At 35.9% G+C, this 288,358-nt stretch overlaps 2 protein-coding genes across 4 annotated transcripts; both read left to right on the top strand.

The window, feature by feature from the left end:
- Nucleotides 1-98,164: 98,164 nt before the first annotated feature.
- Nucleotides 98,165-98,467, top strand: LOC145683191 (protein GVQW3-like). Its single transcript, XM_081754554.1, has one exon. It carries the CDS (start codon nucleotides 98,165-98,167, stop codon nucleotides 98,465-98,467), a length of 303 nt encoding a protein of 100 aa, XP_081610680.1.
- A 39,810-nt stretch (nucleotides 98,468-138,277) lies between these two features.
- Nucleotides 138,278-282,981, top strand: Scp1 (Sarcoplasmic calcium-binding protein 1). 3 transcript variants are annotated; one of them, XM_081756410.1, is made up of 6 exons: nucleotides 138,278-138,392; nucleotides 229,061-229,114; nucleotides 261,491-261,657; nucleotides 270,790-270,919; nucleotides 273,620-273,723; nucleotides 279,267-282,981. In XM_081756410.1, the coding sequence occupies exons 2-6, from the start codon at nucleotides 229,063-229,065 to the stop codon at nucleotides 279,393-279,395; spliced, it is 582 nt and encodes a 193-aa protein (XP_081612536.1). In that variant the 5' UTR covers nucleotides 138,278-138,392; nucleotides 229,061-229,062; the 3' UTR covers nucleotides 279,396-282,981. The 3 variants fall into 3 exon arrangements, with proteins under 3 accessions (XP_081612536.1, XP_081612534.1, XP_081612535.1); XM_081756408.1 differs by lacking the exon at nucleotides 270,790-270,919 and adding an exon at nucleotides 263,203-263,332 and having other exon boundaries at nucleotides 138,289-138,392; XM_081756409.1 differs by lacking the exons at nucleotides 138,278-138,392; nucleotides 270,790-270,919 and adding exons at nucleotides 187,675-187,733; nucleotides 263,203-263,332.
- The last annotated feature ends 5,377 nt before the right edge of the window (nucleotides 282,982-288,358 follow it).

The raw sequence follows: 288,358 nt of genomic DNA, 5'->3' as shown, positions 1-288,358 counted from the left end.
CAAACGCAAAAATATAGAAATGTATTTTGAACGGAACAAAAAAAAAAAAAAAAAAAACGTAACAGCCAAGATTTGAACCCGAATTTCTGCACTCAGCAAGCAGACGTCTTACCGACTTACCCACGGCATATCTTCCGACTTCTGGTTTTGAAACTTTATTTACACTGCGTGTGTTACCTAACAACGTTACGAGATGTCCTTACTGTCGTGTTAACACGCGTTCCGTAAATTTACGAAGTCGCTCTTTTAATCCAAAATCAATTCGACACACACACACACACACACACACACACACACACACACACACACACACACACACACACACACACACACACACACACACACACACACACACACATACATATATATATATATATATATATATATATATATATATATATATATATATAGATAGATAGATAGATAGATAGATAGATAGATAGACATATAGATATAGATAGATAGATAGATAGATATGTTGGTGCACCAGTAAGCTCCCAAGAGTACAGATTAATTCATTCTTGATTTTAATCTACAGAACAAATGTTTTTTATGAAAGCAAGGGGACTGCTACCCATAGATGGCTAAGTGAGGTAAATAAAATTTAAACTTCAAATGGAACTGGGGTGATTCACCGACAATGGCTGATTTAACACGTTTGATAACAGCGCGGGTAAGAGCTGGTTTATAGATAGAGCCTGTGTAGGTAAGTGGATACCGCGTGAGACTGTCATTCTAAGGGTGTGGGGTTCGAGTCTCGGCCTAGACTGAGTTGATTTTTTTTCAATGCTATAAATGATGTTCGCGTTTGATACTGAAAGAGATTTATCCTATGAAGGGAGAAAACCCACGATGGGGTCAGGGGGAAAGACGGACACTGTTTATCCTTAAGTGTTAAAATTTAATTTATTCCCATGTCTTTTGCTCTTTCCTTTCCTTCTTTTCTCATTTTGTTTAGCTTTCCATACTTTTTCGTTCTCTGCATGATGCGTATTATTCTTTTCGTTTCCTTTGCATTAATTCCTATCTCTTTGATCTTAAAGTGAATGGATTTTCTGCAGATTTATCTCGTGGTTGTTTCTCTAAGTGATGCTCTCAGATAGTAATACTTTTTCCTCCAAATGGAGGAATATCCTGGCATGTTATGTTTTCGGGCACGTATTTGCTGTCATGTTGGTTGTCCAACTATCAGACATCGAGTGAAACTATTCTCCTACTGGAAAAAGCTATCATTTCTTATGTATCCAACCTCCAGTTTCTACTGTCGCTGACTGTACCTATACGAGCAAAATCGTGTGATTATTTCATTCGGTCCCAGATCATTTTTGGCGTTTTCCTACTTTGTCAATTAGTGACTTATTGCTCAAAAACCACTTACCCTATTGATATGGTTAAGACCTTGTTTTTTAGAAAAGGAATGTGGCTATTTTTTGGTGTACATTACATTGCAGTGTTGCGAGCGGATGGGAAATTACTGAGGGAAATGTAGGGGTGAAAATTTACAAAAAATCCCTAACCGAATTTCAAGATTTTTGTATCTAGCACCACTGATGCCATATGGGTCTAAGTCACCTAAAAAAAAATCTTTGGTGCGTTGACAAGGTACAGTGAAAATCTAAAGTCGCTGGCTTCCATTCAAAGAGAGAAAGAAAAAATTCTCTGTTTCCATACACATGAAATGTTGACACTTTTTACGCCTCAGAAGCAAAAACCAACATATATGCCGGGGCTACAGCTTCTCTAATTATCCTATTGAAACTTTTTATGGTGCGTTCTGTAGGCTAAAGAGAAGGCTTTCAGGTAGTGGTACATTTGTTGCAACGTAGCGAGCAAGAGGGAAATAATAGAGGGGAAACGGAAATTTGCCAATTTTTTTTTACTTAAAATCAGGAATTAATTGTTTTGGCTGGAAATACTGTCATAAAACAGACGTAAAGTATCTGAAAGTAAACCTTCGTACCCCAAGAATACTTCCTACAAGTATCATGGCGATATCTAACAAAGTAAGCATGATTTTTTTAAAAAAAAAATCTCATTCTACCTCAGAAATTCACAATTTTCTTAACATTTACAGAACATAGTTTATTATAAGCCTTAACTGTACTTCCCCTAATTATTCTACCGAAACTTTTTATGGTGTGCTGTGTAGGCCAAGGACGAGGCTTTCAGACAGTGGTACGTTTGTTCGAATGTAGCCAACAAGAGGGAAATAATAGAGACAAAAAGGGATTTTTTCACAAGATTTCTCCCTAAAATCGGAAATTAAAATTTTCTGTAGCTGGCAACAGTGCTAGCAGACACACACAAACTATCTTAAAAGAAGCTTTGGTATCCCTATAATATACCCTCAAGTATTGTGATAATATCTAATAAAGTAAGCAGGTCATTAAAAAATATTTCAGTCTACCTAAAAAAAATCACAGTTATCTTTCCACTTAGAGAACAAGATCTACTGTAAACCTTAACTGTACTTCCCCTAACTATCCTATTGAAACTTTCTATAGTGCGTTGTGAAGGGTAAAGACAAGACTTTCAGATACTGGCACTTTTGTTCCTATGTAGCCAACAAGAGGGATATAATAGACAAAACACGTAACTTTCCCCTAACATATTGAATTAAAATTTTCCGTAGGTGGCAACACTGCTACCAGACAGACGAAAACTATCTTAAAATAAATACTGGTACATTACTAATATATCCTACAAGTATCATGGCGATATTTAAGAAACAATGCTTTTAATTACCAAAAATATATTTCGATGAAGAGAAAAGTAGGGGAAAATCAAGAGTTAGAACCTTAATCCGAATTTTTCGTGCTTCCCCTAATTACCCCACTGTAACGATATGTACCCGAGTTTGTTCAGTAAGAACAAATGTTCGACTGACGTAAGTTGACTTGCATTCCGACGTATAGGTACGGTTTATAACAAAAATTTCGAATTTTTTGCCCAAATTTAAGGAGATTTTAATTTCCGTAGTTGGCAACACTGCGCGCAAGCCCGTCCAATTGATGTCAACAATTAGGTATCCATCCGACGTATCTACCTGACAAGTCTTAAGGAGGTCTCTCTACAACGAATGAAGCTACAGGGGAAAAGTAATAAAGAAAATTCGAAAATTCTCGAATTGTTGACTGGGGTGAAATTTGAGAGGGAAATTCGACACACAGAAGAAAAAGAAACTAAAATGATAAACTATGGACCAACCATATTTGGCAAGAAATATATATATACCGATATCTTAATTAGTGACCATACAGGAGCGGATTAAAAAATTGACATATCCGTATGTGCCACTTTGGCCACCTGGCTCCGAAAGGGTTACGAGTGTACATTTAATTACATTTTTTGACTACTAACTTGTGTTGTTGTATTAATTATAGTCTTGACTAATAATAATATCGTTGTTGTAAACAATCACAATCTCTCCTTTTTACATCTTAGTTCCAATACTGATGCTGAGAAATGCAGGGTGTTTCAAAATGAATATCGGGGAATTAAGTCTTCGCAGTACTTATTACATTTTACGCACAATTATAAACAATACATCAAATAAAAGAACACCTCAAACAGTTTTTGCTTCAAGTGTTCGATGTGAGCTTCATTCGTCACATGGCACACATTGAGTCAATAGGTGAGAAAGGCCCATAAACTTTCCGCCATATGGCACAAAACATTCAATTCACACAGACGGTTGCACTGTAACTACAGATTCAGTCTTTGCAAAGTTAAAACACACAAAGCTTTCTGATCTCTAGTCTCCATCTTTGCTACTTGCTCTTTCTAACGGCAGACAGAGGAAACAATGCATGGCATGCGTGTGTACAAAACTGTTTGAGTTGCTCTTTTATTTGATAATACTTATAATTGTAAGTTAATTGTAATAGATACTACAAAGTTTCAAAACCCTAATATTCATTTTGAAACACCCTGCATTACTTCAAATTATGTCATCCTATATTCATGTCTTGTATGTACACTCATGTCCAAGATTACTGTTGTATGTCTATAAATATGTTGTTGTAGGAATATAATTTGATAACGAATCCGCCTGGTATTTCTTATAATATTAGTATGTGTATAATCGGCAAAGACATGTATGTGGCAAATTTCATGTCAAAACAGCAGTAAATAAGAACAATAAAACAAAAATAAAACTTTCTTTCCATTTAGCAACAGTTTCTTTTACTCTTTCTCATTTTCGTATTTATAATTCTTTTCCTTTGAAATTTACAACAAATATACATTTTCCGATTATACACGTAATATTAAAAGTACCCTGCAAAATCATTATCAAATTATATTCTTACAAGAAGACAGTTATAGATACGCGACAATCATTGTGGACATACATATCATCGGGCCGACCCCAGGCAATTTGTCGCCCGCGCAATGACGTAATTTGCCGCCTAAATCTTTCTCCAGAAAGAACAAATCTTAAAAGTCACGATTTTAAGTATGCTACTCCAGCATGAACAACGAAAGGGAGGGAAACTACGCTCGCACTCAGAAAGGCTTAAATACTTACTACAAATACAATATTGTTGTGTCTGTTTTTTTCTTTAGTGAAAGATAAAGCAAATACATCTGAAAGATGGTAATCCTTTTTATAGAATTCAATATCGAGTTTCAATCTCAACATATCAGTTTGCAATTATAGTGCAACTAGCTCTTTTACCTTTATTTCTTGATTTTCCTTCTACATCTGTTATTTTTTTAAAATTGTTTCCACCTTCCATGATAACAATCTTATTTGCGACAAAGACAAGAGAAGCTTTCATATCAGAACTTTGATAACTAACCAAAGGGGACAGGCATTCGAGAATTGAGTTCCTGCATTTGACAACAATCAAGCAATTTATTCTGGGATTTATTTTACCATTTGCTTTAGCACTGATCATGTTACTTAAACTAATGCGACCTAAACATAATTTATGAATGTAGTATTCAAATAGAAGGTCAGCTTAGTCAGTGGTGCCCACCCCCTCATGTCCATGACGCACCCCCCCCTCAATTGTCTATCCGTAGGTGTTCTTCCATGAAAAAAAATCTTTTCGATTAATTTTTACACACCCTCAAGCATATTTATATAGATTTTTAATCCCCCCAAATATTTCAATGACGCAATTTGCGTCATAGCCCCCCTGGCTTAGTAAATTTAGCTATCATGATCATGAAGTCTATCTCCAACAAGAAATATTTATTTTAAATAAAACACTTATGACAGATATTGCCCCCCAGTGCAAATGCACGTGTTGCACATATGGTAGAGCCAGCAATGCATATTATATATCTAGTCGACAAATTATTTATATGATATTCAGAAAATATTAGTAGGCAAATTAGTATTAGTTTTTACCTTTAGACAAGTTATTTGCATTTTATACTGTTCGTGATATTACTTTCGTACTTATTACAGGCCTACTTTCACGAAAAAAAAAAAAATGTTCATTTATACTTTTATTTCTTCGTTGATATTGGTGAAACAGTACAGAAACACGGTAGTAGATACGCTACTCATATAAATTGTAAAATATGTGTACCGTAGTGTTTAATTTATGTTACATTTTATGGTAATTACACCTACATAAAAATACTTCAGACTTAAATGACGTAAGATACATTACAAATGACTATTTGAAAAAAAACGAAATTTAGAAAAAAAACGAGAGGCAATGTTTTTTTTCTAAAAAAACGTACATTTCTGAAAAAAAACGAACGGTTTTTTTTCTATTTACAACACTAGGTAGAACAGTAATGCTAAAGCACTAAAAGCAGCGTAAATTCTTAGATTATTTGTACCAGATGACACACATATATAGGGTGTTTAAAAGGGAGCTACCAAACTTCATGACATGATGCTTCACAAGAAGTATACTTGTCACCTCTAGAAGACGAAACAACAATAGATATAACATACTACATAAAAGTGTATTTTTTACTATATAATACATAGTACTACACAATAAAATTTTCTCGTCTCGTCTCGTCTCGTAGATTTTTCCATATCTCATCTCGTCTCGTATTTTTTAGATCTCTCGTTTCGTCTCGTAAATTTTTAGATCTCTCGTCTCATATTTTTGTAGCTCTCTCGTCTCGTCTCATATTTTTTAGATCTCTCGTCTCTTCTCGTTTCGTAAAACTTTTAGGTCTCTCGTCTCGTCTCACAAATTTTTGTACATCTCTCATCTCGTCTCGTTTCGTAATTTTTTAGATGTCTCGTCTCTTCTCGTCACGTAAATTTTTGTAGATCTCTCATCTGGTCTCGTCTCGTATTTTTTAAATATCTCGTCTCGTCTCGTCTCGTAAATTTTTAAGATCTCTTTTCTTATAATTTTTATACATATACTATCTAATATCGTCTCGTCTCGTATTTTTTAGATCTCTGGTCTCTTCTTGTCTCGTAATTAGGGATGCGCGCGAGACAAGATTTGTGGCTATCTAGTCTCGAAAATGTGCTGTTAAAGTTATGTCTCGACTCGAAAAATGTATATTTCTCTATTGGAAGAGTTGTGTCTCGACTCGAATTTTGTTAGGAAAATCCTGTCTCGATTCGTCTCGTGCGCATCCCTACTCGTATTTTTTAAGATCTCTCATCTCGTCTCGTCTCGTAAATTTTTAGATCTCTCGTCTCATAAAATTTTGTAGATCTCTCGTCTCGTCTCATTAATTTTTGTGGATCTCTCATCTGGTCTCGTCTCGTAATATTTTGATCTGTAGTCTCTTTTCGTCTCGTAATTTTTTTTAGATCTCTCGCCTCTTCTCGTCACGTAATTTTTTGTAGATCTACCGTATCGTTCTCGTAAATTTTTGTATATCTCTCGTTTCATCTCGATTTTCGGAAAGCTTTGTAAAAATATGTACAAAATTTGTGCACTTATTTAGTTCTTAATTTTCATTTAAAAGTTATCAAAAATTTTCCGTATCCGGAGAGGTTCACCAAGATTAGATATGATTTCAATTTAGCGTTCCTTTCAGCAGCGAGGGTATATGAGACGAAAACCTACAACTTAATATGGGATCTGAATCACATGACCTTCCGCTGGGAATCAAACCCAGCTCTCCCACGCCAAAAGAACGTACGCTAACCGCTTAGCCACAAAGAAGCTCGAGAGGTCTACGAAAGGGTGGTATTGGGGGGACAGCGGGTCAGTGGTAGTGATGGATAAATTCCCAGGAAGATATTTTTCGGGAATATTCCCTGGGAAAATTCCCAAAAGTGGGAATATTCCGGGAATTTATATACAAACCAAAGAAAATTGAATTCTACTACTATATTATCATTTCAAAGGTAAGTTCGTTTCTTTTCACCGTATATTATTACTGTTATGTCCAGAGGATTCTTTAAAATGTATATTCTGAACGGTGTTATATTATTTTATTAATATTTTATTATATTCAGAGAGTATGCATAAACGAATATTTACTTACAATATGGTCTATGTGTAATGAAACTATGAACTAAGAATTAAAAAATCATAAAAATGGCAATTTGGTAGGTGAAAATGGAACGAAGTTTTTTTGTAATATCTTAACTGTTGGATACGTGCATAACATTATTTCGGGTTACAAAAATCTCGTGGACCAAAACCTTGCCTGGCCAAAACTTCGCCATCCAAAGCCTCGCAGCTCAATATGGCCAGAACTTCGCCTCCCAAAACCTCGCGTTCCAAAATTTTCTTTTACCCAAAATCTCGCCTGGCCAAAACCTCGCGGTCATACCTTGAATTAGCCCTATCTCCGTAATTTAGCGTTTCTGGCACAAAGTCAAAGATAAACTTGCATCTGGTATTGAGGTCCTGAACACGTATGTGAAATTTGTAGGATGCTTTATTCAGTGTAGTCATCCAAGACTTCAAATCCAAGGATTGGAGTTGTGCTTTTTTTTTTAAACCCTTCAATATTTTTATGCTTCTAATCTCTAAAGTGGACATGTACTTAAGTCTATTCTTATTCTTATGTTTGTTCTTATTCTTAAGTGTAATATGGAATTGTATATTAAAAAGTTCATTGGGTAAATTTTATTGAGTGGTTTCATCCTGCAAGGTTTTGACCAGGCGAGATTTTGGCGCACGAAGTTTTGGACGGGCGAGGTTTTGGCCACACGAGATTCTGACTAGGCGGGATTTTGACCCACGGGGTTTTGGGCACGCGAGGTTTTGGCCAAGCGACGTTTTAATCAGGCGAGATATTGGCCCGGCGAGATTTTGGTCCACGCGGTTTTGGCCAAACGAGATTTTGTCTTCCGAGATTTCGGGGCGGTGATGTTTCGGCCGCAAGATTTTGTCCCTATCCCGTCAAATTCATGACAAAATAAATTTAACTTCCACTTCTGGTTTTGGAGAGTCACTTCAATAATTGCATTGTTTGGATTCGGTAAATACTATTTAAATATATGCAAATTGACTTTGCAGATTTGCTCGCCGCTTTGGCAAGTTAGATTCTTTATCATCCGTCTCCCTTAGCCTCACAGGCATAAACGAGGGACGTTAAACTGAAAGATTTCATTTATTTCAAGAATTGCAATATATTTATTTTTTTACTTTAACGTTTTTTTTTAACACGTTAGCCGCCAAGCCATTTTTCGGAGTATTTTGTACCCCACTATTTGTGCATTAGAAGTATGCACATGGCGGCCAACGTATTTAAAGTTTATGCTTCGAGGTTAATGAAAATGATGGTGATGACAATGAACCAAATTGTGAAAAGGTGAAAGTGGGAGGAAATAGAAGATTCATGAGGAAACATATGCACACGGTGTTTGTCCAACAAGAAACACACTTGACGAAATATGGAATCGAACCAGGGACCCCATATACAAAAGATAAGCGCTTTACCGTTGACCCATGCACTCGCTTAAAACGTTAGTAAGTAAGTGATAGCGCATGTCAGTGGCGGATCTTGAAGGTAAAAACTGGTAGGGGGGGGGGAGGCAGCAAGAAATTTAGACTATGATAGATATATCACGAATTTACTATAAACATTCAAAAATATGTAAATAATACCTTCAATTGAAGGCTCCCTGTAGAAAACAATGTAAGTGCCAAACACAATAAATAGTCACTGTAACAGTAGAGACAAAAGATAGTAAATTGTGCCCAAGCGTAAAAAAAGAAAAAATAGCAAATACTATTGCTTACAAATAGTATTTTAACCTAGCATATAACCAAGTATGAAAATCTAACTAAGGCATAAACGTATTTTAAAAATAACATAAGTGAAACAATTTCAAGGCGCCACTTACATTGTTTTGTACAGCGAGTCTTCTATTATTTTTGTCACTCACAAAACTGTGGGAAAGCTGGGCCTCCCGGCCATGAGCTAAATCCGCCACTGGGCGCATTTATTAGTGTTAATTATGAATTAGCGTGTTATACACATTGAGACGCTTGCTATTATTATTATTATTATTATTATTATTATTATTATTATTATTATTATTATTATTATTATTATTATTAATAGTAATAATAATCCAAAAACATGACATTTCTCTTAACCTAGAAGAAGCCTCCTTTCAAAGTGAGTTCGTGAAGGCAGCCTCTCAATTTGTAGTTGTCTAGAAATATAAACCGTGTTGAATCTTTTCTCTCCGCTTGGACGTTTTATGAAGTAACAGGAGCTGCTCTGTTAGTAAACGCCAGCGTCTGTCGATAATAGATTCAGTTAACGAAGAAAATCTTCAGGTCTTTCGCGAAACGCCTGTTATTTGACTTCTCTTCTCTCTCTCTCTCTTTCTCTTCTCTTCTAGAGAGCGACCTCTTCAGGCAAAGAGCGTTCGTTCGTTCTCCCGACAAAAGATTTTCTCTTACAGTGTTACTAGCTAGTAACATTTGTTACTAGCATATACAAGCAATAGTATCACGTGTACACTACGTGAAGGAGATTAGTAACCTTGGCGTAATAGTTGCTGAACTAGTATTAAAACCGGAACTGCTATAGGTTTCTGCCGCTTCCGGTTTTAGTAGAAAGATATGAGTGGGATGTTCTTGGGAGTAGCCTTTGGTGTGAGCGGTCCCAGGTTCGTTTCCCGGTGGCGACACTCGGTCGAAAATATGTCAAAGCTATTTCAGGCCAGCTATCCTTAGGTATGGTATCGAGACGAGACGAGACGAGACTTTGTACAGTCTCGGTCTCGTCTCGGTTGATAAATAGCTGTCTCGGTCTCGGTCTCGTCTCGAGTCAAAAATCGCCGTCTCGGTCTCGGTCTCGTCTCGGTCAATAGATGCTTGTCTCGATCTCGGTCTCGGTCTCGAGGACCAAATCTCGGTCTCGTCTCGAAAGTCTCGAAAGTCTCGAAATAAATAGTGTGAAATTAAAATTGTGAAAGTATTATTATCGTACAGTCTGTCGTTTCCGCTTCTTATTTTTTGCCTTCATTCTTGACTATTATGGTACGCTGTACCTCTTCATAGCTAATTTGCTAGCGCTAATGCTTTCCATGCGTGTGTTCCAGGTTCAATCATCTGTGGGCAGTGGCGGCGGTTGGATGTTAAAAGTGGGGGGGGGGCAAGACATGATCTGAATATTTGATATCAATGTTAGTTTTCCTGGTTGCTTGTAACACTTTGTTTGGCGAAAGGTTGTATAACTAATAGGATACTATCTTTTTCAGTTAAAATACCGTATATCGTATTTCATATTTTATTAAGTAAATTGACAAGAGAAACGCAAGTAGGTACTAGTCCTTTGTATTCTTAAGGAACGAAGGTGTAAGAAGGGATTTGATTCCTTGCTCATGAATATCTGTGTAAAAAATTGTGTGATCAGATTAGAGGCGTATTTAATAAATTTGCAAAACAAATAAACAGAAAGGATAATATTAATCAAATAATCATAGTAATGAATAATGGGGCTTGTTTTGCAAAAGTTATATTGAAACTGGAAATTAATGAACAACTTATTTTTAATTCCACGCATGCTATTATATAGTTATTACTCTTAGAATGACAGTGAATACTACAAGCATATGCTACGACATTTAAAGAAATACTTTTGCAGCTTCCCGAAACATGTTCGCTGCCATTAAGTACAGTTTTCACTTTATTGGAATATATCAAAACTCAGCAATACTTAGTGACTCCACATTTCAGTTATACAAAATAATTCTAAAATCTAGAATTATGCTAAATTTAATAAATTGAATTGTATATACAAAACTGTATATGTACACCCCTAAACTCCTATATTATACTGCAAAATTAATATTCCTTACTGAGCTCCTTCGTGGCTAAGCGGTTAACGTACACGCCTTTGACGTGGGAGACCCGGGCTCGATTCCCCGGGGGGAGCTCACGTGGTTCGAACTCCACGTTGATAATTAAGTCCACGTCTCACATAACTTCGCTGCTGAACAGAATGTTAAACTGAAAAAAATCAAATCAAAATATTCCTTATTATTAGAAAGAACAAAATACATTTTAGGAACTGTCGATTTTTGTGCAATTAAAGAATAACTTGTGAAGGACTTCTTTTCTTGCGAAATGTTATCTCAATTAGTTCCAGAGCAGCTGACTAACATATCGAGCCCTTGCAAGAAGAAATTAAAGTACGCTCTAATTGTGGCGCTCCAATAGGTTAATTTTTGGTCCATTTTTAGTAGCAGTTCAAACGCAATTCCTGTAGCTTTCTTAATTCCACGGAAAGACAACCAATAAGAACTCATGGAACGACAAATATTTTATGGCACCATTTTTATTCTATGAACCAATAATACATACAAAACTTTATATTTCCAAATGAAACTATATACATTAATGGGTAATTTCGAAAAGGTGGGGGGCAACTGCCCCCCTTTGCCCCCCTAATCGCCGCCCATGTCTGTGGGTATATCATATCTGGGATAAAACCCTAATAGTAACCCATATTTCACTTTCTAGCAATAGACTTTGTCTCAAATAGCCTCAGCACTGCCTATACAATTAAACTCTATTAAATTAACTCCAGTACTATACAGTAGTTTATTTCCTTCCTTTAAATCAGAATTGATCAATACCTCCTAACGGATAACACAACACATAGCAGCACGAAAGTATTAAATCGGACCGAAATTGAAATTTTACAATACCTCATTTATTGTCCAATACATTCTACTTTGACTGTCATTTTAAAAACAGAATATAACATTCATGATCTTAACAAATAGGGTAAATTATTACTACAATATATTTTGTTTCTAATTGATCAAATGCCTTATTAGCGTTTCATATATACGTATTTAATTTACACTTTATAACACGGACTTACTGAACCTTGTGATGGGAGCTAAGACACTCAACTTTGTTATGTGTGGTCTTGGGTTGAATCACCAAACAAGTTAGATTCAAAGTCCGATAGTTCGCGTCTCAATTTAAGTACATTCTGTTTCTTATACGAGATCGTAAGGTCGTAATGCATTACTATGCATATATCCAGAGCCGTAACTAGGCAGGAGCAACTGGGACAGTGTCCCGGGGTCCTCACCCATAAGGGCGTCGAAAAATCCAGTCAGGCTTACAAAATTTCTACTCTGAGAAATAAGGAAAGGATAATACGTAAGAAATTGAAGAATTTAGTGCTATAATTTAAATAAATTGTCATGAATACTGCAGATCTATCTCTTTATACGCTAGGGAAAATGTCGCCTCTCGGTGGCGACGAAATCAGCTTTGGGGGCCCACAGAGTTATTGTTACTCATCTAAGTAGGACAAAACAATAATTTGTTTCCTTTTGGAAATATCTAGTTTTACTCTTCGTACTACTCTTCCCAGTAGCTTATGTGAAGTATAAAAAAGTTTTAAAAATTATTTATTTATTTTTATTTTATTTTATTTATTTTTGCTCTGATTAACCATAGAATTTCAATGATGTCACACAGAGACGTAAGCAGACTACAGCACGCTTGACTACAGCAGAGCCGTAAGCAGCACGCTTAACTACAATTCGCGTGGTCCCAAGTTCGATTCCCGGTGTGGGTACAGTTGAACGACCAAAGTGGTTCCACTATAATCAGTAGCTCCACGTCTCCTTTAGCCGCCCTAGCATAACTGTGGGACGTTAAACTAAAACAAGTTAACCCAAAAATTAACACAATGCGTATTACTAACTGTAAGTCTTTGAATAATTGCATATACACTGAAGAAAAACCCAAGTCCAGATTTTAGGAGAAAACGAGGATAATATGCTTTTTGTTGGGAACACTATGACAAGACAGTGGTGTCAATCTTAATACTGGGTGAAACACCCTCATTTCTATGGCGACATAGTCAGTAAGTGAGAGCGATGCTTACTGTTCTCACAGGAGTAATTGGTGCTCTCACTTACTGACGTACGTAGCCACATGAAATAAGGGTGTTGCACCCAGTATTACAATTGACGCCTGTATATATATAAAACAACATCGACGATTGGGAGGTGATTCCTAACACCAAGATAAGACAAAATGCTTCCTTTCGGAGTTACACGCTGCCAAAAACATGAAAAAAAAAATGAATTTTAATGTTCGATAGCTCCAATGGCTTAGCCAAGGGAGGGCCAGGGGGGCCAGGCCCCCTTGCTCAAAATCTTGGCCCCCTAGTGCCCAAACACAGTGATATAGCTATAGGTTTACAAACGCTAAGTGAGTCGTGGCCACAAGTGAAACTACTACCAAAACATCTCTCCACAGCAGAGTTACCAACTGCAGAATACCGTATGTTGCAAATGTCTGCGTTCCGAAATGAAATGAAATCAAGATTTACGTCCCACGGATATGCCAACTAGGCTAATGGTGACGGTGACGACGAGAGATAAATGAAATGGTGGAATGAAGAAACTGAGAGGAAACGGGAGAGCCCCAAGAAAACCCACGCACGTGGTGTTTGTCCACCACAAAGTTCACTTGACGCGAGCTGTGATCGGACCAAAGGTGGACGCTCTACCACTGAACCACTGCTCTGCGTTTCGAGTAAAATAGCTCTACTAGTTTATGTTCGTAGTAAGCAAGATCTAATTCACCGAAATCTGTAGGATGCATGCATTGATCTCACCACCTGAACTACCTTTTAACCCTTGTATCTTATTGACGTAGTTATCTCCTTTGTTTTCGACAAAGAGCCAGAAAGAAAAGCAAAATCAGTCAGCATTCTCATTCGCTTTAATGCTGAAATTTATACTAAAATATGAGACACTTACTTACAAATAGCATACACTTTAGTAAAACATTACACTTGCGTTGGACGAAAGAAGTGTTCGTACATTACCTATTACAATTCGTACAGTAAGTGGTTATGGCGACATAGAACAAATGCATAGTAATCATTAAATAATTTGGTACTACTACTACTACTACTACTACTACTACTACTACTACTACTACTGCTACTACTACTACTACTAATATTATTATTATTATTATTATTATTATTATTATTATTATTATTATTATTATTATTATTATTATTACAGTTTATCTACATAATAATATAAATAACTACTTATATTATTATGCGGTATTAAAACAAATCTGGAACTTGTGATATTTATTCACTTCCATCATTCCATCAGGCAAACTGGTCTGATGTGTGCAAGAAGGAATGTTTTCGAGCTGGTAAAATTTGAGATGACTACTGCCTATAACCTTGAGCTTCGCCTTATATCGAATTCTATTATAGCAGTCAACCTCCGCCGTCACGTCTAAGTGGAGTAGTCACCTAACCCTTGCTCATGTTCGGCAGCACAAGCAATCACGAGCACTAGGTTTACTCACAAAGGATGTCTGTCGCGGCATGTTCTGCGAACAGCTTGTTGTTTACAGTTTCCATTCAACTTCCAGAAGTAATGTTCCACTGTATAAATATGATAAGCAGACTTGTTTCCTAGTTCGCTTTGATTTTCTTAACGACTACTAAAAAAGAAGTAGTTATCATATTTATGTTTTTAAAAAATAGTGCTTTTGGATAGGATAGGCCTAATGGATAGAATAAGATATGCATATTCAATGATTTTTAAATTATACAGTACATTTTAGCTTGTGATTGAACCTTACAAGTTTTGTGAGTATATGAATCAAGTTTTTCCATTCATTGAAGATGCCCTCCTCAAAATTTTCGTGGTCCCTTCATTGGCCCCCTTGAAAAACATTCTAGCTATGCTACTGCATAGCTCCAATACTATGGGATCTACCGTAGTCGGGTCAAGACTTCAACTAAGAACTAGTATATGCCCTACCCAAATATCCATGTATCAGTATCTTGCGGTACTTCTGCAACAGCTTTTACAGAGGTATTTGGTGAGTACTTAAAATTATATGCCCTTAGCCAAACTCCTTCTATGAAAATTGTTGTGTGAGTACCGCAGGATTCTGAAACATGTATTTTTGGATAGGTCACATAATAGTTCCTAAGTAAAGTCTTGACCCGACTACCGTAGATCCTATAGTATTGGAGCTATGGACCATTAAAGTTCATTTTTTCATGTTTCCGGCAGCCTATAATTCCAAAAGTAAGCATTTGAGCATCCAGGTTGGTCTATACTTTTTGTCTTATCTTGGTGTCAGGAATCACCTCCCACCCGTTGTTGATATATATATATATATATATATATATATATATATATATATATATAGATAGATAGATAGATAGATAGATAGATAGATAGATAGATAGATAGATAGAAAGAGAGAGAGAGAGAGAGAGAGACGGACAGAGAAGGCTACATCAGCAGTGGATTTTGTTTCGGGAGAGGTTTGAGAAACGGGTAAGAAACATTTGTGCTGTACGTGCAGTGCAAAAAAATGGTCACAAATTTATTTCGGGAGAGGCTTGAGCCTGATAGGCACCCCCTAAATATAGGACTGTACATCAGTCAACCGTTCACATATTATCTAACACTGCGACGAAAGAAATTTTGAGTGAAGACAATTTTGATTTTTATCAATATTCGAGACGAGACCGAGACTTTCGAGACTGACCTAAGTCTCGTCTCGGTCTCGTCTCGATTTATAGAGGCATGTCTCGGTCTCGGTCTCGTCTCGGTTATATAAAATCCGTCTCGGTCTCGGTCTCGTCTCGGTATATAAAAGCCCGTCTCGGTCTCGGTACCATCCCTAGCTATCCTGAATGAGGATTTCCTGTGTTTTCTCATTCACACCAGGCAAATACCGAGATGGTACCTAACACACAGTAGCCGCGGTGGCTCAGCAGTAGAGCGTTCACTTCTGGTGCGTTGGATTCTTTGGTTCGATCCCAGCTCACGTCAAGTGAACTTCGTGGTGGACAAACACTGTGTCTGTGGGTTTTCTCAGGGCTTTTCCGTTTCCTCCCAGTTTCTTCATTCAACCAGTTTCTTCATTTCTCATCTTCTACTTTATTCTAACCGGAACAACCCGGTAGCACGAAAAACTTAAAAGATTTCATTTCATTTCATGTCATATCTAACATACAGGTCTCAGACCGCTTCCCTCCTTTCCTTTCCTCGGATAGTGTGATGGCCAAAGAATGTCATCCCTCATACGTGGTTGGCTAACATGGTCATAGATACCGAAAGCTCAGAAATTTAAATCCTAATCCTAATTCTTGGGAAAGGTACCTTAATTTATTGCAGAATATAGCTTCTCGCTATCTACTGTACAGTTTGGCCCAAAAGTAGATATACACTACCGTCCTGACAAGGTAATTGTATTTTATATAATTTCTAATTTTTATCCATCAGGTAGACTTAGCTTTTTTTATTATATGTTCTTAATGTGTTTTTACTTACATATTAAGCTCGGAAGAGCCGAAGCAAATAAACCCCTAAACTAAAATGTCATACTTGATCAATACAGGGGTGTATACCTACTTTTGGGGCACCATGTATTTTTCCTTTTTTTACTTTATAGGATAACGTTAAAACCGGAAATTGTTGATTTCTGCCACTTCCGCACTTCCTGTTTGAATAGAAAGTTAGGACAGAAAATAATACCTATATTTAGAACACTAAATTAATTTTTAGAAAACACTTCTCGGTTTCCCTTATCGATTTGCTTTATGAATATCAATATTGAAACCGGAAGTTGTAGTACATTTCTATCACTTCCGGTTTTAGTAGAGAGTTAATGGATGGAGATGAAATGTGTTATTGGAAAGCTTAACCGATATACCGTGTCTCGCTATCTATCACCGTTTCAGCTCTATAAAGCAGAAACGGTGATAGATAGCGAGACACGGTAAATAGCGAGACACGGTAAATAGCGAGACACGGTATATATAGTGATCAACGTTAAAACCAGTAATAGTTGATTTTTATCTCTTACGGCAGATGTATTACCTCCATCAACAAACTCAAATTCCTAACTTTTAACCTTGTACACCCTGGTCAAAACTAATGGTGATCCATTTACAAGCAGCATATCGAGATGTGCATCATGACGAGACGTTATCGATGGCTCCAAAGTTACGAAGTGAGAGATTATAAAATAATGTTGTTGTTTTTTTTTCTCGTCCTCGTTTGCAAGGAGTATGGTTTACCAAATGTCTTTATCTGTTCACCCTGTCTGCCCTTATATCCGAACGTCCGCAGAAAAACTCAAGAACTACTTAAATAAAAGGAACCAGTAACCAAGCACGTCTTCAATAAGTCTAAGTTCGCCCTTAATTTTCCTGGTTAGACTTAGCTTTAGAAATGCTCTCTATGCATGGCGTTCCCAAGGACGCCGATCCTGGGGGGACAGGGAGGCCCGGGCATCCCCAAAGCTCATCTGGACCCCCTCATTGTATTTAAGAATATGCAATATTTGGCATAATTTGAATGCAATTTGTCTTAAAATCCTCATATATATGCCGTCTGCATCTGAATGCCCCCAAATTTACAGAAAAATCGGCGTCCTTGGGCGTTCCCAAGTGTAGATTTCAAGTCATGCTTGGAGTCCAGATTGTTTTGATATATAAACCTGTGTATGCTTAGATCACATGTAAAATTGAAGGCTGTACAAGTACGCTTGCTTGTTAGATTTAACTTTAGAGGCTCTCTCTGTGTATGGCTTTGCCAAGTGTAAATTTTAAGTCATGCTTGACAGATGTGCCAATTTAAAGGAGTGTTGAAGCTGGCCTTGTATTGTGTATTATTATCAAGTTTGAAACAAGCTTGCAATCGAGGAATTTGCAAGTTTTGCTATACTCTTGGCTAGGTCTGCAGTCATGTAAATGCAAACTTGTGCAAGCCTACAGACTTGGTCTTGAAGGTTTGAATCAGACTATTAAAAGTCCAGAATGCCATTAGGATACGGGTCTCAGCACTAAATTTTCTCGCTCCGTATCTTCAGTTGAATTATGTCATGCCCCAGTTATTACGGAAACATTTGCAAGTAGTATGTACGTTACTGTTACAAGTGTGTCACTACCAAGGGTATGTGTCATAGCGTTTGTTTTTTCACACGCTGCAAATAAATAAATAATTCCAGCAGAATAAGTAACATAGACCTGCATTTATTATTGAAACGAACGACATAGTTTTTTGACACCATAAAAATATTTTTGAAGATCTTGTCGTAAACTACGCATCAGAAAAAATATATAACTGTTTCATCTTAATAAGTAATGTAATTATTTGTACACCAGGATTGCTCAACCTGCGGGTTGTGACCCCTAAGGAGGTCACGAAGAGAGATGAGAAAGGAAAATATAATTAGAGGATCTAGTAACGGGAGAAAATACAGTAAAAAACTTAAGTCCAGGTTTAAGGAAAAAACGAGGATAATATACTTTCAGTTAGGAACACCATGACAAGACGGTGGTGTCAATTGTAATACTGAGTGAAGTACCCTCATTTCCTCTGGCGTCGTACGTCAGTAAGTGAGAGCACCAATTATTCCTGTGAAAACAGTAAGCAGCGTTCTTACTTACTGACGTACGTCGCCACAGGAAATAAAGGTGTTTCACCCAGTATTACAATTGACACCACCATCTTGTCATGGTGTTCCTAACAGAAAGCATATTATCCTCGTTTTCTCCTTAAATCTGGACTTCGTTTTTTTCAGTGTATTTTACATATTATTTTCAATTTCTTATATATTTTAATTTTCATAGATATTCTTTGTTGTATTGTCAAATACAACAAATGATTTTAAAAGGAATTGGTTTTGATCCTGTGGTGTTACTTGCAGAGTTGTATATGTGTGTTGCAACAGACTTACACACATGTACACAATTGTAGTGATAAATAACAATAATCAAAAAGCTTATTACTTATGCGGTCACTTGCAATAAAATGTCATAAAAGTGGGGAGAGGGAGGCGGTCATGATATAAAGTAGATTGAGAAAGCCTGTTGTAAACCATTAACTTATAGGTTTACAAAAAAAAAAAAAAAAAAAAAAGTCGAGTTCCTTAAAATTTACGCATAAGAATGTAACTTTCCTCGGATAGTAACAGACGGTGGAAGGATATTAAACTTTGCATACAGAAGGCTGAAGAAGAAGTGGTACGTTACCACGAACACAAAAGCAAGTAAGGAATCCATGGGTTACAGAACAGATCTTTGCAGAAAATAAGGGAAAGGGTTGAGTTGATTCTAGTTTAGCGTCCCTTTCAGCAGCGAGGCTATATGAGACGTGGACCTACTGATTAACGTGAAATCCGAACCACATGAGCTCCCACCGGGAATCGAACCCAGGTCTCCCTCGCCAAAGAATAAGGGAAAGGAAAACGTGGAAATAGGTTGATACAGAAGAGAGTAGAAAGTTGTACAGGAAGTTAAACAACGAGTTACGAAGGGAAACAGGCAGAGCAAGGGAAGAATTTCACAAAAAAGAAAAGAAAAAGAAAAATGCAAGGACAGACGAATTAGAACGAGTTGAAAAGTATGAGAAAATGTACATGGAAGTGAAATCTATGAAACTTTGGAGAAAACAAGAGGTTATTACGATGACAGTAGAAATTAAGAATGGGAAGGTAGTCAGCAAGAAAGGTGAAGTTAATATGAGGGTAGGGATAGACCGTATGGACTAGATATTGAAGTAGAAAATGAAGTAGGCGAGGATGATAAAGGATTTAGTATTCTTTGGGCCTGAGTTTGAGAAAGCTATATCAGAGATTAGAAATGGAAAGGCAACTGAGATAGATAATATACCGATTGAATTAATCAAGAATATCAGAGAGAAAGGCAAGAAATAATTGTACGGACTGCAGTGAAATATATGAAACATCGTATCATGATACCAGTGACTAAGAAACCGTACCTAGACAAATGTGAGGATTATAGCACTGTTAGTCTAACATCACATGCAACAAAAAATGCTTCGAAGTTTAAACAGAAGGTTGTATGGAAGAACAAATGAAAATGTTGAAGGAACAGTTCGGGTTCAGGAGAGGTAAGGGCTCAAAAGATGCAATTGGATTATTTAGGAGGATCGATGAAAGGTCAATAGAAAAAAAGGGAAAGATGTATATATTGTATTCATTGATCTAGAAAAGGCTTTTGACTGTGTGAATTAGGAATTGTTGCTGGAAGTTCTGGTTGGGTTGGAATGGGACGATCGAAGACTCAAAACTTATATATCAAGCAACAAGGAAGTGTTAGAATACGGAGGAAATCACAGACGAGAGTGCAAATGCAAGGGAAGATCGAGAGGGATGTTGTCTCTTGCCAACAATTTCATCTAGAAGAGATAGTGAAAAAGAACGGGTCTAATGAAGACGGCATTGCAGTAGGAGGTAGAATTGTTAGGTGTATACAGTTTGCAGATGATATAGTACATGTGTGGTGGAATTTGGAAAGAAAATCAAACAGATGTTAGAAAACTTGAAGAAGGGCTGTGAAGAATATGGAATGAAAATAAACGAGAAGGGGCAAAAGCATGGTGATTAAAACGAAGCAGTCGGTGGCAAATATAAAAGCACAAGGGGAGAAAATAGAACATACGACTAGTTTTCGATACCTGGGCAGTATAATAAATGATGATATGAAGTGTGAACGTGAAGTAAAAGCAAGGATAGGAATGGCAAAAGAAGCCTTTAGGGGAAAAAAATATTATTTTGTGGGACCTTGAACAAAGAGTTGAGAAAAAGACTCATAAAATGCTTTGTGTGGAGTATTATAACTGTATGGGTCAGAAACATGAACATTACGCAAAAATGATGAAAAACGACTGGTACCTTTCGAAATGAGGTGTGAAGAAGAACGGAGAGAGTTAGTTGGGTCGAAGAGAAAATGAATGAGAGAGTGTTAGAAATGGTGGAGGAGAAATGGACAATTTTAGATATTATTAAGAAGAGGAAGAGAAATTGGTTGGGACTTTGGCTAAGAAGGAACTGTATCATGAAGAACGTACTAGAGGTTATAGTGACAGGAAAGATAGAGAGGGGACGAAGGATACTACAATTAATGGACGATATTAAAGCAGAAAAATAGTACGTAACGACAAAGAGGTTAACGGAAGATCGTGGAACATAGAAGCTGCTCAGTTGCAGAAAGTGGCGTGCCAATAATGACAGAATACCTATGATGATTACGATATAATTTTAATTAGCTTACTCAGATTTATTGATTTGTATAGGTCTTATCTTTGGAGACTGTTTTTTTTTTTCTTTTCTGAACGCTGCTAAAATATTGTACGTAGAAATTATGTAACTACTCGTAAAATGTCAGGTCTTGTAATCAGCTTTATTCCTTTATCGTAACTTTTTGCAGGAGGTAATAACAGCAGTAGCAGATTGATTGGTTAATCTCCCGTCCACCCCACCCCGCTCCTCGACTCATTTCGCCAATAAAACAGAGAGACAAAGAAACCCAGAACAAGTGGATCTCTCTTAACAGCCGAATTGCCGGGAATCGCTTTGCAAGTTGAGGCCACACGCTGGATATAAATCCGTCAACAGCGTACGCGGGGGTATTATTTTGGTTTCGTTTTATTTTTGCTTTTATTTTAATTTTTTTTTCGCCCAACAAAACAGTTGCTTTCGTAAAGGAATTTTTGGCACTGAAGACAGTTTTCTGTCGTTTCCGAGTGGTACAGCTTGTAAATTTAGACGTATCTGTTGGCTTTTTAAATCCATTCAGTTCGTAATCGTTTTTTAAATAAAAAGAGTAAAAAAAGTAGTTTTTATTTTTTGATTTTTCCCCTTCATATATATAAATATACATATTACGTATTATTTTTTTTTTATTTTATGCTATCAGCACAGACTACTTTCTGTTTTAGAAGAAGATGAAAGCAATAAAAAATCTTTTCATTGTGTGTAGATCCAACCTATTAAACTGTCCACCGGTTCTCCTGCTTGGCGTCTGTCTGAGCTCGTTTTAAAGTGTCTCGAGTTCAACTAGACCCCGTACAAAGCCTTGACATGTTTTCGTATTGCCAACTGGCAGATGTCGTTGTGGTTTCTTTGCTCTATCTGAGTAATTGAAATTTGTAACGGTATTTACTTCTCTAACTCTCCTCTTTTCCCCCCACCCATCTTCTTTTAACGGAATATACAATCTTGATTGAAAACCATGGCCGTCCACGTTTTACAAGAATAATGATAGGTTACTAAGAGATGGTTTTTGAAGCTTATCTTCAATCCACAAACGCAATATAATCAACTTTTAAACTTTCTTTACGATTCTGATCTTATTATGTTTCATCCTTGATTTTAATCTCAACATGTTTCAATCTATTCTGATTTAATTATCTTTCATCCTTGATTCTGATCTCATCACGTTTCAGCATATATTCTGATCTCATCATGTTTCATCCTTGATTCTGTTTTTTTTTTTTTTTTCATCATGTTGCGATCAAAATCATCATTCTGCTCTTTTCATCTCTTTTGTGCTCTTTTAATCTCTTTTGTACTCTTTTCATCTCTTTTCTGCTGAGATCAAAATAATCATTCTGCTCTTTTCATCGTGTTTTATCAAATCTTCTGATCTCTTCGTAAAATCTAACCTTGATTCTGATCTTTTCATCATGTTTCATTCTTGATTATGTTATTCTCATTATGTTTCATCGTAGGTATTTTGATATCTTTATTGTGTTTCATAGTTGATTCTGATCTCACCATATTTCATCCTTGATTCTGATTTTCTCATCATGTTCCACTCTTGGTTTTGAGTCCTTATAATGTTTCATCCTTGATTCTGATATCCACATCATGTTTCTTCCTTGATTTTAATCTCATCATGTTTCAATTTTTATTCTGATTCCATTATGTTTTATCCTTGATTCTGCTCTTCTCATCATGTTTCATAATATATTCTGATCATGTTTCATCCTTGATTTTGCTCTTTTCATCATGTTTCATAGTATATTGATTTATCGATTGATTTATTTATTCAACACAACAGGCTCTAGGCCCAATTACAGTGTTGTTCCTTAAAAATACATTTACCCATAGTTACACACACACATTATATATATATACGTATTTTAACAAGGTTATACATTTATATATTTTCATTATCTCATATATTTTTTAAGGCTATTCCTTTACACTGTCTCCGACATTCCAATAACATCTATAACATATATTATTTCAATTGCATTGTAAAAAGCACCCATCCTCCATATAGGAGACTTAGCGAGAATATTTGTTCTTGCCTTTTTGCAGTAAAATGTAGTGCTATTTCCTACGCGGGTTTTACCTGATGGGACATGCAATTGAACCTTCGAAGTAAGATTGAGACAGTCAATTTTACCATGTAGTAATTTGCGTAAAAATAAGAGATCCGTATATTTTCTCCATTGTTACAAAGTGTGCATATTGAAGTTTTGTACTATTTCTGAATACGACTCGTATTTTGGATACATGTCAGTTTCTTTATAAGCAAGTAAGCTCAAGAATTTTGATTGTATTCTTTCAATCATGTCTACGTGTTTTAGTGTTTTTTTGTGACCAAGACAGAGTCGCATATTCTAATTGCGATCTTACAAAACAGAAGTAGAGTTTCATTAACGTATCATCATTTTGAAACTCTTTACCTAGTCTCATAACAAAGCCAAGATTTCTGTACGAATTATTAACAATCGTGTCAATATGATAAGTAAAACTTAATTTAGGATCAAATAGCACTCCTAGATCTTTAATTAAAGTAGGTTTCTCTAAAATACTTCCTTCAATAGAATAGTCATATTTAATGGTTTTCTTTGCGGGTAAAGGAAAGAGTTTTGCATTTATTTACGTTCAACTTAAACTTGTTATAATCACACTAGTTCCTAATATTACATAAGTCTATTTGCAGTTTTGCACAGTCTTCAAGCGAATTAATTTTGGAGAATATTTTAAGATCGTCAGCGAATAGAAGAGTGTTAGAATAATGAATGTAAGACAGTAGGTAATTTATCACTAATAGACATAAGAGTGGACCAAAATTTGAACCTTGAGGGTCTCAAGATAATGCTGTGAATTTTCTAGATACATATCCTTTGTGCATGACGGCCGTGTGACGGTTTTCCAATAGGATGCGAAAAAACTGTTTGCTTCCATAGAGAAATTAAAAGTCGTTAGTTTTTGTAATAGTATACCATGGTCTATCAAATCAAAAGCTTTTGAAAAGTCAGTATAGATTGTCAAATCCAATCTTCATTCTGATCTATTCATCATGTTTCATCCTTGATTATGTTATTCTCGTCATGTTTCATCGTAGATATTTTGATATCTTTAGTGTGTTTCCTCCTTGATTCTGATTTTCTCATCATGTTCCACCCTTGGTTTTGATCCCCTTATAATGTTTCATCCTTGATTCTCATATCCGCATCATGTTTCTTCCTTGATTTTGATCTCATCATGTTTCAACTTTTATTCTGATTCCATTATGTCTTATCGTTGATTCTGTTCTCATCATGTTTCATAATATATTCTGATCTCATCATGTTTCATCCATGATTCTGCTCTTTTCATCATGTTCCATCGCATATTCTATGTCTACCCTTCATTCTGATCTTTTCATCGTGTTTTGCATCCTTGATTACGTTCTCATTATGTTTAATAGTATATTCTGATATGTTCATCGTATTACATAATTCATTCTGGTCTCATCATGTTTCATCCTTGATTCTAATTTTCTCATTAGGTTTCATTCTTGGATTTGATCCATGCATATTGTTTCATCTTTGATTCTGATATCCTCATCATGTTTTTTCCTTGATTTTGATCTCATCATGTTTTTTCCTTGATTTTGATCTCATCATGTTTTATCCTTAGTTCTGATCCTCTCATCATATTTTATATTTGAGTCTGATCTCTTTATCACATTTCATCGTTGCTTGCAATCTTTTTATCATATTTCGTCGAAGATTCTGATACCCTAATCATATTTTATTCTTGGTTCAGATCTTGTTATCATGTTTCATTCTTGATTCTGATCTTCTAATCATGTTTCATCCTTGATTCTGATGTCGTCATCATGTTTCATCTTAGGTTCTGATCATCTTATTATGTTTCATTCCTAATTGTAATTTCATCATGTTTGTTTCTTGATTCTTGTATTAGCTTTTTGCACAAACTTATAATGGATAACTAACTTAAATGCCTCATTTTTTCGCTAATATTAATTTCAATTGCGCCATGGCCTCAAAGAGGGCACGGTGGCTTCGTGGTAGAACGCTCATGATGTGAAGGGTTCTTAGTTCGGTCTCAGGTCAGGTGAGTTTTTTTTTTTTGTGTGTGTGTGTGGTAACATTTAGGGCAACAGCTAATATCAAGCAGGTTACATAAACACAAACCACTTTCTGTCCAGCAGTAATGTTCTTTGCTTATTGTTTGAAATATCTTTCAGTTTTAACGTCCCACGTTATGCCCATTAGGCTAAGGGAGACGGATGATTCCATTAGGCTAAGGGAGACGGATGATGCCCATTAGGCTAAGGAAGTGAATAATGATGAAAGAATTGGTGGAATGAGAAAATGGGAGGAAACGAGAGTACCCCGAGAGAAAATCTACGAACAAGATGTTGTCCACCACATATTGACCGGGAACTCGAACCAGGGACCCCATGCTATTTTTGTTTTTGGTCCCTAAGTTGGAACTGAAATTTCAATATAAAAATATGTATATCTACATTGTTATAAGCTAGACTTTTTATTCTGCTAAAAATACATCATCATTTATAATATATAATACATGGGCTTATTGGCATGCATAAATCTATTTCTTTGTGTGTTTGAAGCACGACACGTTTCGAAAGCATACCCCAAAAGCGATATACCTTAGACATCTACTGAATATTGACAAAAAAAATAAATAAAAAAAATACAGCACTGAAAATAGTTCCATTGAAACATTTTATTATATATCCTATGATCTTATCTTAAGTAATAAGCAATATTAATCCAAGTAAGCAATTTGAAAGGCAAGTAGTCAAAAGTTAGTCACAGAATGTAGAAAGAATTGAAATAACCTTAATAAATTGTGCTACTTGATTACATTGGTCTACCGTTTACTGGTAAATAATCGCAGACATACAGATCTTTCTTTGCATCGGCACAGTCGGTGTGTGCCCATGCTTCACAAGGTGTACATTAAACCCATTAAGTTTCTCCTCCTCCGTCTTGTGAATAGAATCTTCCTCAAAAAATGCATGCTGCATTATCACTCCATGGTGCAGTGAACTAGACACTGAATCCTCATTGGATTTCCTGCTATTCTAAGCTGTAGTTTCATTGTGTGTCTGGAGACAGCATTATATGATAGTCCATTTGTACCAAAACGTTGACTTCTATCTCCAGAAAGCATCTTCTGACATTTCACTTGCAGCCTACGGTTACATATATCACAGCGAAGTTTAGGTAAGTCGCTTTACAGACAATTGAACACAGGTGTAACGGCTTAATGACACCTCAACCTATATTCCGTACATGCTTTCACCACTAAAGAACCACAATTAGGAAGAACACAAAACTAATCTAGATCTTCGAACTTTAAACTATAATTTGAATAACGAACGTGTCTTTGAATATTCGCTAGAATAAATGAAAAATTATTTGAATAATGAACGTTTCTTTGAATTTTAGCTAGAATAAAAGAATAATTATTTGAATAACGAACGTTTCTTTGAATTTTAGCTAGAATAAATGAATAATTATTTGAATAACGAACGTTTCTTTGAATTTTAGCTAGAATAAATGAATAATTATTTGAATAACGAACGTTTCTTTGAATTTTAGCTAGAATAAATGAATAATTATTTGAATAACGAACGTTTCTTTGAATTTTAGCTAGAATAAATGAATAGTTCACCGTGTCGTGAAATCAATAGCTTACCTCTCATTTGTCACACTGATGCTCTAACGAAGAAAGGTCAACAAAAGCTTTCGCACAAAGCAATCCTCACAAAATTATAACCAATATTACGAGCTTTCAACCACTTCAATATCACCACAGTAAAAGACGTTCATATTGCATAATGTCTCACACATGGTTCAGCACCTAAATCTAGAAAGTAGAGTATATCGGTTTACTCTGCCTAGTCAGTTTTGGTGCTTTCCCCCTACTATTAAGATTACCCCTTAGAATGAAAAAATGCGCTTTATTATTATCAGACTTCCAAATTATGCTATACTTAAGTATCAGAAGTCTTATGGAAAGCTTATGCCTATCTTTCTGTCTATCCGTGTGTCAACAGGTATCAGAGTATACACGATAATAGATAATGAGATGCGATTTATTGGAATCGATTCAACATTCCAAGAATAGATTCTTACTCCACTCTATCACTCTACTGAAACCAGAAGTGACACATACCACTTCTGGTTTCAATATTGATCTCCACAGAGCGAAAACGATAAGAAAGAGCGAGAAATTGTTACCTGATATGGCTTCATTGTCCCCAGAATAAGTGTAATTTTGGCCTTTATCCCTCTGTTCTAAGCAGAACTCATTGGAAGTTTACGATTTCCAGTTTCAATCCTGACCAACATAGTTAAAAAAAAAATTAGCAATAGATAGCGAGAAGCACTTTTTTTAAAAAAAAAATATTGATTCAGTACCTAAAGAATAAGTTAACACTTTATTTCTGTAACGAAAACTTCTTTAAATATTTGCTAGAATAAACAAATAATAATTTTAAAAGTTTATTTCTTCGAATAATTGCTAGTATAAACTAACAATTATTCAAATAAGAGACAATTCTTTGAATAATTGCTAGAATGATTGTAGTAGCTGACAATTATTTCAGTAATTGTTAAAATTACCGAACGATTATTCAAATAATGGGCAATTATTTGAATAAATGCTAGAGTTACTTGAATAATGAACACTTTTTGAATATTTGCAAGAATATATCGAATAATTATTCGAATACCGAACATGTCATTGGATATTTGCTAGAATAAACGTACAATTAGTCGAATAAGCGGACATTTTTTTGAATATTTGCTAGAATATATGAATAATTATTCGAGTGAACAGACACTTCTTTGAATATTGCTAGAATAAATAAACAATTCTTTCAATATTTGCTAGAATAAATGAACATTTCGTTGAATATTTGCTAGAATAAATGAATATTTATTCCAAAAAAATGGATATATATTTGATTATTTGCTAAGTTAAATGAGTAATTAATCAAATAAATGGGTAGATCTTTGATTACTTGCTAGAATAAATGAGTAACTACTGAATTAAACGGACATTTCTTTGGTCATTTGTCAAAATAAACGAATAATTATTTGAATAAATAAATAATTCTTTGAATGTTTTCTATTATAAACGAATGTTTCAATAACAAACATTTCTGTGAATTGCTAGACTAAACGAATAATTATTTGAATAACAAACGTTTCTTTGAATATTTGCTAGATTAAACAAATAGTTCTTTGAATAACGAACGTTTCTCCGAATATTTGCTAGAATAAGCGAATAGTTATTTGAATAACGAACGTTTCTTTGAATATTTGTTGAATAAACGAATAATTGTTTAAATAACGAACATTTCTTTGAATATTTGCTAGAATAAACGAATAATTATTTGAATAACGAACGTTTCTGTGAATATTTGCTAGAATAAATGAATAAGCGATCGCAAAATGATTAGCTGCATGAATAATAATTTGAATATACAATCACTTGAATGATTATTGAAATAATGAAAGAAAAAGTATTAAATCAACGTTTCGAGAATGAATATCCGAAAGTTTTTAACTGAATATCAGTTGAGTAATATTGCTATCTACACGGCGATCAATTAAACACCTGGCTTGAGTACTAAACTGATTTTTTAAAAAGAAAGCTATTATCTTGATAACAATTATAACGTCATGGTTCATTTACCGAAATTAATTCTGACGGTAATTGGTTCAAGTTGGCTATATACCAGTGGCACGTCCACACAAATCCAACTGGTATTATTAAAGCGTAACATGAAGTGACTTAAGGATTTAAGTCCCAGCACCTGCTGTCTTTCGTCATTGCTTAGTTGAATCTTAATTTCAGTTGACACTTTACATCAGGAGCGACGCTAGAGAATGTAGGGGTGGACGAAGGTATTATTCGGTACTTTTCTGTGCTTAATGACTTTAGAGAGAACTTAATGGGAAGCAAAATTAGCGAAACTTTGCACCAAAATCGAATTATTTTTCAAAACTTATCTTCGAGAATTGTTCTTTAATTGTATTTTACATATATGCTGATTCTCCGCCAAGTAAGTTTGTGGTGAATAACATTATGTCCATGAGTTTCCTTCTACTTTCTCATTCCACTGACTTTTTCATCATCATTCACTTGCTTTAATCATAGTCTCTCTTAGCCTAAAGGGCATAAACGTGGGACGTTAAACTAAAAGACTTTACATATATGCTGAGACTTCCAACTTAAGATATTATTTTTACCTGTTACTCCTTTGTTCCTTATTTTATTTTTTACTAGCTGAAAATAGTCATTCTTCGCATAGGGGCTGTATTTGGAAGTCAACACCTACGGGAGTATCACCATTCATCTCAGCAACGGCCAAAACTATGGATTTGACACTAATATCGGTAATTTTGGAAGATTTTTACATCCCCTCCACCCGCAGGTGACCCCCGGTCCGCATATAATGATAGCTGAATTTACAAGTCATCGCTAATGGAATTGTCACCATTGATTTCATCGACCGCGAAAACTATGGATTTAACACTATCAGCCATTTTGGATTATTTTTACATATCTCGGTATTCCTCCCGCGGTAACCCCCGGCCCGCAGCCGAATGGGGTGAATGCGATCGGAGTTTCACCATTGATCTCAGCGACCGCGAAAACTATGAATTCGACACTAATATCGGTCATTTTGGATTATTTTTATATGTCTCGGTATCTTCCGCCCCCGGTGGCACCAGGCTCGTAGCCGAATGGAGTGAATTTGGAAGTTAATGAGATTAGTTTCACCATTGATCTCAGCGACCGCGAAAACTATGAATTTGCCACTAATATTGGATTATTTTTACATGCCTCGGTATTCCTCCCCCCTCCCCCGGTGACCCCAATCCCGCAGCCGAATGGAGTGAATTTGGAAGTTAATGCTATCGGAGTTTTACCATTAATCTCAGCGACCGCGAAAACTATGAATTTGACACTAATATCGGTCATTTTCTACTAAACAATCCCCCTGGTTCGAAATTTGAATAAAAGGCTTCGTCTTGATCTGCGGCCTGGACCAAGATACCCGTGACCAAAATTTGGTAACTCTCGGTCCACTCGTCTGGTCTCCAGGCTGCACACAGACAGACAGACAAACACACAAACAAACTCTTTATTATATTTATATTAGAAGATTGTACATTGAACATAACAGTTATACACCTATTGTAGTGTTGAGCAGTATACATATAAATTATAATTCATATTCTTTATTTTATATGATAAATCAGGCACGTAGACAGGGGGATACGGGGGGTCCGGACCCCCCTTCAAAGACCAGAAATGAAAAAAATTAAGGAAGTATGAAACAAAATGAAATGAGAAAAAGGAAGATCAGCGTTAAAAATAAAAAAAATAAAAATTACAGGAAGCTTTTGGTTACTCTTTCTTATGAGGAGATTTGTATTATTTGAAATACATGGTGGCGAGGTGAGCGAGATATCCTGGAAGAGTCAGGGAATTTGAAATTTCTTGAAAAGTTCTCAGAATTTCTGCTACTGGTCAGGCAGATTTTAAGCGTCCGAAAGCATAGTACCGTTGTATAACAGCGTGGACACTTTTTATCATAATTTTTCGTCATTGCATCCTTGCAGTATTAAATATGTTATTTTAAAAAATATTTTTGTACTGCTCCTTTATTAACCTGTCATTTGGAACAGACAGTTGTTGACGGAATAATAAAAACAAAAAATTATGTGGAAATAAAGTCCTCTTAACATTTGATTCAACACAGAGAGGAACGCAGATATTGTAAAATATTTCACAAAACATTATTGACTATGTGCTTTTCATAATAGTTGAGGTCATAATGAAAGGAAAATTGTTATATTTGAGTAAACAGAGGAACAACTTAAATATTGTAAAATCTTTTTCAATACTTTTTTTATTGTTTTACTCGAGATTTCTTCATAGTTTGTTATTAAAACTTACCAACATATCCTCATTTTATTGTCCTATTTTAATAAACCAATATATGTTGATAGTAAAGTAGTTTAGATTGATCGAGCTCCTGGGCCTGCCCCCCTGTTACGAAATCCTGGCTAAAAGAACCAATATATGTTCCAGTAAAATAGTTTAGAATGGTCAAGCCCCTCGTGTGGTGACCACAGTATTTCATGTCACGAACTCTCCCCCCTTTACGAAATCCTGACTACGTGCCTGTGATAAATTCTATGATCAACATATTATTTTGCATGTGCATCAAATACGCGTGTATGTTCAAGGACGTCACTTCTCTGGAAGTCACTTCTCATCTCATTGTGTATAAGTTAAAAACGAGACGGGAATGAAAACAAGACCAGAAAAATCTCGACTCATATGCAAAACTAACTACGTCACAAAAGAGAGAGAGAGAAAAATGAAGGTTGGTAATAATAGAATTGTTGAAATTTCTTGTTTTTGTGTGCTTTTTTAAAAATTAATATCAATATTATTCAGTACCATTAAAGAGTATGGGGGGGGGGAACTTTATATTTATAAATTAACAAATAGCGAAGACCATTAGTATTTCTACATACAAAATATAAACTTTCTACTGCCTGCAATTAGATAATTTCAGACCAGGGGCGGATCCAGAACGGACTTCTGGGGGGGCGGTTGGTTGTAATACTGCTACTTAGAGCTATTCTTAAGAGTTCCAAACTCTGGGATGGGTTTTATTTATATAAAAAATGAGAAAGTTTTCTTTTCTGGGAAAGGGGGGGGGGGCGATCGGGGTGACCACCCTGGATCCGCCCCTGTCTCAGACTATTACGATCTGAAGATTTTGCCATTACCTACTCTCATTTCACGATGTACTGCATAGTCTCTGCATAAAAGCTAACCTACACTGACAAAAGCATTGTGAGTATTCTCTTTGATGCAGTGAATCACATACACCACATAAAAATAACATACTATGGATATGGAAAGTTCAGCTCCCTTATGTCGTTATACAACACATATACAAACGTTGTTATCTTCACCAGTGGATATGGTTAATGCCCACTGAAAAGGTTGATTAGCATAGTGCAGATATGTATATAGGAAAATATTGTGCTACAAATATAATATATATGTAATATAAGTAGATTCGATGAATGTACTATATAGCTGTATCTAAAGGAAAGTGAATTTTCCACATACTAAAAATTCAACAATTCAACTTCTTTTAAGTGACTTTAAAGGACCGACTATCAGCAATATATGTCAGTGTGTATCTTCCTATCTTTTGAGTGTATTTTGTAGGGAGCGACAACATTTCACAATAATTAAACTACGTACTTTAAGTATGGCGTTGCCATTTGGGCTATAAGTAGTGGATTGGATCATTTTTTCTTTTAAAGTGTCCTCGCTACCAAAATTTTCAATAGTTTCAATTTGGGTGACACGCTACTTTTTGGGCTACTTTTAATAAACTATTTGTAGGCTGTAACTCTTTAAAATACGCTGCTTTCTAATTTTTATATATGAAATCACAAACTATTAGTTTTGCACAATACAATAGAAGTTTTGATTGTTGAGTATTTTATTCGTAACGGTCAATGACCAATAATTTTACTAAAACTAACATGTTTAATATTAATTTTTGTTTTAGCACTTTTTGATCTCCACATCAGTAGACTTATTGAGTTTGTGCTGTTGCAGTATGACTGACAGTCTTCGCTGTCTCACGGCCTAATAGCTAGTTGAACGGAACTGTATAAACGTGAACACTGCAAATCTAGACTAATAATTGTGTTACTGTATTATTCATATTAACACAATGAGTAAGTGGAATTAGTACAATAAAAACTTCCAAAATCTATAGCTCTAATTAATTTCGATTAAGATGAATCACCACCCGGAAGTCAGCACATATTTTAGCTAATTCCCTTAACTATTGCGCAATGAAACGTTACATATTATAAATATTGTACTATAAGATAGAATTATGTTTCAGCTACAACACAAGACACTGATTCATTGGATTATGTCTTCTGATATCGAGAAAGATAACAAATAAAAGAAAATATTTGATTCGTTTTACAATGAGTACACAAGATGGCACTTAATATTGGATCTTACTAGAAGTTTTATGAAATGCTTATTTGTATGTGTAAAGTAACGGTCTTATTACAAAATAGATATATTGTTTCATTGTTTTTCGTCTTACGTTCTACTTATATTTAAATATGAATTTACATTTAAGGAAATAGATTTTGAGAAGAAACTTACGTAGAACGCCATAATGCGTTGTTGCCAAATTTGTACGTTTACTGCAAAATTCCTGGATTCTAGCGTTGCAGTTCGAGAAGCGGAACTTAGCTGTGAATTGCGATAAGGTTGAGAACTAATTTCTTCAGTAAGTGTCTAAGCAGAATTCCATGATTACTTCCTTTATTATCTGGCATCAGTAAACACTCGACACTATCTGGCAACGCCGCACTATTCAAGCAGCGTTTAGCATAGCACCGAGAACACCTAGTGATCCACCTAAAAATAATTTACTACAAATGATTTTTCAATTGCAAGAAATGATAAGACACTTTACACATCTTGACGCATGTGCGTGCGGCGAAAAGTAGAATATTCATTTTTATTATTAATATAAATTGCAATTTTAATTTTGTTTGAAATATTGTCATTTACGTTAATTTACGTTCATAATTAATATTGACTTGTTTGTAAAAAAATATATTCAACTTTTATATATTCTGTGCACCCGAACAAGAAATCAAATTAACATAACTGTTGTATTCTTTCTTCGGGCATAATAACTTTGTTTGGCTTACCCTTAAAATCATTGTAATACTTTCAATAACTGAGGATAGTGTAATGGACCAACTACTAACTGTAATTTATAAACTATGTTTATTGATGTGCCCATACTTGAATCAAGTAATGAAGCATATGAACATAAAATAAGCCATAATTGTATTATATTGAAAAAATGAAATGTGAATATATAAGGGTCATTCAATAAGTAAGCGAACTTTGTGTAACAATAATCATCAGGTTATGGTCCAAAGTTTTTTACTCATTTGTACAACCAAATTAATTATTCCCATCAGTTCGGGAGCCATTCATGCAACAATAACATTTATGTATATTTAGTTATAGGGCAACAAGAACAATAGTCCGATACATTATGATAACAAATTTTGTGGCCAAACTTGTTTAAACTTGTTTTATTTATGCTGTTAAAAATATAATAAGCCAGGAAGCCATAAGTGATTGAAGTGTATATTTAATTTCTGTGAAATGAATAATAAGTATTAAGGAAATACAAAGTTTAGAAACAACAAAAATAATTTAATCTTTTGAAATAACTATCGTGATAATTTTGGTGATTATTAAAGTAATGTTAATAGAACTGAGACCGCAATATTTAGCCTAATTATATATAAATTTTGTTCTATTCTTCGTATTCTGTTTATTGTTTCATGTGTCTAGAAAGGGTTTCTCAAACTGGGGGTCGAGAGAAGAAATACAAATAGGAATCGCAAAATGAGGTGAAAAAAGACAAATGGAATTAGGATCTAGTACCTGAAAAGTATTTTGTAAAGGATACTTTGAATTTCGTATTTTGATCGACATATTTCTATTTACATACTTATTGTCAAAATGTTATTCCTGTACATATATAAGAGTTACAGTTGTAAGCGATAAGCAGAAATAATCGAGCTTCTTGCAAACCGGAAATTATTTAAGGGGTTTACTCGCAAGAGGGTGTAAGAAAAGGGTGGTGGTGGTATGAAATAGGTTGAGAAAGCCTTCTCTGAGGATCTGAGAAAAGCGGGTCATGATATGAAATAGGTTGAGAAACCTTGCTTGGGGGATGTGAGAAAAAGGAGTCGTGATATGGTATAGGTTGAAAAACCCTGCTCTGAGGATGTGAGAAAAGGGAATCATGATATGAAATAGGTTGAAAAACCCTGCTCTGAGGATGAGAAAAGGAAGTCGTGATATAATATATTTTGAGAAAGCTGGGTCTGAGAATGTGAGAAAAGGGAGTCGTGATATAAAATAGGTTGAGAAAGCCTACTCTGAGAATGTGAGAAATGGGAGTCGTGATGTGAAATAGGTCGGGAAACCCTGTTCTGAGGATCTGAGAAAAGAGGGTCATATGCAATAGGTTAAGAAACCTTGCTCTGAGAATGTGAGAAAAGGGAGTCGTGATATGATATAGGTTAAAAAACCCTGCTTTAAGGATATGAGATAGTGCTCTCAAACGGGTCGGGTCAGGTCAACTCGGGTCGGGTTGTCGGATCGGGTCAGTCGGGTCAGCTCGGGTCAGGCTACTCGGTCGGGTTGTCGGGTCGGATCAATCGGGTCATCTCGGGTCGGGTTGTAAGGTCGGGTCAATCGGGTCAGCTCGGGTCGGGTTAAAGGGTCGGGTCAGTTCACTTTGGTCAACTGAGTTTAGGTTAAGCTTAAACTCGGCTGGAGTCGAAAGCTGCTGTTTTTCACTAGCTGCCTAATTAAAAATAGCAATTTTCAATTGATTTTATAGAAGCCATAAATCTATTTTGAACACTTGCAGCTAGTGTTTTTATGGTAAATGCTTATTTTTGTATTTGTGTGTACTTTAATTTGTAAATGTGGAAGATTGATTTTACCAATCGACTGTAATATTAATATCTACGCCAATATGGAGTCTGGATTTAGAACAAAACTAGAAGTTGTTTAAGCAAGGCCAAAGAAAGATTGGATATGGACGACCAAGCCCAAGCAGGGATGCGGTGGCTCAGTGGTAGAGAATTCATCTCTGGTGCATGGTGTCCATGGTTCGATCCCAGCTTGTGCTAAGTAGGCTTTGTGGTGGAGAAACGCCGTGTAGTGGGTTTTCTCGGGGTTCTCCTGTTTCCTCCCACTTTCTTCATTCCACCATTTCATTCATTTCTCATGGTCACCGTATCCCTTAGCCTCGGTGCAGAATCGAGGAACCTTAAACTGAATATTTCATTTTATTTCACCAAGCCCAAGGACATCGATACAAGAACAAGATAAAGATTGGATATGCAAGACGAATTGCATAGTAATCTTGCTCTTGGCCTTGTTTTGGTGATCACCAAGTAGCGATGAGCATATTTTCTTGCTTTCCGTATAGTATGAAAGACCATAATCAAAATCACACTTGGTCTTCATTTGTACCGATGAGGCGAGCATTCTTGGCTCTTGTATAGCATGAAAGACCACCTAGAATACGAAATGCAGGACCAAGACTTGACTGCAAGACAAAGAATAAGACGCAGTACTGATGACCAAGACCCAGGGAGCGAATTGTTTGAATTTCATTTGTTAGGCTGAAAGTGATGAAATAAAATTAGTACTTTATAATTAAATATCATACTGTATTTTTAAATTTTAAATTACAAAATTCATATTATGTATCTTCTTACGTGCAATTATATATACTGTAAAATACGTTTTAATTTTACAGTATATATAGTATATATTTAGACCCGAGAAAGAAAAATCTCGGGTCTATATAGTAAAATATATATATACTATATATATAGTATACATATATTTTACAGTATATATATAGACCCGACCCGACCCGACCCGAGAAAGAAAAATCAAAGTGGCACGGGTCCCGGAATCATAAGAACCTATTTTGGAATGAAAGTTGAAGGGTTGGAAAAAATCACAGGTGTTCTGTTTCCTCAACCCTTATCATTGTAGTTAAACGATTTCCTTTTGTCTCCTCCAAGAGACTTTTGCTACTGCCTTCCGAGAAGACCCCCTGCCGTCCAAGCAGGTGAGAACACTGACCTTGAATAAAAATTTCGTCACATTGAACTAAAGCAAGAAAAAAAATTCTCCCACGTCGGACATTGGTATCAGTTATAAAAAGAAATAACCAAACCTCAAAAGTGCCAAATATTCATTAAGATGCATATACAAATCCCCCACTTGATCTAGCTAGTGGTTAACGTGTAAGACTTCGGTACACGTGGTCCGAGTTTAATTCCCAATAGGAGTGCATTTTGGCTTTCACCCAGTGTCGTGACCATAGTGCTCTCAAACGGATCGGGTCGGGTAGGGTTGTCGGGTCAGGCTACTCGGGTCGGGTTGTCGGGTCAGCTGGGGTCGTGTTATTCGGGTCGGGTTGTCGGGTCAGCTCGGGTCAGTCAATTCGGGTCAATTGAAGACCGACCCGTTGTGAGCACTAGTATGAGAAAGGGAATCGTGATATGAAATAGGTTGAGAAACTATGCTCTGAGGATATCAGAAAAGGGAGTTGTGATATGAAATAGGTTGAGAAACCATGCCCTGAGGATGTAAGAAAAGGGAGTCGTGATATGAAATAGGTTGTGAAAACATGCTCTGAGAATGTAAGAAAAGGGAGTCGTGATATGAAATAGGTTGAGAAACTATGCTCTGATGATGTAAGAAAAGGGAGTTGTGATATGAAATAGGTTGAGAAAGCCTGCTCTGAGGATGTGAGAAAAAAGAGTCGTGATATGAAATAGGTAGAAAAACCTTGCTCAGAGGATGTGTGAAAAGGGAGTCGTGACATGATGTAGGTTGAAAAATCCCTGCTCTGAGGATATGAGAAAAGGGAATCGTGATATGACGTAGGTTGAAAGACCCTGCTCTGAGGATATGAGAAAAGGGAGTCGTGATATGATATAGGTTGAAAACCCCTGCTCTGAGGATGAGAAAAGGGAGTCGTGATATAATATATTTTGAGAAAGCTGGCTCTGAGAATGTGAGAAAAGGGAGTCGTGCTATGATATAGTTTGAAAAACCCTGCTCTGAAAATGTGAGAAAAGGGAGTCGTGATATGATGTAGGTTGAAAAACCCTGCTCTGAAGATGTGAGAAAAGGGAGTCGTGATATGATATAGGTTGAAAAAACCCTGCTCTAAGGATGTGAGAAAAGGGAGTCGTGATATCATATAGGTTGAAAAACCCTGCTCTGAGGGTGTGAGAAAAGGGAGTCGTAATATGATATAGGTTGAAAAAATCCTGCTCTAAGGATGTGAGAAAAGGGAATCGTGATATGAAATAGATTGATAAAGCCTGAGCTGATTAGAATCTTGAGCTTTGATCATTTGAAAGTATATGTATGAAATTGGATTAAAACGCAAAATTGGATTGCAGAATATGCTTGGTAACCAGAAAGAAAGATTTTTTTCACAGTTAAATGTCAAATCTTAATTCACTATATTATGATAGTCAGCTACAATCTTCCTGTTGTGCATGGAGTTGTAAAAAAAAAAAAATCATATATTTTTCCAATTTTATTTGCGGTACGGGGATATGGCCATTACTATTTTACAGTATCGAATACTAATATCGGAAATGATACTATTTCCGATTTCAATAGAAGAAGAAACATGGAGCTCGCTGAAGTACGTGTGTTTCGTTGTTTGATACCCAAGCAATGATCCACATGAAGTAATAAAGATCGTGGAGGCTCAAGCAAACTTTGAATGGCCCAGCCCCCTCTCGGCTCTCCAGGACCGGCTTCCGTATTGGTTACCCTTATTTACTCTATAAAATATTTTTGGTAACCTTCAACTATTAAAAGGATGCTAATTTGCATCTTCTTTAATTAGGCAATTTTTGAATTAACACTACTTTAAAAATAAGTATACCAATATTCACACATCTTCAAAAGATATTTTAAAAATGGTACATAAATTTGCTTTCGAAGGATACAAGAGTATTGTGGTCATTAGAATATTCTGACTGTTAAAATTACTTCAAGAACTATTTTTAAAAATTCAAGAACGCTAATTTAGCATATAGAACAGATTTAGGAGTTGAGGAAAGTTTGAGAAACGCTCCGTTTAGCATGGAGAAAATTTATGAATTATGAAAAGTTTGAGAAATACGACTTAGCATGTAGGACAAAGATTTTATAAACCAAGAAAAGTTCGTTCGAAAAACGCTGATTTATCATCTAGAACAAACAAAAAAATCATAAATCGAGAACAGTTTGAGAAACAATGATTTAGCGTATAGAACAAAGATTCATGAACCGAGAAAAGTTTGAGAAACGCTGATTTATCATCTAGAACAAACAAAAAAAATCATGAATCGAGAACAGTTCGAGAAACAATGATTTAGCATATAGAACAAAGATTCATGCATGAAAAAAGTTTGAGAAATGTTGCTTTAGCTTATAGGACAAAGACTGATGAAACGTAGATTTAGCATAGAGAAAAAGTTCATGAATTCAAAAAAAGTTTAAGGAACGCTGATTTAGCATAGGACAAAGATTCATGAACTGAGAAAAGCTTGAGAAATGTATATTTAGTATGGAGAACAAAAATTCATGAATTATGAAAAGTTTGGGAAACACTGACTTAGCATATAGGACAAAGACTCATGAACCGAGAAAAGTCTCAGAAACGCTAATTTAGCGTATAGGCCTACAATAAAAAAAATTATGAATTCTACCAATGCATGCATACTGCTCGTGTTCAATATACAATTTTCACACTAAATTGAGCTGTACTAATGAACATACCAAGAACGTTCAATAATTGATGCTATGCAAAAGTTTTGGATGCTATGTTATGCAAAATACTTGTAGTACATTTATATATATGTAGTACATTTTTGATAAGATGTCACAAGGGGGAAAATGTTTTTATTTCGCATATGAGATTAAGTTCTCTAATAACGAATGTATTGACAGTCTGTCCTTAAAAGGTACGGAGAAACTTCTCAAATTTACAACCTACGAATAAGAAAAAATCTAAAACAAGTGTGGTATGAACTAAGAACAAGAAGCACCCTGAGAGAGTTTATTTCGTGTAAAAGAATTGGGTGTTTTGTTATTTTGTTCCTTTATTGTAAGAAGCCAGGAGAAGAGAACAGGTGAGGGGGTCAGGGATTCGGAAAGCCATGCAATTGTTTTGGTCGCGAGAGCTTTTCCACCAAAATAAACGCAAACGATTTGGCGGGGGACACACACACACACACACAGACGGTACAAAAGCCGGGGATTCCACCCAGCCCCTTGTGCGTGCTAAATCTATTCAATTCGCCTTGTCTTTCCTTCCTTCACGTGTGACCCAGTTGCAGATTTATAACCTTTCTTGTCGCTTCGTGACCTCTTCGCTGGCAATCCCCATTTTTAGACTACTTCCAATCTAACATTGCTTCTCCGTTACAACCATCAAGAGTATTTACTCTAATTAATTATGAATAGGTAAATTGTTTCTTACAACCTCCTAAACGTAAGAGGTAACAAAAGTTAATACACTTTGTATAGATCAAGAGCTTCGTTTTGACATGAGTCATATACACCTTTCATTATCTCATAGATGTTGGGTTTATGAAGTTCGTTTTAAAAAAAAATATATATATATATATATATATATATATATATATATATATATATATATATATATATATATATATATATATATATATATATATATATATATCACAATTGTTCAATGTAAATGCAGCTGTACCAATGGTAGCTTCACGGGCATAGCAATATTGTGTTATTTTAAAATTAATAATTAGTTTCCTTTTGAAACTTTCGATGCAACTGTAGCGAGGAACGTTTCGTGGGTATATTAAATTTGTAATTTCTTATATTAATAATCAATTTCCTTGTGAAGCTTTCGATGCAGCTGTAGCAAGGAACGCTTCGTGGGCATATTTAACTCGTAACTTCTGATATTTATAATCAATTTCCTTTCGGAGCTTTCGATGCAGCTGTAGCAAAGAACGTTTCGTGGGTATATTAAATTTGTAATTTCTTATATTAATAATCAATTTCCTTGTGAAGCTTTCGATGCAGCTGTAGCAAGGAACGCTTCGTGGGCATATTTAACTCGTAACTTCTGATATTTATAATCAATTTCCTTTCGGAGCTTCGATGCAGCTGTAGCAAAGAACGTTTCGTGGGCGTATTAAGCTTGTAATTTCTTATATTAAAAATCAATTTCCTTGTGAAGCTTTAGATGCTGCTATACCAAAGGAAGCTTCATGATCAAATTAAAGTTGAAATTTATTAATTTATTTCATCGATTTCGTCGTGGAATTCTCGATGTAGTTGTTTCGATGGAAGCTTCATGGATATATTGAAGTTATTCGATTTCCTTATGAAGTATTCGATGCCCCTGTGCTGATGAAAGCTTCATGGGCATATTAAATATGTAATTTATTATTCATATTAATAATCGACTTCCTTGTGATGCTTTTCATGTAGCTGTATCAGTGAAAGCTTCGTGAGTGTACTAAAGCTGTAATTTATCATATTAATAACAGATTTCCTTTTTTGATACAATTGCACCGATGGAAGCTTCATTTGCATATTAAAGATTTAATTTATTATATCATATTAATAATCGATTTCCTTGTGATGCTTTTCATGCAGCTGTACCAATGAAAGCTTTGTGAGTATACTGAAGCTATAATTATCATATTAATAATAGATTTTCATATGGCGTTTTTGATGCAACTGTAAAAATAGAAGCTTCATGAACGTATTAACGTTGTAATTTATTGTACTAATAATCGATTTCCTAATGGCTTTTGATGTAACCATGCTGATGGAAGCTTCATGGATACATATTTAATATGTAAGTTCTTATATTAATAATAGATTTTCTTATGAAGTTTTTAATGCAGCTCTATCAATGGAAGCTTTATGGACATATTTAAGTTATTCAATTCCTTATAGAGTTTTTGATGCAGCTGTACCGATGGAAGTTTCATGGGTATATAGAAGTTGTAATTTATTATATTAATAATTGATTTCCTTGTAGATTTTTTTTTACATTAATAATATAATAAGTTACAACTTTAATATGGACATGAAGCTTCCATCGGTGCAGCTACAGTAACATTGAACCTCTTGTGTATTTTTTTTTTTAAAGAAAGACTTCATAGAACCGATATATATGGAAAAGTATTTATGGTCCATGTTAAATCAATACTTTTAATGCACATGGTCCATGTTAAATCAATACTCTTTATCACTTCTCTCTTTCTTAACTAATGATATGGCTTATTTCGTCATTATCCTATATTTGAATGGTGAAAATCGACACTATTCAATCTTTCATTTTCTGCTTGCATATCTCAACTGAAACTTCTCTTTGAGCTTCAGCTGACTGTACCCTTAGCGTAGAATACACAAACTCGATTCCCATGGTTCGAATTCCACTTTATAACCTATAAGTCCACGTATCATATAGCCTCGATGCTGAAAGGAACGTTAAAATACAAACCAATTAATCAATCAAGTTGCACAATATGATTAGCATTCAAAGGCGGATAAGCCCACCGGGATACCGGAAGAATCCCGGTAGGCAACCCCGCCAATAATAAATTAATGAGGTCCAGTGGTGGAATCATACTATACTTAATTTCCATGCCCCATTTGGTATGACAATTTCCGAGGGAATTAATAATTGACCATTACATTTCTTTCTGAATGCCAATGGCCCTTGAAATGTATTCTAGTACTCAGCAATCTTGAAGTGTTTCATGAATGTTGTAATTTCAAGATATACGAAAAGAAAAAGTAATTGAGGGAAATATACCTCAGCAGGTAACGTTTATGTGCTACACGAAAATATTTCAAACCTAAATAGTTTAGTCACATCTAAAACTGATCGATACATTTTTTTATGCGTAAGTCTTAAAATTGCACTTTGTATTGCGTGAGATCAGGGGTGTAGCGGGATATGTATTAAAGCGGGGCTATGTTAGATGTAAATATTCTTCGATACTTTAGATTCCCGTCATTGGACTCATCCGATAGAAGACAATAGCAAACAACTGTCGGTGTTCATCTTGCCTAGGGACCGCAAGGTCAAAAGCCAGTCCTCTAACTGAACACTCATCATCAATATCGTTTTAAAACCAACCGAATAAATAAAACATTTATGGGACAATAAATAATCATTTTTGCAGTAGTTCAGGAGCGGCTGAAACTAAAATTCTTACCGGGTAGGACATTTTGGCATCCACCAGGAAAAAAAAAAATGATAGGGAATGGACATTTTAGTAAACCTTGAAAATTATAACATTATAGATCATTTTGCAACAAAAAGCAAAATTTCCCTAAAGATGTTATTTTTGTAGGAAAATCTGTTGTACTGTTATGTTTCTATTTTACATCGTTCATAGTCATTTACATTTTCTTCAAAGTAGTTGTGTTGCTTTCAAATTAAAAAAAAAAAATGTATTAAGAAACGTTGGAAACTGAAATTTGTGTTTATGAACACAAGTTGGATCTTGAAAGCCGTTCATAAATAATAAAGCAGCGTTTCCCAACCAGTGTGCCGCGAGGAAATGAAAACAAAATTATTAATTACATAGCAATCAAATTACAAGACAGGAAAATTGTGTATTTGTATTTTACATTACTATGAACCTCTACAATGGAAAAAATACTGTAATTGTAATATATTATTGTATATACATACATACATTACTACTACACAGACTGTATTTCGAAAACAGAATTTTATTAATATTTAAAAATTGTGACGTATATTAACCATGTTAATAAATTATAAGTTTCAACACTGTGTTACTTGTCTGTACATTTTCAATGTTCAAAAAAAGTATTTATTATCATTGTTATGACCATTATTGCTTCTTTATTGTTACAGGTTATTTCGTAACTTGAAATTTTAAAATCTCATTCTACCCTTTCGACAAAGCAAACACTCATACAAATTATCTACGTCTGTTTTAAAAGTACAAGAGATTTGTTTGTTCGTTTGTTATTTAGTGATCTTCCTTAGTGAAAGGTTGGATACAGTCTTCAAAAAGAAAGTGTGTTTTTAAAAGCCTGAGTCCTATATTTCATTGGAATTGTTTTCTAGTTTTGAATTACAATGAAAAATAAGTATAATGATTTACGACGGGGAAAAACTAGTGATCGAGCTTTTTTCTCTGGGAGAAGGAGGTCAGAAATCACAGAAAAAAAATTACCATGGTATTTTCTATTTACTACTACTACTACTAATAATAATAATATCTATGAGTGTACCGCGAGAATTTAAGTTACACCCGTAGTGTGCCGCAAGTTGGAAAAGGTTGGGAAACGCTGTAATAAAGTATTAACATTCGTATGAATGAGCTGTGTGGAATCAGAGGCCCCTGTACTACAGTGCTCTCAGGCCCCGATTGTAGTACCTATCCGCCCCTGTTAGCGTATAATGAAAAAAAGTCCAATGATGGAAAATATAGAACAAAATAGTACACAGTATAGAACAAAATGATTTATGTGAGTGTAAATTGTCGTGCGTAGTATTTGGAAAGTACTATTTTCCGTGTGTAGTATTTATTTGTAAACCTAAAAACTGATGCTGTAAATTAATCACGGGACTGATATTGAAATATACCCTGATAAAGATTTTCCGTATGATACTATAGCAAGACGACAGTATACTGTATGATTAATGAGATATAGCCCAGTATATGGTATGAGTAATGAGATACTGTGCAGTATATGGTATGGTTAATGATATATATCCCAATACACGGTACGGTTAATGAGATATAGCCCAGTATACGGTATGGTTAATGAGATATAGTCCAGTATACAGTATGGTTGAGATATAGTCCAATATACGGTATGGTTAATGAGATTTAGCCCAGTATGCATTCAGTATGGCTGATGAGATATGGCCCATTATACGGTATGGTTAATGAGATATAGCCCAGTATAAGGTATGGTTAATGAGATATAGTCCACTATACGGTATGGTTAATGAGATATAGCCCAGTATATGGTATGGTTAATGAAATATAGCCCAGTATTCGGTATGGTTAATGAGATATAGCCCAGTATACGGTATCCCAATATACAGTGGTTAATGAGATATAATCCAAAATTATAATAAACTCTTGAACTTTAATTTTGTTTTAACAATAACATTGTCAAGAGGACACCGTAATATAGTGATTAGAGCGTTCGGTTCACGTCCGCGTGCTCTCGCGTTCGATTCCTGGCCAGTGCTTCCCATTTTTTTCGACGTCCACCTAGCGTCGTGAGGCAAGGGAATAAAATACGTGACGGCAACTATATCTAAAAAGATCTTGGTACGCCTATTAGAAACACAGAGCGCTTACTATGTGTTAATTGCAAGGCTGGACCTACTTTAGCCAGTCGTTAACAGATGGCGTTAGAGCGGCTCAGGCCAACAAGAAGATTGCTTTTTATAATATTACCCAAAGATAAGATACTTTTTATTAATCAATACATCACATCGAACTGGAAAAGTGACATATGATTGAGGGTAAATTCTCATGCGTAGTTTTTGAGAAAATTACGAAAAAGCGAATTTTTATGGGGCTAAAAGTATGCTGTTCGCTGCCAGTCTGATGCAGTTTGATAGCTTTTATTTTGCTGAAATAGATTATTTATTTATTTATGTACTTTATATAAAAGATACCTGTCGACCAGGGCCGGATAAAGAGGGGGGGCTTAAAGGGGCTATAGCCTCCAGGTGTACAGGGGCCTGTACTCTGATCAAAATCTCAATTGTCTACCTATATAAAAAGAGTAACAAAGATACAATCATCATCATAAATTAAAACATGACCAAAAATATGAAACATATTCCCTTAACTTTTCTACTGTACTTTCGCAGATATGTTAGGCGAAGTCAGCAGGGGTCACATATTCTTTCTAGCCCCATGCCTTCAGATGGGTTAATCCAGTCCTGCTGTCGACAGAGAAACATCGTTCTGTAAGATTTTCCATTCTTATGTAAAGCATAGATTGAACCTCTAATAAAAATTCCTTATGAAGCAAATTTGACTGATTAGTTGAATATTGTATGCTTGTGAACACAATACTATGTTCCACATGTGTACATTACTTTTAACATTAACCTTAAAATTGTGTTTGAAGATTTTTATAGTGTTGAGTGTTATTTAATTGGGAAGCTAGTGCGAACAACGACTACCAATCGAACCTTGGCACTTTAATCTAAAGCATAGCAACACTAAATCGACAGAATAGCTGATGATTTTCTAGCGGAATTGGTACTCAGCCAGACGCCGGAGGTCACACAACCAAATATTTCTCGCTCTTTCGCGACACAGAGTAGTTTCTTTACAAAAAAAAAAAAAAAAAAAAGTCTTACCTAGGGATGCAACATCTTTGGATCCTTTATTTCCTCGTTACTAAGCTCAAAAAACTATAATTTTCAGTAATTGTCTATTTCTAAAGATTTTTAGCCTATAGGAATTTCATCCAAATATTGTAATCCAAAATATTGTAAAATTTCATCCAAACAGTTTTACCCTTATTAACGGACACGTCTTAACAAGAAACATCTCCATAATCTTCCCTTTATTTCTAACGTTTTAGTAATCTCTTCATAAAGAACAGAAATAGATTTTTCCGCCATTTGAAAATAAATCTGCGATATACGAGGGTGAATCAATACTTATCGGTAATCAGTTTTTTATTATTTATTACCACAAGAGTACAGTGTTTTTATTCATGTTATTGTTCAACGTTGTCACCTTGACCTTTCAATGCACTTGGTCCACCAATGCATAAGATTTTCGATACCCTCTACACAAAAGGTTTTTGGTTGCGCAGCAAGCCGCGAATGCACCTGTTGATCGGAGCTGAATCGACGACCTCTGATGAGCATAAGTGAACCAAACAGGTCGTAGTCCGAAGGAGTGAGTTCGGAACTGTATACAGGATGCTTTCAGTGTATACAGTTAATAATGAAACATCGTAGAATCCTAAGACTCTTTCGAGAAACTTCACCCAAAAGAAAAATCATCCCCAAAAGTAAACTACGTCTTTTAGATTTTCCAGAAGAAATAACTTACGCCATATGTTAGAGCTATTAATGAAATATTTGTTTATAAAATACCCGGTAACAACAAAATAGCATGAGTGGTATTTTACAAAATTTTATATACCTATATTATATGTAACAGCCCAAGAGTAAACTACCTCTTGTGGATGGATGTTGAGCATAGAAGTGATTTATTTTTCAAAAATAAAAATTTTTATTCACATAAAAACAGCTATACAAACAATTCTTTAAATATAATTCCAGAAAGAAAAATAATTTCAGTTGCAATTAAGTCGTCATAATGATTCTCAAAGAATTTCCACCTGTGTACATCTTATTTCCTTAGAAGTTATCTAGGAAATCGTGGGCTTCCCTCAGTTTCTGAATGTTCGCGTCCAGATTTTTCTCTTTTCCAAAAAAGTTAAGATTGTTGATGTTCATAAAACTTTGGTAAAGCTTTCCAGTTTTAAAGAACATCCATTGGGGCACCTTTCCTTTGTTCTTTGGTTTCTTTTGGTAGAAAAAATCATCAGTCTTTCCCTACTAATTCACGAGGTATTGATATATTGCGTGGTATGCCCTTCGTCGACTATAGAAGGGATCAGTGTTTTGTGGGTTTATTTTTAGGGATTCAGGCTTGACGCGTGTTCTCCTTATGCCAGGTTGAAGTGTTCTATCTGATATAAAAGATTTCTTCAAGCTTATGAGAAGAAGGGAAGGAACTCAAAATACTGACAGCATTGCCTTTTTGTATGGCTATGCTTATACGTTGCAGTATAAATTGATAGCTTCTCGGGTCTCCTGTTTTTGCTGTCAGACTTGCTCCTAGTTCCTTCAAAAAATCAATTGCTTCTTTGCTGAAGACACCTGTTGTTTCAGTAGCAAAGGCTATAAAATGATGGTCTTCTTTAAGTTTAGAGTATAAAGTGATTTATGCAACATTAGGTATATAAGAATAATGATGGAATATTTATTTATGAAGTATGAGCAAAATCTCCTGAGTCATTTGAGAGAAATCATTGAAGAAAATTCACCCCAAGAAGAAACTACCCCCGTACATTTTTGAAGACAAATAAGTTATGCCATATTGTCGTGCTATTTATAATCTATGTGAAAAAAATCAGTAAATTGTTTGAGAAGATCGTAAAAAAAATCCCCAAGGATAAATTATCACTCTTAAAGTTTTTCAGGATAAATGAGTTATGCCATGTGGTCAGATTATTGATGAAATATTTATTTATGAAGTATGAACAAAATCTCCTGAGTCATTTGTGAGAAATCATTGAAGAAAATTCACCCCAAGAAGAAACTACCCCCGTACATTTTTGAAGACAAATAAGTTATGCCATATTGTCGTGCTATTTATAATCTATGTGAAAAAAAATCAGTAAATTGTTTGAGAAGATCGTAAAAAAAATCCCCAAGGATAAATTATCACTCTTAAAGTTTTTCAGGATAAATGAGTTATGCCATATGTTCAGATTAATTCTTCTTCTATTCAGAAGCAAATCTCCTCTTTAAAAGAAAAATCATCCGAAAGAATAAACTACCACTTGTTGATTTTTCACAGAGAAGTGACTTATACGGCAAGATGAGTTTGTTTTCAGAAAATTGATTTATGAAATTTAAACATCATTAGAGCAATTTTTAAAGAAAATAGCATGTTTTGATTTTTACCCTTAAGTAAGCTACCCTTATTCTTAGGGATAGAAAGAAAATTTAAAAGAGAAAACTTCTTAAGTTTAAAATTTGATTGAGATAAGTTGAACGGTGTGACTTCTAGATAAGTGTACCTACATCAGACGAACGGATGAACAGACAGACATAAGTCAAAATATAACTTTCTCGGTGTCTATGGGCCATGAAACATGTGTAACTCCGTTAAAATCGAATTCGATTCGATTCTCGAATTCGATTTTTTCAGGATCACCAAACTTTCTTCTCGTCTTTCGTCGCTCGAAAATAAAAAAGAATCGGACATTTCCCGACATCATGGCGGGACAGGAAGACCATTATGTCGAACGAGATCCGACATTAGAAAGAAATAGAGAGAGTACAACAACCGATATTATGTGTTGCCTAGAGTCTGCACTATGTAAGGAAATGCGTCAAACAGGCTCTGACAATAGAAGAAACAATTGAAGATAACCAAAAGTATTGGCTACCAACATCAGGGCGGTGGCCCCGCGTAGTGTAGTCACTAACGCTCTCATCCTCGGTGCGAGCGGCCCCGAGTTCGATTCCCTGGGGCACTCGGTCGAAAAACTGTAAAAAGCTTTTTCAGGCTAGTTATCCTGAATGAGGTTTCCCTGGGTTTTCCTCATATACACCAGGCAAATGCTGGGGTGGTACCTAACTTATAGGCCCCAGCCTGCTTCCTTCCTTCCCCAATCCTTTCTTCATTCCCTTTTCCCGGATAGTGTCCTCGCCGAGGGACGTCATCCCCTATACGTGATATGCTAAATGACCATAGATGCCGAAAGCCCAGAAATTTAAATCGTAAACCCTAAATCCTAACATCAGAGCCGAAAAGGAAAATCACTATGCTTGAAGTCCGACAAAGCATCGTAAAGCGTTAAAGTGGGATCCGAACTACTACATGGGTTCGTATCCGATGCAAGAAGCGTTACTAGGAATCGAACACAGTACCGCACATAGAATGACTTTTTTCTTTGATAACTAGACTTTATGACACTCAGCAACGAATACACACTCAAGGAAAGGGGGGGAGGTTGGAATTTAGTGTCATTGATTAATTTTAAATTTTTGCTTTTTTTAATCTCTCTTTTGAAGTTTAGCATCTTTTCAAGCATCAGTGTTATATAAGACGTGGACTTACAAGTGGAATCTAAGCTACCGTTATGCATTCAAAGCTCTCCCACAGGGAATCGAACCCAGAAACACTTGCACCAAAGGCGCGTGTGGTAGTCATGAGACAAGCGGGAAAACTTAAGTTTAAAGATGTCACTGATTTGGACAGGTGGCATGTTAGTAGAAAAATATAGGGTGAATCCTTAACCACGGGGGATGGAGGGGGGAGGATGAGGAAGGATACTTGAATTCTTGATACATAACACATTAACCAATTTATTATTTCATCTTCCGCTAGCCGAAGTTTGTGATCAGTTACGTCCGTATGAAAATTCAGAGTCATTATGTGACTAGTGACAAAGCTATTGAACGAATTTTAATTGCTCGTAAGAGAACAATGGATGTTACCGGCTGCATCATAATTGAAATGTCTTTCTAGTCTGTAGTGTTCGGGAAGTCGTTGTTTCACAAATAATAGGTTTGATATTGGCCTACACATCCATATACAATGCTCTAATAGCTTTGTTTCTAGTAATCTACTACGAGTCAAAACAGGAAAACGTCGAAATTGTGAATTTGAAACTCATCATACAGTATTGTTTCGCATGTATAGCCACAACTCTTCCCATAGGGTGCGGCATAAGTAATGCCCATTTTAGCTTTCATTGCTTTTTATTACTTCTATGTTTGTTTAGTTTTACGATGTTTTACAATATTTTACAATAAATCTTGTTTTCTTTTTATTGTAGAAATTTGAGATAAGTATGGCGTTGCGATTAACAAAGGAGGAAAGAGTGATAGCGGTTCAACGTTACTACGAAAACAAGAAAAATGTGTTGAAACCACTGTTTTGTTAATGCAGATGTCAACTTTCGACAGGTGCAGAGTCGAAACATCCCGAGTTTAATAAGAAAATTTGAAAGAACAGGCAGTGCAAGTGAAACTTCAAGATTCGGTAGACCAGTTTCAGCAAAAAGTGTGGAAAAGTGTCCAGAAGTAAGAGAACCATAGTTGAGCACTCCTCAAAATTTCAGTAGATGTCTTTATCAAGAGTTAGGTATTAGTGATAAAAGTGTTCGTAGAGTCTTAAAGAAACTTAAGATCTTAGATCCTTCGTGTTAACAATATTTGAATGATGGAGGTAAAGATAGGCAGTTAAAGTTTTGTACAATTTTCATGGACAAAGCTAATGAAGATGATACTTTTCTTGAAAAATATGGTGGTCAAATGAAGCAACCTTCAAGTTGAACGGACAAATCAATCGCCATAATTATGTATACTGGAGCGATGCTAACTCACATGTCATTTTGGAAAAATGAAGTTAACTTACCATGAGTTACAGTTTGTGCTGCCATTTTTTCAATGAGAATAATAAGGTGGATATTCTTTGATCGCATTGTTAGTCAAGATAATTATTTATATACGCTACAAACTGAATTGTGTCTCTAAGTTCAAAATCGGAATGACATTTACTTTAAATAGGGTGGTGCACCGCCCCATTGTGCGTTAAACATTCGGGAATGGTTAAACATTCATTTTAAGGGCAGGTGGATAGGACAACGTGGAGCAATCGGTAGTCATCAAGCTCGCCAGACCTAACACCACCTGTCTTTTTTTTTGTGGGGTATATTGAAAATTTTTGTTTACAGTCTGAAACTAAAAACAATTCCTGAGTTAAAACAAGCAATTTCTGACAAATTTTGTGAAATTAACGTAGAAATATGTCAAAAGATTTGTAGAAAACTGTTGCTGGTAGGGTTGGACATTGCATTGAGCAAGAAGGTGGGCATTTTGAAAAATGTTATCAATGAGTGGCGTTGTTTTGTTGTTTTCAATACTTACAATAACAATACTTAATTTCTCAGAAACTACTGTACTTTATTTTATACATTTAACTAGTGTAATAAATTTGGGTAATTAAAATAAGGGCGTTACTTATGCTGCACCCTGTACTATATCCTATCCACTCAGTACTTTTTTCTGTCAGAAATAGTAACTGAAGACATCATGCACTCAATGTTGTTCTATAAGTAAACGAACATTAACACACATACAATATTAACATATTAATTTAATAATTTATCTTACAGGTGACTGTTCTGAGTCTGTATTTCATTTTACTTGTATTTATTCAAGGTGTGGTATTTTTCTATGCATTCCTTTGAATGCAATCCTGGAACATGTCTTGCAATAAAATACATTTTCCCTGTTCCTTTTTCACCTTCCTATTACTGCAGACAGCATAGCCTTTGCTATTACTCTTTTCATTGCCATATTCTTCTCGTAGATGAGGTGTATCATGTGGATTGTGTCCATCGTTCTTGTTGTCATATGACTTAGGAAACTCCGGTATAGGCAAAAAAAGACGAGAAAATCCCTGAACGAAAACCATTTAGTAATTCCTTCCTCGAGTTTTCAATGCACTACAAAAGCTTACAATATGAGAAATATCACGAAAACTAACAGTAGTTAGTTCCTTGAATGCCCGATGGATTATAGAAGCGTGTAATATAAGAAATATCTCCGTCATAGCTCCGACACACAAGCTACATGAATGAAAACGTTTATGCGGATCCCACCCGACATACGAACTCAACGGAATATTTAGGCTGTTTGAGCTGCCCCGACTGTTTGGGCTTATATGTGCACTTGAAACGTAAATCTTCATTGTTATTGGTGTAATGTTACTTGTTATTCAATTTAGTGGGAAGATTTCAGAAGAAATTACTTAGCAAATCTTCACTCGAAGCATGAGTCATCATAGTTGTTGAGTTAACGTTGTGTGCCATTCAATTAAGAGGAAAGAACGCAGCAGCACTTACTTGGTAAATCTGTACTTGAAGCATGAGTCATCATTGTTGTTGAGTTAACGTTGTATGCCATTCAATTAATAGGAAATAACACAGCAGCACTTATTTGGTAAAAATATCCTTGAAGTATGAGTCATCATTGTTGTTGAGATAACGTCGTGTGCCATTCAATTAATAGGAAAGAACACAGCAGCACTTATTTGGTAAATCTGTACTTGAAGTATGAATCATCATAGTTGTTGAGTTAACGTGTGCCATTCAATTAAGATGAAAGAACACAGCAGGACTTACTTGGTAAATCTGTACTTGAAGTATGAATCATCATAGTTGTTGAGTTAACGTTGTGTATTATTCAATTAAGATGAAAGAACACAGCAGGACTTACTTGGTAAATCTGTACTTGAAGCATGAGTCATCATTGTTGTTGAGTTAACGTGTGCCATTCAATTAATAGGAAAGAACACAGCAGCACTTACTTGCTAAATCTGCACTTGAAGTATGAATCATCATAGTTGTTGAGTTAACGTTGTGTATCATTCAATTAAGTGGGAGTAAGTACAGTCGTTTGTTCCTTCAAGGAGACCTTATTTGTGTTAAATAAATTTCTTAAAATCATTTTCTATGTTAGTTGTAGCTTATGATTAACTCATTTCTATTGTTGACAGAGACAGATTTACCCTACAAGAGATGATCAGATGTGGAGAAGAGATCATTAGAAAAACAACAGCTCCTGTCATTGATAAGACAAGGTCGTTCAGTGTAAGGATATATCTACATAGAAAACTAGTTGAGAATGCTCCAAGAGCATTGTCAGAACGAACTTAAAAAGAATTAATTTTTCTTGTTAACTTCTACAGGCTTTATACCAATTGTTCTATGTGCTTTATTATTATATTCATTAAACGATTCTTGTAATATAACCTGTCTATCCATTTATAATTTCCTTATGTACCGGTACTAAATTTGTTCCACATGTCTTGTTTAAATTTGTGTTAAAACGTTCTACAATATGTTTTTACGAAAATACCTGCTCAAAATGGAGGACTCAAAATTAAAAAAAAACGCAAATAACACAAACACACACACACACACACACACCCACACACACACCCACACACACACACACACAAACAAACAAACAAACACAACCACAAACATTGAGAATTCAGTAATGAACTTTTTAAGTTCGTTGAAAATGAAGTTCCGTTCGCATTGTAAAACTATTGTAGACCTCCAAACTTCTGACATTCAATATTGAAGCCAAAAATGGTAGATCTGTCAGTTCTGGTTTCTATATTTGAATAAGACAGGATTTGAAACATGTTCTAGGGACACTGAATTCATATTAAAAATAGTTTCTTTGCTACATCTTATTGTACTCTACTAGAATCAATATTAACTGAAATTGCCAATAGAGCTCTACCACTTTCGGTTTCAACAGAATAATACGAGCTGAGAAATGGACTTTTCCGATTCTGTACCTATATCGATACAAACGTTTCTCGCTACTTATTCCCTATGGTGATCAATTTTTGAAGCCGGAAGTGGTAGCGTTTTCTACTATTTCCGGTTTAAATAAAGGCTTATCGAATTGAATGAAATTTATCCTTTGGGTGCTGAATTCATATCAAGAAAATATTTCTCGGGCTCTCTCTCTCTCTCTTTTTTTTTTTTTTTTTTTGTTCCATATCTATGGACAGATGGACGGAAGAAGTAGTGACGACACCATCTTTAATTTCTTAGAGACAAGCGGGGAAGGGCAGAGATGCTTTGGAGGGCTGTCTATATGTATTCCGAAAATAATAGTTTCATGTTACAGTATCTACACTACAATACTGTATAACATGTGAAAGGGACAGCCTGGAGGGACGGAAGATGTCACCAGGGGGGACTTTCACTCCCATGCACCCTTCTAACATCGTCACTGGCACGGACATAGTTATTCAATAAGACTTCCAATATTTACGTAATTCGCAAGGCTAAAAAAGTGCTCTGCTAATAAACCAGCGCACTTTTTAGACAAGACTTTTGATTATTGTTTAACTTGTCCAAGAATAACATGAAATTCTCTATTAGCAGGCCCGTATCCAGGGGTCTAGGCCCCCTTAAATTTTGGCTGCCCCCTAAAATTTTCACGGTAGACTGTCAAATGAATTATAATATGGTTGCATCGGGCCCCCCCTACATTTTTAGGCTGGCTACAGGCCTGTCTATTACTGAATGAAAATATGGCTAGAATGCCTCTTAACAGCGGTTAATAGGAACTGCCCTAAGATAGTTCATAAACTAAAAATGTACCAGAACTTTTCACGTGTCCAATAACAATATAGGTAGAAACGATTTATAAATATGCAAATGATGGTGTGTAAAGTGTCCTAATACTGTTTAAAAGTCCTTTCTGTGCCGGTACACCCACTGTATACATCTGAAGTCTGGTACATTTGGAACACTCTACGGGCAGTTTCTAGGAGGCATTCTATATACTAGGTAATGTATAAAATGTCCTAACACTGTTTAATAGTCGGGACACAGAGAAGTTTAGGTGCATTTTGAACACTCCTAGGACAGTTACTATTAACCAGTGTTAGTAGGCATTCTGGTCAGTAGGTAATATGCAAACTGCCCTAAGACTCTTTAAAAGTAGGTTTTTGTCTTATACTCATTGGATACATCAGAAATTCAGGTACATTTTGAACGCTCTGAGGGCAGTTCCTATTAAACACTGTTAAGATGCATTCTAGACAGTAGAGAAAATGTAAAATGTCCTAACACTGTTTAATAGTCGTTTCTGTAACTGTATACTCATTGGACAAATTACAAGTTCAGGTACATCTTGAGGACAATTCGTATTAACAAATGTTAGGATGATTCTAGACACTAGAGAATGCGCAAAATGTCCTAACACTGTTTAATAGTCGTTTCGGTAAGTTTGAGTTTTACGTCCCACGGTTATGCCGGTTAGGCTAAAGAAGACGGTGATAATGAGTAATGAATGAAATGGTGGAATGAAGAAAGTGGGAGGAAAAGGTAGAACCCCGAGAAAACCCACGCACACGGTGTTTGTCCACCACAAAGTTCACTTGGCGGGAGCAGGGTTTGAACCCGAGACCCCTAGCACCAGAGGTGAACGCTCTACCACTGAGCCACCGCGGCCCCTCGTTTCTTTAAGTGTATACTCAGTGGACAAATTAGAAGTTCAGGTACATTCTGAGGACAATTCGTATTAACAAATGTTAGGATTATTCTAGACACTAGAGAATGCGTAAAATGTCCTAACACTGTTTAATAATCGTTTCTGTAACTGTATACTCATTGGACAAATTAGAAGTTCAGGTACATTCTAAGGGCAATTCCTATTAACAAATGTTAGGATGATTGTAGACACTAGAGAATGCGTAAAATGTCCTAACACTGTTTAATAATCGTTTCTGTAACTGTATACTCATTGGACAAATTAGAAGTTCAGGTACATTCTAAGGGCAATTCGTATTAACAAATGTTAGGATGATTCTAGACACTAGAGAATGCGTAAAATGTTCTAACACTGTTTAATAGTCGTTTCTGTAACTGTATACTCATTGGACAAATTAGAAGTTCAGGTACATTCTGAGGACAATTCGTATTAACAAATGTTAGGATGATTCTAGACACTAGAGAATGCGTAAAATGTCCTAACACTGTTTAATAATCGTTTCTGTAACTGTATACTCATTGGATAAATTAGAAGTTCAGGTACATTCTGAGGGCAATTCGTATTAACAAATGCTAGGGTGATTCTAGACACTAGAGAATGCGTAAAATGTCCTAACACTGTTTAATAATCGTTTCTGTAACTGTATACTCATTGGACAAATTAGAAGTTCAGATACATTCTAAGGGCAATTCGTATTAACAAATGTTAGGATGATTCTAGACACTAGAGAATGCGTAAAATGTCCTAACACTGTTTAAAAGTTGTTACTTTGTCCATATACTCGTTGTACACATCTGAAGTCTGGTACATTGTGAACATTTCGAAGGTAATTCCTATTAACTACTGTTAGGAACCATCTATATACTAGGCAATGTACAAAATGTCCTAAAACTCTTTAAAAGTAGTTTCTTTGCCTTATACTCATTGAACGTATCAGAAGTTTAGTTACATTTTGAACATTCTGAAGGTACTTCCTATTAACCACTCCTGAGGCATTTAGACATTTTTTATTCACTGATAAAAAAAAATCAGGACATTTTTAAGCGTGTTTAACAATGACCAAGGGTAGTTTCTAAAAAAAAGTGCAAATAATCAGAGGCGTATCTAGAAGGTAAAATCTCAGGGGGGGGGGGCAACCAGAACCCATACTAGTATAGGTATATCATGAGTTTCTTTAAACTTCCAAAAATATATAAATTATAACTTCAATTATTTTTGTCACTCAAAAACAAGTGGGGCTAGCCCCCCCAAGCCCGGGCTAGATCCGCCACTGAAAACAATGTTCTAACACTGATTTAGTTCTTTTGAGTTTAGAGAGAGAAAAAATACTTTGAAAGGAAATCAAACAATGAAAAGAAAACATTTACCTATTATTTTATACATTTTCAAAGTAGAAGCGAAACATTACTCAAGAAGCAAATAATAATAATAAAAGAATGTATGTATTATACAAATAATAATGTGGACAAAAATCGAAATGAAATAACAAATCCTACTTGCTAGAAGCGATGCTATTATCATTTAAAAGAAAGAAAAAAACAAAAAGTTCTGTCAAAATTGATTTTGTATTCAGAAGCTTGTCTGCCGTATATCGAGGAAGAATGATTTTTTTTCTGTCAATATTTACGTTTAACAGAAGAGATAGAAAAAGGAACTCATATTCTCCTACAAAAGATACAAAACGATAGACGTCATGTAACGTTTACTCATATGAATGCAAACAAAACACAAACGGTTAAAGAATTTTATACATATGCATATTTTTCTAAAAAAGAATCCTGTATGCGCATACAATATTTGTGATATAGATCAAAGTAGAACATTTAAATAATTCATACAGAGAACTAACTGCTAGGCAATCTTGTACTTTCCTCATTATAAGATTTTTTTTTTTTTAAGGAAAGGAAATATTTAATATTATCATAGACTTAATTTAGGTACAATCTGAACTTTTCTTTAGGACAACGTACATGTTAAATAATGGAATTGCTTGCGCCTTTGGTATCCACAGTTCCGAAATAAAATGAAATCTTTGAGTTTTACGTCCCACGGTTATGCCGGTTAGGCTAAAGGAGACGGTGATGATGAGAAATGAATGAAATGGTGGAATGGAGAAAGTGGAAGGAAACAGGAGAACCCCGCGGAAACCCACGAGCACGGTGTTTTCTCACCACAAAGTCCACACGGCGCGAGCTGGGATCGAATCAGGGACCCCAAGCACCGGAGGTGAACGCTCTACCACTGAGCCACCGCGACCCCTCCACAGTTCCGAGTTCGATTCTCGGTCAGAGAACTGACTCGATGATGCTGACCCAATACACCGCCGTGAGGCAGAAATGAAGTTTGTTCTATAAAGCAAAAGCAATAATGGAGAAATGATGAAGAAAGAAGGTGTAATATATAAGATCCAGTGCAGTAAATGTGATATGTGCTATATTGTTGAAACAATAAAGAGATTTAAAGAGCAAATAAATCAATATAAGGACGACGTTACGTTGAAGAAGATAGAAATGTAGTTTACAAGCATATAAGAGACACGAGACATTCAATTAATAAGACTGAAGTGAAAATGTAGGGTCAAGAAGAGTCAAGGTTGGTCACAAAATGGAAGGAAGCAAGATTTATTGAAATAGAAAGCGATAGAGCTATGAACTGCAATTTAGGATTTAAAATTGATAAGCATTGGGATAAATTGTGGGGAGAGGAGGAGGCGGACAAAATCCAAGCGGATAAAATCCAAGGAACAGTACCATGAGTATCATGTGCATAGCTGTGGTATGCGCCTGTGAGCACCCTAATTAAATGGTATGTTTGTTTCTTAAATTGTCATGCATTCTAAAGTTTTATCTGTAATTCTTCATTTTATTGAAATAACATTTCATTTACTTTTAAAGAACTGAAAATACAATAAAACATGTAAGATTGTTACAGTAAGAGTGCAGATGAGCTTTAATTACTTATCACACCTATATGAAAATATGTAAAAGTATGAATTTTCATCTCAATTTTATTATATATAATATTAAGACACTCAGCATATTGTTGGAAGACATCGGAGTATTTTATTCGGAGTTCATCGGAGTATTTTAATTTCATCCTTATGAGGTGGCATACAGAAATCTTGATTTGTTTATTGGTAGTGTTTTATGAATATTTTTTTTAAAAAATATTATGATATATTGATGAAATTTTCGTCAGAAATGATCAAAATGTGAAATATCTACGATAGTTGTAGAATGCTGAGTTTTTTGTAGTTCTCGTGTAAGTAAAATATAGATGTACCTATCAAGATCAAAATGTGAATATGGTAATGGTAGAATGCTGAGTTCTTTTTTACCCGTTGCCATCCACCATTTATTATGTTTAAATGCCATTGAAGTGTGTTTTTAATAATGTAATAATCTGTATGAATTAAATAATGTAAAAGTGTTAAAGTGTTATCTACAAAATCGAAATGTGAAAATGTGTCTAACTAACTAACTAACTAACTCTATGGCCTATAGAACCCGGAGGTTCAATGCCGCGTTCACATAAGCTCTCCACTGACTTCTATCCTTAGCTAACTGCATCCAGTTTCTACTTTGTATTCCTATATCTGCGAGATCTATCTTAATATTGTCCTTCCTTCTGCGCCTAGGTCTTCCTAATGGTCGTTTTCCGATTGGTCTTCCAGTCAACACTTTGAAAGCGTTTCTACTTTCTTCCATTCTAGCTACATGACCCGCCCACCTAAGTCCCCTAGACTTGACGACCCTAACAATGTTGGGTAAACCGTATAAATTATGTAGTTCCTCGTTATGAAGTTTCCGCCATTCCCCATTCCCGTTCCTCTTTGGTCCGAATATTTGTCTCAGGATCTTGTTCTCAAATACTTTCAGTCTATGTTCTTCCCTCAGAGTAAGTGACCATGTTTCTCAACCATACAGAACAACAGGCATGATTATCGTTTTGTATATTTTAAGCTTCAAATTCCTCGACAGAATTCGCGATGACAAGAGATTTTGAACCGAATAGTAACATGAATTCCCTGCTTTTAATCGACATTTAATTTCTCCGTGAATATGATTTTCCTCTGTTAATATTGATCCTAGATATTTGAAACTACCCACTTTATCAAAAGTATTATTTAATATTTTAACGCATCTATAATTTGCTGCATTACGGTCCCGACGCACTTCCATGTATTTAGTTTTCTCTGCATTTACTTCTAAACCCATGTCCCTGCAAGCGTTTAATAAGATCTCTGCATTTCTTTCTATTGTTCTCCTATCACCACTTATTAAATTTACATCATCAGCATATGCCATAACCTGGTAAATAGCGTTCAACTGTAGGTCCTGGTTGCTATCTTTGATTTTCCTTATAGCGTATTCCAGAACAAAGTTAAATAATAATGGCGACAACGCATCTCCTTGTTTCAGGCCATTTTCGACGTGAAAGCTCGTAGACAAAAATTTTCCTACCCGGACTTTACTTTGGGATTCATTTAAACATATCTTAATTAATCTAATTAGCTTTCTCGGTATTCCAAGTTCTGTAAGAACGTTGTATAATGTTTCTCTCCTGACCGGGTTGTACGCCTTTCTAAAATCAATAAATAGTTGATGTACCGGGGTATTGTATTCCCACTTTTTTCGAGTATTTGGCGAATGGTAAATATTTGGTCGATAGTTGATCGATTTCGTTTAAATCCGCACTGATAATCTCCAATAATTTCATCTGCGTATGGGGTCATTCTTGCTAATAGAATATTTGAAAGGATTTTATAGGATGTTGACAGAAGGGAAATGCCTTGATAATTATTACAGTCAGTTTTGTCGCCTTTCTTGTGAATTGAAACAATGATTGATTCTTTCCACTCTTGTGGCAATTCTTCCTTGTTCCAGATAAGGAGAATGAGTTTGTGTATCTTGTTCCACAAATTTTCGCTTCCAGCTAAAATTAACTCAGCCGGAATTTCGTCTACACCCGGAGATTTGTGTTTCTTTAATTTCTTTATAGCGGTTTCTACTTCTATTCGGTTGGGTTCTGGAACATACGGTTCTGCGGTGTGTATCTCCTTTTCTCCACGCACACTAGTTTTTGGTTGCGTGTTAAGGAAATCGTCAAAGAAATCTTTCCATCTATTTAAGATGCTATCCGTGTGAATGAGGACTGAACCGTCAGATTTCTTTAATATATAAACACAAGGTTGATAGCCTTTCTTAAATTCGTTGATCCCCTTATACATGTCCCGGATGTTTTTATTTTTACTATTACCTTCAAGTTCCTTAATTTTAGCTTTCACAAAATCGCGTTTCTTTGTTCTAAAATTTTGGAAGTTTTCCGCCTGATATCTGCAAAATTTTGTGTAGTTATTTCATTCGGATTTTGTAGCCAGCGTAATTTTGCCTGTTTTCTCTTCTCTGACGGCTGTGCCTGTGAAAATGTGTCTAGAGAAACTAAATGAAAATTTATGTGTTATTGGTTATTTTGACAAGTGTAACTGACGTAAATACTTTTAGGGTAGAAAAGTAAATTTGTTTTCATGTAAATTATATCTTTTAAATTTTATTTCTATTTTAATCTATATATATAAAAGAGAACGCACAAATCCTTTGTTACCTCATCACGCTAATACGGCTGAACCAATTTCTTTTATTTTTGGGGGGTTATTAGGATTTGGACCCTAGATGGTTTTTATCATATCACTTTAATTTTTAATTACCAGTGTCTTGAGATAATTGACCATTCAAGTGTCCATAACGTACAAATCCTTTGTTAGTTCATCATAGGTAAAAATAAACGTATTTATATGCAACCCGCATGACCGAAAACTTCCGGGGTGACCGCAGCGAAGCGGGGCGGGTTAACATAAATGACAGGCGATATAATGTTAACATTTACTGCAATCTTCTATGGTTTTTATCATATCACTTGAAAGCGAAAAAGTAAAAATTATCTAAGTAACAAAGTTTATTGCGTTCCGGGGTGACCGCAGCGAAGCGGGGTGAACGCTGCTAGTTCTCTATGAATAAATAGAAAATGAAATTTTTGAGTTTTAAGTCCCACGGTTATGCCGGCTAGGCTAAAGGGTACGGTGATGAAGAATGAATGAAATGGTGGAATGAAGAAAGTGGGAGGAAACGGTAGAACCCCGATGAAACCCACGCACACGGTGTTTGTCCACAACAAAATTCACTTGGCGGGAGTAGGGTTTGAACCCGGGACCCCACGCTCCAATAGACTTAAGTGTACTCTATTTAAGACTGGGCTACTTTGCTGTTATTTGTTACCTCTGATTTAGCAAGTCAGTGCTTTCATTTTCTGGTTGGTTTATGTAAGTATACTCTTTTTAATCAAAATATTTCTGATCACCCTAAATTGGATTTACCTGGGCATGTCCTAGCAGTAGCAAGAATATTTTATGACTAATTAAAGCTCATCTGCACTCTTACAGTGACAATCTTACATGTTTTATTGTATTTTCAGTTCTTTAAAAGTAAATGAAATGTTATTTCAATAAATTGAAGAATTACAAATAAAACCTTAGAATGCATGACACGTGAAGAAAGAAACAAACATACAACTTAATTAGGGTGTTTACAGGCCCATACCACAACTACGCACATGATACTGTTCCCTCGATTTTCTCCGCCTTGCCAGAATTTAGTTTGGATTTTGTCCTCTTCGATTTTGTTTGCTTGGATTTTGTTCTCTTAGATTTTGTCCGCTTGGATTTTGTTTTCTTAGATTTTGCCCTCTTGGATTTTGTCCTACACTCTAAATTGGGAGCCTTAAAGATTAAATAAGTTAATTGTACAGGTTTATTTGTATAAATTTAGTATTTATTTATTTAGCATTATTGTATAGTATTTATGTAATATTATTTATTTATTTAGTATTCATATTTAAGAGTTATTTGTAAGATTATTTTGTAAATTAGATTAGCCCTAGTTATAAGATGTGAATATATATATATATATATATATATATATATATATATATATATATATATATATATATATATATATATATATATATATATATATATATATATATATATATATAGTATACACAGGGGGAAGGGTTAACGATTTTTCTTTCTATTTTATATTTTTGTTTTTGGTGAAAGGGGATTGGCTGTAGCAGCCTATGGTAACCAATCAGGAATCAGGAATAGTTTTAAGTGTCTCTTATATTAAATGTGTCACTACCTGTATATTCATAGTATCTGATGAAGCCAAAGTGGTGAAAGTGTTTCACGTTAATATATTTTTGCAAGAAATGTATTATTTTGCTCATAGTTTAAATAGTTTAAATCATCGAATAGTTTAAATCAAATTTAAGTCTGTTAAAAAAAAGCTTGTACAATGGAAAATATTACAAAAAATAATATCAATGGAATCCAATGCACGCATCACCGAATTTAACATGAGGTTTGGTCGGCCATTTTCCTTTGTGTGACAAATCGCCAAGAATTTCAGCTAATATGTTTTTATAGACAGATTTAAGCTGTGCCATGAAGTTTATAAAAGTTAACCACAAGGGCAAAATCATACTGTATAGCTGGGTAATGTGTTTGACTTTTTACAATAATGTGAAGGATATCTCTAATGGTATCAGGATCGGTTTAAGTTGTTCATGATGCCAGAACAATAATAAATTAAACGGTAAAGGTTGTTCAGCAGGACAAAAATAAATAAATCATTACTACCGAACATGGCATTATTAGATAATAATAATAATAATAATAATAATAATAATAATAATAATAATAATAATAATAATAATAATAATAATAATAATAATAATAATAATAATCTCTTTTCTGAAGCAGTAGGATTTATGATGCTCATTACATAACCGGATGATACCAATTCGAAACTACTGTAAATTCATATTGAAGCAAGAAATACCGGACGAAAAATACAGAAAATGCAGAGGAGACACATTAGAAACAATTGAACACATCACAGGCTCAGGCCGTATAATGTCTTTCCACAGATTATCTAAAGAGACACAACAATGTTACAAAAGGCAATCACCAATTGTTGGTACATAATCACCGGTACCAAGCCATACTACAAAATACCAGCCAAGTCCAGTACTTGAAAATTATAAATATAAACTCTACTGGGATCAAGAAATAAGAACGGATGTCACGGTACCTGCAAACAGATTTGACATCAATATTATCAATAAAATTGACCAATAAGTAACCCTCATAGATGTAGCAGTACCATTGACTCATAACATAGTACAACATTCAGTTAAGAAAATAAGCAAATATAAAGACCTGACTGACGAAATTAAAAAAAAAGTTATGGAAATGTCAGAAAGTTACAGTAAGACCAATCATTATCTCAACGAGATTTGTCTCTAAAAGTACACAACTTGAACAGATAAATGCAAAACATCTCCTAACAAATCTACAAAAATCAGTGATACTAGACACCTGTCATATGGTCAGGAAATTCAAAAAAAAAAAAAAAAAAAAAAAAAAAAGAACTCTTCCAATAATCTGCACTTGCCAGAGATAGCCGTCAGATTATTATGCTGAAACCGGTTTAAATCAAGATACAGTAATAATCATAATAATAATAATAATAATAAAGTAAATGGTATTCTGTAGTATCACGTCAAAAACAAACTGATCACAATTATGGTCGTCTATGGCAGGGGACCACATGAGAAAATTTGGTTTATATGACAATGATATTTTATCACTTTATATTGAAACCGGAAGTGGTAGTAGATTCCTATCACTTCCGGTTTTAGTGGAGAGATTAGACTAGAGATTAAATAATATGCTCTTGGTACACATAATTGATTGCAGAGAACAATGGCGGATCTAAAAGGTAAAAACTGGGAAGGAGGCAGCCAGAATCCTGATTATGAAAGATGTATATCATGAGTTAACTGTAAATTTTCAAAAATATATAAATAACTCATAATAAATATATAAATAACTTTTAAAAATTTAAATCACTCAAAAAACTTGGAGAGCCTAGGCTCGGGCTAGATCCACCACTGGCAGAGAACCTCTTCTTACTATCTAATTCAGTTTGTACTCTATATTGATCTACGCTAAAACCGGAAGTGTTTCATTTATACCACTTCCGGTTTGAATAGAGAGTTAAGACAGAATGTGGTACATATATTCTTACAATAAATCCATTCCAAAAAAGTTCACCTCTCTTATTTGTTATTGCTTTAGTTTCAAGTAGATCAATATTGAAACTGGAAGCTGTGCCAATTTTTTATTATTTATTGTTTCAGTACAGAGTTAAGGATGGAGATGAAGGCTTAACCAATGGTTACAAAGCCTGCTTGGGAGGCTTCTTGGGAGGCTTAACCAATCTGAGGGAAATCAATTCTCGCTATTTGTTATCGTTTATACTCTATAATGATCAACATTACAACAAAAAATGGTTGATTTCTTCCACTCTCTGTGAACAAATCACCTCTATCAACGACTCCTAACTCTCAATCATGTACACTCATGTCCAAAATTGTTGTCGCATGTCTATAAATATGTTGTTGTAGGAATATATTTTGATAACGAATTCGCCCGGTATTTCTTATAACGTTAGTATGTGTATAATCGGCAAAGACATGTATGTTGCAAATTTCGTGTCAAAAGAGCAGTAAATAAGAGCAATAAAACGAAAATAAAACCTTCTTATCCTTTTAACAACATTTTGTTTTACTCATTCTAATTTTTGTATTTATAATTCTTTTCCTATGAAATTTACCACAAATACACATTTCCCAATTATACACGTAGTATCAGTATTAAAAGTACCCTGCAAAATCATTATCAAATTATATTCTTAGAAGAAGACAGTTATAGATATGCGACAATCATTTTGGACATGAGTGTACATCCTGCCCAAAATTCAAGGAGATCCATCAAGTAGTTATTTAGATCCTTTTTGTCTGCCGAACGAACATACAAACAAACAGAGTAAATATGAGGGAGGATCAAAAACTAAGGTTACAACGCCGATATTTCTGGAGTTTCGTCTGATATAGAGGAATGAGGAGTATGCGGTAATTTTAATATATGGAGTTGGACATATGCAGAATTTCAGCCAACAGCCACCTACGGCGCTAGTTGTATGTAAACAAAAATGGCGACTTGTTTGGAAAACTGATCTCGCGAAGAAGTCTGCTCAGTTATTCGATTTTTGTGGGCGAAACATGTAACCGCGGCTGAAATTCACCCGCAGCTGGTAGAGGTTTACGGAGAGGCTGTAATATCTCGTCAGTATGTCGCAGAATGGTGTCGAAAGTTTGCGGCTGGTAGAGGAAACGTCACCGACGAGGAGCGCAGTGACCGACCCAACACGGTATGAATAGATTTGAAAATCCTCCCTACAGCTCGGACCTCGCTCCAAGCGACTTTCACCTGTTCCCACACTTGAAGGCACCTTGGACGAAGTCACTTTGCTTCAGACGAGGAGGTAAAACACTTCGTGACATCGTAACTTAACATGCAAGGAGGATTTTTATCATGAGGAAATCTTGAACCTCATCCCACGATGCGATAAATGCCTCAACCGATATGATGACCACATCGAAAAATAACCTAGTGTATGTACTATCTGTTGGCTATATTGGTTGTATGAAATTATATTATATATATATATATTATACGTTTCACTGCAGGATTTGTAACCTTACATTCTGTTCACCCCTCGTATATAAAAACAAACTGCTTAAAATTAAACGACTTAAGCTATTTTACGGTCACATAGCGTGTTAATAAAACTTCTTTGAACACATTCTTGGCTTAGCGATTAGTGTACATCCCTTGGTCGTGTGAGAGCCCGAGTTCGATTTCCGGCGAGAGCTCATGTGGTTCGAATCCCACATTAAGCTATAGATTCACGTCTCATTTAGCCCCACTGCTGAAAGGGACGCTTAAAATTAAATCAATTCGAATAAAATTTTCTTCACTGCCATTCTTTTTAAAACGAAATAACTGAATTCAATCCCGGTAGGAAGTCGTAATTCAGATTCAACCTTAAAGTGAAAATGAAATTTCTCATTTCCTTGATAGTTAAAACAATCCTTTCCTTTGTTTTCTTTTTGCTTTAAATAGAAAATCAAATTCAAAGTGCATCGATTAGCACAATATAGCGAAACCCAATATAGCAATTAATATATTTAGCTTCTTTTGTGGCAGCCTATGTTACAATTGTATTTACATAGTAGCATTACCCGTTTTTGACTGAAATATATACATATATATATTATGAAGTATCTAAATATAGAAGGAGACCGCTATGAAGAGCAGGCAATTACTTAATGAGCGTAGATATTAATAAAAAGAAGCAAGACAGAAACCCAATATAGCGATTAATAAAGTTGGCTTCTTTTGTGGTAACCAAGCTAGAACAACGACGACATCCATATCAAGCACCGTTATTGACTTTCGGATTCATTAACTTCAATAAGCCTACAGCATCGTCTCTGTTGTTTCTTTCTCCATGAACACAAAATTATGTGAACACAATTTCAAATAATCTGGCTTTCCCGAAACAATGAAATCACTCTGAGTAAACCTTGTTTTCATTAAGTTGAAAATTTATTTTTCAGAAAATTGTTCGCGTTATATAATCAATACGAAACTTCCTTCTAACACGTGTAAAGAAAGAGAAACAGTAAATGAAAGAATTTATATGAATACATTTTTAAAATGCTTTCAAACATTTTTTTCCCTTTCTTAAGGATCTTGGAATTGTATTTGATTAAAAGTAGTATGTGTTATTGTTTGTTGCTGTGTGTGTATCACTGTTCGGAGTGTGTGTGTCATTGTTAGGACTGTGTATGTGTCACTGTCAAGAGTATGTGTGTTGTTGTTGAGACCGTATGTGTGTCAGTGTTAGGAGTGTGTGTGCTATTGCTAAGGCTATGTGTATGTCTGTATCAGTGTTAGGAGTATAGGAGTATGTGTGTTATTGTTAGGACTGTTGAGTTGAATTTCAGTTTAGCGTCCCTTTCAGCAGCGAGGCTATTTGAGATGTGGACCTACTGATTAACGTGGAATCCGAACCACATGAGCTCCCGCCGGGAATCGAACCCGGCTCTCCCACGCCAAAGGCGCGTACGCTAACCGCTTAGCCACGGAGGAGCTCTTGTTAGGACTGTGTGTGTGTCAATGTTAGGAATATGTGTTTTTTATTAAGACTGTCTGTGTGTGTCACTGTTAGAAATGTGTGTGTTATTCTTAGACCTGTGCATGTTACTGTTAGGAGTATGTATGTTATTGTTAGGGCTGTGTGTGCATCACTTTAGGAGTATGTGTGTTATTGTTAGGGTTAGTGTGCATCACTTTAGGAGTGTGTGTGTTATTGTTAGAGCTGTGTGTCACTGTTAGGAGTATGTGTGTTATTGTTAGGGTTGGTGTGAATCAATTTAGGAGTATGTGTGTTATTGTTAGAGCTGTGTGTGTCACTGTTAGGAGTATGTGTGCCATTGTTAGGGCTGTGTATGTGTCACTGTCAAGAGTATGTGTGTTATTGTTAAGACTGTGTGTGTGTGTCAATGTTAGTAGTATATATGCTATTGTTAGGGCTGTGTGTATGTGTGTACCACTGTTAGGAGTATATGATATATTGTAAGGGCTCTGTGTGTACATCACTGTTAGGCGTATGTATGTTATTGTTAGGACTGTGTGTGTGTCAATGTTAGGAGAATTTGTGCTATTGATAAGACTGTTTGTGTATGTCATTATTAGGCATATGTGTGTTATTGTTAGAGCTGTGTGTATTACTGTTAGGAGTATGTATGCTATTGTTAGGGCTGGTGTGCATCACTGTTAGGAGTATGTGTGTTTTTGTTAGAGCTGTACGTGCCACTGTAGGATACGTGTGTTATGAGAAGAAATAACATGCAATTTCTACTTAATAATATCATTTATTTATTTATTACAAATACAGTATACAAATAAAAAACAATATTTTCCAGCAGAATCAAAACTATCTATGGACATATCCATTGTGATTAAAAGTTTTAATTTAACGACCAGCTGAGCCTGTGTTGTCTACACAGCGTATCATTCTAATAAGACCGTGAACCTGCTTTCCACTTCCTCACTATATCTGTAAATGTTTCTTTACAGACGCAAGTGAAGGACTAGAAGATTCACAAAGGGCGTGAATTGCTATAATTGCAAGAATTCTTAGTTAAGACCTTTCTTTCATCAAACAAGACCACGACAAACGAATGAAATGTGGTGTTTTACAAAACTGAATGTTTGATTTTTGGATCAAAAAATCCAATATATTTTAGACAAAAAATTTCTTGTAGGTCTTATATCTGGAGAATTACAGTATGATGTGCTTATCCCGCAAAAATACGAAAACTCGATTTAGAGGAGGCCATTCAAAATTTTTGTGGCCCCTGATCCAAAAAATCCAATATATTTTATTCAATCGCAAATTTTGTTGCACGCCTTATATCTCGAGAATTTCATATAGAATAGCCAAACTCAAACTATTACTTAACTCAGTATGATGTGCTTATTCCGTAAAAAATACGAAAACTCGATTTAGGGGCCGTTCAAAAATTTTGTGGCCCCTGACCCAAAAACTAATTATTGGCCGCCAAGATCGCAATCTTTTGATCTATTTTTTTGATCATTCATAAAATTCTTGTTTTTCTTTTACTAATAAATCCATATCCGAATATACATTATTGGTTCAACAGGCCTTTTTGAAGTTGCTATCATGCAATAGTTAAGTTTACTTTGAGCTTAGCGTCTCTTTCAGTAGTGAGACTAGATAAGACGTGGATCTACAACTTAGCGTGGGATTTGAACCACAGGATATCCTGCCAGGAATCGAATCCGGGTCTCCGACTAAACTACAAATGAACTTAATGGAATAGTAAAAGGAAAGTAAGAAATAAAAAATGTTATAAGACCTATTCTTCTAGTTAAAAATACGTCTGCATTTTGCATTGCTACGTCACGTCGGTCCAGTACCAGTGTTACGGAGAAAGGTGCCATTGGTTTTGTGCCCGTTCGTATCTCATATGCATTGACGGACATTTGACCTTCCAATGATGCATTGATGAGCTGTTGCAGCCAATTGTAGCCTCTTTAGTGCAGCCCCTGCCGGAGACTACATTCCAGCAGGATCATGCCCGCCCTCATGTTGCACGTACAGTCTTACACTTCCTGGGTTGACACAATGTTACTCTGCTACCTTGGACTTCGCGTTCCCCCGATCTCTAGCCGGCTGAATGCGTCCGGTTGATAGTTGCACATCACCTCTCACACCTGCGACTCCGTTAGCTTAAGAGTTGGAGAAAAACACCCTTTTGATGCCTTGCTGTCTTACAACCCTTCTGATCACCTATGTTGACCCCAAAGGCTGCTGACCATCGCTGGTTATGCTCTGCTGTTACCACGTTACCAAGCGTCATACAGAGTGGTAAGTTTATTCATTTGCTATTTGAACCACCAGATCTCTACCTGACTAACTTGGCACTGCTTTATCTTGTCTTCTTCATTGTGTTTCATTTTAATGGCGAGCAGTATATAAGCATTGTACCTAAAATTGAATATTGTATAAAATAGGAATGTGTTATCTAAAACGGGACTGTGTATTACTTAAAATAGGACAATGTTTTATCTAAAATAGGACTGTGTTTTATCTCAAGTACGACTGTTATCTAATATAGGACTGTTTTATCTAAAATGTATAAATGTTTTCTAAAATAGGACTGTATTCATTTAGCTGACGAACTGATTACACATCGTTGTGTCTTACGTAGAAAAGTATTACACATAAACGTAGTGTCTTGCATTATTGGACCCCCCCCCAACAAAAATGTCTGGATGCGCGTCTGTTGTATTCATACAACCACTTTTCTCAACCAAGATTTTTATTCTATTTAAAACTAGCAGCGTTCACCCCGCTTCGCTGCGGTCACCCCGGAACGCAATAAACTTTGTTACTTAGATAATTTTTACTTTTTCGCTTTCAAGTGATATGATAAAAACCATAGAAGATTGCAGTAAATCTTAACATTATATCGCCTGTCATTTATGTTAACCCGCCCCGCTTCGCTGCGGTCATCCCGGTGCTGGCATATTGTAAAAGTGTCTGTAAAAATAAGCAAATCAATTAAAAAATTTTAAACAGAAGATTCAAGCTATTTTCCGCTGTATATCGCCTGTCATTTATGTTAACCCGCCGAGTGACACGGTCATGCGGGTTGCATATAAATACGTTTATTTTTACCTATGATGAACTAATAACAAAGGATTTGTACGTTATGGACACTTGAATGGTCAATTATCTCAAGACACTGGTAATTAAAAATTAAAGTGATATGATAAAAACCATCTAGGGTCCAAATCCTAATAACCCCCCAAAAATGAAAGAAATTGGTTCAGCCGTATTAGCGTGATGAGCGGACAAAATTTTGTACGTTCTCTTTTATATATATAGATGTTTTTTTCTGATTTTTTAAAAAAATGTACCAGTGTTTCTCACAACATAAGACGAGAGGAGAAAGAAGGTTTTCTCGTCTCATGTCGTAATTTTTTAAATAAAACTAATCTCGATTTCATTCTCGTCTCATCTCGATTCTTGGAAATATTTTCTCGTATCCTCTCGATTTGTAAATTTTGAAGAGGTCTCGTCTTGATTTTCGAATAATTCGTTCTCGTCTCAACTGGATTCTCGGAAATCTCATTTCATCTCGTCTCGATTAGTAAGTTTTGTAGAGGTCTCGTCTCGATTCTCGAATAATTCGTTCTCGTCTCATCTCGATTTGTAAGTTTTGTAGGGGTCTCGTCTCGATTCTCGAATAATTCGTTCTCGTCTCATCTCGATTAGTAAGTTTTGTAGAGGTCTCGTCTCGATTCTCGAATAATTCGCTCTCGTCTCATCTCGATTAGTAAGTTTTGTAGAGGTCTCGTCTCGATTCTCGAATAATTCGTTCTCGTCTCATCTCGATTTGTAAGTTTTGTAGAGGTCTCGTCTCGATTCTCGAATAATTCGTTCTCGTCTCATCTCGATTTGTAAGTTTTGTAGAGGTCTCGTCTCGATTCTCGAATAATTCGCTCTCGTCTCATCTCGATTAGTAAGTTTTGTAGAGGTCTCGTCTCGATTCTCGAATAATTCGTTCTCGTCTCATCTCGATTTGTAAGTTTTGTAGAGGTCTCGTCTCGATTCTCGAATAATTCGTTCTCGTCTCATCTCGATTTGTAAGTTTTGTAGAGGTCTCGTCTCGATTCTCAAATAATTCTTTCTCGTCTCATCTTGATTAGTAAGTTTTGTAGAGGTCTCGTCTCGATTCTCGAATAATTCGTTCTCGTCTCATCTCGATTCTTGGACATCTTTTCTCGTCTCGTCTCGAAATGTCATGTCATCTCATTTTGTAAAGAGTGCGGGCAACAAAGCATTAGTATTTAGCCCCAATTTCATCTCCCAGTAAATTTGCTCGAACTTGCGTGCAAGCAATAACGTCGATGCATAAAACACGAGTCTGAAGGAACCAGAGTGGTCAGATGCACCGTTCCTGCGTTATCACGTTCAAAAGTGTGGAATGCCACGAGATGGCGCCAGTATCGAGGCTCAACTGCGAGATCGCCTGTTAATGTCTCGAGGGTATTTGTATAAAGTGTGAAACTATCGCGTTATAGTGATCAATCACAGATATAACTCCGTATCGTATTAAGTTCGTTGATCTAGCTCGTTGTTGCAAGTCTGGAGCTCGTACAGTAGGATGTTGTTCACACATGGCCACCATTATTTGGTACTTCTCTTACGGCCACAACTATGAGTGTGTTGTGCCCGGTCATCGATAGTCCAACGTTTCTTTTCGCATTGAAAATGCTTCCAATGATGAAGATGTTTCTGATTGAGTTTCATAAACTAAAGTACCTCGTAGATCTCAACCTCGATGCTGGCGCCATCTGGTGACATCCCACACTTTTGGAACGCGATATCTCAGGAACGGTGCATCTGACCATTTTGATTCCTTCACAGTCGTGTTCTACTCATCGGAAGCTATCGTTTGCAATCACGTTCGGGCAAATTCATGGGGAGATGAAATTGGGGCTAATACTGGACGCACTCTTTATGTACAAAATATATTCTCTACTTTATTGTTAAGTTCGTCTAGAAGTCACCGGGAACCTTCCGCGTCATGAGAAGTTCACAAAGAGTGTGCAATAGCAACATTTAAACCAAATTTACAAGGTTGAAAAAATGTATTTATAATGACTTTTCCGTCTTGAAACGTTAGTAAATTTTCTTCATTGTGTTCGTAGAATCACTTCATCAATTTATACTTTTTATACAATGAATCATGTAACGCTAAAGCAGTGTTTGAGATCTAAAGTGGACTAGAGTTTATCCACAAGATTCGAGAAATTCCTCGTTTCAACTCGAAAATGACTCGAAAATTTTGATATTTCTCGATTCGTCTCGAATTTAGATTGATTGATTGATTTTGGGTTTTACATCCCGTTCAGCAGCGAGGCTATATGAGACGTGGACCTACTGATTAACGTGGAATCCGAACCACATGAGCTCCCGCCGGGAATCGAACCCGGGGCTCCAACGCCAAAGGCGCGTACGCTAACCGCTTAGCCACGGAGGAGCTCGTCTCGAATTTAGAAATGTACTTACGTATCATGTCGAATCTCTTTTTGTGGGCACCACTAAAATTCATTTTCCTATTTTGCTTTCTCCTTACTTTCCTAAAGTTGTAACTATTTAGATTTATATAGATTTTTCATAGCCTAACCAGATTACGCTTACTGTAGAGCAGTTTCTCCTTGACCAGAGTTAAGGAGCTGTATCTCATTACATGCTGTAAGCACCTTAATTGACTTAAGCTTCTTGGTTAAACTAACGAGTCGCGTTCAGAAAGTAAAATTTATTTCGGGCGGTAAACACGAAGAATACACAGTGACCTTGATATATTTATTACCAAAGATACAGCACTGGTGACAGTATCTTTCAACATATGCACCACTGGAGTTCTGATATTTTCATACCGTGAGGCTATCATTTGTATTCTTATATTTTAAAAATCAGCCACCTGGGAGTGAAACAATCCTGCATTTACCTATCACACAATTTCTTGAAGCCCAGGTGTGTCGTGAAAAATTTTATGTAACAGGGATCGGGAAATCTTTGAGAACTAGCTGCTGAGTTCAGTTATCGTGAAGCGACAGTTCTCCAGAATGCGCTGCCGAACCATGTTTACATGTAGTAACTTGCTGCTAAATTCCCCGTTTCCAAAATTTTGAAAATATTTAACAGTAAAGAAAGATGGAATTATGCAAATAATGATGTTAAACCAACATCATACCCGTTTATGGCTTTAATTTTGTAAACTGAACTCTCTTAAGTTTAGAATAAAATGTTTCCCGAACAGAGAACGAGATATAAGCAAGATTATACATATACGTTTTGTATCCGTTTCTTGGTTTATGGTTATCCTTTCTTGCCTGCGAGATTACATTTAGGCAACCAGTAAAACCTCGTATATCGAGCTGTATAATTTCTAGGAAGTTGAAAAGATGGTTAGGCAACCAAAACGACATTTACAATATGGTGGTTGCATAACATACACTTATTGAAAAAATGTCCATGCCAGTTTGCAAACAATCAACACATCCAACCCCGAATTGAACATAGCACTCACAAGTACTGGATGTGTAAATACAATTTCTTAATTGTAGAACCTACTACAGGAAAACGAAAGTGTACTTGAACGAGAAAGTCATAGAAAGTCAAAAAAGCGAAAATTTCCACCACCCCCCAAAATGTTTTTTTATAGGAAGAATCTCCGCCTCAAAAAATTCGGCTTTTTTTGCATCTCTTCTTACGAGAGACGGCCGACCGTTTCTCTCTTCATCATGCACACTCTGCCGACCTTCAGAGGATTGGACACACATCAGTTTCAATGTCGCAGAAGACTTTGATTCAATTCCCGGCGAGAACTCATTTCGTTCAGTTTAATCCACGTCTAATATAATCTCGCTGCTGAAAAGGACACTAAACTTCAACCTAATAATAGTAATAATATTAATATTCTGTGTTTGAAGACTTTGTGTGCCAGGTGAATACATCGAGGTTTATAATCTATTAATACGACATCGGAACACAAAAGTTTGACCCCACTGTATTAAAGTAGCAGAATTCCGGTGGTGAATATGTTGAAAAGTAGTGTTGCCAGTGCATTATCTGTGGCAGTAAATGTTTCAAGGTCATTGTGTCTTCTTTTGTGCTTGCCGCCCGAGAGAAACTTACTTTTTGGGCGCTCTTCATTTATAAGGTGTCACGTTACGCTATTTCCGGTAGGACTTCTAAATGCTCACTCTAGAATCTATAAACACTTCATTAACAATCTTTCAAGTCAGAAACACAAAGAAAAAGTGCTTAAAGTGCACGTAATTTGATGCGATCATTGGTTTATAAACCATTAATACTATAACACATCATATAGTACTAAGTAATCCGTTATTTTGAAATCATAGATTCTCTTTTTCAATCTACAGATTTATCTGAGAGATAAATCCCTTCCGTATATTATGAATAAATTTGTTGCAAACGATCACTAGAGGGCAATGTATTTTAAATGCGTATTTAATGAGGCCATTTTTAACTTTATGTTTTGGATGCTGGAAATGGGGGTTGATGAACATATGGAGATTTTTTTTTTTTTTACTACAGCTACGTATTGCTGTTTGTATCACTTGCGCTATCTTTATTGGATCACATAAACAAAGTTAGCGTATTTTAATTGAGTGAGAGTATGAGCCACGTGCAGAGGAGGTTGTTGTAACGAACTTAAAAGTTCGTCATTGAATTCTCTATGTCTGTGTATCTGTCTGTCTGTTATTTGCGATTTTTTTTTTAATTTTGAGCCCTCCGTTCGATAGAGCTTCAAAAACTATCTGTAAGAAGTGATTGAATTTTTCGCGTCACTCTTATCGTTACCAAGATATTGGCCAAAAAAATGACCGATTTCCGGAGATTTACGGAGCCATATCTCGGGAACCATCGTATAGAGAGATGATATTAGTGTTGATCAATATCTAAGAGGATGGTGAATATTTTGGTACCAAATAGTGACCGGTGGTTTGGCCAGTGGGCAGTTGATCAATGGCCATCAGTTAATATCGGTACCAAAATGCTTACCATCTTCTTAGGTATAGATTAACATCAATATCGCTTCTTTATGACTAACCGTTCGCGAAATATTGGCCAAAAAATAGTTTCGATTTCAGGAGATTTAAGGAGCCATATCTTGGGAACCGTAAGTCATAGAGTGATCATATTGATGTTCGACAATACCTAAGAGGATGGTGAACATTTTGGTACCAAATAGTAACTGGTGGCCACTGGCCAACTGGCAAGCTTTCCATCCTTTCCTAGATATTAGCCAAAAATGTTCGAATTTCAGAAGATTTAAGGAGCCATATCTCGGGAACCGTAAGCCATAGAGACATTATCTTTTGCGAGAAACAGAAGGTGAGGATAATAAAATTTAGTTTTACATGTAGAAACAATCACAGTTATCCTTCCCGCTCCATCTCTTCATTTTTTTTTAAAGTTCGTTCTGGCAATGCTCTTGGAGAATTCTCAACTGTTCTTTTTCTGTACCAGTGTTTCAGTATATAATGAAGTCTGTTTATGTTGCCCATCATCGGTTTCAATAAAAAATGACCAACTTCAAAATCATTTTGAAGCAGTAACCAGTATAGATCAAATATAAGCACTGAAGCCCTATAAATTGCTCGGAAGGGTGCGTTGAGCTCGGCGTTCTGACGTTTAATCACATCCCAAAAGTGTTTAATTAGGATAAAATTGGGTAAGTTTGAGGGTTATTGCAGTAGTTAAAATTCACCTCTCTGCTCCTCGAAGCACTGCAGCACAACATTGGCTTTGTAACAAGGGGCGTTTGTCCTTATAAAAAAAAAAAAACATTCCCAGCTGGAATTATGGAAGACATGAATGACTGTACGTGATCAGCAACAGGGATGCACCTACGGGAAATCCACTGGGTCTGGACCCCTCCCCCCCCAAAATTCCTAATTCAGCATACATTTGTACCCTTTCTCAATAAAACTATACTTCTTTAACATTGAAATAATTGACGTAGGGTGAAAATTTGATCATACACTTCATCTGTACTGTTTCTTTTATAAAAACAATCTACTTTTATCTTTTTTCTTAAAATACAGTATAAGTAAAAGTATTTTACAATTACTTAACATCTTTTCGTGTACAAGATAGTCCCGGGTTCGATTTCCGGTGGGGGCACTCGGTCGAAAAAGTGTAAAAAGCTTTTCAGGCCGGTCATCCTGAATGAGGTTTTCCTGGGTTTTCCTCAATCACACCAGGCAAATACCGGGGTGGTACCTAACTTATAGGTCCCAGGCCGCTTCCTTCCTTCCCTTTCCCCGGATAGTGTGCTCGCCGAGGGACGTCATCCCTCAAAACGTGAAGAGCTAAATGGCCTTAGATGCCGAAAGCCCATAAATCTAAAATCCTAATCCTAATTGTGTACAAGATAATACTCGTTAAATATTACATAGATGTAGTGGCTTGTAGTTTTGGAGCCTCCAAAGGTTGGACCTCTCCCAACAAAAATTTTTTTGGTGCGCACCTGTTCAGCAATGACTTCCCAATACCATAGCTAGAAGCCATCATGGTGCCCTTCACACGCACTACCGGTCCTATGGATTACGATGTGAGAAGTCCCCCAAAGTATGATGCAGGCACCATCAGCCTGTCGCCATCCTACAGTGCACGTCTCGAGCAGGTGTTCTCCTGCATTCTGACCCTACTATCAATGTAACAATGGATTCTTGGAATATTCGGAGATAGAATAAGTTTCAAACAATTATTCGGATAATGCATAATTATTGGAACATTGAAAACGAATAATCGGATATTCGAGAAACCAACAGAAATTTTTTGAATAATTACTCGAATAATTGTAACAGCATTATTAGACAGCAGCAGCGGTAAAAGTGAGGGGGAAACGCGGAAGAACGTGGTTCCTCCACTTTTAAAAAAATATACACTGGTGTCCAAAAAGATAGCATAATTACGAAAAATGGGAAAACCTGGGAACATACAATGGGAACAGCAGCATACAGCCGTCATAGAACAGTGGTATCAGAACTGACCTTGCCACACAAAAGAAAGCGTACTGAAGGTCATACAAGGGCTGCTGGAGGGACGGAAGAGAAATGCCCAAAGAAGAGCTGATAACATCAGACCACACCACAGTCGATTGCTGAGTCGTGTGCAAAGCAGATATGTTGACAATAGTGTTAGTGCGTCGCGAAGGCTTCTACTTGCCACGAGGATCCACATTAGACCCTGTCTTGCGGGACAGGATAATCGGAGGGCTGGAAGCTGGGCAAACACAAACGGAGGTGTCCAGAACATTGAATGTACCACAAAGTGTGATCTCACGGCTGTGGCACAGGTTTCAAACCACCGGCAACATCGCACGTGCACCAATTCCGGATCGCCCAAGAGTCATAACCGCTCGACAGGACCGGTGTCGGTCGGTAAGGGCACGTTGGAATCGGTCGATGTCAGCACAGCAACTGTCATCAGAGCTTACAGCTGCTACAGGAGCACGTGTTTCAAGACAAACGGTATATGGGCGATTGCATGAGGTTGGTCTTTACGCAAGACACCCCATCGTGTGTGTCCCTCTCTCTCGTGTGCAGCGCAGAGCCCGCTTGAGGTGGAGCCAAGAACACAGGCACTGGACCATGGATCAATGGGGTCACGTTCTGTTCTCGGATGAGTCGCGATTCAGCTTGCAGTCAGATTCTCGACGGACACTGATAAGGAGAGAACAGGGGACGCGCGACAACCTGCAAAACATCATTGAAAGATTCCAAGTTGGTGGTGAGGATATGATGGTTTGGGCGGGCATCATGCTGAATGGCCGTACTGACCTACACGTCTTTCAGGACGGGACTTTGACTGGCCAGAGGTACCGTGATGAGATGCTGGAACCGTATGTGAGACTGTTTCGGTGTGCAGTTGAACCATCATTCATATTCATGGATGACAACGCACGTTGTGACCGGGCATGTGCGGTGGATGATTTTTTGGAGGAGGAAGATATTCGACGCATGCTGTGGCCTGCACGGTCACCAAACATGAATCCGATAGAACATGTAAGGGGTGCATTGGGAAGGCGGATTGTAGTCCGACAGCCCCACCACAAACAATTCCGGACCTGTGTACTGTCCTTCGGGCGGAGTGGCCAAGGACACCGATGGACCTCATCAACGAAGTGATCGGAAGCATGGAACGACGTTGTGCAGCCTGTGTGGCCGCGCAGGGTGACCACACGCCTTACTGATGCTCTTGATCCACTACAAACTCATTTGTCTTCTCGCCACACACATTGGGTCATTTTCAACTATGGTGAGTTTTGTCAAATAAAGGTGTTGGGACTGTGTGTTGTGTGTTTTCTTCTTCCCTTGCACACTTTCTTCAGGCAGGTGTCCACGTTTTGGATGCCTAGGATCAGCCAGGTATGTTTGGTCCATGTGGACTAGGATTATTCTATCTTTCTAGCAGTGGACTAGAATTATGCTATCTTTTTGGACAGCAGTGTATATGGCGTCCGTCCACTTTCTAAAAAATACAACGGGCAAATGTAGGCATGGGAGACAGCGTGACGTCATCCGTCCCCATAATTTTCAGGTCCACTTTTACCCCTGGACAGCAGTACAATATATACTTTAAACCCCTCACAGTTAGCCCCTGAGTAAGTCAATTACAGTACCATCCTTATTTATCACACTCATTAGTTCTTAACATATTTATCCATCAATCTTATCTGCATAAGTGACCCTTTCCCTTTAACATATCCAATTCGTAAGTCAATATTAGCATTTTCTTTGAAAATCAGATCTTTTATGTTTGGAGAAAGAAAGATAAAAATAATATGTTGTAAGGAAAGAAATAAAAAAAAATCGTATGCTTATTTTTCTCCCTCCCACCCAGACCATTGCTTTTTATTGATCGAGCATCAAAGTTTCCGGTCCCTAATTGGCTCAATCTTTTGAGCAGACGCGTAACTACAGAAGGAATACTCAGGAATCAAAAGAAAGAGAAAAATATATTAAAAAGACTCGTTTTTCCAATAACTTCCTGTCCTGTACTGCCTGCTTATTGTTTGTCTCTGTGGTCCCGCACCGTACAAAAAAAAACTGATTCTGCTGACTCGCTAAATGAGTGAGTCCAGTAGATCAAAGGCTATCGAGAACACAAGGACTAAAAAGCTGTGGGGTGTCCAAAAGATTGAAATATCAAACGAACAAAGGGACTGTCATGCGAAACTCTAGAAATAGGTTTATATTGGCATAATAATATTTGTAACTGAAATACTATAGTGAGAAGTAGTACTTTTCAAATTATGTATTTTTCATTTATAATTACATTAGGTGCTGAGTAACTATTAAAAAATTCAAAATAAATAAATAAATAAATAAAAATAATAGTAAAAGTAAACACTAGTGATACTGTGTGTTGTAGAAGCAAGGTAATTTCCTTTCTTAAGAGCCTGACCAGGACCGTGCCGTGGGGTGTCGAGCCTGACTTACTAAAAATAATACAAAATTTACCATTTTTCTTTTGCTTATTTTTCATAAGTGAAAGGAGATAATGAAATGCAATTCACAGCAATTATAGATAATGTTATTCTACAACAGAAAATATGAACCTCAAGAATTCAGTGTTGTCATCCACAGAAATTACAGTGTTACCAGAGTAACATTTCCTGCAAAATCCAAGTTAAGCGCAGTGACTAGGGGATCGAACTCAACTGCATACTGCATCAATTACGTATCATGTTGTTTTGGTATCTTGTGAACTACTTTTTTTAAATAACATGATTATTTAATTTTGATAACTATGTTAAAACTATTTCGTTTATTACAAACTAAATACAACTATTATTTAAAAAGTAGTTCACTGGATACCAAGACAACATGATACGTAATCAAATTCAGTAGAGTTTATTCCTCTAGTCACTTAGATTTTGGGGAAATGTTATTCTGGCAACACTGTAATTTCTATGGATGGAAAAATTCTTGAGGTTTATATTTTCTGTTGTAGAATAACATTATCTACGATTGAGGTAAATTGCATTTCATTATCTCCTTTCACTTATGAATAAACAAGCAAAAGAAAAATGATAAATTTTGTATTATTTTTTTAGTATGTCAGGCACTAAATTAAAAAGTTTCATTGTCATATTTGTCACCAATTTCAATCCCAAATAACACGAATAATTCTTACACTTCAAAATAAAGATCTTTATATGAAAATTTCCCCAGAACATATTCTCACATATTCAGTCAAACGAGATATTCGATTCACTTCCATACATTTGACTGATTTGAACCTCAAACGTGAACATTATGGGTAAGCTTCAAGGAGTACATGCACCATATATCAAATATTGACATTTTCTTATGAGTTATCATGGAATGTTTTCTTTAAAGTGGAAAGAAGCAGGGGTGCATCCACGCTATGGGGGTTCCACTACGTTCAGACCCCTCTAAAACTTCCTAACTCAACATACATTATATAATTTCTTTAATAAAAATCTGGCGGTTTTCGGCTATGAACGAATTAGATTCTAGAAGATCCGGTTCCGGAACTGGTTTTTCGAATCCAGTCTGGAACCGGTTCTTCGGATCCAGGTCTGGAACCGATTCCTAAGATCCGGTTTTGGAACAGTTTTTCGGATCCAGGTCTGAAACCAGTTCCGGTAGTCATTCCTACCCTAAACCCGAGCTGCTGGCAGGCTGTGAACAGTGTGCTAGATGAAATGTGGAAGCGACAGACAGGCGCCCAGGCGGCGGCCGCTTGTCTCATTTGCCTAAACAAACTGTGTAACTGGCAAACTCATTGGCTAAACAGGCAAACTGGCAAACTCATTTGGTTCAACACCCACTGGTGGACCAAATTGTTTTTCTGGGGGGGGGGCACAAACGGGTCTGGGCGGGGAGGGCACAAGCGCGCGGTCCCCTTTGCAGTGTTTTGAAGGTGAACTTTGTGTCTCCTTTGCGGTTCTTTGGGGGCTTTCGGATTCAGGTCTGGTATCGTTTCCTAAGATCCGGTTCTGGAACCGGGTTTTCGGATCCTGGTCTAAAACCGGGTTTCCGGATCCAGGTTTGGAACCGGTTCTGAAAATCGGATCTCCAAGAACCGGTTCCGCCGGAACCGAAACTTTGTGGCCAACCCTATAAAAATATACTTATTTAGCAGAAAAGTGATTGAGTATCCCTGATCTTACACTTAATCTGTATTCTGTCTTAACTTCCAAAAACAGTCTACAAAGTGTCTCAGCAGTCACGACTGAACTGAAAAAATACAGCAGGTAGCCTTAGGCTGAGAATGTAGGCTTATATAAACAATGGGGGTGAGGGGACACTTGTCGCGGCAATTATCAACCACGGGCGCCATCCCAGTGTAAGCCATATTGAATTTAGCTTTAAATTTCTTAAATGGAAAATAAATGTGCAATACATGAAAGAAGGTTAGAATTTCCTCAGAAACACAAAGGCGAAGCCGGTTTTATTGCTACTTACATTGTGGAAAATCAACAAACAAAGAATTTTGTTCAACATGCTTCTTAATAATCATGGAAGGTTGTATATTTTAATTCAGAATCATGTTTCCCATGCTTTCTGATCTTAAAATGACCAACCTATTGTCGTCACACAAGCATGCTGTACCAAATATCTTTTTGGTTAATTTTCCACAACGTAAGTAGCAACAAAAGTTTTTAATTCTTGAATTTCAATAAACCGACTTCACACTTAAGTTTCAGAGGAAATTCTATTCTTCTTTCATACAACGCACATGTACGTACAACTTTGCTTTTTAAGAAATCTTGGCCATACCTTGATTTCGAAGACGATGTTCTGCCAACCGTGCGTAAGAAATTCAATACTTTGGGTCTAAATTAAGACCTCAATCGGACACAACAAAAATCCCTATTGGTTTGATGCAGGGGTAAACGTGAGGGAAAACGTGGGAGGACGTCGTTCCCCTACTTCCAAAAATATCTATGGCGTCCCTCCACTTCCTAAAAAATCACAATGAGTCAAGATAGGCACGGGGGATGGCGTGTGGTTCATCCATCCCCCTACATTTTCAGATCTACTTTTACTCCTGGTTTGATGTAATTTCAACTGTAGGTAAGGATATATGACTTTTCAAAGAGAGATGAGAGATTAAAAAAAAAAAAAAAAAACTTGCAAGCGCTTAAAAAAAAATGATGTTCGTCGTAAGGGCAAGATCTTTCAATCCGTCACCAAATGCTATACAAGATTTGCTGCTCTTTGCGTCTTGCTCCCGGTGGGGTCACTGGGTCGAAAAAGTTTAAAACGCTTTTTCAGGCCAGCCACCCTGAATGAAGTTTTCCTCATTCACACCAGGTAAATGCCGGGGTGGTACCTAACTTATAGGTCCTAGGTCGTTTCCTTCTTTCCCTTTTCCCGGATTGTGTGCTCGCCGAGGGACGTCATTCCTCAAAACGTGAAGGGCTAAATGGCCTTAGATGCCGAGAGTCCAGAAATCTGAATCCTAAATCCTCTTTGCGTCTTGCTTTCGAATTACTACTGCGTGATTTCAATAATGGTGAAATATATTTTTAGAAACAACGAGAGCGGCAGTGTGCAAATCAGTCGTGCAATCAAGCATTTTTATTTGAATGTTCGATAAACTTGCCAATAGGGACCCCATCCTGTAAGCGTCGGTGGACCACCTATGGGCAACTGGCGACGTCTTGTCAAAAATTGGCAGCCCCGCAGCAACGATTCGTGGTGGCTCTATTTCCGTTTTGAAAATTATACCACCAGCAGCTGAGACGCGAAGAAACGCCAATGAACCACAAAATTACTCCTCCAAAATATGCTAAATCGCCTATATGCGTGATTTGTTTACATTAAGATGAGTCTAGAAAACATTTTGAAAAAGTACTCCGGGGTGGGCGTGAACTACCAACCTTATGATTACTAAGCGTGTATTCTTAAGAATTTGCCACGGAGGCGATGCAGAAAACCTTGCTTGTAGAGCGATAAATCGTTCATGGCTTTTTAATTTGGCCAATCAGAGTGCTCCTATAACCGTGAATATTTGACGATAACCGTTTGGGATCAGATAAAATGCGTTCACCATGTAATTTTATAACAAAATGACACGCGTCTATTTACTGTATTTCATAGTTCTCCCATATTCACTTTATAATGATCGGCGACAGTTGCCATCTAGACTCATACAATTATACGCACTCATCTAAAGATTTTTCACTCCATGGTGTCTAGGCAGGGGTTACTCTTGACCCTTGGAGCTCACTTTAGGAATAATTCGTCAGGAAAAAATAAATATAATAATAAATGCATACACATGACTGGCGATAGTTCGTGTTGTTCCATTTGCGATTCTCCACGATGAATCGAAGGAGCGCGGACCAAAATGAAGTCCTCGCTGCTACGCGGTGGGAACTTCAACAGCCCGACTCTAGATATATTTTCCGGATCGACGAAGCCCTGTCGCCAGTGGCACACTAGGGGCAATCCTTCGATACGTCGCTATATCAACGATTGACATTTACCGGCAAGTGGCCTACTATTTGTTGCCGACGTTTAACCCTTTGGGGATCCCATGGTACAATCTGTACCATACGGGGTGTTTCATGGTACATTGCGTTATAACTCTCCTATTTGAGCTTTTTCGTCCGTTTTTCTTTTTCTTTCTTTCTTTCTTTTTTTTTTTTGTTTTTGTTTTTGTTTTTCAAGTCCAGAGGCATTGTAGAAGACATTACGCATGGTTTCACACTTTCCTGCGTCGAGACATAGGAGGTGATGACGTCATAATTCTAAAATATATATTTTCGTGTAATATTTTTTGGGGAGTTTATGTAAAGTATTTTTGGCGGGCTTAAACATTCAGTCCACCGAGTAGTATTTACCAGATTTTTTTTTCAGATTTCTGCGTTAAAAAAGGGGGGAACCAGAGGGGCTAAAAGTTGAAAAAAGGGATATTTTTACCCAAAAAATCCCGTTTTTCCTCATTTTCCCGCCTTAGATACATGATGGAGACACGTGTATACCGTCTGAAAGGCAGTTCTATTCTGAAGAGAATGATGTGCGACAAATGGCCTTAGGGTAATTAGGGAAGTGTCAGGGAATTTTTTTACCTGAGATCATGGTGTTTTACGGTAATTTGGGGCATGGTGGGAATTCCTGATAAAATTTCTCCCGCCCTTGGTATTCAGGATAGAAACTTGAAATTTGGCACACACATTCAGTATACCAAGTACTATTTATCAGATTTTTTTAGATGGCTACGTTCACACCGGGCCGCTCCACAGGGGCCCAAAGTGCGAGGGAAAAAATTCCTCCGAAATTTTCCCTTTGACATCATTTTTCCCGCTCCTGGTATATGGTATGAGCATGCAAATGGTACCATTTGATAGCCAGCTCTATTCTGAAGAGAATGAAATATGAACCATGATCCTAGGATAAATAGTGACGATGCAGTAGCTGTTTGACTGAAAGTCTAAAAAATAGCCCAAAAACCCCGGATCCGGAAAGTGTTAAGTCATGGGGGAAGCATCTTTATCCCTCTCACTGGTTACTGTTCATTTGCCTTAACAGCGTAAACCCAAGGAAATCTTTACCTTTAAGGTTTACTACATATTGTACAGAGGACCAGCCAAGCAGAGACAGAAGGAGGCAGGAGAGGATGCGGAGAGAGGAAGGATGAGTGTATTAGCAATGTCTCTCATTTATAACGTTTGCAAAAGCCTTTATCACATAATTGGGTGAGTATGCTATACGAGGTTTTCTTTGATTGTTAACAGTTTCCTGCATGTACTGTGCCTCAACTTGGCTACCCTATCCCCAGGTCAATGTGCGGCTTCCCTAAGAATTGATGCTGCTCCATTTACATGTACAGACCACACAATTTAGGTATTTGTAAGAGAAGTTTTAATGACTTGGCCCCCAGATCTCAGTGGCTGGTTTCGGGCCTTCTGCTTATTGGAGTGGAAGGCAGAGTTTTGTAGTAAGAAAGTAATCTTAAAATGCGTATGAGACAGTGATGCTACAATGAATTAGAAGTAAAGCACAGGCAGATGAACTCTATTATTCAACCATACTAGGAAAGATTGGTACTTTCTTCCCTTTTATCTTTCGTTGTTTGCCATTTCCAAAAAAAAAAAAAAAAAAAAAAAAAAAAAAAAAAAAAGTACGTAACAGAGAACATTCTTGAAATTGCTTTAAAGTCCAGAGGCATAATGCTCAACTTATGATGTTAGCAAATATAGTAAGTGATAATCTTAATAATCTTATATTTCGTGTTATTGCTGTTTCCAATATAAATGGCTTTAATTTTTTTTTGAAAACTATTTGAATAAATAAATTATTCTACGCTCTGACTGGCTTCTTCCCAAAATTACTTTCCCCATATTTTATTATTAATTGTTTCAAGCTTAAAATGGCTTTACTGATGTATCTGAAACTATATATATATATATATATATATATATATATATATATATATATATATATACAGGGTGTTAATGAACTATACAGACAACCTGCAAGAGGTGATTCCTCACATCAAAATAAGAGAAAAAGTTTATATGGACCTATGGCGAAAAGTCAGAGCTAGGGCTGCTCAAAATCGCGAAAAGCAAAATTTCAATAGGTCCTATTTCGAATTCCAGGAACCATGGATGGTGATTTTTATCAGCGTAAAGGAAGCCACGCATACAATCCAAAATTGCATATTTCATCAATTTTCAATAGGTGTAGAAGGTATTCCCTACAGGGTGTAATTCTCAGATATGGTTTCAGTAGAGTTTTCAGATATACACTGATTTCAAGAAGTGTCCAAAGTAGTCTGGAGGTAAACCTTGACAACAATGGACATCCAATGCTTCGGAGGGAAAGTGGAAGTGGTAGAAACCGGCAGCTCCATGAATAACGTGTGATGATATGTATTTCGTCACGGCATATTTCATGTTTTCTTCATTTATAAGCGTGAAAGAAAACATCGTACCATGCGAGTTCCCGAATACGAGAGACCATGCTGCTGACAATCCTTAACACTTCCGACATCGCGCCAAAGGATTCCGTGTTCATTGCTATTAAGGCTTATCGTTTGCCTACTTTGGACCAATCATAAAGTCAGAGCATATCTCAAAATTCGGTTGATGGCATGTCTGGAAATTTCACCCTGCAGGGAATACTCTGTACACCCATTGAACATTAATGAAATATGCATTTTTGGATTGCGTATGCATGACTTCCTTTACGCTGATAAGGACCACCATCTACAGTCTCTCGAATTCGAAATAGGGTCTCTTGAAATTTGTCATTTTTGCAATTTTTGGACAGTCCTAGCTCTGAAACTATGCACTTTTCGCCATAGGTCTATATAAACTTTTTCTCTTATTTTGATGTGAGGAATCACCTCTTGAAGTTTGTCGGTATAGTTCATTAACACCCTGTATATATTTGGGTGACAATTTTGGTGCCCTTTATTCCAAAATGAAAAGTATTCTCCCTGTGCGAAGAACGGACATTCTACTAGTAAATAAATAAATAAATGCTTTGACAGACCTCTTTCCAAAATCTATTTGTACAAGATCATAGACTAATTAACCTGACACTTCCTTTTGCTAAAAATATTCTAAGCAATCATTTAAAAATATCTATTTAGTCATGTTTCTACATATTTATCGAACTGTCAATACGGCCTCAGACACAATAAATCAACTATTTCAAACTTGTTAATTATAAATCAAGTATGAAACACACGGATATGGATTTATAATGAGTGTAAGCATTGTAATGTAACTGGAAAAACTATTACAACTGAAGCAATATCCGTGACTACTGCAGCTTTAATGGGAGTTAAATATTCTACCAGTACGAAGTCGATTGGTACTTCTATTAAATATTAGATATATACGAACGAAGTTTTAAGAGTTGTATGTTCAGATTGCTCAGCTGACATCTAGTGTCCATTTCATGTCCTCAATATGATGAATTAGTTAAGGTGGATCACTAGGTGTTCTTGATGCTATGCTAAACGTTGCTTGAATAGTGCAGCGTTGCCAGATAGTGTCGAGTGTTATCTGATGGCAGATAATAAAGGAAGCAATCATGGAATTTTGCTTGGATAAATTACTGAGGAAATTAGTTTTCGACCTTTGCCGCAATTCACAGCTAAGTTCCGCTTCTCAAACTGCAATGCTATAATCCTGGAATTTTCTTATTGTGACTACCACAGTAAACGTTCGAATGTGGCAACAACGCATTATGGCGCTCTGCGCAATTTTCTTCTCAATATCTATTTCCTTACATGTAAATTAATATTTCAATAAAATGTGAAATATAACACGAAAAATGGTCGAACAATATATCTATTTCGTAATAAGATCGTTACTTTAGAATACTTTTCACATGCAAATAAACATTTCATAAAACTGATCACTTCTAGTAAGATCTAGCAGCAAGTGCCATCTTGTGTGCTCACTGTAAAACTAATCAAATATTTTCTTTTATTTGTTACCTTTTTCGATATCAGAAGGCACAAGCAAATGAATCAGTGTCTTGTGTTATAGCTGAAACATAACTCTATCTTATAGTACAATATTTATAATATGTAACGTTTCATTGCGCAGTAGTTAAGGGAATGAGCTAAAATATGTAGTGACTTCCGGGTGGTGATCCACCTTAAACAAAAAAGTTTGAATTAGAGATCAGGAAGAATGTCAAACGGGATAAACAAATCACGAAATTAAATGAGGAAACTGTACAATTAAAGAAAAAATCAAAGCTACAGGCTATATTGAATTGAATCTTAAACAATATGGGCGCAACTTTGATAATCATAATAGACATTCATGGAATTCAAGAGCGCGTTTGTGAGAGTTTGAATGAAATTGTGATTAATATGGCACAGAAATTGCGATTGAATTGAAGGAACAAGATGTAGATGTCGTGTCGTGCACCGAACACCAAACAATAGTGGTAAAACAGAAGAAAAACAATATCTTACTGTTGAAGAGGCGATCAGTAACGGTGTTTGTAATTTGAGGGAAATTTCCCTAGTCTAGGGAAATTTCATAGGTAAATTTTGCAAAAAGGAAATTTTTCGATTAAATGTGAAAATCTAGGGAAATTCTCGCGCTGGCTGATTGACCAATATAAATTCTAAAAGTTTTCTTTGTTCTTCAGAAATAAAACAATAGCAAATTTTCTGTGTGTGTTCAAAATAGCATAATTTGCACCCATTGTTACCTGGCTGTATTTTTTTTCGTAAAAAAGCAAAAAGAAAAAAAAGAATAAAACAAACGTGGTTGGTACTTTCTTTAATATAGCTAAATTAATGTTATCATATAACTTCTGTCATAGGAATTCGACACTCAACAAACTAGGAATAATTTGATTAGGAGAAATTTTGTCAACTGAGGGACTTTTTTTTAAAACGGAAATCCACGAACAATGATTGGTGAAAGATAGATGGCTAAGTAAAAGGAATACATGATTGATATTTAATAATTTAGTTTCTAGAAATACGATAAAAGGAATTGAAAATTATTTATTTTATTGCTATGTTAGTTTGATCCTAATTCACCATTTGTGTTTCTTTTGTTGCAGATATATCATAGCCGCTCCATTAGAAGTTTACACCAAAGAGGAACAACTAGCAGTGATTCGGTTTTTGAGTTTACGTCCCACGATTATGCCGGCTAGACTAAAGGAGACGGTGATGATGAAAAATTAATGAAATGGGAATGAAGAAAGAAGGAGGAAACGGGAGAACCCCGAAGAAACCTACGCACACGGTGTTTGTTCACCACAAAGTTCACTTGGCACGAGCTGAGATCGAACCAGGGACCCCAACCACCAGAGGTGAACACTCTACCACTGAGGCACCGCGGCTCCTGATCCGGTTTTTGTGGTTGGAAGGTGTATCAGGGCTGCAATCCATCAGACTTTCAGCACAATACGGGAACAATGTCTTTCCCCAACGTAGTGTCTACGAATGGACTAAAAAATTTGTGGTCTTAGATGGTCGTCCGGTTTCTTCCTTGTGCGACCATTTTTGAATTTTTCAGTCCATTCGTAGGCACTCCGTTGCGGAAAGACACTGTTCCTGTTTTGTGCCGAAAGTCCTTGATAGATTGGGTCCCCTGACATACCTTCGAACCACAAAAACTGGATCACTGCTCGCTGTTCCTCTTTAACGCAAACTTTTAATGGAGCGGCCATAGGCGCCGACTTTGGGGGGTGGGCAAGACACTTTTGGCCCCCCAATATTTAAAGGTACTGTCCTCGCCTCCCCCCCCCCGTAATATAACATAGTTGAGGAAAAATTTAACAAAGAGGAGTAAGAATTTCTGTCATAAACTTGGTCGTACCTTTAATTCAATATTAGGAACAGCCTTCTTATTCGAGAGAAAACGCCACTTTCAAAGCTGTTTAATAGAGCACTGAAGCTTCAACCACCACTATGGCAGCACTTGCAGTGAAGTTCCCAAATTCTGAACTTGAATTTGTTTTAATGCCTTTAGGCAAATTTGATTTAGGTCGTGAATTTCACAGCGGAGCGGATGCAGCGAACCGAGATCTGCGGGGAGGGGAAAGCTGAATATGATATATTTATTCATTGTTTGGGCCCTCCAATATTTTCTTCAAGTCGGCGCCTATGGGAGCGGCCATGATCTATCTGCAGCAAAATGAAGACAAATGGAGGAATTTGGATCAAACTTTCATTACATGACCACAACAGCATAATAATAAAATAACCGAGGACAGAAATCAGTATGAACAATGTAAGAAAAAAAATATAGCTACATTGCGGATAATTTTTTTATTTATCCTCGTATAAAACAATTTTTGGTTTAAACGTCCCATGATTATGTACCGAGGATACAGGAGGTTGTAATAATGAGACGAATGAAGAAAGTAGAAGTAAACTGAAGAAACACAACAAAACTACCACATAACACTTGGCGAGCTCTTCTTCACCGCAACTATAAAACTTTCCATACTTATCTATAACATAGTGTGGAAATCTAAAATTAGCGCATGAGTTCAGTTGTAGTATTATCATCATGTTTTTTAATGCAAAAATAAAATAATATCCACAATCTTTATATCCGTCTGGAAATATTCTCATCATACGCATTTGTGCATATTCAGAAACCTATACATATATAACATAATTCCTCACATACTTTCATAGAGACACACACACACACACAAGATGCATGCATTGCAATCATTGAGGTAATTCTGACATATGAACAAATGTAAAATATATGCGCGTTAAGAGGAAAAGCAACCGGTTTAAAGCAAATAGATGAAAGGTCAAAGGTTGTATAAAATGTGAAAGGCCAGCCGGGAGGTAAGGTACGTTGGTTTTGAAATACAGATCGGAGAGATACTAGGTCGAGAGAGAGAGAGAGAGAGAAAGAGAGAGAGAGAGAGAGAAACACAGAACAAACTGCAAAAGATACAAGATTGAAGACTTGCATGAGAGAAAATGTAGAAATTATACAGAGTGACCATGAAGAATAGCCAAGACTGAAACAATTATATTATTAGAGTTCCAAACTATGCTATGCATATGTCAGAAGTCCTATAGAACGAGTATGTCCGTACATCGGTCCATCTGTCCGTCTGTTGACAGGTATCACAGCAGAAACGACATATCAAGAAGCAGATTTTTAAAATCCATTGAGCGTTCTAAGAATAGGGTTCCATCTCCTTTGTTCTTGTTTTTTTTTTTTCAAACAGGAAGAGGTCGAAATTATCCATTTCCGGTTTCGACGATTTTCGTCGTAGAACAAAAATGGTAATATATATAGCGACAAGCTGTTTTCTGTAATCGGTTCAGCTTCTCAAGGAAGCAACAATATGTCAAAACCGGAAGTGGTTGAAATTGACTATTACTTCCGGCTTCAATACTAATTTCCATGGTGCCAAAACAGTAAATAATATCGAGAAGCGGTTTTACGTAATCGATTCAGCGTACCAACAATAGATTTTGTATCCTAGTCTAATTCTCTATTCCAGTGCTTTTTAACCTTTTTTTCTCGCGTACCCCTGGACATAGTTCGCCATCCAATTGTGTACCTCTGAAGCTGTTTAAAAGAAATTAAATCCAAATGAACTTATTACACTTAATATACATATTCTGTTGATTTAAAAGGGGGGATAAATAGAAACCAATAAAAGAACAATCAGTGTGCCAATCAGAAGACTATTTACAGGAGGATAAACTGCATATCCGAAAAAATTAACATGGGAAATTTCAAAATTTTCTTCAGCTATGATCATTCAGTAAATATTGAAAATATGCTTATTTTTAGGATTACGTGTTCCTAGAAACATCTTCGCGTACCTCCAGGGGTACACGTACCCCCGATTGAATAGCACTGCTTTATTCAAACCGGAAGTGGTAAAAACCAACTATTTTCGGTTTTTAACGTTAATCGTCATAGAACAAAAACGATAGTAGATAGCCACAAGCGTTTCTTTTCTTCTTTTTTGCAAACGATTCAGCGTCTGAAGAGAACAAACATACCTTCAACATAATACTATCGAAACCAGGTGGTTGGAATTTACTACTTCCGGTTTCAATACCTCTTTCCATAGAATGTAAATGGTAATGGAATATTTTTTAAAAAAAAACGGCATTTGACAGATTCAGCGCCCCAAGTTTGAGTTTTGACTTGACTTTTACGTACCTGTTGAAACCGGAAGTGGTAAAAAAAAAAACTGCGTTTTATCGATTACAATACTGATCGCATAATGGATAAAATGAAAATAGCTAGCGACAAGCAGATTTTTTATATATATTCGGTACCAAAAATATATTTTATCTCTGATTGTATTCTTCCTATTACAAGCAGAAGTAATAGATATCAATAACCAAATTCGGTTTTAATGTTAATCCTCATAGAGCAAAAACAGTAAAAGATTTGGAATAATAGTTTTTTTTTTTATATATAGATTCAGCGACTGAGGAATAGATTCTACCTTTAATCTTACGTCTCTATTGCAATCAGTAGTTATCCAGAGTGTTTCAAAACAACACCGACAACGTTTTGGAGGTGATTCCTGACACCAAGATAAGACAAAAAGTATAGACCAACGTGGGTGCACAAATGCTTCCTTTCGGAGTTATAGGCTGCCGAAAACGTGAAAAAAAAAAATGAACTTTAAAGGTCCATAGCTCCAATACAATGGGACCTAAAGTAGTCGGGTCAACACTTCACATAGGAACTAGTATGTGCCCTATCGAAATATGCATACTTCAGAATCCTGCGGTACTTCCGCAACAACTTTTATGGAGGTAGTTGGTAAGTACTTCAAATTATATGTACGGACACAAACCCCTCTATAAAAATTGTTGCGTGAGTACCTTAGGATTCTGAAACATTAATTTTTGGATAGATCACATATTAGTTCCTACGTGAAGTCTTGACTCCACTTCGGTAGGTCCCATAATTTTGGAACTATGGAGCTTTAAAGTTCATTTTTTTTCATGTTTTAGGCAGCCTCCGAAAGAAAGCATTTGTACACTCAGGTTGGTCTATACTTTTAGTCTTATCTTGGTCTCAAGAATCACCTACCAAACGTTGTTGTTGTTGTTTTGAAACACCCTGTATATGTACTCAGTGTTCGAAGTGGAGAAAAAGCAGAGGCGATATGTTTTATTACGATTTTGACTTGACATACCGGCTATCTAAATGTTGCAATACAGTGAGAGTATGTTGCCTGAAAGATTGCATTTCTATTTACATAATGACTGAAAACCATTGGGAGCTTCTCTGTAGTTACAAGGGGAGACATGTAGAGGCTGATCCACAGCCAACTTTCTTTCTTTTTTTTTTTTTTTTTTTCAAATAATAAATATTCCTTTTATGTTGTATTATAGAGAATTATACATTAAAATGCTCAAAATCCGAGTTTTTATATTAACAGTTTCCTGTGGGAAAACTCCCCGACCCCCACTCCACTTAGAGGTATTCCAAACCTCAGAAGATCCGCTCCCCCCATAGCAGACAACCCCTGAATCCACCCATGCTCAAAACACCGACATTTATATGCATTAAGGCAACAAGACAAATATAAGAAAGAAAGCAACAATGCAATATAGTACATCAAAATATAAACTAGATTAACTTCTTTGAAGGCACCTCATTTTAAACACAAAAGGTAGAAAAAAGGTAACAAACATGTCGGTGTTCTCAACTTAGAAATAACTTCTACATAAGAAATAAAATATTTTTACGTGCAAAGCCCATCAATCACCACCGTGTACAAAAATGGATTTATTAAAGGTATTTTAGCATATACTCTCCAGTGATGGTATGTCTTGATCACTGAAAAACCAGAAGCGGTATGGCATACCAACGCATACCGTCTTACTCTGACCACTGTATGTACTACTTCAATTTTGAGTATTGAATTAACATAGTTTGATAATGTACCGTACTGTCACACTGTGAAACGAAATTTATTCTTATTAGGCATTCAAACAACGTTAGGCACAAATGTGGTAAATCTTATTGAACGGCTGTTCGTCCGTCCCTCGAGAGCAATGGCGTAGGGAAGGGGGACCCAGAGGGGCCGCCCCCCCAAAGAGGTCCGACAATGTACTTTGGTACTTTGATGTTTGTATTTTTTAATATATATTTTTATGTTTATATATTTTTTGTTTGTAATTTTTCTATATGTATCTATAACAGCACTTGCCCCCTCCCCCAAACACACATCCTGGCTACGCTACTGCTCGAGAGCTATCAGAATAAAAACGGTAAGATATAGTGAGATGCCATTTTTGGATTCTGTCTAAGAGGAAGTAATATCTCCAAGCCCACTACTTAGCTAATAGTACTGCAAAAATTCTGAACTGTTTAGAATGTATCTTGTTTCACCTCCCTATCTCTTCTCGTTCCAGAGTAATGCAGCAATGCATGGCATCCAGTGATGACGTTTGGTTCAAACAGCGGGCTGTCATTGAATGTCTGACTGCGGAAGGTTGTGCACTCAGGAACGTTCATCACCGCATGACTGCAGCTTACAAGGATGCCTGTGTTGACGTTAGCACTGAGTGGAGGTAGGCAAAAACTGTACGTCCGGACACAAGCCACAAAACTCAGAAAGCACTGCAGCGCCTGAAGTTAATGGACATTCTGCCTCATCCCGCATATAATCCGGATCTTGCCCCAGCGGCTTTTGGCTCTTCCGCAAATTAAGGATCACCTTAAGGACCAACTCTGCAGTTGTGACGCGGAGCTGGAAGCAGCAGTTTGGCGACGGCAATGGTGTCGCCAGCAGCTACCACAATTCTTCGCCGACGACATAAAAACCTTGTTTGGCAAGTGTGTTGCCTGTAATGGGGACTATGTTGAAAAATGATTCCACCATTTGTAGTTGACATTACAAGCTTTCCACTGATACCTATATCGGTGCCAACTGTCAAACACAAATAAATGTACCATCTTGGAGGCTTGACTTTCAGAATCACCCTCGTATCATCTCAAGAATAGACTCTATCTCCTGCATTAACCCAGTATTCAAAACCGGAAGTGATGGAAATCAACCATTTCCGATTTACAGGATGACCGTCATAGAGTAAAAAAGACAATAGATATAGTGAGAATTGGTTTTGCAGGATAGGAAGAGTAGATTCATGTCAAACATTATCCCTGTACTAAACCAGGAAGTGGTAGAATTTATAACAACTTTCGGTTCCAATATTGAACTAAATGGACCAAAAACGATAGGAGATAGCGAATTATGGCGTTCTGATGTGGGTTCAGCGTCAGAAGAATAAGTTTCATCTACACATTTATCATTCTATTCAAACTGGAACTGAAAAATCCTGGATTTTTTGTTTCGACTTTGATTAACATACCAAACTTACGGTAATATATAGCGATAGGTAGTACCATTTCTGGCTTTAATATTATTTTCCATAGATCAAAAACGCTAACTGATAGCGAGTTATGGCTTTTTAATATGGAGTCAGTGTCTGAGGAACAAGTTCTACATTTGATCTTAGTTTGAGTATTGAATTCGCATCATTTGGAAGTCTACCGTGGTTGCACACTATGAAAAGAAACGCACTTGTCACAGTAAAGCTTTGGTAACACACTAGAGGTCTGCACGGACCGGACTCGGGCCTACAACGCATATCAGTTCGGGCCCGGACCAGGCACGGGCCGTAAATTTTTAAATATACAACCATATTTCTCGGGCCTTTCCGGGCCTAACTTTGTAACTATACTTACTATACAACGATATTTAGTGGGCCATTTTTTCTGAAGAACTTTTAAAGCACAACTACAAAATTAAACCTCTTATTGCTGTAAATAGAAATACAATTTTGCGTTAATGATTAAGTTTCAGTAATTCGGTAGTTAGTAATCTTTGTAGTTAGACTATGAAACGCTTCAACGGATGGTGGGTTAATTACTGCAGTCACATGCTTATAGGCAACCATACTTTCTGTAGCGTGATTATGGTTGCATAACACCACAGGAGTTGTACTACAAAGTTGCGGAACACTTTCATAGTACATTATACTGTTACTGTTTGTTGCATTTTAAATAAGTAGGTTACGTGTATGAAGTCGGTTATTAGATTTTTTAAAGAAGTTTAAATTATTATTGGATTTATTCATATACAAAATCGTTTCTTTCTACCGTTTATTGTTTTTATTTTATTTTATTGGAATAAATAATGTAGCCTGAAGTGGTAGATTTCTACTACTTCCGGTTGGAGTAGAAAGAGATAAGAACGAAGATGGGACATGTTGAAACAATACTCACATTCAAATATTGTTTTTTTCTCATTATGTATTACCACTTTTGCTCTGTGAGGGTCAATAGTAAACCGCAAGTTGCACAGTGATCCGATCTCATCCGATCATAATATACGAACAGAAAAGTTATCGGTTCTTCAGCTGCTGAATTCATTTCAAAAAACTGGTTGCCAGTATCTATTATAAGTGGATAAATGAGATAAGGATGGAAATCAAGGTTGAACAGAGAGTTACAATAAATTTTCACACTTCTGGCTTTATTATGGATATAAGGGCAGAAAAGCGGTCTGTTCTTTAAATGCTTAACTTATATGAAACAAAATATTTGCCGCTATCCTTTACTGGCCTCTTCTGCGAATAACATTGAAACCGGAAATCGTTGATATATATCACTTCCGGTTAGGAAAGAGGGATAAGGATGAAACCAATCCTTGGGATGCCGGATCCATATCAGAAAACCATTTCTCGTTATTTATAACCCCTCTTGCTCTGAGGATCAATATTGTTTCGGAAGTTGAAGGATTTCAACCAATACCAGTATTATCATAATGCTAAGGGTAAAGAATGATCTACTCTTGATATTTTGAACGCATATATATATATATATATATATATATATATATATATATATATATATATATATATATAAAGTTTGCCGCAATCTTTTAACCATTTTTGTTCTAAATATATTAACATTGAAATCGCAAGTGGTTCATTTCTACAACTTCCAGTAGGAATAAAGATATCACGATGGTGATGGAACCTATTCGTGGGGTCTTGAATCCCAATTTTAAAACCGCTTTTCGTTATCATTTGCCGTTTCTCACAGACAAACGGACGGATACAGCCATTCTATAGGACTTTCCATTTTTATGCATAACACAGTTTGAAAGTATAAAAATAACAGAAAAAATGTTGATATAAGTACTCGAACAAATTTTAATAGCAATAATTTGAAGTCTTCGTTTTCTTAATTCGCTGTGTTGAGCAATTAGATGGTAAAATTTAGTAATGTTATATATATATACGAGGGTTGGGGCAAAAGTCATGGCAACTATTTTTTTCTTTGCAGATATGTGAACGGATCACATACCTCTATGTGTCATGTGGAAGTCCTGCAGGCATAGTGTGTATGCTGCACGACATATGGCTCTGTGATAGCTGGTAGTAGCACAGCGAGTGCTGTGAAATCAGTCTGTTGGTCAGTGTCGTGCGAGATGGAAGTAACCCGTGTTGAGCAGCGCGCTTACATCAAAATATCCGTTCTCCGAGGGAGAAATGAGATGGAATGTCACTGTGAATTAGTGGAAGCCGTTGGGAATAATGCTCTACCATTCCGAACAGTGTCAATCAGTGATGAGGAACGTTCGGCACGACCTGTCAGTGTGCGGACCAACGTGGCACGTGCCGTCATCGAGCGGCTCCTGGATGAAGACAGGCGATGGACGCTACTGGAGTTGGCGGAGGCAAGTGGCCTCGAGAAACGCACCGTCCACAGGATATTGCGTAATGAGCTGTAACTTCGCAAAACCGCATCGCGGTGGGTAAAGCATGCACTGACGGAAGTTCAAAGGTGGATGTGCTGTGTAACATGCTCCGACCACCTTGCACGCTGGCAACAGGACGGCGCCAGTCCTCGGAGTTTCGACATGCTGGATCACCATGCAGGCAGAAGTTCCGTCAGAATCCTTCCCCACTCAAATTGATGATGATCGTCGCGTATGACGTCAGGGGTGTCATTGTTTGCCACTTTGTTCCACATGGCAGAACAGTGACCGAACAGTACCACAGGGACTTCCTGGTGCGACAGGTACGTCGTTGCGTTCGGGAGAAACGTCCGGATCTTGTGGGCAGTGCAATAATCCTGCACGACAATGCAAAACCACATAAAGCAGAGTGTATAGGGTAGCTTCTGCGACTTTGGGGATGAGAAGAATTGGAGTACCCATCGCACTCTCCTGGCATTTCGCTCTGTGGCTTTGATCTCATTCGTGGTAGGCGATTTTCAACACGCAACGACATTGCTAATGCCGTGCGCGAACAGGCCACCCGATTCACTCATGGTGCGGCAAATGCGGAGGTGGATGATATTCAGCGCCTCCCACATCGTTGACAGCGCGTGGTGCAAGTAGCAGGGAACTAATTTGAAAGTCCTTAGGCCCAGGTTTGTCATGTCAACTGTATGCGTACTGTGTTGTAATTCTTTTGCACCGTGAAGACCATATTGCCCTGTATACTACCGTAATAAATTAGTGTGTTACGATATTTAAGTGGTTTTCATTGTCCACACATGTAGTTAACACCTTGTCCTTTCGTCTGTATATGTCACATTTTCCAACCGGACTGGTATCTTCAAGAAAAAAATAGTTGCCATGACTTTTGCCCCAACCCTCGTATATATATATATATATATATATATATATATATATATATATATATATATATATATATATATATATATATATATATATATATATATATATATATTCTGTGTATATCCTTATTCTTCTAATTCACCTCTATCTTTTTCTTTTAAATTAGTCTCTCCTTTTCTTCCTTCTGAAGAAATATACGAAAGACATCAGATTGAGAGAAGCAAGAAAAGGAGATAAAAAGAGAGGAAAGAAAATGCGTTAAATTACATACCTGAAAAAAAAATCAATCTGAGCCAAGCATCTCGGTTAAGCGACGCGAAATCGCTCGTAGTTTTCTCATAATGTTGTGCTTCTGCGAGTGGGTGATAGATGAGGTTTTTCATGTGCGTAAGAACAAGAAATCCTATTAAGCAAGGTAAAGCTCACAACGCTCGTTTGGATTCCTATTTCTTATTACTATTTTAAAAATAATATATATATATAAAAAAGTAAAAACTTACATGAGTGGTCGTGCAGGATGATGCAAAATGAAAAAGTTCAAAAGGCATTTAGGAAGGAGAATGGTGTATTTTTATGAATCTAATATATACAGGGTGTTACAAAAATGTGCCACAATATTTTTGGAACAGATTGCTCTCATCAAAATAAAGAAAAAAGTTCATATGAACTTGTGCTCAAAAGTGGATAGTTTCGGAGTTATAGGGCGCCGAAAATGTAAAACAAGTGAACTTTAAAAGTTCATAGCTCCACTACTATGGGACCTATCATAGTCGGGTCAAGACATCACTGAGGAACTGGTATATGAATTATTCAAATATCCATGTTAAAGAATGCTTCAGTACTTGCACACCAATTTTAAAGAGATAGATGGAGAGTGATCAAGTGCTCCCAAATACCCCCTCTAAAAATGTTTGTGCAAGTACCGGAGGTTCTGAAAGACGAATATTTGGATAGTTCACATACTAGATCCTCAGTGATGTCTTGACCCGACTACGATCGGTTTTTTAGTGGTGGAACTATGGACCTTTAAAGTTCACTTGTTTCACATTTTCGCCACGCTATAACTACGAAACTATGCACTTCCGAACACAGATCCATATGAACGTTTTTTCTTGTTTTGATGTAAGGAATCTATTTCCAAATCATTGTGACAAATTTTTGTAGCACCCTGTATAAAATTAAACTGGTCTTGTGCATGATTGAATCACAGGAAAACGACTGAACAGCTTGAAATGAATTTTTAATATTTAATTGCATAAACAACTACACGTTTTTATTATAATTACGTGTTTTAATCACGAGCACGTGTTATTGTATACAAACGTAATCACCAACAGTCGATGGAAGGATGGTACCAGGAAGACACGAAGATGGTTCGGAAGAAAAACCGAAGATGGCCGACCTCCCCTCATGAACCTCTCCTTCAAAGGACATCCATAAAAGAGGACCTCAAGAGGACAGCAGCATCAGTCCCAGTGCTGATAGCTAACCTTCCTAAACTCTCTCTCGAGACCGCCATGGGTTACGCAGATATCCTTTAATCTTAACTTCTGAAGCCGCCATGAGCAAAGTAGTAATTCTTTAATTACCTACTCCGAAGGCTGCAATGAGCAAAGTAGTAATCCTTTAATTACTTACTCCGAAGGCTGCAATGAGCAAAGTAGTAATCCTTTAATTACCTACTCCGAAGGCTGCAATGAGCAAAGTAGTATTCCTTTAATTACCTACTCCGAAGGCTGCAATGAGCAAAGTAGTATTCCTTTAATTACCTACTCCGAAGGCTGCAATGAGCAAAGTAGTAATCCTTTAATTACCTACTCCGAAGGCTGCAATGAGCAAAGTAGTAATCCTTTAATTACCTACTCCGAAGGCTGCAATGAGCAAAGTAGTATTCCTTTAATTACCTACTCTGAAGGCTGCAATGAGCAAAGTAGTAATCCTTTAATTACCTACTCCGAAGGCTGCAATGAGCAAAGTAGTAATCCTTTAATTACCTACTCCAAAGGCTGCAATGAGCAAAGTAGTAATCCTTTAATTACCTACTCCGAAGGCTGCAATGAGCAAAGTAGTAATTCTTTAATTACCTACTCCGAAGGCTGCAATGAGCAAAGTAGTACTCCTTTAATTATCTACTCCGAAGGCTGCAATGAACGAAGTAGTAATCCTTAACTACACTATCTCCTGAGGCTATAATTGCTAGGGCATTTCACCTCTGATTCTGAAGCCACTTTGTGTATGCTGAAGTTCTTCTCCACACTGGGAATCATCTTATGAACTTTGTATTTTACTTACAGAAACTGTAAATTTTATGACATTTTATTTTTATAAATAAACGGTGAAGGATTTTATATTCTGGACTTTTATTACACTCTACGAAGCAAAATATTGCAATATATTTATCACCTATCTTGAACTAGGTTTTTATCATATTCTGATTAAAATGCATATCATAAGGGGGTAACGGAGATCAAAATTTATACGAAAAATTGAGTATCTCACGAACTTACCAAGCACCGACGTAAATACGCTAGTTGTTGCCCGGGGCAACTCGATTTAACGCTCCCTCTGACCAACCAAACCAAAACGCTCCCCCAAAATATTTGCCCAATTTTGCGCCCTTCCAATCCAGCGGCCGGGGCACAAGCCCCGTTCGCCCCCCTAGTTACGTCACTGCTACCGAGTTAGGAAGATGAAACTTGGGTACATAAACTCCTCATTAGAAATAAACGGACACGCATCTCAGCTTTCCTGAAAATTCCCGTTCTAAGTGGGAAAGACAGTTTTTTTTCGCTAAATTCAAAGACACGTTGCCTGGTGTTCCCAATTGCATCACGGGAATTCAGCTGAACAGTTTGAAATGAACTTTTGAGCATAGTTAGTACTTACTTCCAGAGAAGATTTTACAAGGATTGTTCAATAAGTTCTTCGAAAACCCGAAAGATGACACTCGTAGTATCGAAAAAGGTATACTTTTAGTAAGCGTGATTCGACACTAGACTGTTGTTAAAATTTCAGCTACATCCGTCACGTGGTTTCATTGTCATAATCGATTGTAAAAACAAACGTGTGTTCATTTAGAAAAAACGAAAAGAAATGAGTTTCGTGCGGTTATTAAACACTTTTCACTAAAAGGTTTAATATAGAAAGAGATCAAAGCCGAGTAGAATGAAGTTCATAGCACACCGTTTCCTGTGTTTGCGACGTTTTGAAACGTGGCCATACATTCAGATATCATGAGCATGGTTTCGGACGTCCAGTGAAAGTGCCTTCCCACGAAATAATTGACAAAATCCACGCTATGGTTTTGAGTGATGGATGAATTAAAGTTAGTGAAGTAGTTAAGGCATATCACACGGTACTGTGTTTTCAAGTTTGCACGAAAAATTGTATTTGAAAAAAAAAAAATCGGCAACATGGGTGCCAAGTTTGTTCTCACTGGATAATAAATGTAACCATGTGATCAATTTGGAGGTTGGTTTGTCACTTTCTCGTCACAATTCCTATGAGTTTCTGCGTCGATACACAACACTGAACGAGACAAGGATATACTACTACACTTCAGAAACAAAGTAATACTCGAAAGAGAGTGTGTTTTTTTAAAGGCAATCGAGCTCCGAAGGCGAAGACGGTGAAATCGGCGGACAAGGTGATAGCCACAGTTTTTTCTTTTTTTGTGTGTGTGTGTGTGTGTGAGATCCACGCAAAATCATCTACATCGATTACTTGGAAAAAGGACAGACGATAAATGTAGAGTACATATTATGCGTCGTTACTGCACCGATTGAGAGAAGAAATCTAGAAAAAACGCCCTCATTTGGCAAAGAAAAAAATTCTCTTACATCAAGACAAGTTTCGATGGCGAAAGTTATAGAATTAAAATTTTGATTATTACATCCACCGTATTCACCAGATTTGGTCCCTAGTAATTTTTTTTTAAATTTCCGAACTTAAAAAAAATGGCTCTCTGAAAGATGAATCACGTCAAACGAGGAGATCATCGCCAAAGCAGATGCTTATTTCAGGGACTGATTCCGAAATCTTAAATTTTGGGGATCCGAAATCCTAGATTTTGGACGTCTTAAAAGCTGGAGAAACGTTGCAAAAAAGTGTCTCGAGCTAAAAGGAAATTATACTGGAAAATAAAAAAAATCTATCTAAAATAATTTGCCTTTTTTATATTTTCTAATTAGGTCTACTTATTGAACGACCCTTATGTGATGACACTGATTCAAGGGCGTATCCTAAGAGGAAATGCAGGGGTTAACATTTATGCAGACGGACAATAGAGTATCTCACGGGCTCCTCAAGCTAGGAACATTAAATTCGGTAAATAAACTTGTCATAAAGAAATATAAGGGGATCAAATGTCTCAAAATTTTTGAAATTTCCTGTTTTAAGGGGACTGAGAATAGGAGCATTTTTTATCATTCTTCACACATTCAAATCGATGTTATCTTTCATTTATTAATGGCATTAGTAGAAGTCTGCACAGGCTTGGGCCTTCAAAGAATATACCCCTTCGGGCCCGGGCCGGGCTCAGGCCGTAAATATTTAAATATACAACCATATTTCTCGGGCCTAACTTTGTAAATATACTGTACGTACAACGATATTTACTGGACTGTTTTTTCTCTTAAAATTTTAAAGCACAGCTGTAAAATTATAGCTCTAATTACTGTAAACAAAAATACAATTTTGCGTTAATTATTAACTTTCTGTAATTTGGGTTTATTTTGGGCTCATTTGATTATTCCTCGAGCTCGGGCCGGGGTCGGTCCTAAATGCTAAAACATATTTCGGACTCGGGTCGGACTTCACATTATGAATTCACGGGCCGGGCCGGGCTCAGACTAAATATTCCGGCCCGTGCAGACTTCTACATTATGGTAAATGACTTAACTCACTGGAAATGAATTTTGGAACACAGAGGGCACCTACCTCAGGTTTGATTTTTATCGTGTCACTTTGATTAAAGGGATAGGGTAGGGCTAGGCTAGGATTCTATCCCTAAATGGGTAGGGGGATTCAAAAATTTATCCCAAAATAGATGATCATACAGGTTTTTATTATTACACTTTCATTAAAATATGCATCTTAAGGCAGGGGCGGATCCAGGGGATTGCCCCCCCAGGGGCGGATCCAGGGCGATTGCCCCCCCCCCCCAGAAGAGGAAACTTTCTTATTTTATATATATAAATAAAAGCCATCCCAAAGTTTGGAGCCCTTAAAAGTAGCAGTATAACAACCCACCGCCCCCCCCCAGAAGTCGGTCCTGGATCCGCCCCTGTCTTAAGGGAGATTAAAGTACTATTCAAGTATTATTCGTAACTCTAATCTCCTAGTGGAAAGAACAGGTATTTCAGCTAGTCTTTGGACAAACAGTTAAGAAAAGAAACTGTTTCGTCGGAATATTGTGTTTCGCGAGACGAAAATATGAACGTTAAGTCATAATAGCGAAGGTAAACGAGTAAAAGCTTTCTCGAAATATAGATATGGAGAAAGCATGAACAAAATTAGATGAGTCTAACAGAAAAATAATGAGGAATTGTTAGAAATATTGAAGAGGAGAGGACAGTATAAGAGGTAATTAAACAATAGGAAAAGGTTGTTTAAACAATGATTGAGAAGAAGAACTTGTGTTATGAACTACGTAATAGAAGTGAAAGTGGAAATATGCTATAATTAATGGATGGTAAGTAGTAAATTGAGAACCATGTTCCATGAAAATTTTCTATATATTAAGACAAGTGACCTGCCAACCATCGAAAATTAATGTAATGTGTGGTGGAGAAGTTACACAGGTTCTCTTTCCCTCATATTTTTACTATCAAAAAAGTTATATACAAGTTATTTGTACACTGTGCTATAAATAAGTAGGTATCTCTAAATAACAGTTATTTCTCTATAAGTTTGGACCTCCTACCCACAGATGCACGGATGTGTTTGAGGTTGACGATTAGGAACTTTCTACCCGTAGCAGCGCGAAGGTGGATTGATGTTTCCTGCCCAGAGCAGCGCGAAGAGAAAGGTCGGAATGATCAGCTGGAGCTGATGCCTTTTGGCTCTTCACGTGCTCTTTTATAGCTGAATTTAGATGTGGAGCTTGTGGAGGGGTTGTAGGGATCTCTTCGTGACTCTCCGTGTCTTCTTCGTACTACTTCGTAGACGGCGTCTGTCGGCTGCTTGGTGACCCTTATGCAGACGCACGTGTTGTTGCTTACAAATATGAGAGGATGTTGCAATAATTATGCCGATGATGATGATGCTTGAAGTTTAATCTATCTATGGAATGGAAAGATGATCACTACGCAAAAGCGGTTCAAAATATTGCTTTAAGTACAACTCGAATAGTCGTTAGTTAATTATTGTTTGCATATATTTTCCTCAATTGTTCGAATAATCATTGTAACTTACTCAAATAATTTATTCGTTTGTTAGGAAAGAAGACTAATAAGAAACATACCAACAAGTATTAAATTAGGGGAGGAAATGACAAAGTAGAATGTAATTGGAAGGGAAGTTCGACAGGAATGATGTCTCTCGCCTATTATTTAATATCTATTGAGAAGAGACAGTGAAAATGAGCCTACATAATGAAGACAATATTTCAGTAGAAGATAGAATTAGTTATATACGGTTGATACTTGTTGCAGAATCTGAAGAGAAAATCAGTGAGATGTTAGAAAACATGAGAAAGGGCTGCAAAGAATATGGGATGAAAATAAATGTAAGAAAGACGAAACCCATGGTGATTAGAACGAAGGGGTCGGTGTCAAATATAGAAGTAGGGGGAAGAAAATAGAACAGGTGACTAGTTTTCAACACCTGGGTAGTATTATTTGTAATGACAGGAAGTGTGAACATGAAATAAAAGCAAGGATAGGAATGGCAGAAGAAGCTTTTAGGAGGAAGAAAATATTATTTTGTGGGACCTTAAATAAAGAGTTGAGGAAAAGACTCATAAAGTGCTTCGTGTGTGGTTTGTGCTTATGGGTCAGAAATATAGCCATTAACCTAAAATGATGAAAAAGACTGGAAGCTTTCGAAATATGGGTGCGGAGAAGAATAGAGCGAATCAGCTGGGTCAAGCGGAAAACGATTCAAAGGGTCTTAAAATGGTAAGAGAGAAAAGAATAATTTTAGATATTATTACGAAAAGGAAGAGAAACTGTTGCGACATTGGCTAAGAAGAAACTGTATTATGATGAACGTGCTAGAGGGTATGGTGGCAGGAAAAAAGAGAGAGAACAAAGGAAACTACAATTAATGGACGATATAAAAACAGAAAAATTGTACGTGGAGACGAAGGGGTTACCGGAAGATCGGAAGCATGGAAACCTCTGTTGCAGCAAGGAAGGAGAATCGAACCTGGGACAGTTTGCACAAAATACGAGAGGATTAGCGACTATACTACGCAGCACCACAACTTTTAGACAAAGTTAAGAAAAAATTAGTACATAAAGTTTGTACATAAATTTACAAAACGAGTGAGAAAATCTTGTAGAAAATTGGGACAAGACAAGAAAGAATTCTTCGAGAATCCAGGTGAGATGAGACTTCAAACAAATTGTACGAGACGAGACGAGACGAGATTACAAGACGAGACGACAAAACCTTATTTCTCGTCTCGTGGTCTAAAATAATTGCTAAACACGGACTGTGTGTACTAGTGTACCATGCTTAGATATATAAATATACTGCGGATTGGGAGAACAGACAATCGATAAATTTATCCTTCGAAGGCGGTCTGATGGGACAAATGCTGGAAGATTATGTCAATTGCAACGCTTATTATGAAATCTCATAAGAGTTATAGCAAAGCACACGCTCACTCTGTGCCCTTTTCTCTTTCGAGAAACAGGAGTGCATTGATTTTCATCCAACGCACGGGAAGTCCATTGTGAGCTCACGGGGTGACATACGCACATGAGGTGCTACACACATAAACTACGCAGATGGGTAGGTCACCGCAAGACGAACGGGTAACCCTTCTGCTCAGAGTTCCCCTTGTTTTTAATGTTTATTGTTTTAGAGAAGAAAGAAACTGAAAAAAGTATGAGATTTGGGCTACCATTGTGCATTTATATTACTGCTTGGAAATGTAACAGGCAATAATAATTCTTAAGTTCGCATCCCGCAGAAAAAGAGTATAAAATCAATATATACTAAATTCTCTAGCTCGGAGGGCACAGTGCTTCAGTGCTGCAAAGTTCTCCTCTTGAGCGAGAGGGGAACACAGTTGGCTCAGAGGTAGAGCCCTTACCTCTGGTACGTGGGATCCTTAATTCGATCCCCGGCCAAATAAGTTTGTGGTGAACAACACCTTCCCCTCCCACTTTCTAATTCCACCAATTCTTCCATTATCATTTACCTGCCTAACAGGCATAATCGTGAGGCCTTAAATTTAAGATTTCATTTCATTTCATTTTCTAGTGCGAGAGGTGAATTTGTGGTCGAAATTCTTGGGATTCTCCGGTTTCCTTTGACATTCTTATGCCACCAGTTACTTCGTAATCATTCGTGTACATTAATAGATAGCCGCGGTGGCTCAGTAGTAGAATGCTTAGCTCTGGTATGTGGAGTCGCTGGTTTCGATATCATCTCGTGCCACGTATTCTTTGTAGAGGACAAACACCTTACGCTTCGGTATTCTCGTGGTTCTCCCGTCTCATCCCACTTTCTTCATTTCATCAGTTTGTAGTTTCGGAACATAATCGTGGAACGTTAAACTGAATTTAAAGAAAATTTAACACCCGTCTTCTTTACCCTTCATGGTATAAAATTGAGCAGTAAGAATGGAAATTTTATTACGTTTTAATTCTTTTCTTAATTGTTTGATTCGTTAGTTTTGTTTGGAGTTTCTTTCAGCACTAAGGCTATATGAGATGTAGCCCTACAGCTTAATGTGGCATGCGAACCACAATACATAAGCTTCAGACAGAAATGGAGTCTTCCTTGCCTAAATTCACTAGTGTTATAACCACAACGTTCTACGGTCAGCGAAATGTCTTTTACTTGGTGCTGAGTTTTAAATACATAGAATCCACATGTCATATCTCTGGCTTAGATAATACTAAATAGTGATTCCAATCGCATAATGCATATTAGTTTTTTTTTTCTTAAGTCTAGGCAGCTGAAAATAGTGCCCTCTAGGAAGAAAGGATAAAACAACACAAAGATGATGTAAGATTGAAGAGCGACAACAACGTAATATATAAGCATCAGAAAGAGAAACCACACGATAGGATGCGAAGGAGCAGAAATCATAGAAGCAGAGAACAGGACATTGGTGAGAAAATGGAAAGAAGCCAGGAAAATTATAAAAGCAGGAGAGAAAAGTGAGAGTGAAAACACTTGTCAGTGATGGATGTAGCCCAGGGTCGAGGGGCCTAGACTCATCCCATTTTCTGAGTGACAAAAATACTTTAAGCTATATACTTCAAAATATATACTTCTGAGTAACAAAAATGCATCAAAATATGCAAAAGTTCATAGTAAACTGATGGTATACTTATCGTAGTCTGAGACCTGGTTGTCTCCCTCTTCCCCCGTTTTTACCTTCTAGATCCGCCACTGACAAGTGTTACATTTTAATGAAGAAGCAGAATCTAATTGAAAGTTGATCTCCAGAGAGTGTATAAGAGGTGACCAACTCCTAAGTAGCCAGAAGGAGTGGAAGTCTGATAAAGATACCGTTATTGTGTGGAAACTGTAACGTGATTGTGTCTATATTGCTCTCTCTCTCTCTTCTCTTTTTCCCCTTACCATTATATATGAAGGATAAGGGGGGAAAAGAAGGAATGTCACAAAACTACATTTTCGAGAAAACGCTTTTTAGTATTGAAAACCGCGTACAAAATGAACAGAGTTGAATTACACAAACGACTATACCCTACTTAATAAAATTAGAAGGCTATTTATTGTCCATTTGTTATTGTATGCAACGAAATAGTACCAAGAGTCACCAACAGATAGGTTAAACGCTCGTTAAAGTACGCACATGAACATTCCTGGTTTTTTCCCCTTACCCTTCATGACTGGCTGACTGAGTGATCAATGCTAATGCCAAACTTGAAATTTGGACTAGGACTTGTGACGTAGTTGTAAGACACTACTAAGCGCCTAAAGTCTAAAGGTCCAAGAAGTAATGTTTGGAAATTGGACATAAATATGGGTTGCAATTATTGGAATTTGTATTATCAGCGTTCAACGAATTTTTTCCTAAAGATGCCACCAAGCTGAACAAAATCACATTGGGGAATATAAACCTCATACGTGATATTCGAGAAAATTGAGAAAAGCAAATTATTTTTAACTGAAAAATTTATGGAAACCACACCATCTATTAAAGTGTGAGTGGCTCTCATGAAGGTAGCAACAAAGTTTTTATTATTATTATTATTATTATTATTATTATTATTATTATTATTATTATTATTATTATTATTTTATTATTATTATTATTGTTGTGTTAAAAAGAATGTTCTTTACTAATCTGAAGCAGTTGGTAGCTTAGAAGCGGCAGGAGCATTTTGTGATCGTAGAGACCTGCATTATTATACGAAGCGGTATGTTGGACGAGGAAGAAGAAAAGAGAGGAACAGAAGATGCATGTTGCGGAGATGAAGATGCTGCGGTGAATGTGTGGAGTGACATGGAAGGACAGAACTAAGAACGAAGTGATCTGGAGAACTGTAAAAGGTGAGGCCAGTAGTAGATAAAACTTCAGGAAAGCAGACATCGATGGTTGGGACATGTAAGAAGAAAATGTTTCGAATATGTAGCTCACCGAGTGGATGCTATAAACGTGAGTGAGAAACGAAACCCGAGGCCGTCCAAAGAAGAAGTGGGGAGAACGATACGGTGCAGTGAGGTTCACAGCGCGTATGACACAAGATAGAAAGAAGTGGAGGACACCTATCCGAAAACCGCACCCTAGCTAACTGGCTTAGAAGGGAAAAGGCTTAGAGGAAGAAGAAGAAGAAGTAAAGTTGAGTTGAGTTGTTGATTTTAGTTTAGCGTCCCTTTCAGCAGCGAGGCTATATGAGACGTGGACCTACTGATTAACGTGGAATCCGAACCACATGAGCTCCCGCCGGGAATCGAACCCGGGTCTCCCACGCCAAAGGCGCGTACGCTAACCGCTTAGCCACGGAGGAGCTCAAGAAGTAAAGTTGAGTAGCAGAGTGTGCATCTACTGTTTGATTACTTCTTGTGGTGAATAAACACCGCATGCGTAGGTTTTCTCAGAGTTCTCCCGTTTCCTCCCACTTTCTTCATTCCACCATTTCACTCAATTCTCATAATCACCGTGTCCTTTAGCTTAGTCGGCATAAACGTGGGACGTAAAACTTAAGATTTCATTTCATTTCATTTCGATTCCTTCCAATAGTCTAGCACATACTGCGTATATATAATATATCCATATCTTGGACTCCCTTACGGTTAGAGACACAAAACTTGGCATTTGTAGTTTTTTTTTTATTTTAAATAATTACACTGTGTTTCAGTGGGTTTTTTTTTTTTTTTTTTTTTTGGGTACTTCACCTAGAAAGAAGAGAAAAGGGGATAGGAGCAGTTCACTAAGATGACCATATCTCAAGAATTCTTGGATTCAGAGCAGTGATCCCCAATCACTTCAGAGTTACGGATGCCATTTTTATTTTTAAGGCAAAGTACGAATACCATCTTAGTTGATCCTAGGGAGTGTTGCCCCACGAAACGAAAAGTATCTCCATTTTCAAAGTCAACACGAGATGAGAAATTTCTCGAATCTCATGGTCAGCACCTAGTTCACTTAAGTCTTTGATTTCGGAAACTTTCAATGTTACATGATTTATAGTGTAGAAACTATGTATTGATAAATTGATTGTAAGAAACATAACGAAGGGTATACATCAACGTTTAAAGATACGCGAGTCAATACACAATACACTTCAATAACAAATGTGGACTAAATATTGTTACAGCACACCTTTAGTGGACCTCTCGGGACGCGGAAGGATTCTAATAACTCTTCTATGAAATTAATAAATAAATCAGGACATAAATGTTGTACATGAATTTATAAAACGAGACGAGAAAATTTTCCAGACGAAACTATAAACGTTTTCAGAGAAATGAGACGTGACGAGGAAAACGTTCGAGAAAAGAGACGAGACGAGAGATCAATAAAAATTTACGAGACAAAAGCCTAATTTGTTTTTTTTGCCTCGTCTCGCCTCGACAGCAAGGTTTGTTTTGAGCTTACCGTCCTCTTTAGCACCGAGACCATATGAGGTATGGACCTACAACCAGGACCGGCCCTAGATAATTTGCTGCCCCATGTAATGGCATTTGCCGCCCACTCTTTCTCCAGAAGAAAGAAATCTTAAAAGCTACGATTTTAAGTACGCTACCACATCGTGAATAACGAAGGGGAGGGAAAGGGCATTCGCACTCAGAAAGGCCTAAGCACTACAAATATAGTATCGATGTATCTTTTTTTTTTCTTTAAATAATAATCTATTAAGCTACTGAAAGGTAAAGCAAGCATACCTGCAGAGGAAAGCTGGTAATCCTTTTTATAGAGTTCAATACCGAGACTCAATCTTACTATATCAGTTTGCAATTCCAGTGCAACTAGCTCTTTATTTCTTGATTTTCCTTCTACATCTGTTAATTTTTTTAAAAAAATGTTTCCACCTTCAATGATAAGAGACTTGTTTGTGACAAAGACAAGACTAGTTTCCATAAGAAATCTATGATAACTAACTAAAAGGAACAGGTGTTTATACTGTTCGAGAATTGAGTTCTTGTATTTGAAAACAACCAAAGAATTTGTGCTGGAATTTATTTGACCATTTGCTTTAGCACTGTCCAAGTGACCTTAAACTAATACGACCTAAACATGATTTATGAATGTAGTATTCAAATAGAAGTTCAGCTTAGTAAATTTAATTACTATAATCATGAAGTCTGTTTCCAACAAGAAATATTTATTTCGACTAATATAGTTATGACAGACTTTTCCACTCCTCGAAACTTAGCTGCCCCGTGCAAAGGCACGTGTTGTACTATATATGGTAGAGTCGGCCCTGCCTACAACTTAATATAAGATCCGAGAGCCCACCACTGGGAATCGAAACTGCGCCGAAGTCGTGGCGTACACTAACCATATAACCAGAGAGAGCTTTGGGTAGAAAGATGTTAGCGGCAACCTCGGTAATGCATTTCGATTGCGTAGACAGTAGTCCTGCAGATAATAAAATTATTTCAACAATCTAACACAAGGAAATAATAAATTTTCTACAAAATATTTCGCCCACAAAAACATGACACCCTAGGCCATTCATAAATGGTATCCAGCATAAACAGATAACATTCATGCACATTTCAGAAAGTAACAATAAAAAGGTTGGAAAGGAAGTAGAAAATATCCATTTTATTTTACAATGAAACGAATGAAGCTTTTTTTAAAAAGAAACACAACAGCTGGTGTCTTTAGAAAAGAATGTCAAATGTCTTGTCAAAGTCGAATAAAATAAGTTCTGTTATGACACTACAAGAGTTATAGGAATTCTACACGAAAAGTCTACAATATTTTGAAAAATACATATACAACATTCTTCTAAGGATCTGTTTTCAGGAGGGTAGGAAGGAGTGGACGTTTATAAGTGTGGATATGTATGTATGATATGTATGTATGTAAATATACGTTTGTGTATGTGTGCTGGTAAATCCAGGGACGCCTAGCGGGATGTAATTTGCTCTCTCTCTATCTGGCGACCACTACAAGCAATTGAATCGAAATCATGGGGGTGAGGTGCGTAAGAATAGCCTGTTTACTTTTGCAGTCTTTGCGATAAGCATCGCGTATCCGTACACACACACGCTCGCACACACACACACACATATATATATATATACATACGCACGCATACAAGAAGCGCGACGTGAGGCAGCGCGCCAAGGAATTTTTTTCCACATTGCCAAAGCGACAAGAGACACCATGTTAAACAAAAGTTCCTCTCTTATGCTAGAAAACGAGCTTATTCACTCACTGGCGATCACCTAGAGAAAGAATTTTTTCGAACTCGAAAAATAAGAAATAAAAAAAATAAGTTTCTTTTATACTTGATATGTCGCGCCTGACGAAATACGTTCCTGGATTGTATTTTTATTTGTTTCCAGAGGGAAAAAAATTCTTCTAGTCGCAGAAGATTTGCAAGGATTCTTTAGGTAAAGCTCGAATGAGCAATTTGGGGAGGAATTCTAGCTTCTTCTGGCGAGATTCGCTTTCTTCGAAAACCACCAATTAACTGCTTGACTCGAAATTCAAATTAACGAACTCTCATAGCAACATTATATATATATATATATATATATATATATATATATATATATATATATATATATATATATATATATATATATATATATAAAGCAAAAATAAAATTTAAGTTTGATTTTGTGCTCTAGTTGATTAGACAACGCATCGTTACATAAAATTGCACGAAATCAGATCCGAACCCAAGATTCAGCAGAGGATAACATAATTGTGACTAATTTGAAAAGATCTCATTGGAATAGGCTTATTTGAATGCTTTAATAATATTTATTTATTTATTCACCAAGTTTCATATAGTACAAGACCAATTGGCTGAAACTGAACACTAAACATAAAAAGGTAAAATCAAAGAAAGGAAAAATTAAAAAAATAAAATAACAAAACTAATATAAAAAAGAAGTTTCACATCTCAATATGCAATATTCTCTTCAGTTGAGTTCTAAAGTTACTTTCAGAAGTAAAAATATTAAAAAAAAAAAAAAACTGTTGAAACAGTATTGTAATCGTGCGCTAATCTTGTAAAACAAGGAACGCTTAACAATTCATAACCTAGGTGTCTCGTAAGCTAGCAAATTAAGCGAGAGACATCGCCGAGGAGTAGGCCCATATCTAGGAGGGGTCTAGGGGGGCACCCCTAAATTTTTGCTGGCCCCTTAAAATTTTCACGGTAGGCTTGCAAATGAACTATAATATGGTGATGAACTATCATAAGGTTGGATCGAGCCCCCCTAACTTCAACTGCCCCCCATACATTTTTGGGCTGTCTGCGAGCCTGCCGCGGAGAAACCCGTAAGCTAATTTGCATCAGTAAGAATTCAAAACCAATTTTACTGTTGATAATCTTTATATATAAAGTAAATCAGCAGCGCGGTGTTGTTTGTCAAGGGTACACAATTGCATTAAAGATAATAGGTCTTACGCAGAGACGTTCTTAGGCGTGATTAGTGTCATACTAAAGAGTTCGACTAACATATATTTCCTGGAGTAGTCAGGCCTTTAGTATGACGCTAATCATACGTCAAAATAACTCTGCATAAGTCCCAATATTTCTTGTGTCGAGTGATTACGTAACTCGAGAATTCTAAATCTAACTATGGGAAGAAAGAAGTTTAGGATGGAGTCAATTCGAGATAGATTACTAGGTACTGCCATATTCCATACAGGTGAAAAATATTCAATGATCGGGCAGATGAAAGCCTTATAAAACATCATAAGGACAAGGGGACCTTGTATTTCAGTAAGCCTAAAAAGTAGAGCAAGTAGTTTCATGGCTCTGGATGAGGTCGATATGATGCGATTCATAAAGGAAAGTTTTTCGTCAAAGATAACGCTTCGTTACGTCATTGAACGTTCATATCGATATATTGGAACATTGCAAAACTATCTTAACCCTTTCGTGTACGAATAATTTTTTTTTAAAATTGGTTCACAAAAATATATGTCTCTTTCGATGAGAAGGATGAACGAGTCATGTGTTAGTGTTCCCAGAACCAAGAGTAGACCTTCAATTAAATCACTGTACATGAACGGTTACGCGGAAGATTTCATTGAGATTTTTACAATTAATTTTAGTTATCTATAACTATCACCTCATATGTGATTGCAGTACACGAAAGGGTTAAGATTTTGAATTATTAAGTTCAAACTTCAGTAGCTTGTCTGAATCTGATCAAAATGAATTTAAATAAACTCTGATAAAGACAGTAAAGAGGACCAAGCGAAATTTGCATTTTTGAATGAATCTGAACGAAATGAATTGCACTAAACTCTGCTAAAGACTGTAAAGAGGATCAGGCGAAATTTGCATTTTTGGATGAAGCCATGCTGATAGTTGAAGGGGTCATATTATTTATCTTTCCACATCTTGAGTATGTGAAGTTTTAACATAAGCAATTGAGGTTTAACCAAAAAATTTAGTCTGTATTTGATATTACGCTGATGCCAAACAACGTTAGTCTAAGCTTATATATATCCTCTCATACCTCGAAGTATGTGAGGCTTTAGCCTCACCAATATCTTTTTAGGTTCAACCAAAACAATCTATTAACCACTGGGAAGCACAAGTGTTGGACAGCAGTTTAAATAACAACAATATCCTAGGTTTAGATGCTCTCTCATACCTGAAGTATTTGAGGTTTTAACCCCAGATTTTATTTTTCGAGGTTTAACCACGAAAGCTGTTAACATTAGAAACATTTTTAACCTGAAAAATTCTAAGCTCAACACATATTTCTATGAATGGGATTTGTGATATGAATAGTCACCGTTAAAATCACCTTTGCCACTAAAAATATTAACAGTTTGACTCCATTAAATAACTTGGCCGTGACAATCATTCAAGCTATCAATTATATAAAAAAACAGAATTCAAAAATTCTCTTTCGTTCAAGAGTTGTCGTGAGGAGTAACGGATGTACGGGTACTAAGAACACAATCTTATAACGGATATACTAATAACACAACCTTATAACGGACGTACTAACAACACAATCTTATAACGGATGTACTAACATTCCGATCTTTTAACAGATGTACTAGCAATACAAGCGTGATTCTATCAAAACAAACCAGCATTCACATAGTTTCGCCAACTATAAACATGACTATTCATCCGATCATCCCAGTATCTTAATAGTCTGCTAGTCTGTAACAAATGAAGTCTTCGAAGGAAATCTGAGCACTATCTTCGTTGTTGAAGATGTGTTCTTGCAAAACCTTGTCCATATATCGCAAAAAAATGGAAGCCAGTAGAAGAGAAGTCCGGCAAGTATGTTGATAAGGCAGAGCTTCGTGTACCAGTCCATGCAACTTGTATATTGTTGACGTGTAACACTATTAGATCTTTTCTGTTGATCAGTGTGGGACATAGAGATGATTATCACCTTACCTAAGGAAAAAAAAAACACTTGATGAAAATGCAATTGGTCTTATTAGTACGGCGTGTGACCATCCTTAGCACACAAAAAGCTCTGATTTGTCATGTAATTAAGACATATACCTGATGAATTGTTTCCAGAACATACTGCACATTTCCTCATGCGGTGTAGTACTGTGTTCCGTCAGCGACGGTGAAGAAATGTACCTTCTCCAGAGTCTCAGTTACACAGATTTTCAATAATATTGAGGTCTGGAAACAGGATGAGGTAGGAGAGATGTCGTAATTCACCCCGATGTTTATGAAACCCTGTTTCAACAACCAAACAAGGTGAATTGGCACCGCAAGATGATAATGTGTCATTCACACAGAGAATTTACGGGGTGGTTTCAGGAACATTGAAATGAAGTTAAACACCTCTTCTGGCCTGTCCAATCATCGAACCTCGATATAATTGAATAACTGTGATCCGTTTCGAAGACACGAATCCGACACAGACATTCGCTTCCACTATTTCTCACGGAATTCCACTGTACACAAAATGTCATATTTCATTTCCTACCATTCAGGACTTCTATGACTCCACTCTGCAGAGCTGTTCTAAGGGCAAAAGATAGTCCAACGCTATTTTAATCTCGTAAATTGCACCTTTTTCAGGTTTCTTCACTAATATGATACGACTGTTTTATATGGGACACTTTCTTATGTGCAAAGAGGACCAAAATAATAATAGTTTTAAATACCATCGCACAACGCCGTTATAATGCTAAATATTAACGTATGCAAAGGAATTCTTAGAATGTTAAACTGAAAATTGCAAATTTAGCTTTCATTACCTTGACATTAAGAAGGCATTCGATAATTTTAGTAGACCATACAAATAATGTCAAAACCCAAGAGGTTAACAAAATTTTATTTAAAAAGTTTTGTTTTTTTAAAAAAAGATACATATCTGTATATTGTCAACTTGATTGTACGTTTAGTATGTCTTTCGTGCCTTATAGGTCTATACAAACAAAGTGTTTTCAGAAAGCTTTGAAGCGAATCAAGATCAAACGTGACCACGAAAAGCACAAAGGTTAACTTTAAACAGGGGAAGATCAAGCCAAAACTGCCTTAAATTGATCACTTTGAGCTGCAGCAACGGACTGTAAAATTTGTTCAGCCGCAAAACAAATCCTAAAGGTGAAATCTCACCATAATGAGTATACGACATACATGAAAGAAAATTGTAATCTAATCCTAAGATAAACGCCTTTAACTTTTTTTTTTTTTTTTTAGATTTATTCAAATCGTTACTTATTTATTGCACCAATCCTATTTATAATACATATTTTAATGTTGTACAAGGTATTACACAACGTAAAATCATTAAGCTCAACAACCAAAGCTTTATTTGCAAATACAAGCAGTGTTGCCAACACAGAAAATAGCTAAATGACGCAGCACAAAATTTAACCAAACTGGCTAAACCTTCTAAAATCATAGTTACATTTATAGTTAACAGAAATTTATAATAAAACAAGCCAAATGTGCCATAGTTTTATACCACAGCTATTGCAATGCCAAATCAAAGTTTCTGGTATTTTGAAACCATGTACTGCACTGCCATCCGTAACCCGTACTTAATATATTTACAATTTCGCTGCATTGTTAACTAGCTGCCACACATCCCTTGAACTCTTTTCTTCGTCCCCAGTCTCAGAGGTAATGTTGGCAGCACTGTTGTACTAGCGCAAAACTAATATATATATATATATATATATATATATATATATATATATATATATATATATATATATATCGCCCACGACTAATACACTAAAAACTCTCATTGAAATTAAAATTGAAATTAAAACTTTCTTGTGCTTTTGTACTACAGTTTCTTTATACAATGTTCAACAATAGTCATCCATCATACAGTCACTTCAATGTGATTTTAAATGCACTCCAAAAAAGTGCAACCTTAGATTCATATTACAACCTAATTCTTGAAGTTTTGGTAAATATTCTGAACAATGTCTCTGTAATCAGAACTTTTATAGATCTTTAAGAAGTTAAATCTCACTTTCAAAAGCTATCCAAGTACCAGTAGCGGCGCTAGGCTCATAATAGTAAGGGCAAGAAGGGAGGCAAGAAAAATTTTGGGGAGGCGAGGCAACAACACTTGTATTGCTTTGAATATTATTATTATCGCTTGTACATATTATTATTATTATTATTATTATTATTATTATTATTATTATTATTATTATTATTATTATTATTATTATTCACTGGTTGTACATAGAAACAATGGGGGCGAGATGGGGCGATAAAAATATTAGGGTGGCGGTTGCCCCTCCTTGTCCCTCTGTAGAGCCGTCACTGTCAAGTACCTCCTTCAGTTCTAGTCATATTGCTCCGAAGTCAGTCTCACTAATTTCCTAATGTGCACATAGTGAAATAAATCGCAGTGATTTAGCACATAATTTTAAAGCATTTATGTTGTGTATATATAAGTTATTTCTCTAATAACAGGTAGGTCACACAATCAGTGTTTGAATGGGTCAAACAAAATACAGGCAAAGGAAAGGAAAATGTGGTGAATTAACGACAGTAGGCACCTGTGAAAAAGTGCCGGTTTTACATCCTATTATATCATCATTAGGGAACAGTGATAATTTTAGAAAGATCCCCTAAGGGGAGGACTTTGAGCAAATACTGGATAAAAAGAAGTACTGCAAAAAAAAAAAAAATCTTTCAAAAAATCTAATCCGTGTTCAGTCCCATCGGAAAAATACCCTAGGGGGCTTTCGTAGCTTCGGGTCGTTTCCACCGGGCCACCCTCTGAAATCATCTCTGCTGTTAGGGTAGGTTGTATTTTAGCGATAGAAATACATTACAGGACTTTCAATTTAATCTTAGATATGCGAATGTTAACTAGTATTTCTATTTTGTTCCTATCAAATTATATTTGTGATGTAGGAGAAATCACAGTCGTGTGGAAAATTCTATGCCTCCTTCAGGGAAAAAAAATTTTGGTTCATTTGAGTTTAATGTCCCTTTTCAGCAGCGAGGCTGTATGAGACGTGGGCCTACTGATTAACGTGGAATCCGAACCACATGAGCTCCCGCCGGGAATCGAACCTGGGTCTCCCACGCCAAAGACGTGTACGCTAACCGCTTAGCCACGGCCATGTACCTGGCATCACTAGTATTCTTAATCTACACACTGAGGGGAAAAAACGTAGTATGTAGCGTACGTAAAAACGTAGGTTACATGTGTAAATACTGTAGGTTTTGGACAACGTTCAGCAGGCGTATAACTGAAAAAGTATGTTTTATACGTTCTGTCGGTATAAGTGCTAAGAATAAACGTACATTCCGTACGAACGAAAGAACTGTATATAGGCGGTCAGGATCTCATATACAGATGGACGTATGTAACATATAGCTGACGTGTGTAACATACGTATATGTATGTAATATACGGAAGATTGTTAGATGCCAGACATCCTGCAACGGCATGTTACATCTAAGCGGGAGAAGTATGTAGCATATGGATAACATATGTTCCGTACTGATTTCCATAGTAAACATAAGGATTCCGTATATTTGTACAATATACCGCTGTCCGGATAACGGATTTTTCTGTGTAAATTACAGGGCTTTCAATATAGTCTTAGATATACAAATATCAAATATTATTTCTGTTTTGTTGGTATCAAATCAGGTCCGTATCCAGGGGGGTCTAGGAGGGCCGGGCTCCCCTAAATTTTTGCTGGCCCACCTAAAATTTCACGGTAGGCTTGCAAATGAACTATAATATGGTTGGATCAGACCCCCCTAACTTCAGCCGCCCCCCCCCCCCTACATTTTTGGGCTGACTACAGGACTGTATCAAATTAGTTGGGATGTGAGAGAAATCACAGTCGTGTGGGAAATTCTATGCCTTCTTGAAAGAAAAAGTTTGACCATGTACCTGGCTTCACTAGTACTTCTTAAGCTACAGACAAGTATGGTGTAATAATATCTTGAAACAGTAACCATGTTATGAGAACGAGTAAGAATTCATGCAAAAAAAAAAAGTGCTCATTGTTTCTTTAGTGAATCATGCATGAGAAAACGCTAATCAAAAGGGTTAATTTTGTTAATAGAACTGAACAGGAAAAATAAACACGTTAATATTTACAAACAGCTCTGATTGATTGTCATCTGCATGTTAATTATTGCAGCAATTCAATAATTAAATGAATTTTAAATATCTACATTTCGGAATTGTAATCAATACGTAATGGTTATCTGTGTGTGTGTGCCGCAGTAATTTGAATACCGTAGAATAACATGGTAGAACTCGATCCATACTTTTATACAAGTAGAGTTGAGTTTTCTACAAGAAAGTCATTAAAAAGTTACGGGCTGTCTTGGGAATTCTTTTTTTTAACGACTTTTACTTCTATCACTGAAAATAGAAACGAGTGCCAGACAAGTGATTTTTATTTTTTTAAAAAATTAGAAGTTTCATGCAGATTAAGAACTTGAACTTTTTAATTGATATTTTTTACGGGAAAAATCTGTTAGTTCAGAAACTAAGAGTAATATTTAAAGGTCGTATTGATGTACGCGAAGAACTTCATATATAACTATGTTGTTGTTGTTTTTTTTGTTTTTTGTTTTTTTGTTTTTGTTTTTTTTTCTTTTGTTAGCATGTCCCTGTGTAAAATGGCAAAGTTATGCTGTATCTGGGAATTTGTTCAATAAATAAATAAATAAAAAATAAACATAGAAATAACGTTAAAACGTGTAGCTTATTACAGGTCCGTTACCCCACATTCAAATAGTAGAATGTTTTGTAGTGAGCTCTGATGTACGCTTATGTGCGCACATATTTACACACGAAGATGATGATAGAAAAGTGCACTCCAGCGTAACGCCTGAGTGCGACATTCGAATCTAGACTTCATATTTCTGTGCCAAGTAGTGTTCCATATGTGCGCTTATGTGCACATAAAATTTCCATTTGTGCGCGCACAGGAACGAAGAAAATCCGTAGATAAAAATGTACAGAAATTTCATGACTTGCTCTAAATCAAAGAATAACAACTTGAGATTTCTGCAGCAAGTAATACTCCATATGTGCGCCTAAGTGCACATAATATTTTTAGTGTGCACATAAACAAACGCAAGATGTATTGAAAAATCTAAATCAGTGAAGTTCAAAGGGTGCACTTAAAGCAATGAAATAAGATAGAAACTTAGAACAACATTTGTTTTTATGTGCGTCATATTTGCCCTAATATGCGCTCAATATCATTTACTGTGCGCACATACTCGCACATAAGCGTACATATGGAACACTACTTGGCACAGAAATATGAAGTCTGGATTCGAATATCGCACTCAGGCGTTACCCTGGAGTGCACTTTTCTATCATCCTTTTCGTGTGCAAATATGTGCGCACATAAGACGCACATAACAGCTGACTACAAAATATTCTACTATTTGAATGTGGGGGATGGGGTAATGGACCTGCTTATTACTGAGGGAAAGAGTAGGGGCAATTGCCCCCTGAGGTAGAAAAACATGTTCTTTTAATAAATCGCATACTAATACTAATAAGAAAACGTGAAATCCTTATGTAGTTGAACAATCTTCCACCTTAGCAAAATCTGAAATGACGCTACGGATTCATTACCTGCAGCTGTAACGGAAAACTACACTGTAAAAAATTTCATACGTAAATTTACAAAAAAACGGTGGCAATTTGTTTGCCAAACCTTTATGTAAATCAATTTACAAATATATAGTAAAATTACTAATATGAAATGGTGTAAAATTACATTTTTATCAATATAAACATCATACTTTCTTATAAATTTACTGTATATTTGTAAAAAAGAAAGAAAAAGAAAAGAAAAACAAAAAGAAAAAAGCACATTTTGTAATTTAATCTAGTGAAATGTATATCAACTTACAAACTGAAGGTTAAATGATTTTACATTGATGTTTGTTTGGCAATTTAATTTCATTTTTTTTTCAGTGTAGTGTTTCGCTCTTGTCTTTTATACGCATAGGCCTACTCACCTTCACCAACGCGTCTAAGGGCATAATTGTGGGACGGACGGGAAGATTTGATTTCATTTTTTCATTAAAAGTGTTTTTTTTTTTTAATTTAACAAATAGTTATTATTACTTACTCGCTTCCAAACCTGGAAAAAGAAATTTTTAATATATTAAACAATCCCTCCCGAATGATATTTATTTATTATCTAAGATTCTGTTTAATAGTATCTAACATGGGTAAATACTATATATTTTCTGACTAAAAACACGGAACAGTTGTTACTTCATGAAAAGTTAGTTCTGTTAAATTAAAGAAAATCTTTTTTTTTTTAGTAAAAATCCGTTATCAATCTCACCTGAGTCAAACGGGAGCCACGGTCGCACAGTGCTAGAGCATTCGCCTCTGGTGCATGGGTTCCTTGGTTCGATCTCAGCTCGTGCCAAATGAACTTTGTGGTGGACCATTACCGAGTGTGTGGATTTTCTCGGCATTCTCCCGTTTCCCCCACTTCTTTCATTCCACCATTTCATTCATATCTCATCATCACCGTCTCCTTTAGCCTAGCCGGCATAACCGTGGGACGTAAAACTGAAAGACTTCATTTCGAATATCTATAACAAATCAATCTTTATCTTATTATGTATGGAAATTGTCAGATCCGGCAACATTGATTTCCTTCCTTCTTTGCACGTACTTATCCGCTCGTCAACGTAACATTTCTTTCTACACAATGGTAAACGTGACTATTGGTTACTTTTGGCCGATAAAATTGAAGGCGGCTATATGTGTGCATGTTCCTATTCAAAATACATTGAAGTGAATTTTACTGGTGTTAAAATGTCAGTGGATGACGGTTTATGTGAATAGCCCCTTAATTGGAAAACTCTTTTCTTGGCCAATTAGGGAATGAAATGCAAATATATGAAAATAACTTTATGAAATCTGAATTTTTAACGAACTTAAAAAGTTCGTTACTGAATTTTCTATGCCACTGTGTGTGTGTCTGTTATTTGCGAATTTTTCAATTTTCAGCCCTCTATTTGATACAGTATCAAAAACTATCTGAGAAAGTTGTGGCATTTTTCGCGTCACTCTCACTGTTCCCGTCATATTGTCCAAAAAAGTTCGGATTTCGGGAGATTTAAGGAGCGTATCTTGGAAACCCTAAGTCATAGAGAGATGATATTTTGCGAATTTTTCGATTTTAAGCTCTCTATTTTGAGCATGTCTTAGTAAAACAACATATCACAGAACGTTTTAACTGAACCTTTAAACAAAACATGTGGAGAAAAATTTAGAACTCAAGTACATTATAAATGGATAGATATATTACAAGAGTTGTTTAATGAGTATAATAATAAAGTACCTGGAACAATATGGTATAAAGCCTGTAGGAGTTAGTAAGAAAAATTAAAAGAAAAATTCGTTATTTTTAAAGTTCGTTCTGGCAATGTTCTTGGAGCACTCTCAACTGGTTTTAATTCTAAAAATCGTCTCGGAACCAAATGCTTAACCTAGGGAAATGGGTTTATTTCACAAAAAGTTAAAGATGCATCTTCTTAAAAGGTAATAGCAAAATCGCTCAGCAACTAGGTAAGCAAATAAATATTATGTTATATAATACGCGACTGTTTGCATAATCTACAAACACATACGTAGTAAGAAGGATAATACAAAACTGAGGAAATAATATTGTGTAGCCGTAAGGAATAAAGACTCACGTGCATTGAACAATGGATACTGGGAGAGAAGAAAAAGAGATTACCTCATAATTTTTTAAAAATAGTGCACTGTATACTGTCTTTGTAACTAGGTCCCAGCGGAAATTTAAACTGGTAATATGTCTTCCGTATTCGTACATATACATATATACCTTCCTCTCTGCATGCGACTTGTTGACATTTTGAAATGTTAACTAGCACAGAAGCAGTGTTGCCAATTTTTGTTATTCTCTTCAGTTCTACGTAATAGATTACGAACTACAAGAGAACAATAGATAATTTTGATATATATATATATATATATATATATATATATATACTAGCAGCGTTCACCCCGCTTCGCTGCGGTCACCCCGGAACGCAATAAACTTTGTTACTTAGATAATTTTTACTTTTTCGCTTTCAAGTGATATGATAAAAACCATAGAAGATTGCAGTAAATCTTAACATTATATCGCCTGTCATTTATCTTAACCCGCCCCGCTTCGCTGCGGTCATCCCGGTGCTGGCATATTGTAAAAGTGTCTGTAAAAATAAGCAAATCAATTAAAAAATTTTAAACAGAAGATTCAAGCTATTTTCCGCTGTATATCGCCTGTCATTTATGTTAACCCGCCGAGTGACACGGTCATGCGGGTTGCATATAAATACGTTTATTTTTACCTATGATGAACTAATAACAAAGGATTTGTACGTTATGGACACTTGAATGGTCAATTATCTCAAGACACTGGTAATTAAAAATTAAAGTGATATGATAAAAACCATCTAGGGTCCAAATCCTAATAACCCCCCAAAAATGAAAGAAATTGGTTCAGCCGTATTAGCGTGATGAGCGGACAAAATTTTGTACGTTCTCTTTATATATATATATATATATATATATATATATATATATATATATATATATATATATATATATATATATTCCTCTATTCATCTGTATTCTTGGAGAAAATAAATCAAACAAGTCACAAATTTCTCTGAAACACGACTCTGAAGTCTCAAAATTTGTTCATTGTCGTATCGAAGCCATTGTGTTAATATATCAAATGGAATTTTGTAAATTGCAATTTGCTACTTGCGAGATCACTACCAGTTACAATTTACAAATTTGTGTTTATTCCATGTTAGTCTTATTTATTGTTTGAATTATTATTGTTATCACTAGAAATTCTAAGGCTCCAGAAAATAAACTGTGACTAAACCAGAAGTAGTCAACCGGGTTCGGTTCCCGGTGGGAGCTCATGTGGTTCGGATTCCACGTTAATCAGTAGGTCTCGTCTCATATAGCCTTGCTGCTGAAAGGGACGGAAAATACAAGTCTGGTGGCTAGATAATTTAAGCCAAAACATATAAGATTATGTATCGAATTGAATTTGTATTATTGTGTCGCCTAGTTTTCGGATATGGCCCCTAAGTCAGAAGGAAAAATTTCAAGCACCTTTGTTACATATGGGGGAGTTTCATGACAAACCTTTCTACTCGATGAGGTATGCTATGCTATCTATCTCCAAAGCTTTGCTTTTCAGATTTTTGGTGATAAGAAATCTAACACCATCAGTCTTTCCACATTCTAATTCTCTGTAATAGAATAGGTGAACGAACTTCATCTTGATTTGCTTAATCCCGGTACCTCAAGCGGCGCAAATGTCTTCAACATTAGGGGGGGGGGGACTAATAATAATAATAATACTATTATTAATTTTCCCATAATTTTTAAGCGATGTTCAAAATATTTATGAAGTTGAAAAACAATTGTGGAGTATCAGAGGAGCAGGGTTGTCTTTAATATTGGGAGGCGGGCAGATTTGAGGTTTATTCTGGTGGGGAAGGGGGAGATGAGACAGTCCCAACAGTTCCGAGATTGAAGGGGATATGCCCCCCTCATCTCCCTCAGGATTTGCGCCAATGGACACCTCAGTTGATTTCCATAGCCCTTTTGCTTCTGATAACACAAAGTTTACATTAAACGTAGCAATTGTTAGTTTTAAATTGTAACTCTGAGTAGGCCCGCAACCGGAGGGGAGCTAGAGGGGGCCTGACCCCGCTAAACTTTTCGTGGCCCCTCCAGACCTCTACACAAAAAAAAAACCAATTTAGATATGTGTAAGAAAAATTTTAATGACTTGGCCCCCCCTAACATACCCATGCCCCCACAACCACTGTGACTGGTTGCAGGCCCGACTCTGAGTATTCTTAGAACCCTCTTCCTGCATGTGACTCTTAACGTTGCCTTGCCTAGTCTTATTCCGTAAAATTCGATTTCGTAAAAAATGAGCACATCGGCTTATCCTGTCATGATTGGTAAGAAGTTTCTAGCTATTTAAAAAAAATCACCGTACTGGCCAAGCTTATTGGTGATGGCACTTCCTGTCCGCCCTCCTATCATTAGTTAAACTTGTAAGTTTCACTGGTTAATGGAAAGTTCCAATCTACACAACTTGGAGATATGGGTAAGATATTTGGTGATTGATCCGGTCGGTTCAACATACCTTCTAGTTCTTAGCATCTCTTTTCTGACAGATATCAAACACCCTTTTTAGGCTCTCACAATACGCCATTCAGGACAAATGCAAAAAATTAAAAAAACAAACAAAAAAAAACAAGAAATTAAATATTTGAATGACAGAGTCACCTAAATATTATGAATGGAGACTTCAACGCCAGAATAGGACATAAGCGAGACAAATGACAAATGAAAAAGAAAATTAGAACATGTCGAATAAGACAAACTTTTTACTAGAATTAACAGAAACTGCAGAGGTTAACGTTATGAATTTCCTTCAGGAAAAGTCCCACAGACAATGGTCATACGACACCCAAATCGAGGACAAGGTGTCGGACTGCGGCATGTCGAACAGAAGATACATGGTTGAAGACCGAAATATTTTGAACACATTCAACACTGGGGAAATCAACAATTGAATAGTACTGTTTCACAACATTTTTATATTATAATGTAAGGTGGCAAGATAGATATGAACTAACCCTTCTGTTAGCTGGCTTGCTTTTTTAAAAAAAAAAATTCTCTTGTGATAATCATCTTTCTTTAAACTATAAAACAATAGCTTATTATTCTAAGAAGGTTAGGTCTTTCAGTTATTTAAATCAGGGATGCAAATAACCACTCGCCCGCACGCCCAGTGCGAGTGGTTCATCGCTGCGAGCGAGTATTTAATATAATACCGAAGACAACTAAATGATTTCTATTGTGGAATGTGGGCTAGTAGCTTTTTTCTTGGGTGACTAAAATTTTGTTGTTTATTTGCATCCCTGATTTAAATCCTTATCATGATGACGATTAGCTGTTCTGTTAAGATTAAATAAACCACATTAGGCTTTAAACTTTGCTTCAAATTTGTTAGTTCATACTTGCAGTATATTTTGAGATTCAATTGTACACACACACACACACACACACACACACACACACACACACACACACACACACACACACACACACACACACACACACATTATATATATATAATTCCGATCTAGGTCAAATATTTAAAAAAAAAGTTGATACATTGTTGGTCCACGTTTTGCTCAGAGGATGACCTGGAGACGGCGTGGCATGGATTCTGGTAGTTGCTGATACGTCTTCACAGAGACCTGACACCATATACCCCTGATGGCATCCCACAGTGAGCCCACAGATGTTGGTACAGGAGTCACAGTGCGAAGAGTTCGTTCCACAACATTCCATAAAAATGTTCTATAGGATGAAGATCCGGTGACTTAGGGTGCTCCTGAGTTCATATACTGCAGCTCCATGAAATGTCCCTTAAGCCAAGCAAGTATAATCCTGGGTTGGTGGCACTGTGCATTGTCGTTTTGGAAGACGCCGTCTCCGCGTTGGTAGAAGTGTCGCATTGTAAGATGTACGTGATTTTCTAACACCTGCAGGTATATAACGCTGTGGTCCATACATACTAATAGTTCCAGTCCATGCCAACAGAAGAATCGCTAAACCATACAGCTGCTCCCATCTGCTTGGACAGTATGCATCATGTAACAGGGGTCTATAGCTTCGTGCTGTTAGCGCCACATATGCACACGCGCGTCCGAGAGGAGTAGCACAAACCGCGATTTATCAGACCAACACACCCTTTTCCAAACATTCATGGTCCAATTAGCGTCTTCCTGTGGCCAAGCGCGACGAAGTCGGCATTAGTGAATTGTAAGGAATTGGTGACGAGTGGGTCGTCTGCTGTGGAACTGTATGCGTGCCAGTGTACGCCGTATATGCGTAGGATATGTGTGTTGTCCATCCATCATTGTATTGGTCACGTAATTCCCGGACAATGATTGTTCGTTTGGCTATCATGAGCTGTTTAACGCTACGCTCACGCCACGTTTTGAGCTTCCGTACGCCCCTGCAGTTCCGTCTCTTGGAGATTGTTCTTCCCATTCCTTGTAAACCTTCACTACACGGGAACAGGCGCAACCAGCAAGTAGTGCTGCCTGAGTTATTGATGCACCTATTTCTCGGCTACCCACAATCAAGCCCTATTAAAATGTGGATAAATTCTACCCACCTCCCATTATAACAGTGTGCTGTCTGTTAACATGTAACCTCGAGTGTGTTCTTTCTCTGCAATACAACCAGTCGGGTGGTCGTGTAATCAGCTCGGCTGCTGGCCACACTTTCTTCTGTAGAGGGGTGGTTGCAATTCAGTGAGCATTCAGTGTATTAAATTAATGAAGGAGTCACTTCCCCATGATAGGTTTACAAATTTGAGAGAAGCAGCGAGAAACACAATGAGGAAAAAGAGAAGGAGAGATAACGTAAGAAGATCAAGTGGTGTTCAGTGTGCGCGCATCCCCTCGTACCATTGTGCTTGTAATACTATCCACTACACTATCAAGGTTCTTGTTTGTATATCGCCACCATTGTTTCTTATCTAAGCCTGGTTATCGGCCAGCTTCATCCCTTGTCAGCGTGATTTACCGAGAAGAGGAGACGAAAACTGTGGCGTCATATAGCATTCAACTCGATATGACTACTGTGGAGTGTTCTAAATATAGATTCAATCTCCCACGAATACGTCCCATATCTGCCCTTACATTTTCATTGAAACCGGACGTAGAGCCCGAGGTGGCTCAGTGGCTGATCGTTCATCTTTGGTGTGTGACGTCTCTGGTTGAACCCCAGTTTGCTCCAAGTAGAATTTGTGGTGAACAAACGCTGTGTGTGTGGGTTTTATCCTATTCCCTCCGCTTTCTTCCTTCCATCATGTCATATATTCTCATCATCACCCCCTCCCTTAGCCTCTGAGTATAATCATGGAATGTTGAACTAGAAATTTCATTTAATCTTTGAAGCCGGAAATGATAAATTTTCGGAAGTGCGCTAGATAAAACGTAACTCAAAAATTTAATTTTGACAACAAAAAGTTAATCTTTTTTAAATTATTAATTTTTCTATGATTAGTTTCTTCTTTAACCATTCTACGTTCACTAGCGATTTTAACGAAATCGTAGAGTCTTTCGCTGGGAACCCCTGGTGATCACCCTAATGCATGAACACAGAGTCATGATTAATACATCGTTGGAAAGCTCATGAAATACAGATTCCAACAATGTAACATTTGTGCAATTCCCGCTTTATTCATAGAAGAAGAAAAAGAAACAAAAATTTCTAAAAATATGAAAAAATATAATTTGAGATACCTGGAGACCCTTATAGTTACAATACACTAACAAAATGTTGGTAATATGTAGGCAACACACTTATGACTATAATACAAAAGTGTAGCCATTGCTGCAATATAATGTGAGATAAAAATTCAGAACGAAATTCCTATAAAACCGCCCTGTATATCATTTTCGAAGGGCTGTTGCAGACTTTCGCGTTTGCGGTTCTGGTAACCCCCGTAGTTATTACAGAGTCATGATTGATACATAGTTGGGAAGCTCATGAAACACACATTCCAACAAGGTAACATTTGTGCATTTCCCGTCTTATTCATAGAAGAAGAGGAGACAAAAAGTAATTTACGTTAAAAAAACTGAGACAAAAAATTAGCAAACTTTGCCTCATCTCCCCCATATAAGCAACGAGTACACAGGGTATTACCACGTAACGGACTACTTCATTGATTTACATGAAAAATATTAAGAATGTATCCCCAAGAGAGGGAATGGCCCCCATCTGTGAAAAACAAAAAACAAAAAAGACACGAAGTTTACACTTTTCCCTCCGCCATGGTATCCCTCACATACATAAAAATCATTTAGGAACACACTGATACCAAAACTATCTTCCTAGCTTAATTAGGGGTTGAGCTACTAAGGTTTAAAGCCTCGACGCATCAGTTGCGTCAATGGGTGTTTAAAGCTTAAGGGTCTGCCCTGTTTATGATATGACGCTTCGCCACTGGTCTATATTGAACATTTTAAAGAAAGAAAAAATAGAAAGAAATTATCTGTATTTTGGCAACACTGCAAACTCAAACACGAAAAGTTTGTTTCTTGATTTGAATTTTTCTCTTGTTAAAAAATATCTAACAAACTCGTCTCCAATTTTCTTTACTCCCTTTAGGGTTCCTTGAAATTTCCATGAGAGGAAATGCTTGAAGAGATATACGATAGTACCTCCCATAAACATAAAAATAAACATGGTAGAGATAGAGGCATAGAGAATCCCATGAAATATTTCCTTTTTCCTCTTTTATCTAAGAGACTGACCTTTTCTTATGTTAACAACTCTGCAGGACGAGCAGACATAACGATGCATAGAAATGTCATTTTGGTTACGAGAGGCTTTGCAAAAGTCTCACAAGTTAGATCGTGTTTTGCAAGCTTTCAAAGATCATAACAACTGGACACACACACTTGGAGAATATCACTCGTATACTATAAACAGAGTCCAAGCAAAAGGAAATTTTAGTAAGACAGTAAAACGGGTAAGGTACCACAAGTTTCAATTTCGTCAACCACTGACGGATGTTTGCTGCCACCGAAGGGCGAGATGTGTAATAACTGCTACCTTTTCAAAAAAAAAATTCAAAAATTCGCTCTCATTCAAAAGTTATCGTATGCACTAACGGACAAATGTAAGTTACCGTTACCAATTAAGATGGTAACGGATTTACTTCGTTAACAAACTTTGCCGAGATAATTTCTCTAACTAGCTATTGCAAAAAAGCAGGGTTTAAAAAATCGCTTTCATTTAAGAGTTATCGTGTGCACCAACGAACAAACGTAAATCACCGTTTCCAATTAAGATATTAACGAATTGATTTCATTTAAAAACTTTGCCGAGATAATTGCTAACTAGCTAGCTATAGAAAGAATCAGAATTTTTAAAAATCGCTTTCGTTCAAGAGTTATCGTGTACACCAACGATCAAACATAAATCACCGTTTTCAATTAAGATGTTGACGAATTGATTTTGTTAAAAAGCTTTCCCGAGATAATTGCTAACTAGCTAGATATAGAAAGAAACAGAATTTTTAAAAAATCGCTTTCGTTCAAGAGTTATCGTATGCACTGTAACGGAAAAGTATGTCACCGTTACCCGTTAAGAAGTTAAGGGATTAACTCCAAAAAGAAAGAATAATTCGAAATCCAATTCAGTTCAAGAGCTATCGTGAAGAGTAATGGACGTACTAACAATAGAATATTCTAAGTCCTACTTGCGTAATCTTAATTATTCTGTCATGTAATTAGCTTAAGAGGCCTCATCCCGGCGAAATTAAAATTCCGCTAATTTTACTTCAAATAGATAAAAGATAACCGAAACGTAGAACAAGAGCGCCCTAGACAATATCATTTTACATGAGATATCGTTATTACGACTCACTTATCTGCTTTCGATTTCGAGCCATTTTGAAAATCGGCATTTATATTCGCGTTTCTAAACGGCTGAAAACGGAAAGCCACTAGGTGACTTGTGATAACGGTACCTCACGCAAAATAATATTGTCTAGGGCGCTCTTGTTCCACATTTCAATTATCTTTTATCTATTTGAAGATATCACATAATTACTGTAAAATTAGCGGTATTTTAATTTCGCCGGGATGAGGCCTCTTAAAACGGGAAAAGTCTAATGATGTGACATATAACAAGCGATACATTTCAATATACTGAACAGATTGATATGAGTAAGTTGGTAAAGTCTCATGTGTATTTTTTTAATTGTAAACCTAAAAACTGATGCTTAATGACAACCAAGCCACGAATTACGCTGAAACTAATATTAAAATATTCATTTCATCAAGCTTTATACTCTGACAGTAACAGTAAAGGCATACACATAGGCGGGTCTAGAGGGGGCAAAGTGTCGTCCGCCCCCTTCCTCCAGCCACAGAGGCACCAGTACTGCAAAAGTCTGATGATAAAGAATTTTCACAGCTAATCCACCCCCCCCAGGAGACTATCCTGGATCCGCCCCCTGAGGTTACAATATGGTTAACAAGTAGTATTGTCCCCCCCCCCCCAAAAAAAAGGATTTCTCGTCTCTTCTGGTAGTTTTTTTTTTAAATAGAAATTTTGTCTCATCTCGATTCTCGGAAAGTTATTCTCGTGTCAAAATTGTTCTCATTTCGTTTCGTAAATTTATGTACAAAATTTATGCTTTATGCTCTGATATTTTTCCTTTTAATTACATCTAAAAGTTATTAGAATCCTCTCGCTTCATGAAAGGTCCACGAATTTACAGTATTATTGGCATATATTGAGCAATAACTTGTGTATCTTTAAACGTTGATAAATGATCACTGTGTTCGTACAATCATCATATCAATTTATATATATATATATATATATATATATATATATATATATATATATATATATATATATATATATATATATATAAACTATGTAACACCAAAACAGCGTTTGAGATATAATAAGACTTTGGTGACCTACTGAAGCCCACGAGACTCTAGAAATTTGTCGTCTGGTCTTAAATTTGTACTTCTCATTTCGTTTAAGAAACGAGAATCGAGACGAGACGAGCTCCTGGGGAACTCTATTAACGAGATGTTATCTCAAAATTATGATTAACGTTTAAGTTGTACCTTTATGTTTCACTATAATATTGTCCGAACATATATATACTGTATGTAGAGCAACCCAAAAGCATAAAAAGCGTAATAGCAATTTACACATATGGTTGGTACCTTAAACATGATTGTGGTTGTCTAAGGGTCTACAAGAAACTAATTTTAAAAGCATAATAAAGCATAATTTTAGAAAATAAAGCATAAAGCATAATTTAAAATATATAGCACAATTCTTGAGAAATTCTGTTTAACTGCAAGTTTCACATATTGTATTAATGTTTTGTTTAAAAAAAACAATATTTACAACGCAAAATCATTGAGAACATAACAATGCAACAATGAAAAGCTTATTTTTATTCCTGTAAACTTCTTTTCGGTGTAATCCTTGGATGTGTGGGGGAAAAAGTAAAAGAAGAAGAAAACTTTCCGCCAACAATGAATAATATACAAGAACTCCACACTGTACTGTTATGTGTATCTCTTGAACTCGAACACTTTCTGTACTTTTCGGTGGCATCTTTTACTTTGCCTTTCTGTATATATGCACCTCTAAAGTGCACACAAGTGATAAGAAAAACTGACTCGAGCAGATATCTCTTTACAGTGCATTAAGTAGAAAGTTCATTAAATATGAAAGAAATTGCTTGCATAAAATATTAATAAATAGATCAAGATATGTATTTAGAATATTTAATATATAGTAAATATTATACTTTACACACAATTAATGTAAAACAATGATTGAAATTAACAATAAAGCATAATTTGGAAAAAATAAAGCATAATTAAACAAAAAAAAATAAAGCATAATGTGGGTTGCTCTCTATATATGGATGAATCAAATCGACCTGAACAGAATGCATACTTAAGAGTTAAGCTCTCGTTTGTATTTCTTTTCTTCTTCATGATAAAAATGAATTTTTGTGACGTCAAAAAGTCGTTTATTCGTTGACAATAATAATAATTGATGGTTTTTATTTTGCTGGAACCAGGATTGCACCCACCGGACAGGGGGTCCACCGGGTTCGGAACCCCCTCCCCCAAAGAAAATTGCTAACTCAACATAGATTTATACACTTTTTAAATAAAACTATACATGTTTAACAAATAAATGGTTGATGTAGCATGAAAATTTGATCTTAAACTTCATCTGTATTCTTTCTGTTATAATCTATCATTTTTTCCCCTGAAAATATGGGTGGAAACATTTTACAATTATTTATCGTCTTTCCAGGTGCAGAATAATTCCTGTTCAATACTACATATACGTAATTAATTGTAGTATAGGGCCCCTCCCCCCTTCATAAAGCTTGGAAAACTTCCAACAAAACTTTCTGGATGCGCGCCTGCTTCAGGGTCACTATCATCTTCATGGAGTGCTCTTATCGTACAACGTAGACTAATTTTTTTAGGTTTATACAAAAATTAGTTTTTTTCAATTTTTCTCGAAAGCTACGCATAAGGATCGATACTCACCCTATCATTTTCGTCAGCAGAATGACATAAATCGATCAGTATGTCTCACGTAGAATGTATGCCTATTTGTTATGCAACCTAGCTTCACATATATGTTAAGTTGGTTGCGGGTCAGTAGACCATTTCCAAACATCCATGAATTCAACTTCATTTTCCAATTGGATTCCAATTTAGCTTCCATTTTTTTTTTTTTTTTTTTTCAATATGAGATGTAGCGCTTAAGGGGATCCGAACAAGGTGAGTTCTCAGCAGGAATCGAACACGGGTATATCATGCCAAAGGAGCGTACACTATTTAGGTAGTTAGTCTTGTCATTGTGCCCTATTGCTACCGTGAGTATATAGGATATTTTGACCTCTTGACTCTAATTTGAAAGCTATGATTAACCTCTCCTTTTCATAGAAAAGATAATTCTGATTGAGCATTGCGTTACTTTATATTGACGTCTAAAATCGATAACATATACGTATACTATTTTTAGCACCAATGATGGGGGGGGCACGGTGTCTCAGTGGTTGAGTGCTTACCTCTGGTGCATGGGGTCCGTGGTTCGATCGCCGCCCAAGTAAGTTTGTGGTGAACAGCATCCCGAACGTGAGTTTTCTTGGGATATTCCCGTGTTCTCCCACTTTCTCATTCCACCAATTTTTCCATCATCATTCACTTGCCTGAATCATCGTCTCGCTTAGCCTAAGTCATAAACGTGGCACGTTAACATGAAAGAATTAATTTCATTTCAGTACGAATGAATACTCAAGTGTTACACTAATTTTTCTTTATAATCTAATATATAATCTAATTTCGGTAACTCCACCGAAAAACTAGAGCTCCTCCGTGGCTAAGCGGTTAGCGTACGCGCCCTTGGCGCGGGAGACCCGGGTTCGATTCCCGGCGGGAGCTCATGTGGTTCGGATTCCACGTTAATCAGTAGGTCCACGTCTCACATAGCCTCGCTGCTGAAAGGGACGCTAAACTAAAATTCAATTCAATTCCACCGAAAAACTTTGGGAGGCGGTTTCTTATACGAGATGAAAAAAAAAAAAGTTCTAATAAACATGGGTCGAAAAACGTCTCCATTCAGAGTTATGAACTACCGAAAATTCGAAATATCACGTTTCAAAACGCCCCGGCTTAGAAACTATAGGACCTTTCCCAAGCGTTTTAAGGAATTACACAGAAACCGGTATACGCTCTATCTAAATATCCGGTACCAGCGAAACGAACCCACTACTAGTACTTAAAGGAGTATTCCTATACTTCAATTTCCTTTTTACAGTTCCTTTCACCGATAACGGAAGATGGTAAAACATGGATATTTAGAAAGAGCACATACTAGTTCTTGTGTAATTCCTTAAACCGCTTGGGATAGGTCCTATAGTTTCTAAGTTAGGGAGTTTTGAAAAGTGATTTTTCCGATTTTCAATGAATCATAACTCTGAAAGGGTTTTGGAAGCAAAAGTTCCATGTTTATTAGAACTTTCTTCTTTCATTTCGTATAAGGAATCGCCTCCCAAAGTTTTTCAATGGAGTTACCTACCACCCTGTATATATATATATATATATATATATATATATATATATATATATATATTAAAAATGTTTTATCTGTGTACTTGTTTATATATTTATATAGAAATTTAGGTTGTGTTCACTAAACGGAAAATTTGTGAAGAACGTATATTTTTGTAGGGATATACAGATGGCCCAAAAGTAGGTAACACCAGCATCGATCAAGTATGACATTTTTATTGAATAAGGTAATGCATTTATTTGCTTCGGTCTGTTCCAAGCCTCAGGTATAAGTGAAAAGAAATTAAGAACAAATAATGAAGAAAACTAAGTCAATACCTGTATAGATAGCAAGTAAATGATATAAAATGTCATGGCCGATCAGTACGGGACTGTATACCTACTTTTGGGCCACTCTGTACAGCATACAGTATGTTGTATGTTGTATTCTAGTTTTAAAGATATTTTATCGAAGTTCCATTTACATTAATATTGAAATTGAATCATGTTACATAATCTATCATTAAGAACTTAAGATTTGTAAGTATGACTGAATATTGTCTCATATGTGGTATTACTCATTGATGGAAATTGTTACATTTTCTTTTGAAGACCTTTAATAAAGAGCAGAATTCGAAAATTTTGACTTATAGATTGCCTAAGGCAATGAAATGAAAAATGAAATGAAATCTTTGAGTTTTATGTCCCACATTATACCGGTTAGGCTAAAGAGACGGTGATTATGAGAAAAGAATGAAATGGTGGAATGAAGAAAGTGGAAGAAACGGGAGAACCCTGAGAAAACCCACGCACACGCTGTTTGTCCACCACAAAGTTCACTTGGCGGGGGCTGGGATCGAACCCGGAATCCCATGCACCAGAGGTGAACGCTGTGCCACCGCGGCCCCCCTAAGACAATGGTTTCCAACTTTGTTTACCTGGCGCCTCCATCGTAAATCTTGCATAATTTATCCCTCTCTCCTTCCCATGAAAAAGATAAACTGTTAAACATGTAGCGTCTGTGAAGTTTGTCAAAGCTTAAATGGTCATTAAAAGTGGTGCTTTATTCACAATTCTACGCTTTATTACTTCCAGTAGCTTTCGCCTTCTTGCTCGCTTTTCACTCCCTTCCTCCCAACAGGTTGGGAACCACTCCTAAAGTTAGTTATATGCTAAAAGTATAACTGAAGCAAATGAGAGAGAAAGCATCTTGGAAATGGCCACGATGCTTACTTCTTGAACACACAATAAATCAAATTACCAACCTTGTTCTGGAATTTAAGTTAAATTTTAAAATTCAACCTAGTAAGTAATTAATGTCTTACAATGTATTTTCTTATTGTACCTGCTTTTTTGGTGCGGGAGTCCCATGTTCGATTCTCGATACGTTCTCTAGCAGTTCAGGTTCTATATTAAAAACATTGGGTCCACGTCTCGTATTGTCTTAACTGAAAGGGAAATACAAACCCAAGAATCTCCTTTGAAAGATGTAATAAAAGCACCTGAAAGTTTATTTTCATTTTAGATACTAATGCTTATTAAAAAGTTTCTTACTTTTGAATATTAAGTAAAACAATAAAGTACATTAAACTGTTTCGTATCCGTAGTAACTTAAGTACCTTAGAATCTGAGAAATAAAGACAACTCAAAGTGAGTTATGGTCAAACACGCATGTCCCTTGACCTTCCGTAGAAAAAGGATCTGAGGGCAAATATGAATATAATAAATCTTATAGCGTTGTTCTTTGAAATTATTCCTTAGTGGTGACGTCAACAGATTCGTCATCGTCTACCGAATTACATCATCAAATTAATGAGGCCCCGCCTTCCTGTACTGTAGTATACTGTACAGTTTGGCTCTGTTGATATTTATAGTAGCTCTTGGATCCGACTTTGTCACAATACCTCCCTCCCCTGTTTCTCGGGCTACAAACTCAAAAGTTACTCCTGGGGACGGGAATAGCTGGCGCTAACTCGTAAACTCGTCGTTTGGCGGCGCTAGAGTCTTCTTGTGGAGTGATCCACGTTTGTAGACCGCCAGTGTGTGTGTGTAGATAGCCGGGGACAGTACCACAGCAGAGAAGCACTCAACAGGTGAGTTCACAGGGGTTGAGCACTTCTACTACAACACAACAGTTGGGGTGTGTTCTCCCTTCCATTCCACGTGGTAGTTGCAACTTGTTGCTCGAGAGGACGCGCGGAAATAGCCAGCGACAAAGGGAAAACTGAAATTTTGTTAGACAAGTCTTCGGTTCTTTTCGTATTTCGCGGCAAACCAGCAAATCATCCGTGTAAGGCGTGTTGCAGGCGCGCAGGATATCTAATAACAACCACTATTTACTTAAGATTTTTTTAAAATATAGTGAATTGAATTTTTAAGGAACAGGTATTGCCTACACAAGATAATCGATATTAGGTTGGTTCCTAATACAATACTTAAGAAGAGATTAGAAATAGTACACCTTTTCAGAACGATTTTTTTTATCGTAATAATTACAGTATAACAATGGAAGCAATTTTAAAAAGCTTATAATTTTTATACTACTTATGATTTTATCTTTTGGTAGAGAAAGCCTAAATAATAAAACGATTTAAGTAATAGTTTTACTCTCCGAAGTAAAAGAACAGTGCGTGTATAATGTTTTACCAAGAACAAAATCGAACTGCTTACCTGGGAAATTACCTGAGATAAACCATGGGCAGTGCCCGTAAAATTGACCACCGCCTAATAATAGTAGAATCTTCCAGATCAATTTTGATATTGCAGTTTTGTGTTACTACAGTGTCTCAAATCAGTTAGTTGAGTGTGTGTTTGCTAGTGTTATCGTATTTACTCTTGTATTTTCATATTTATTGAACTTAATCTTCTGTACGAAATGCAATCAATAAGAACCAGGACACTTGAATTGCTGACATTGCTTGGGAAGAGAGGATAAATTCAGTTAATACTTAAAGTATCTCTTGATGCAACTGTGATTAGAATTTTACATTAAAACATTCTAAATTTTCTGTGTTTATTCGACTAAATCTTTTCAACATTGTAACTGTATGAGTCTTTGCTCTAAGGTTTAACGTGAGATCCTAGCCTCTTGTATTCTTACAGGGAATCGAACCAGTGTTACTCGTACCAAGGAAGAGAATTCTAGCCAGGAAGCAATGTGGGAGCTCAATTTTGATATCTTAGATCAATTATTTTTTGGTCATTTTTCTTCTTGCTTACTTCTCTACGTTTAAGTGAGATTACAGCATTAGCCTTTTAAGATTTGATTTTAAAATTCAGGGTTTCATGTGTTATCTGCTTTCTTAAGAAATGATATTCAAGTTCTGAGCTCATATTAGGAATTGAAATTGCGATAACATGTACCTTGTGTAACCGTAACATGCTTCAACTATTCAAAGAGTTCTCTGCTTAAACAATTAAGCGAACTAGATATGGAAGGAAGTTGAAATACTTCGAAGTACTATCACAGCATTCAACAAAGGAGAATAAATGAAAGTCGGAAACAAACTAGTTTAGGAACTAAACACAAGAATTGATCCGAGTCCTCTGACTCTGAACTAAGCAGTACTGAGATAATTCAGAAATTCTGAGTTAGTGTAACAGAGGAGTCGAACTCAGGACAACGAACATCGAACGAAAACGTTACTATTGGTAGGTTTATTTACAGTTTAGGATCCCCTTTCAGCACCGAAGTTATATGAGATGTGGACCTATAGCTTAACATGGGATCCGCACCACGCGATCTCCCACGGGAATCGAACCGGATCTCCCGCACTTTAGGCGCGCACACTAACCCTATAACCACTAGGGAGCTTGAAATGGACAATCACTTTATACACCAGTCCCCTAGACGAATTGTAATCAAGACGTAATCTCTAAGAAGGTGATATAGGAAGGATTCAGATTTAATTTTTAAAGTACCATCCCGAAATCTACCGGAAGAAAATGAATATAACAGGAAAAATATTTTGGTTATTAAAACTGGAGTTTTATCCCAAACCTCTATGCAGTAACATAGCTCACTGTAGTGAAATAAAATTAAATTTTTGGTGTAAAGAATCAGAACAAAGGATTAAACCCGGATTCTTCCGATTATGAGACAGGAACGTTACTATTTCGTTGCTTTCGATTATACCTTTCCTGTGATGATTTCTTGATTTCTTTAATGAATTTGTGGGACATGGTTGCTCAGTGGTAGAGCGCTTACCTCTGGTACGTGGGATCTCTGGTTCTATCCCCGGCCAAGTAAGCTTGTGGTGGACAACATCTTGTCCGTGGATTTTCTCACGATGTTCCCGTTTCCTCCCACTTTCCCATTCCACCAATTCTCCCATCATTATTCACTTGCCTTAATCATCTGTCTTCTTTAGCCTAAAGAGTATAAACATTGAATGTTAAACTAAAAAATTCATTTCATTTTTCCAATTTTGAAGATTTTTTATTAGTTTAACATAGCTTTTTTTTTTTAAAAAAAAAAAAAGATTTTAGATTGTTTCGTTAGATATGTATGCTATCAGTTAGGTATCATGCTATGTTCAGGTATATCGGAAGAAATCTATACTGAACATTCGTACAAGGTACTATTTCGGCATTCGCATAAAACGTAAGAATTTAGTATTACTCCTCACAAAATTAGCTCGTACTACAATGGCTTTGATGCACATTATCCTGAATTCAGAAGTGACTATATGGTTAATATACGCGTCTTTGGAGCGGAAGATTCGAGTTCGATTCGTTGTTGGGATTTATGTGGTTTGACTCTCATGTTCAGCTCTAGGTTCAGGTCTCATATAGCCCCGATGCTACAACCACTCAACCCAATAATTTCCGATTCAATTTCAAATGAGAAGGTGTTGAGTAGTATCTCTCATCATCTTGTGTAACCTGTATGATGTAATCTCGCGGTAGCTTGCGCCTTATTATTCTACTTTTTTACCCTATGTCTGTTAAAAAAAATAAAATGAAATATTTCAGTTTAATGACCAACGATTATACCCTTTAGGCTAAGGCAGACGATGATTAAGGTAAGTGAAGGATTGTGGAAGATTTGGTGGAATAAGGATGTGGGAGAAAACGGGAGTACCCGGAGTAAACCCACGAAGACGATGTTGTCTATCACAAACTTACGTGATCGGGTATCGAATGAGGGACCCCACGCATCAGAAGTAAACGCTATACCAGCGAGTCCCCGTGCCCTCCTTCTCTGCCGGTTAAGTTGAAATTTATCATCCCTTTCAGCATCAAAGCCATATGAGACGTGAACCTACTGTTTAATTTAGTATTCAAACCATCGTTCAAATTTCAAGGTTCACCAATCTAGAAATCGTATAAAGGATCAAAAGTGCAGCCACTAGCCACTGGACTAGCGGGAAGGGCTCTGCCGGTTGGTAATTTCTAGTATGAAATATAGCCCCTAAATTAAAACCAAACCTAGGGCACTGCCAAGAGCGCCGATCCTGGGGGGCAGGGGGCCCGGGCCCCCTCAATGCTCATGTGGGCCAACCTATTGTATTTATGAATATACAATATTTGGCATAATTTGAATGCAATTTGTCTTAAAATCCTCATATATATACCATCTGCATATGAATGCCCCCCAATTTACAGAGAAATCGGCGCCCTTGGGCACTGCTGTCTATGAAATGCTATGACTGCACGTTCAATTAGGTAAGTCGTGGCCATAGTATTATCATCTGTGCCAAACACTTCTCTCTTCTTAGACCGGGATCTGCTACCTCGTAGTATAAAGTACTTTCCTAAATGCTTAAGACGCTGGCTCGAACACAAACTTAATTAGATCTCCACTGAAACTCGAACACGGGAGTACGCGTACCAAATTGATTGATTGATTTGGAATTATACATCCCTTTCAGCACCGAGGCTATATGAGAAGTGAATCTACAGCTTAACATGGAATTCAAAACGCATGAGTTTCTATTGGGAGTCGAACCCAGTCTCCCGTATCCAGACGCGTACTAAAGGAAAGCATACTAACTATTCGGTTACATGGGTGCAATAAAAAATAAGAGAAAAATAAAAACAATGCTAGTGGGGCTCTTAAGGGAAATAACATCCGTAAATATTTGAAATTCAGCGCCAAAGGCTAAGGAAAGATAGCTTCATACAGCTTCGTAAAGCTATATATAAGAATTAGACATTAGGTAGGATTTCTTGTCTTAGCTTATACCGATTTTTTTTTTACCGATGTAACTTTCCTTGAAAGCCGCCACTGTTGTAGAAAGCATTATGTATCATGAGACCTCTCTATACATAAATGCTTAGAAATGCAATTTTGAAGTTTTGTTCCGAAAACACCAAATGCTATTATTTCTTTATTTTGTATTTCAAAAATTAAATAAGTTTAAAGCATCTCCGAGTATGAAGATAAACTATACATCCAGGGAAGGTATATAATTAAGTGCTCGTCTCTATTCCTAATCTTGATTGTGCGAGCGGTCCCGGGTTCGATTCCCGGTGGGGACACTCGGTCGAAAAAGTGTAAAAGCTTTTTAGGCCAGCCATCCTGAGTGAGGGTTTCCTGGGTTTTCTTCATTCACACCAGGCAAATGCCAGGATGGTACCTAACATATAGGTCCCAGGCCGCTTCTTCCTCCCCTGTCTTCAGATAGTGTAATTGCCGAGGAACGTTATCCCTCATACGTGACGAGCGAACATAGCCATAGATGCCGATAGCCCAGAAATCTAATTCTTAAATCCTAAATCATGGGCCTAGTCCTTAGTTCAAGTGCGTGATAGCTCAGTGGTAGAGCGTTCATCTATGGTGCAAAGTTTTCCTTGTTCAGTTCCAGGCCATAGTAGATTGCAGGAGAAGGCATATCGTGTGCTAAGTTTTCTTCGGGGTATTCTGCCATTTCCTTCAACATTCTCATTCCATACACTCTTCCATAATCGCTGACTTTCCCTAACCATCCCTCTCCTTTAGTCAACAAGGCATAAGGTATTTAAACTAACATATTTCATTTATTTTACATTTTAAGTCCTGGGTTAAATTACCCCTGTATGTCCAGTAATAATAAGAAATTAAGTAAGAGATATCATTACAAAAACGAGGTAAGTTTTCACTTTCGTAGAGATACACTTGTTCAGCAGTAAAGGGCTTCTAGTGCAAGGTGTCACGGGCTATGCGACTTTATGGCTATCAAGATCATCTTCTTCGTGAGTTTTCTCGGAGTTTTAGTTTCCTTCCACATTTTTATTCTATCAATTCCTTTCACAATCATTCACTCGTCTCCTTTAGCTTAAAGTGTATAAGTGTGGGACGTTAAATTAAAAATTTAATTTTTCATTTTTTTCGTTCCCATTGTACTATACGGATCAGAGAGTTGGGTGTTAATTCTCACCCCTAATACACACGTTGAAGCTTGTCGAAATACAATGCATTCAAGAAAAAACATTCGGAGAAATGATAGACCACAATGGATACTTGTCAGCGGATAGTTCGGATAACTAAATCAAGGTGGTCAAAATAGTAATGGGACGGTCGCTTAATACAAAATAGAATGTATAAAATGTTTGTGCATTAGCAGGGGCGGATCCAGGACCGACTTCTGGGGGGGGCGGTGGGTTGTCATACTGCTACTTAGAGCTACTTTTAAGAGCTCCAAACTCTGGGATGGGTTTTATTTATATACATAAAATAAGAAAGTTTCCTCTTCTGGGGGGGGGAGATTGCCCCGATCGCCCCCTCCCCTGGATTCACCACTGATGCATAGAAATAAAATATTTCAGTTTAACGTCCCATGATTAGTATATCTAAGGAATCAGGCGATGCACTGATTGTGAGTATACGGTAAGCGAGGGTAGTGAAAACAAGTGTGTTTTGGCGATGATAGAAGTTTCAACAGCACTTGTCATGGTTCCATACTATTAACGCTCCACTTGTGAACATAAAAATATAGCTTCTGTAATTAGTCTGTGCAGAAATACACCGCCGGTGGAAAATAGTATCTAATACAACCATCTCTCATATGCCCTCACTTAATTGTAAAGCACTTGTAGTGATTTTACACTACTAATGCTACATTTGTAAACCTAAAATACAGGTGTATTACTTCGTATTTAATTCTGTCGCCTGCAGAAATTTGTTTCTGATCAATATCGTGTGTTTATTTCAAGAGTGACATAACTCAAAAATCGACCTTACGGGCAGAAAATGAGAGTTAATGTTGATGTCTTCCTCTAGTAAAAAAATTCACAGATTTGCTTCGAAACTGAGCACTAGAGAATACTTTGTGTTATTCTTGCGCCCATTTGCTTTCACTGTGATTCGAAACTTTTAAACGCTTCTGAAAATTTAGGAATTTTGAGTTATGTCACTTTTGAAATAAACAGGTGATATGTCTTTTCGTGCAGAGTGTTGAATTTTACCTGTAAATTTTTCAAAATGTGGTGTGCCAAAACTTGATCAGCACCAACATCCCCCCTCTCCCGCAATAGAGTAGAATTCATGAGAATCAAAAAAGGGAAAATGTAGTATATAGATAGATAGATAGATAGATAGATAGATAGATAGATAGATAGATAGATAGATAGATATAGATATAGATATATATATAGATAGATAGATATAGATATAGATATATAGATAGATAGATAGATATAGATATATAGATATATATATGTGTGTGTGTTTTATACCATGATTCGTAACGTCTTAAGGAAAACAATACTATATTTCTCGACCTGGTAACACTGGTAAAGACAAGACAAAATCTCATCTTTTTCCTTTCTCTTTAGCAAAAAGCAAGGAAATAACCCTTTCCATTGTTAATCAGAAACAATGGAGAAACTCCTGGGCTTTGAACAGAGAGAACTAGAATCTTACCCCCTCAGAAAATTTACTTCCTTGGTCAGTTAATTAGATATAACAATAGGAAGTGCTGGTATTATCTTGTAACAACTGAAGCAAGGAATTCGCTCGGTTTTTGCTTTTACTGCTTGTTACCTTCTGTGTGCTTGAGAGAGGAATTCAAAAAGGGATTTCCACAGAATTATTGCGTGTGAGTTATTTCAGTTTTGAGATAATGTTAAGATTTTCTCTTCGTCATAGGAAAACCATAATCGTAGTAGAAGTATTTCATATCACTGGTGAATTACTTTCTGCAAATATAGAAGCTTTTATTATGAAGACGCTCCGCTAATCTGTTTATTTTGACGTTAAGATGCTTTTTAATACCTTCCGCCAATTTTTAGTCTCTTTTCATCTTCTGTCATTCTGTTTACAAAACCCCCTTTTATCACGTGTCGCGAATTGCAATTTTCTTATCACACAATGCTCTAAACACTTTCTTTTCTTTTTAGTTGAAGCAAACGTGGCGTATTATTATTATTTTTTTTTATCACTCGACTTAACCGGCATTTATATGTTTCTCTGTTTCACGGTGATTTCCTAAACTTATCTTATTTTAATGTAACTTAGTATGTGTCTTCCTTTAACCCTCTAAAATAACCCTATTGTTTGGTGTTGCAATCCATTAACAATAACGGGGTAAAATCCACCTTATACGCAACTTCGATCATTTACATAGGAAACAATTTTTCGAAATAAACTACGTACAAATTATTCAATTTTAATAAACATAGTGCATGCTTTTTTTAAGGCTACGAGTGACATTGATCTAGTGTTTGCGGGTAAAAGGGATAAGTTCTCCCAAGTTTTGAAGTTTCGTTGTATAGTAAAATATAGAGCCGTTCATTAGAAAGTTGTTTGGAGTTCCCTGTATGGACATGAATACTATTGCCAATCAATTTAGCGACTCCAAAAACGGTAGATTCGACAATAATCTCATTTTTGAACATTTTATTTTTACCTCTTGTCATTCCTTATACTGATGGGTTCTAAAATTGAACTTAAACGGGATCTGAAGTATCACCATTCATCTCAGCGACACCGAAAACTTGGATTCGACACATATATTGGTCGTTTTATATTGTTCTTACATGTAAACCTTTCTCATTCCCACCCCTAGGAGTGCTAGGGGTGTTTTGCCTAAACAGTAGTGTTTCCTGTTTGTAAGTTATAAGTGTACCAACTTTAGTTGAAATCGCTCATTGTGTTTCAGAGTTATGTAAGAACATACATCCCTCTCAATAAATGGCTGGAATAGAGTTTAGCATTCGTTTCAGCAGCGAGGCTATATAAGACTTGGATCTTTAATTTAACATGGAATCCGAATTACATGAGCTCCCGCCGGAAATTGAACCAGGGTTTCCCGTGCCGAAGATGCGTTCGCTAACCACACAGCCACGAAGGAGGACAGATTCATTTTACATGCAAGCAAAAAGATATATATATGAACTAAGGTAGGTGTGTGGAATTTCTCCATATTAACATTCAAATACTCTCTGTAAACACCTAAACAATGGTATAGTAAATATAATGGTTGCATTAGGTAGAGTGATATTCCTGTTTCATTTTTAAATATGGAAGTTAACAATCACAGAAATGGAAATAACTCACTTTAAAAGTGGAAAAACAAGTCAAAAGTTCCCAATAGGGTGTATGGCGAAATTGCGCACACTTACCTTATTTTCCTAAAAGTATGCATTTCGGCGGGTAACAAACTTTATCATTACTATCATATCATTACGCCCATAAATAAGCTAGCTAAATAGCTACACGACTAACTAATTAACGCAAACAAAAACTTGGAAAAATTAAATAATTATTATTAATATACGAAATTTATAACAAAATATGATAGTATTTTTTTTTAAATAACACTATAAGAAAAATTAAAAATGAGATTTCTAGAATCTTTTATGCTCTAAAAGGAGCTTAAGATTAAGATCTTAAAAATAAAATATATCCAAAATAAAAAAAAAAAACTGGTCTTGATTCTCTTGTACACTGAATATGCAATTATTTTAGTTCATGTTTTAATCAATATAAACATTTATTTATTTATTTATGGTTATATATAGATCACAACAGGTATATTACATAATGATAGTGACCTAGTCAGTTTGTATATAGTTAGAGCATGCATGAATTCACTTACATAATAACACATACACATTTATAGATATGGCTATTTCAAGTAATGAATCTTCAATAAGATTGCACAATAGTTCTTACAGAACGGTCATTTATAGTAAATATGTCAAGTTCAGGATTACTTTCAGCATAGGAGTTAAAAATATAACACATTCTCCTAATAGGTGACATGTATAGCGTATTTGTTCTTGCAGTAAACAAATGAAAAGTAATATTTCTAGGGCGCGTGCGTTTACCTGGAACATGTAATTCTAACTGCGATAGTAAATACTCAGAGTCTATATTATTTTGCAATTATTTCATTAAAAAAATCAAAAGTTGGGTGGTACGTCTATCTTCGAGAGATGAGATATTGTGCTTACAAAACAGGTCGGTATATTTTTCGAATTTTGGATATAGTCCGGTTTCCTTATAAGTTAAGTACCTCACAAAACGAGATTGAATCGCTTCAAGACGTGGTTTGTTTTTCTGACTGTTGGGATGCCATATGATTGAAGAGTACTCAAGTTTGGCTCTAACGTAACTATTAAACAGGGTTTTAAGAACATTCGTATTTGAAAAGTCGAAGCCAAGTCTGATTACGAAGCCGAGGTTTCTGTAGGCTTCACTAACAATGCGATTAATATGCTTGTTGAAGGAAAAGTTAGAGCTAATAGTGACCCCTAAATCAGTTGTTACATTAATAATCACGTCATATTTTATGTTACCTACTTCTGACTTTTTCACAATAGAAATATGATGCCTAGATTACTTCAATAGTTCCGGAAGTAAAGTTAGGTATTAAACAAGGAAATGTAGGTACCAAATAGCTTGAGTCAAATGGAGAGTCCAGGAGAGAAAAAAAATATGGAAGTTCACAATCGCTGAAATGGAAAAAAACTCACTTTAAAGTGGGAAAAAGTGTTCAATGTCGTAAAAAATGAAATTTTTAAGTGTTACGTCCCACGATTATGCTAAAGGGGATGGTGAAGATGAGAAATGAATGAAATGGTGCAATGAAGAAAGTGGGAGGAAACGGAAGAACCCTCATAAAGCCCACGCACATGGTGTTTTTCCACTACAACGTTCACTTGGCGTGAGCGGTTATCGGATCGGGGACCCCACGCACCAAAGGTGAACGCTCTACCAGTGAGCCACCGCAATTAAACTCGTATTTCGTACTTCTTTTTAACGTAAATATTGGGGGCCGCGATGGCTCAGTGGTAGAGCTTTCACCTTTGGTGCATGTGGTCCCTGGTTTGTTCCAAGCTCGCGCCGAGTGAACTTTTTGGTGGACAAACACCGTGTGCATGGGCTTCCTCGGGGGTCTCCCGTTTCCTCCTACTTTCTTCATTCCACCATTTCATTCATCATTACCGTCTTCTTTAGCCTAGCCGACATAACGGTGGGACGTAAAACTCAAAGATTTTATTTCATTTCATTTTACGTAAATATCTACAATACTTCATTCCCGGTTAGTTTCTTCTTTTCGAATGCTTCAATGGACGTTACATCGCCTAGGTGACCAAATAATTACGCCTTTTGACTAATCATTTATCAGAAGTTCGCAATAGGGTGGATAGCGAAGTTGCGCATGCCTATCTTATTTTTAAATATACTGTAAGTGTACAGTTAGTATACTGTATATAATAATAATAATAATAATAATAATAATAATAATAATAATAATAATAATAATAATAATAATAATAATAATAATAATAATAATAATAATAATAATAATAATAAATGGTAATGCACAACAAATTGCTAAATTGTTTTTGTTTTTAATTTCAGGTAGGTGCACCAACCAAAAATTCTTCATTCACAAAACATAGTGAAGATCCTATAGTAAGTACAAACTCTTAGTTATATTTGCAATTTCTCATCTTATTATAATTATTATTTGAAGAGAATCTTTTTTTAAAAATAAGAAGTAACCATAAACTATGGTATGGAGAGAAATAGGCAATTGTTTAAAAAACATGACTGAGAGGGTCGAGAAACCAATGGTAGGAGAAGTAGGGAAAAGTATTGTAGATAGAGTGAAAAATAGTTAAGAACTTAACTAACTGTCTAAATAGAAATAGTATACTTAGTAACGGAATAGAAAATATGAGACAAGGGAACAAAGAAGACACAAAAACTCCAAAGAAAAATTAGCCATTCCTTTTTTCATGAAGATGAATCTTAAAATGTCTGAACAATCAGGTAATACCATATATTATCTCGTACAGAAACTATTGCACTACCTTATTAGAAACTTGCAATATTATATATTGGGATACATTCTTTAAAAATCATCTTTTTCTTTAGCCAGCACCAATAATGAAACAAAATTAGTTAAGAGCACATACACTAAATACTTCTTAATTGTAAAACAGATATTATCTTTTGAACCGTGTTAGATATAGAGGAAAGAGAATTATTAAATTACGTTTAGCTCCTGCCATCTTGTAAATATCTTGTACTCAAATTTCTAGTAATTGCAATCTGGGAGAATGTAATATTATAGAAGTTTCGCCAACAATATCACAATTCATTTCTTAACCAAGACAAGTTAAAATAGTCGTTTAAAAAAATGAAAAGTCATTCTTACTTCAAATGATTCCCTAAGACGTTTTGGAGTATTATTACCCTAGTGTATACCCAAATAATTGCGCACAGATTGACAATATGCAAACTGATTGGCATCCAGGCATATACCATATAAACAACTGTGGAAGAAACATAAACCAACTTGTGTTAGGTGGCCTCTCAAAGCGAGAATTCTATCTAAATAGGTCAGGAAAGGACTGCAGTTGGGGACCCACGCCGGGGATACATCTGTAGGGAGCAGAGACGTCAGCGACGAATGGTATGTACGTAACCGAGGATAGTACAAAATACACTTGATATCGAATAAAGTCACATGGGTTGGAGCACTTGTAATGGTTTCACTGTTTGTAACTCTATACCTTGTACACTGTTAAAAGTACTTAAATCTTCACACTTAAATCTGAGAAACCGTTTCTTATCTGTGCACCGAGAATATCTTTTCTTGGAAACAAGAGTTTGTAACTCTCATTAATGCTAAATGAAGAAAAGTAGATGAGGTTTTATAAAGCGAAACGAGAAAATATACTGTTACTTTTCTTATGAATGAGAATTGCCAAATCTCATTTCTAAGAAAATATTGTTTCGGTGCACAGATAAGAAACGGTTTCTCAGATTTAAGAAATTATTTTTAACAGTGTAACATAAAATACAGGTTTCCTACATCGTGCAGCAATACTCTGCCGGTGGATATTAGTATGTTATTAATACTAATAATTGCGACATGAAATTCTGTATTTTGCTTTATCCATTTAAAATAATAATTGATGTGCAGTTACTCATTTTAAGCCTCGTAACGGTTTGCCACTAGTAACATTACAGTTTTAAACATAAGATATTGGTTTCTTACATCACGTAGAATTCCTCCGACAGTAGAACTTAATACCCGAGACAATCCTTTTTCTTACACACTCACTCATTTTAACCTTAAAATTATCATTTTTACGACGGACTATTCTAACTATGAAATGAAATTTTTGAGTTTTACGTCCCACGATTATGCCGGTTAGGCTAAAGGAGTCGGTGATGATGAGAGATGAATGAAATGGTGGAATGAAGAAAGTGGGAGGAAACGGGAGAACCCCGAGAAAACCCACGCACACGGTGATTGTCCACCACAAAGTTCACTTGGCAGGAGCAGGGGATTGAACCCGAGACCCCTAGCACCAGAGGTGAACGCTCTACCATTGAGCCACCGCGGCCGTATTCTACACTAGTGTCATATTAAATTGTAATTTAAAAGTTCTGGAATAAAACTTTTGTCCGCTAATATTCGAGTCTTCTCTCAAGAGTACTCATACAAGAGAAGAGTACTGTATATACTAATATAAAAGAAGTAGTCCTGATTGACTGGGTGATCAACGCCCAGGCAAGAACACTTATAAGTGAAACACAATTTGAAATTATTATTATTATTATTATTATTATTATTATTATTATTATTATTATTATTACTATAGAAGATCTGAAAATTCAAAGCTGCATCTGAAATCGCAGAAGAGGTCAGACAAAAAGCAAGCATGGACCAATGAGCGGGAAGGAGAGTGAAGCTTGAAATTACAAATTGGTCTGTGAGGCAAAAAAAAAAAAAAAAAAAAAAGGTTGGAAACCTCTGGTTAAGAATCTATCGAATCCAGTATTGACTCAACAGAAAATTACTGGATACTATCGCTTTTAACCAAAAGCCGGGACAAACCATTTAAATTCCGGTAAAATCCCAGCTAATTCTAGACATGTGATAACTGTTGATGGTACACAATATTGACTCAATGATGGGCAATCAGAGTTTTGACTCCCAGTACTAGAATTTCGACCGAATTAGATGACACTACCTGGTAAGCGCATATTATGAGCCTCAACTGAGAGTCTAACGCTGAAACATGCGTCCTAAAGACGTAGACGCTATTCATTCAATTACTGAGAGCAAGTAATGAGACCAGCATTAATTTCTTAAGGGTTTGGGGGGGGGGCAAATGCAGGGGCAGAGAAACTTTGAGGGAGCTTTTTTTTTTAAGAATAGGAAAAATAATATATTACTTGACATACACTACAATATAGCATATGTAGAGGGGCAGTCCGTGGAAGCAAACATGGCCAACAAAAGGGCACTTGCTCCTTTGCCTCTTCTAATGTCACTGCTTAGAGTACATCATTGTTAAAAAAACATTGTAATAATTTAAAAATGAAATGAAATTTAAAGATTAACGTTCCGAGTGGTATGCACCGATACTAAGGAAAGCGGAGATGATATGATAATGAATGAACTAGTGGAAGGAAGGAAGCGGAAGAATGCGGGAGAACCCCGAGAAAACCCATACACACGGTGTTTGTCCACCGCAAAGTCTACTTGATGCCACCTGGAATCGATCGAAGGACTCCATTCATAAGAGAAAAGCATTTTACCACTGATCCACTACAACCCAGAATCGTTAGTGAAAGTGAGTGACAACGAAAAAAAATGTAGTACGAGGACGTGGGAGGAAACGAGAAAACCTCAAGATAAACCCCATAAGTACGATGTAGCCCACCACAAACTCTCAAATGCTGGGATCGAACTAGAGTCCCCTCACATGAAAGGCGAGCGCTCAGCCACCAAGTCACAAGTGTTTTTTTCAAGCATTACCTGACCGTATATAATTGCATAATTTGACCACTGCAAGTGAACCAATGGAAGATCTTGAATTCAAACCTTTTCGTCTGCCTTCTTAACTGAGTTTTTTTTTTTCTGTCTTACCAGGCGAATACAGAGATACTAACTTTTACTGACTTCCAAAATTCCTTTCCATGAATCACTAATTACTGTTTTCATTGTAAATAGTTACTCAGTTACGTGTAGACCTATGTTAATAAGTATATACTAATACAGTATCAGTACTAATACAAGGTAGTCTAGATGACCAGACCTCTGTTCGCTTCACATCAACACTTATTCGTACTGAAGATAACATACATTCTCCTGATTTCATTAAAAGGAAAAAAATATGCGTAATAATGAACTAGAATCTCATAAAACTGTATAGATTGAGAATCTAGAAAAAGGATGAAAAAAAAAGACAATTTTAAAGCTGTGATGATTTGATGTGTCTGCTGTCTGAAGCCTTAAATATTCTCAATATATATACGTTAATAGTAAAATTGCATTTTTACAGCAAGATTTTATTTCCGTTTAAAGTAAAATTTCTGGTCAATCTTATCTATGATTGGTTTTCTGTCAGAACTATCAAATATGGAACATAAAAATGTTCACTAATATATATATATATATATAACAACGCAAAATGTCATGATTCATGATTTATATGGATTTGTATGAAAGTCCGTTACACACACACACACACACAATATAATATATATATATATATATATATATATATATATATATATATATATATATATATATATATATATATATATATATATATATATATATATATATATTGTAAAGTTCTGTTAATGCAGGTAGAAAGTAAAGCAACTTATGAGTAGTTTTTTTTAGAAAATAAAGAAAAACTAAATTTTTAAAGTTTTACAAAGTATACGACGTTTCTTGCCAATCTCATGCAGCTGATACAAATAAATCATTTATTCAGTAGTACTAATATATATATATATATCCTGGAAAGTATTAGATTTTGTAACCGCAATGTCTTCTAAATTAGCCATCATTCGACTAAAAAAAAGAAAAAGCACAGACTGTGAAACACCGTTAATGTACTAGAATTACTAGTATTATCATCAGGGCCCGGATCTTGTTGACAAGTCAACTTTCTTCTGTTACGCATAGGAGAAGGCAAGTTCAAGTAAAAACGTTATCCATCAACTCTAGGTTCTAAAAATATAGTTTTTTAGGATCAACTTTTGGTCTCTTTTTGCTGTTTTGAAATTTCAGGTCATTTTTTAATATTTTAAGGTAACTTTTAGGTCACTTATGGTCTTTTTATTGTTTTTTTTCTACATAAGGAAATCTTTAAATGAACACGGTTTACGGATGTGGAAAAGACGAAGTTGAATAATCTCTTTTCTTACTTCCTGACTATTGGAGTGGAAAAACTGCATTCTTAACAAGCTAATGAAAACTAAACTGTAGCTGGTTAACGAAAGGCGGGGGTTGGTTGGTGGCCAAACAGATAGTTTTGGGTTATTGACCACAAAGAATGGGATCACGTGAATAGCTAAAAATGCATTAGAAGGCGTACAAGGGCTTTAAACGTGTTTTTATCTATTATTTTCATGTAGTCTAAACTTGCTAAGTTTTATTGTTTAAGAGTGCTTCCTAGTTTCAACTCGGGAGTGAACTGACGCTTTCAATACTTACAATGCCGTGCAATGGACTGATCAATGGACATAAGTGATCAATGGACTGCAACTAACTGAAACAAAACTTTTTGAATATGAGTGAGAAATGTTAATTAAAAATCCCATGGATATTCAAAAATGTCAATGTTTAATGAAATAAAAGTTTGAGAAAACGTAAGTTTTAAGGTCAATTTTTGTGATTTTTAGGGTCATTTTACAGGAATTTTAGTGTCATTTTATAGGTCACTTTTTAAATTTTTTTAGGTCAACAAGATCCGGGCCCTAGAACTGCCACATTGTTCGTTCTTCGAACGGGGAGAATACGTTTCAGTTTGAACATAAAGAGCAATGAGGGTTGAATTTGGGTATAAACTGCATCGGAAGTGTCACGGTTCATCTCAGCGACCCCGAAAACTATGGATGCGACACTAGTATCGGTCATTTTCGATAACTTTTAAATATCTCTGCTTCCCAAAGTTACTCCGTTAAAATGACATGATAAAAACCATCCCAGGTCCGAACCTTATCTATGTTGAAAATTTGATCGAGATCGGTTGGGTGGTTCAACAGGTATTAAGTCACAAACATAGTCACTTTCGATTTTATATATTGGATTATATTGCTTATTTTCTTACTTATTTACTTACTAATTACATAATTGTAAACACGTTTAACTTTTTTTTTTTTAACTGGTTCAACTGCATTAATTTTATCAACTTGTCTGCGGACAACAAAGAAAGAAAAAGAAACTGTTGTTTGTAATTCTACATTGGCGTCTCTTCTTTTTAGCTGGAACGATCTGAAAACAAGCTAAAAACAAATAAAACGGAAAGAGTATCTTGGTAAGTGACAAAATAGAAGAGACACAGAAAGTATCTTTTATCCTCTTTTTTTTTTTTGTGACTGAAGGAACGCACCTGCGATGCTTTTGTAAGAAGCCAACGTTTATTCTATTGATTCGTGAATCCATTACCCGAAGGGGGAAGGGGAAGCACAGAAGCGACTCTCTCTTCTTCGTCTTCTGCGCTCTCTTTCCTCTTCCTGTCCCTGGAGGAAGAGCCGTACCTTTTCCAATGATTCGATCTTCAAAGGTAATTAAGGTTGATTCGTCGACAATGATTTCCTGTGGGACACACTGATTCCTGCATAGACTGTCAGTGGAAATCTTACCTGTAGAAGTGTATCATACTGAACAATCAGTGGCGGTGCGTTCGTACGTCCTGCAGAGCCACAGCACTCCATGTTTCTTTTAATAAGAATTTACTTTACTTATAAATTCAGATCAGGATTTTTCAGTTTAATATTAGGATTATCAATCTCAATCTACTGCTCCAGATTTTGCTCTTTGCTTTCGATATTATTAAAGGGAAGTCTGTAAGACATAGGGAGACAGGAGCGTACCCACGGTTCAGGCTCCCGAAACTTCGTCATTCGACAGACATTTATTCACTTTCTGAATGAAACTGTGGATGCTAGAGGAAAGCAATGATTAGTATAACCTAAAGATTTGATCTTACACTACATCTATACTCTTTCTACTCTTTCTTTTCTTATAAAAACAATTTAGTTTTTTTTTTTTTTTTTTACAGACGATATAGAACTTTAAACTTTATATGACAGTACTTTAAAATTTGTTATCGTTTTATCTGATTTAGAAAAATATTAATTCAATACTACATAGACATAGTAACTACTAGTGATGAACCCTCCCAAACTTCGAACCACTCAATTTTTGCGCGCCTGCAGAGGGGGTGAGTACATTATGGTACCAACTGTCTACGTACGTAGTGCAAAGTTTCAAGAATTAGTTTCAATTCCAAGCATTATGGTTGGTAGGGGGTAGGGAGACCGCCGTCCCCCATGCCTATCTTTGTTCATTGTAATTTTTAGGAAGTGGGGGACGACATAGATATTTTTGGGAATATACTTCCAACAATGGCACACATATACTCCTAACAGTGGCACACATACTTCTAACACTGACACGTGTACTTCTAACAATGAGGCCTACTTCTTATACTCGCACACATACAATATCGTTGTGTCTATTTTTTTTTCTTTAAATAAATAATCTATTATGTTAGTGAAAGATAAAGCAAACTCACCTGCAGATGAAAAGTGGTAATCCTTTTTATACAGAATTCAATATCGAGCTTCAATCTCAATATATTCGTTTTCAATTCCAGTGCAACTAGCTCTTTTATCTTTATTTCTTGATTTTCCTTCTACATCTGTTAAAAAATTTAAAAGAAAAAACTTATTTCCATCTTCAATGATAAGGAACTTGTTTGACATAAAGACAAGACTAGTTTTCATTTCAAATTGTGATAACAAAATGGAACAGGTGTTCGCTACTGCTCGAGAATCAGTGTTGCCACACTTGGTACAATTGTACCAAATTCAGCCCTTTTTGTCATTCATCGGCCCGTTGGTACCACGGAGGCATTTTCAGCCCCTTTTGTGAAAAAGTTGGTACAATTCTAACCAATTCAGCACCATTTAACAAATACTTGTCATAATTTCAAAAGTGTCAGTAAGACTTTTCCTACATCTCTCGTTACTCATATTGTGTGTTGACATAAAAAACGCTGTTGAACATTCATTTCTGTGACGTTGCACCGCATAACGCTACGAACTTTGTGTAGAAAATTCGTAATTCGAACTGTACCAGAAAACAAATGACTCTAGATGAGCGCATCTGCGCCGCACATGAAGAAGACGAGAAAGGATCAGTGTGGTAGAAATTTTAGTCCTCCTCTTTGGATGTTTTAAAAAAATATTAAAAAAGAAAAAACACTTTCTTGATTTAAATTCTTGGAAAAGGGGGGAGTATTATAGAACTTTACATCTGTAACTTTCATGTTATAGAGCCATGAATTACTCTCAGGGGTAAAAGTGGATCTGAAACAGTAGGGGGATGCATGACGTCACGCCGTTCCCCGTGCCTATCCTTGTCCATTGTAATTTTTTAGAAGTGAGGGATGTCACAGATATTTTCTGAAAGTGGGGATACAGCGTCCCCCCGCGTTCCCCAACACTTTTATCCCCGATGGTATAAAATAATGAATTCAGCCCTTTTTGTTTCAATTTGGTACTATTTTTCAGCCCACTCCAGAGCTAGGACTGTGGCAACACTGTCGAGAATTGAGTTCTCGTATTTGACAACAATCAAGCAATTCATGCTCAGATTTGTTTGACCATTGGCTTTAGCACTGTTCATATGACCTTAAACTAAGGCAACCTAAACATGATTTATGAATGTAGTATTCAAATAGAAGTCAGTTTAGTAAATTTAGCCACAATCATCATGAAATCTGTTTCTAACAAAAAAAAAAAAAAAACTTATTTTAAATAATATAGTTATGACAGATTTTGGCGTCCCTCGGAACTTGCCACACCGGCCAAAACCACATGTTTTACATATGGTAGAGCCGGCCCTGGTCCTAACAGTAACACATATATTCCTAAAAATGACATTAGATACTTCTAACAATGGCGCACTTATTATTTACCGTCTAGCGTTATATTTTCAAAAAAAAAAAAAAAAAAAAAAAATCAATTCAAGGCAAGCAAGCAAACTTAGAGAAGAATTCGTAGTATTTCCTTATTCTACCTGGCACCACTGCTTTCCACCGATATACACATTTCAGGTCTACAAGGCTCAAAGAGCACGTATGTCCAACACTATCTTATGTCCATTGATTTATTTATACGCGGAGCTCGTTTTCCCTGTAATTTCTCTTCTACTATCAGGAGCAGGAAGTACCATTAAAACAGCAATTTCTTCCTCTAAGATTTTTTAAAAAACTTTTTTTACCCTTCAGAAGAGCACGGAGAGAGACTAGTGACACAAGTAATCGATTTCTTGTAACTCGTAACGATTAATTATTTATTTCAGGAGCTTAATGTTCACGATCACATTTGCGCCTTCAGAGTTTGCCTATCGTAAAATGATGTTTCCACGTCTTTAATACGTAGTACCGGTAATTTTTATTTACTTCTTAATCTAGACCTTTTTTTTTTAAATAGACGGAAAATTTCACTTTTTGTGTCACTTATAGTTAATTTTTAGAGTATTAAATAACACATAATAATGTGATACAGGATGTTAATGAATTATACCGACAAACTAAAAGAGATGATCTCTCACCTCACTGCGAAATTAAAATACCGCTAATTTTACAGTAATTATGTGATATCTTCAAATAGATAAAAGATAATCGAAAAGTCGATCAAGACCTCTCTAAACGATGTTACTTTGCATGAGGTACCGTTATCACGAGTCACCTAGTAGCTTTCCGTTTGCAGTTATTTAGAAACGCGAAAATAAATGCCGATTTTCTAAATGGCTGGAAATCGAAAGCAGATAAATGAGTCATGATAACGGTATCTCACGCAGAATAATATTGTCTAGGGAGGTCTTGTTCCACTTTTCGATTATCTTTTATCTATTTGAAGATATTACATAATTACTGTAAAATTAGCGGCATTTTAATTTCGCAGTGATGAGGCCTCTTAATATGGACTGTGCGTAAAAGCGCACAGCGTTGGAGCTAGGGCTGTCCACAGCGACTCAAATACGCTAGTTGTCGCCTGGGGCAAGAACTCACCTTAGCGCCCCCTGGATCAATCGAACCAAAACACTCCCCCAAATATTTGTCCAATTTTGCGCCCTCCCTGTCCGATGCACAAGCAACGTTTGGCCCCCTAGTTACGTCACTGGCAGTCAAAAATCGTGGAAAAACTAAATTTCAAGACCTGCTATATCTACTTCGAAAAACCGTGGAATGACGGTTCAAATTAGCGTAAAGGAAGCCACACATACGCCATCCAAGAATGTGTATTTCTGCAATGTATATACAATCAGTGTTGTCAGACCTCAAGATTAAAAAGTAGCGAGGTTGCGCTCGAACCCAAACATAGAAATGAAATTTTTTACAGCTATCTATTTACATATACATAGATAGATAGACAGACAGATAGATAGATAGATAGATAGATAGATAGATAGATAGATAGATAGATAGATAGATAGATAGATAGATAGATAGATAGATAGATATCCTTATCGATTTAATGGAAACACTTATACTCTATAGTTGCAAATAAGTCAGATGTCCGGGTTGGCAACAATCAGGCAGCGATTGCAGTTTCGGACTATTATCAGTGATGTGTTAGATCAAACTCCATATTGTGTCAGGATCAGTAAAACTGCAATTCCCAATGAACTGGGCAGACGGTGATAGTATAGAATAGACAATCTTTCTGATTTCCAAGAAGATATGTTTGCTTAAGTCAGTTTTGTGGGCTCTGAAATACACTTTACAACGTTTACAGTATTATTTTTCACTCTTATTCCGCACTTCTTTAATTCATTTGCTAAGTTCTTTATTGTGCAAAACTAATAATTTGTGATTTCATATATGAAAATTCTTAAGAGTAGATAGTTAAAGTAGCCCCAAAAAGTAGCGTGTCGCCCAATTTGAAATTTTGGTAGCGAGGTTTAAAAAAAGAAGTCGCCCAATCTGGCAACATTGTGTGCAACGGGCATGAAGGGATGCCCTACAGAGCATAATTCTCAGATATGCTCTCAACAGAATTCTTAGATGTGCTCTAATTTTAAGATGGATCCAAAGTACGCAAAAGGTATACGTAAACCATGACAGAATTGAATGCGAAATGCTTCGATGGGAAGTTGGAAGTGTTTAGGACCATCAGCACCATGGTCCCTTGTGTTCGGAATAATATGTGCTGCGATTTTTTTGTGTCACCTTTATATGTGAAACATACTGATACAAAATACATAGCAGCACGCGTTATTCCGAACACAAGAAACTGTAGAGCTGCCCATCACTAACACTTTCGACTTCTTGCCGAAGCATTCCGTGTCCACTCTTGTCAAGGCTTAACTCTTCCCGATTTTCATTCAGTCTTGAAATCAGGGCATATCTGAGAATTATGTTGGGAGCATGTCTGGGAATTATGCTCTGTAGGTAATCCCTTAGATACACATTGCACTTTGCTGAAATATACTTTTCTGAATGCCATATGAGTAGCTTCCTTTACGCCACTTCACAGTTTCTCATGACCGAAATAATGCGTCTACAAATTTTCCACCGTTTTGGACGGCCCTACCTCTGAAAGTATGCACTCCTTCCCCCCTAGATCCATAATGAACTTTTCTTCTTACTCTATGAAGAATCATCTTTTTCAGTTTGTCGGTATAGTGCATACATCGTATCTCTCAATTCATAATTCTCTCTAGATTTTAGCAATAAAGCTCGCATAAAAATTTTTTGACGTTTTCTAATACCATTTAAACTTTATTGCAATCAATATTCGAACCGGAAGTGAAGTAGATTTCTACAACTTCCGGGTCTAATAGAGTAATAAAGAATGATATGGAACCCTACTTTATCGCTATCTATTACCATTTCTTCACTATCTCAATCAGCGTTGAAACCGGAAATCGTAGATTCTTTTACCACTTCCGACTTCAATACAGGAATACGTAAAAATTCGAGCTTAAACTTATTTATGAATCCATCCTGAATGAATCCATATATTTTAAAGTGATTTCTCGGTATCTCTTACCGATTTTGCTAGGACGATTTCTCACTATCTCTTACCGTTTTTACAATGACAATTTCTCATCATTCCTTACTGTTTTTGCTATGACGATTTCTCACTATCTCTTACCGTTTTTGCTATGACGATTTCTCACTATCTCTTACCGTTTTTGTTATGACGATTTCTCACTATCTCTTGCCGTTTTTGCTATGACGATTTCTCACTATCTTACAATATTGAGATTGACTGTTGAAATCTAAAACGAGGTAAAAAATTGTCGAGTTCCATCAATTCTGGTTTTAACGGAGGGTTAAAAGAGGAGATAGAATCTATTGCTGGAACAGTTAATGAATTCCAGAAAATAACTTCTTGTTATCTCTTTCTATTTCAGCTCTGATACCTAACGACAGATAAAGGGATAGGCTGACATAGCCATCTTATAAGATAGGTCTATCTTCTACTTATCTGAGCATAGTTTGAAAACTTAAAAAAAAAAAAATCGAATCTTGTTTTTATATGAATTCAGCTTGAGTATTACTGCCACCTATGAATCATTTTGCTATGCCATTTCTTCTGCTGTCTTGCATTCTAACATACAAGTGACCTACATAATGTAACTTCGTGCGACAAATTTTCAGACGCCATTTTGAATCCCAAATTGAATTTCTCTTGGGCACGTTTCTTCAATTTCTCTTATTCTAGAGGGAAATATGCTCTTTTCTTTCTCCTCTTAAGGGAATGCAGTCGTACTCTTTTGTTCTTTTTCTCGGAACACGGATAACAAGTATGTTGGTGGAAAGAGCTTTAAAAACTCAAAAACACGAGGAAATTCCGGTGTGCTCTTGAGCCGCGAAAAGTGACACAGAAGGAAAGAAAAACGGAGAAAAATCGATTTAGCTTTGATCAATATGAACAGGGAGCCTCTGTAAGTGGGTATGTGAAGAACTAGACAAGTAGAACTATTCATAAACTGAACTCAAGATTTTTTTAAAAAAATTAACAAAAGACTTTGCTTTGCATAGCACAGTAAGAAATGGATAGACAGAGAAAATACATTCTGGTGAAGATAGTAATGAATCTGCTCTGTTAGTTGAACCCGTCAGTATTACATATTCTCTCATACCCCAAATATGTGAGCAATTTAAGTGTATCATATATATATATATACAGTGGCGGATCCAAGGGAGGGCTCCTTGACGCTCAGGTATGCATTGGATAAAATGGGCTTTAATTCTGCTTTACACTGGATAAAACGGCAAACTATGGTTTAGCCCCTCCCTTGATAATACCCTGGTTCCGCCACTATAATAATTTATATATATACAGTAGGACGTCGATAATCCGAACGTGAAAAATCCGAACGTGTACCCTGGAAACTTTTCAGTGTTTTCGTACAGAAAAATTACAGTACAATACACTAATTCAATTTTCTTTGTGTAAACTCAGTGTTTTTACAAAAGCTCATTCATATGTAATTGTTTATCATACATATTTTTATTTTCCCTTAGGCTTATACAAGTTAAGTTTTAAGTGTGAGTTACGAGAACAGTGTAATTTAGTGTAGTTAAATTGTTGCTAAACAACATTCTAGGCGTTATACAGGGTGTTACAAACATGTGCCAATATTTTGTGAACAGATTCCTCATATCAAAATTTAAAAAAAAAAAAAGTTTATATGGACCTGTGCTCAAAAGTGGATAGTTTCGGAGTTATTGGGTGCTGAAAACATGAAACGAGTGAACTTTAAAAGTTCATAGCTCCACTACTATGGGGCATATATAGCCGGGTCAATGTATCACTGAGGAACTGATTTGTCAACTATCCAAATATCCATGTTTAAAAATGCTCCATTACTTGCACACCAATTTTTGGAGAGGTAGGTGGAGAGTGATCAGGTACTCCCAAACAGCCTCTCTAAAAATGATTGTGCAAGTACTGATGGTTCTGAAAGATGAATATTTGGATAGTTCGCATACTAGATCCTCAGTGATCTCTTGACCCAACTACGATCGGTCCTATAGTAGTGGAACTAACTAACTAACTAACTCTATGGCCTATGGAACCCGGAGGTTCAGTGCCGCGTTCACAAAAGCTCTCCACTGACTTCTATCCTTAGCTAATTGCATCCAGTTTCTACTTTGTATTCCTATCTCTGCGAGATCCATCTTAATATTGTCCTCCCATCTGCGCCTAGGTCTTCCTAATTGTCGTTTTCCTATGGGTCTACCAGTCAAGACTTTGAAAGCGTTTCTACTTTCTTCCATTCTAGCTACATGACCTGCCCACCTAAGCCTCCTAGACTTGACGACCCTAACAATGTTGGGTAAACCGTATAAACTATGTAGTTCCTCGTTATGAAGCTTCCGCCATTCCCCATTCTCGTTCCTCTTGGGTCCGAATATTCTTCTCAGGATCCTGTTCTCAAATACTTTCAGTCTATGTTCTTCCCTCAGAGTAAGCGACCATGTTTCGCAACCATACAGAACAACAGGCATGATTATCGTTTTATATATTTTAAGCTTCAAATTCCTCGACAGAATTCGCGACGACAAGAGATTTTGAACCGAATAGTAACACGAATTCCCTGCTTTTAGTCGACATTTAATTTCTTCGTGAATATGATTTTCGTCTGTTAATATTGATCCTAAATATTTGAAAGTATCCACTTTATCAAAAGTATTATTTAATATTTTAACGCCTCCACAATTTGCCGTATTACGGTCCCGACGCACTTCCATGTATTTAGTTTTCTCTGCATTTACTTCTAAACCCATGTCCCTGCAAGCGTTTAATAAGATCTCTGCATTTATTTCTACTGTTCTCCTATCATCCCCTATTAAATTTACATCATCAGCATAGTAGTGGAACTACGGATCTTTAAAGTTCATTTTTTTTTTTTTTTTTTTTTTTTTACATTTTCGGCACCGTATAACTACAAAACTATGCACTTTCTACCATATGAACTTTTTTTTTTCTTATTTTGGCGTGAGGAATATATTCCCAAAAATTTGTGTATACCCTCTCATATCACAAATATGTGAAGTATATACCCTATCGTATCCCCAAGTTTGTGAAGTTTTAACACTCAACAATACTTACTGAGGCTTAACATTTTGATTTTCCTCCTTCCCCCACGGACAAATTTTTTTCTAAGAAATTTGACTAAAACCGCCGGGCAGGAGCGTCATTTCAGATTTTGCTTGGGGATGGGGGGGGCAAGACCCCTTGATATAAGTAAAATTTCGTATTTTTCTCTGATTTACTACTATTCTATTGATAAAATCTATATACATCTCAAACTCAGGGGGGAATCAAATGCCCCTCCCTGCCCTCTCCCCCTAAATGACGCCCCTGCGCCGGGACCATCATTAGTCCTTCGTGAACTCTAAACATAGTGGGCCTTATGCAGAGTCGTTTTGACATATGATTAGCGTCATACTAATAATCTGACTACTACACGAAACATGTTAGTCGAACTCTTTACTATGGCACTAATCACGTGTCAGAACGACTTTGCATAAGGCCCAGAGAGTTTAGGAGGGAACTCTTTATATACTTCTGCTGGCAACTGTATCAAGAATTCTAGGTCATAAATTTCTCTCATATTTGCAGCTGATTGCTAACGGGTTAACATCACAAAAGATTCAACAGGTGTTCATTTTCTGTGCTATCGAGTAATAATAATAATAATAATAATAACAAAAAATTTCCTCCCAAACAAACACAACATGCTATTCATATCAAAGACATATGCCTGCGGCTTGTAATTGGCTTCGACGTCAGCCCCCTATCATGTACTGTGGATAGAAACCGATTCATCATCAACAATGGCGGCAGGTATTGTGTGTCTGCGGCTGTTGCACACTGGATTCTATTGACAGAATTTCCAATATGTCATCGGAGAGGTAGAGTAGGGGAGACTGCCATAAAACCAATTGTTCGCACTAAATCACGGCTACGAGAACCACTATGCGAACACCTCTTTAGATAGCAAAAAGAAAAAAAAAATATATATTCTGGGATAGCAGGCGTGCCATCTCATACTTAAAAAAAAACAACATGAAATTGGCAAATGGATTCAATTAGTAAATGTTCATGCAGCAGTGACGTGAGTGGTGGGGGATCGAAAGAGGACAGAGATAACTTGATTTCTGTTGGTTAATCACTTGCAAGTGCAAGAAGGAATACATATACCATAGTATGTTCTAGATCTGAGAGTTTGACTGAAGCATGGTGCTCACAACATCTCAGGGGCGGATCCGCGACGGATTTCTGGGGGGGGGGGCGGTGGGTTGTAGTACTGCTACTTAGAGCTACTTTTAAGAGCACCAAACTCTGACATGAGTTTTATTTATATATAAAATCAGAAAGTTTCCTCTTCTGGGGGAAAGGGCGATTGCCCCCCTGGATCCGCCCCTGCCATATCTCCTCCTATATGTGCATAGTAAATGAAATCCTTACCTCCACTCAGGACCATATTTAACATTTTTGCATTCCATCAGATAATTTCATAATCGTTAACTTTCATTAATCATGCTTTACCTTTAGCGTAAAGAGCAATGACGTGTGATGTTAAACTATAATTATTTTTTTTTATTTTTAAAAAATCCGGAGGAGGGTTAAAATAATTAAACACTTCCCTTGCATACGCCACTGGATGACGATAATGAGTAGATGCGACTACGAAAGGGTTCAGAATTATTCAAAGGACAGTGCTGATAGGGAGCCAAAATTTTGATATTGTGTTTTAAGAGGGAACACGGTGGCACAGTGGTATAGAGCGCTTATGTCTGGTGCGTAGGGTTTCTGGTTCGACTCAGGCCGAGTCAATTTGTGGTGGACAACGTCGTGCTCGTGGTTTTCCCCGTTTCCTCCCACATTTTCATTCTACCCATTCTTCCATTATCATTCAATTACTTTAATCACTCTCTTAGCCTAAGAGGCATCTAGAGACCTGCACAGGCCGAATTTTTCGGCCCGAGCCCAATCCAGCCCGAATGTACCTAGGCCCGGCCCAGCCCGGCCCGGCCCGATAAGTTTTTTAAAATACTTGGCCCAAGCTCGGCCCGGGCCTGATAAATTTTAAAAGTTTTTAGCCCAACCCCGGCCCGATAAATTTTTAAAAAATTGAGCTCGAGCCCCAATCTTTCTCAAAATTTAGTACTAATTTGACCTAACCCTCAGAAACATTATCTAAACTCTTGTTCACAACCTGACGCTTGCCTACCGAAAAGTACCATTGCCTCCTAGAACTTTGCCTGTCATCGAGAGAACAAAATCTCCATTTCCTGTAACAAAAATCTAACTTAATTGATTTTTAGCATAAGTGAAGATTACAATATTTTTTAGCGACAGGCAAAACTTTCCCACCCCTTCTTGTCATATTTTGGGTTCACTGGAGGTCAAGATCAGAGCTCAATTTATCGCGCAATGCCTGCAATCCTCTGTAGTGAAAGTGGAGTCGCTAAGCAACAAAAACTGTAAATAGCTATTGCATTCTTTGTAACATTTTTCATGGACACACTTCTTCAACGTTTGACTTTATTCCAATTATCGTTTAACGAAAGTCAATAATTATAAAAGAATTGCAATTAATCGGCCCCAGCCCGGCCCGACCTGAAGATAAATCAGTGTCGGCCCGCCCAAGCCCAGCCCGGCCCAAAGAAATAACAGAGTCGGCCCGCGGGCCGGGCCGAGCCCGGCCCATTCAGGTCTCTTCAGGCATCATAATCGTTGGACGTTAAACTCAAATATTTCATTTTATGTTGTAAGAAAAGAAACCTGATTCTACTGTGACTTTTTTAAAACCTGCTCTTCCTATGTATACGGCTGTTATATATACACAAAATATTTTATGACTAAAGTAAAAGGAAAATGACATTTGCTAGAGGGATATAAAAGTTAAAAAAGAATTAGGTAAATTTTGGGGGAAAGATGAAACGACAGTCACTTGTTTTGTTTTTGAAAACTTGCTGCAATTTTACTTTATGATAAAGAAGAAGAGAAAAAAATTTATTCCGCTTTTTGTTATTATTTTTCTAATTGAAATACTGTATGATTTTCTTCTTCTTCTTCTTCTTGCAAACAAGCACACACAGATTGAAACTGCTTTTAAAACATGCCCTCGAGTTACACCAAAACAAAACTTTTCTCTAACGAAAAAACTGAAACATCAAGAAAATAAAAACTAAACTTTTAAATGAAACAAAGTTTCTTTCTGATTGTACTAGTATATTCGTAAATGACAAAAGACAGGCAGCTGGCGACATCTAGCGACAAAAAATAGAATTGCAATTTTAAAAGTAATACACAACCCTTATTTACAAAGCATTAAACACTAATGAAAAAAAAAAGAGAGAGAGAGAGAGAGAAACATACTTTTCTTTGATAATATTCTTGTGAAAATTACTCTTATAATTTCCAGTTTTATTAAATTTTATTTCTGTCACATACATATGTTTCTTGTACTTATATTTTCTTGACTTATTACAAGCAGTATATACTTCTCTGTTAGGAGGAATCAAAACAACAATTCATACAACGTTGTATTAAACACTGTTTATTTTTCATGCACACAGCACATAAGTAGCTAAAACGCTATCATCTACAACCAAAAGTAAAGTGAGGCAGAACGCGTTGCAACGCCGTTTCCCCACTTGCACTAAAATATGTATTGGCGCCCTTCCACTTCCTACACATTACAATAAGCAAACCTAGCCATGGGGGACGACGTTTATGCAGCACCGTAATTTAATTTTTTTCTGAGAGGGCAAGCATTAATATTTGGGCCCCCTAGGCCCCTTCTTTCCATCTTTCTTTTACGCTTTGTGGCCCTCCCGGGCCATTAGTTAAGGCCCCCGGGCCCGTTCCATACATGACAAATTAATTATGCGTAATGGAACAATATTGACAAATCTCAAAGTCATATGAATAAATATTATTTCTAGGACCCCTAATAGTAGACATTTCTTACTGAAATGAGCCCACGACTCATTTTTGTTTTATTTATCTTTTGTGTGCTGTCTTGTTTATGTAATATAGTGAACCGGTTTGATGCTTCATTTATAATTTCATGTTCGTATTGTACATGGAGTAAGAAAATTTTGTCTTAAAGTGGCCCCCTTCGTACGGCGAGGAGCTTCCCTGGAGGGGCAGTTGCCCCCTACTCTCCCACAAGTTACAGCCCTGCGTTGACGTCATGCGTTCCCCTACTTTTTCAGATCCACTTTTACCCCTGCATTTGATTAGAAACGTACGGTACGTTGTGAGAAAATATAAGTTTTATTCAATTTTCTCGAAAACTACGATTTAACATCAAACTTATCGTTTAGTGCACCTTGATGCACTCTGTCGATTGTCATATGTCATAATCTTTAGATAATATTTTATAGTTAAGCGAAAACTAAAGTTCGAGTTATAAGGCTGTCCTTTAAAGAACGCAACTTTTAAAAAGACCCGCCATTTCTGTTCTAGTAAGTTGGCAACACTGAACGTTACACGATTGTCATATATTGTCTTCGTAGTTGATAGTCATGGAACGCTGAATAGCGAATGATCGTTATCTGTGTCTCTGCATGGCTAGGAATGCAGCGCTTCATGACAGAACAGCGTGTTGTTATAGTGAAAACTTAATATTTAAATGTGATAAGCGTTCCGCTCTTATACCCGCACAGAAAACAGATGACGATCATACGCTATTTGACGTACATATTTTTAAATTACACTCGACCTTAGCCATAGGAGCTAAATACGCTGCTCTGATTGGTTGAAATTATCCGTTTCTCGCCACGTAGCATACATATAGCAGAAATCAAAGACTAGCTACTGTAGATTCTCGTAGCCCAGCGTGCTAGCGCAACAGGAGAGTAATCATAATCGCTTTTGCCGTGGGTTCAAACCCGGCCCAAGGAAAGTTTTTTTTTTTTAATTTTCATAACACTTTTTTTCATTAAAATAGGATGAAAATAATACTCAAAAAAGTGATTTACTTACGTTACGCGGGCAGTTTTGCTATACGAATCCGTAGTAGAAGTAGTAGGAGTAGGAGTAATATTAGTAGTACTAGTAGTAGTAGTAGTAGGAGGAGGAGGAGGAGGAATAGTAGTAGGAACGGATTAGAAGCCCCGCAGGGCTCGTTTTGTTCCACCTTGACCCCATGCAACCAATCAGAAACGTGTATTTAGTTCTTATAGCTAGGGTCAAGCGTCAAAAAATATGCATATGACGTTCCATGACTACTAACTACAAAGACAACAAATGACAATCGTGTAACGTTCAGTGCTGCCAACTTACTTCGAACAGAAATGGCGGGCATTTCAAAAGTTGCAATCTTTATGGGGCACCCTGTATGTCATTAATCGTAATGTGTCGTATTGTCCTGCTAGTGTCATAATACAGAGCTCAATGAGTATATACTACAGTATCAGTTTTGTCTTAATAGGAGGCATATCGTATTGCATCAATTTTTAGGTTTATACAAAAAAAATTGTGATTTTCTCGAAAACTACGCATGAGGATTTACGTTCAATTAGTCATTTTGTTCAGCTCAGTGAGATCTATTGATTGATCTCTCCAGGATTTCCTGAAAGGGGCTGCACCAGTAACTACCAAACTAACCAAACATACTGAGACTCTTCAAAGTGACATGCGATAATATTTTTTTTACCCTTGACAACGCTGATACATAGAACGGGGGGGGGGGAGTATTTTAAACAGGGGGGAAAAATGTTCTCTTCTCCTGGCTTCTGTTTTCTTTCCTACTTGACAAATGTTATTGTTTTCTTTGGTAAATCATTTCCGTTCAATCTTTAGAAAATCGACTTAAAGTATTGATTTTTGCAAATTTCTGCTTTCTCTCAACCCCAAACGGAAGAAAATGGCAGAAAGTTTCGGAAACTGTTGCTACTTTTCACTGCTACCTTCTCATTTTATATAGTATATATTTACAACGAAGGGGGCGCACTCCCTAAATCCGGCTATATATATATATATATATACAGTGGACTCTTTTTAATTCGAAGTCCAAGGGGACACGAAAAAACTTCGAATTATCCAAAATTCGAATTATCCAACAACATTCATTTTCACATATAACAACAAACAAGCCAAAGTACTGTGCATCTGAAACATATTCATATGGTGTAGACTTTACATTTAAAGCAGCTTAATATTTGCGTGATCGAATACCGCAAACTAACAAACGACATTGACTCCACATAATTCAAACTACGTGTACAATGGAAAATATATTTACGTACAACACTACAACATATATTGAATAGCCCAAACAATTAAACACCAGTAATAATTTGAATATTCTATTCTCACTTTTAAGAAGTCGTAAACCTCATTTACTTAAATTTGGTTGTTTTTGTACGGTCAATAAATCTTGAATTTCATTTATTGCGTGTAATAACATTTGGTTAACTTCATCAATAATTCATCTTAAATTTTCAACCAATTCTGAAACAAAATGAGATTGGCAACGTTCTCTATCTTTACTTCTTCCCCAACTCACCTTCATCTTTATCATTACATAGATTTTCTATTTACCTTTTGTATTACTCTTCCCTATGGCTGCATCTGGATAACAGAAAACACGTTAAAACTGTATTCCTCTCTTTACATATGTCCAACATTAAGAGTTTTCAACTGTGTTTACTTCGAATTATCCAAAATATAGGTTCAAAAGTTCGATTTATCCACGTTTTCTTACTATTGTTTTTTAATACAGTTTTCAAGGGGAATGGACTTCTGTTCGAATTATCCAATATTTCGAATTATCCAAGTTCGAATTAACGAGATTCCACTGTGTATATATATATATACACAGTGGAATCTCGTTAATTCGAACTTGGATAATTCGAAATATTGGATAATTCGAACAGAAGTCCATTCCCCTTGAAAACTGATATATATATATATCGGGTGTTGCAAAATAAGTGTTACAACTCTTGGGAGGTGACTCCTGCCACTGAGACAAGAAAAAAAGTTCTCTTCAACTTTCTGCTATCGGACATAGTTTCAGATCTACAAAGTGCCGAAAGCGTGGGAAAATGACTTTCGGACGCCAATAGTTCGGAAACTATCCAATATAAAGAGGGCGGGTAAAAAATTCACTGAAGAAGTCACACCTGCTCTATTGAATTTTGCATGTTTCACAATCCTACCGTGCACGCGCAAGGGATTCCCCAAAGGAACGTAGGGACTCCCGGACAATCTGAGAAATTAAACTTGGTCTAAATGGATATGAATTGATAGGCTTTCTACCAGTAACAATAATTCGTTTGTCTTAAGTCGATATCTGGAACAAATACAAAATGGCGGACACCTTTATGCCCGTTGTGTGTGGTTGCATAATCGCCAGGTACGGATGCTGGCCAACAGTGACGTTCTGAGTATTAATTGTAGCGAATTTGTATTCAAATGCTCTAGAAAAACATCTGGAGTTTCGGTAGAGCATAACAAATGAAGCAGGGTGATTCACATGTGTGGAAACACTTAACGAAAAATGCCCAGAAATGCACTCATACTCAGTAAACGTGAGTTCAAAGCGTCGGAAATGTAAGGATTAGCGTCAAGAACATGAAAGTCATTGTCAATTCACCAATATTATTCCCTCAAACCGATGCAATATGATGTGCACGGTTGCATACCAATAGGGATGCAACAACTGAGGCCAAGTTGAAATTGTGCAATGGACTCACAAAGAAACTGGGTAAACTAAATGAATGTCACTAGTTGGATCGCATGATCGATATTGAAATGTGGCCAATGTGTGTGTTGATATCAACATGTAGCTAATGGACAAATGTCAACATGTCGCACTACTGCTAGGACACCATCTCACGTGTGAAAACTAGGAAAATAACGTTGTACATTCTGCTATTACATCTGGTGCACCATTCGGTAGAACGTAACTAGAACACGATTGTATCAATGTCCCTCTTTGTTTGGGACATTGTCCCCCAGTCGACACATATGAAAAGAAATCTCTCAATGCATGGTTCAAATTCTGATAGAGTGTGAAAATAACAAACTTGTATCATCTTCCACGTCTTTTAAGACATATGACGTACTCGAAATATAGGAAAATACCTCCATAAATTCGTATCTTACACACAGTGCACATGCCAAGACAAAGATGAAAATGAACCGATTTGGCACATTTAACACTACAGCTGGAACACCATTCATATGGAAAATAAAACGACACGAGAAAGAGGAAGAAACGTCTTAAAGCTCTGATTGTTTACAAGTGTGCAGTAGGAGTAACAAAATAAAACACACAAGTATGGTGGGAGGCTGTACAAGAGGGCTTGCCAAACAAAATGGGTACTCCTCAAAGAAATTAATACAGAGAAAGTGAGTCTTCTTCGAACCTCAGGGCTAGAGCGCTCGCTTTTGCTCGCGTGGTCGCAGTTTCCAATACTACTGGGAGCCCACGGCCTCAGATTCAAGACCCGAGTAGTTATTTTCCTATTTTTCGCACGTGGGATGATGTCCCGGCAGTAGTGGGACATATTGACATTTGTTCATTAGCTACATGTTGATATCAACACACACATTGGCCACATTTCAATATCGATCATGCGATCCAACTAGTGACATTCATTTAGTTTACCCAGTTTCTTTGTGAGTCCATTGCACAATTTCAACTTGGACTCAGTTGTTGCATCCCTATTGGTATGCAACCGTGCACATCATATTTCATCGGTTTGAGGGAATAATATTGGTGAATTGACAATGACTTTCATGTTCTTGACGCTAATCCTTACATTTCCGACGCTTTGAACTCACGTTTACTGAGTATGAGTGCATTTCTGGGCATTTTTCGTTAAGTGTTTCCACACATGTGAATCACCCTGCTTCATTTGTTATGCTCTACCGAAACTCCAGATGTTTTTCTAGAGCATTTGAATACAAATTCGCTACAATTAATACTCAGAACGTCACTGTTGGCCAGCATCCGTACCTGGCGATTATGCAACCACACACAACGGGCATAAAGGTGTCCGCCATTTTGTATTTGTTCCAGATATCGACTTAAGACAAACGAATTATTGTTACTGGTAGAAAGCCTATCAATTCATATCCATTTAGACCAAGTTTCATTTGGCAGATTGTCCGGGAGTCTCTACGTTCCTTTGGGGAATCCCTTGCGCGTGCACGGTAGGATTGTGAAACATGCAAAATTCAATAGAGCAGGTATGACTTCTTCAGTGAATTTTTTACCTGCCCTCTTTATATTGGATAGTTTCCGAACTATTGGCGTCCGAAAGTCATTTCCCCACGCTTTCGGCACCTTGTAGATCTGAAACTATGTCCGATAGCAGAAAGTTGAAGAGAACTTTTTTTCTTGTCTCAGTGGCAGGAGTCACCTCCCAAGAGTTGTAACACTTATTTTGCAACACCCGATATATATATATATATATACAGGGTGGTCGTGCATGAATGTCGGAAAATTCGTGAGATGAATCTACAGGTAAAAACAAGCAAAAAATGTCATATGAACATTGGGTGAATGCGGCTTCGTTTGGACGCTAGAGGCGTCTGAAATGTCACCTTCCGAGGCGGCAGTTTGCAATATCTCAAGAACGGAGAGAAATACGAATGTCGGGTCAAAACATATCAAAGGAAACCCCATCCGGGGAATCCAATTATGCATAAGTGGTGGCGAAACAGTGGCGGCGCTAGAGGGGGGCGTGTGCTCAAAAAATATCGAACTTTTGGTTGGCAAAAATACATTTATTGATTTGGAAATCCGAAACACTAATCCCCTTTAAAGTAGTCTCCTTGGTCATGTACACACTTCTCCCAGCGCTACCGCCACTGTTGGAAACACATATGGAACGCAGTTTTTGGAATGGTGAGCAACCGTGCTCTCGCATTCCGCGTGATGACGTCCCTTGACTCAAATCGGGTCCCTTTTAGTAGCATTTTCAGCTTGGGAAATAACCAAAAGTCACACGGAGCCATATCGGGTGCATAGTGAACCTGACAACACACAAGAACATTGTTGTGTTTGGCTAATGAAAAAGCTTAATCAAATTTCGCGGACACTCTCCTCATGCCCAAATTCTCGTTCAAAATTGAATGTATCGATTTGATTGAATGATTTCCGCTTTGGGTATCGCCAAGCTTTTAGCAAAATTTGATGCAATATCGCTGCTCAAGTTTTCCTATCATTTTCAAAAACAAAAAAGAAAAGAACAGAAAGAAAAAGAAAATTAAACAAACAAATCCAACGACCGCTCACTATACGTCTTCACTCGTTGGCACACTGCGGGCGGGAAAAAATTCTTGGCTGTGCATGATGGTCCCCTATACATCTACACTGAAGAATGTCTCCCGCACTTCATTGATTTAAGGTTCGAAACTTTTTGAACACACCTCGTACCTATTGATTAATTTGTTTTTCCTCGTATCTCCTTTGGTAGCAGTGACGCTATTAAAGTGGGATCCCCAATGCTTTTCCGCTGGAAATCAAACCAAGGATTTTGTGTACCAAGGAAGTGGGCTAGAGGTTGTTGAAATCAATGTTTCTCAGCACTGACTGGAACACTGATCAAGGAAAAAGTGGAATTTATCTGCTTTCGTAAAATGAAATATTGAAATAATCGTGAATTGTTATATTTCGACAATTTAAGACCGCACGAACATCACTCAATCCATAACTTTGTTACATTTATCTGTTGCGAATTTGTGTTACAACACATTAAGGTATGCTCGAATTCCAACTTCAACAATATCGTAAACATGCATGAAGCAATGTTTGACGGAATTTGTACCAGAAATAAATGCTAACCCAATGAGAAGTTTTCTGAATGTAATTTCCTCTTGCTATCTACACCATAGACCAGACGAAGTTTCTGCGAAATAGTTTTCCCTATCAAAGAGATAGAAAGAGAGAGCTTTCTACATGTTAAGAGTGACCGCATCAAAGGGTTTGTTGAGAGCGCTTCTCTTCTTTAGGAAGAGAAAATCAACCTTTCTCTGTTCTTGTCAAAAGCATTTGGATGGGTTGGGAGTTGTAATAACTAGAGAACGGGGTTAATATGAGAGGTGACCAGAATGGTAAACCAGCCAGATACTCTTGTTACAGATACGTAGCTCATGAGCGGCATCTAATCTACAACAAATTTACAACTCTAAGTTAACCAAATTTCAGCTGAAAATAAGCTTTAAATATAACTAAAACAATTATAAATAAATAATTAAATAAAAAATAATTTTCAGAATAATTAGTTCTACTTTATTAAATAAACTGAGACATATGCTTATTAATCAATATAGCATATATATATATATATATATATATATATATATATATATATATATATATATATATATATATATATATATATACAGGCGCGGACCCCCCCTTGACGCTTAGGTATACACTGGATAAAATGGGCTTCAATCCTCTTTTACACTGGATAAAGCGGCAAACTATGGTTTTTAGCCCATCCCTTGATCATATCCTGGATACGCCACTATATAACTGATCGAAAATGACCGATATTTGTGCCGAATGCATAGTTTTCGTGATCGCTGAGATGAACAGTGACACTTCCGATGCAGTTTAAATTCAAGTCCAGACCTGCAACTTGGGGGAGGAGGAGATATATATAAAAATGGTCGTAAATTATATCAGAAAACTCTTCATTAATAGTAAAAAGCTACTAATTAGCGGAATATATTACTATTTTTTATTTTATTTTAACCTAATGAAGCGGATAATGGACACTATCATATTATATAAAAGAGCAGAAGTGTTTCAACATTATAGTAGGCAGAAATGTGGAATTTGCACAGAAAACTCATTTTGTCATGAATGTAAGAGGTTAAAAAAAAAAAAATAGAAATATGTATCTTAAGGAGGGTACAGAGATTTCAGCTTTTGTTTCAATAATACCTTATGAATATCTGATAAGTTTCGAAGATTAAGCTTGTCATATAAACTTCTCATTACCAACAACTGAATACGCATTTCAGCATTTTTTAAAAATTCTACTCATAAAGGAGTGACAAGGCGGAAATTTATATAATATTCAAATTTCCGATTAGGGGGGCGCGGTGGCTCAGTGGTAGAGCGTTCACCTCTGGTGCCTGGATCCCGGGTTCGATCCCAGCCCCCGCCAAGTGAACTTTGTGGTGGACAAACACCGTGCTCGTGGGTTTTCTCGGGGTTCTCCCGTTTCCTTACACTTTCTTCATTCCACCATTTCACTCATCTCTCATCATCACCGTCTCGTTTAGCCTAACCGGCATAACCGTGGGACGTAAAACTCAAAGATTTCATTTTCATTTTTTTCAAATTTCCGATTATTTATTCAGAAAATACAATGTAAAAATTCACTTAGGTTGGAAGTGTGAAAATTCGTATATCACCTTTTTTTATTTTATTTTAAATAAGCGGAAACTTGTTCCAACGTTCGAAAATTCTACTTCTCTAAATTGAAAGAGGACAATTTTGATATTTCTTGTTTTATATTTATTAAAGCCTTATTCTTTACATGCAAAGAACAAGCGCTTCTGCTAATATCTAATATTTATCAATCTTGTCATTGAGTACGACTAAATAAGAAAATGTCAAACGGTTTCGACAAAGTCTCTTGTCTTCCTCAGTAGCTTAGAAATTCTCAATGCAGGTTCACTTCACACCTCCTGACACTTGACACTTGACACCATTATGCACTATCAACGATACTGCACAGAGGAAGAATGTGGTTTCTCACTAGTGTTGTCCACGAAACGAAACAAGCCTGAGCTCTCTCAATATAGAAAAAGATCTACTTTTTTAAGACAAGATAGCACTTTCTTGGTACTTTTTTTTCTTTACTTATCTTTCTTGATTCGTTAGGAATTTTCCTTAGGCTTCTTGAAAGTAAATAACAAAACAAACACTTGGTTTCTGTCTTAGGCCGTGCCTCCATTGCTTCCGAATGCGAATGAGAACTGCGAATTCATGTGCCTCTACCAGATCAGAAGTTCTGCGAATGCGAATCAAGTTGCAATGTCTCCTCCAAAGGTTCAATGTGAAATATTTTTGCTTGAAAATTCGTACTTTAAGGGTCCAAATAATAATAATAATAATAATAATAATAATAATAATAATAATAATAATAATAATAATAATAATAATAATAATAATAATAATAATAATAATAATAATATGTATTAATTTCCTTTGTGTGAAAAATAGAGTGAATGTCGCTCCCGTTATTATTATACTTCCGTGGTATCCGCTACTATTGTCACTTCAAAACAAATTAACTAAATAAAATTAGAGAATAGAAAATCAACCTAGTTTCTAAGAAAATTTTCTCCATGAGTAAAGAAACTCGTTTTTGCTATTTCGAACTTATTTGTCAATAATTACATGTATTCGTAAAATTAATTATTTGATGAACAAAAAGGAAATATAAATTGAATAAAAAGTTGCTGGTTCATGTATTAATTAAATCTTCATATTTTAAGTACAAAACGAAGAAAATTACACATACTTTCCACTTCAAGTCCCTTGCTTACATGTGTCCATAATTTGTTCACAGCGTATCGTTTGTGGTAATCAGGATGTGCTTGGTTCCACAATGGAACTTTATCAAAATAGCAATAAAACAATTGCACAGTAAACGATTTCGTAATCAATATGCATTTCCGATCCGTCAACATGTATCAATTATTACATACCGCAACTTATTAATCGTGCAGTCTGAAATATAATACAGTAAAACCTGTCTTAAGCGGAATCGAGCGGGACTGGCAAAAATTTCCGTTAAAGTCAGGTTTCCGCTTAATGGAGGTAAACGTTGCCTTCAAACAAAAAACATGTTTATAACGGACATACTGAGAAAATATTGTACGTACGTTGTACGTACCTTTTTTAATTACAGTACTTCTTTCTTCTACGAATTAATACACAAAAAGTTTATAATTAATACAAAATATGCTATGTATATCCTTTTTTTATTTTTCCCAGTAGTCAAGCAGAGTTTTCTTTATACATTGCTGCTTGGCTGCTCGACTTTTCGCACACACTTTAGCCTGAGAAACTACACTAAGTAAATCAAAGTAATTTTTTTCGTAAGACAAATTGTTGCAGTTCCTTTAAACTTCTGGGAGCATCTTGATACGTCTTTATTCTACACTCTTTTTCGGATTCGGTACCGTATTCGTCTTCTTCTCCCATCTCGTCTTCTCCTTTCCAACTTTCCGTATGATTCTTGATAAAGGTGAGGGGATTAAGGACAAATTGTGGGAGGTGAATATGAGTAGTGGTTGGGGAAGGTCAACAATGCCAAAAATGATAGACAAAACGAAGAATTTATCGCAGACATGTAATGTATATATTTACCCTCTTATAGAATGTAATGTATATAGTTACTCTCTTACAAAATTCTAAAGGCTGCAGTCTGGAACTCAGAATTTTCCGTTTATTTAGCTTTCCGTTGTCCGCATAACACAGTTTCCGCTTAATGAAGGGACTTTTACACGTTTTGCACTCCAAAATCCATGGGACCATGAAATATTTCCGTTTAAGACAGTTTTCCGTTTAATAAAGGGTCCGTTGAAGGCAGGTTTTACTGTATAATTATATTACTTCAACCAAATAATTAACCACAACATATACGTATATGTTTATCCTTACATACTTTATTCCTTGAGGGTTCCTTCGTGGCTAAGCGGTTAGCATACGCGCCTTTGGCGTGGGAGGTCCGGGTTTGATTCCCGGCGGGAGCTCATGTAGTTCGGATTCCACGTTAAGTCTCCACGTCTCGTATAGCCTCGCTGCTGAAAGAGACGTTAAACTCAAATTCAACTCAACTCAATTTCTTGAACATTATTTCTAACCAGCCAGGGCCGTGCCGTGAGGGGAGGCGAGCGGGGCGACTTCCCCGGGCGCCGAAGTAAGAGGGGCGAAAAATTCCGGAGAAAAAATAAAAAAGATACGAAAAATTGTTTGGAATATATGTATGGGGGCGCCGTCGTATACTCTCGCCCTGGGCGCTGATTTTCCACGGCACGGCCCTGTAACCAGCCACCAATGGTTTCCGAATAAAAATTTGCTTGCTTTAGAGTGTTTACACATTAATTGATTGATTTATATTTACGTTCCTCGTGAGCAGCAATCAGGGTTGCCCGCGAAACGAGGTAGAATTTTTCTGACGAGTTTCTTCAATACACACCCTCAAAGACGATGCATCATTTTCACGACACCGTTCCGAGATTAGATTGTCTCGTAGGTAATTAAAGCAGTAATGCTGTAAATAATGTTGGACGAGATCGATCTGAACCGAGAGCGTTACCCCAATCTGGAATCGAACAAGGGATTTCGTGAACTAAAGACATGCGCTATTCACTACAGCAGCGACGGACTAGGTCGAAAAAAAAGTGTGAAGTCTTTTTCAGACCAGTCATATTGACTGAGTTTTTTATGGGTTTCCCTCATTCACACCAGGCAAATGCTGGGATGGTATCTAACATAATGGTCGCAGGCCATTTCCTTCCTCCCCCAATCCTTTCTTCTTCCCCTTTCATTAGATCGTGTGATCGCCGAGAGACGTCATCCCTCATATACGTAACGGGCTAAATGGACTTAGATGCCGACAGCCCAGAAATCTAAATTATAATCCGAGCGAAGTAGCTCAAGTGGTAGAGCGTTGGCTTCGCATTCGGGAGGTCACGGGTTCGATTCCCGCTGCCGACCATCCTGATTAGGGTTTTCCAAGGTTTCCTTCAATCCTACCAGGCAAATGCCGGGATGGTACCTACTAAAACAGGCCCTGGCCGATACCTTCCCAAATCCTTTCCATTGTTGTTATTGTTATTGTTATATATCCAGTATAAAATGGCCTCAGAGCTGTATCTGGTAATTGTTAAATAAATAAATAAATAAATAAAATAAATAAATACTCCCACGTTCATGCCCTTGAGGCTAAAGAAGACAGATCATGTGAGAGGAAATGGGAGAAACGCGAGAAAATCCACATAAAAGATGCTTACCCACCACAAACTCACTTGGCCAGAATCGAACCAAAAACCTTCGCAACAACAGTATTCATTCTACCATTGGGCCACTGTGCTCTCCTAAATAGTACTTAAACTGTATATAAGCATACCATTTACATTATATATACCTGTGATGTACTGTATATAGCACATAGCGCATCTGTGATGTAAAGCAATCCAATTTATTTATAAACCATTTGCATAGACTGCAACAACGAGTGTTTATTTATCCCTATTTCGATTCCTCCCGACTGAATTCAAATAAACACCTAATAATCTATGCAGTATCTCCCATTGCTTTTTTTTTTTTTTTTTTTTTTTTACTTCTATTAGTGCAGTTGCTCAATCATATAATGAGCATTTACAGCCGCTGTTCCCACACACGCTATTGGGTCGCATCAGTGAAAAGGTCATAGGTGCTGAACCCGGGGTGATATGTGTTTTCTTTTTCCAAACTTTCGAGTTTTGTTCCATGCATGAACATAGGAGTTCATACTTACATACACATCCGAAACTTAGTTTATACTGTATTCTGGTTTAATTAATTCATACTTAAAGCAGCAGTGTTTTCTCTGTGTTTGTAAGTCTCGAGTATCGATGCCCAAGAAAAGAATAAGTAATTAGTATTTTTTTAAAAAATGAAGAAGGGCTATCACATGTACACCACGCAAAGAAATTTGGTTTACATGCCTTGATACTTTCTCAACCACTTCCAGTTTTAGCAGAGAGAGATTAGTGCGGAAATGGGATATATTCTTGGGTCACTTAATTCAAAGCTGAAAATCGCTTCTTGCTGTTTATTATCTTACTCTACAGTGATCCAAAACCGGAAGTGTTTGATTTCTTTCAATTCCGGTTTGAATAGTCCATTAAGAGAGAACCTCTAATATTCTTAGAGTGCTAAATATAGGGATGCGCACGAGACAACATTTGTGGCTGTCTCGTCTCGAAAATGTGCTGTAAAAGTGATGTCTCGACTCGAAAAATGTATATTTTTCTATTGGAAGAGCCGTGTCTCGACTCGAATTTCGTCAGGAAAATCCTGTCTCTAATCGTCTCGTGCACATCCCTAACGACTGTTAGCACATGCGCTTGCGGTATTTGAGTGTTGTTAGAGCTCATGTACCTAGATATAGTAAAATTTTTTTAGCGTCCTTATCTAACACTGAGGCTATCAACAGCAGGACCAGAGGCGCATCCAGGAGGGGTCCACTGAGTCCGTACCCCTTCCCCCGGTAAAAAACTTTCTAAGTCAGCATACATTTTGCACACATTCTCAATAAAACTATACTTGTTTAACAGGGAAGTGATTGCTGTAACTTGATCTTACACTTCATCTGTACTCTTTCTCTTATAAAAACAACCTAGTTGTATCATATTTTCCCTGGAAATATAGGTGGAAGTATTTTACTGTTACTTATTGTCTTGTCGGGTGAAGAATAATACCGGTACCCGTTCAATGCTGCATACACTAATGGTTTGTGGTATTGGACTTTCCCCTCCAAAATTTGGACCCCTCCTAACAAAAATTTCAGGGTTCGCCCCTGAAGAAGACTTACTATTAACGTGGCATACTATTGTCAACTGCCAAACCATCATACAGTATAGGTTGTTGTTCACCACCTCCTATAAGAAAGCAGGATGAGAGGGTCATGCTACCGGGCTCCCCTCTATCACGTGGTTCGGATTTTCATGTTAAACTGTAGGTTCATGTCCCATAAAGGCTCGGTGCTTAGAAAATGGCGTTAAATTCCAAAAGCAATCAGTTAAAGAGGGAGTTATTGTTTGCATGTCGTACAAAGAGGAATGGTGGGGAATTAGACTCTCGCTTCCACCATAGGCGGCGCCAGTATCTTGGTAATGTGGGTATAGGCTAGGATGGAACAACACATCCTAACATTGTTGCCAGAACGCTCTGCACTATTGAGTCTTAAGATCTCAAAAAACAATCCTTAAGTTTTACTCAAAATAATAATAATAATAATAATAATAATAATAATAATAATAATAATAATAATAATAATAATAATAATAATAATAATAATAATAATAACTCGAAAACACGGTATGATAGCAACTAACTTATGAGAGACTTAAGAACTCACTCAAACATATCCAAACATAGGAAACAATATATATACACAAATAGAAAGGATTATTGTAGGAAATCTAAAAATCGAAGTTAATCTGTACCCACTGTGGCGCCGCCAATGGTTTCCACATTTATCTCATTGACTTTTTGGTTATTAGAGAATTGTGTCAATGTAGTGAATACTGGACCACAGCTTTCTCTGGTGTGATGATTATAAAATTGAAATATCACAGCAGAAACTGGATGACAAGACTAATTTATTGATACCATAACATTACGGAAGGTCACAAGAAAAGATGTTAGTAAATGCATGATTTTTCCATATTCTCCTAAGCACTCTGCCACTAAACCACTTTTAAAATTAGAAATAAAAGCAGAAAACTTCTATTACCATAGTCTTTTACAGACAATTTTTTTCCTGGTAGGATGTTGGGAAAAAAAGTCCTGATGAACTCCTAGCTTTGTAATGAATAAATAAACAGACCTACAAAGGGCATAGCTTTTTTTCTTTACAGTCAATACGGTCTGCTTGCCGTTGAGCATAGAAAGGGCTTAAACAAGAGCTTTGAGTTTTTCTGTTTCGACTGTAGTTCATAAATTACATTCATACAGTAGTGCAGTGTGTTTTCGTGTCCTAAGGCTAAAGATGTAAAGGGAATAGGAGATTTAAACCCACTACAGAAAAAGAATAGTATCTTTTATAGCTTTTTTTCTTAGTAGGGATAGTTTATTTCTGCAATTTTAATTCTTCCGTGATCTGCACAGAAAAGACAAACAACCACTGCCCACTATTCAGTAGGTTATGCAGTCTCTGTATTGGCTCGAATACAAAATATTATGGATGTAATTGTTGAAATAGAATTACACTAATAGAGGATATGCACCAATTGTTCACCAGTACTTTGAGAGAGTGAATAAAGGAGATAAATATGAAATGCTATTCATCTACAAGAAAGAAAGTACATGATCTTTTACTATACAAACATGGATTACTATTCCATATTTTTATCACTACTTACGTATTCCATAATTGTAAATCCGCCATGTTTGATTTCAATCATTTTTGTAACATGCTTTATTCCGCATCATGGAAACAAACACTACTTAATTAAATCTTGAAAATGGAAACATTTCAATAAAATAACGGTATAATAGTAAGATAAACTATGTATCATCAAAAATTTCGTATACGCTGAAAACATTTTTCTTGTTTTGCACAGAAAACGTGTCCATTCACTCTCGAAACAATCTTATAAATGATGGCGGGATATTAACTGTTGGTTTACAGACTTGAGGGGTGGCAAGTTTCGAGGGATAAATCTGGCATAACAATATTATTTAAAATAGTTTCATGATTATGGGAGTTAAATTTACTAAGCTGACCTATTTGAATCCTATATTCATAAGTCAGGTTTAGGTCGCATGGTCAAACAAATCCCAGCATGAATTGCCTGAGTGTTGTCAAATACAAGAACTCAATTCTCGAATAGTGCGAACACCTGTTCCATTTAGGTAGTTATCACATGTTTCACATGAGAACTAGTCTTGTCTTTGTCACAAACAAATATCCTATCATTGAAGGTGGATTTTTAAAAAAATTAATAGATGTAGATATAAAATCAAGAAATAAAGATAAAAGAGTTAGTTGTACAGGAATTGCAAACTGATATGTTGAGATTGAAGCTCGATATTGAATTCTATAAAAGAATTATCACCTTCTTACCAGAATTACCAGGTGTGTTTGCTTTATCTTTCACTAACTCAATAGATCATTATTTAAAGAAAACACAAACATAACGAGATTGTATTTGTAGTGCTTAGGTCTTCCTGGGTGCAAGTGCACTTTCCCTCCTCTTCGTTGTTCATTATGGAGTACCAGACTTAAAATCGTCGCATATCAGATTTGTTCTTTCTGGAGAAAGAGGACGGCAAACGATGTGATTGAACGAGGCGGCAAATTGCCTAGGGCCAGCCCTGTACACATATAAGTCTGAAGACGACAACGAACAGACTCAAAAGTCCATGTCCTTGGTAAATCGGCTTTACCAAGTTCACTTCTTTCCATGCTTAGATGTTCCGCTAAAAACATATAACAAGACGAAGGTTTCAAAATTATGCGTGCTTAAACATATAATTAATTGAAATTGTCCAAATAAACATCATAAATAAAAAAACACTTATAATTAATCCAAACTGCAAACTGCTCAATTTACAGTTGAAAGCCCAATTGAAGTAAATCATTTTTTTTTTTCAAAAAAAGAAATTTTTTGTTTGTTACACAGTGCCTTCGAACACGAATAGGAATTCTACAGAGCCAAAACACAGAATCGTGGTTATCGAGAAAATTATGTTCTATTCAATGCCCATGTATAAAAATAACACTTCCGCTTTCGCCACAATATTCGATTTCACCCTGTCTTACTCTATTGTTACGAAACACTACAAAACGAAGATATACCAAGAAATGACGTCAAGAACGGGTCATTCCATACACTACATGATTACAAAGACAGATGATATATATAAAATGTCATGCACATCCATTTGGTATATTTGTTTCGGATTCTTATATTATGCTTCTTTTCTTTCTCTCTCTCTTATTTATATTTTATTTTAAACTTCAGTATTTGCATAAAAAGAAAGATAAACAATACTAAAGGGTTCAAAATAAGTACTTCCCCTTTCCGCCATTTTATATCCAGTATATATCGTGTGCACTCTTCTGCTATTGCTTACAGACAATCTGCCTCCAGGTTTCGGTTGCTATGGTAGCAAATTCAAAAGAACACATTCTCTCACACACATACAAGCATATTCAGTTCAAACTACGCTTGCAAAGTTAGACATAAATAGATAGATATCTATTGAGGCCTCTGAGATTTTCAGCGTTAGTAAACAACTTTTTTCCTCCTTTCATTCGTTTTCATTTTTATGATTTATATATTTTTTTACGTTAGTTAGTAATGAACATGAGAAGTCAAACTTCATACACTACATCTCTCTGGCGCTATATTACATGAATTGTATTCCTCAAAACTTTATTTCTTTGAAATTTGATGATAATCATCCAATTCGAGTGATTTTTTTTTTTTTTTATTGCAAACGCAGTTATGGGATGATACGGTCGCCTTGTGCAGTGGCATAAGGAAGGGAGGATTTTTGCACAAAATAGGATACTTCAATTGATGTGGAGAAGATGAACATGGCTATGCTCTCTATTTACAACCTAGGAGCATATTTAAGTATTAGTCACTTGTTATTTGTAAAGTGCTTTAGTAAATGTCGACTGAAAGCAAGGAATCAGTCTTTATTATTCAATTTAAAATCTTTTGTCGTCGCGAATTCTGTCGAGGAATTTGAAACTTAAAAATATATAAAACGATAATCATTCCTGTTGTGCTGTATAGTTGCGAAATATGGTCACTTACCCTGAGGGAAGAAGGCGGACTGAAAAGAATAAAATCCTGACACGAATCTTCGTACTCAAGAGGAACGGGAATGGAGAATGGTGGAAACTTCATAACGAGGAACTACATAATTTATACGGTTTACCAAACATTGTTAGGATCATCAAGTCTAGGAGGCTCAAATGGGCAGGTTATGTGACCAAAATGGAAGAAAGTAGAAACCCTTTGAAAGTCTTGACTGGAAATCCAATCGGAAAGCGTCCATTAGGAAGACCTAGGCGCAGATGGGAGGATAACATTAAGACAGATCTCGCAGAAATAGGAATACAAGGTAGAAACTGGATGCAGTTGACTAAGGAGAAAATTCAATGAAGAGCTTTTGTGAACGCGGCATTGAATCTCCAGGTTTCATAGGCCATAGAATTAGTTAGTTGCTAATAATCCAAATATTTTATTGGTAACTTCTTCAAGTATTCCACTTGTCATTGTCTTAGCCGAAATTTTCATTGAATGTAATTATGATCGTTCATTATTCCTTGTTGCAAGACCTAGATAAGGTAAATAATGCTCTTTATGTTAAAACACTGTTTCTAATATTTTATTGTATTATATTTAAACTTGATAAATATAATAATCAGTGTTATAAATGAAATTGGGCTAGAAATCAAATAACCTTCCCTGAGTTTTTCATTAAATAATTCCTTGTATTAAACTAAACAAATGCAATTAATTACAAGAGGTGTTATGTTGCACATAAATAAATGGATATAGTTGCCAAGACAATTGAAGAATTTGTCTAACTATGAAACGAGCTTATCGATGCCAATTTCATAAAAGCTGGGGTTCTTACTGCCACCCTCCTGGTTCGAAATTGACTGCACCATTTTGACACGTCGACGATCCATTACGATTCCACCATAGACGTCCACCAACTGACAATGAATCTCCACAGCTGACATTCTCTTTATTCAGAAATCGAATAATAACATGCATTTCCTGCTTGGGCCATTACTCAAGTCGACCCTGCAGCTTTAACCGCTCTGATGTTAAAGAATAGAAATATGTTGTTTGTAGTTACATGTTATCGAACGTCAAAGTCATTCTAGGGTGTCCAAAAAGAAGTTTAGTGACGAAGTGACAAAGTTATCAAAGTGAAACGCTTGCTCAATAATCAGGACCCCATATTTTAGGAAAATGGTATAGACGAGCTCTTGTCATGGTTAGACAAATGTCTCAGTCTTCTTGACGACTATGTTGAAAAATAAAGTGTTGACTGTAGCATATAATGTGTATTGATATATGTACAACATAGAATATGGCTATGGCCAAACATATCATATAAACTTACTTTTAAGACGCCCCTTGTATCTTGGTACCACATTTTTGTGTTAAGTAATACCTAGTTCATCTATTTTGCACTAAGAAAAGACAAAATAGCTAAAATATAACCGCAATCACGTAAGAACTGGATCAAAGTGTTCGACCATAATATAAGAAAGAGCTAATCGGTGTTGATTTTTTTAAAATTATGATTTTTATTTGTTATAACTTTAATTTCTAGTATTTTTATTAATTTAAAATAGCTTTTTACATATAATTGGACAACGAAAGTGTAAAATTTAAGAAGTAACTGTTAGTGAGGTCTTCTATTTTGACCTCCCAGCAGTTTTAAAAGTGATAGATGTTAGATGGTCGACAACAGGATGTTAAATAAGCCTGATTAGAAACCACTAAAATCAATTCGCACTATTTCTAGTATATTCTTTACGAAAGCCTCGTTGTCCACGTATTTTCTCATGGGTATTCCATTTCCTCCGAACCTCCCATTCTACAAGTTTTTTTAAAATTTCATTATCCGTCTCCTATAGTCTAAAGAACATAATAACGTTAAAGATTTAGTTTTTTTTTTTTAATCTTCCATCCAGAAACTTTATTTATGATACAAAATAAAGAATAAGAACACATATTTTTTAAACAAATTAATAAATTCATCGAATTTGGAAAAAAGAAATTAAAAATACTTTTCTGGATCAGATCGCACACCCGGTGGAAGAGTTTTACAACTAAAAAAAATGGCAATTTTGAGTTATCATTGCTCAAAAGAGAATAGAGAGAAAAGCGAGCTCTATCTGGTGGTATTTTCGTATAAACATAACTAAACATATTAACCCCTAGATGGCTGAAATACCAGTATTCCATTCAGCGATTTTCATAGAATAACAAACTTTAAAAGCCATGTTTCCATAAATGTGTATTTTTAACTTGTAATACTATTCCACCGTATGTTCGATACATTTTTCAGGATTATATTGTATATATTATTATATTATTCTACGTTGGTTATAAAGTATAATTATATTAAGTTAAAATGTATTTCAATGCTGTTTCTTCATTTTTTCTAGGTAAGAGAAACCCAATTACCTGAATATCTGTGTGAGAAGAGTTTACATAAGTGTTCCTCAAGGTAAGACAGAAAGTAACCATAATTGATGCAAGTTAAGTTTAAGTACACCACATTTTGCAAAATTCAGAGATAAAATTGAACACTACATCAAAACACATGCTTAAAAAAATACATTTCTTATTTTACTGATTTAAATAGTAACTAATACAGCTGCATTTTATGTTCACAAGTAGGATTAATAGTGTAAAATCATTACAAGTGCTATACCACGGTTGAAATTTAAGTAAGTGCATATGAAAAAGAACGGTATTAGATACTATTTCCTGACGGCGTGTTATTTCTGCACAGTAGACAAGAGTTGTATTTTTTTGTTTTACAAGTGTAGAGACATTAATGTCAAACAATTACAAATCCCACGTGTTTTCACTACTCTCGCTTACGCGTATACCCACCGTAGCTGACTCGCCTGCTCCTTATCGACGAACTCCTGCTCGAGATCCCTAAGTTCGCTCTTCCCTGGATCGGTTAGATAGCATTCGTGCTTTTTAGTGGCCACCAAACATAGGTTGGTTTGTGATTTTGCACTGTAGTTTTTATGGCATGTGTCCCTCCGGATGCTATATTTATATACAAATCGTGATAGAAGTAACTTTTCAATCATTACTTCTGCTCCCCTTGAAATTTGCCTATACTTAGTAGGGTATAATCGTGTCGCCCAGCGTAAATCTTCTGGAGGACAATAAGAAGAAAGTTAGTGAAAGAATTATAATTTTTCGAAAATTCTTTTGAGTGGTATACCTATACTTACCCACACGACCATAAATCTAGTTGAATTAGATTACCAATTTTAGGTGTCCATAAACAAAGGTCCTACTCATAAGGAAGATCCCTTTTTGATATAAAACATATTTCGTATCAAACGTGCATTCCAAATAATAAATACAGTCTTAAATACAGTCTGTAAATATACACTTGCCCTATACATATAGTTCTATTACATAATATACAATATCACATCATTTACTCCCGTAGCATTTCGATTCTTATAAATCGACTAATTAGCTCTTGGAACCGTCATTGTTGACTTACGAATCGAATCATTAGTTCTTGAAACTGTCACTGTTTAGTTCTTAATGCTTCCTTCCTAGCATTTTAAAATGAAAAACGTAATGGAAGCTTCATGAGAGAGTTTCCTAATGAGTCTTCCGCTTCAACGTTAACTTTCTTTTTTCAAGAAAGGTCAACCATGTTCCTCAATTACGGAACTGAAACTCACTTAAAATCAAAAGCGGATTATGGTTGGTACGATGTTTCATGATAGGATTATAGAAGTGAAATAATGTGTTTTCTATGTCCTTGAGGTTGAGAAAAGACTTAAAATGGCGTGTTAAGTTTCTTCTTTGACTTCCTGTCTCAGAGACTATACAAAAAAACTTTCTCTCACACAATTAAATTTGCCTTACATTTTTGATATTCAGAAACCCAATAACTTTGATATTACATTGACGAACTTGTAAAATTTCCCGCTTTCTATATACTCTTAATCCAATTCTGCATGATTATTATTTTAACATTCTTGATAAGATCGTGATGTTCATTTGTTCTCGAACCACATAGGGCCAAAAATAGACAAGAAAAAGGTTATTTTTATCTTTTACTAGCACGTATGAATCTAATAACGTCATCCTGTAACTTCAGACCTTGTCAAACTAATGTGGCTGATTAAAACGACAAAATGTTATATCAGTTTATCTAATCTCTTGTATCGTGTGCAAAGAACATTTCCGTATAACGTGAAACTTCACCTTAGACTTCATAGGTGGCGTCAAGTGTTGATGAGAAGGAAATGACCTGTGCTGGAAGACAATGTTTCCTTCAGCTACTTTACTCTCTTCCTTGGGTGTTATTGTTGTTGTAGTATACAAGAGCTAATGGAGAACCGTGTAATCTTGTTTGTATACTATCTTTTTTATATATAAAAGTTGGTTCTCTCTTAGGGTTCGCTCTCTATGCCGGCGAAAATGCTTTTAAAGTGGTACTCGAAGTGGAAGATTGCTGACAAGATTTTGTGTGTTCTCTTCGGAGTACTTAGTTGTTATAATGTTAGTTCAAGCATCTTTTTATCCGATTTTTTTTTCTTATTTGAGGTTTGTTAAACAGAGGGCATCATCTTTGATTTTTCAGTCCATCGATTTATAAAGCAAAAAGATAGCTTATTATTCTTTGTTGATAGTAAATGGGAACTATACGATCTGATTTTCCTAATTTCTTCTACATATCTAAATGTCCTAAGTAGTACAATTGAGTGTCCATATGTATATATTGGCCATTTATTGCTTATAGATAATTTCGTTAATTTTACATATTGTGCTCCGTGTAGCGTAGTCGCTAACGGTTTTCTTTATAGTGTGAGCAGTCCCGGGTTCGATACCCGGTGGGGGTACTAGGTCGAAAAAGTGTAAAAGCTTTTTCAGACTAGCCATCCTGAGTGAGGCTGGGTTTTCCTAATTTATACCAGGTAAATGCCGGGATGGTACCTAACATGCAGGTTCCAGGCTGCTTTCTTAATCCCTTCTTCTTTCCCTTTCCTTGGACAATGCGATCGCCAAGGTACGTCATCCCTCACACATAACGGGCTAACATGCCCATAAATGTCGAAAGCCTAGAAATCTAATTCCTAAACCTTTTCGTATTGTGCCCAAATTCCAAAACCTGAAAATTATGATGAAAAAGTATGCAAACAGATTACTGCTGGACTGGAAAGAAAAAAAACCTGGCCATGTTATTAAATTGTTTTTAACTGCATTTTGTAAATATAAAATGATTTACTTTCTAAATTTCCGATTACAAGTATTCAATTGTATTTCTGTTATTTAATAAAATTCAAAGAATAAGTAGAAAGTGAAGGAAATGCCCCTTTTATTAAAGTTTCTCAAGACCCGTCCTTGCACATTACTAACTCTGATTTTCTTTTAAAAGAAAGACAACAGAAATGTTTGTCTTTTTTACCGCTAGATGGCACTGGTGTCTTTCTATATGTTCTCTATCTCTACATCAAACCTAACAAGAACGATGCTTTGTCCTTGCTCTAAAAATGCAAATAGTTTTTATTTCTCACATTTTCTCCTGTCTCCTTATTCTTGTAAAAGTGTTTTATATGACTCAATATCTCATCGACGTCATCTTAGCGTCAGCAGAACTACAATATGAACTTCGTAGTTTGTAAATAACAGCATTAAGAGATCTGTTAGATAAGTTAGAAGAAAACAAAACTATACTAGACAGAAAATATGACAGAATAATATACAGCAGCAAAGAAGTTCAGTTTGCAATGTTGCTAAGTGTTTTATAAGAGTCATTTGATAAAGTGTAGTTCCTTTTCAAAAGATAGAATATATGTAAATTCAAAATCTTAATTTTGTGCGGTAATAAAAGTTTACCTAAAGTTCGCGTTTCATTAATAGGTAAAAACAGACACCTTCAAGAAAGGCACGGAATGTATATATAGAGAATGTTCCTAAAAGAATATAGGGGAATCGATTTGTTAGACAGTTTCTTAGATGAGACGTACGGCATTAATAACATACATGTAAAATTTGTAATATAATTATTTTCATGTGATAATTGCAAAACATTTTTCAAAAAAAAAAAAAAACATCTTAATTGACCAGACGCGTAATACATTTATTTAAAAATGTTCTACTAACGTGTTCTGAAATTTTGCAGTACAGCCCCTTTGTTATGCAACCATAATCACACCAAAGAATGTATGGTTGCCTATAAGCATGTTAGTTTGGGGTTAAATTAACCCAGCACCCGTTGAACTATTTCATAGTCTAGCTCCAAAGTTTACCATCACATCCTGGATAAATTTATGTCGGACTACCGGGAGGGTACACGCTTTCAAACAAAGAAATAATAAAGAAAATCGGTCCGCGTCTATGTTAAAGTTATGTATGAACATATCCTGAACATATCCTGAACATATATATGAAATGAGAAATCCCCTTTTTTCTGAAATCGGTTAAACATTGGTGAAAATGATGAATTATGATCATCGATGGGTTTATAGTGGATAGATATGATTAAACCGAACAAAAGACATGTGTAAGGGTAAACCTTTGTGTACCTTTCGAGAAAAAAAACTCATTTTTATGATGCCAAAAACTATGACATTGTCAGGGCCATCACAAATAACAGCCCCAAAATAACACGCTAACTGTGAAGGTGAAAGTGATATTAAAATATTCTCCCATCATGCCTTTCATCATGTCTTTCAACTAGCAAATGATCCCATGAATTATTGTGGGCAGTATGTTGCGTTCTTCCTTCTGCATCTTTCACATAGAATTCGTGTGACCCCGAAGACTCGCATTAAATTCGAACACCTTGTATAGGCATCTAGGTTAAACCCTTTTTCTTCCGTTCCAGGTCAAACATCCAAAAATCGCTGAAGCATTAAGCATGCCGCACCATCCAAATTTGATTTTCCCACCATTCAGGCCTCTTCCTGCACACAACATCCCTCAACTGCGCCAAAATGTCTTGGTACATTATAAATGTTCGTTTACCATTTGATACAAATTTATGATGGACAATGCTTTTCCCATCAAAAAGAAAAGAAAAGAAACACAACAAATATACATGTTGCTCTTTTACCGTGCTCTCTTTGGACGAGAAGACCCTCAAAGAATTGAAATGTCTCTGTAATTTTTATTTTTCAAGTTTGTAGCAAAATTTCAGGCACATATTATTCTTCAAGCTCGTTCATTATCCCTGTATCATTAATCTAACTAACACCTTGTGAACGTATTTCACCGGCTATAGCTCAGCGACTAGTCATAGTGAAACGAAGCACATGGCAGTTTGTTTTCTAAATTTTCCGCTAGGGGTGCTCAGAAGTCGCAGCGCGCTCCCTCTGCCGATTGGTGTGCTAATTCAAAAGTTCAGTTTCTTTTTGAATACACCTCGTATACATCTTATAATTACAATCCCATTAACTTTTCCATTACTTTCCACGTCGAATTTCCAAAAAATTCTTCTTTAAGAGTACCTCTTACGTCAGCAATCCTATGTATTGTATAAATGTCAAATTTCTAGCTTAACTGCTTTGGCCAAGCCGTTGATAAGTCAATCAAAATGTCTCCCTTAGAGATTATTGTTTTCAAGAGTTCTACGTGCCCTCCCCGCTGGTCTCGTGGCTAATGCGTGTACCTTTAAAGTATGTGGTCCCGGATTTGATTTCCAGAGGGAAAGCTCATAACTTGAGTTTCATATATAATCATCTACTTGCATTAATCACCAGTGGCGGATCTAGCCCAGAGCCGGGGGACCAAGGAACCCCACTTTTTTAAGTAACAAAAATAATTTAAGTTACTATTTATATATATTATAAAGTTTATAGTAAACCCATTATACCTATCAGTCTGGGTTTTGCCCCCCCCCCCCAGTTTCACCTTCTAGATCCGACTCTGTTAATCACCCTTCTCTTTTAGCTCAAGGGGCATAATAATGGGACCCTAATAAGAAAAAACTAATTTTTTCAGTGTTCTGAATGTTTCTTGTTAAAGCACAGAATGTCATGAAAACATTTGAGAATTTATAAGGTTTCATGCCCAGGTTTTTCTAATACAATTAATCAACTTTTTATTTGAAGTTCTTTAGATTTAGGTACGTGTATAGTGACTGTTAACTCTCTCTTCCCACGCCGTCCAACCGAAGGTTTTACACACACTTTTGCCACGCGTTGACAAATAGATACAGACTTGTAAAGTCTCTCTAATGATAAGCCTCTTACACAGATAAAACAGTTCTCTTTTGTTTGAAATAAAAGGCAACTAGCCAAGCAATATGCGCGAACCTGATTGTTTCCCAAACACCTGCCAAGTAGAAGGATCTCATTTATTGGATAGTATCCAAGCTTTTATGACGTGTCTTTAAGTGATTGCAGTAAGCACTCTGATACGTCAATTAATTTATATCATATGATTTTAATTTTAGCAATTAAATTTAATAATATACCGTAATTACATATAATATAATCATCGTTCGCTTGCTTTATGTATGTAAATTTTGTTTTTCCTAATTGATTTAGGGCAACAGCTGCTGTTCTAGTAATATTCACTCAAATACTATAAACTATTTTTGAATTAATGCAAATTGATTGGAAGATAAAAATAGATTTTGTGCAGAGCGGGGAAGAAACGATGGCGGCTGGATGATCCACTAAGTTCTATAATTACATTTAAATCAACTTTATACTTAGAAACAATTAACAGTTTTTGACAAATTTTATTTTACTATGAATTTCTATTTTATGTGGTTTAATTCAGGCATATACAGAATTTATTTTGAAAGGAGTCCAAAGCTTGTGAGGGGTCCAGATTTTTTTCTGGGAGGGCAAGCATTAATACACGTATTTAGGCCCCCTAGAAAAAGTTGTTTTTCCAATTCTTGAGCCTTCTCTTTCCATCTTTCTCTTACTCTTTATGGACCCCCCCGAGCCTGTGGGCTCTCTTGCACGTCAAAGTCTACGGGGCCGTTAGTTATGCCCCTGGGCCCTTTCCATACATGAATTAAGGGGATAATATTGACAAATCTCAAAGCCACACGAATAAATATCATTTATAGGGCTCCTAATAGTAGACATTTTTTACTGAAATGTGCCCACGACTTATTTTTGTTTTACTTACCTTTTGTGTGCCGGTTTGTTTATGTAATGTAGCGAACCTGTTTGATGCTTCATTTATAAGTTCATGCTCGTATCGTATATGGAGTAAGAAAATTTTGTCTTAAAATGTGTCCCCCTCGAACGGCAGAGAGCTTCCCTGGGGAGCAGTTGGCCCCCTGCCCCCATAAGTTACGGCCCTGGGTCCAAATTCAATATGAGGACGAATTATATTAAAATTTATACAATCACCCCTAAAATTAGATTAAATTTGTAGAAAAGTCGAGGTTTCGGTTGGGTATAAACCCCTGCATACGTTCTTCGTTTACATTTCAGTGACCCGCACTAATATAATTATGCATTTTCCATAAATGTCATTCTTTTACGTTATCAACTAAAAGCAGGGAATTTGATCATATTCATACCAGTGTGGTTACAGTGAATATTGCAACTAATTTTAAACCATTTAATTGTAATTTATACAAAAATCAATTCTTGTGAAATAGCCGAGAAGGTTTTGTAATTGAGATTTAAAATAAGAAATTCCGTTTAATGTTTTGAAAGAAAGATAATTAAAGAGACAGTCCATGATGGAACTCAGAATATAAACTGATTAAGAACATGGACAAATTTATATATATAACAGTGACGCATTTCTTGGAAATAGTATTCTTATGCCTTCTACACTTTTTTTTTGTACATGACGATACCCCACTTTGGAGAGGTAAAATTGATGGGTGCCACTAGAAATAAGTGTTAGAAAATTAATTTTCTTCCACTACTTATCTCCTGATGTCTTCTAGACATGTTTTCTTTCGCGTGCCCACCAACGGAATATGTATTGATTTATAATGTACATGGAAACTTACATGCCATTAGAACCTGTGCTAGGTGGTCACAAGAAGCTAGTTTCGCATTACAACTGCGTAGCAATGAACCACACATTTTAATGGGAATCAAAGTTTAGGGTGTCTGAAAGAGCGGGAATTGAAATTTATTTAGCATATTTGCGCTTTTTTTTTCTTTTTAGTTCTAACAAACTTTTCGATGTAACAATATTGGATATTATGATAATATGGCCTTGTGTCCATCTTGAATAAAGAAAAAACACAGCTTTCTTACAAGGCTGGCTAGAATATTTATTATAAAAAATAAAGTAGAAAAGTAACGGTTTCGGAAGTATAGCACTTCCTTCCTCAGACTATACTCTACAATACAGAATTGTAGAGTATAGTCTGAGGAAGGAAGTGCTATACTTCCGAAACCGTTACTTTTCTACTTTATTTTTTATAATAAATATTCTAGCCAGCCTTGTAAAAAAAAAAAAAAAAAAAGTTGTGTTTTTCTTTATGTAACAATATTTTGTATACATTTATGAGCCATATAAAATCAAACTTACGTTCACATACTCAAGAAACAAAATTGTTCATCACCGCTTTTGATTAAAATTTAAGAAAGAGCTTACTGATATCACTACAGTACGGGCTTTTCTGTACTATCCTGGTTTCCATCCAACTGTTCTAGTTTCAAGTTTGTAGATGTTTCACTTGAGAGAGAGAGATTAGGTAGTGTCCTATTAAAAAAAAAAAAAGGAAAAAGTAAAACCGTCGTGTAGAACTAAAATGAAGTTTTTTTTTTTTTTTTTTAATCGTTGCTTTCTACTGACGTGAAAATCTCCGCGAACCATCTAGTCTTAAATCCCCGAAAAATCACTTTAGTTATACTCTCCTGCACAACAACAACAGAAAGGACCTAACGCTTAGCGAGAGAAGGAAGGAAACTCACGTAGAAAGGACCTCAAAAGCAAGAAAGAGAATAGACAGAGAGATAAAAAGAGAGAAAACTCAACACGCTTGTTGTGGGATAAAACGGGAAAGGCTTACAGTAGCACAAGAGACCAGAAAAAAAGAATGGGGAAAAATATTATAATCTAAATTTAAAACAGAACGTGTTTTTAAATTAAAGAATAATGTAATGCTATTTATTTGGAACTATAATATAGTTAAATGTTGCCTGTACTAAATATCTACGCTATATATAGTTTTAACCCATTGATTTATGTGGCAAGTTATATTTCTGCTATCTTTGAAATGATTTTGAGTGTTAAATATTTGATTTTATTGCTTCTTCGAATCTACTTAAAAATCTCCGTTGCTTTATGAAAACTAAATTATGTTATGTACCTGTATAATTCAGACATTCATAAATCAAATTTAAGAGCCTGACATACTAAAAATGATACAAAATTTACCATTTTTCTCTTATTTCTTTATTCATAAGTGAAAGGAGATCATGAAATGCAACTTACCACAATCATAGATAATGTTGTTCTATAACAGAAAATATAAACCTGAAGAATTTTCAGTGTTGCCATCAATAGAAATTACAGTGTTGCCGGAATAACATTTCCCCCAAAATCTAAGTTAACGCAGCGACTAAGGGCAACGAACTCAACTGCATTTGATTAGGTATCATGTTGTTTTTGGAATCCTGTGAACTACTTTTTAATAACATTATTATTTAATTTCAATAAGTGTACCTATGTTAAAACTGCCTTTTTTGTTATAAACTAAATACAACTATTATTTAAAAAGTATTTCGCATTATGCAGTTTACTTCGTTGCTCCAGTCGCTACCTCAACTTATATTTTGGGGAAACTGTTGGTGTGACAACACTAATTTCTATTAATGGCAACATTGAAAATTCTTCAGGTTCATATTTCCTGTTGTAGAATAACATTATCTATGATTGTGATAAGTTTCATTTCATTATCTCATTTCACTTATGAAAAACAAGCAAAAGAAAAATGGCAAATTTTGTATTATTTTTTAGTATTTCAAGCTCTCAAGTAAATACTGCTAAAATACAAATAAATAGGACCGACCACACTCAGAAGTTTTAATTTCGTCCGGTAGATGTCAACAGTTGGAGGATATTTTTCTGCCATCTATCGGCGAGATATGTAATTTCTACTATCTTCGTTTCAATAATGGAAAAATGAGAATATATATAGTCACCGTTAAAGTTACCGTTAAAGTCACCGTTACCATCTTTAAGATGTTGACTGATTTGACTGGACGAAAATAATCGCATTAGCTGTCATTAAACAATAAAAAAACAGATTTAAAAAAACGTTTTCATTGAAAAGTGATTTTATAAGATGTGTGTGCCTTTGGCACACTAGTGTAATCCTACTAACATTACAATCTAATAAGTCCCACTAGTGTGATTCTAATAACATTACAATCTAATAAGGCCTACTAACGTGATCCTAATAACATTACAATCTAATAACTCACTAATTTGCTACTAATAACATTGTAATCTAATAAGGCCCATTAGCGTGATCCTAATAACATTACAATCTAATAAGGTCCACTAGTGTGATTCTAATAACATTACAATCTAATAAGACCCATTAGTGTGATCCTAATAACATTTCAATCTAATAAGACCCATTAGTGTGATCCTAAAAACATTGCAATCTAATAAGGCCCACTAGTGTGATTCTAATAACATTGCAATCGAATAAGGCCCACTAGTGTGATTCTAATAACATTTCAATCTAATAAGACCCATTAGTGTGATCCTAATAACATTACAATCTAATAAGGCCCACTAGTGTGGTCCTAATAACATTACAATCTTTTAAGACCCATTGGCGTGATCCTAATAACATTTCAATCTAACAAGGCCCACTATCATGATCCTAATAATATTTAACGTAACTATTGGACAGAACAAAAGTATAATAAAATGAAAAAGAGATTCTTTATGCGTATTTCATTTGTCATGTTATGTACCGGTATTAATTTAGACAGACGACTGAAACTCTTAATATGAACATCTATATATATAAAAGAGAACGTACAAATCCTTTGTGAACTCATCACGCTAATACGGCTGAACCGATTTCTTTCATTTTTGGGGGGTTGTTAGGATTTGGACCCTAGATGGTTTTTATCATATCACTTTAATTTTTAATTACCAGTGTCTTGAGATAATGGACCATTCAAGTCTCCATAGTTCATCATAGGTAAAAATAAACGTATGTATATGCAACCCGCATGATCACGTGACTCGGCGGGTTAACATAAATGACAGGCGCTTGCAATTTGAAAGCGAAAAAGTAAAAATTATCTAAGTAACAAAGTTTATTGCGTTCCGGGGTGACCGCAGCGAAGCGGGGTGAACGCTGCTAGTTTGTTTATATAAATCAATCATAGCAATGTTAGTAAAGTCTAAATGGACATAATCTGAGAAATAAAAAAGAAAAGAAACATTCATTTTGTGGTCGTGTTATATATACTGTATATAAATGCAAATGTTACCTGAAAACTTCTTTGGCAAAATGCTTGAACAGTATCAGCTAACACAGTTGATAGACTGCAAGTTCAGACACGCTTGCCGTGTTGAATGATTGACGTAACGAGTAAACAAGTTTTTTCACTTCTTGATTCTTTTGAGCTTCTGTCAAAGGTAGTGCCAATTTTTCATCTATTTCCCTTCTCAGCATTTTACGGCCATTTCTTTATACAAAAAGAAAGAAAAAAAACATTTGCATATTCATATAGATAAATATTCTGATGGTATTCTGTTTAAAAATAAATAAATATATAAATAAAAAAATATTGTATCTGTAATTTACAAGTACAATATTGTTATACATTTTTTTAAAATGCAATCTTCACTTGTAATATAAGATTGTCCATGGAAAATAGTGAATCTCATTAGGTATGTTGTAATATCGATTATTTGAGTAAAAAAAAAAAAAAATACTTGGTTTAAATACGGTACCCGTATGTGTTTTATTGTAAATAAATACAAGTGTATTAGATTAACATACATAAAACTATTATAAATAAATGTAATAAGAATTATAAATATTTGACGCGCAGATTCAAAATACATTGAATACATTTACCGACTATAAATATAGTTTTTTCGGATTCGTTACAATTCCGAATTCTGGAGGCAATACTGTATATGAAATATACGCTACTTTCTATAAATTTAGGGGTGTTAGAAATTTTAATAATAATTTATCCTCGTATTGAGCTTGGACCCTCCTTCCTCCTGAAACAAATTCCTACGTATGTATCTGATGCTATGACATACAAGCTATGAATAGTGTTGCCCAGTGGCGTATATAAGGTTTTGTTTCGGGGGAAGGGTTATTAACAATACGATAATAATCACTTATATTTTTTTCCTTTTGGGTGCCGACAAATTTTAATGAAGTTGTGCATATAACAAATTTGTTTCGAGGGGGGACTTGAGCCCGAGAGCCACCCCCTGAATACGCCAATGAGGTTGCCCATCTGAGACAAAGACGAAACAAGAAATGAGGTTTTTCCGTCTGGTCCCGTAAATCCTGTAAAAGTCTCTTATCTCGTCTCGATTCTCGCGAAAGTTTTTTCTAGTCACGTCTCGGTTTGTAAATTTATGTACAAAATTTGTGAACTGATTTTTTTGTTGTTGATTTCATCTAGAAGTTACCAAAATCCTTCCACGTCACAAGAAGTCCACAAAGGGTGTGAATTATATTTAATATTGAAGTAATATATTGTATAATGTTTTCCGTATCTTTAAACGTTGATAAATGCTCTGCATTATGTTCCTACAATCATTTCATCATAATTTTATAGTAGAAATTAGTGGTTCTCAACATGGGACGTTCTCGTTTCCCGAGACAGAAAGGAGGGACTGAGAGGCGACAGACTATTTTGGAGATGGTTGAAATTATATAACCTATTAGACTTTTTAAAATTATTATTGGACGAAAGCCAACAATTTTTATAAGGTGGTTGTTGGTGAGTACTTCAAATTATATGGGCGTAGCCAAACAGTCTCTACAAAAAAGGAAGTACCACAGGATTCTGAAACATGGATATTTGGATAGGGCACTTACTAGTTCCTAAGTGAAGTCTTGAACCGACTGCGGTAGGTCTCATAATTTTGGAGCTATGGACCTTTAAAGTTCATTTTTTCATGTTTTCGGCAGCCTATAACTTCGAAAGGAAGCATGTGTGCACCCAGGTTGGTCTATACTTTTTGTCTTATCTTAGTGTCAGGAATCACCTCCCAATCGTTGTCGGTGTTGTTTTGAAACACCCTGTATATATTCTTCAAGGTTGGTTACAAGAAATGAAGTTTTTGGGGGGCGGGGGGATTGGGTTAAGAAGACGGTAGGCACTCAGGAGAATCATACTCAGCTAAGGGAGCGCAAGGCTCGTAAAGGTTCAGAACCACTGCTGTAAATCACATAACACTAGTGTTTGCTTGTTAACATGTAGTGTTGGAGATCGAAGGCTTGGATGAATTGATGTTACGCACGAAATTAGCAAAATTTCTTGTCTTGTCTCGAAAATGAGACGAGAATTGTCTTGAAAAATATATCTTCTCTTGAGCAACACGAACTATAATTGTCAATAATTTTATCATATGACAGATTAGCACAAAAATTCTGCTGAAATAAACATTTTTTAAAAACCTGGTACGTATTTCACAAAATTACAAGTCTTATCATATGTTTTTACAAGTCGTAATATATCATAAAGCAGAAACACTAGAATAATATTAAAAATCATTTCAAAATACTGATGTTGATACCATTAATTTGTCATGATTTCGTGGAATATACAATCGTACAACATTTTATTTAAAAAAAAAAATACACTAGCATTACAAGACTAATAGTTTTGAGAAATGGCCCCATTTTTTTTTTTTTTTTTTTAATTCTACAACCTGCTTCCCCCTTTTTCATTTAACATTATACCCTACAGTTAAAAGAGGTACGTTTTACACGCAGTTCACAAGAGACGGGAGGATAGTTCAGCGAGGAAATGAGCTACAGGGCGGGAAAAAATGTATATAAAAGCTTTAGCTGCCATGTGGTCGGTTGAAAACTCTCCAAGATTTAATTAGCGGCTCTTAACGCTTCGGTGACGAGTCTGCATTTAGGGTTTGAAGCAGTTTCTTTCTTTTTCCCCTCCTGTATGTGTATGTGTGTGTATATTTGCATGTATTGCTTGGATTTATTGTTCGTCTGCTAGTATAAAAGAAAGAAAAAAAATCCTCATTTATTGCATCACTTCCCGTGTGTTTTGGACTCGAATCCCGTGACTATGTTCATTGGATTATACCCTTCTATACTGCCTTTTATTTCACGTCTACACTCGTTCGCTCTGGAGTTCTATTATGGAATTTTTAAGAACAATAAACAAAACCATTTTTTTTAAAAATCGTTTATTGATTTGATGTAAGCAATTGATTGCTTTTTCGTTTTAGCATTGGAGCACATATAATGTTATATTTAAATACTGAAACAGCACTTCGATCACGTTCAAACAAAAAGAACTTGTTCCAATTTATCTGTTATAAAATCATTTATAATGCAGACAAATCAACTTTTCAGTTTTGATCTCTCTCTCTCTCTTTTTTTTTTTTTTTTTTTTTTTTTTTTTTTAATGGAGACACTTATCCCTCTCACCCCTTATAAGTAGCATTACATGTCTCATATATTATTACAGACGTCAAGATTCTAAGTTAATTTTGTTGTTTACCAGTGATGTCAATCGTATGACAATGTTTCTAGAAGTACTGCATTTACGTGAAATTTCTTTCATTCGCATAACTTTTTCAAGAAAAGTAATAATAATAATAATAATAATAACTTGAGTGTAATCAAATTTCTTGTGAAAACAGTCGTGTACATACTGTAAGTCGCTTTACATTGAATATGCGAAACTATTTAGCATGAGATGAAACACTGAACAATCCACATGGTTGCTAACTTAAATTGTCTTGTACGGAAAAGAACTTTAGGCATTAAATAATATGTAAAACTATTTAACATGGGACTAAATAGTAAACCATCCAGATGTCTGCTAACCTAATTGTCCTATGCCAAAAAAGAACTTTAAACATTAAATCCATATTACAAACTTGAAAGTGACTATGTTTGTAACACTTAATCTCTTGAACCATCCGACCAATTTCGATCAAATTTTCAAAATAGATTAGGATTGGGCCTAGGATGTTTTTTTTATCATTTCACTTTGACAGAGCAACGTAGGGGAGAGGGACGGGAAGATATACAATATATATATATATATATATATATATATATATATATATATATATATATATATATATATATATATATATATATATATATATATATATATATATATATATATAAGTCACTCTGTTTGTGACTTAATTATTCTTGAACTACCCGACCAATCTTGACCAAATTTTCAAAATAGATGAGGTTTGAATCTAGGATGGTTTTTATCATACCACTTTGACGGTGCCACTAAGGGGAGGGGAAGATATTTAAAAATGATCGAAAGTTATGGATATTAGGAAATCCATAGTTTCCGGGATCAGAGATGAACAGTGACACTTTCGATACCGTTTAAATCCAAATTCAGTTCCCAACTTGGGGAGGGGAAGGGGAATTTATATAAAAATGATCGAAAATGACCGATATCAATGTCGAATCTATAGTTTTCGGGGTCGCTGAGATGAAGTGATACTTCCGATGCCATTTAAATCCATGCCACTAAAAACAAGAACAGCATATTTTACTTGTACCAAACACATAAGATAAGGACTTGGGCATTTGAAATGTTTATTTTAACCCAGCGAAACGGGTAAAATCGATGCTAGTAATACATAAATAACACATATAACACAACAACAGCATCTCTACAAAACAAAATTAATAACTCATCAGACACGTGGTAATTGTTATAGTTCTCCTTAAACGTTTCTTTTCAATTGACAGTAGAATGTCAGATCCAAACCAGTTACAAGTACTTTCTTCGGAAATCGAACCATTGTCTATTGATATGAAGGCTAAAACTATGCCCTATTTGTTAGCACCGAGCCCATATTAGTCTTGGTTCTATGTTTTACCGCAAGATTCGGACAACATATATATTTCTGTCTGGAATTGAACACGGTCCTTTGTGCTCCAGTAGAATATGCTAAAAAATGGTTTACTTATTGTTTATCGTTTATTTGTTTACCAGGGAGACAAGCTCCTAGTGTCTACGAAGTATGCTCTGTCATCAAGGAGTGGGACATAAAGCACCCAAACTCATATCATTTTACGACAGGCGCGATTGCTGTATCCATATTTTAATATGATACAAGTTTATTTTGCTATATTTTGTTGAAGAGTGCAAGGAGGAATAAACCCAGAAAATACCCTTTGAGTATGCCACTAGCTAGCAGTGACGTTATAATAGGGATAACAGATTTTCAGACTAAAAAGTCGGAACACCTTATGAAAATTTACACTAAAAACTTAGGCACCCTATGAAAGTTTACAGTATAGTTCTAGTTACTCACTTGTCTTTGCTGAAGTGTCAATGTTAATTAAGTATTAAAACAATACTAATCAAGAGCGAGTGACAGAGAGTTGATTATTTCTATTAGTTGAGTATCAATAGCTAATAAAAGTGCATTAAAAAAAAGCAACAAATATAACACAATCACGAACAATATTAACTTACGTTTTGGAGAACAACTAGGACATTTGAAGCCTTATGCAGAGTCGTTTTCACGAATGATTAGTGTCATACTAAGTGTTTGACTAACACATGATTACCAGAAGTGTATTCAGAATCTAATTAGCACATAGTAGTTGACTAAGTTAATTACATGTGACTAATTAATTTAGAGCAGTGGGTACTTGGTTTAACCATAACAAACTTACATTATGAGAATACAAAGGCAACTAATTACCTATCTTTCTTTTGTTTTTCACCGGATCAGGTGAATTAACTACTAAACGGCTATTAAGCCGAGTCCTCTACAATAGCAGAAGCTTCTTAACGTGAACAGTGAAAGATGAGTAGAAAATTTCCAGTTTTCTGCGGGATATATACAACTGATCGATAAATTATCTTTCCTTATAATTACAACATAATCCTTCTATTGTTGCTAATGCTAATATTAATTGACTTCTATTTATTCTCCACCCCATAAATATCCCTCAGAAATAAATACGTTAATTACAATTCGATTTCGTAACTATTTTTAAGTTGTGATGTCAAAGTACAAAGAAAACCTTTTGAATTTCGTATTTCATATGTTTTCGTTTTTATTGACTACGCATGCACACGTCTATATGAGGATTATATTAGTCAATCATACCCAAATCAATTTATTAGATGAAGTCCAAGCAGACTCGAAATACCAAAAAATAGTACGCCGTCCTCAGTTCGGAGTTAATACGACACTAATCATGTGACTAACGCTCGATTAACGAATTTTCTCTCAATACTTAAACTAAGTAAACAACTCTATGGCCTATGGAACCCGAAGGTTTAATGTCGCGTTCACGAAAGCTCTCTACTGACTTCTGGAGAGTTGGTATCCAGTTTCTACTCTGTATTCCTACTTCTCCAACATCCATCTGAATATTGTCCTCCCACCTTCGCCTAGGTCTTCCTAATGGTCGTTTTCCTATTGGTCTTCCAGTTAAGATTTCGAAAGCATTCCTACCTTCTTCCTTCCTGGCTACATGACCTGCCCACCTGAGCCTCCTAGATATGATGACCCTAACAATGTTCGGTGAACATATAAATTATGTAGTTCCTTGTTATTAAGTTTCCGCCATTCTCCATTCCCGTTCCTCTTGGATCCGAATATTCGTCTCAGGATCTTGTTCTCAAATACTTTCAGTTTTCTCTCAATTCCATCCTTGGAATTTTGAACACTTTTTCGGAGGTAAATCCGGTACTGCCCCGTCTAAACTGGGATATATGAGACCTCTACCTTCTGATGATAGAAGCATATTTCTACGATGATGCTCTGATTGCGACACAAAATAGATTTTTTAAAAAACATTACGTAACGTCTACATATATTTCTTTCACATTTGAAGTTAGTCTAATGGACCATGTAGTACACGCAACGTTCGACATCAATATATAGCACAGATCCCCAGTTTCAACAAGCTACAGGGTCAATTGCATTCTTGCAAGAGTGAATACCGGTAGCGAGTTGGGAGGAAAAAAACAAAACAATTCTAGCTTAGCTGTCCAAAATCCCAAAGAGATAGCTGAGACAACAAACCAACCAAAATAACAGTTTAAATACAGCAGCCTTCAGATGAAACAGACACAAAAAACGAAAAATAAAAGAGGTAGCTCGTGATATTATGGGTCTTTGGTCCCGGGCAGGTACAAACACGTGATCTAAATGGAAACACACTTTATATAGAGAGATAGATGGACGAACCGTAACACAAATACTTGGACCTCTGTCAGAGGACCCCCTCGAAAGAAAAATCCTAGTTTAAGATCTCACAGAAAGATTTGCCACATGTCCAGTTATCATCACGTATAATAGGAGTGGGTGGAAATGATCCAAAGCTTGGAATAAGAATTCTTTCTAGAATGAAACACTCTCGCAAAGCTATGCTGTTTTGTTTCTGTCCATTACAGAATGTAAATATGCAGAACAGACCCAAAGACAAAAGAAACAAGCAGAGATAAGTATTGCCAGCAACTTAAGCAATTTATTCACTAAAATACATTACGAATATTGTCTCCTGGAAAACTATGCTTGTTCTTTACAGAGGAATGTTGGAGCTGTCACACAATACTGTCTACTTAGTGTATGTGACATTTGTTTCAACACTTAAGAGATGCAGCAATTATATATGCAGAGTGTCTTATGTAGTTGTTCTACATATGCGACTTGGGAAAACACAAGCTATTAATATCAATTTTAAATCGTAACAGGGAACTTAAAAGAACATATTGTGCTTTCAGTTTAGTCGTAAATAATTCCACACAAGTCAATTTACTGCTTGAATATATCTTGCGATCTTATGCTGAAGTAAGTGCTATAAATCTAAAATTATTCATAGTCAATCTATCCAAGTTTTAGCAAACTCCATCTATTTTTTATATGGTGCAGTTTTACTATACTTATCCACAGATTGTAAAATGTACGGAAAAATTTGGAATAGTCTTTAATTTGCCTATTTTATGTCGAGAACAGGACCCAACAAACCCCTGTGGGGCTTCTAACCCGTTCCTACTACTACTACTACTGCTACTTATACTATGGATCCGTATAGTAAAACTGCACGTTTTTATACATTAAGTATAAAAATTGGTTTCTGAACTAGATTAACTGAAACGTATGTCAGACAAGTAGCCTATGGCATAAAACAGTACAGAATAGTTTAAGTCCTGATTGCACGCAATTAAAGAAATTAAACTGAAATTCTGTGACAAGAAGCCAATCAATCTGTAATTTTAAAATTATTGGATAGGCCTATGTGGTCAGCACTCCACCAGTTTCATCAACTTTATTAGTGGTTTACTTGACCGAAATCCATTACCTCTGTTTTTTTTTAATATCAAAAAATATTACTTATCGATATATCGATTCTTTTAATATTCCGATATCCAAATATTGCAATATCGAAAAATATCTGGATATCGGAATATTAAAAGAATCGATATATCGATAAGTAATATTTTTTGATATATATACAAAGTTTTGTTTGTTGATAGTGTTCTGTCTAGACAAGATCTAAGTTCTATTTCTCATTGAATGAACATTTGAACAGTACTTTTGCTAGCTTGGCGGATTTCTTTTTACTTTTGAACGGCAATAGGTGAGAAGAAAGTGTAGTAATAGCGAAAAAAAATCTAATATAGGGTTTCAATGAAATCGTATGTTTCGTGGCCCCTACTTTCCGAAAAGATGATTTTTGGATGTCTGTTTGTTCGTTCTGATGTATGCACACTTAAGTCTGTACAATATCTCAATATACCGATCGATTAGTCGATAGTTTCAAATATCAAAGTATGAATATTGAAAAATTTGATTGCTCGATATATATCGATATTTCGAGATACCGATCAAGTTTCGATATTTTCTTGATATCGATTTCAATATCTAAATTTGGATATCACACAGTCTTAGTAGCGCCCCAATTGTCCTCACGACTCTGGTAAACGCTATATTGCAATATGATTTCCTTCAGTTTAAACTAATCTAAGTACCGTTCATGCTAGACAATCCTAGACGTGATGATTTCATGAGAACCAATAGATCAGAAGTTAGTGTACCTATTCGCTGAATGCACGCAAATGCGGGAACAATACTCAAGCATGTACCCGAATGATTTGTTATATTTATCTTGAATAGTAGAGTTAATTAACTAATTATTTACTGAAACACCCAATTCTCTGTAAACCCTTGTTTTGTGTGTGAAATATGTCCAGGACGTAACCCACTAAACAAACACGTCTATGGTAAGTCTAAGTTTGTCCTTAACTTCCTTTGATAGACTGAATCTTAGAAATTCTCTCTGAATATGGCTTTAACAAGGGTAAATTTTAAAGTCATCCTTGACATGCTTTTTAACTACAAAACCGCTAATAATGTAGATGCATCACATTTACAGTCAAGTTCAAGTTTAACCACTTATAACACATGTGCAATGTCATATTTATATCCTTCAAGTTCAAGTTTAACAACTTATAATACTTGTGCAACGATATATTTATATTCAGGTTTAAGTTTAACCATTTAAAATATATAAGCAATGACATATTTATGTTCAAGTTTAAGTTTAACCACTTATAAGACATGTGCAACAACTTATTTATATTCAAGCTCAAGTTTAAGTACACATGCAATGACATATTTATGTTGAGAATTAAGTTTAACCACTTATAAAACATGTGCAAACACTATATTTAAGATCAAGTTCAACTGCTTATAATACATGTGCAACAATGTATTTATATTCAAGTTCAAGTACATATAATGCACGTGCAATGATATATTTATATTGAGGTTCAAGTTTAACCTTTTATAAATATATATGTAACGACTATTTATATTCAAGATCAAGTTCAACCACTTATATTACATACACTATGACATATTATAATCAAGTTCACGTTTAACGACTTATAATACATGTATAATGACGTACTTATATTCAAGTAGTTCAAGTTTAACCAGTTATAATGGATGTGAAACGACGTATTTATATTCAAGTTTAACACTTTTAAAATGTCCTATTTAATATCGCGAATATAAATCCATGTCAACTGCAAAGTACGTATTTAATGAATATTACCTGTGGAATCCGAACACTCTTATACTAGAACAACTTAGAATTCGCAAGAGAATTCCGAGCAAATTATGCTTCGGAATCCGAACACTGCTTTAAAATCCGAATGCTCAGCACATCATTTGTGTGTATATGTGTGGAACACACGTGTCGTGTCGTAACACAGGCGGTCGTTGAGAGATGCCACCCTTGTTAACATGTGTATTTTGTTGTTCAGTGATAATATCATTATGTATTTTTGAAATGTTCAAAAAAAGGTGGCCAATGTCAGACCATTTTGGAACGTTAATTCTCAAAGGACACAGCGACCAATAACTTCAAATCCTCTACAAGTGGCACCTTAGCAAATAGAATGAAAAGGCAAAGAATGTAAACATCAGCGTCACCAGAAAATGAAGTTACCTCATGATATTATTGAAGATGACTGTCTCCCAAGCAGTAATCTCTCCTCCTCCCACACTTCAGATTCTACATATGGTTTTTGATTATTCATTCTATGTTTAAAAAATTTACCTTCCCGGTGGTTCATCATATTTTTTAAATGATTTGATGGTAACCTGTGGAGTTAAACTATAAAACACCTCAACGGATGCTGGATTAATTACGGCAAAATAATGTGTTTATAGGCAACCATGCATACTTTGGCGTGATTGTGGTTGCATAACAGCACAGGGATTGTACTGGGAAGTTTCGGAACACTTTCGCAGTACATTATACTGTCTCTGTTGCTTGTAACATTTTAAACAAATGAATTATGTATATGAAGTCGGTTAAGTCTTTTTTTTTAAGTGTAGTGTATGAAATCGGTTATTAATTTTATTAAGGATTCAATTTGATTAACTGGCAAAAGTTTGACATCAGATAAACATTCCGATATCTAAGGGATGCATCTGTGTTATGTGAGTCAGAAAGATATAAAAAGCTAACCGAAATATCCGCAACGGTAGCTGTGGGCAAAAAGGAAAGGAAGGGAAAAAGAAAACCAATATAACTGTGCCAGAAGGAAGGTATTCTCTTCACGAAGGTGACTTTTTTCAGTAGCATCTCTATTCTAGATACGGAACAAAGTAAGAATTCCCACCTTGAAGCAAAAATTCCACTAAATAGTCTCCTTAAAGTTACCTGTATTGATTGCGTGTTGCTGCTAAAATGCTTTATTTACATGCATGCGCTGTGTCTGTGTGTATGATCATCCGATTTGCTTTCTCTCTCTCTCTCTCTCTCTCCCAACTACAATACATCGATAAAATCTAGACTAAACAGGGGCGTATACTACAGGCAGGCCCAAAGTAACCTATAATATATTGTTAAGCTATCTAAAAACATATTAACTTTCTTTGTATGTATATTTAATCCTTGTAACGTCAAGATCGGGTCAAATACTCAGTAATGTTATTTTGTTCACAGTATCTAAAATTAAGCAACACTGAAATTGTTCATGGAATGGCGTACGCAATGACAAGGAAGGGTCCAGGTTTTAACCTCCCTTCAACAAGGTATATGGCAAAAATAAACATTCACCATATTAAAATATTATACAAAAGTCCTGAAACGATATGAACTTCTGAGTTTGAACGCTCCCCTAATGAAATTCTCTGTACGCCACTGGTTTTATGCACCTATCCAGAAGCCTTTCTTCCTAACTAACTAACTCTATGGCCTATGGAACCCGGAGGTTCAATGCCGCATTCAGAGAAGTTCTCTATTGACTTCTATCCTTAGCCAACTGATTGAACTTTATATTCCTATTTCTTCGAGATCCATCTTAATATAGTCCTCCTATCTGCAGCTAGGTCTTCCTAATGGTCGTTTTCCGATTGGCCTTGCAGTCAAGACTTTGAAAGCGTTTCTACTTTCTTCCATTCTAGCTACATGACCTGCCCACATGAGTTTCCTAGATTTGATGATCCTAGCAATGTTTGATAAACTGTATAAATTATGTAGTTCCTTGTTATGAAGTTTCTGCCATTCCCGTTCCTCTTGGGTCCGAATATTCGTCTCAAGATCTTGTTCTCAAATACTTTCAGTCCTTCCTAAAAGAAAAAAATATAATAAGTAGGTACATGCATTTATTATTTTGGAAATTGAAATATACGAGGTGGAGTTTATTTTTACCATGTACTGGTATTTCATGTAATTTTGCGAATTTTAACAAGTATGCCCAAAAAAATGGTCATAGGTTTCTACTAAATTATAGTAACAATGATTGTTGTATATAAACACAGCAACTTTCTTTCTTTATTCGTAAGAACAGTTGACAACATTTTTGAAGGCTAAAGTAACAATTAGGTAGTGTTTGTTACCAAACGAGATAAAAGTTTCGAGACGATCCAAGAAAACCTTATTTCTAGTCTCGTCTCATCTCGTCTCATGAACAACATTAGCCATTAGTCGTTCTACGCCAGACACCATATCACAACCGCAAATGGTCAATTGAGCAACACGTTCGTTCGTGGGAATTGGTCCACACGACACAGTAGTAATATCTTCATGAAGGTCCCATTTCACTCCTCAACTTAGCCGCTTTCTGGCAGTGCTCGACATCTTTCCAGGTTCCCGAAGGGTAAAAGTCCAGAGATGTCAGACTTGAAGTACCACTTAAAAATGGACTTCAGTTCCTTAAATATCAAGCGCTTACCGGTATTTTTTTTACTATCACACGTCATCAGGGCCGGCCCTAGGGATCTTTCACCCCGTGCAATGACATCATTTGTCGCCCTCCCCTTTCTCCAGAAAGAACAAATTTCAAAAGCGACAATTTTAAGAGTGCTATTCCATTATAAATAACAAAGAGGAGGGAAAAAGCACTCGCACTCAGAAAGGTCTAAACACTACAAATACAATCTCGATTGTGTCTGTTTTTTTCTTTAAAGAGTAATCTATTATGTTAGTGAAAAATAAAACAAACACACTTGAAGAGGAAAAATTGTAGTCTTTTTTATAGAATTCAATATTGAACTTCAATCTTAATGTATCAGTTTGCAATTCCAGTGCTCTTTTATCTCTATTTCTTGATTTTACATCTACATCTATTAATTTTTTCTAAGCTTTTTTCTACCTTCAATGATAAGAAACTTGTTTGTGACAAAGAAAAGAATAGTTTTCATATCAAAACTGTGATAACTAACTAAATGGAGCAGGTGTTCGCTACTGTTCGAGAATTGAGTTCTTGTATTTGACAACAATTAAACAGTTCAGCCTGGAATTTGTTTGACCATTTGCTTTAGCATTGTCCTTGTGACCTTAAACTAATGCGATCTAAATATGATTTATGGAAGTACTATTCAAATATAAAGTCAGCTTAGTAAATTTTGAACTACCACTATCATGAAGCTACCACTATCGTGAAGTCTGTTTCCAACAAGAAATATTTATTTTAAATAATATAGTTATGACAGATTTTGCCGCGCCTCGAAACTTGCCACTCCATGCAAATGTACGTGTTGCACATATGGTACAGGCAGACCTACACGTCATGCTTCACAAGTTAGAATTATGAGACTACCGACATCTGTTGAGGAAACACGACACTACACATTGTAATGATAATTCAATTTTAATTTCCGTTGATATTTTTTGACGGACTCTGTATATATTATATTTCTTGGGTAACACTTTTGTCTATTCTATCGAACTTAGTGAACAGATTAAACAAGAAATAAAAAGTTTTATATGAACTTAATGTTGGTTTCTTCCCCTTAATGACCCTGCACTATTTGATGGCTAAGCGCCTACATTTTCCCGGGAGTACTCGCAAAAGAAGAGAACAAGAGAGATGTATATACAAGTCAGTCCTGAGCACCAGCGGACGAAATTTACCGTCAAACACACACACACAATCGCTGGCTGCTGACCAATTCGGTACGTGACCCTAGCTCAGGAACACACGCTGTTTTAAGAAAACATTTCAAGGGCTGACCTGCATATCCAGAAATTCCTTTTTTTCTTTTCTTTTCTGTCTTCTCTGTGGAAGCTCATTTGGAAACAAAACAAGGAACTGTTCGCGGGTATTCTCAGAGAACTAAAGAAAGATCTGAAAGTTAGGTTTGACTTGATTCCCAGGTCAGCTATGGCTCCTGTCTTGTAAGTTAAGTAACAGGGACGCTCGTTACCAAATATGGTGAAGTGTCTATTTTGAAGTGGTGATACACAAGGCGAAGAGGAAAACACCAACAATTTTAAAAACACGATCCTTTATTCCAAGTACAGTAGACAAAAGTCAAATAAGTATACACCGAAAAACGTTATCTTCGATAGATACAAGGTGCTTATAAAATTTGTATTCACTCCCAGAATCTCAGAAACGGTTGGACACCACCATCTTCAGGAGTGCTGTCAAAGGGATTACTTCAAAAATTGTAAATAACAAAGGCAGTGTAATGTATGTACGTTTCAACAATTTTGATAAATGAAACATTTTTTAAACAATTGAAATTTATCTCGGAGCTTTATGAGAACTCCTTATAAAGCTCTTTATGATCGATATGTTACTGTATGCTCCCTTGCCATTTAAAAATATTGAGTTCTCCGTCTCGTATTTGACGCTCTCGAAGTTGGGAGTTCTTTTTTTCCGCTAATTAATTTTGCTTCTTGAAATAATGAGTTGTCTTGGCATTTCCCCCCATTTTTCAGCCTTCTAAGATTTTGGGAGTGAAAACACGATGTAACTAGAATGCTGAAATGCACGTTCTTCACAGGGATGAAATGGGATTATGAAAAATATTTAAGTTTGCTCTTCCCTTGGGGCATGCATATCAATTAAAGTGTACTAAGAAAACTAACCATAATTCATTCTATTTTTAAGGAACCCCATTTAATCAAAGTTACATGATATAATTCCAGCTTGAGGTAGGTACTAACCCTGTTCATAAATTCATTTGAAACTGTTGGGACGTTTCCCCGCGACGTAATCCATTTCTCATTGAAATTCATGGAAAATCCCGGACATATTTTCATTATCCTTAAATATTTTGCTGACAGGGACACCCTATATAAATCAATTGGAAATCCCGTGAGTATTTCCATTATATTCAAAGTTTCTATCTTTACAGTGATATCCCATTGAAATCCCAGGGAAACCCCATAGATATTTTCATTACCTTTAAAGTTTCTACTATGACGGGCTCATTCATTAAAATCCAAGGGAAATCCCATGGATAGTTCCATTAGCCTTAAATTTTCTACTGTGACAGGCACGTCCCACTGACATCGATGGGAAATTCCGTAAATATTTTCATTATTCTTAAAGTTTCTACCGTTATAGGGATATTCCATAAAAATCCAAGAGAGATTCCATGGATTATTTATTATCTTTAAAAATTCTACTGTGACAAGCACATCCTATTAAAATCCAAGGCAGATCTCGTGGATTTTTCCGTTATACACATTTCATTGAAGTCCAACGGAAATGCCATGAAAATTTTAATTAAAGTTTTTACTGTGAAAGGCACATCCCATTGAAATTGATTAGAAATCCCATTGATATTTCCATTATCCTTAATACAGTTTCTACCGTTACTGGGATGTTCCATTGAGATTCAAGGGAAACCCATGGATATTTTAATTACCTTTAAAGTTTCTGCTGTAACTGGCATATTTCCTTGAAGTCCAAAGGAAATCCCATGGAGAAATTAATTATGATTAAAATTTCTACTGTGACAGGCACATCCCATTGATATTGATGAGAAATCCCATTGATATTTCCATTATCCTTAATACAGTTTCTACCGTTACAGGGATATACCATTGAAATTCAAGGGAAACCCATGGATATTTCCATTACCTTTAAAGTTTCTGCTGTAACTGGCATATTTCCTTGAAGTCCAAAGGAAATCCCATGGAGAAATTAATTATGATTAAAATTTCTACTGTGACAGGCACATCCCATTGATATTGATGAGAAATCCCATTGATATTTCCATTATCCTTAATACAGTTTCTACCGTTACAGGGATATACCATTGAAATTCAAGGGAAACCCATGGATATTTCCATTACCTTTAAAGTTTCTGCTGTAACTGGCATATTTCCTTGAAGTCCAAAGGAAATCCCATGGAGAAATTAATTATGATTAAAATTTCTACTGTGACAAGCACATCCCATTGAAATTGATGGGAAATCCCGTAGTTATTTCCATTAATTTTAAAATTTCTACAGACAGGGACATCCCATTGAAATCAATGGGAAATCCCATATCTAAATGTTTCCATTATCCTTAAAGTTTCTACTGACAAAGACATCACATTGAAATCAATGGGAAATCCCATATCTAAATGTTTCCATTATCCTTAAAGTTTCTACTGACAAAGACATCACATTGAAATCAATGGGAAATTCCGTGCATATTTCTATTATCCTTAAAGTTTCTACCGTTATAGGAATATCCCATTAAAATTCAAGGCAATTCCCTGGAGATTACCATTATCTTTAAAGTTTCTATAGTGACAGGCACATCTGATAGAGTTCTATCTCGTGTCGTATCTCCTTACTGAAATTCATCACACTTAGTCTCGTAGGCATCTAGTTGTGTTGAGAGTCTTCATCCCGGCGAAATTAAAATACCGCTAATTTTACAGTAATTATGTGATATCTTCAAATAGATAAAAGATAAATGAAATATGTAACAAGAGCGCCCTAGACAATATTATTTTGCGTGAGGTACCGTTATCACAAGTCATTTAATGGCTTTCCGTTTTCAGCTGTTTAGAAACGCGAAAATAAATGCCGATTTTCAAAATGGCTCGAAATCGAAAGCAGATAAGTGAGTCGTGATAACGGTATCTCATGTAAAGCAATATTGTCTGCCGAGTTCTTGTGCCACTTTTCGATTATCTTTTATCTATTTGAAGATATCACATAATTACTGTAAAATTAGCGGTATTTTAATTTCGCCGGGATGAATACTCTTAAGGAGAGAAAGCCTCTTTTATAATCCCGGGTATTTTTTGAAGAATGCAAGTCAGCATGTTTTGTCTTCTTGCAGACCACTGTTAATATTAAGAATATTATAAAATAGAGGATCGTGGAGCCATACGTCACAGCTTCGCCACCCCTTGCTCCACCCACTAAGATCGCAGTGTTTTGAGGCAGCCTCATGGCGGAAACGAGGGTAGCCAATCAGACGTACCAATGTTCAGTTATTTTTTTTTTTTTTTTTGGCTTAATTGAGTTAATAGGATAAAGATCCATATGGGCAGATCCCCTATTTTATACTATCCTTGGGTAATATGTTAACTTATACTCTTTAAAAAAAAAAAAACTGTTTGACAGAAAATGTTCATGGCTTTCAGACAGAATATAATTTAATTACTAAATCTGACGTACAATATTTTTTTAAATACTTTTCTGACCAGAGTATATGTTTTATATATATATATTAAAATTAAAATAAGCTGTAACAGTTTCAATACCTTAACCTTATCTTCATCACACGTTACTTGGAAACGATATCTTCATAGCATTAAATTATTATTGTTATATAATTATAATTTTAAATTTTATTATGAAACAACAATGGAAGATACTACTTCCAAGTAACGTCTGATGAAGATAACGTTGTTATTGAAACTGCTACGCCTTACTTTAATTTTATTTTTTTTTTAAAGTATATACTCTGGTCAGAAAAGTATTAATTATTTATGTACTAGTTTCAGAGTCGAGATGGATGGAGTTATATAATATTGTATATACAGGGTGGATCAAAAAAGATCTGCCTGTCACTTCGTAAATGAACGTTACCATAGGCCGCGGACTTCATACAAAAAATTAAACAAACGCAAATGCAAAGATTTTACTGTTCCGAGGAAAGACAATGAGCTGTTCCGATGAAAGACAATGATAAACACCACTTCCAGTCAAATTGATTTATTAGCTGAAATAGGTTTAGTTCGGACCAGAGAACAGTATGTAGGTAGTTTAATTTCTGAAATATACCTGCAAATACCAGGAGAAGCTTGTATCGTATGTGTCCTTGCATTGCATTAGATGTGAATGTTGAACATACTTGTTTCATAGAGTCACGGTAGGTCAGTGATAGAGCTTTTCGTCTCTGGTGCGTATGTAGTATCCCTGGTTTGGTCCCAGCTCAAACCAAGTGGGCTGTACGGTGGACAAACGCTGTATATGTGGTTTCCAGTAGAGATGGCCAGAACCGGTTCCTTGGAAGTTTTCGGCTCTGAACGGATCCGGTTCTAGAAGATCCGGTTCCGGACCAGGTTTTTCAGATCCAGGTGTGGAACCGGTTCCGCCGGAACCGGAACTTTGTGGCCATCCCTAGTCTCCAGTTGCCTCCCACTTTCTTCATTCCACCATTTTATTCACTTTCATCATCACCATCTTCTTTATCCTACACAGCATAAACGTGAGACACAAAACTGAACTATTTCATTTCATTTTTTTTTCATGTCTTCCAATGTTTGTGTATTGTTTGCATACACTTTTCCCTTCAAACGTCTCCACAGATATCAAAAACCGTCGGAGGTTAAGTCTGGCTATTGTGACGGCCAGACACTTACGTTAACAATTTGTTGTTCTGTGAATGCAACTCCGTGACTCATGAGAAGCACCGACAAATCTCTTTCTCCTGTTGAAAGACAGGATCTCACGTTCATGGGTTGTTATGCGCAGGAATCCTGAACTAACGTTCATTAAGGGTATGAAACCTCTATAATCAATGTTGCAGATACCGCACACAAAATTTAGAAAAATTGGTCATTTTAACATATAATGCAGTACACAAGGGCGCCGATCCTGGGGGAGCTGGGATTGCCCGGGCCCCCCAAAGTTCATATGGATCCCTGCATTTTATTTATGAATATACAATATTTCTGGTAATTTATGATAATTTGAATTCAATTTGTTTTAAAATCCTCAAATATGCCTTCTGCAACCACATCTAAATGCTCCCCGCCCCCCAAAGTTACAAAGAAATCGGCGTCCTTGGCAGTATACCGTTGTTTTAACGTTTTTAAAACAGTTATTTTTATTCAACGTTAACTTAACGTTTTTGTTATTCCTCTAACATCTTTTTGAATATTAAATACGTAATTTCTCCTCTACTGTAGTTGGCTACATTTCTTTGCATTCTAACATTAACTAAAGTTAAGCCAGAAGTATAAATACGACGAAAATGGAAAAGTATTCCGGATCAAAGGAAGTGTGATTTTGTTTTATTTTTATTTATTTATTTTTTCTTCGCTAAAACCGGATCCTTACATAAGGCATAGATTCATTTTGGCTTTTATCGTGATTAAGAGAGGCAACAAAGCGAGGAAAGTAACTACATAGAGAGATTAGATACGTGACTGGCGAATCAGTGGAATAGGTTTTCAGTTTTCTTTATTTCCCAAGAGATGTCTCTCGGGTGGCTAAAACAAGAGAAAACCGAAGATCACGATTATATATATATAACATGAAAAAAAAAGTGTAGATGCAAAAAAGCATGAGTGTTTTTATTGCACGTTTTAAATTACTTTAAAAGTATAATAGTCAAAACGCTGGTTTTTACTCAATCTGAGTAGATGAGTATGAATATATATTAATATATCGGATGTTCTAAAAATGGCGCCCACGGACCACAGAGCAATATTCCACAAGACAAAACAAACCAAAGTGTGTATATATATATATATATATATATATATATATATATATATATATATATATATATATATATATATATACGTATACTTTTCGGGTCCTCGTCTGGAGACGCGAATTGCGCTATGTGGCAACGTCGCAGATAAAGAACCATGGATTAACTATACCAATCCATAAGCCTACCATACGTCCCGTAAAAAACGGGACAGTCCCGATTTTGCACTCGCTTGTCCCGCGTCCCCGTAAATTTAAGTCGGGACAGGCGAATGTCCCGTATTTTAATCCCATCCCATCCCATTTCTACTCTCCATTAGCTTATCGAAAAGTGAAAAATTGAAAATTTTGACATTGGCTGGGAACCCTGTTAGTAGTCAACGAACAATAAGCAGTGTCAATTAACAGCTTGGATCATGTTATCATGCCGCCCTTTCTTATTTCATAGCGAGAAAAGCAATAGTCTTGCCGCGCAGAGTTGCAGTTGTCCGTCGGCAGTCAAGGGGGTCAAGTGGACCAGCTGAGCTATTGTTGTTAATAGCCTACATTGCAAGTGAAGTTTTCCAATTTTGTATCAACGAGAATGCCTGAACCGAAATGCATCTTTTCTTCTAATTTGAAGAAGTACCCTTTTCTGAAAGCAATGAAGCTGAACTATCAAATTGACTGAAAAAATTTGCCATGCTACTTTTTCTATTGCACAAGGTGCAAGTTAACAGAAATTATAAATAAATAGGCTAGGGGTGCAGAATTGTGTTTTGGTTTAGGGCTAAGAAATCTGTGAATGCGGCCCTGACAATCACACACGGGCCCCGTAAGGAGAAAAATTAACTATATTTTTATGAGATTAAATTGACAAACGTACTTTTGGCACATACAGCTACTTAAATAAATATTAATATACGCACGAAGAATATTGAAGGTAGATTGTACAATCCGCGGCAAAAAACCTGCAACATGATCATATAAGTTTATTGTGAAATGACGAAGTCTTTTGCTCCAAAATAAGTGTGCACGGGAAGAGGCCGAGGTTTATCCTGGCGTGATTCGTTCTACTTAGACGTTATGTTCATTCCCTGTGCTGTTAGGCGTAGTTTCAAAATAAACGTACATCCTCATGTTGCAGGTTTGTACCAGTGATTTAAATAAAACGAGATTATTTGCAAAGGCCTATTGTTTTCCCATAAAACATTTCTTTAAAGGTATTTAGCATCTGTTCTCCAGTCATGGTATGATCATTGAAAAACTAGAGGCGGTATGCCTTCATCACGGAAAAACCAGAGGCGGTATGGCATACCACCGCATACCGTCTCACTTCGACCACTGATCCATCAGCAGAGAGTTAAGTTCGGAACTTCTGCAGGACCCATGAAAAATTGTAAATTTACGATATATCTATAATAGTCTGGGTTCTTGTTGTCCCTTGCCCCAGTTTTTACCTTATAGATCCGCCACTGATTTTTATTAGAATATTCCATTTATTTATCCCAAAAACTCTTATGGAACCTTATAATACCAGTTGTTATGATTAAAACAACTTTTCTTTAATTGTAACAAACATTCAGATTTCTAAGAAAATGGATCGGGTTTACGAATACCACTAAAGCTGCTACTGCTACCATTAACAGCGCCAAATTTCCGTAGCTATTAAAGGAAAATCTAACTAAATTAATGGTTTTGATGTTATCAACGCCATTAAACCGATGTGAACGTTTCTTCGGCGCAATACATTAAATTTTCCTTTAATACAGCACCTTTAGAGCAAGTACGAAATTACAATAGCTATACACTTAAAATACAAATATTGACCTATAAATGCAAGTATATAAAGTGGAATATTATAATCATGTCGTTATTGGTATAAATGTGGAAATGGTTTAAAATGCGTGAAAGTTTATTATCCGCGAATATTTATTAATGTTTGATTGCTGATCTTTTCATATGTCTTTATATGAGCTAAGAATGTACGTTTGAGAAGCAAAAGAGCATGTAACAAATGATGACATTTTGAAACAGAACAGTGAACAAAAATGTCAACTGTACTTCTTGCATTTTTTTTTCAATTAATTAATATTTGTCCTTGGTTTTCTTGTCTATCTATAATTAGAACGTTGATCAATTTGTTCTTCCAGATGCTTTAATGATGACGTCATTAAGGAAATCCTTTACCTCTCATTATATTCATCAGCGTTTCCTCTCAACTGAATAAAAAGCTTGACGTTTATAAGCGAATTAATTGCACATTGAAACAAAAGAAAGAAAACCATGATTGAAAGAGCTAGCTGTTCCGAAAAATCATTACGAATTTACGTTTATAACAAGATTTGAAGTGTGATTTTGTATGTTGAAGATTAAAATAATAATAATAATAATATTAAAAATGTCTATAATTGAAGCACCCCGCGACATCTTGAACCATTTTGAGTTATCAGTGGAATATTATGCTCTACGAAACATGTCGGACATTTCTATTGAGAGTTTGATGTTCCCTTTGGCCACGAGATGGCACTGGCGTGCTACCAACGTGTTTTCTTACTGGAATGACAATACAAGTTGTACTAATTTTTCTCGAAATCACTAGAATGTAAAATATATTGTTGTTCGGTGGGATGGTTCAATTCTTTTAAATATTATTTGTAGAATGCTTACGTTACATGTTAGTGGCGTTGAATCAAAGTTTTTAGCGTCATATTAGTTGTTTTTGATATGTCCCTCGTAACGAGCAGGGTTTTTTTTTCTTTCACTTGTGCTTAACCTCGATTCCGAGGATTTGAGTAAATTTAGCAGTATGTATGATTTAGAGGCATAGAATTCTGTGTACAATTACACGACCCAGTTCATTTCATTTGTTAGGGGCTACGGTGGCTCAGTGGTAGAACGTTCGCCTCTGGTGCCTGGGGCACTTGGTTCGATCCCAGCTCGCGCCAAATGAACTTTGTGGTGGACAAACACCGTGTGCGAGGCTTTCCTCGAGGTTCTCCCGTTTCCTCCAACATTGTTCATTCTGCCATTTCATTCATTTCTCATCATCACCGTCTCCTTTAGCCGGCATAACCGTGGGACTTATTTCATTTCATTTCATTTGTCCATGCACAGAAGTGAAACGTCAGAAGAATTTATTCAAAGCAAAATAAAAATAAAGTGTTATAATTATTTCCTTTTTTAAAAAAATGAGGTTAATTAAAAAGGAAATAAAAATGTACGAATACAGAGGAATATATTCCTAGATTTTAGCTTTAGAAATTTTTAAAAACTAAATTTGAATCGCAGAAGTTTGTGACCAGATACAAAATATATACCGGCCCTCCCTGCTGGTCTAGTGGGTAGCGCCTGTGACTTTGGTGCATGAAGTCCTTGGGTTTGATCCCTGCTTATGTGAGTTTGTGGTGTACAACATTATGTCCGTGGGTTTTTCTCACAGTTCTCCCGTTTCCTCCAATATTGTCATTCCATTAATTAATCGATCATCACACACTTTCATTAAGGAACCTAATAATTGCGAAATTAAAATACTGTTAAATTTACAGTAATTATGTGATACATTCAAATAGATAAAAGATAATCGAAATGTGGAACAAGAGCACGCTAGATAATATTATTTTGCATGAGATACCGTTATCACGAGTCACCTAGTAGCTTTCCGTTTGCAGTTGTTTAGAAACGCGAAAATAAATGCCGATTTCCTAGATGGCTGGAAATCGAAAGCAGATAAGTGAGTCGTGATAACGGTATCTCATGTAAAGTAATATGGTCTGCCAAGTTCTTGTTCCACTTTTCGATTATATTTTTATCTATTTGAAGATATCTCATAATTACTGTAAAATTAGCGGTGTTTTAATTTCGTGGTGATGGGGCCTCTTAATCATCCGTCTTCTTCAGTATAAAGAACAAACTGTCATTAAATAATAATAATAATAATAATAATATTAATAATAATAATAATAATAATAATAATAATAATAATAATAATAATAATAATAATAATAATAATAATAATAATAATAAAAGAATTTAGCACATACAGAAGCCATGCGAAGACTGGAAACAGAATTGCTATATGAGCTGTGTAAAGTCAGACCGAACTAACTACATTTTCGTGCTAAGGGGAAGTCGTTCTTATGAAAACAGTAGCAACGTGACACAAACTGTTGCCAAACAACAAATATTACACATAAAATTTGGTTTCCTTTTGTTATTTTACAACGACGTGACACACTAAAACCAATAATAATAATTACACTTTGTGATACTATTATTATTTGAGCTGTCTGGAACCAGAGTGCATTAACTAAATTTTCGCCTATTCTCAAGTTTAAGCATGAAATCATTTGCGTTTCGTGGATTTTCAGACACCGAACCGTATACCACAACAAACTAAGTGTAGAAATTGACATGTTTCCATAAAGGCCAATTTCCCACAGCAGGAAAAAAAAAAATTGTTCGGTCTGGCTACAGACAACTCACATTAATCTTTAAACACCTATTGACGCAACTGCTGCGTTCAGGCTTTAAACCTCATAGCTCAGCCCCTAATTCAGCTAGGAATATAATTTTAGTATCAATGTGTTCCTGAAGGATATGCATTTTATGAATGTGGGGGTACCACAGCGAAGGGGGAAGAGTAAAGTTCGTTTTTGTGTGTCATTTTTGGTGGGCCATTCTTGGAGGTATACTCATAAAAATTGGTATGTGAAGCAATGAAGTAGTCCAATACATGGTAACACCCTGTATGTGTACTTATTGCTCATATGAGGGAGGAGGGGGATAAAATCGGTCAATTTATTGAGTCTCAGTTTTTTTGACGTAAATTACGTATACGTTTATTTTCACGACGGTTTTATATAAGAAAGATATATTTTCACTGAATTTGTCTAGAAGCATTATTTTTGTGTAACATGATGTGACATGACTCCGTAGTAATTAGGGGGGGTCTCCAGGACCGTCAACGCGAAGGTCTGCAACAGCCCTTCCAAAATCATATACAGGGCATTTTTTATAGGAATTTCGTTCTGAATTTTTACCTCGCTTTGTATTGCAGCAATGGTTACCATTTTTAAAATATTATTGTCACAAGTGGGGCCGCGGTGGCTCAGTGGTAGAGCGTTCACCTCTAGTGCTAGGGGTCTCGGGTTGAAACCCTGTTCCCGCCAAGTGAAATTTGTGGTGGGCAAACACCGTGTGCGTGGGTTTTCTCGGGGTTCTCCCGTTTCCTCCCACTTTCTTCATTCCATCATTTCATTCATCTCTCATCACCACCGTCTCCTTTAGCATAACCGTGGGACGTAAAGCTCAAAAATTTCATTTCATTTTTTTTATTGTCACAAGTGTATTGCCTAGACATTATTATCATTTTGTCTGCGTCGGGTGACTGCAAGGATTGCCAGGGACCAAAAAATTCTATTTTTCATATTTTTAGGACTTTTTGTTTCTTCTTCTTCTTCTAGGAATAGGGCGAGAATTGCACAAACATTACCTCGTTGGAATCTGTACTCTGTAAGCTTTTCAATTATGACTCTGTGATGATTAGAGGGTCAACAGTGCAGGGGCGGATCCAGGACCGACTTCTAGGGGAGCGGTGGGTTGCCATATTGGTACTTTTAATAGTTTCAAACTCCGGGAGGGTTTTATTTATATATATAAAAAATAAAAAGTTTGCTCTTCTGGGGGGGGGCGATCGCCCCGATCTCCCCCCCCCTGGATCCGCCACTGCAACAGTGTCGCCAAAGTTAGAGTCTACGATTTCGTTCAAGTTCCTGGCGAATTAGTCCTAGAAGCGACAGTCCTATTAGCGACAGGAACTGTTATCTGTCCTATGTGCGGCCGATTAATGTGCATTGAGATGATGGAAGATGATATGATTCCCTGGCGTAAGATATGTTTGCCTCTGGCGTTATTAGCGTCCAAACAAGCTTGCTATGAAAAATGTACGTGCCAGTGATACTGTTCGCCTCTAATGTAAGTTCAAATAAAACTTATCTTAATGTTTAGTTAGATTTGACATAAATCATATCAAATAACGAGACAACAGGGATACTTCCAAGAAAAGTATATTCCTATATAATTAAGTATTCAAAATCATATTGTAATATCCACTTTCTTCAAAAGCACTGGTTTCTGTACTTAATTCAATTCAAATTTAATTACTCACTAAGCAAAGCAATATACTTTATTTTGGAAAACTTAAACGTGTAACAGTTTCACCAACTATACACTTTTCAGACTTCCTAAGACTATGAATAAAATGAGAAAAAAATATTTCAATAATAAAATACAGCTTTTGAGACCCCTTACATCTGATTGGCTATTCCCAACAAATCCCACCAAATACAATGCAGTACACTCTAATCAATCCAAAACGTAAACAGATCCTTTAAATTACCTTTTGTTGTTGTTGTTGTTGTTGTTGTTGTAAGCTACCAAAACGTAAACTAATTGCTTAACTCGCTTTCCCCCTTGCTTTGTTTTATACATAAAAGCTTGTCGTATATTAATCTGATATAATCCCTTATAGCAAGATGAATTGTTAAATCCTGTGAGAGATTTGTAACTTGTGTAATAATTTCTTTAGATACACCATGTTTTTGAAATGAGACCTCTAGGAACGTTTTTTTTTTTTTTTTTCATAGTGCATTTGTTAGGTTCTAAATCACACTAGCGTGCAAGAAGTTAAAGAAGAGGGAACCTTATCTCCTTCTATTGTCTTGGTATGAACAAATCGGCTACTCATAGACCAGTTAACAGATCGAATCGGTCGCTCATAGGACAGTTAACAGTTCCTGTCGCACATAAGACTGTCGCAAGTAGGATGATACCATCCATGGCAGGCGTCGAAAGGTTTGTGTCTTGTTCATCAGTCTTGTCTCAAAGGTTAATTCTTGTGGCCAAGGTCCTACATATACCAGTATGTATTTTCATGACCATAGCTAATTATAATTATGTTTACCAGACGAGTTATTGACTCTCCAAAGATTATCATCCTAAAATATTTTTAGAGAATCCGATGTTTTAGAGCCAACGCAAATGTCAAAGAGTACACAGCTGACAAATCCTTAAGAAGTAATTACTTTACATTCCAATTTCATCATATATATATATATATATATATATATATATATATATATATATATAGTCAGTCATACTTATAGAAGTGGCTTCATTTAATGGAATAGGCATTTCTCTAATGAACCGCAAGAGCTCTCTGAAGCTTCATTAAAAGTCAATTCTCTGCTGCTTTCAATGCACACAACAGACAGAAGTTTAAAATAGATTTATTAGTCTACGTAAGTAGAGTACAGAGAAAATGTGAGGTTGATGTAGAGACAAACTGTGCTCTTCCCCGGCGACAACGTTTGTTGTTTCATTATTACTATTATTTCCACTTTTCCTTTAACATAATAAAACCAAGACAGCTGCCTACTTACTTACTGTTAATTCAATGAGATAATAATGAATGTATATCATTTGGTGTGGTGGTATTATTATTTTCAAGTAAGATTTAATTGTAATTTATTATTTAATTTCATTGACCTAAATCCTCTTATATTTAATGTAGCGAAGCGAAAGCTCGTTAATGCATTAATATGAGAAAGGTTTATTATACAGGATGGTCCAAAAGTAGGTATACAGTCCCGCACTGATCAACTCATTGCTTTTTATATACTTTATTATTATCCATCAGCCGGACTTAGTTTCTTTATTATTTGTTCTTAATGTATTTTTACTTATATCTTAGGCTCGGAACAGCCGAAGGAAATAAGCCTATAAGCTAGAATATTATACTTGATCAATGCAGGGGGGTATACCTACTTTTGGGCCACCCTGTACGGTAATAAGGCGTATTCTGATCTCACACAAACATATCGTCTCCACTAGATATCTTACAAAGAGATGGAGTGGGTCAACTGGACGTGACCCACTGCGACCCACCGTAACCCATTCTGACCCATCGACCCACGTTGCTCAGTGCATTGTAGACAACATTTTCTGAGTACTGGTGAATTTGTCTACTATTTACTTTCAAGGCCTCCATTTTTCTTGCTTTTCCATTATTTCTATTTACTTATTTGAGATAAGTATATATATAAACAATAAAAATCAAGCAATTTTGGATATTAATGCTTGTAATTGTAATAGTACCAATAGGTTTGGCTTTCGAGACTCGGTCGAATATTACACTTATTTTTCTTTGTGTTGACCTACTTTGCAGAAACTGGATGCAGTTAGCTAAGGATAAAAGTCAGTGGAGAGCTTTTGTGAACGCGGCATTGAACCTCCGGGTTCCATAGGCCATAGAGTTAGTTAGTTAGTTAGTTAACCTACTTTACCTTGATTTGAAACTTTCAAATTTCATCCTATTTTCCACTGAAAAGTATCTGTAATTCAAAAAATGGAAATAATTATATGTAGTAATTAAATTGAAATTCATCGTAATATGGGCCATGACAAACACTTTACAATTTTATATTGTGAAGGTCAGATCCAGCGTTATTGTTAACAGAGTGGTGCTTGAGCAATTGACCGTAGAAACTCCAACTCCGATTAGTGATAATTTCACAGCCTAGTTATATTACAAGTGTATTGAGTCGGAATGTCCAGTAACAGGGTTTGAACCCGCAATCCGTTCGGGAGTAAGCATGCTTCCGTCTGTCTTCACACACGATAACTCTTGAATGAAATATTTTTAATTTTATTTATTTGCGATTGACAGCTAGAGTAGTTACCTTGGCTGAGTTCGGTAATAAAAGTTAATTCGTTATCATATTCACAGATAAGGATTACCTTAACGGTGACTATCCATATCCCTAGCGTCTATGCAACCTGCATAGTAGGAAAGTAATGTTGGTTGCCTGTAATAACATGATATGGAATCGCATGATCCTATTTCCTGTCTTTCAGAGTGTATTCTATTAATTGCATTTCTTCCTCCACTGTTGAAAAATGTACTTAAAATGTATTCAAAAGTATAATTTGGATTAAATAATAATGTTGAGAAATAAATTACATAATTTCCTAGAAATAATGTCAACACTGCGTGAGAGAATATGACATCTTAGGCCGTGAAAGAAAAATGATTTAACAACGTGAAGAAATAATAATAATAATAATAATAATAATAATAATAAAGGTCAGTGAGAATGGTCTAGCTAGAAGCTTCAAATCCCTCCCCCCTCCTCTTTATACAGTCACCTTTCAGTTGTGTTATTTTCTGAAATGCTGAAAAGACAAGACACTTCATGAAAATGTATGGCCTCATTAACTTAAATTTGTTCGTTTGGTCTGTTTGAAGAGCTAGGTACTACTAACACCATCTAGGTGCACGCCAGTTTAACAACATTCGTTTTCTTTTGTTTCTTTTTTCACACAAACAAAAATCATCACCACTGTATTCTCTGAACTGCAAGAGGCTTTCTCTCTTTTCCTCTCTGTCTTTTTTTTATTTTTTAGATATTATTATTGTAGATACTGTAACAAGCTGCAGAAATGAGTTCTCATAAAGGAAAGGCATGAAGTGACCCTTACACACCCCTCAATATCCCGATTGCATAATAAAAAAAGAATTGTTGAATGTATATTGCAGTTGATTTTGTCAACATGACCTGACACCACTGTAGTCAAATATATTTATTTCTACTACTTGCTTGATAACCTGACTATGAATTCTAAACCAGGTTATAAATTCACTCGTATTCAGGCGAAATATTCGAAGTTTAGAATCTTATCATCACGTAATCTTTATCTATTTTTGTACATGATTTTGTCCAATTTGTTCTTCTCTATTTAGTTGTCTGTGTCAAATTTTGTAATAATTATTTTTGGTGCCACCGAATTTCTTATCTTGAAGATTTTTATTAAAATATTGGAAAACGTAATAAAGTTTAAATTTTTAGTAACAATAATAACTGACAGTATCAAGGTAAGAATGAATAGTTTCGCAATTACTTTAAGTTTGCACTCGTGCGTCATCTATAATTAAACCTTTGAACGTTTAATATAATCTTCTGAAATAGGACAGGAACATCTTGCAGTGCATTCTAAAGTTAACCATAATTTCGTATTGCTTGCACACACCGCCATGTTATCATTTATTCATCGACTGTCAGGAAGTGGAAGCCACTCAACATCTACGGCTTAATACTCATTTCGCATTAGATCCATCCGCACATTAAACAGATCCTTTCAGAAGTACCCTTTAGAAGCCATCTTTCTCTAAACTTCACACACGCATATATATATATATATATATATATATATATATATATATATATATATATATATATATATATATATATATATATATATGAATGCATATATACAGTTACCACTACATAGGACGAGTTATTCCAAAAAAAACAAACTCTAACATGTTTTTAACTGATTTCAATTCCTATATTGTACGATTTCAGAGTATTAGGTTTGTGGTTATTTTGCGAAGACAGGGGTGTCCAAGAAATGTCTTTGGGCGCAGGTTGTACCCATGAGATTATTTGGGCGGGGGTACATAATTTTTCATTTAACCCTACAATGCATAGTGGGACAGATATAGGTCATAATGGTAAATAATCTGTGCTTTCCTACATAACGGTATGTAGTTGCAAATGCATGTTGAACCAGATTGGGAATGTTCGAAGATAGTTGTAATTCCACGGTTTCCGCATAGATGGCACTATTAAGTGTACCGGTACTTCCTTTACTCAAAACTATTTTTTTTTCACAGAAAATTTAAAAAAGCATGCATTGTAAGCTTAAATTTGTATAATCAAACTGGAGAGTGGTAAATTTGGGGAGGAAAAGTTACATTTATGGTGCAGAATGATAAATTTCTTCTACAGAATGGTAAGCAGTTAGCCATAGACGTTGATAAGTCAGTCAGGATTTCTTCTTTTATGTAAAGGAATGTTAGACAAATCACCTTCTCGTACATTTTATAATGAAATACATTGTGTGAATACAGTATACAATACTTTTTTTTTATATTAATAATATTTTTTGTTTTCTCTTTTCAGCCATGGCCTACACTTGGGATAACAGGGTGAAATTCGTCGTCCGTTACATGTATGGTAAGTACCTAAGGAATTTTCATTATTGTTTTCGAAACAAGAGAAAAAAAAAATACAAACATTAATTAGTACGGTATGACACAGTTTATAAGTGGCTAAATGCATACGCAAGGTGGTGCGCAAACTTCCGCAGGTTATATATCTCACCATAACAATCAGCGGCGGGACGCACCAAGGTCTCCGGATGAAGGGACTTTGCACATACACTAATACTAACATATTATTTATGTATACATAACGTTGTAATCATCAAGGTACAGTCATGCTTTATAATACACGCCTGTATAAGAAGACATGTTGTGGATAAAGGGATTCAGAGATATGGTCATCTTAATATGATAATTTTCAACCCCACTCCATTTTCTTCTCAACTCTTTCCTTCCCTTCTAGGTGAAATATCAGGGGGAGGGAAGGGACTGAAACAGGCGTTTAATTATTTTAAATAAAAAAAAAATTGAAGTTCTAAATTTAATGCTTCTAACCTTATAATAATTGCAAGCCCACTTCAACTTCGAATTTCCAAAAATCCTTCCTTGCGTTACAAATTCTATGTACTGCCTAGATTTCAAAGTTGGCCCTAGAGCATTTCTATTTCAAGTGTGCCTCTGCTAGCGCTGCTGCTGCGGTCAGGGTTGCCACATTGAATTATTTCACGGGTTTCGCTGTGCCCTGTCTTCTTAGTCATTCTAAGTAGCATACGAGCTTCACTAGCCAAGACCAAATGATTGAATAACAAATTAGCAACATAGCTGACGTCATTCACCTCTTTCCCTCAAAGCAAAGGGAGGGTTTCCTCTGTAAAAGAGCGGTGGGGGTTAGGCCGAAGTGTGCTTCACATATTTTCCGAGGACACACTTGAAATAGAAAGGCTCTAAGCATTAATCAGTCAATCAGTCATAGCGATTCAATCATACGGTCAATCAGTCAGGATAACTTCTTTTATATCTCTTCATTAACCTGCCTGTCGAAAACATACACTTCTAAACGACTAATAGGTGATGTCAATGGTTGTATTGACGCGTTTGGCACATATATATCTACGTGAGCAGTGTCAGTCTGACATAATGTACTAATTGTTGTCAGTCTCGGATTGGGGGAGGGTATAGGGCCCCGGCAGGAGCCTCATTTGGAGAGCACCATGTTCCCTTCCCCTACAACATGTAGGATCCTCACAAAATATACTAAGTTTCATCTTCTCAAGTCTCGGACGGCGGGGGAGCTTTTCTTCATAAAGCTATCAGCTTTATTTACGCCTGGTAATGGGGCCTCAGGGTAGGGATTTATTCTATTTCTTTATGGTATCTCAATAACTTGTTGAACGACTAACAGAGGGCCCCAGCAGGACTTTATAAAAGTCAGTCTCATTTCGGCATTCAAGGGACTTAGACAATATGATGCTGGGACCCCATTCTCCATATTATACTGCGGTCTAGTATATTCTTACTGGGCCACAAACAAAGGACCCCAAACAGGTCTTTATAATACTGTTATATCTTACTTTCCATGCTATATATATATATATATTTAGAGAAGGCCCCGGCAAGGATTCCTGCCCACCTCCCCTGGCCAGTCCGAGCCTGATTGTTGTAAACAACTTTCTGAAAGTGTATTAAGTTTTATTCCCTCAGCCTGTAGTGATAAATTTTACCGATGGGACTTCCCTCAAAAAACGCCAGTGTATATGAGAGAGAAAATGAAGTTGAAGGAAAAACTAAAACTATGAAAATAAGATTAACAATATACGAGTTTAGGTAAAAATAACGACTGCGCTTTTCCTTCATTGAATTGACGCCAAACTCAGGTGTAGGAGGGGGAAGGGGGAATGAGATAAAATCGAGCGGAAACAACTGAGTCTGACGCAAATCCTCAAAGAAAGAAAAAAAAAGTAACAGCTGAAAGTGACAAAAAAAGTAAGAAAAAATATTTAATAAGGAAAAATGAAAATGGGAATATTTATTTCTGAAGATTTCTTGCATAAGATTTTATTTAAGGTGAAGGATGAATCTCCGTCTAGAAATAAGAGTGTTCATTTTTCATCAGGTGTCGTCAAACGAAATGAAATTTTAAGTGTACGAAGCACTGTATTTTCGTCTCATTTTCAGAGAAACTTCAAATTTTTAATGTTAAGATACTCAAAAAGTGAAATTCAAATAAGTCGACGTGAATTGAAACAATTAAAGGTTTAAAAAATCACTTCCGGTACATTAATATTCCATTTAAAGGATAAGAAATCACTTTTGGTACATTAACATTCCATTTAAAGGATAAAAAATCACTTCCGTTACATTAACATTCCAATTAAAGGATAAAAATCACTTTTGGTACATTAACATTCCATTTAAAGGATAAAAATCACTTTTGATACCCTAACATTCCATTTAAAGGATAAAAAATCACTTCCTGTACATTAACATTTCATTTAAAGGATAAAAACCACTTCTGGTACATTAACATTCAATTTAAAGGATAAAATGTCACTTCCGGTATATTAACATTCCATTTAAAGGAAAAAAATCACTTCCGGTACATTAACATTCCCTTTAAAGGATAAAAAGTCACTTTCGGTACAAATGAGTTAATTTTAACATTCCACGGTTATGTCCTTCAGTTTAATACAGACGGATGAGCCATGAAAGGCAATGATTAGGAAATGAATTGGTGAAATCAAAATATGGAAAGAAACGGAAAAACTCTGACAAAATTCTCCTTCTATAACCTACCTTCATGCTGGATTAACAACTCTATCTACATAGACTGTTTTTCATCCAATTTCTCGAGATTTACATATATATAGCTCTGCACACGGAATAATATTTCCTTCCAAAATAACAACTCTCTTTGTCCCGTACCGTATTCCGAAAGACAAATGCAGCGAAAGCAATATTCATATATAACCACATCAATATATCAATGTTATTTGCTTTCAGTTTGTACTAGAATAGTAATTTGTACACAGTTCAAAAGTTTTCATTCAATACATAATTTAAATTTTCAATTGCCAGCCAGCCATCAATTAGTACGGATATATATATATATATATATATATATATATATATATATATATATATATATATATATATATATATATATATATATATACTCTAATGTAATGAGATTTGTAAGGTTGATACTCATAACTTCAGTGTGTTCGAAAAAAACTCGTTTTACACTTCAGAATAATAATTATTATTTCGAATATTCTAACCAGAAGTGATTAGATTTAGTCATTAATTCCAGTTTCAATAGACAGGTGATCCACGATAGCACGAGAAAATCAGAAATAGGATGTATTTGCTCAGAGGTGGAGGGGGAACACATAGCCATAGCTTGATGCGAACGCTGATGTGTGAAGCCAGTAGTGAAAGAATTGTCATACAATAATTGTCGTAATTGTGGGGCACAGTCTCACGCCGAGTGCGAGGCATGTATGGTAATCAAGTTTTTTCCACTTAAGAAGCTGTTGGCGTTAAAGATTTACCGACAGTCCTGTGAAGAGTATGGAGGGATATCATGAATAGAGGAATGATCAGGAGATGATTCAGATAATTTACACGACGAACACGCTGTGTCATTGAGATATCGTTGACCGTCCCCTGCAACCCTTACCTCACCGCTAACGACTTCCACCTGTTCCTCCACTTGTAGTGATTGCTGGTTGGACAATGTTTAGGCAGCGCAGCTGAGTTCCAGACGATTATGACATCCCCGTTATAGTCCTTAGCCGCAGAATTCTTGGACACAATCATACAAAAGCTGATGACACGTTACGACAGATGAATCATAAATGTTATAAAATAGGTTATGTATCACGAATTCTACAGTGTGGCCCTAATAACATCATTTTCTTCTGATCTTAGCTCTTCATTTTACATTCCATCGAAACTTACTTTCTGGTTGCGCATCTAGTTATCTCTTACCATTTCCGTTTCTCACTGTCCTTATCGCTTTTACTCCATAGGATTCACATTGAAACCGGGAGTGATGGTAGATTTCTAGTATTTCTAATTTCGGCAGTGAGTTAAGGATAGAGATGGTATGTTGTATATTACAACAACAACTTTGGAAATATAAACAAAAAATAAAATGTTTTTTACATGTTAAGCATAATTTTCGGCAATATCTCATTAATCATACCTTATACTGGGCTATATCTCATTAACCATACTGCATATGGGCTATATCTCGTTAGACATACAATATACTGGGCTATATCTTATTAACTATGCCTTATACTGGGCTATATTTCATTAAACATGCCGTATACTGAGATATATTTCATTAACCATACCGTACACAGAGCTATATCTCATTAACCATACCATATACTGAGATATATCTTATTACCATACCTTATATTGGGCTATATCTCATATACCATACCAATTACGGGGCCATATCTAATTAACCATCCGTATGCTGGGCAATATCTCATTAACCATATTGCATATGGGATTATATCTCATTAACTATACCGTATATTGGTCTATATCTCATTAACCATGTCTTATACTGGGCTATATTTCATTAAACATTCCGTATACTGAGATATATCTCATTAACCATACCGTACACAGAGCTATATCTCATTAATCACACCATATATTGAGAAATATCTTATTGACCATATCTTATATTGGGCTATATCTCATTACCCATACTGTATGCTGGGCTATATCTCATTAACTATATCTTATACCGGGCTAAATCTAATTAACTGTATCTTCTACTGGGCTATATATCATTAACCATACTGTATGTTGGACTATATCTCATTAACTATATCTTATACCGGGCTATATCTCATGAAATGTATCTTATACTGGGCTATATCTCATTAACCATACCGTATACTGGTCTTTATCTCTAACCATACAGTGTACTGCCATCTTGCTAGTATCATAACGTAAAGCTTGCTGACTGTATACTTCAGTACAATTTCATCTTAATAGATGGCGTGGCTGCCATATAGCACCAATAAAAAAAACATTCGTTTCTTCTACATTTTCGGAAACTACGCATGAGGATTTACAAACACCCGCGTTATTTTATCTAGCTTAGTGAGATGTGTTGATTGATTGATCTGGTATCATCTTTGGACAATTGTTTATCCATTAGACGCTATTATTATTATTATTATTATTATTATTATTATTATTATTATTATTATTATTATTATATTCAATTTGCGTATTCATGAGATCGAATTACTTATAGCGGGTCGCGGTAGCTCAGTGGTAGAGCGTCCAACTGTGGTGTATGGGGTCAATCGTTCGAATCCAGCTCGCGCCAATTGAGCATAATGGTGGATAAACATCGTGTGTGTAGGCTTTCTCGGGGTTCTCCCGTTTCCTCCTACTTTCTTCATTCCACCATCATCACCATCTCCTTTAGGCTAGTCAGCATAATCGTGGGACGTTAAGCTTGAAGATTTCACTTCATTTTCCAATTGGTTGTACTGTACATTGCAAACCATTTTACCCTCACCTAATATACTCATTCATTTTGGCCATGTCTACCAAAACAAAGTTTTACGATCTACATGACAAGCTTTTAAAAAAATGCAATTAATTAAGACTTCCGACTTAAGACACACATATTTAGTAAGCAGTGAGTTATAAGGAAGACCATTTTTTTTAGAAAAAAAAGAAGAAAAACTTGAGCAAATTTGTTTTGAGCATATGAAAGTGTAGTTTCTTCAACTGGCATATACGTACCTTATTTTTTAAAAAAATTATTTTGGTATATAGCCAAAGGAAACATGAGGGAAAAGAAAATATCCTTGAGAGATCTTGGAGAAACTGACGATGTGTGTAACAACTAATAACCTTTTTATTGAATAAGAAGGAACGTTTCCTATATTAAATGCTTTCCGCTAAGTCAGATACGCTTAATCATGGTATGTTTGCTTAGCTAAACTTGTCATCAACTACTGTATCTCTAATTTATCAATCGATGCCTTAAATTATAACGACTTATCAAAAAGATAGTCGTAAACCTGGTTCGTTTGCTGAGATAAAAATCCGAAGTGGTAGTAATTCTTTGACATTAAAAATATTAACTTCGATCTTTAAATACCATTAATCTCACCTTTTTAATAAAACTGACAACGTCTATAGACGATGTTAAACTGGTTTATTATTTGATATAATTCATAGTATCCTTTTCTTAAAACTGTTAAGTACACAAATTCACTGACTAGGTAACCATAAAACATGTCCATATCAACAACTATCCCATAATAATCACTTACATATATTAAAAACATTCTTCTTTTGTTAATAAGAAATGAACATTCTACTAAGTATAGTGCATATGTATGAGTACTTTCTGCCCAAGGTACAGGTAAATATTACACAAACCAAAGTATTTTGTTGTATAAAATGTCGCTCGACAAAGGGACTGAATATAAAAGTCATGAGTAGGCTTGGCTTTTATCTTCAAGAACCACTGGTCCGTTTACATTAGTGTTCTTTACATTACTCATGTCCATCATATTTTAATCGCACCTTGTATATCTATTCATTATATTTCACATATACATATATATATAAATACATTCATAACAATTCTTTCATTTCATCAATATTTATCTTTAATTACATTAATTATATTTATTTCATTATTATCCATTATATTATTAATATATCTTCTTATTAAAATATCGTCGCTTATTTAATTAATCGTCGGAGAGTGCGATTTCAAAAAATGTAAAGGACAAACGTGGGTTACAAATAAGATTAATCTTTTCGGGCGCATTAAATAACAAATAAGTCAGATGTTGCATTTAAAGGTATACATCGTAGCACTAAGATGTTATAATAAAGAAGAATATCATTCAAGGTAGTCGTTGAATAATTGATTTTATAGAATGGATCTTCTTTTTAACATAATCTTTGACAATTAAGTTTTCAACACAAATCAATCTAATATAAATAATCTTTGCTTTTAATTAATTATAAATCGAATTATAATTCCTCATATTAACAAGAAAGAATAAAAAATCATTTGAAAATTAATTTTCCAGTCTACCTAAAACTCTATTTAAGCATTTCAAGTATTTATAAGAATCGTTTTCATTATTGATATTAACACATAAACTTTAAAATGAAAATTTACAAGAATCTACAACTAACATGAATTTAACCTAATTTCATTGACGGTAATCATGTTACATTCGTACTTGCATATGAATCTAATAAAGTGCATTGTACCGCACAATCATGATTAGGTTCTACATTATGTTGTACATATCTTTCATCATGATTCTGATTTTGGTATGAAGTCCCATCTCTTGATCTCCAATTACGTCTATCCACATAGTTCGCTGTATTTCTGGAATTTCGCTCAGTACTTCGATTATTTTTATATCTATTGCGGTTGAGTGATCTGACATCATAATTACCATGATTAGTTAGGTTAGGCGGATTCCCTACATAACCTTGTCTATTTGGGTCATTTAGATTGCTAGAGTATACTCGGCTTAGGTTAGGTTCTGTATTATTCACACTTCGGATATTTAAATTCCGAACAGGCACCAAATGATCTGAATTATTCTTATTTTTACCTATTCCTGATTGTGGATTCATGGCATGGTATTGAGTTTCGTAGCATTGGACAAGCATCAATAAATGGCTGAAACTCATACATTGTGTGGAAAATAAGATCTGTTGCAGTTTAAATGGAAGCAAATTTCGAATCGATGCTATTATTCTCGATTCCGATTGCAAAGGATTAACGACCTTTAATTCGTTGTAGACATTTACAACAAATTCTACAAGAGATTTGTGCAATCGAGGATTGAAGTGTTGATTTCTAAGGGTGGCATCTCTATTTGCCAGCAAAAAGTCATTTTCATAATTTGCGATCAATGCCGCTTTGAATTCCTCATATGTACTAATGTGATCACGTATTGCCTTAAACCATAAGGAACAAGGTGGGAGTAATACATGGGGTATTAATTTCAGATATTGTGATCGTTCGATACACATTATATTGCATTCGTCTTGGAATTTCTCTAAGAAAGAAGTAGCATTCTCATTACACTTACCACTGAATTTGCTCATAGCGCGGATTTCACTCATCTTAACACTTAATTTTACCTTCTTTTTCTCATTCCTTGTTCTTGTTGAGTGATAGTTCCTATCCGTGACATGCTGTGTCGTGACACCATCTATGTTTCGCTCATCAGTACTCTTCGGACAACTTTCTTCTAGTATAATATCTTCATCAGACCCCGGCGAAGGCGAGTTCATCTCTGGTAAGTGGGGAAACTCAAAGCGATCACTATCCAAGTTATTACGGTAAATGTTGTCTTTAGCCTGTAACCTTCTAATCTCTTCCTGAATAGTAGCTAACAACTGTGTATTTACACGTATGTTATTAGAGTTGTTGCTGACTTGGGTCTTTTGCTGTTTAATGGAAGATTCTATTACTTCTAAATCTTTTTTTACAGCACAGATTTCTTGATTTTGGTGATCATGCTTTTCCTGACAATCATCGGATATCTTTTTTAAATTTTCCTCGAACTGTGAGGATATGTCGTTCACCACCTGGACAATTGCCTGTTTCGTTTCATCTGATTTCTGTTCTATCCGTCTACTTAATTCTTCATATTGCTTGTTAGCTTCGTCAAACTTCAGTTCTATCTTCTGTTCCATGGTCTTGTTAGATTCGTTGAACTTCTGTTCCATGGTCTGCTTTAATTCTTCATTTTGTTTGTTAACTTCGTTGAACTTCTGTTCCATGGTCTGCTTTAATTCTTCATTTTGTTTGTTAGCTTCGTTGAACTTCTGTTCCATGGTCTGCTTTAATTCTTCATTTTGCTTGTTTATCTCGGTAGACATCTGCCTGAATTGTCGCTGTAAAGCGAACAAGAGTCGATCCTCTGATGACAAACATGGTGTTACACTAGTTTCACCTTGGTCACTAGTATTTGATTCCTGCTGCATTGCTTCGTTGTCCATTTTTCTTATGATTACTTTACCACTTCGCAATATGGTTAAGTTCTTATTCATTAACTGTAGTATAAAAGTAAATTCAACCTTACTCTTCTTCTTCGGGAACTGAATTTACAAAGTCCCGGGTGAGGTAAACCAAATTTTTATAACGACTTATCAAAAAGATAGTCGTAAACCTGGTTCGTTTGCTGAGATAAAAATCCGAAGTGGTAGTAATTCTTTGACATTAAAAATATTAACTTCGATCTTTAAATACCATTAATCTCACCTTTTTAATAAAACTGACAACGTCTATAGACGATGTTAAACTGGTTTATTATTTGATATAATTCATAGTATCCTTTTCTTAAAACTGTTAAGTACACAAATTCACTGACTAGGTAACCATAAAACATGTCCATATCAACAACTATCCCATAATAATCACTTACATATATTAAAAACATTCTTCTTTTGTTAATAAGAAATGAACATTCTACTAAGTATAGTGCATATGTATGAGTACTTTCTGCCCAAGGCACAGGTAAATATTACACAAACCAAAGTATTTTGTTGTAAAATACTTCACGTTCTTTTCTTCGTTTTTTTTTCATTCTTTCGTTTCTTTTTTAAAAAAAGAAAGAAAGAGACACACAGAGAGAAACTAATAAGGATTCTGCACTCATAAAATGAAACTTGAAGTTTAATGTCGCGCGTTTACTAGTCTGGGGTTTGTCAAGCCGGGAGTCTCACTGGAAGGTAAAAAAGGCAAATGTAATTAGGATTTAGTAGCCAAAAATATGTCTTTTAAAATTATATATATATATAGGGTGTTTCAAAACAACACCGACAACGTATAAGACAAAAAGTATGAACCAATCTGGGTGTACAAATGTTTCCTTTCGGAGTTATTTAAGGCCGAAAACATGAAAAACTGAACTTCAAGGATCCTTAGCTCCAAAACTATGGGACCTACCTTAGTAGGGTCAAGACTTCATTTAAGAACCAATATGTGCGCTATCCAAAAATACACGTTTCAGAATCCCAAGGTACTTATGCAACAATTTTTATAGCGGCAGTTTGGCTACGATCATATAATTTGAAGTACTCAACTACCTCTGTAAAAATTGTTGCGGAAATACCGCAGGATATTGGTATGCGTGAGGCCATATTAGGCGGGAACCTAATGTTGTGAAGATGGAGTTCCGAACTACAGTACATTAGCTTAAGCTGTGAATCGAATCCGGGTCCTCCCGCGCCGAAGATGCATACGTTAACCATATAGCTGAGAAGGAGATTCAGTTTTGGTTTGGATTTAGTTTGATTTGATTTTTACTTTAGCAGCAGCGAGGCCATATGAGACGTGAATCTACAGCTTAATGTGAAATCGGAAGCACATGAGCTCACGCAGGAATCAAACCCGGGTTAGCCAAGCCAAGGGTTGGTACGCTAGCCACTTAGCCACAAGGAGCTGAGTTTTGGTTTGGAAAAAATGTAATCTTTCAGTTTAACGTCCACTATGGTGTTTCAATATATATGGTGTTTCAAAACAACACCGACAACGCTTGGGAGGTGATTCCTTACTCCAAGATAGGACAAAAAGTATAGACCAACCTGGGTGCACAAATGCTTCCTTTCGAAGTTATAGGCTGCCGAAAACGTGAAAGAATGAGCTTTAAAGGTCCATAGCTCCAAAACTATAGGAACTACCGTAGTCGTGTCAAGACTTCACGTAGGAACTACTATATGCCCTGCCCAAATATCTGTTTCACAAACCTGTAGCACTTCCGCCACAATTACTATAGAGATAGTTGGTGAGTACTTCAAATCATATGCCCGTAGACATACTCCTTCCGTAAAAATTGTTGCGTGAGTAACTGCAGAATTCTAAAACATGGATAGCGCACATATTAGTTACTAAGTGAAGTCTTGATCCGAATACGGTAGGTTCCGTACTTTGGAGCTAAAGGCCTTTAAGGTTCATTTTTTCATGTTTTCGCCAGCCTATAACTCCGAAAGGAAGCATTTGTGCGCCCAGGTTAGTCTATACTTTTTGTCTCTTCTTGGTGTCAGGACTCACCTCCCAAACGTGGTCAGTGTTGTTTTGAAACACCCTATATATATATATATATATATATATATATATATATATATATATATATATAAAAGAGAGAGAGAGAGAGAGAGAGTAGTGTAAAGCAGTGCATTAATTAAAGTAATTTTTTTCTTTATAAAAACAGAACTTAATTAGAATTTGTGTGTATATGTTTTCGTTGTGTCAAAGGTCTGATTACAAATGTTTAGGTAGAAATTCTGCTGTGTTAATTAATGGGTCAACAGTAATAGCCAGAGTGCAGGAGGAAGAATACGTATAGCTGTGTTTCTTTCTTTCTTTCTTTCTTTCTTTTTTTTTAAAAAAAGACACAAACAGTGTTAGAGAGAGAGAGAAATAGCAGACTGGGAAATTAGCATAAGACACAGAAGTTTTATCACAAAAGTAAACTTGGAAAAAATAAAAATTCGTAAAAGAAAGGCAGGCCATGCAAGATTTAAAAAAAAATCTTAAATGCTTTTTGTAACCATTAAATTTTGTATTTTAATAATAAAAAGGAGGTACGCATGCTTGTTTAAAGAGGGAGGATGAAAATTATTGTGTGTATGCGTCTCAGCTAGGAACAGCTTTCTATCGTATTTAGTAAAGAAAAGAAAAAGAAAAAAAAATCTGTTCTTGGTATAATCGCTGTCGCCATGGAAACTCATTGAAAAGGCTTCACATTCAATAGAAACTGTACATACAGAGAGAGGTACAGTATCTAATGCACGAGGATAATAATAAAGTACACTCTTTCATCGTTTTAACAGACTTAAAAGGGAGGGCAAAAAGTGGTCTGATGTTGCCAATTTGTGCACAAGTTTCTACACTAAGTCTACAACAGCTCATATCCACAGTTACATTACAAAAGAATAGGGGCAGATGGGGACGATCGGGGCGATTGCCCCCCCCCCCCGAAGTGGAAATTTTCTAGTTTTATATATATAAATAAAACCCATCCCAGAGTTTGGAGCCCTTAAAAGTAGCATTATGACAACCCACCGCCCCCCCCCCAGAAGTCGGTCCTGGATCCGCCCCTGCAAAAGAAGTTAATATAGTACTGTATTTCTTAATCAAAACACAGTATCCAATCCGACCATGTAAAATACCTGGTACACTACTGTAATCAGAATCGCACCTAGGGCCTTTTCCAAGAGGGTGAGAAGCAAAAAAAAAAAAAACCCTACACGCAAGCAAAGTTGTCAATATACTTGCATATCTTGATACATACAGGGTGTTACATATAAATGCGTCAGAATATTTTGTGAACAGATTCCTCGCATCAAAATAAGAAAAAAAAAGTTTATATGAACCTGTGCTCAAAAGTGGATAGTTTCGGAGTTATAGGGTACCGAAAACTTGAAACAAGTGAACTTTAAAAGTTCGTAGCTCCACTATTAAGGGACATATCGTAGTCGGATCAAGACATCACTGAGAAACTGGTATATGAACTATTCAAATATCTATGTTTTAAAAATGCTCCAGTACTTGCACAGAAATTTTTAGAGAGGTAGGTGGAGAGTGATCAAGTACTCCCAAACAGCCTTGGTGTAAAACGATTTATCACCGACCCGAAGCTCATTTTTTTCGAATTTAAAAAGACAGACTTAATTTCAAACTTTATTAACCAACCCTCGTATATAAAAGGAACAATCTCGAAGATTTCTTCATCGGTTTGGTATTTCGTGCATTTGTGTTGGTAGGCCTCACTTCGATTTTACGGCCATACGTATATGGTCGAGCAATAGGGACTGATCACGTGATAATAACATGTTTGGTGAACGTCCCTTTGTGTCTGATCTTCGGGACAACCACTTTCCGCCACTTTTATAACCAAAAGCTAATTGGACGATAATTCTGGTCCCGACGCTAAGACTGAAAATCGGGATTCTCCCGGTTGACCATATACAAGCTTCAGTTTGCTAAATAGAACGCTCAGTGTTTCGCACGCGAACCTGTTTGTCACTTCGAAGAGCACCACCAAGGCGAGTGAGGTGCATTGTTCTAAAGATAATAGATTATTGTCGAAGCACACTGCTAACTACAATAAATCTATTAAAAACTGTAGTGAATGAGTAAGCAAACCTAAAATGTTTTGATATACATTTCGAAGATCTGAATCTCTTTCGAAATTCCAAGGAGGAGGCATTTGCCTCCCGCTGCAGACGCCCATGAAATATACACTTAAATCAGGGGGATCATTTGGGAGGGCATTTGCTCTCTCTCTCTCTCCCTGAATTTCAGTAATGCATATATTTTAAGGAAGTTCTGACTGATTGATTAACGCCCATGTCAAACCGTTTAAATTGAAATTTGAAATTTTGACAGTGCATATAATTTGTGGCGTAAGGTACCACCAAGGAAGGATTTTTGGAAATTCGATGGGAAAAGTCTGAAATGGAGTGGCAATTATTATAGTAACATCTATGAAGGATCAAGATATAAAATTTGATACATGGACTTCCCATTTAAAATAATTATATACATGTTTCAACCATTTTTCGTTTTTCTTCTTGGAAGTGAAGAATAAAAGCAGGAATTAAAAAAAGGCTGAGGTTACAATTGTTATTACAGGACGACCACATCTCGAAATTCATTAAGGTTTGATATTTAGGTTTTATATTAGACATGAAATTTGATATTTAGACTTTTCATTTAAAATAATTTAAGGCGTCTTTCAGCTTCTTATAAGGTTTACCGTACAAGGGAAGGAAAAAGATGGGTAAGAAAAACAGTGGGGACTGCAATTGTTAAAATAAAATGTCCATATCTCGAAATCTCTTAAGGTTAGAGACATGAAATTTGGTATTTAGTAAACTTTTGAAAAACTTAAATATCTATCACGCTTCCGATGCTTCAGATTTGAACTCAGTAATTTCAATCAGACTTTCGATGTCACATACTCGCGCTCACTAATCTCATTCAGGTTTTCGATGCCTCAGATTCGCACTCACTAATCTCATTCAGACTCTCCACGTTTCAGATTTGCGCTCACTAAGTTTTCAATCAGGCTTGCGATGACTCAGACTCGCACTCAATAATTTCAGTCATCCTTCGGATGTCTCAGACTTGCACTCACTAATCTCATTCAGGCTTCTAATGTCTCAGACTAGCGCTCACTAATCTTAATCAGGTTTGCAATGTCTCAGACTTGCATTTACTAATATCAGTCACGCTTCCAATGTCTCAGACTTGTACTCACTAATCTCAATCAGACTTCCAATGTCTCATACTCGCCGTCACTAATTTCAATCAGACTTTCGATGTCTTAGATTCGCATTGACTAATCTTATTCAGGCTTCGAATGTCTCAGACTCGTGCTCACTAATCGCAATCAGGCTTCCAATGTCTGAGCCTCGCATTTACTAATATCAGTCACGCTTCCGACGCCTCAGACTTACACTCACTAATTTTAATCAGACTTTCGAAGTCGCAGATTCGCGCTCAATAACCTCAATCAGGATTTCGATGTCTCAGACTTGCACACACTGATTTCAATCAGACTTCCGATGTCTCAGATTCGCACTTACTAGACTCAATCAGTCTTCCGACGTCTGAGACTTGCACTTACTAATTTTAATTAGACTTTCGATGTCTCAAATTCGCACTTACTAGTCTCATTCAGGTTTCCAATGTTTCAGGCTTGCACTCACTACGACTTGATCTCATTTTACTGAACGTAGCTCGCAGCACTCGTTCGATCCCTCGCTCATCTAACCTCATTGAGTGCAGTATGATCTCTAATTTCAACGGGCTAGCCTTTTTTGTACTCACGCTCACTAACCTCACTAAGATTCCTGGTCGGGCTTTCTACTCAACAATAGGACTCACATATATTGGCTCGAGCTTAATTGAGATGCCGGACTTACGAGTTTAGACACCTTTATCCACTATCCCTCTGTGGAGCTTAAAAATGGTAGGGTTTTTATTTCCGGTTTTGAATACTGGACGATCATACTCTGAAAATATATCGTGTTATACAATTTAAAACGAGATTCACTTGTTCCGAAGAAGATTGTACCCATATCTTCCACAATTATAGCATTGTTTTTCCACAATAATATAAGGATAGTGCTGGATGGCTGTTCGATGGTAGATGTTTAGCGCTCCCGTTTCATTGCCGAGGATATATGAGGCGTGGGCCTACAATTTAAGATTGAACCCCAGCGTTCAAATTTCAATTCACTCTCACTGGGAATCGAATGAGGGACTCTGTGTCTTAATGTTGTTAGTGCTAGCCATGAGACCAGCGGGGAGAACATGATAGAGCTGAATTTTAATCTAATATTTAAGTGTAAAATATCGATGCACTTGATATAAAATGTTAATATGCACACATAACTCAGTACACTATGATTGTCAATAAAATATACATTTACGTGCTCTCTGTTTGATGTCAAAGGTAACTAATGAACCACCGTGGCAAAGGCAGATAGCCTTCATACATTGGAAAACATAACCAAAGTATACTATACTTGTCAAAAGAGAGTTAATCAATGTGTAATACGCGTTCATGTTAACAAGGGATACGGCAAATGAAGGGCTCTTCAGTGTAGTGATGGAACATCTATTACCCATTACAATAGTGTTGTAACAAAGCGTACAGGATCAATTTCTACCGCGCTGAACTCAATGTGTTCCTTTTTTTCCCCTTTGTTTTCACGGGGGACAATGTAACCACTCCAATCATGTAGTATCCCTGCAGTGTAACCAAATGTTTAACGCGCGACAAACAATAAATAGTATGGGTTTGATTCCTTGTAGCTGGGGGAGCCACAGAATTTTTGATTTCGACTAAACATTACGAGCCATTTAGCAAAAGCGACTTGAATTAAGACGTTGCGAACGTTCGGTTTAGAAAGCCAGAGGCAACTATGATATTCATAAGGTTAAAAAAACTGAGAACTGAAATAAAATATACTTATTCTTGGAATCCTAAATCTATATTGTAAAAATCTGCTTAATACAAGTAGGTAGAGGAAATCATACACACATGGGAATAGTTTTCTCCCACTATCAATTTTATTACAAAAGTTCCTATTTTAAACAGCATAATACAATATCAATATAAAAAGAATAAATTTATCTAATAACTAGGATAAAAAGGTGTCCCAAGGCCCACACGGCCTAGGGAAGGATTTCTCACAGAGTTCTTCGGAAATTAAGTGAGATGGATTTAAGATTCTAAATTCTCCAAGCAAGCAAAGAGAGCTTAGAAAGCCACAAAGCTCCAAGCAAGCTTCTTGGCTAAGGTTAGGAATCCCACAATCCTCCAGGCAAGCAATGTGGGGTGGATAGAAGGCCTTAGAGCCCCAGGCAAGCTAAAAGGTTTGAGTTAGCTATCTCCCAAAACTCCAGCCAAGCTAAGAGAGTGGAGTTGACCAGCCAAAGACTAATACCAGATGTGGAGGTCCTCCTGGTTTCATAGCTCCTCCAATGTATCTCTGACGCTGACAGTCCTTGTTCGTCACATGACTAGGGTGCAGCTGGTTTTCTTGTCGTCTGCCACTGTAGTAGTTTGTAGTAGTAGGACGCACATTGCATTGTTTATAAATACATGCTTGTGTTGATTGTTTATAAACAGAGACATGTGCAAGATATTACAATATATTTTCTTTTTTTAAAAAAAAATCAATTTGCTGCTTTCTATGACTGTTTTCGCTCTATTGGGAATCAACGTTAAAACCGGAAGTGGTACTAGATTTTTATTGCTTCTGGTTGTAATAAACGAATGTACTGAATTCATTTCAAAATGCTTTCTATTTGCCATCTATTAGGTCCTGTTTTTCACGATGGTAGTCAGTATTCAAACCGGAAATCACAGATACTCACCACTTCCGGTTTGAATAGAAGGACAATGGTCAAGGTGAAACTTTTCCTTGTAACGATGAATACAAAAAGCAATCTTTCTCGCTACCGCTTTACTGCTTTTGTTTTCTGGAGATCAATATTGAAACCGGAAATTGGAGAAGATTTGTACTACTTCCGGATTTAGTATAGATTAGTTGTTTGCCCCGCTGTACACAATAAGTTAAATGAAGGCGGGGTGGAGTCCCATGCCAATACGAACTGACTACATTTTTGACCAATTTGAAGTAGACTGACGTTTCTGATGAGGACTGAAAAAATGTTATCTTGCCAGAAAACATTTTGTCACAACAACTTACTCCTATCTCTTGACAAACTAAACAATCTACAGTAAACTTGTTCTTTCTGGCATGATAAAACTTTCATTTGTCAACACAAATGTCACTCTTTATAAGTTTCGTCACAAATGTAGTGCTAGTTCGTTTTGGCAAGGGTTGTCCACAAATTCGTACTTAATTATAAGCTCTTTATTTATTGTGTTTTTAATTAATTAATTAAGTTACAATTCCTCAAGTTAGCCACAATCTATTAACGTCAGGTAGCCAAGTGATAGTGCATATAGCGACATCTATTACTCAGTATAATTGCTTTATATTAAAAATAGCTTGACACACTGAGACGTTGACGTTTATTAAAAAGGATTCTCATTATGCCCCTTGTAATACTGCAACCAAAATTACAAATCTCTTAAGCAAGGTTGTATAACATTCCAGGATAACGTGACGCACTGCCATATTTCTTTTTATAATTAGATTACAAGAGTAGAGGGGCCGCGGTGGCTCAGTGGTAGAGCGTTCAATTCTGGTGCTTGGGGTCCCGGGTTCGATCCCAGCCCCCGCCAAGTGCACTTTGTGGTGGACAAACACCGTGTGCGTGGGTTTCCTCGGGGTTCTCCGGTTTCCTCCCCTTTCTTCATTCCACCATTTCATTCATCACTCATCATCACCGTCTCCTTTAGCCTAACCGGCATAACCGTGGGACATAAAACTAAAGATTTCATTTCATTTTTACAAGAGTAGACAGAATCCATTTCTGGAGCGCTGAATCGGTTAAAAAAAAAAAAAAAAAAAAAAACATGCTTGTAGCAATCTATCTCCTATCACCGATATTGTTCTATGGAGATCAATGGTTAATGATTAGTGGTTAAAGAAATTGTTAATTTCTGTAACTTCTGGTTTGAAAGAAGTTAATGGAAATGATTGAAACTAATTCTAGTTTTGAAACTCTGAATTGATTTCAAGAAACCGCTTCTCGCTATCTCTTTTACCATTTTTTTTTCTCTAATGCCTGTCAACAAACAGACGGACCAGTGGCGTATTTAATGGGAGCTTCCGGCCTTAAGCATCCCCGAAATTTTATTTACTATTTTAAAGTAAATGACATATCTTGCAGAATTTTCAGATTTCCAGAAATAAAGTTAGCAAAGTCCCCCCCCCCCAAAGAAAACAAAATCGTAAATCTGAGACGGACATAGCCATTCTATAAGTTTTCGCGTAGGATTCAGAGGCTTTTTAACGTTATGGATAGCATAGTTTGGAAGTCTAAAAGAATTAGGTCGTTAGTAGTACATTCAAAATTCATAGCATCTTTTTATTTTTAAATCGGGTTGGCATAAGTAGATAAAAAAAATAGATTGCAAAACTTGACTCAAAACAGCTAGAATAAATTTAAATAATGAAATCATCTTTCAGTTTAACGTCCCACGTCTAGGCTAAGGGAGACGGTGATTAAAGCAAGTGAATGACGATGGAAGAATTTGTTGGAATGATAAAGTGGGAGGAAACTGAAAAATGAAACCTTGAAGTTCTATCTATGTCCCACGGTTATGCCGCCCAGGCTAAACGAGACAGTGATGATGAGAAATGAGTGAAATGAAGGAAGTGGGAGGAAACGGGAAAACCCTGAGAAAACTCATGCACACGATGTATGTCCACCAGAAAGGCTCACTTACGTATGTTCGGATTGAACCAAGGACTCCTGAACTAAAGGTGAACGCTCTACCACTGAACCACCGCTGCCTCCAGAATAAATTAAGAGAAAGCATATTAAGTAATATTAGGTAATACATTTTAACTTTGATGTACTTAATAAAATTTTCGATTCATTTTGAAATTAGAGGAAAATAAAATCGTGTTTTCATTATTTCGTTTCACGATATAACAAAAACAAAAAAATCAAATCAAAACAAGGATTTAATTACTTGCGGGGATATACACACGGAACTGAACGTAAAATGCAAAGATTAAAACAATGCTGCACAAAATATACTGCATTAAAACAAAACAGCATTCAAAGGCTCTTTTTTTTTTTTATGTTAAAGCTGATATACACAGTATGTATTTATTCCCTGTGTATTTCTTCTGCACGTAAAGCTAGAATTAATCTTTTAGCCAGCGAGAATTCAATTCAGTTTATATTACTTCCAAACGGTACGATGTCGTCATCATCATCATCACTGTAGTTTGTTTTAACGAATTTAAGACTCAGCTGACAAATGACAATCAACATTGTATGATAATGAATTCAACATTAAAAAAAAAAAAAACCGGAAATATATGGTTTTGTGTAACGTTTCAATATTTACAAAAAGATAAAATAAAAAAAAAATAATAGAATATCGTGAAAACAATATTATAATTTTCTATAAAACTGATGACTTGCACAGCAAATGCGATTAATTTTGCACACTTGTCTGATGGAAACATTGCACGTTTATCAAAGTTGCCAAAGCAGATAGAAAAGTGCTATGGAGAAAAATAACCATTCCCGGCAAAATGTTACACCTTTTTATCTTTCCTCACGATGCGAAATTTAATGTTGGGCTATAAAAATGTAATACAAAGATATTATATGAAAGAGCTTAAGCAAGGCGAGTATATTTCGAAAACAAAAGAAAAACACAAAGCGAGTGAAGTAATAGAGTAAAAAAAAAAAATCTATCAGCGTTTGTGTTGCTAGATATCTCAGAAGAAAAAAAAAACAATCTCCATGAAAATAATAGACAGGGTTGTCAGCTATATTAAAATTGTATCAGACTAGTACGGAGAGAATTCTTCACGTATTCTTACAGTAGCCTAGATTTGAATATTAGCTCTGCGAAGTTAATGCTCAATTTTTCCATCCAAATTGTATTCTATATATATTTCTCCCATATTTCTCAAATTAATTAGTCGTTACTATTCCAGTCAGCACAATCAGTAATGAAATGGTTTATGGTCACCGAGTCAGTTGATTCAGGACTTTAGTCTAACATCTGGATCTGGGTCTCGCTTCTCAGACCCGATCTCACCCAGTGACCCAGACAGACCCGGCGACCCACAAATATCCAATAATCCAAATAGACCCGACTATTCAGAAGCAGCCGAGACATTAACTCTACTACGGCATTGCTGCAGAGTTTTGTAGTTGATCAGTAATGTTCACTACTCGAGCTCGAAGATTTATTTGTTTGTTTCTCGGTCTGACATTTCTTAATCAAGATACCGTGTTTTGAATATTTCATGTTTTCACAAATATATTTTCATGTTTATTCGTTTTCTCATACGTGATTTGACGATCCCTTATAAGAGAAACATGTAGCTTATATTTTTTGTGATTCTGGTGCGTTCGTAGTCTGATAAGCCTTGTAGTTATTTTTCAGTGCAATGTCAGACATGCACAGACACAGACAAACAAACAATAAGCGAGAAAGAAAATTATATTTTGTGAAAAGGCAATGAGAGAGGAGAGAATCAAGTTTGTGAGAACTTCATTAGTAGTCTCACACATGCTTTCCGTGTGTACGACGACGTGTCGTCTCCGAGTCACTACGGGTCATGGGTCTATTCGAATCCGATCGGATCACTTCGGGTTATGGGTTTGCCCAGGTCACTATGGTCGAAGTTAGTGACCCATTCCATCTTTGGACTTTCCGAATATTTGTATGTATTAGACCCACGGTGGCGTATTCTGTATAAAGCACCTACCTTCAGTGGCGTATCCTGTAAAACACATCTGACATCTACCTACAAATCGACCGAACTGGGTCAGATATCCAATGAAGGAAAGATTCATTATTGTAATCTCCTTTCGTTCAATACAGCTCAAGGGTTCACCAGGCCTACTAAATGGGTACTTGAGTAGTACAGAGAAGTAAAGGCGGTCGAAACATCAAACTCTGACCACATTACCTTTTCTATGTACCGAGACAGCTGATGTGGTACTAACTTTCGCATTGCCATAACGCCCATTGGCCTGTTCTGAAAATATACTTGTGTGTAGTGTGTCAACGTTGGTTCCACGAAGATTGTGATGTAGTAAGGTCTTGGACATCGTATATGTCCATAGTTCTTGGTATTAAATCAGTGGTTCCCAAACTGGAGCGCGTGAAAAATAGCAATGGAGAGAGGATATTTAAAAATTCTTTCATCTAGGCAATTGGGGACCACCAGATAACGGATTATTCAATGACCTTAAATCAAACCCGGAGTCACGTGCATCAAAGGAACTTGATCAATGGGCGTTTTAAGGCCCCAAACGGTGATGATTCTACATTTTCCCCCCAAGAGAGGGAAGTGGGGATGAAAATCGGCTGCGAAAATGATAGTAATGCATGTTGGGTACGATTGGAGATATGCCCCGTGGGATTTCGTAGCTTCAGGTAGTGACGATGCTACACTACGGAAAAGGGAGGCGAAAACCTCCCCCTGGTGGCTACGTCTCCTACCCCAGACATAATGTATTATAATGTAGGTCAAGTAATTATAAAAATAATTATTTTCGGTATACTAAAACTACCTACACAGCTGAAATAGCTCAGCTGGGAGAGCATTAGACTGAAGGGACCTAAAGGTCGCTGGTTCGATACCCGGTTTCGGAATTTATGTTTTATTGAGAGAAGTAGCTCAAGTGGTAGAACATTGGCTTCGTATTCGGGACATCATGTTTTATTGAGAGAAGTAGCTCAAGTGGTAGAACATTGGCTTCGCATTTGGGACATCGTGGTTCATTTCCCGCTGCCGACCATCCTGACGGGTTTTCCAGGATTTTCCTCAATCCTACAAGGCAAGTGCTGGGATGGTACCTACTAAACAAGCCCTGGCCGATAACTTCCAAAAACTTTCCATTGTTTTTGTACTTGTTATACATCCAGTATAATACGGTGTCTGAGCTCTATCTGGTGATTTGTTAAATAAATAACTGCTCCGTTTGTTTGTTTGTTTGTTTGTTTTCTCTCCGCTGGGTCCACGAAAACATAAAATTGGCGTCATTACTGGCTCTAAAGGGGATTTTCGCACCGGGCCACGCACTGAAATCATCATAGCATATAAACATACTTTAAACGAATGTATATTTTAGAGCACAAAAATTCTAAAGCTGCAAACACAATCGTTTTGAGGGCCAAAGGTAATTTTCCTTTTCTCTTAACCCAAAGTTACCAAGCTCCTATATGTTAACAGTAAGCATACTTGGGGATTTTTAAAACCCAAATTTAGTGTCTATGACCTTTATGAGTTGGTAATATTGAGAATAATAGAGAGAGAGCGGTTGAAACTATTCCGGTAAAACAGGTGGATGGGTCGGGGTGCATGAAACGAGTAGAGAGCGTGTTGCCACGACAACGGGGCACGTCTCCGTCCTTATTTTGCACGACTGTGAGAGTGTGTGTGTGAGCGCGCTCGTTTACCTGGAGAGAACGCTCCATATCACGTCTTACCTTGACTTGACTACATAGTAATATATATATATATATATATTCCCAGAGCCACTATACAACATCATATACATGACGTGTTCTTGCACGAACACATCGCGATTCTTCTGCCTGATAACAAGAAAATATCTTGTTAGATACACTCCCATCTTGTGGCGAGTGATAAAAATATTTTTTTACGGTACAAAAAAAAAAAAGCGATAGAAACACTTTCCAGACAACATATTTTTCTGCTCGCGTCAAGTAGAATTTTAAAATGATCTCCATTATTTTGAATTTTTTTAAAAATCGACAATGGCACTAGTAATTAACAAAAACAGAAATGTCCAAAGATGAGATTATGTGTCTGAAAGAAGTGGCATTAATGTGTGTGAATTTTCATGCGTAGTTTTCGAGGAAGTCGAGAAAGGCGATTGTGTTTTGTAAATCTAAATATATATTGTTTGCTGTACAACAACCAGGCCCCCAATTAAAATAAAAGTGATACTGAAGAATACTATCATAAAGCATTTTTCTTTTTTTTACTATGACAGTACACAGCCTAGATGACCAGTGTTCGAAATTGAAAAAAAAGCAGAGGCGGTATGTTTTAGTATGATTTTGACTCAACATACCGGCTATTTAAATATTGTCTTGATCACTGAAAAACCAGAGACGGTATGGCATACCATCGCATACCGTCTCACTTCGACCACTGTAGATGACAGTACACATCATTGTCATTATCATCATAGGTATTCTGCCATTATTGGCAGGTTAGACTCAGGCGGCGGTGGCTCAGTGGTAGAGCGTTCACCTCTGGTGCTTGGGGTCCCGCGTTCGATCCCAGCCCCCGCCAAGTGAACTTTGTGGTGGACAAACACCGTGTGCGTGGGTTTTCCCGGGGCTCTACCGTTTCCTCCCACTTTCTTCATTCCACCATTTCACTCATTACTCATCATCACCGTCTCCTTTAGCCTAACCGGCATAACCGCGGGACGTAAAACTCAAAGATTTCATTTCATTTTTTCAGAAGTATCATTTGGGACTCCGAAGGGAATTCCGAACCAATACATTTAAATCAATAGAATAACAGTGTACCAATGAAAAACGTGAAATTTACTTACTACGGAAGGGGGAACTTGATCTCTCTATGCAAAATCAGAAATAACACTGCTGCTCGTACTTTTGTTAAAATTACATTTTTCAGATGATTTCCTTAATATTTTCTGGGGTTCGAACGGTAGCCTTTGTTTCCTGAAGGCATCTTCCTCTTGATGCAAGCTTTTTCTTTAAAGTTCGTAACCCACAAACAGTATGGTGTTGCAGTTTGACATATCGTGATTCCATGGAATGTTGAATTGCCGGCTGCAACGCTGACTTATTGTTTTTTGGAAAACATTTCCACACGATGAATGCTCAACATTCTGCTGAATCAAGACCAACGTTTCATTACAATTGAAATAACTTGAACTGGCTACAATGTCACGGTCAACCTCAACAGACACGTTTATACAGAATCGAAAAAGAAGAAGAAGAAGAAGAAGAAGAAAAGAAAACTTTTTAGTTATGTGTGTCATCACTTGAAAGCAGGAGGACTTACTTCATTTTATCTTTCTTACATAAAATAATTCATAGTACAGTAGATTCAGAATATTTACTATCAGAAATCAAACTTCACATCCCACATAGAGCAACCAGACCCCATAATAGCATATTCCATCTCTCAGCGCAAAGGACTAATGCATTGGATGTATCGCCTGTCAGAAAAATGTGTTTATTGTATAATAAGATGTCAGAAAAGCACCCAGAGATAGACATTTTTAGCTATAGACAGAATTTTACTCTAAACAAGTAAGTGTAGATCATGTTATATGTATTCTAAAGTATTTTGCTATCGTATTATTTTATCATATGTGTATTTTAAATTATATTATCATGATGGAAAACTGTAATTAGGCATCCGCCTGTTGTTTTCTGAAATAAATAAATAAATAAAGTAAATACGGTTCTTCGACATGGAGAAATACGTGAAATTGTAAGTGTAACTTTCAAAAAAGGTGTGTGTGGTATGTTCCAGGCCCGTAGCCAGCCCAAAAATTTAGGGGGGGCCCGGTAGAAGTTTGGGGGGGGCCCGACCCAATCATATCATACTTCATTATCATATTATAGTTTATCTGCAAGCCTACCGTGAAATTTTATGGGGGCCAGCCAAAATTTAGGGGGGGCCCGGCCCCCTCTTGCCCCCCCCCGTGGATACGGGCCTGGTATGTTCCATAACTAATTGTATGCAAAACGCTTTGAGTTATAGAGTAGTTCAATTAGGAAATAAAAGAGCATATATAATCAATCTGGTCATAATTACAACTTGAAAACCGTCAAGTTTTTCTGCCTGATTCTGTACTATCAGAGGAAAAAAGCGAAATAAGTATCTTGTACTCTTATGTCATGTATGTACTATATCACTCCTTTATTGTTTTCCATGTTATAACTACTTTTGTTAATCATAGCAATAGCAGACTTAAACTGACATTACTGAAAGTTACGTGCGTGGGAGAAAGTATTATGTGTACATAGTACATATTCTCATGGGAATACTTCGGGAAAATATCAAAAGTTCAAGTATGTATATAACGTAATATACAGAGTTTCCAGTTAATTTAGAATATCCTCCCACACAAGTTAATAGCGCATCTCGTCCGCATTAAGGGTGCGCTAATACTCAGGAATATTGTGTTAAGCGTTTGTGTGGGTAATTAGAAAGTACACAACAAGTTGAAACTTCTCACTGAAAATTGAAATTACATCACTCTTATGCAGAGCATTTTTTTTTAGCAAATATTGCCGCCCCCTCATATTTTGATCCACTTTCCTGGTAAAAAATAAATTTAGAGAACACGCTTGCTCAGTGGTAGGACGTTCGTCTCTAGTTCGCAGAATCTCTGGTTTCGATCCCAGTTCGCGTCAAGTAGGTTTTGTGATGGACACAGTGTGTTTGGGTTTTCTCATGATTACTTCTTTCGTTCTACCATTTTATTCATTCTCATCATCTTTTTCTTCTTTAGCCTAAACGGCATAACCATGGCACATATTTAATTTCATTTCGTTCAAAAAATTCTGGAACAAAACCAGATTTCATTGCTATTTCTTGCTTTTCTTCTGATGCCTGTCAACAGACAGACGGACAGCCGTTCTATGTATATTTATTCTGAATATACATAGATATATATTCTTTATTCTGTGTAATTTGTCTTTGTAACTTATCTTACATTACTCTCAATCAAGGGCGCCGATCTTGGGGAACCAAAGGAGCCCGGGCCCCACAAAGCTCATGTGGGCCCCTATTTTATTCATGAGTATACAATATTTGGCATAATTTGAGTGTAATTTGTCTTTAAATCTTCATATATACCTTCTGCATCTGAATGGGCCCCCCCAAATTTGCAGAGAAATCGGCGCCCTTGCTCTAATCGTCCTTTTTTGAACTAGCCAGTGGTGGATCTAGAAGGCAAAAACTGAGGGTGCCAGCCAGAATCCAAACTATGATAGATATAACATAAGTTTACTTTAAACTTCCAAAAATATATAAATAATAAGTTCAATTATTTTTGTCACAAAAAACTGGGGGCATAGACCGCTCGGCCTCGGGCTAAATCCGCCACTGGTTCGTGGGTTCTAGGGCCCATTTGAAAACGAAAACACTCCCTGGGGAGAGTTAACGCCTACCTTGAGAATCACTTGTTTGTCTGTATATTCATGCACCAGTACATATCAAATATTACTTTTCCATATATAGTTTGCACTTTTGCTACTAGATGTCGCGAGCATCAAATCCATTATATATATATATATATATATATATATATATATATATATATATATATATATATATATATATATATATATATATATATATATATATATATATTCCATTCATGTGCAATCTTTTAATGATTTTGAGGCACATTTTGCAGCTCTGCTGAATAAAATACTCTTTAAAAAAAATTTTCAAGTAAATCTTTAGGAATTATTATGTTGTAATGAATGTCTTTTTTTTAAAAAAAAAAAAATAATGAATGCATTTTACCATTGCACAGATTTAAAAAATACCACACTTCTGAACTTTAAAAAAGAGCAACAACTCCCAATAATAACTGAGAATTTAACTTCTTCCCTAACTTTCCTTCTTCGTTAACACCAGAAATAAAACTCAGCTGAACAACTTTACAAAAAGAAGAAAAAGAAGCAATGAGAATCAAGAAAAGGAAAAAAATTCCGAAAGGAAGGAAGGAAAATAAATTTCACGACTAGACTCTCTTGACAGCTTTGCGACTCTCGTCAGAGCTGGAAATAATAAATACATTTTTTTTTTTTTTTAATACATTAATTTAGCACTTAAGAAGAAACGTGATTTTATAGTTTGATTTAATTTTTGTGCTATTTTTAAGTCCCAAATTTTAACTACAGAAAAGAAAGCGTGGTTAATTTAATGCGAAATTTGGTAGCAAGCTTACCGTTAATTGTGGATGTTTCCAATCTTCATAACGAAAAGGTGTAATTAGCGAAGTAATTATTGGTTCCATACAAGATTTATTGTGCAATTAACTATACAATAATTGAAAGTGAAGGCCCCGTATTACGCCATCAGGTGAAAGTTCTATGATTTTGAAAAAAAGATAGTTACAGTGCGTTACTTATATGTATACTTATTTGTAAACTTATGTTAATTTCACGTCAAATATTGTTTTTCCTGAACTTTATTAGATTAGCACAGCGTTTCCCAACCGGTGTGCCGCGGCACACTGGTGTGCCGCGAGGAATCAAAACAAAATTATTGATTTTAGAGCAATCAAATTGCCAAACGTAGGGAAAAATATATATTTGTATATCACATTACTATGAACCTCTACTATGAATCTACATTTTTTAGTTTCATACCGGGTTACTGTTCTGCATTTCTAATGTTGAAAAAAGTATTTATTATCATTGTTATGACCATTATTGCTTCTTTATTGTTGCAGACTATTTCGTAAATTGAAAATTTAAAATATCATTAAATCCTCTCGACAAATTACCTAGTCTACATTTGTGTTTTAAAAGTAAAAGAGATTTGTTTGTTCGTTATTATTTAGTGATCTTCCTTCTTAGTAAAAGGTTGGATACAGTTTTTGAAAAGAAAGCGTATTTTTAAAAACCTGAGTCCAATATTTCATTGCAATTGTTTTCTATTTTTAAATTAGAATGAAAAATAAGCATAATGATTTACCACGAGGAAAAACAAGTGATAGAGCATTCTTCTTTGCGAGGAGGAGATTAATAATCACAGAAAAAATACCACTGTGTTTTATATTTACAAATAATAATATCTATAAGTATGCCGCGAGAATCCAAGTAACACCCGTAGTGTGCCGCAAGTTGAAAAAGGTTGGGAAACGCTGGATTAGCAGGTTTAATTACTTGCTTTTCTTCTTAAAGTTTTCAATAATACATGACCTGTTTCCATCAAGATAATTAATTAAGGAAACTTGTGTAGAATTGGATAGTGAGAAAAGAGGTTCCATTTTTATTAAATAAGAAACAGGAATACTTCATTAGATAGCGATATCCATTCCGTGGTCCCTTTTGAGGCTCCGGGGGATTGCCCCCTTCTGAGTTTGAGATTGATATACATTTTAATCATCAATAAGATAATATACTATTGAAAAAACGTGAAAATATACACATCAGGAGTCTTGCATTCCAAGCTAAATCTGGAATAACGCTGTGTCCATTTACTTCCAAGGTCTATAACACCTCCCACCCCCCTTCGGAAAAATTCTGACACATTTCTCCACTAAAGCAATACAGTGGGATCGCGATAACTCGAAGCTGAAAGGAGCAGACAAAAAATTAGATTTTGCCATGGAGGGGGAAGGCAAGATTGTCCACCAACATAAAAGTTTCATGTTTTTTATTAGTACATTAATATACAATTTATTAAAAACCAGTTCTAGAACTCTGAACTGCCCACTCCAAATGATCTAACGACATCTCTTAGGGTCAGACAAGAAAGCGATAACGCAAGTAGTAACATCTCTTAGCATCAGACATACGATAGCGCAGGTAGCGACATCTCTTAGCGTCAGACAGAAAAGCGATAGCGGCGGTAACGACATTATCTTACCGTCACACAGGAAAGCGATAGTGCAGGCAGCGCCAACTACTACCGTGATTGTTAATCAGGACGAGCCTAAGAGCAAAATGCTGTGTGTGCAAGAATGAGTTTTGTGTCCCTTATAATGAAAATGGGTATAGAAATCCCTCAAAACATGGTACGGGTGATCTGTAACTGAAATTTGTCACAACTTAATCACCACCTTCTAACCTCGTTTTCATGTGATGCAATCCTTGTGCGGGTCTGAAAGTATTTGTCGAATTTGCACAATCTGGTATCTTACTGCTTTGTGTGTTTCAATACATGTTTCCCAGGTTTCCCAGGAAGTTACACAAAGTTCTTTCAGTGTGAGAGAAGGTCCAAATGCTGATGACGTCTCACATGATTGTAACACATTCTCTAACAATTTGCTGCAATGTTTTGTTGATGAACTTTAAAAAAAAAAAAAAATAATCGTTGAATTGTTCCAAACAGGGTAACTGTTTTTGCGGGATTTGCGGTATCGCTTAGTACTAACTTTATAGGCTGTGACAGCACACGGTACAAAAAAAAAAGTTCTCTTGTTTTTCTTCTTTTTTTTTAGTCCTCAATGCAATTAGAAATGTCCAAGTCGTACTCTTGCAGTTTTTTGTTTGTTTTTTACGACTGTTTCTGACATTCCCTTCCGTGAAGTGTCTGTTATTTCAATGAAATCTAGGAAACTTTCTAAATTTCAACTTTTTTGTTTCATAAATGTACCTCGAAACAACAGAGAGCAGTTCTTTCCCACTTAAATCGCATGTGCAGTCGAGAACCAATGGGGAGTTGGATAGACCCCCGCATTCAAGGAGGTCTAAGGGGCCGGGCTCCTAAAATTTTCGCGGTAGCCTTGCAAATGAACTATAATATGGTTAGATCTTACCCCCCCTAACTTCTACCGGCCCCCCCTAATTTTTGGGCTGGCTACCGGCCTCTGGCTTCTTTAATTGTGCTGATTATTTCTTCTCTTACTTTGTCTCCCATCAGAGTCAATAATTCGTTTTGTGTGTTTTCTTCCCAATTATGACGGACACCTTTGTTTTTCATTTATCAACACTCTAGATATACGTTCTTTCATTACAGGATCAAATTGGGCACTTAGTTAAACAAGCTCTAAATAATTTTCAGAAGTTATTAACAAATTCAAATGGATAATTTGCATTCAAAATTACATAAAATAACATTACGCATAGACTGACTGATAGACTTAAAGATTATTATTATTATTATTATTATTATTATTATTATTATTATTATTATTATTATTATTATTATTATTATTATTATTATTATTATTATTATTACTGTATTTTCGATCTAGTTGTGACCGAACGAGCATTATTTCTCATTCGCTGTCCATCAGTGCAACATAACCAGAGCCAAACCTTAATATGACAGGCAGAAGTTTTTAGTCTGATCCAGTTTACTGTGGACAATTCCTGAACTGATGCAAATATGTATAAAAAAGTGTGAATTCAGATCCGCAAAAGACAGCATCATAAAACAGGAATAAAAAAAAAAAGATAAATAATTCCGTCATTTGGAGGACGAATCCTTTACTTCTTTTTCTTTTTTCGTGAAGTATTCTCGGACACAATCACAATGAAAGAAGAAGAAGAAACAACTTTAGAGAGGACGAGGAAATACGAATTGCGAGACACAGACATAAAAGAAAAAGTCGTGGGGAAAAAAGATAACGTGCGTCCACTACATAGTAAAAAAAAAATGGTAAAGAGAAACGTAACATACAAAATGTTTTTAAGTGCGTCTCCCAGAACACCAAATCCATTAAACCTGAAGAATGCTTTAACCAAAAGCCATGAAAAAGGTGGAAATAAGGTACTATTTGAGTGTAGCGACTGCATAACAGAAGAAATGTTGGTCATTTTTTCTTTTTTTTTTAATTCTTACAAGCCTTTACCAAGTAGACAAGAAATGGGCCATCCGTCCTTCTACAATAAAAATGTCCCCAAAGAATGGACATAGAATTGCTAAAGTTCAACCACAGAAATAAAAGATTGAATATTTCAGATAGATGGCGCCACGCTCTTTAGTCTTTCGAATATCATTACTTTAATTTACAAGATTCAAACCTTAACACGTACTACGTATATATGTACGAGATATTTTTATTTTGATTTGATTTTCAGCTTAGAGTCCCTTTCAGCAGCAGGGCTATATGAGACGTGGACCTAAAGCCTAACGTGGAATCCAAATCAAATGAACTCCCGCCGGGAATCGAACCCGGATCTCCACGCCAAAGAAGCGTTTGCTAACCGCTTACCCACGAGGAATCTCTACATATGTACGAGAATTCTATCATGGCTATAAGGTTAGCGTACGTGGTATTCAGAGCGGGAGAACCGAGCTCGATTCCCGAAGATAGGTCCGGATTAGCGTGCAGTCTGAGTAGGATGAAGCCTTTGGCAGCGTGCACCCTAAGGGCGGGGAGCCTACCTTATATGATATGCTTTTCCCTTTTCGCTGCTAAGGTGGATCGAAATATAAACATTTCTTTACGTATTAAAACAGGATGCATAAATCACTTTAACACTAACAAGCATTTATTAATAACAACATATGACAATTAGGATTAATTTCTTCGAGAATACATTGTCAAAAAATCCCACAATATGGGATTTTTCCCACGAGTTCGCATTATTGCTTCAATGGTCCAAGACTAAACCACAATATAGTTGGTAGAATGAAATAGAGATGTCATGGAGGATGACAGTGAGCTACTAATTCTAAAGCAACAGTGTAAAGATTTTTTCTGGCTTATTAATGTGAAGCATTACATATTAATCTGAAGTACTACATACTAATCTAAAGCATTAAATATTAATGTGAAAGATTACATGTTACCTGAAGCATTATACTGTATATTAATCTAAAGCATTAAATATTAATCTGAATTATTGTATATTAATCTGAATCACTACACATTATTAACCTCAAGTGTTGCATATTAATCTGAACCACTATATGTTAATCTGAAGTATTATATGTCAATCTGAAGCACTACATATTAATCTAAAGCATTAAATAGGAATCTGAACTATTGTCTATGTTAATCTGAATCATTACACATTATCAATCTCAAGTATTACATATTAATCTGAAGCACTACATGTTAATCGAAAGCATTGCATATTAATTTGAATCATTACATATTATAAGTATTGCATATTGGTCTGAAGCACTTCATGTTAACCTGAGATATTGTATGTTAATTTGAAGCATTACATATCTAAATCATTAAATATTAATCTGAACTATTATATGTTAATCTGAATAACTACACATTATTAATTTCAAGTATTACATATTAATCTGAAGCAAAATATGTTAATCTGAAGTAATATATGCAAATCTGAAGCTTTACATGTTAACCTAAGGTATTGTATGTTAATGAAGCATTACATATTAATCTAAAGTATTAAACATTAATCTGAACTATTGTATGTTAATCTGAAGTACGATATGTTAATCTGAAGCCTAGAAGTATTACATACAACTGAACTATACATATCAGTTAAAATTATGAGAAAACATGAGTTAAAATTATATCTTTTCAGACTATTAAGGATATATTACCTAGGTATTATAATGATATATTTCTGTCTCTTGTTTACAGATATTGACAACAATGGCTACCTGGACAAGAACGACTTCGAGTGCCTAGCTCTGCGAAGCACCATCCTTGAGGGCAAGGGAGAATGGAACGCCTCCAGATTCCAGGCTAATCAAAAAATCATGCTTAACTTGTGGAACGAAATCGCAGAGTTGGCCGATTTTAACAAGGTTAGTATCTGCATCAGTTCTTTTAGCTCTGCATTCAGACCCTTAGCAACATAACTTGGATGTAAGGTGGATATAGAGTATAAGGAAAACAGTGATACATTGTGTATGTAGTTTTCTTGTACTGGACCAAATTTTCCAGTAACCTAATGAACACTAAGCCCGCTAAAGAATGTGAAATAGGTTCTGAAAATTCTCTTAAGGGTGATGTCTCTTTGAGTATCATACACGCGTTTTCTTTATCATGACAAATGACTGTGAGATGTAGGACTTCAATGCATCTCGGTGAAAAAGCACGCGAAACGTTAGCCAGAAACTTCACGGTGGAAAGATACTAAGTATTAATACAGGGTGGAGCAGAGGAAACACATGTTTTAAATCACTAGTACTCGGCTACGAGTAGGGGTATTGATTTTGAGCGACCGTTGGCAGACAGCTCAGACAATGTAGTTCCAGGTGCTATGGAGCGTTGAAGCGTAGAGCATCGTGTGTTCGCGGTTGAGCAGTTCTTTAGAAACAATGATTCTGGGGTCACGGCTCAACGTCTTTTCCGTCGAAAGTTAAATGTCGAACGTCGAGGTACAGTCTCAGATCGATGACTCCGGTGATTTGCAGCCTTCAGAAGTACTGGATCTATGATGAAAAAGAAACCACCTGGTCTTCCCCGTTCAGTTCGAACTCCGGAAAACGTAAACAGAGTGAAAAGGTCAGTTCTTCCTAGTCCAAAACGATCCGCTAGGCTACAGACTGTATTGCTGGGTATGTCAAGTCGTTCACTTCATCATATCTGACATGATGATCTCAAATTTTCTTTTTCATCTCAGATCCAGTACTTCTGAACGCTGCAACCCATCGAAGTATAGTGTTTCGATCTGGGACTGTACCTCGACGTTCGACATTAAACTTGCGACGGAAAAGACATTGAATCATTGTTGTTTCTAAAGAATCATTGTTTCTAAATAACTGCTTGACCTCGAACACACGATGTTCTATGCTTCAACGCTCCATAGCAACTGAAAATGCAATGTCTGAGTTGTCTGCCAACAGTCGCTCAAAATCAATACCCCATACTCGTTGCCGAATATTAACAGTTAAAAAAAAAAAAACATGCGTTTCCTCTGCTCCACCCTGTATATGTATGTATAGCGGGACAAATTATATTTAGTTTGGCTTTTTTCACTCGGTATCACTTGAATCATAAAAGATTTTACGAAAAACCTTGCACTGAAATAAGAAAGATCTCATAGGATCATACAGAGCACGGGGTAGTATCATGCAATCTGATATCATTCAGGTTAAAATTTTGACTCTATAGGAGAAATTCCGAGATAATTGGAAAATCTTATTATCAGTCACCTTGGGGCACGGTGGCTCAGTGGTAAAACGCTTACTCACTTGAGGTATAGTAAGATCCCAATATTTTAATATTTAAGGTGCTAACGAAGGTAATTTTGTACATTATATTTTCTCCTCTACTGCGCTGTGAATGTTATGTACCAAAAAAAAAAAAAATAATGAATTAAATATTTTTGTGATGTATTATTTCAGGACGGAGTTGTAACTGTTGATGAATTCAAGAAGGCCGTTCAAAATGCATGCGTCGGAAAGAGCTACGAGCAATTCCCACAGGCCTTGAAAATGTTCATTGATTCCAACTTCAACACCATTGACATCAACAGTACGCGAATATTTATTCATTTGTTATGATTTTTCTTGCCTTTTTGCATATAGCATGATGGAGCAATCAACTAGTAGCTTAACATACTCACATATTTTAGTTATTTGTACCTAACTAAAGTTACATTTTATTTTCTATGATTGCTACTAACAAAATATATTCTCTTAACAGGCATGTTCTTGTACAAGAAGAAAATACTAATATTGATGCACTTGTACAATCTGGTAGTCAATATTCCGAAAATTTGATTAAAATATATTACTTCGGCATTACTTGAGCAAACGTTTCTATCAAATTTTGACACATTTCTTACATTTTCTAGTTAGGTTAGAGCTTTTTGTTTGTTTTAGCAGAGCATGCACTAAATGAGGAGCTGCATTACTACTTGCAGATTGTCTTCAGGAGGGCTCAGTATAAATACAGTGTGGATATATGGATGAAAACTACAGTGCATAAAACATGAATCAACTTGTACTAGGTGACCACTAAAAAGCACGAATGTTATCTAACTGAGTCAGGACAGGAGCACAGCAGGAGAGTTCGAGCTGTAGCGAAGGGGTGCGCCCGTAGGGAGCAGGTGCGTCAGCCGTGGGGGTATACGTATAAACGAGGATACTGAAAGAGCATGCTTACACATACAATACTTTCACTATCGCTCAAAATTCGTTTCAATATGTTGTGCACTGACAGTAATTACTTATATTCACACTCTCATTCCTTCACAAAAAAAATTTCACATCGTATTTTACCTATAAATTTTATATTTGGTGGAACCGTCTGCTCGAGTGAACCCATTACTTTACTAATGAAGTCTATAAAATGTACTTATGTAAGTATTCAGACATCAAACTAAAGTAATAAGGCAGAAGTGACATAAATAATATAAGCGTCATTACCAAGTACTTCGAGTGATGACATGCCACATCGCGAATTCAAACAAAATATTCTAAGTCAAAGGCTGACCTGCTTTTCCAACGCCCTAATCCTCCGTGTTACTTCTTTGCCTTCGGTCTCAGATTCCCTCTCTGCAGTGTGTTAGAAATTAAATCCCATTTACTCACCCAAACATATCTCATCAGAATTGGAAGTCGCTCTAATGGAATAAAAGATTTGAAGGTATAAGTCAATTTTATACAATATATTCTATACAGGGTGGCTACAAAATCCCGTTACCCCTTGTTAAAGAGACACGTTGGTTTTAGCATGATGGGTCACCTGCTCATTATGCCCTCGCCGTACGCGAATATCTTACGGAAGTCTTTCCTGTGTGTTGGATTGGTCTTGGTAGTCCGGATCTGCCCGCACCATTTGCCTGGCCACCACGAAGCCTAGACTTCACCACCTGTGACAATGCACCATGGGGGTTCATAAAAGGGCACCGTTGCACAAAACCGTTACGATAACACTGCCAAACTGACAGAAACTGTGAAACAAGCTTTCACTCAAGTTACACTTGCAATGCTCCGTAAAATGTCTCACGGAACCTTACGGCGTATTATCCTCTGTCATGAGAATGACGGTCGACAGACTGATCCTTTGGACGCTTAATGTTTCCTATCTTAATAAAACATCTCGAAGGCATTGTTGTTCATGTCATTCAGTTCTTTCCACGTAGTTATTTACGTACGTTTATTGGTATATGTTACTTATTTCGAGGGGTAACGGGACATTGTGACCACCCTGTATATTTATATTCATTATCTGTTGGCTTCCAGATTTTCAACTGCATTCTTTCTCATTAAATACATTAAATAAACTTTTCTTTTTAAGGTCAAACAAGCAAAGCGTCCCGGTCAATGCTTATAAGTTAAATTCTTTTGAATTTATTTGTTGAAGTTAAGAGCACAAAACATACTTTTTAATTACCGATCTAAGGGAAGAGTTTCTTTTTAACTCTTAGAAAAAGTAATAATTGAGTTTACGAAACAATTTATAAACAGGTATTAAATAATATCTTTAAATCCACTTAATATAGTCCTACAGGTACTAAAGGAAAACTAATTTTGTATCTACAATAGCTAAACTGTGATTCCCTTTTGCACTAATAAGCATTGCCTATACTTTGAACGAAAATACTGTGAATATCTTGCGTGAGAAAGATATCGTCGTCGTCTTTAAAATCTTTGTTCATAAAATTAATTAACGAGTTATAAGAATAATGTATTACCCAGTGACGAAGCATAGTTTTTGGTTTATAAAGCTCATCCCTAACTTATTTTTTGCTGTGACGTGTTATGAAAATAATATCGTTACTAATTTAATTACTTAAATCCCCATATGGTATTTATTTCCAGGTTTGCTCCATTGTAATCCGAAATGTGACATGCTTTGGTAAAACCATCCATCATAGACCGAGCCTCATATTTTGTGTATTTAATTAACTAACAGAATTATTTTTTTGTGTGTGTGTGTGTGTGTCTGTGTGTATACTGTATATTATTTGCCGTGACGTATGTGTGTTTGTGTGTGTGTACTGGAATAATAATACTTAATTCAAGCTGAAGCCAACACAGAAAGGGGAGCGGAAGCCAACACAAACTATAAAATATTGCAGAGAAGAAGACAAGCTCGAAACTTGACAAATGAATAATGTTATAAATGAATGAAATGTTTGTTGTTACAACAATACTACTTTTTACTCATAAAGAAAATGTTATTAAACAAATATCATGCTCAATAGACAATGTATATCACTAACAACAAGTCATATGTTGCAAATTGACAAATTTATATGTTATACAATAGCCGGTTTTAAGAGTTATAATCTTATAATATTTTATTTTCTTCCATATTTCTTTGTATTGCACCCTTAGAATATGTAAACTAAACAAAACAGCAAGCGCAGTAGCCAATAGGAATGAGATAAAATCAATCACAAACTTTCATATTCACTTATATTAGTAAACCACACTAAAATACTAGTCACAAGCAAATAATATTTTTCAAACATAAATTATAATATTAGTCAAATATACATAACCTAGTCGCATATATCACAACATTTGCTTTTTTAAGGATTACGCTAGTAGGCCTTATACTATTGTAATGTTATTAGGATCACGGTAGTGGGCATTATAAGATTGTAATGCTGTTATAGATCACGCTAGTCGATCTTCTAAGATTGTAATATTGTTAGGAACACGCTAGTGGCCCTTATAAGATTGTAATGCTATTATAGATCACACTAGTGGCCCTTATAAGATTGTAATGCTATTACAGATCACGCTAGTGGATCTTATAAGATTGTAATGCTATTATAGATCACGCTAGTGGACCCTATAAGATTGTAATGCTATTATAGATCACGCTAGTGGGCATTATAAGATTGTAATGCTATTATAGATCACGCTAGTGGACCCTATAAGATGGTAATGCTATTATAGATCACGCTAGTGGACATTATAAGATTTTAATGCTATTATAGATCACGCTAGTGGACCCTATAAGATTGTAATGCTATTATAGATCACGCTAGTGGGCATTATAAGATTGTAATGCTATTATAGATCACGCTAGTGGGCATTATAAGATTGTAAATAGATCACGCTAGTGGGATAGCTAGACCTAACACTGTGAATATCAGAGATATTTTTGGTTTTGTACAGCTTTGGATTTGCCTACTTCTTTTGTAGTTGCACTGTGTATAGAAATAACAATCAAATACTCAAACAATAGCTCTGAAATATACACGGCAATATTAGTCAAATAATCTTATTGGTCATATTAGTTAAATATTTGCAACGATCATAGCAATACTATGAAGTATCCATGAAAAAATATTTCTACTCGTTAGCTTGGATGATTGTTTCATGTACGCTTCTGGAATCGAATAATAGTCATATGAAATTCCGTTTGAGTTTCTCCACAAGGTACCGCGGATAATTTATTAAAAAGGTGTGTAATGGATCGATGCGTCTACAGCTTCTCTTTCTCATAAATAAATCATTCATGTGTTTCAAAGGAAGAGGAAAAAAAACTTCGAAAATATGGTTTAAACTATTGAACGATGTAGTAAATTCTTTTTAAAATCTTTTTTTTTTTCTTTCTTTTCATGAGGATTCCGTACCTCAGGCTAGGAATTTATGGACACTCTTGTGCAATTGTTGACCCCTTCTGGTTAATTTTTTTATAACAGTAGAATTATATCTTAGCGCGTTATTTGAAACAGTAGTAGCTGCTTCTGTAACTGAAGAAAAACGATAGCAGTTTAGCTAGAAGTGAAATATATTCTGAACACAAAATGGGTAATCATCACTTGTTTGAGCTCATTCAACTTTTTGAGTACATGTTGCATGATTGTTTGTAAATTATTGCTATAAACAAATAGCTAGAGTGTGAGACATATAAAAGATGACTATATCTTCGCCATTTATGTTGTACAAAGTTGGCAGCACTGAACGTTACACAATTTGGATCTTTTATCTTTGTGATTAAGGGGGGCAGACTACTAAATATTTTTCAAAAGCTAACAATTTTTCTTTTGCCCGTTTTTCTTAAGTGAAAAGAGATAATGAAATATAAATTACCTCAATAATAGATAATGTTATTCTACGCCCGAAAATGCGAATCGGAAGAATTTTCAGTGTTGCCAAGCATGGAAATTACAGTATGACCAGAATTTGAATTACCCAAAAATCTAGGTTATGGCAGCGACTGGAAAAATGAACTCAACGGCAATTGATGACTTATCATGCTGTCTATGTTCCTTGTTAACTACTTTTTAAATAATATTTGTATTTTAATTCTACTGTTTAATTATTTATTTTGTACTCTTTATTACAAAATAAATACAAATATTATTTAAAAAGTAGTTAACAAGGAAATGCAGACAGCATGATAAGTCATCAATTACCGTTGAGTTCATTTTTCTAGTCGCTGCCATAACCTAGATTTTTGGATAATTCAAATTCTGGTCACACTGTAATTTCTATGGATGGCAACACTGAAAATTCTTCCGATTCGTATTTACGGGTGTACAATAACATTATCTATTATTGAGGTAAGTTACATTTCATTATCTCTTTTCATTTATGAAAATCTGGCAAAAGAAAAATTGTTAGTTTTTTAAAAATATTTAGTAGTCTGCCCCCCTTAACAGTCACTTAGTGTCGAAAGTGCATGATCATCATTTGGATTTTGGATCGGACTTACAACAACATTATCAGTCACGGTGCCGATGCTTTTCTTAGAACAACTAACACGAGCACGCCCCGAGGGTTTAATGAAAACAACCCAACTGTTTTTTTCAAGTTTAACTCTCCTCACAGTCGACTTATACGGTGCATTACGTTAATCAAACGCTCCACGGAGTTTGCAAACAACCTCTGCACAACATTCACCGCATTTGTAAGTTAAGAAGCGCTCCATTCATACGCATGCTCAACTCTAGCCATAGGAGCTAGATACATGGTTTTGATTGGTTGAAATTATCCGTTTCTCGCTACGTAGCATACATATAGGCCCTAGTACAAATCAAACACAAACTGCTGTCGGTCCTTGTGGCCGAGCATGCTACCTCACGGGATGTTAATGAGAACCGCTTTTGGCGTGGGTTCAAACCCGGCCTAAGTGGAGTTCTATTTTAATAACACTTTTACCATTAAAATAAGATATAAATGATACTCATTCGCCCTTGTACGTAATATATAATGCATAAAAAGTTTACGTTAGGAAACATAGCTGAGTGAGCGTCAGCGAGCGAAGGGGGTTAGAAGCCCCGCAGGGCTCATTTTGTTCCACCTTGCCCCCCATAATAATACCACGTGACATTACGTCACCGGGTGGTGTAACTTCGATGCAACTTTGTGACCAACCGCTTCCTTGTGACCAACTTAAAACTGTTGGCTAGCAAACAGCGTGAAGAAATATATGCCATTCCTACCCGCATAGAAAACAAATGACAATCATGCGCTGTTCGACTCTCCGTTTGACTACTAACCACCAAGACAATAGATTAAAATTGTGTAACGCTCAGTGCTGCCAACTTATTAGAACAGAAATGGTGGGTATTTCAAAAGTTGCGTTCTTTACGGGACAAGTTTCTTCATATTTACATAATCTATGTACACAAAACACCAAGATGTACCAAGAATGGTGGCGTGTGATGGTACAATTGGGTGGGATATATCTTGGTAGTGAGGAACGGCCCATATTGTAAGGGTTGATCTTGTATGATGGTCTATGCAGGCGTCAATGGCACCGAATAGAGGGCCTCCTGGTCGTCATTAGGAGAGTATGTTAATAGTAGGCCCTGTCTCACATAACTTTGATGTTGTATGAAGACGTAAAACGCAAGAACTCTAACTTTAAAGAAAATCAATACTGAATCAAAATTGACTTAATCTTGATAAAATTTAAAAATTCAAATTGACCTAAAAAAAATATAAAGATAACATCTGGACACGTGTGCAAACAAAACATGAATTTTTCAGGAGCATATGCAATAGTTAATGTACAAAATGTTAACATTCCTAAATCTGAGGCGTTTTGATCCAATTATGTCGTTTCGGGGGTTAAATAAAAGCATTAACATTTACCGAAAGATAAAGAAGAACTATATAATTGCAGTAAGAAGTTTTGAGAGTTGATTAGATTATAACAAAACAGTAACAAATCCTAAGCAACGATAATGAAAATATTGTAATTATTACAACTAGAATTATGAGATTACACACGTACCAAGAAGCAAAGAAACCGTGAAGTTCTAAAGAGATGTTCAACAAAATTTGCAACGCAGCGATCATTTTTATACTGGGACCATACTGGGACTTAGTCCACTACAACTATAATTCTAAAGCCCAAACTATAGTTCCCTAAGTTACAGTTCCCTAATCTCCACTTTTTAATTCGGTACTATTTTAATACAGAGTGATAAGAAACAGGATTAGAACCGATATGCATCTCCCATCTTTCATTATAATTTATCTTTTAACATTTTTTACGTTAAAAATAACTATATTCACACACAAAAGAATATAACGGAACAGTGATATAGATAACTGGGACCTAGGTCTGTACCTAAAGATAGAAAACTTCCTCTACTTTATAGCCTAGTGATTCTACTTGACTATACAGTATTAAACAAATGGACTGAAACAAGTACTGGAATCCAGGTCTGTACCTAAAGGTATAAAACTTCCTCTACTTTAATAGCCAAGTAATTCCACTTGACTATGTTAAAGAAATGGACTGAAACAAGTATTGGAATCTAGGTCTGTAGCTAAAGATATAAAACTTCCTCTATTTTAATAGCTGAGTAATTCCACTTTACTATGTTAAAGAAATGGACTGGAATATATCTATGAGTACCACTTAAAAAACAAGACAAGATAATAAAACTGTTAACAAACAAACATTTCATTCAAAGATGCTTTCTGCATAAAGCGAGGTTCTGGCCTACCGTCTTGGTGTTAATCACTCTTAACGCTGAGCAAAGAATATTTATATATGTATTACAGGATGGACAAGTTACAGTAGAAGAATTCAAATTAGCGGTACAGAATCTCTGTGTTGGCAAGTCCTACCGTGAATTCCCAGAATCCTTAAAAATGTTTATAGATTCAAGATTCAAGACTTCAGACATTAATGGTAAGTTTTTTTAATTCACTAACAGCATGTCTTGGTACCTGTTACGATGAATTATAATTAAAATAATTTATAGCATTGTTTTATTGCTCATTAGGGTTGTACATTCAGCGACAAAAGTTATTTTCCTTTGGTAAAATTTATTTTGGGAATAACGTGGTATGGCAGGAACATACAGAAAATTATATTCTTTTTTATGTATTGAAAACTGTACTCAAATTGTCCTTCCATTCTGAAGTTACTTATGAAACTAATTTCATCAAACGGGAAGGACTTTTGTCACTGTTTTGAATATTCCAATAATTAACATTTGCATAACGAATAATTGATTGAAGAATTATTTGAATAAGAAACAATTATTTGAATTAAGAATATTTATTCAGATAGTTTATGTAAATCAGGAATAATTATTTGAACAATTTATTTGAATAAAGAATAGTTATTTGAACAATTTATTTGAATAATGAATAATAATTCGAATAATTCGCTTAAATAAATCATTTTGTTTGAATAATTTATTTGAATAAAAATAATCGCTTCAATAAAGAATATTACTCTACTAATTTATTTGAATAAAGAATAGTTATTTGAGCAACTTATTGAATAAAAATAATTAATTCAATAAAGAATGTTATTCTACCAATTTATTTGAATAAAGAATAGTTATTTGAACAATTTATTTGAATAATGAATAATAATTCGAACAGTTTACTTAAATAAATCAATTTATTTGAACGAAAATAATTACTTCAATAAAGAATATTATTCTACCAATTTATTTGAATAAAGATTAGTTTGAACAACTTATTTGAATAATGAATAATAATTCGAACAATTTACTTCAATAAATCATTTTATTTGAACAACTTATTTGAATAAAAATAATTACTTCAATAAAGAATATTATTCTACCAATTTACTTGAATAAAGAATAATTATTCGAATAATTTAATTGTATAAAGAATAGTTATTTGAACACTTTATTTGAATAAAAGATAGTTATTTCAATAACGAATAATTACTCGAGTAATTTACTTGAATAAGGAATATTTATTGGAACAATTTATTTGAATAAGGAATGATCGAATAACTTATTTGAATAAAAAGTAGTTATTCGAGCAATTTATTTGAATAAAATAAATTATTTGAATAAAAATGATTATTTGAACACACATTCGAATATTAAAAATGAATATTCGAGTAACAGAGCAGAAAAATTATTTGCAAATTATTCGAATGATTCTAACATCACTAGTTCATTGGTCTTACAACAGGTTGCAAAGAGTAAAGTCGATTTCGTGCTACCGGAAGACGATATGTTAAAACTGTCGACGTTGTACATTCAACACTTTCTATGTTCGTGATCCTGGAAATGAAAATGCTATTTGTAATCACTGTGAAATGAATCATTTTCACTTCTGAAAACATGTATATGTATGTAAAACTAAAAACATAAATATATTATCCCCTCGAGCCGAAAGTTAAATACCCATCAGCCGCTGCGAGAAGCGGTAATTGTAAATCACCAAAATCTCGCATAATATCACAAATTGAACATACTTTCATGTAATAAGAAAGAAAACCGTACTCTTGAGTGACACACGTTTTCGTTCATGTGGAAAAACAACAGATGGCAGAATATGCATCATTTCGTCACTACTACACTTGACGTATGTAGTACCCCTCTTCAAGAACTATGAGAATCCGTATACATGTACGTTGAACCGGCTTGATCGGTTAAATGCTTCTTCAGGGGCAAAACAAATGAGTATGTGAGCTCCCGTGAATAAAGTAGGTAAAGTAATGGCATAGGAAAACACAAAATCGTAGGTGCGGTGTAGTCTAGTAGTTTGACGCTTCAGGATGATTATGAGATGAATTGGGTGAAACCCATTATGGATTCGGGTTTCAGCAAAAAGCATGAGCGTTTTTATTGTCTTCGATATTTCCATGTTCTTTTTTCCTGTTGATTTTGTACAGTAAAAAAATGGCTGTGTCAATTGAACACAATGTCCCTGTTGTGTTAAATTTGACACAAGCCTAGTGCTACTTCAACTTCAACACACTTTGGAGTAAAATGTTAAAATGGTAGTCGCCAAAACAACCATCTAACGTGATGAGGAATAATTTTAGTAACACATCGTGGATATTATTTATTTACACACACAGTAAAAATGATTGTGTTAAAGCAACTCTATTTTTCACTGTTAGGGTGTTATTTTATCACCAATATCCTCGACTTTCTAGGCGTATTAAATATCTAGTAACTGACAGTGAAAGTTTGTACTACTTGTTATTTTTCCCTGTGAGCAAAGCTTTACACAGAATATTTGACATTTATACCAAGTGACGAACAATGGATTTTTCGCAATCATCAAGAAAATAGTTTTGTGAGCGTCTGAACTTTCTGATATTTGCATGAGTAGATGTTCTACCATCTGTTTTTCCTAGATGCATTAGGAAAATAAGGTCAAATCGGTAACACCAGACCTGTACTACCCATCCATAACACCGTATTTTTGGTGTTGAAGGAACGCAGTAAAATGTTAGTTATGCTGAGACTATTGCCCTGTGTTAAAATTAAGTTGTTTTAACACTATCACTGTTTGCTGTGTAGTGATAACTTATAGTCTTATATTATTGTTGAATTTGTTCAACTAATCGCTGGCTTTTAATCATGTGTGTGTTGTTTCTGCCCTGTAGGGGATGGCGTGTTGGGTGCTGAGGAATTCCGCTATGACTGCGTTTCCAGAAACGCCTACAACAACGTAGAGGTACTGGATGATGCCTTTAACAAACTTTTGAACGTAAGTTTTCATTTAATACATTTAGATTAGGTTAAAATTGAACATTACTACCGCCGTTGCAGGCGTTGGCTAATGAAATGTGTTCGAAAAATAATTTTTACTCGCAATTAAAGGTTTCATGGCAAAAATACGAGGGCTATCCAGAAAGTAACAGGCCTTTCGAAATAAAACAAAGTAACATAATGAATAAACCAATTGTATTATATACATTTGAAAGGTACACTCTTAAGCTATTTTCCACATAGTCGCCATGCAAATTAAGGCATTTAGCATACCGTGGCATAAGTTTTTCAATACCGTCGGGGTAGAAATCTACCGCCTGCGATTTCAACCAATGGCTTACATCGGCATACAGCTCGGGGTCAGTATCAAAGTATTGTGTAGCGAACCATGTCTTCATTGCTGGGAAGAGATGGATTGACGCCAAATCTGGGCTATATAGTTGGTGATCGAACACCTTCCATCCAAAATAATCCAAGAGCTCTCGGGTACATTTGGCTATGTGTGGACTGCGTTGTCGTGCAAAAACAATATCTTCGAGCTAAGTTTTCCCCGGCGCTTGATTTGAATCACGCACCTTAACCTTTTTTTTTTTTTTTTTTTTTGGCCAACAAAAACCTAATCACAGAACGCACCTCAAACAAGGGTTTTCAAGTGCAGCGCACATTGTAACATGTCATAGAAAGATCGTCAGAGTCCTCATGTTATCGCATTACAAGTGGATGCGTAATGAGTGTAGCAACGTTCTGACACCAAGATGACGACTCTAGACCCGCCCACTGCTCGATAGGCTAAAATATCTGGTACTTTCTGGGCAGCCTTCGTAACTAAATAAAAATAGCGTATAAAATCTAGACCTGTGATTGGCAAACCTTCTAGAAGGGGGACAAAGAGGGAGGGAAAAGAAGCTTTAGGCAGACCAATATAATTTATTTAAAACGATGTTAAATTTCGCAAAACTAGCTTTGTCACTGCAGATTTCGAAACACCAATCTGCGTACTCATTGACTGAACCCCACGGGCGTCTCTGGCGGGGGGACTAGGGGGACGCGTCCCTCCCAATATTTTGAAGTACAAAATATTCAATATTTTATTCTAATTTAATTTATTTACTAACGTCAAAATATCATATAAATAATAATAATTATATTTATTTGGAATATAATATTCAGGCTATGAAACGATTGTAATCGAGTTCTTGATATACCTTAGGGGGTCCTTGAACGTAAGCAGAAACGTAACAAATGGAATCGAAGTTAATAGACAGGTTGGGCTAGGTAATGCCATTTAAATCACTTTCTTTGATGTCCCCCCCTCCCAAGTTTTACATTCCAGAGACGCCAGTGCTGAACCCAAATGTGGATGTAGTCGTATCGTCCAACTGCAGTGGGTATAAAAATGTAGAGAAGTTACAGCAAGAAGGTTCCGTTGCCAGTTTTACTCTTCACTACAAAAATGCCAGTGTTTCACTCTCAAATGCTTAATATAACTTTCCAATATCGTGAAAAAGTAAATAAATCTGTGGTCACTAATCTATACATATAATGAAAGAAAGAAAAAGATAATCCAAAACCTTAATTCTTCTCTTTTCATTCGTCTGATTGTACATCATGTCGCGAGTCAGGTAGAACTTTACAAGGGGTCGCTATGACCTGTGGGCCGTAGTTTGCCTATCACTGATGTAAAATTATAGGCATTCTGAATGTCATAAAATTTATTTGTTAAATTTTAAAATTCCTCGACACAGAGTTTGAAAGATCCTGACTCTAGCAGCACAGACTAGGCTCAACAGTCGAAAAGGTTTGGCTGGCCAACCATCAAAGTTGGTTCTCTGTGTAATTGAATGCTTTGCCGAGTATTTGCCAACGAACTCAATTACCAATGCAACTCTCACGAAATGTAAATAAAATTTTGATTAAGAGTGCAATGTCGAAACTATTGAATAAATTACTTCAAATTGTTGGTTAGCCAACAAACACTTTTTAAGCTAGGTTGGGTCAAGTGACTATACGAATAGCAGATGTATTTCTTGTTACATTTATATACCTAAGTATATAGTTCCAGATACAGCAGGTTTCCCATTTTACACTAAAACACGCAACAAGAGTTGAAAAATCAACCAAAGAAAATGAACAGGATTCAACAAAAGGAAGTGGAACAACAGTGATGTAAAAATAATAGGTCAAGAAGAAATATTATAGATATTTACATGACATATTTACAACTTAATTTTGTACAGTCTGAACACGAAACTTTTCCCAAAGGTAATCTATTGTACGTGGAAGTTTGCTGAAATTAGTTGGACACCTGTACACAACGGCGCCCATCATGGAGGGTAAGGTGGGGCGCTTGCACCCCTCTGGAGGAAATTGTACTTCGGAAGATCGAAAATCCAATAGATTTTTTTAGAATAGTTACCGCAAAATTTGAGACATTAGAAATGTCGCTTATGCTTACTCTCCCCCACTGGAAACCTCAACATGAGCGCCCTTGCCTGTACAGGAACGATTTTTGGATTATTGCAAGTCTAGGTTTCGCAACATACTGTAGAATAGAGCCGCATTCCATGCTGTACGAATTGGTACTTTGAAATTAAGTGTAGGATTGCAGAGAATGAAAGTTTAATTTTCCATTTGCTATTTTATATAGAAACAAAATATCAGCTTTTCGCCTACGAGTAGTGTATGATAATTTCGTTGAGTGTTCTCATGATAATTTTGTTGCTTGACCTACGTAGCTCTGGAACCTGCAACAAACATTTTAGTATTAATTGCTGCCTCAGTTCGATTAAATTTACTTTATTTAACACAAAAACTTTCTACGATAATTAGACCAAGAAATTAAATTATTTATTTATTCAGTTAAGCCACTGAATTTATTAGCTGTAATTCCAAAAACACATCCTTCTAAGATGGCGTTTTCGCTTATTATATCTTAGCCTAAATGTACAAGTATGACCACAATATTTAACAGCATAAATGTACAGGTCTGTCTATCAATAAAAACGGTATCTTACGTACCGGACCATTGTCCTTTATAACACATACATACATATTATCGTTGCAAACCCTCTAACAAACGATGGCTGAAAAGAAGTTGAGGACAGTGTCTAGCTGGGAAAGGTGTGTGGGACAAGACATAGACCAAATAGGCGAACAGTATTCCATTAAGGTCTTGTAATATGCAGCTAACATCGTCAAATTTTGATTTTCTGTAAATCTGTAGAACATTATCTCGAGTTTGCATAGATTTTTTTTTCAACTGTAGAAATATATTCACTGAAAGTTTGTCATCAAAGATAAACACCAAGTTCATTATGCTCCTGTACGTTTTGAATACTTGTATTAACAATAGTATAGTCTTGTTTAATATTTTTTTTCTTGAGAGCTAGTGTAAGACAAGCGAATTTACTATTGTTCAACTTAAAATGTTAAGTTTCACACCAAGAAGCAAGTCATGATGGCACATTTTGAAGATTAATGGAATCTTGTTGCGTAGAGATTTCTCTGAAGTTTTCAATCGTCAGCAAACAGAAGAATGTTACCATAGAGTAAGGATATCGTATAAGAGGTTTCAGCTGCTCTTTCTCCTGAAACTAAGTCACATGAGTGGAGACTGTGGCGCCACCTCTTATAGCAGTTGGGCAGCACGAACTACTAAAAACAGAGAACGAATCAAATCATTCAGAGCGCGTATTAGTTTGATAGAACTAACCAATTATACAATTAGCTACTGCCAATGGCAGACGATCCAATTAGTTACGACTACAGCCGGCAGTGTCGCCAAATATCAGTTTTGTTGAATTGTGGGAACGATTTGAATTTCAATTGGATGTATAGGGAGTGGTGTATCAGGGTGATCAGTGAATGTGATTTGAAGATGATCGGAAAGACCATGTATGAATAACAGGAAAAAGAAATCATATACACACTTTCTCGTCGAGCACGAATTTTTACTGAGAGAAAGGTGGAGGAACTATCATCAGAAATAAGTACATGATGTGTCTATCAGAAAGTTAGCTTGCAATGAGCTTTAATAATGTGCTATGTATATTAAATCTCTTCGCTAATTTCACGAAGGTACATGGAGAAAATATAAGCTGTCACAGACCTCATATCAGCATTTGGTCCACACATTTAAAAACAAATAAATTTTTAAAATATCACAAATATAGTTTACGTAGGAAAATTACGAGAAGAATTGTTTGCTAATGAAAGTAATTAATAACTAACTACATTTCAACTTCTCCATTGATATTTTATACTTTAAAACTTGCAATATTGCTCTTTTATTATGCAAAATTCAATTAATTTTTTGTCTCCTATTGAGTTTCCATCCAATAATTAACGAATTAATTATTCATATAAAATGCTTGTAATCTATTTGCTTGAAGTAAAGTTAGCTTCCAAAGTAGAAAATCGATAATGCTAAGAACTGACACTGCCAAGGTCTTTGAATACAGTAAAGTCTATGTTTAAATGGAATTGTATTGTAAATCACTTTTTTTAAATTAGTTTCACCTGATTATTTTTTATCCTTATAAATTTTAATCAGTTTCTTTGTGAATAGGAATGACTTTGTCATGTAAACTAGATTATTGGTAATGGTCATGTGTAGTTTAGTTATTGGTTATAGCACTTGGTGCCACAGACATATAGACAAACATCAAAATAGTAGTCATATCTTATAATTGGCCATAACTGTCATTAATGTAAACGCTACAATTTTATTCCTGGCACTTTTCATGGAACCAACACAAGCATTTTATACGTTAAATCCACTTGTTTAACAATTATCACAAAAATTTTACGGAATTCGTCCTGACTAGTGATTGTGTGTATTGTAGACCAATCCGTAAATAATTTGAGGTTTCGATACTTTGTAATACACCACTCACAAGCAGAAAAACTGTATAATAATTGGAGTGAAGGAAGTAATGTTTCATGCGGCAATTAATGCTATTGTCACAAGTGATATCTAAAACCAACCCTGTCACTTTGTTGAGTAAGTTCTATGTACACTACAATACAGTTTTCACTTTATTGAGAAATGTAAAAGTAAAACAAAGAATTGCGATAGAGCATTCCATTACATTACAATTGACATTTCAATAACAGACACATCTGACTTGTATGAACTTCCTTGTTGGTATATTGGTAACATGTACGCCTTCACCGCGGAGAACCTGGGATTGATTCCCGTTGGTAGGTCATGTGGTTTGGACCCCATGTTAAGCTGTAGCTTCACGTCTTATATAGCCTCGGTGCTGAACATGACGCTAAACTCAACGAACCAACCAATTTGACCTATATAGTAGTTGGTAACAGATAAAGTGCATATTGGCGGTTCAGTCGAGGACTTTTCCAAATTCTTCCATCTATCGTTGATTTGTATATGCTATTGTAGTTGTTTATATTGAGAATAATGCAATTTTACCTGAGTTTTCACAATATATTAATCGACTAGTAGAGTGTTAACTATAGATTTGAATGCGAGAAAGTCCGGAAACTTCTAATTTATGTGTATGTATATGTTCTTTGCAGGATGATGACAGGAAGAAGGGTGGAATCACACTGCAGCGCTACCAGGAACTGTATGCTCAGTTCATTGGCAACGCTGATGAGAACAATCAGGCTGTCTACCTCTTTGGCCCTCTTACGGAACTCAGCTAAAGAACCATCTCAAGGGGAAGACCGACTCTTACAAGAGACCAACCTTGTGTTTGTGATGCGGTCGTCTGCCGCCTTGGAACCTTCTCAAGACGACTCCGCTTCACCACAGAAAAATATATATCAACAAAGAAATATTTCCATAAAAATATTCATACTATATACATATACTAAAATATATATATATGTTCATGATAAATGAAAAAAAGCTCAACAAAAGGGAAACAAATGTCCAAATAATTATTTATTAAAAGATTATTCAAACCTGATTTGTTTACGTTTGCTTTTATTTTTTAATTTTACTTTTCGTCTTAACAAGGTTTCGTGGCACATTCGATCCCTACAGCGATTTAATCAGGCAGTATACTGTTAACGGCCAAATCACTGTTGTTATTTAAAAAAAAAAAACAAAGAAAATAAATAAATTGGTTACATTTTGATGATGACGAGTGCAAATATTCCCTTGTACAGATATATCTGCTACACAGGAAGACGGTATAGAAATCGAATGGCAAGCTTCATAAACTGCATGGCTATACACAGTGTACTTGAGTCATATTTAGAAATAAACCAAAAAAATCGGTTTTTGAAGATGGTGCAAATGTGGTTGGTGTTTTCTTTTGATAAGATACAGTTGGTTTTTGGTCATGTCCCGTATTGTTAATGCCCGAAATAAAAGCGAAAAGGATTGGTTTGAAGTAAAAAAATGTTTTTTTTTTTCTGAAGAAAACCAAAGAGGTTGTCGTTGTCCTGATTCCTTTGTTGGTGTTTGTTGTTATTGTTGATGTTGTTCTTGTGTTCGCTTTGTCTTTGTTTGTAAATTGCACAAAGATCCTTGTAGCAATATTTGTTTACTTTGTCACCGTATAGGTAAACTTAAGAAGAACTATTGGTAAAAATACCTGGATCTTTTAACTTCTGTACGTACATTCAAATCTGCTTTCTCTTAGAGGAAGAGTATAGATTGCAAGATTCGTATTTGTGGATATATATTATCCATATTTTCTTGATATGGGAGGTAACGAATGATTTTAACAAAGACATATTGTTTTGTCTACTTTGTGAGCGATTTCCAACTTTCAACACACCACGATTTTCCTGCTTGTTTCATGTGAGTGTGCTGTCGTCTACTATGACAAATCTCTGTTGGATTTGTTCGAAAAGAAGCACGACATATCATTACTTCATTTTTAAGCATATCATTCATCACTTCTGTACGTTATTTTGTGTTTTTTTGAAATTTTCCGAAGTGAAACACTTTCTTTGTATATTTTAATGACAACTCTGTCACTAACACCGTTTACCTGAGGCACGTTCTAGTTCTTCCACTTTCTGCTGATCATTTATTTACTTCCTTGAATGATTGCTTGTGTGAGAACAAATACTTTGTACAGAACGAACAACGTAAAGAAGCTCCTTTGTACAGACACAAGAGCTATCATCTCTTTTGTTTACCTAGTAGGCAGATGGTTGTACGAGTGTTTCTATTTGCTTTAACAATTGATAAATAAAGGTAAAACACTAAGATCTGTTGATAGTTCTGTTCAAATGTGTGTCAGGATAAGGAAGGGTGCAGTTTTTAAACTACACACACACACCAAATTAATACTTCGATATCATTGGAGTGTGCCCTTGTACACAATTATTACAGGAGCAGAACAAACTAAGGTTGTAATACAACTGGTGGATCTAGTCGTGTTGTCGAAATCACGATCTTTTGTTCACACTTTTACTTCATACTTGTGATCTTCAAAACTGTTATGTGGCTACATGACATAAAAAAATCTCAGGAACCTAACAATCAAGGTAATTACAACAATTATAACGTGTTAAGTCATCTGTATAACAAGCTTGTTATGTCATACACAAGCAGAGCCAAGCTTTTCAAGATCTACATAATTTAAAAAGAATTCTGAAAATAAAATAGCACATACTATATTTATACAAGACAAGACAAATATAGTGAAAAAATATCACTGATATTTTGCAAGTAAAGTAGTATTGGTTTAAAAGAGGATATTTTTACACAAAAATATAATAAAACAATATAAAAAAGTCAGATCAAGTAGTCGACTAGTACCCACTAGTAACCTTTCTGAAAAGAGGAACAGTAGCTTAGATCGGGACCGCTGTTTGTTATAAATATCAGAACGAAAGAAAATCATGTAACCGTTCTTGTTGTGGTTAGTACAATGCACACATATTTAACTCATTCCGTAAAAGAAAAGAAAAGAACAATGTACGTACGTTGTTTGTTCATAATTATTGAATTTCTTTTAGACTTTTTCTGTAGCATTTATAGATATATATATATTATATATACATATACATTTTACGAGGGACCTAAAGCCTGCACGAGATGTTTACATTTTGTAACTGGCAGATAAATATTATATATATCGCTGCCGAAAAGATGGTTTAACAAAGGAAGCTCGTGCTAGCTTCTGTAACAATATATATGTTATTGTCTTGTATATTCTGGAACTCTTATGTGCGCCATTAATTCCAGCAGTGTGCGTGTGTGTGTACACATTTTTTTTGTGTCTCTTGCTCTCTGCCACAATCGTTGCTGTAATGTGTAGCTGTACCGTAAAATAACTGCCATTTACAGACAAGATAGATATAAACATGTAAGATTTTAACAGCTATTTTGCATTGTAATGGCTGTAAAAGTGCCAAATATATAAACAAAAGCCAAAAATGCTGTAACATTACAGAAAGAATACCATGTTATGTGTGCAACAACTGAAGTGTAGAAGGTAGGATTACAACGTGAAAGCATTGAGTCTTTCGTAAAACAAGTTGATGGAATTTTTTTCGTTTTTTTTTTTTCAAAGTTATCAAATGTATTACTGTCCTCGGCAGTCCTGTTGTATGTTGTCTGTCACTAAATCATTATTACCATATACAATTACTCACAAAAAAAAATATAATAATATTTTGGCTCTAGCTAGTTCGGTCAATTAATATATATTAGGTGTCGCAGAAAAAAAAAACTTGTTATTTTTCATTTTGGTGACCATCTTAACTAAATGTGCATACATACATACTACTACTACTATGAAAGCACAAAGGCGATTGTCAGCTTTTTAAAATTTTTTTTGTTGCAATTGTATATTTACTATTGGCCAACTGCTTCGTACCTGTATGATGTGTCAATACCATCTGTACGCACTCTTTTTTAAGGGTGTTAGAGATATGGTCATACGTTCCGTGAGATCAGAGTGTAGATGTACGCCACATTAACTAAGAAGGGAAAAAAAAGGAAAACATCTTGTGTACATATATATATTATCTTACAAGAGTATATCTTTAAGATTGTATGTGTAATATTTGGTTACAAGCTCCAATTTTTCACACATCACCTTATTTTTTTTTTTTTCAATCCTAGTATTACTTCCTTATTACCATCTTTTCCGACTCCTTTTTCTGCTCAAATTTCTCTCAAAACATCCTGTAGGTGACGACAAACTCGTTGGATATATATACATATTGTTAACAAAAATATATATAAACCAAAAATATTTTCAAATTTTATTGGATGCTTGTCAGTATTACACACAATAAAAAGATTAATTTGGAACCGAAACTGTGTTTCTTTTCATATTCGTTCAAAGCAAATGATTTTTTAAAAGCTAATATTGTATGATGTTTAAGTCACCAGTGGATTGATGACGTCATAGAAGACTTGCATTCAATCACCACACTTTTGGCGATTCAAAAACTCCCAACAAGAGATGTATTTAGAACTGCCATCATGTGCAAAATGATCTACTGAGATGGTCTGTTAGCTCTGTATTGTTCCTATGTTGTTAGAAATAATTGATTATACAGGATGATTATAAACGAAGTCCCACTTTCAAAATGCCGTTAAAAAAAACACTGGTCACAATGAACTCAAACTTGAACTGAATACACTTGAAGAAGGGGGAACTGTATGTCATAAGAAAAAGTTCCAAAATATATCAATAGATGGCACTGTAACCGACATAATAAAAGTGGCCACAAGTGACATTTTGAGTCGAAATACGACTGCCCTGTTCAATGAGCATGATTGGTTCGGTTTTGTGACAAAAAAAACGACTTGAACAGTTGTAGCACTGTTAGTGGAAAACTCATCCACCACGGAAAGACCGTACACATTGGGTGAAAAAAATGGTTTTTAATTATCCTTAGGCCAAAAAGTGCATAAAAAGCACATAATTATTTGATTTTTAATTGTCACAAACAGCATAAAAAGCACATAGTGCTTCGGGTTTTAATTATCCTTAGGCAAAATACAACGCCATCTATTGATATACTTTGGAACTTTTTTTGTTCTTATGACATACCGTTTCCTCCAGTTTCAAGTACATTCAGTTCAAATTTGAAGTCATTCTGACCAGTAGTTCTTTTTTACAGCATTTTGAAAGTGGGACTTTAGTTATAATCACCCTGTATATAAAGTGAGAGTTAAAAATGTGTACTTCTGATGAGCCAGCTATTAATTTGTCATACTACTGATTTTTCTTTTAAAATCTACTTGCAACCTATATTTCTGCAAGATGAGAGTTATATTGACTTTTTCAAGCCCTCCAAATATTTTGAAGAATAAAACATGAATTGTTTTATTTTATATACATATACTACCCATATTTGTGTGTAGAGAAGCCGACCAGATCAGCAATCGGCGGAATGCAAATTGAACTTGCACTATTTGTAGATTATGACAATGATCTAAAATAGCTTGCCAAATAGATAGTATAACTTTGATAGACAAATTAAAGAAGATCTACAGAGCTACTGTAGATTAGAAAATTGGTTTGGTGGGCTAATTCCTTGACTAACAAAAGAGAAGAAAAAGGAATTTACCTTAAAACGCAGGTGGTATATTATAGATGCTATATTTCAGTTTGCTTCACTTGACGATAATAATTTTAAAAAGAATTTCATTTACTGCAAAACTTCCTTTCCAAAAATAAATAAATAAATAAAATAAAAAAACAACAGTTGAATCAGAAACAAAAAAAATATTAAGGCTGTACGAATTACAAAATATTACTTAAAAGAAATCATTAGAATTCAGACAAATCTAGATCGAAATAAAAATCGGATTCAGTGCTACATATGCTAGAAGTGGTCACATGAAGCTTGTGTTGAGCTAGTTTCGAATTATGCTGATGAGCGTGTTCATGACTTATGTTACGGGAAACAATACTATGAATTAACCAATTGCTATTGCCTGTGTAAAGATGACTTTTATCTTGGAAAAATAATAAGAAATTTATTTATGTGTTATATTTTCGATATTATTATTATTATTATTATTATTATTATTATTATTATTATTATTATTATTATTATTATTATTATTATTATTATTATTATTATTATTATTATTAAGGCTTGATCTCACTTGCAAGAGAATTTTACAGAAAGAAACCCACATAGCAACATTGGGTCTGGGTAACTTCGGAACCTTATGTGTACGGTGATTTCCAGAACATATCTGATGATTTTGATTAATGCAGGAGATTGAATCACACAGGATGGGCACAAAATTTCGTCACCTCCCTTTGAAGTACTAAAATGTAAACACTATTGATTGAGTTTTATATATAATGGGCATTTGTTGCTTTAAAGTCAAAATGTCTACCATCAGTATGGACTACATAGACTGGACACAAAATGATACATCGCCAGATGCTGTGGGGCATTCTTCTTCTGGAGTGGCCGATCTGAAAACAAGTCTCATAGCTTCTTTCAATTCATCAATCGTAGCATAACGAATATTCTTGATGAATTCCTAGAGCGAATTATCAGAGGTCGTTAAGTCCGGGTTTCCAAGTGGTCAGTCAAGTGAAGCGGCCAATTCAACGTTCAGGAAACACTTCATTGTGCTATTCACGAACCAAAGTAGCAAAATGAGAAGGCGCTGCATCTTGCTGAAACTAACATGTCCCCTTGACTCCTCGGGTTTGATTTTTTTATATATACTTAAGAGGGCTGGCATTACTTTTTGCCTACCCTGTACAAATTTAAAAATTAGAAGAATAGTGTGAGTGTGTATATTTGATCACATGCAATGATAAAAAAAAAAACTACAAAATTAACAATAAAGCAATGTAAATCATCGAATCTGTAGGTTTTCTACAGCTATAAATGTAAATATGAAGAAAATATACATGATTAAGGTTCATTAATTCAAGTGTTTTAGCACTGAATACGTCTCAGCATGGATATAAGATTACCTTTCGCACTGGCGTTTCAATCCACCATAGGACAGAGGAATTCCCCAAAAGTTTGGAGGAATGTTTTTTTTATTATTATTCTATACGGATTTTCTATTGAGAGTCCTTCACTCTTCTTCAATCTTGCTTCAACTTCTTTATCTTATCTTGACATTGCTCTGGCCTCTTCCTAAAGTTCTGTGCCTGCAACCTGTTCAAAATTAATCTAAATATTTTCTGGTTTCGAACACAATTGAGGCGGCATCCGGAAAAGGGGCACATAAGTCAAAAGTTGCTTTTGAGATGTTGAGCCTTCAAGTTTTTAAATACTGATAACTCGTAATATACAGGGAGTCCATAAAGTACTGCAGGAAAGTAAAACTCTATAACTTGGAAACCGTTATGTTTAAGTGTAAATATTTTGGGGGTTGAAAGAAGGGAAGTTTAAAGTTTTGTTCTGGCCACAATGCTCGATGACGTTTGCGCTGGTAATCACGTGACTTACGATAGCGTCTATTAAAGAAAACGCACAATGTGTTTTGTGGTTTGCGGAATTAAAATCTTGCGTTTCAGTGCGAAGAAAGTTCCAAACAATGATGGGAAAACATCCCCAGCAGAAACAAGTATCAAGAGGTGGTACGAGAAGTTCAAAGAAACGGGAAGTGTGAGATTTACCACGCAGTGGAAGGCCAGGAACGAGTGACGATGTAATTCACATGTTGCATGACAGCGTAGCCAGGAGTCCAATGAAGTCACTTAAACGTAGGTCATTGCAACTGGGAATGCTGAAGTCAACGTTACACAAGATCGTACGCAAGAATTTGAAGGTCCGGTCCTATAAGTTAAAATTTGTGCAAGAGCTGATAGAGGAAGACTGACATGAGAATGGAATTCTGTGAGTCAATGCTTACCCGCTTACAAGAAGATGGTGACCTTCAGTCTTGATTTCTGTTTTCAGATGAAGACACATTTCATGTGTCGGGAAAAGTGAACAGGCACAACTGTCGAATTTGGGAGGTGGAAAATCCATGTGAATTCGAAGAGCACAAGCGGGGTAGTCCCAAAGTCAATGTGTGGTGTGCTGTTTCAATGGACCACATTATCGGCCCTTTTTTCTTCTAGAAAGAGACGGTAAATGGTAACAATTATATGAACATGCTACAGACATTCCTTTTGCCAGAACTTACTAGGTTAGGCATCCCTAATGAGGTCCACATGCAACAGGATGGGGCACCGCCGTTCTATGCCCTTCAAGTTCGACAGTTTCTTAACGAAGAATTTAAGGAGAGATGGATTGGCCGAAGAGGACCCACACCTTGGCCTGCAAGATCACCAGATTAGTCGCCTTGTGATTACTGGCTGTGGGGACATGTGAAGACCAAGGTGTATTTGCAGAAGCCAGCTAATCTGCACGATCTCAAGAACAAAATAACTGATGTGATTTTGAACATTCCAGACGAGCACGGCCAACACGCAATTCTTGGTTTCCCAAAAAGACTGCAAGAGTGTTTGGACGTGAATGGTGCACAATTGGAGGTTTGGCAATGAACCTTAACTAGCTGAAACAAAACTTTGAACCTTTCTGTAAGTACACCAAAAAGTATTTGTTAATATATTACGTAGTTTCCAAGTTATAGAGTTTTACTTTCCTGCAGGACTTTATGGACTCCCTGTATAAATGATTGATTTCATTTTTATCATAAATATTTTTGATAACTACTTACTTTCTATCAGTACTGTGTGTTTGATCTTTTAAAAAAATGTAGTTTTAATTAGAGAGTTAATAACATAAGTGTGCTATGTGCCCTTTTTCCAACCAGGAGTTAGGTTTACAATAATGTGTTCTCTAAGATTTGAAATATTCATGTATTGTACACTCAAAAAGTACCTAGGTATAAAATACCTTGGTTGTATGACTACAAAACTAAATTTCTAAAACACAAGTATGTGGGAGAAAAAGAACAGACAAATTCACATACGTATGTCCGTCTTAGGACGTGTAAACTCTTAGTTAAAATTGCTTTAAACAGCTTACGATAGTGTTCATACGAAAGTTTCAGAGGTCTGTTGGCCATTTCATGATAATAGATCTCAAACATATCAAAAAGGCATTTAACAATGAGTTATGGATTTCATATTTGCTAAAATACTTCATATTTGTTTTATGCTTACAATAGTGGCTAAAATCACTAGGTATTAATTGTAAATGAGCATTACATTTAAAATATCAGCATGAGTACCTCACTGTTCCTTTGACTCCACTTAAGGACTTCGACTGAAAATTGACTCCACTTAAGGACTTCGACTGAATAATATGAAGCCTTTCAACAGATAGATGAGAAATAATGAGTTAAATCTTGACACACCTTAATTTGAGTGCCATTCTGCTTGATGGATGATGATTTTTGAGTTTAACGCCCCGTTCAGCAGCGAGGCTAGGTCTATATGAGACGTGGACCTACTTATTAACGTGGAATCCGAATCACATGAGCTCCCGCCGGGTCTGCTTGATGCTGTAAGACCAAGTTTTGAGACGAAGTTTCTTCTGGTTGTTACGACTGTTGTTCCTAGCACACAGGGTCATACAAGCTGATAGATAGACATCTTGAAGTGCCTTGTGTGTAGTGATGAGCAAATGCAAGACCAAGACCAAGACCCAGTTGATCTTGGTCTTCGTCTTGGTCTTGCATATGCAGTCTTGGTCTTGGTCTCGCACTGGAATCCTTGGTCTTGGCCTTGGTGTTGTTTTTGTTCTTG

Source organism: Thermobia domestica, chromosome 4 (assembly GCF_964235325.1).
Source record: "Thermobia domestica chromosome 4, izTheDome1.hap1.1, whole genome shotgun sequence".
NCBI classification, from domain to species: domain Eukaryota; kingdom Metazoa; phylum Arthropoda; class Insecta; order Zygentoma; family Lepismatidae; genus Thermobia; species Thermobia domestica.
This window is presented reverse-complemented; position numbering and strand designations above follow the sequence as displayed.

Coding starts and splice junctions, on each gene's coding strand:
- LOC145683191 (XM_081754554.1), top strand. CDS start 98,165: ATGGAAGTAACCCGTGTTGAGCAGCGCGCTTACATCAAAATATCCGTT.
- Scp1 (XM_081756410.1), top strand. CDS start 229,063: ATGGCCTACACTTGGGATAACAGGGTGAAATTCGTCGTCCGTTACATG. Junction 229,115..261,490: donor CGTCGTCCGTTACATGTATG/GTAAGTACCTAA, acceptor TCTTGTTTACAG/ATATTGACAACAATGGCTAC. Junction 273,724..279,266: donor CCTTTAACAAACTTTTGAAC/GTAAGTTTTCAT, acceptor TGTTCTTTGCAG/GATGATGACAGGAAGAAGGG.